The sequence below is a fragment of the Aspergillus chevalieri genome, chromosome 1, assembly GCF_016861735.1.
Source record: "Aspergillus chevalieri M1 DNA, chromosome 1, nearly complete sequence".
In the NCBI taxonomy this organism is placed as follows: Eukaryota; Fungi; Ascomycota; class Eurotiomycetes; order Eurotiales; family Aspergillaceae; genus Aspergillus; species Aspergillus chevalieri.
Genome location: NC_057362.1, coordinates 1 through 225,873, shown reverse-complemented (window position 1 = coordinate 225,873; position 225,873 = coordinate 1). Strand labels below are relative to the sequence as shown.

At 50.2% G+C, this 225,873-nt stretch overlaps 75 protein-coding genes and 1 non-coding gene across 76 annotated transcripts; 43 read left to right on the top strand and 33 right to left on the bottom strand.

Moving 5' to 3' along the window:
* Positions 1–5,615: 5,615 nt before the first annotated feature.
* On the top strand, positions 5,616–7,840 carry ACHE_10075A (putative FAD monooxygenase; the record flags this gene model as incomplete). Its single annotated transcript, XM_043282741.1, has 4 exons — positions 5,616–5,741; positions 5,801–6,797; positions 6,850–7,086; positions 7,140–7,840. 4 exons carry the CDS (start codon positions 5,616–5,618, stop codon positions 7,838–7,840), a joined length of 2,061 nt encoding a protein of 686 aa, XP_043131195.1.
* Positions 7,841–11,574: 3,734 nt separating this feature from the next.
* On the bottom strand, positions 11,575–13,484 carry ACHE_10074S (putative MFS multidrug transporter; the record flags this gene model as incomplete). Its single annotated transcript, XM_043282630.1, has 5 exons — positions 11,575–11,819; positions 11,881–12,010; positions 12,067–12,179; positions 12,232–12,356; positions 12,412–13,484. 5 exons carry the CDS (start codon positions 13,482–13,484, stop codon positions 11,575–11,577), a joined length of 1,686 nt encoding a protein of 561 aa, XP_043131194.1.
* A 1,056-nt stretch (positions 13,485–14,540) lies between these two features.
* Positions 14,541–15,521, bottom strand: ACHE_10073S (uncharacterized protein; the record flags this gene model as incomplete). The annotated part of the gene is made up of 1 exon (XM_043282519.1): positions 14,541–15,521. The coding sequence occupies one exon, from the start codon at positions 15,519–15,521 to the stop codon at positions 14,541–14,543; it is 981 nt and encodes a 326-aa protein (XP_043131193.1).
* A 555-nt stretch (positions 15,522–16,076) lies between these two features.
* On the top strand, positions 16,077–17,466 carry ACHE_10072A (uncharacterized protein; the record flags this gene model as incomplete). The annotated part of the gene is made up of 4 exons (XM_043282408.1): positions 16,077–16,404; positions 16,455–16,882; positions 16,930–17,099; positions 17,151–17,466. The coding sequence occupies 4 exons, from the start codon at positions 16,077–16,079 to the stop codon at positions 17,464–17,466; spliced, it is 1,242 nt and encodes a 413-aa protein (XP_043131192.1).
* A 361-nt stretch (positions 17,467–17,827) lies between these two features.
* On the bottom strand, positions 17,828–21,103 carry ACHE_10071S (cation-translocating P-type ATPase; the record flags this gene model as incomplete). The annotated part of the gene is made up of 3 exons (XM_043282297.1): positions 17,828–20,474; positions 20,534–20,799; positions 20,894–21,103. The coding sequence occupies 3 exons, from the start codon at positions 21,101–21,103 to the stop codon at positions 17,828–17,830; spliced, it is 3,123 nt and encodes a 1,040-aa protein (XP_043131191.1).
* A 1,533-nt stretch (positions 21,104–22,636) lies between these two features.
* Positions 22,637–24,360, top strand: ACHE_10070A (uncharacterized protein; the record flags this gene model as incomplete). The annotated part of the gene is made up of 2 exons (XM_043282186.1): positions 22,637–22,747; positions 22,804–24,360. 2 exons carry the CDS (start codon positions 22,637–22,639, stop codon positions 24,358–24,360), a joined length of 1,668 nt encoding a protein of 555 aa, XP_043131190.1.
* A 708-nt stretch (positions 24,361–25,068) lies between these two features.
* On the top strand, positions 25,069–27,908 carry ACHE_10069A (uncharacterized protein; the record flags this gene model as incomplete). The annotated part of the gene is made up of 3 exons (XM_043282074.1): positions 25,069–25,215; positions 25,262–26,000; positions 26,047–27,908. 3 exons carry the CDS (start codon positions 25,069–25,071, stop codon positions 27,906–27,908), a joined length of 2,748 nt encoding a protein of 915 aa, XP_043131189.1.
* A 2,454-nt stretch (positions 27,909–30,362) lies between these two features.
* On the bottom strand, positions 30,363–30,815 carry ACHE_10068S (DUF3140 domain-containing protein; the record flags this gene model as incomplete). Its single annotated transcript, XM_043281963.1, has 2 exons — positions 30,363–30,738; positions 30,787–30,815. The coding sequence occupies 2 exons, from the start codon at positions 30,813–30,815 to the stop codon at positions 30,363–30,365; spliced, it is 405 nt and encodes a 134-aa protein (XP_043131188.1).
* A 429-nt stretch (positions 30,816–31,244) lies between these two features.
* Positions 31,245–32,134, top strand: ACHE_10067A (uncharacterized protein; the record flags this gene model as incomplete). The annotated part of the gene is made up of 2 exons (XM_043281852.1): positions 31,245–31,285; positions 31,354–32,134. The coding sequence occupies 2 exons, from the start codon at positions 31,245–31,247 to the stop codon at positions 32,132–32,134; spliced, it is 822 nt and encodes a 273-aa protein (XP_043131187.1).
* A 671-nt stretch (positions 32,135–32,805) lies between these two features.
* ACHE_10066A (uncharacterized protein) lies at positions 32,806–33,853 on the top strand (the record flags this gene model as incomplete). Its single annotated transcript, XM_043281741.1, has 2 exons — positions 32,806–32,982; positions 33,041–33,853. The coding sequence occupies 2 exons, from the start codon at positions 32,806–32,808 to the stop codon at positions 33,851–33,853; spliced, it is 990 nt and encodes a 329-aa protein (XP_043131186.1).
* A 109-nt stretch (positions 33,854–33,962) lies between these two features.
* Positions 33,963–34,034, top strand: ACHE_t10001A. Its single transcript has one exon. It is a non-coding gene; the product is annotated as a tRNA-Arg (tRNA).
* Positions 34,035–34,241: 207 nt separating this feature from the next.
* On the bottom strand, positions 34,242–35,367 carry ACHE_10065S (alpha/beta hydrolase; the record flags this gene model as incomplete). The annotated part of the gene is made up of 2 exons (XM_043281630.1): positions 34,242–35,255; positions 35,305–35,367. 2 exons carry the CDS (start codon positions 35,365–35,367, stop codon positions 34,242–34,244), a joined length of 1,077 nt encoding a protein of 358 aa, XP_043131185.1.
* A 258-nt stretch (positions 35,368–35,625) lies between these two features.
* On the bottom strand, positions 35,626–36,992 carry ACHE_10064S (TauD/TfdA family dioxygenase; the record flags this gene model as incomplete). The annotated part of the gene is made up of 4 exons (XM_043281519.1): positions 35,626–35,782; positions 35,834–36,139; positions 36,197–36,683; positions 36,734–36,992. The coding sequence occupies 4 exons, from the start codon at positions 36,990–36,992 to the stop codon at positions 35,626–35,628; spliced, it is 1,209 nt and encodes a 402-aa protein (XP_043131184.1).
* A 2,439-nt stretch (positions 36,993–39,431) lies between these two features.
* ACHE_10063S (uncharacterized protein) lies at positions 39,432–41,644 on the bottom strand (the record flags this gene model as incomplete). Its single annotated transcript, XM_043281408.1, has 2 exons — positions 39,432–41,406; positions 41,451–41,644. 2 exons carry the CDS (start codon positions 41,642–41,644, stop codon positions 39,432–39,434), a joined length of 2,169 nt encoding a protein of 722 aa, XP_043131183.1.
* A 2,675-nt stretch (positions 41,645–44,319) lies between these two features.
* ACHE_10062A (CFEM domain-containing protein) lies at positions 44,320–45,325 on the top strand (the record flags this gene model as incomplete). The annotated part of the gene is made up of 3 exons (XM_043281297.1): positions 44,320–44,578; positions 44,635–45,017; positions 45,068–45,325. The coding sequence occupies 3 exons, from the start codon at positions 44,320–44,322 to the stop codon at positions 45,323–45,325; spliced, it is 900 nt and encodes a 299-aa protein (XP_043131182.1).
* A 4,433-nt stretch (positions 45,326–49,758) lies between these two features.
* Positions 49,759–50,916, top strand: CRC1 (carnitine:acyl carnitine antiporter; the record flags this gene model as incomplete). The annotated part of the gene is made up of 4 exons (XM_043281186.1): positions 49,759–50,010; positions 50,064–50,112; positions 50,167–50,797; positions 50,865–50,916. The coding sequence occupies 4 exons, from the start codon at positions 49,759–49,761 to the stop codon at positions 50,914–50,916; spliced, it is 984 nt and encodes a 327-aa protein (XP_043131181.1).
* Positions 50,917–51,652: 736 nt separating this feature from the next.
* ACHE_10060A (uncharacterized protein) lies at positions 51,653–52,809 on the top strand (the record flags this gene model as incomplete). The annotated part of the gene is made up of 2 exons (XM_043281075.1): positions 51,653–51,808; positions 51,862–52,809. 2 exons carry the CDS (start codon positions 51,653–51,655, stop codon positions 52,807–52,809), a joined length of 1,104 nt encoding a protein of 367 aa, XP_043131180.1.
* A 464-nt stretch (positions 52,810–53,273) lies between these two features.
* On the top strand, positions 53,274–53,943 carry UBC15 (putative ubiquitin conjugating enzyme; the record flags this gene model as incomplete). The annotated part of the gene is made up of 3 exons (XM_043280963.1): positions 53,274–53,430; positions 53,525–53,617; positions 53,687–53,943. 3 exons carry the CDS (start codon positions 53,274–53,276, stop codon positions 53,941–53,943), a joined length of 507 nt encoding a protein of 168 aa, XP_043131179.1.
* Positions 53,944–55,899: 1,956 nt separating this feature from the next.
* On the top strand, positions 55,900–57,167 carry ACHE_10058A (uncharacterized protein; the record flags this gene model as incomplete). Its single annotated transcript, XM_043280852.1, has 2 exons — positions 55,900–56,038; positions 56,092–57,167. 2 exons carry the CDS (start codon positions 55,900–55,902, stop codon positions 57,165–57,167), a joined length of 1,215 nt encoding a protein of 404 aa, XP_043131178.1.
* Positions 57,168–57,542: 375 nt separating this feature from the next.
* ACHE_10057A (uncharacterized protein) lies at positions 57,543–58,550 on the top strand (the record flags this gene model as incomplete). Its single annotated transcript, XM_043280741.1, has 1 exon — positions 57,543–58,550. One exon carries the CDS (start codon positions 57,543–57,545, stop codon positions 58,548–58,550), a length of 1,008 nt encoding a protein of 335 aa, XP_043131177.1.
* A 485-nt stretch (positions 58,551–59,035) lies between these two features.
* ACHE_10056S (RTA1 domain-containing protein) lies at positions 59,036–60,006 on the bottom strand (the record flags this gene model as incomplete). The annotated part of the gene is made up of 3 exons (XM_043280630.1): positions 59,036–59,135; positions 59,186–59,260; positions 59,309–60,006. The coding sequence occupies 3 exons, from the start codon at positions 60,004–60,006 to the stop codon at positions 59,036–59,038; spliced, it is 873 nt and encodes a 290-aa protein (XP_043131176.1).
* Positions 60,007–62,572: 2,566 nt separating this feature from the next.
* On the bottom strand, positions 62,573–63,880 carry ACHE_10055S (uncharacterized protein; the record flags this gene model as incomplete). The annotated part of the gene is made up of 1 exon (XM_043280519.1): positions 62,573–63,880. The coding sequence occupies one exon, from the start codon at positions 63,878–63,880 to the stop codon at positions 62,573–62,575; it is 1,308 nt and encodes a 435-aa protein (XP_043131175.1).
* Positions 63,881–64,215: 335 nt separating this feature from the next.
* ACHE_10054A (Zn(II)2Cys6 transcription factor domain-containing protein) lies at positions 64,216–65,463 on the top strand (the record flags this gene model as incomplete). The annotated part of the gene is made up of 2 exons (XM_043280408.1): positions 64,216–64,290; positions 64,363–65,463. The coding sequence occupies 2 exons, from the start codon at positions 64,216–64,218 to the stop codon at positions 65,461–65,463; spliced, it is 1,176 nt and encodes a 391-aa protein (XP_043131174.1).
* Positions 65,464–65,746: 283 nt separating this feature from the next.
* ACHE_10053S (fatty acyl-CoA reductase) lies at positions 65,747–66,973 on the bottom strand (the record flags this gene model as incomplete). The annotated part of the gene is made up of 1 exon (XM_043280297.1): positions 65,747–66,973. The coding sequence occupies one exon, from the start codon at positions 66,971–66,973 to the stop codon at positions 65,747–65,749; it is 1,227 nt and encodes a 408-aa protein (XP_043131173.1).
* Positions 66,974–69,425: 2,452 nt separating this feature from the next.
* On the top strand, positions 69,426–70,823 carry ACHE_10052A (uncharacterized protein; the record flags this gene model as incomplete). The annotated part of the gene is made up of 2 exons (XM_043280186.1): positions 69,426–69,617; positions 69,672–70,823. 2 exons carry the CDS (start codon positions 69,426–69,428, stop codon positions 70,821–70,823), a joined length of 1,344 nt encoding a protein of 447 aa, XP_043131172.1.
* A 2,761-nt stretch (positions 70,824–73,584) lies between these two features.
* On the bottom strand, positions 73,585–76,337 carry MSC2 (metal cation transporter MSC2; the record flags this gene model as incomplete). The annotated part of the gene is made up of 4 exons (XM_043280075.1): positions 73,585–74,452; positions 74,501–74,719; positions 74,768–75,904; positions 75,964–76,337. The coding sequence occupies 4 exons, from the start codon at positions 76,335–76,337 to the stop codon at positions 73,585–73,587; spliced, it is 2,598 nt and encodes an 865-aa protein (XP_043131171.1).
* Positions 76,338–76,848: 511 nt separating this feature from the next.
* ALG1 (chitobiosyldiphosphodolichol beta-1,4 mannosyltransferase) lies at positions 76,849–78,295 on the top strand (the record flags this gene model as incomplete). The annotated part of the gene is made up of 2 exons (XM_043279964.1): positions 76,849–77,092; positions 77,154–78,295. The coding sequence occupies 2 exons, from the start codon at positions 76,849–76,851 to the stop codon at positions 78,293–78,295; spliced, it is 1,386 nt and encodes a 461-aa protein (XP_043131170.1).
* A 70-nt stretch (positions 78,296–78,365) lies between these two features.
* Positions 78,366–80,755, bottom strand: ACHE_10049S (uncharacterized protein; the record flags this gene model as incomplete). The annotated part of the gene is made up of 5 exons (XM_043279852.1): positions 78,366–78,556; positions 78,624–79,364; positions 79,418–79,607; positions 79,655–80,581; positions 80,648–80,755. 5 exons carry the CDS (start codon positions 80,753–80,755, stop codon positions 78,366–78,368), a joined length of 2,157 nt encoding a protein of 718 aa, XP_043131169.1.
* Positions 80,756–81,407: 652 nt separating this feature from the next.
* ACHE_10048A (uncharacterized protein) lies at positions 81,408–81,891 on the top strand (the record flags this gene model as incomplete). The annotated part of the gene is made up of 3 exons (XM_043279741.1): positions 81,408–81,502; positions 81,557–81,634; positions 81,699–81,891. The coding sequence occupies 3 exons, from the start codon at positions 81,408–81,410 to the stop codon at positions 81,889–81,891; spliced, it is 366 nt and encodes a 121-aa protein (XP_043131168.1).
* A 2,312-nt stretch (positions 81,892–84,203) lies between these two features.
* On the bottom strand, positions 84,204–85,617 carry ACHE_10047S (thiolase family protein; the record flags this gene model as incomplete). The annotated part of the gene is made up of 3 exons (XM_043279630.1): positions 84,204–84,404; positions 84,456–85,400; positions 85,462–85,617. 3 exons carry the CDS (start codon positions 85,615–85,617, stop codon positions 84,204–84,206), a joined length of 1,302 nt encoding a protein of 433 aa, XP_043131167.1.
* Positions 85,618–85,691: 74 nt separating this feature from the next.
* On the top strand, positions 85,692–86,875 carry ubc2 (E2 ubiquitin-conjugating protein RAD6; the record flags this gene model as incomplete). Its single annotated transcript, XM_043279519.1, has 7 exons — positions 85,692–85,713; positions 85,764–85,798; positions 85,852–86,050; positions 86,114–86,184; positions 86,322–86,386; positions 86,453–86,677; positions 86,752–86,875. The coding sequence occupies 7 exons, from the start codon at positions 85,692–85,694 to the stop codon at positions 86,873–86,875; spliced, it is 741 nt and encodes a 246-aa protein (XP_043131166.1).
* Positions 86,876–87,741: 866 nt separating this feature from the next.
* On the top strand, positions 87,742–90,779 carry KLP1 (putative kinesin family protein (KinA); the record flags this gene model as incomplete). The annotated part of the gene is made up of 5 exons (XM_043279408.1): positions 87,742–87,743; positions 87,820–87,845; positions 87,905–87,999; positions 88,070–90,486; positions 90,542–90,779. Coding segments are annotated over 5 exons (2,778 nt in total).
* A 365-nt stretch (positions 90,780–91,144) lies between these two features.
* Positions 91,145–93,309, bottom strand: ACHE_10044S (putative MFS monosaccharide transporter; the record flags this gene model as incomplete). Its single annotated transcript, XM_043279297.1, has 9 exons — positions 91,145–91,474; positions 91,533–91,618; positions 91,676–91,965; positions 92,012–92,027; positions 92,081–92,120; positions 92,168–92,692; positions 92,740–93,012; positions 93,058–93,110; positions 93,165–93,309. 9 exons carry the CDS (start codon positions 93,307–93,309, stop codon positions 91,145–91,147), a joined length of 1,758 nt encoding a protein of 585 aa, XP_043131164.1.
* Positions 93,310–99,983: 6,674 nt separating this feature from the next.
* ACHE_10043S (putative peroxidase) lies at positions 99,984–100,963 on the bottom strand (the record flags this gene model as incomplete). Its single annotated transcript, XM_043279186.1, has 4 exons — positions 99,984–100,162; positions 100,232–100,551; positions 100,607–100,799; positions 100,855–100,963. The coding sequence occupies 4 exons, from the start codon at positions 100,961–100,963 to the stop codon at positions 99,984–99,986; spliced, it is 801 nt and encodes a 266-aa protein (XP_043131163.1).
* Positions 100,964–101,474: 511 nt separating this feature from the next.
* ACHE_10042S (GMC family oxidoreductase) lies at positions 101,475–103,374 on the bottom strand (the record flags this gene model as incomplete). Its single annotated transcript, XM_043279075.1, has 4 exons — positions 101,475–101,683; positions 101,742–102,358; positions 102,403–102,997; positions 103,044–103,374. 4 exons carry the CDS (start codon positions 103,372–103,374, stop codon positions 101,475–101,477), a joined length of 1,752 nt encoding a protein of 583 aa, XP_043131162.1.
* A 563-nt stretch (positions 103,375–103,937) lies between these two features.
* ACHE_10041S (class I SAM-dependent methyltransferase) lies at positions 103,938–104,779 on the bottom strand (the record flags this gene model as incomplete). Its single annotated transcript, XM_043278964.1, has 3 exons — positions 103,938–104,442; positions 104,494–104,700; positions 104,751–104,779. 3 exons carry the CDS (start codon positions 104,777–104,779, stop codon positions 103,938–103,940), a joined length of 741 nt encoding a protein of 246 aa, XP_043131161.1.
* Positions 104,780–105,526: 747 nt separating this feature from the next.
* On the top strand, positions 105,527–106,961 carry ACHE_10040A (FAD-dependent oxidoreductase; the record flags this gene model as incomplete). Its single annotated transcript, XM_043278853.1, has 6 exons — positions 105,527–105,566; positions 105,619–105,656; positions 105,711–105,998; positions 106,049–106,334; positions 106,389–106,664; positions 106,714–106,961. 6 exons carry the CDS (start codon positions 105,527–105,529, stop codon positions 106,959–106,961), a joined length of 1,176 nt encoding a protein of 391 aa, XP_043131160.1.
* A 2,335-nt stretch (positions 106,962–109,296) lies between these two features.
* Positions 109,297–109,566, top strand: ACHE_10039A (uncharacterized protein; the record flags this gene model as incomplete). Its single annotated transcript, XM_043278741.1, has 1 exon — positions 109,297–109,566. The coding sequence occupies one exon, from the start codon at positions 109,297–109,299 to the stop codon at positions 109,564–109,566; it is 270 nt and encodes an 89-aa protein (XP_043131159.1).
* Positions 109,567–110,571: 1,005 nt separating this feature from the next.
* Positions 110,572–112,433, bottom strand: ACHE_10038S (amidase family protein; the record flags this gene model as incomplete). The annotated part of the gene is made up of 2 exons (XM_043278630.1): positions 110,572–112,093; positions 112,147–112,433. The coding sequence occupies 2 exons, from the start codon at positions 112,431–112,433 to the stop codon at positions 110,572–110,574; spliced, it is 1,809 nt and encodes a 602-aa protein (XP_043131158.1).
* A 334-nt stretch (positions 112,434–112,767) lies between these two features.
* ACHE_10037S (uncharacterized protein) lies at positions 112,768–113,801 on the bottom strand (the record flags this gene model as incomplete). The annotated part of the gene is made up of 2 exons (XM_043278519.1): positions 112,768–113,404; positions 113,452–113,801. The coding sequence occupies 2 exons, from the start codon at positions 113,799–113,801 to the stop codon at positions 112,768–112,770; spliced, it is 987 nt and encodes a 328-aa protein (XP_043131157.1).
* Positions 113,802–114,039: 238 nt separating this feature from the next.
* Positions 114,040–115,153, bottom strand: ACHE_10036S (sterol desaturase family protein; the record flags this gene model as incomplete). The annotated part of the gene is made up of 3 exons (XM_043278408.1): positions 114,040–114,320; positions 114,372–114,877; positions 114,939–115,153. 3 exons carry the CDS (start codon positions 115,151–115,153, stop codon positions 114,040–114,042), a joined length of 1,002 nt encoding a protein of 333 aa, XP_043131156.1.
* Positions 115,154–117,446: 2,293 nt separating this feature from the next.
* On the top strand, positions 117,447–117,722 carry ACHE_10035A (LysM peptidoglycan-binding domain-containing protein; the record flags this gene model as incomplete). Its single annotated transcript, XM_043278297.1, has 1 exon — positions 117,447–117,722. One exon carries the CDS (start codon positions 117,447–117,449, stop codon positions 117,720–117,722), a length of 276 nt encoding a protein of 91 aa, XP_043131155.1.
* Positions 117,723–118,979: 1,257 nt separating this feature from the next.
* ACHE_10034A (uncharacterized protein) lies at positions 118,980–119,987 on the top strand (the record flags this gene model as incomplete). Its single annotated transcript, XM_043278186.1, has 1 exon — positions 118,980–119,987. The coding sequence occupies one exon, from the start codon at positions 118,980–118,982 to the stop codon at positions 119,985–119,987; it is 1,008 nt and encodes a 335-aa protein (XP_043131154.1).
* Positions 119,988–121,194: 1,207 nt separating this feature from the next.
* Positions 121,195–123,222, bottom strand: ACHE_10033S (fungal specific transcription factor domain-containing protein; the record flags this gene model as incomplete). The annotated part of the gene is made up of 2 exons (XM_043278075.1): positions 121,195–121,226; positions 121,275–123,222. 2 exons carry the CDS (start codon positions 123,220–123,222, stop codon positions 121,195–121,197), a joined length of 1,980 nt encoding a protein of 659 aa, XP_043131153.1.
* Positions 123,223–125,734: 2,512 nt separating this feature from the next.
* On the top strand, positions 125,735–128,811 carry chsC (chitin synthase C; the record flags this gene model as incomplete). Its single annotated transcript, XM_043277964.1, has 7 exons — positions 125,735–125,824; positions 125,904–126,333; positions 126,405–126,766; positions 126,833–127,679; positions 127,735–127,918; positions 127,978–128,620; positions 128,674–128,811. 7 exons carry the CDS (start codon positions 125,735–125,737, stop codon positions 128,809–128,811), a joined length of 2,694 nt encoding a protein of 897 aa, XP_043131152.1.
* Positions 128,812–129,812: 1,001 nt separating this feature from the next.
* Positions 129,813–130,331, top strand: ACHE_10031A (uncharacterized protein; the record flags this gene model as incomplete). The annotated part of the gene is made up of 1 exon (XM_043277853.1): positions 129,813–130,331. The coding sequence occupies one exon, from the start codon at positions 129,813–129,815 to the stop codon at positions 130,329–130,331; it is 519 nt and encodes a 172-aa protein (XP_043131151.1).
* Positions 130,332–130,629: 298 nt separating this feature from the next.
* Positions 130,630–131,536, top strand: ACHE_10030A (DUF3425 domain-containing protein; the record flags this gene model as incomplete). Its single annotated transcript, XM_043277742.1, has 2 exons — positions 130,630–130,747; positions 130,812–131,536. 2 exons carry the CDS (start codon positions 130,630–130,632, stop codon positions 131,534–131,536), a joined length of 843 nt encoding a protein of 280 aa, XP_043131150.1.
* Positions 131,537–132,605: 1,069 nt separating this feature from the next.
* ACHE_10029A (SDR family oxidoreductase) lies at positions 132,606–133,640 on the top strand (the record flags this gene model as incomplete). The annotated part of the gene is made up of 1 exon (XM_043277630.1): positions 132,606–133,640. The coding sequence occupies one exon, from the start codon at positions 132,606–132,608 to the stop codon at positions 133,638–133,640; it is 1,035 nt and encodes a 344-aa protein (XP_043131149.1).
* Positions 133,641–133,906: 266 nt separating this feature from the next.
* On the bottom strand, positions 133,907–135,354 carry ACHE_10028S (putative cytochrome P450 monooxygenase; the record flags this gene model as incomplete). The annotated part of the gene is made up of 3 exons (XM_043277519.1): positions 133,907–134,008; positions 134,058–135,032; positions 135,088–135,354. The coding sequence occupies 3 exons, from the start codon at positions 135,352–135,354 to the stop codon at positions 133,907–133,909; spliced, it is 1,344 nt and encodes a 447-aa protein (XP_043131148.1).
* A 951-nt stretch (positions 135,355–136,305) lies between these two features.
* Positions 136,306–138,818, top strand: PUT3 (transcription factor domain-containing protein; the record flags this gene model as incomplete). The annotated part of the gene is made up of 10 exons (XM_043277408.1): positions 136,306–136,385; positions 136,442–136,570; positions 136,634–136,677; positions 136,725–136,874; positions 136,930–137,438; positions 137,495–137,619; positions 137,672–137,744; positions 137,793–137,877; positions 137,927–138,298; positions 138,349–138,818. The coding sequence occupies 10 exons, from the start codon at positions 136,306–136,308 to the stop codon at positions 138,816–138,818; spliced, it is 2,037 nt and encodes a 678-aa protein (XP_043131147.1).
* A 478-nt stretch (positions 138,819–139,296) lies between these two features.
* Positions 139,297–143,185, top strand: ACHE_10026A (5-oxoprolinase; the record flags this gene model as incomplete). Its single annotated transcript, XM_043277297.1, has 2 exons — positions 139,297–141,816; positions 141,866–143,185. The coding sequence occupies 2 exons, from the start codon at positions 139,297–139,299 to the stop codon at positions 143,183–143,185; spliced, it is 3,840 nt and encodes a 1,279-aa protein (XP_043131146.1).
* Positions 143,186–145,627: 2,442 nt separating this feature from the next.
* On the top strand, positions 145,628–147,532 carry ACHE_10025A (uncharacterized protein; the record flags this gene model as incomplete). Its single annotated transcript, XM_043277186.1, has 2 exons — positions 145,628–145,662; positions 145,723–147,532. 2 exons carry the CDS (start codon positions 145,628–145,630, stop codon positions 147,530–147,532), a joined length of 1,845 nt encoding a protein of 614 aa, XP_043131145.1.
* A 471-nt stretch (positions 147,533–148,003) lies between these two features.
* ACHE_10024A (putative 5'-nucleotidase) lies at positions 148,004–150,187 on the top strand (the record flags this gene model as incomplete). Its single annotated transcript, XM_043277075.1, has 4 exons — positions 148,004–148,107; positions 148,156–148,366; positions 148,444–148,637; positions 148,684–150,187. The coding sequence occupies 4 exons, from the start codon at positions 148,004–148,006 to the stop codon at positions 150,185–150,187; spliced, it is 2,013 nt and encodes a 670-aa protein (XP_043131144.1).
* A 100-nt stretch (positions 150,188–150,287) lies between these two features.
* On the bottom strand, positions 150,288–151,835 carry ACHE_10023S (FAD-binding oxidoreductase; the record flags this gene model as incomplete). The annotated part of the gene is made up of 1 exon (XM_043276964.1): positions 150,288–151,835. The coding sequence occupies one exon, from the start codon at positions 151,833–151,835 to the stop codon at positions 150,288–150,290; it is 1,548 nt and encodes a 515-aa protein (XP_043131143.1).
* A 226-nt stretch (positions 151,836–152,061) lies between these two features.
* On the bottom strand, positions 152,062–154,069 carry ACHE_10022S (uncharacterized protein; the record flags this gene model as incomplete). Its single annotated transcript, XM_043276853.1, has 3 exons — positions 152,062–153,279; positions 153,338–153,668; positions 153,726–154,069. 3 exons carry the CDS (start codon positions 154,067–154,069, stop codon positions 152,062–152,064), a joined length of 1,893 nt encoding a protein of 630 aa, XP_043131142.1.
* A 916-nt stretch (positions 154,070–154,985) lies between these two features.
* Positions 154,986–156,597, top strand: ACHE_10021A (flavin-containing monooxygenase; the record flags this gene model as incomplete). Its single annotated transcript, XM_043276742.1, has 2 exons — positions 154,986–155,273; positions 155,332–156,597. 2 exons carry the CDS (start codon positions 154,986–154,988, stop codon positions 156,595–156,597), a joined length of 1,554 nt encoding a protein of 517 aa, XP_043131141.1.
* Positions 156,598–156,857: 260 nt separating this feature from the next.
* ACHE_10020S (uncharacterized protein) lies at positions 156,858–157,760 on the bottom strand (the record flags this gene model as incomplete). The annotated part of the gene is made up of 3 exons (XM_043276631.1): positions 156,858–157,267; positions 157,327–157,539; positions 157,601–157,760. 3 exons carry the CDS (start codon positions 157,758–157,760, stop codon positions 156,858–156,860), a joined length of 783 nt encoding a protein of 260 aa, XP_043131140.1.
* A 137-nt stretch (positions 157,761–157,897) lies between these two features.
* lcp5 (small subunit rRNA maturation protein LCP5) lies at positions 157,898–159,055 on the bottom strand (the record flags this gene model as incomplete). The annotated part of the gene is made up of 1 exon (XM_043276519.1): positions 157,898–159,055. One exon carries the CDS (start codon positions 159,053–159,055, stop codon positions 157,898–157,900), a length of 1,158 nt encoding a protein of 385 aa, XP_043131139.1.
* A 365-nt stretch (positions 159,056–159,420) lies between these two features.
* Positions 159,421–161,539, top strand: ACHE_10018A (transmembrane 9 family protein; the record flags this gene model as incomplete). Its single annotated transcript, XM_043276408.1, has 4 exons — positions 159,421–160,522; positions 160,580–160,917; positions 160,973–161,408; positions 161,472–161,539. The coding sequence occupies 4 exons, from the start codon at positions 159,421–159,423 to the stop codon at positions 161,537–161,539; spliced, it is 1,944 nt and encodes a 647-aa protein (XP_043131138.1).
* A 770-nt stretch (positions 161,540–162,309) lies between these two features.
* NCS1 (EF-hand domain-containing protein) lies at positions 162,310–163,217 on the top strand (the record flags this gene model as incomplete). The annotated part of the gene is made up of 4 exons (XM_043276297.1): positions 162,310–162,320; positions 162,547–162,632; positions 162,690–162,985; positions 163,038–163,217. 4 exons carry the CDS (start codon positions 162,310–162,312, stop codon positions 163,215–163,217), a joined length of 573 nt encoding a protein of 190 aa, XP_043131137.1.
* A 954-nt stretch (positions 163,218–164,171) lies between these two features.
* On the top strand, positions 164,172–166,125 carry PUS1_1 (tRNA pseudouridine synthase 1; the record flags this gene model as incomplete). Its single annotated transcript, XM_043276186.1, has 2 exons — positions 164,172–165,605; positions 165,667–166,125. The coding sequence occupies 2 exons, from the start codon at positions 164,172–164,174 to the stop codon at positions 166,123–166,125; spliced, it is 1,893 nt and encodes a 630-aa protein (XP_043131136.1).
* Positions 166,126–166,361: 236 nt separating this feature from the next.
* ACHE_10015S (multicopper oxidase) lies at positions 166,362–168,206 on the bottom strand (the record flags this gene model as incomplete). Its single annotated transcript, XM_043276075.1, has 4 exons — positions 166,362–166,535; positions 166,591–167,496; positions 167,549–167,844; positions 167,909–168,206. The coding sequence occupies 4 exons, from the start codon at positions 168,204–168,206 to the stop codon at positions 166,362–166,364; spliced, it is 1,674 nt and encodes a 557-aa protein (XP_043131135.1).
* Positions 168,207–169,000: 794 nt separating this feature from the next.
* On the top strand, positions 169,001–169,604 carry ACHE_10014A (uncharacterized protein; the record flags this gene model as incomplete). Its single annotated transcript, XM_043275964.1, has 2 exons — positions 169,001–169,166; positions 169,216–169,604. 2 exons carry the CDS (start codon positions 169,001–169,003, stop codon positions 169,602–169,604), a joined length of 555 nt encoding a protein of 184 aa, XP_043131134.1.
* Positions 169,605–170,089: 485 nt separating this feature from the next.
* AOX1_1 (alternative oxidase) lies at positions 170,090–171,158 on the bottom strand (the record flags this gene model as incomplete). The annotated part of the gene is made up of 3 exons (XM_043275853.1): positions 170,090–170,615; positions 170,683–170,964; positions 171,025–171,158. The coding sequence occupies 3 exons, from the start codon at positions 171,156–171,158 to the stop codon at positions 170,090–170,092; spliced, it is 942 nt and encodes a 313-aa protein (XP_043131133.1).
* A 1,633-nt stretch (positions 171,159–172,791) lies between these two features.
* Positions 172,792–174,709, bottom strand: fetC (putative ferrooxidoreductase Fet3; the record flags this gene model as incomplete). The annotated part of the gene is made up of 5 exons (XM_043275742.1): positions 172,792–173,096; positions 173,170–173,519; positions 173,587–173,807; positions 173,872–174,366; positions 174,413–174,709. The coding sequence occupies 5 exons, from the start codon at positions 174,707–174,709 to the stop codon at positions 172,792–172,794; spliced, it is 1,668 nt and encodes a 555-aa protein (XP_043131132.1).
* Positions 174,710–184,844: 10,135 nt separating this feature from the next.
* ACHE_10011S (uncharacterized protein) lies at positions 184,845–186,410 on the bottom strand (the record flags this gene model as incomplete). The annotated part of the gene is made up of 1 exon (XM_043275631.1): positions 184,845–186,410. One exon carries the CDS (start codon positions 186,408–186,410, stop codon positions 184,845–184,847), a length of 1,566 nt encoding a protein of 521 aa, XP_043131131.1.
* Positions 186,411–188,203: 1,793 nt separating this feature from the next.
* On the top strand, positions 188,204–189,646 carry ACHE_10010A (uncharacterized protein; the record flags this gene model as incomplete). The annotated part of the gene is made up of 1 exon (XM_043275187.1): positions 188,204–189,646. One exon carries the CDS (start codon positions 188,204–188,206, stop codon positions 189,644–189,646), a length of 1,443 nt encoding a protein of 480 aa, XP_043131130.1.
* A 1,989-nt stretch (positions 189,647–191,635) lies between these two features.
* ACHE_10009S (uncharacterized protein) lies at positions 191,636–192,766 on the bottom strand (the record flags this gene model as incomplete). The annotated part of the gene is made up of 2 exons (XM_043284407.1): positions 191,636–191,656; positions 191,804–192,766. The coding sequence occupies 2 exons, from the start codon at positions 192,764–192,766 to the stop codon at positions 191,636–191,638; spliced, it is 984 nt and encodes a 327-aa protein (XP_043131129.1).
* A 5,408-nt stretch (positions 192,767–198,174) lies between these two features.
* ACHE_10008A (uncharacterized protein) lies at positions 198,175–200,047 on the top strand (the record flags this gene model as incomplete). The annotated part of the gene is made up of 2 exons (XM_043283296.1): positions 198,175–198,996; positions 199,256–200,047. 2 exons carry the CDS (start codon positions 198,175–198,177, stop codon positions 200,045–200,047), a joined length of 1,614 nt encoding a protein of 537 aa, XP_043131128.1.
* Positions 200,048–205,843: 5,796 nt separating this feature from the next.
* Positions 205,844–206,620, top strand: ACHE_10007A (uncharacterized protein; the record flags this gene model as incomplete). Its single annotated transcript, XM_043282185.1, has 1 exon — positions 205,844–206,620. The coding sequence occupies one exon, from the start codon at positions 205,844–205,846 to the stop codon at positions 206,618–206,620; it is 777 nt and encodes a 258-aa protein (XP_043131127.1).
* A 755-nt stretch (positions 206,621–207,375) lies between these two features.
* Positions 207,376–207,954, top strand: ACHE_10006A (uncharacterized protein; the record flags this gene model as incomplete). Its single annotated transcript, XM_043281074.1, has 1 exon — positions 207,376–207,954. One exon carries the CDS (start codon positions 207,376–207,378, stop codon positions 207,952–207,954), a length of 579 nt encoding a protein of 192 aa, XP_043131126.1.
* Positions 207,955–214,540: 6,586 nt separating this feature from the next.
* ACHE_10005A (uncharacterized protein) lies at positions 214,541–214,875 on the top strand (the record flags this gene model as incomplete). Its single annotated transcript, XM_043279963.1, has 2 exons — positions 214,541–214,579; positions 214,627–214,875. The coding sequence occupies 2 exons, from the start codon at positions 214,541–214,543 to the stop codon at positions 214,873–214,875; spliced, it is 288 nt and encodes a 95-aa protein (XP_043131125.1).
* Positions 214,876–215,185: 310 nt separating this feature from the next.
* Positions 215,186–216,353, top strand: ACHE_10004A (uncharacterized protein; the record flags this gene model as incomplete). The annotated part of the gene is made up of 2 exons (XM_043278852.1): positions 215,186–215,596; positions 215,652–216,353. The coding sequence occupies 2 exons, from the start codon at positions 215,186–215,188 to the stop codon at positions 216,351–216,353; spliced, it is 1,113 nt and encodes a 370-aa protein (XP_043131124.1).
* A 41-nt stretch (positions 216,354–216,394) lies between these two features.
* ACHE_10003A (uncharacterized protein) lies at positions 216,395–219,321 on the top strand (the record flags this gene model as incomplete). Its single annotated transcript, XM_043277741.1, has 2 exons — positions 216,395–219,022; positions 219,091–219,321. The coding sequence occupies 2 exons, from the start codon at positions 216,395–216,397 to the stop codon at positions 219,319–219,321; spliced, it is 2,859 nt and encodes a 952-aa protein (XP_043131123.1).
* Positions 219,322–219,472: 151 nt separating this feature from the next.
* ACHE_10002S (uncharacterized protein) lies at positions 219,473–219,823 on the bottom strand (the record flags this gene model as incomplete). The annotated part of the gene is made up of 1 exon (XM_043276630.1): positions 219,473–219,823. The coding sequence occupies one exon, from the start codon at positions 219,821–219,823 to the stop codon at positions 219,473–219,475; it is 351 nt and encodes a 116-aa protein (XP_043131122.1).
* A 94-nt stretch (positions 219,824–219,917) lies between these two features.
* ACHE_10001S (uncharacterized protein) lies at positions 219,918–220,682 on the bottom strand (the record flags this gene model as incomplete). The annotated part of the gene is made up of 1 exon (XM_043275186.1): positions 219,918–220,682. The coding sequence occupies one exon, from the start codon at positions 220,680–220,682 to the stop codon at positions 219,918–219,920; it is 765 nt and encodes a 254-aa protein (XP_043131121.1).
* Positions 220,683–225,873: the final 5,191 nt, after the last annotated feature.

The following is a 225,873-nucleotide window of genomic DNA, read 5'->3' as shown; positions in this document are numbered from 1 at the left end:
TTTTGCCATTCTCTAATCTTGATCCATCTGACCAGATTGCTAGCTCTGGAGGGAGAGATTGCGCTGCTACTAGGGCCTCTGGACCTGGTAGCATCTCTATTTGGCCTGGGAACTGGCTACTGGTTGTCTGTGTTGTGCTCTCAAAGCCCCCAGATGGGTCCACTGGTAGAATATTGGCTAGTTGTCGAGCAAGGTGTTGTCCCAGGGACCATCGGCCTCGGTTGTTTCTCTCAGCCCATTGTCGGTTCCCTGGGGTCTGTTCCCCAGGTTGGGTGTGCTGATCCCCTTCCCGGAAGCTCACTGGGAGGATCTCCTTAGCTGGGTGGTTCTCCGGTAAGCTGAGCAGCCGGGTAGTGTATTTCAATTGTCGGGCCTCCAGTAGGGCCTCTGCTGGTGCCAGGCCCGCTTCGCGGACCAGTGGCCCTACAGGAGTGGATTTCAACATGCCGGTGATTGCACGGGCCTGTCGATTGATCATGAGCTGTATACCCACTAGCCGATCCTTCTGGCCCTGCCACCAGAGCTCTGCTCCGTACAGGGCTACTGATTGCACTGCTGCTACTTGAACCTGACGAGCTAGCCCTGGGGCAAGTCCATGACTCTGGCATAGGCGTTGTACTCTGTTTTCTGCAGCCCGTGCCTTGCGCATACAGGTCTGATAGTGGGCTTTGAGATTCAGCCCAGAATCAAGCCAGACACCAAGCCATCGCGTTGCCTCTAAGTTGAAGGGCACACAGTGGCCATCTACCTCCACTCGTGCTCGTTGAATCTGATCTTTCAGTTCCCGGCCCCGTTTGCGAGTAAGTAGGACTGCTTCTGTTTTCCCTGCATCAAACTGGACCACATTACCATGCCCCCACTCAATGGCCACCTTGGCAGCTTCTTGCAGCTTCTTGCAGACCTCTCTAACTGAATATCCTGGAGCGAGCAGGCCTATGTCGTCTGCAAATGAGAGACACTGGATACCATTCACTCTCCTCTCAATTGCATCGAATACACCGCTGAGGTAGATAATGAAGAGAATTGGTGACACTGGCGAGCCCTGTGGCACCCCTGAGTTAACTGGGTGTGCTGGGCACTGTGTGTTGTCAATCTGTAGCTGTACCCATCTGTCGGTCAAGAAGGACTGTACCCATCGGATCAGATCCCCATCTAGGTTGAATTCAATCAGTCGGGCTATCAGTCGGCTTGGGTTCACATGGTCGAATGCTCCCTTCACGTCAAGGAATAGTGCTCCCATAAGTTGTTGGAGTTTCCAGGCTTCATGGGTGTTCTGTATCAGACATGCCACTGCGTCAATTGCACTCCGTTGCTTGCGACTTCCCATCTGTCCTGGGTGTAGTACTCCCATAGTCTCACAGTGGTAGGCAATAGCATCTGCCGCTATCTTTTCAACCACCTTCCCTAGGCAGTTTAGTAAGCTAATCACCCGGTAGGCCTTCACAGCTGTGTAGTCTGGTTTATTAGGTTTCCTTAACAGAATACCCTTCGCTACCTTCCATACTGGTGGATGTAGACCCAACCGGAAACATTGTCGGGCCAGAGCAACAATTCTAGGGCTGTCCCATTCCCACAAGAGCCGGAGGGCTCGAAAATTCAAACGATCGATTCCTGGAGCCTTCTGTACTGCCTGGTGAAACAGAGCATGTCTCACTATTTCTTCATCCACCTGACTATGCCAGGACCCTTGGGAGATCTCAACTTCCTGGCTATCTCCTGGTACCTGGGGGAAGGCTGTTTCCCGAATTAGGGCCTCCTTTTCCTCAAGGGAGCTGGCTAGCTGCCCCTGGGGTCCATGCAGGGTTGGCGTAGTTGTAGCTGTTCTGGGCTTTGTGTATTTCAGAGCTTGCCAGCATCTCACTGTGTCCACAGAGCCAGGGTGGGTAGTTGTCCCTTCCAGGAAGGTTTCCCAGCAGGTGCGTTTCGCTCGTCGGATGGCTCGATAGTAGTTATTTCGGACCTCTCTCAATTCTGTTGTAGAGATCTCTTGACCCTGCCATGCCCGTCTTGCCTGACTGTAGGTCCTACGGGCCTCTTTAATCTCCGTTCCCCACCAGCGTTTTGATAGTGGAGTCACCCGTAGTTGTTTTGCATGTCGATTTAATACTGCTGTCAGGGCCTCCTGGATCCATGTGGCTTCCCCAGCTAGGTCTTCTGATGAGCAAGAGTCCCCCAAACAGGGTCTAGATTCTGTTCTTGCTTGCCAATCCCCCTGGCTTCTTCCAGGGCTTGTGGGTTGGCTTGAAGCGTCTGGATCTGCCACCCTGTTACATCCTGTGAGGGCGTTGTGGGTATTCGCTCCAGAGAGGTCCATTCCATGACTATCAGTTCATGATCTGAACCAGTTGGGTGTTCTTGGTCAATCACCCATGTTTCCAGAGGCCCCATACTAACCGTGGTTAGAGCCAAGTCGATAATTGAGATCCCTGGAGTTCTTTTCGGTCGAGTGGAAACTCCTAGCTCATTGTTGATGTAGAGACCTGCTTCGTCTATCAAGTTCTCTAGCGGTCTGGCGTTCACACGGGCTCTTGCTAGAGGGTTCCATAGTGGGCTATGGGCGTTGAAATCTCCCACAAGCAGGCATCTTCCCTCAAGGACTTGGTCCCATTGCACATCCTCTAGTGCTCTTCTCTGTCTCTCATTCCCCCCATGCCAACAATGGCCGATTCCTAACCAATTGTCGTAGCAGTTGATTATCCTGGTTCTTCGTGCTTTTTCCCGGGCCCGATTTAACTCCCATACATCCATTACCATGAGGTATGGGTGATCAAGGAGATCTGTTCGGGCCTCCACAATCATTTCATTCAATATATCCCGCCGGATTGCTACTGCCACTCGCCGGTCTCGAAGAGATCCTGCTTCTGGCCAATATATCTGATATCCTCCATGTCGGAACTCCATATCAATATATGGTTCCTGTAGGCATGCTAGTCCCACCCCTAGCTCCAGTCCTGCCTCCAAAGCCGCAACAGTGACTGCATAAGTCTTGCGGCAATTATGTTGGAGTAGTCGCATTAGTGGGCCATTGACTGCCCTGGGGTGTCAGTGCCCCTCATCTCAGTGTCCTCTTGGCCTGTTGTCAGGCTGGGCCCCAGATATCGCTGGGTCTGGGGGCTGTTAGGAGCTGAGCTGCTCCGTGGTCGTGATTGGTGCTGGTTTCGGTTGACCACACTGAAAGCGAATCCTGGTGAGCTCAGAATAGCTGGTTCCACACTGGTCATTTGCTGAGGTCTCTCAGCCAGTTGGGATATGTCCTTAGACTCCACAGTTCTCTTTCTCAGTTCCTTCCTCACTGCTCGCTTGGCTGGGCAATTCCCTACTGTTGCGGGGTGTGGGCCTCCACAGGTGCCACATTTGGCCGGGATGTGTTTACAGGCGGTTCCTGGTTTGGCTGGGCAGTCTACCACCCGGCAGACATGTTCAGTGCCCTCATGGGGCCCCGCGCATATAAAGCAGCACGGTGGGTGGCCACCACAGGCCTTGAAGCTTCGGTGGCCTAGCTTGCAGCACCTGGGGCAGACTGTATCCACTCCTGTTTCCCAGTATTGCTCCGTCTTATATCGGGACCCCCCAAAGCGAATGCCGTTGATAAGAAGCCTTCGAGCCTCCTCTAGTGAGCCAACTGTAATAACAATAGTTGAGCACTTTTGGTTGCTGGTGTGTAGCTCTTTTGAGCTCCGGAGCCATGTTGGGTTCCTCTTCAGCTGGTATTCAGTCCCCAGCTCAATCTCTTCACGGGCCAGAGCCAGGCCACAGGTGAGATAACGTTTAATTGGGACCCCATGGACCTTGACACGGTACCATTGCTCAGGTAGCTCGACCGATATCACTGCTGGATCCGCCTGCCGAGCTGCAGTGACCAATAGGTCTTTATAGTCAGGTAGGAGCATAGAGCCTAGGGTACCTTTCTCCAAAAGGATTGTGATCGCTCCAGTGTTGGTATATCCTGCGTCCACTACCCGGATGAATGCTGGGAAGTGTGCCTTTGCTACTGCTCGGTTGATGGCCAGAATGATATCCTCTCTCTCTGATCTTGGGGCAGCCTTGCCTCCCTCCCGGCGAAATAGGAATCTCCGTGCCTCTTTGGGGGTGTCTTTGGCTGGCTTAAGCTTGGTTGGGTCAGGCTGGCTAACTGCAGCAACTGCTTGGATTTGCCGGTTCTTCTGCTTCTTTTTGGTGACCTCCTGCCATTCCTGCCCTCCAGGTCTAGTGGAAAGCAGCGTAGCTAGGTCTGCAAATGTGGGTTGTTGCCTTGACTTTTGGCTTGTTGCTTCCCTTATCTTGGGGACCTTGCTGCTATTGTGTTGGTTCATTTGGCTTGATTGGGCATTGGTTGTTGTTGGTGTGTCTTGCTTCATTGGTTTGATTCGTTGGATAGTGTTCTGGGCTTCTGTGAGCTCTGTGCGAAGCTTGCTAACTTCCAGTTCCAGCTTTGTGACCCGCTCTAGATAGAGTCCTCCATGAACCTGCTGTTCTGCTCTCCAGTTGGACAGCTCCTCTGCTAGGTGTGCCTGTACCTGTTCCTGGACCATTTGAAACATTTCTTGTTGTTGGTTCTGGGCTGCTTCCAAAGCACCCACCAACACCTGGGCGTGTTTGCTCACATCTAGTAAAGAGGTTTGATGCTTTGGCCTTCCAATCAATGTCTTTTGTAGACTCTTTCGTTGCCTGATTCCGCTTCTGGCCTCACTGGCCCGGCTGGGGCCCCGGCTGGGGGCCCGGCTGGATCCTCTGATTTGCCAGTGTTCCTGGCCCTCATTTTCATCCATGCTCGCACTCTCCATGCTACCTTCATTGAATTCAGGTTGCATCGTGTTTCCAGATCGCCAACGGATTGGCGTTGGGGTGACTGGCATATCTTCTGTTTCCGCGAACTGGGAGGCCACGTTGTCCACTCCGGGGGGTGACGCGTGCGATATACCACCACCACAGAGTTCCTGTGCCTCCATGGTGGTTTATAGGTGCCTAGAGGCCCCTATCGGTCAAATGACGCGTGAAAAAGACGTGTTTTCCTTGGGTGCTGATTTTGGTGTTCCAGGCGCCAAGCTTTCTACGATTCTGACTGGCTAGATCTATGGACAAATTAAGCGGGATATCGCTTGTTCAATTCCTGTTGACGAAAATACGGATTAAACCTTTAGAAATCCCACCAATATTCGAACCGGCCCTCCATAATAAAACCAATCACCCCTTCCATAGCCAGCACAATCCTCTTGGCTTCTTGGCCACTGCTTCACTCGGAAACCCATCCTCCAATGGCCCCCTAACTGTCTGCCATTACCCAATATCCGCCATATCTTTCCGACCCGAAACGCGGGGTTTCCCGGACTAGCATTGGTCAATTCGAATCATTCTGGTCCGTTAAGCTTCCGACACGGTCCAACACAGCATGTCGGATCAGTACGTACTGTATAGAGAGCGGTCTCATACCTGCTTTTGTTCTTTTGGCAGGTGCTGACACCCCCCGCATATCGGAAGTCGATCCGCGGAAGTGGTCTTCGGGAATTTTACGGAAGGGGAACTATATAGCTGGGCGTATAAACGCGTTGACAAGGACTGAGATTTCCATATTACTTTGCATGTTCAATTCTTCTTTATACGTTCTCTGAAGTATCATGACACGACCTACTTCCCATGTCGACGTCCTCATCGTCGGTGCTGGCCCGGCTGGGCTTATGTTGGCGAATTGGATGAGCCGCTGTGGAATCAAGACACGCGTGGTAGACAAGCGCGGTACCAAGGTATTTTCATTGAGTCATATTTTATTTATTACAGGATATTAACGTTGTATGCCATGCAGGTCTTCAACGGCCAAGCCGACGGCCTCCAATGCCGGACACTGGAAATTTTCGACTCATTCGACTTCGCCCAACGCGTCTGGCAAGAATCAAACCATATGCTAGAGATCTGTCTCTGGAACCCGGACAAGAATGGTATCCTCCGTCGCTCAGACCGTATCGCAGATACAATCCCGGGAATCAGTCGATTCCAGCAAGTCGTCCTTCACCAGGGCCGCATAGAGCGGTTCTTCCTGGACTCGATCAAGGCAAACAGCGATATTACGGTCGAGCGGGGGGTACTGCCTACCTCGTTCAACTTTAACGAGTCCAAAGCCCGCGATCCCACCGACTATCCGATTACTGTCACTCTCAAGACACTCTCGGACGAAGAAGCCACACCCCAACAACAGCGGAAGTCTGCCAATGGCGCCGTGGTGGAGGATGGGCTTTTCCGCAGCAACCTCACCCCAGACGACACGGAAGACATGATTCGCTCAGCGGAGCAAAGTGCTCGCGCCAACCAAACAGAAGAAGTGAAAGCCAAGTTCATGGTTGGCTGTGACGGAGCTCACTCCTGGGTCCGGAAGCAGCTCGGGTTCAGTCTGGAGGGCGACTCGACGGACTATATCTGGGGTGTCCTTGATATCGTTCCAATCACTGACTTCCCTGATATCCGGATGCGCTGCGCTATTCACTCTGCCAATGCTGGGTCCGTCATGGTGATTCCGCGGGAGAATAAGCTGGTTCGACTGTATATCCAGCTGCAGTCGACGGAAGTGGGAGGAGGGAAGGCAGACCGGTCGAAGATCACGCCTGATATGATTCTCAAGTCTGCGCAGCAGATCTTGCATCCGTATACGCTTACTTATGATTATTGTGACTGGTGGACGGCGTACCAGATTGGACAACGCGTTGGAAATAATTTCTCATTGCAGGAACGGGTATTTCTGGCTGGTGATGCGGTCCATACACACTCTCCTAAGGCTGGTCAGGGAATGAACGTTAGCATGCAAGATAGTAAGCTCTGCTCTCAGACCCGAATCAGCATTGTGACTAATAAGAATCCCAGCATACAACTTGGGCTGGAAGCTGGCCCACGTCGTCAAGGGATACAGTGACCTTTCGATCCTAAAGACATACCAATCCGAGAGACGGCGAATCGCGCAGGATCTAATCGCGTTCGATTACCGCTTCTCACGTCTCTTTTCCGGTCGCCCTGCCATGGATGTCATGGACGAAGAAGGCATCAGCATGGAAGAATTCAAAAACGCCTTCCAAAAGGGCAACATGTTTGCCAGTGGGATCGGTAAGCCAACTCTGAAAATTATATTACACATTGTACCTTCTAACAGCCTACAGCCGTCGACTACGGCGCCAGCCTCATCGTTGCCAAACCCGGCTCCTCGGCCGAACAAGGCGACGGAACCGACGTCTCCAGCCAGAGCAAACACCGCGTCCTAAGCAAACAACACCTCGCAAGGGGCATCCCTGTCGGACAACGTATCCCCAGCTACAAAGTCCTCAACCAAGCCGACGCGCGGCCATGGCACCTCCAAGAGCTGCTCAAGAGCAATGGCCGCTGGCGCGTGATTGTGTTCCCGGGATCCCTAACCGATCAGACTAACATGACTCGCTATCAACAATTTGGCGAGAAGTTGAATAACGTAAATTCTTTCCTCCGGAAATACACGCCATCAAACTTGCCTATCGATGGTGTTATCGAGATGCTTACCGTCCATGCTGGACCGCGGTGGGATGTCGAGTTGTTGGATTTGCCGGATATTTTCCACCCGTATCATGAGAAGATGGGCTGGGATTACTGGAAGGTTTTTGTGGATGACCAGTCGTATCACGAGGGCCATGGAAGGGTGTATGAGAATTATGGTATTGATCCCGGGCAAGGGGCTAGTGTGATTGTGCGGCCGGATCAGTATGTTAGTTGGGTTGGGGAGATGGATGATTATGAGGAGATGGAGGAGTTCTTTTCTTCGTTTATGAAGGTGCAGCCCGGTGTGTCTCAGCAGCAGCAGACTGATGGACCTGTTGCTTCTGTTTTGTAGAGTTGTCATATTATTCAATTGAATGAAAGAATAAGTAATATATGACCTTGTCCTATGGCTTACAGTGATAGCTTCTTAACTTCTATGACTTGGCTAGACTTTACCGCCCGTTTCGTCTTCTTCCCTTTCTCTCCTCCATCTCTATCGACTATGGCATGACCGAGGCTCCTTGCAATAACTTAGTACACTGATACTATGATAATTTCTATATCGCCCATACCGATATCTGATCATAAAGATGTCTAAAATGCCGGTCAGTGATGCCCTGAAAGGGTCCACTGCGAATATTTCATCCGGTGATCAAGACAAGTGCCTAAGCATCACTAAACAAACGGTCTGACTAGTACCTCACATGTAGTCAAAGCAGGGAACAACTTGTTCTCTTAAATGAATACACTAATGGCAGAACATCAAACACGATTGTATGCCCATCATTCCGTGACCTCAAATGAATAGGCAATTGACAGGATCCAAGGACTATCGCCACATAAGGCACTTCGCTACGAGCGTTATATACCAACTTTTTCCCGTTTCGGTTAGAAGAAAAATTGGGACTGCAGCCATGACAGCGCCGAGTGCCTACGCAGAGGGCGAGAACGCGTGGACTTACGGTATATTTGACCAGATGTGACAGACCACTGTCTTCCAAAGCAGGGTATTGGACATAAAAAAAGGTGTGTGTGATATCGGTATCTCCTCGTCTTTCGTAAGCTGATAGTGAAGAAAGTCAATCGACCTAGTTTAGCCCTCTGCCCCTGTCGATTGAGGGCGGAGCGATTGGCTTTGCGTTATCCCTATTATCTCCCTAAAAACCGCATTTCATTAGTTTGTTAGTCTCGGCAAAGTGCCCAGTCAGAATCAGGCTAATGACAGACGCGCATATTAAATTCATCCTTACCTTATAGCGATAGAGATAAAGCGAATGGTGCCGCTTTGGGAGGGGATGGTGTAGCTGTTTGTTTCTTTTTATGTCAATTTTCAGAAATAAGAAGTGATTGACCATGTCAGATTTGAAAGTGAAGACAAGGTAAATGACTTGCTTGTTCGAAGCCACTAAAAACTGTGATACAGAGAGTGATCAATACATATGGATGAAAGTCCAGCTGGGCCTGCATATCTTACCACTGTGATCAATGTATGGCTATCAGCATACCTCACGAAACGCAATAATGCACCTTTGGGAATGAGTGCGAATTGGTTTCCAGAAGTTTCACTCACATGAATCACTACAAGTAATGCAGGTGTTTGCCTGCTATAAGGAATACAGATGAACTTTACAGGATAATGAAGTCAATTCTGGCCTTGATTTTCACTACCTTGGAAGTATAGCAATTGACATATGCCTGCCTACTTATGCCAACTGAAATCACTCCCTTGATTGAAACTTCTGTGAAAGATTGAAAGATTCTTATTTCTTTTTGAACATGATGCAAGAGACAATGCCATATTGTCTAACAGACATAGGATCCATACTGTTGAAATGTCTTCCAATCGTTCACTGTGGCAAGTATCAAAACAAAACTGTTAAAGCATTCAATGACGCTAATATCCCAGATTGCATAGAGAATGGATGATCCATCCGATATTTCCGAAAACATCACGAGCATCAACATAGATTATGGCCATCTCACGCATCTGATTCGAACTAATATCGGGAATACCTAGATCTGACCTGGACGGAACGACTCATATTACCGCGGCGGCCTTTGAATGTTTGAGCACCTCCTCGAACAGAATGTTTCAAGCTATATTTGGCAACTTTGTGCTTTCTTGTATATTCCTAATACGGACAAAATTTAAACTCTCAGTATACTATAGATTGCATGAGCATGAAGCGCAACTTGCCTGGACCATTTGGAGCTGGTTATAATGCGAACAGTTCAAATTGCTTGGTGTCCACGCTGCGATAACGATTATCGGACATTCGAGAGGCTATAGTCCAGCTATCTATTTAAGCACTATCAAAAAAAAGTGCCCTTGCAAAGGAACATCTCTTAGGATCGGACGAACAACTTGGTACCTGGATCGTATCAAGCCATTTTAATGACCTTATGGCCGGAAACAATTCTCATAATGACCAAGGATAGATTAGAGAAGCTCGATGCCGCGATATGGCTTCTGTTTCTATGTCTTGTTAAAATTGAAAACTTCGGTCACAGCTGTTCACCTCAGTGACATATTTTGTCCCAAGCTACCTTTCATTGTCCATGCGGGAGGACTACCGCTTATCGGATGACCTGCCAAACCAAGGAGGGAATCCAAGCATTGTGTCGTCCTAGAGGTCTCACCATGCAAATGTGAGCTAATATCTTGCACGCGACAGGACAGAGGTATCGTTCGGGTGGTCGATTAATGACTACAAATGACAAACGGTCTTTCCCACAGCAGCCGACGAGTTCTATTGATTCTTCCTCAGATCGGATGGTTGACGTTAAAGCAATTAGAAGTACCTTCATGTCGTGAGGAGAGAGCTAATTCTACAAGCAAAAATACCGAAAAAAAAAATAGATGCACAAAGGTCGTCCCACGAGAGTGCTATAAGATGCTAGAGCAAGGAGATCGTTTTCCGTGTCGTATCTTCGGATGTCTTTCCTAAAATCTTTCTCTTTAATTGGCAGCAATGCGGCTGTGCTTATTTCACGCCCATTTCGGCATTCCGTGTTGTGGGATTTCAAGCAGGGAACGAGGGCTTGCCACTAACACCACTTTGTAGGTTCGCTAGAAAACGTCTTTTTCTTTGAAGTCTCGGTGTCCTAGTACACGCGCACCCCTGGCCTCCGTATGTTGTCTGCCGTAGCGGCACAGATCTTGTAAGGTCCTCTCCTCTCCCCCTTTCTGAAGTGCGCAAAAGCTCAGCCTGCTCCAGCACACAGAAAGCGTTTCCCATGTGAAAACCCACACTGAGACCCTCCTAGGTGTGTTCAAGATACTGCTCCTGCTGGCTCGCATTCGCCACTACCTGGAGACCGTGATGTGGGCTGCATTCTCGGATGAAATCCTTCCTTGTAGGAATTGCCACAGCTGAAACCAATCCCAGAGGCTCGTCTCTCCTAGCCCGCTGAAAAAAATCCTCTACGAGGGCTGATAATGCTATCTGGCAGTTCCGATTATTCAGCATGATATGGAGATTATGACGACCTGGGATCGAACCTGTCTATTTTACGGAAGACAATAGGTTTCTGAAGGAGATGCGAAGCATTTGTTCAGCGGGGATAGTCCGTGCCTCCAAGCGATACGGGCAAGCTATGCGCCATTTTAGTATTGCCTCTGAGCTGCTAATCGTGGATAACAGAATTCTGGGCGATCCAAAATGAGATCCGCGACGTTATTTTCTTGGCCAAGATATATAAACATGCCGGAAGTGTCTTGGGCTTTGAGTGTTCTGATGACATCCGCATATAGCCACCGGAAACATGTTCCTGATCTGCGTCATGGTCACGACCCTTATTACAGATAGGAGTGGTACATGGTGTACAACGATAAAATGATAATGCTAATTAGTATGATTACTATACTATCAACACACGAAATGAAGCTAGAATACATGATGCCATGAACAGAAACCAGAAACGCGCAGATGCAAATGCGAATGCAAATGCCATAGATCTCCATATCTCGTCAATTTATCAGTCAGTCAGTCGTAAATGATGTCAAATGGCGAAAGCAAAGCAAAATCACAATGGTGTAATCCCCACGGTTACCACATCCGAACCAACACTGCAACAAACATTGTCTCAAACCGCCCCCGAACCAGAAAAGTAATGTTCCTCCGGACCTGGCTCTCCAGAGCCACACTGCGAAACCCTACGCTGGGCCTTCTTCCGATCACTAGCGAGGACCAGAGCGAATTTAGATTTCTCGCGGATCTTCGGTCCGTTCCAGTAGAAGACGTAGATGGGGATAATGAAGCCAATGGCGAGGAAACCGAGGAGTGTGGAGGCCCATTCGAGTGGATTGGAGTGGCCCATGTGTTCGTACACTGCTTTGTTAGCATCGATATTTTTTATAAAGGTAAGGGGAAGGAAGGGGGAAATGCTTACTTGGTGTTGAATACATGGCAGCAATGCCAGCAAGGAAATCTCTGGCTAGGGCATTACCACCTGTTGCTGAGGCTGAATACGGTCCGTAGGAGGCGACCATATAGTCGATTGTTGCCATGTAAATGGCATACTGTGTGCTGTTAGACCAACAGCCCGTGTTTATAGATTGACGAAGCTAGAACTCACGTTGGCTATTGCAATGAGTGATGAGAAAATCATTGGCGCTATCCAGTGCACATGCGGGGGTCCTAAACTGGTCCAAGCAAAGCCGAAAAGGCCGATTACCAGGAGTGGTGCAGCTAGACATGATCAATATACTGGATATGCTATTGAGAAAGAAAGGGCACTCACTCCATAAAAGCCAATACAACCGGGCTTCCGGCTGGAGGGCATCGGGGTCGCGTTCTCGGACTCTGCAGTGTTTGTGGAAAAAGGGAAAGAAAGAGAAATAGGCGATGACATAGCCGACTAGGAGTCTTGAGATAGTTAGCATAGTTGGGCGATCCAATTGGAGCTAAAGAGAGAACTCACGGAAGAAAAGACAACCCAATCGTGATCGTGTTAAACCCCCACTGCTTGAAAACCGGCGTAAAAGACTGCAGGAAAGTGAAAATTAGGGAGTCACTGAAGCCACTGAGCATGGACAGGCATAGCACAATCGGCTCTCGGACAAACATGATAAACGGACGACTCCACACCATCAGCAGATGTTTCACGGTGATGTGCTTCCCTTTCAGTTCGTCGCCGCTGTATACCTCCTCACCCATCTTCCGTCGCCTTCTAGCTTCACGAGTAACCAAGATACTGCATCTAGTCTCTGGAACAAAGAAGTGGACTGCCTGCACAAAGCCCCCAAGAATAAGCTGCAGCCAGAAGTTCCAGTGCCAGTTCAAGAATGTCGTTGAAAAGCCACCCACAACAGGGGCAATCACTGATCCAGCCACTGATGAAAAGACAATAAACGCGACAGCGTATTGCTGCTCCTCGGCCTCCCACATGTCTGCCACCATACCAAGAGTGACGGAACCACCAGCAGACGACAGTCCACCAAGGATACGGCAGACGACAATCGTACCAAAATTCGGCGCCAACGCACACGGAATCTGCCATATGTTGACTAGCAACAAGCTCAGCTGCATGACCGGCCACCGACCAAATTCTTCACTCCATGGCGCCCAGAATTCACTCCCAAACCCGTATGCAATGAGGAAATCCATCTGACCAACTCTGGCCGCCTGCTCTGATATCCCAAAATGATCTGCAAACAGCGGAACACCACTAGCGTAGAAACCGGCGTTAAAGTTCATTGAAACTTGGACGATGAAGATAACCGAGAGGATACCCCATTTTTTCCACTTGGGGAAGGTGAAACCGAGTTTGTCGTAGCAGTCCGTTTCCTGTAATTCACGCTTGCCGAGCCTGTCTTGCTGTTCCTTGTCGAGCTCGCCGTGGCATGCTGTTGGTTGAGAATCCGAAGGGCGGCCTACGCCGTCGGGTACACCATCGGGTACACCGTCCTTCTCCTTCTCTTTTTCCACACCATCCACGCCATCTGAACCATCGGCTCCGAAGAATGGATCGAAAGGTGTATGTGGTTGGGACATCAGGATAGATTCAATCAATATATAAGTTCAATAGTGGGGATGTGTTGAATAGGGCAAGGAGAGGGTTACTCTTCCTGGCAAGCATGAAGAATGTCTCACTGCGGGGGAAGCATCAGATTAAATGCAGACAGCCAAAAGAGCTGCAACTGAGCTGACTCAGTTGCATGACATCGTGAACATTGCGGTACCTGCCGCCAGTAGTTTGACGTCAATGTGGAGGAGGCGTCCGGACGCTTTGTCCCAGCCAACCGCTAGCATCTCTCCGCGTTTGTTCCTTCTGGTGACTGTTTATAGGGAACTATAGGCCGCAAGTGTATTCCGACAACCCCAGGAAACACTCCCTCCGCCGGAACCAGACTTTCAGTACCATACAATGAAGCCCGGGATCTCAGGTCGGAAATGTGTTCCTGCGAACTCCCCGCGAGATTCGGGGTCCCCGAGGAGAAATCTTTTCCCCAGAGTCTCCATGGAGAGAGGAAATGCGGAGGGTGCCGTCATTACCGGCGTGTCATTTGCCGGTGTTCGAAGATGACGGGGTTTATCCTTTGCTGATGTCCGTGAAGTATGACATAGGGCCCGTACTAACAGACATCGTGACAATGGCAGTCGTTTCGCCGTCATTTGAAGGGGCGTAGGCGCTTCTGGACTCCAGGCATTGTGAGTCTCATCTGTAAGTGCAGAGGACTGCGATTATACGGCATCAATGCCTGCAGTTAATCTGACATAGATAAATCTAACACGTGATAATTATGGTAGGTATCAATGATTCTCTGATTCAGATTCAAAAAAGGCAAATCAATATGTCACTCACTGAAAATTAACAGCTGATAGGGAGTCAAGAAATGCTTGACTGCTGGAACGTATAACCTACACGACGATGATTGTGGGCTTATTAAAAACGACTCAAAATAATGAGATTGCCAGACTCAATCATGACAAGTGCAACTGGCTTTATAAATCGGATCACCGTAAATGCCAGGATAGACAATTATGCAATCGCTAAAGCGCTTTGAGTAATAATAGTGGGTATAATACAAAGATGATATATTTCTGTGATCACATCTCGTCGTCCTCTGGATCGTATAGATCAAGATCAAGCGTAGCTTTCGGTTTTGGAGCAGGTGCGGGTCCACTCGTCGCACCACTGGTTGCAGCAGACCCAGCATGAGCAGCAGCCTGAGAGGCTTCATCTACCCGACGAGACTCATCACCCGGCTGTGCCGGTTCGATGGCTTCCGCAGCCCCCTGTCCTTCCGCTTCACGTATCAATCGTTCCACCTCATTGTCTAAATCAAACCCTGGACGGCCCTCTGCAGCCGCAAGCTGTATCTGGCCCATGAGACCCATGCGGATTCGATCTTCGGCCGGGTATGGTAGCATATAGATTTCCCGCGTCATGTTCGCGGACTCGTCCAACCAAGATGTTGCCCCTTTTGTTACCGATGAAACCGGTTCAGCCCCTTCTTCTGTATCTGTAGCGCCGTTGACACCTGTCATTGCGACATCCTGCTCGGCGATTTGCTGCCGTTTGTCCTCCAACTTCTGTGCCGCTGGTGTTCCTGCTGCTGCATCGGCCGCGGCTTGGTGGTTATACTTGCTGATACGCCGTGCAAAATCGAGCAGTAGCCTATAATCCACCTCTTTGTTCATCTTTTTCCTTGATCGTGACTTGGACATATCCACATCTTCATCAGAGTCGTAATCGGAGCTATCATCTTCGGTATCGGAATCGGTATCGTTTTCCTCGTCGCCGCAAATCGTTCGAATCTCCTTCTCGCGAGTTTCCACATCACTGACAATGCCCTTCACTCTTTCCTCCAGCTTTTCGGCTTCCGCGCGGAGTCGTAGTATCTTGGCGTAGTTCTCTTGGTGTTGTCGAAGGGTTTCGACGGCCGATGTCAACGAGTCATCCGCGTCCAGGACGGCGCTCGCTGCGGCTGGTGCTCCCGCGGCGGTTGGGGAGGTAGTGAGACTGGTAATTAGGAGGTTCAATTTGCTTTCGAGGGTTGATAATGAAGATTGCATATGCGCGTTCATTTTGTCGTTGGCTTCGTCGGGGAGGTCGAAGAGTAGGAGGGACGCGACGGGAAGGAGGGAGAGTAATTAGAGGCCAAATTCAATGGAGGGTTAGAGTAAAGCTAGACGTTTGATGTGCACATTGATTAAATCTGTCCAGCAAGAATCTCATTTCCTTCTTTTGTGTTACTGTAGGAGACTCAGCAGCATAAACTGGAGTGCGGTGGAAAACACATTTTCTGCCTGAGGAAGCAACAGCTCCGCATCACGTGTAAGCTCCCCGGATTGGCCAATAACGAAGCTTCATTTCTATTTACACATCCTGTCACATTGCTAGCAGGAGCATAAATACGACGCTCGGAAAGACAATTGAGCTCGGAGATAGCCCTATGAATTTATCTATGCTGTGCCCACGCATTGGCTAGTCCAAGTATCCTATCGCCATGACCCCAATGCGGGGTCCCCATCCGGCAACACCCGCCGTATCCTGAGATATTATCGCTGGGTTTCCCCCCGGAGAGCCTTCCAATTCCATATCCCACCGCTTGTACACTCCAGGGGCAGCACTGCAGCATCATGACTCAGGCCGTGCCTCTCTGCTCTGCTCCAGTGATCAATCTGGGAGCCGATATTGTCCTGCAGCCCCCGCTTTCTCGATGCGGACGTGGACCGGGGTTGATTATCTTGAGGCCTAGCGGCCTTGCGGATTACCAGAAGGAAAACGACAGTCTGGACCCGGAGCCATTGCAGAAATGGGCGGAGGAGAGCTATGCGGTTGTTCAGATCAGTCTTGATTTGCAATCAAGCGGTGACAAGACGCGTGTTTCTGGGTTGGTCACGGCGGGGATTGATGCCCTTGTCTCGTTGGCGGAATGTGAAACGAAGGACAAGTTTGGCTTATTAGGTAGGACTGCATTTGATTAGTTGTAATATGAATTTGCTGATTTAGTGCAGTTTATGGATCCCAGAAGGATTATGCGCCGGAATTTGTTGATGCACTCCGGGCTGTCGTAGCTAATAGCGAGCGCATCATTGCTACCATCTCCTTCGATTCATGGGATATCGCAGCTCAGAAGGATGCGCTGCAGCATTTATCTGGCAAGCCTGGTGACATCGTGAAGTACGATAACTTGACCGTGTATACTTATCCTGAAACGTCGTCTGCCGGATTCATTGTCCCTGGACATGTCGATTTCAAGACCTCATCAGCTGGAGTTGCGCATACTCGAAGCCTGACCTTCATCAAGAAGCAGTTAGGCGGTCCCTGCTTTGATCTGGAAAAAATTTGGGAAGAGCACGCTTATTATGAGTTCGGAGACCGGTCTGTGGAGAAGACTATGTCAACCATGGTGCAGGAACCTTATGTGAACCACATCCCGACGGTAAGTTGACTGGTCTGTTTATAGGTGTTTATACTAAGCGAATGCAGCTTACAGGAGGAATTGGCCGTGCTCGTCTGAGCAAGTTCTACCTGAATCATTTCATTTTCAACAATCCCGACGACACGGAGTTAGAGCTCATCAGCCGCACCATCGGTATTGACCGGGTTGTTGATGAGTTCATTTTCTGCTTTACTCATGATAAACAGGTTAACTGGCTGTGAGTGTTCTGCGATATATGGGTATTTTACACATTACTGATTCGGACTAGTATCCCCGGAATCCCACCCACCGGAAAGCCGCTACGGATCCCGATGACTTCGGTGGTGAACATTCGAGGAGACCGCTTATATCACGAACATATTGCCTGGGATCAGGCCACGATTCTCGTCCAACTGGGGTTGCTTCCGGAATACCTCCCCTTCCCTTATGCACTTCCTGATGGAAAGCAGCCAGCTCCAGGCAAGAGATTCGAGTATCGTGTCCCGGCTGCTGGGATAGAATCTGCGACCAAATTGAAGGACGAGCATTCTGTTCCGTCGAATCAGATGTTCGAGTATAAGGTACGCGAGGTCGACGATAATTGAATGCAGTTTGCATAGCCAGCCCAACATGTGGCATTTGTAGAACTCGACAGTAATAACTATCGTTCACTATGTGTTTACTATGCATCCAATCGTATACCCGGAGATATCGGGCCCTTATCTCCTGCGGGGGAAATCACAGCCGGCGTCATCCAGCATTGAATGCAGCACTCAAAAAAAAATTATATATAGCAACCATTGACTATCTACTACCTGACTATATACACCATTCCATACAGGGAGCGAATAGAGACAATACCAGGATAACCACATCCAACAGGTTACCATATCGGCCCAGCAATGATTGTCGCGATCCAGGAATTTGCACTATATTCTGTATTGGGCTTTGTTGAATGCTGAAGCCTTATGCGGTACTCCGAGTAGTTTCGGCAACGTCGATGCGAGACGTCGGTCCCTGTTTCCACTCCTGGCGACGGAAATACACGCGCTTAGCCCATTTCCAGGCCTCAACTCCAGCGAAGAAAACTACCACTTCGACAAATACAATCCCCCATTCCCACGAGATGCCGACATGCTTGAATACCACGTCGTTGATTATGGGAATATACAGGATCGGGAACATGGTGATCCAGCCAGCCATCACAGACCAGAATAGGAACTGATTCCGCCACACGTCATACATCCACTGCGTGAAGTACTTCTTGGACTTGGGTTCCATGCGGAAGAATGAACGGCGCATGTTGACCATCTCCCACGCTAGAAATAAGGCAAACCATGTAAGGCAAACGAATGTTGTTGCTCGCGCGCGGAACACCTCGTCGCATTCTGCTGACCATCTGCGGTTACAGCCACTGGCCAAGTTGCCGTCGCCGAAACCCCACATTCGGATGGAGAAGGCTGCTAAACAGAGAGCGGCTGTCCAGATACCATAGACCAAAATATCAATTATCACCTCCCACGTGAAGATACCCTTCTTGGATTGAGGGGGCCGATCCATGATATCTGGAGCGGCTACCTCCATGCCCAGACCCATGTCCGTAATACCCGAAGTAACCATGATGATCCAAATGATCTCAACCGGAGCCAGTGGGAAGACTGACCGGCCATCTAGGTCTTTGAAGGCTAGTCCAATAAGCAGTGTACAGGCCTGGGCGATGTTCTCTGCTAGTAGATGAAGGACAAACTTTTGAATATTGTCGAAAATCCGGCGACCTTCCTCCACTGCATTCAAAATAGAAGCAAAATTATCATCAGTGAGGATGATGTCTGAAGCGTCCTTGGCTACATCTGACCCGGCCTGTCCCATTGCAATACCGACATCGGCATGTTTAAGAGATGGCGAGTCATTCACACCATCTCCAGTCATGGCAGCAAAGCGTCCTCGGCGGTGGAGTGCATTGATCATGCTCACTTTTGTCTGTGGAGCACAGCGCGCAATAACCAGGGGCAATGTGGGGAGAGAATCGATTTCGGCTTCAGAGAGGCTGTCAAATTGACTGGCGGTCATAACCATTGAATCAGCAACATCTGCAGCCACAGTGCTGAGATCTGCAGGGAGAATTCCGACTTGTTGTGCGATGGCCTTTGCAGTTCCTGGGTGATCGCCGGTTACCATGTGCACTGCAATTCCCGCTTGGTAACAGGCTTGGATAGAAGCGGCCGTCTCCGGGCGCGGTGGATCATAGAGGCCGATCAGTCCTAGGAAGCAGAGGTCTTTCTCAATATCGTCACGGTCGAGGTCGGCGCCTTCCAACACCCGCGCCTTGTCAGTATACGGCCGATGCGCCAATGCCAACACACGAAGCCCCAGCTTGGCGAGTTCCTCCATGTTCTGGAAGATATGACTGCGATGTTCTTCAGTCATGGGAATTGGTGTAGACGAGTCTTGGTCCCAGACGACTGTCGTGCATGCATCGACGATGCGTTCTACGGCACCCTTGGTGAAAACCATGGAGCGTTCTTCTTGCGAAGTAATTCGTGTAAAGATCACGGACATCTTCTTGACGGTGGAGTCGAAAGGGAATTCCGCCTTTTGGTGCCATATTGGACTCTGGCCCTTGGTCCATCGGTCACGATTCCAGTTGAATCTGGATGCAAATACCTCAATAGCGATCTCCGTGGGTTCACCCCGCGCGTTCCAGGTCCCTTCGTCAGATTCGTACACGTGGGACAGATTCGCCATGGACGCCACGTTAAGAAAATCCTCAAGCGGACGGTTTTCTGCCACAAGGTCCTCTGGGTTGTCCGACGGACTGCCTTCTTTCTCGTCCTCAAAATGCAGAGGAGACAACGGGGTATAGGTCACATTACCGACCGTAGGGTTGAACGGTTCACTCGAAGTTCCCACTGAATATGTGCCGCGAGAAGGGATCCAGGCCTTCTTGACTACCATCTTGCCTTGGGTTAGAGTGCCTGTTTTATCGGAACAGATATCGGTTACGGCACCAAGGGCCTCCAACGAATCCAACTTTCGAACAATGACGTTTCGTTCGACCATACGTTTTGTCCCTACCGCCATGGTGATGGTAAGGACCACCACCAAGCAAGCAGGAATCATACTCAAGCCTGTGCCTACCGCATACAGGATCACCTCATTGTTATCGCTGAACAGATTGGCAGCCATCACCACAATGGCAAAAAGCACTGCAACCCCAAAAAGTAAGATAGCAAGCTTAGATAGCTTCCGTTGCAACGGAGTGCCGACATTCACACCGAGGAAGCGACCAATCCCATCAGTTCCCGTCAAGGTCCAGGCCTGGACATACCAACGCTTCTTGGTTTCTCCATTTGGACCACGCTTGACTGGACGACGCTTATTGTTGCTGGCACGTAGAGCCGCTGCAATGAAGCCAATCTCTGTAAACATACCCGTGCTAACAACAACACCGCGGGCACGTCCACGGGTAACGGTACTGGAGCTGTAGGCGATGTTCAGGCGATCTCCCGGCCCTGTATCCTCCTTGAAGGTGGAGTGGCATTCTTTCTGGACGGGAAGGGATTCACCCGTCAAAAGGGCCTCGTCGGTTTCAAAGTTTACTGCTTCCAGCAATCTGCAACCGTTAGCGACTGCCCAAAAATCGGAGATATCAACCCATTGGATGTGAGTTACCTGATATCGGCCGGGACCGTGTCGCCAGTCCTCAGTTCAACCATATCACCTGGTACTATATCCGTGGACGGAATCGAGAAGGTCTGCCCTCCTCTGGAGACTACACCAGTAGGCGAAGACAGAGAGTGAAGGGACTCCATGGTCTTTTCAGCGGCGTATTCCTGAATAAAACCCACGACAATATTAATGAGAATGACGGCACAGATGAAGCCACCCTCAATCCATGATTGAATGCCGAAACTGACCGCCATGGCGAGAATCAACACCTGCGAACGAATTGGATCAGACTCTCAGAGTACATACAAATGGAACAACCGCAAAGCAAGTGGATATCTTAACTAGCATCATTGCGTTCGCCACCTGGCGCACCAGAATTTTCACGACTGAAATGCCCTTGTCTTCATCCAACTTGTTCTGCCCATACTCTTGGAGGCGACGGTTGGCTTCGTCAGGACTCAGACCCTCCTCGACTAGGGTGTCAAGTTCTTCAATCACCGCCTCAAACGATAAGGTGTGAGCCGGACGGCTTAGGGGAGATGCCCCCGAGCCTCCTTGTTTTTCGCTTGACATGAGGGGGTGACGATAATAAAGGTGGCTGCAGATGGCAGTGGGTGAAAGACAGAGGAGAGAGAATTGGAGGGAACGATGGTCGACAATCTACCCGCACAGAAAGAACTGCTAGGAAGAAAATGTTTTCTAACGAAAGAAAATGGGATGATCAGGATTTAATAGACGAGAGCTCTCCCAGTCGCAATCCACAGAAAAAATTATTTCTTCCTCTCTCAACCTTCCGACATAGCGAGGCTCGCTTTGTGCCAAGCAGCTTGGCCATGAGATACCAATGCAGTACAGAGTACGAAATAGGCCAATGCCGGGAGTTATAGATGACTATCTTCGACGTTTTGATCCCGAAGCGGGAGGTAAACCAATTAGAAGGAGTTAGTGTCATTCCGGCCAAGGCTTGTCCCCCATGTGCCAAGGCTCAGCATCATTTAATTTCTATGGCGGACCGTAGGAATCTAACCAGACCCGTAGTAACTGGGTTTCTCGTTATTTTGTGGGAAATGAATTGCGGTAACATGTGATTCTCGTTATACCGGGGATCTTTTTATACTGGGGCTGCATTCCACGACATCCAGCATCGCAACCACAGCCCATTCGATAACTAGTTGTCCACTGTGTTTGCGGTTTGAGAGAACTGCTACGATCCAATTTTCAGTTCCTTGGGACGCTTCGCAAACCAGTGCAAGCGAACAACGACGATTAGGACATTCATGAAACCCAGTTTCTCAATAATCGGGATAAGGTCAAGGTACAGCTGTCGGTACATCCTCTGTACATCTCACAGAGCCTTGACGTCGACCAATCCTAGAAGGGTCAGTCTGTTTAAATTCCGACTGAAGCACTGGTATTAAAGGAATAGACATCCACTGCCGCCGTAAGGGTACAGGGTCAAACCAGAGACTGATGATTGTGATATATCACTCTTCACCTTAAGTCTTCCTGCAGGTTTATGTATCCGTCTCGCTTTATATAGCTTGGTTCAATGGCCTTAATTGAGCTCTCCGCAATGCATTGTATTCGGCATCGATTGTCTACACCAAGGGCAACGGGCCGGAGATGTCGGCGATTTCCTGCAGAAATCGGCAAATCGGGCTCGGAATAACTGCGGGGAAAGGGCAGCTGGAGTCATCCAGCATAAGATGCGTAATCATGGAGTGCTAAGGACTCCGCAGAGTAGTTCTTCCTGAATCCTGCCAACCCACAGCCTGCTGCACGCCGGAGTTATGCGATAGGTGCAAGCCCCTCTCCGGATGCAATATAAGCCTGAATCATTCTCACTCATCTTAATACTCCGTATTATGGCCGGAGCGAGCCGGATCAGTGGGTCTCTAGTAAGCATGGTAAAGTTCAATATATGGGCGTTCCGATTGGGCAGTTAATCTATACATCCCTCAGGCATCATCAAAAGCTCGCAATCAACGTTTTTGTCTGACTCGACACGGGACCCACGTGGAGTCTACTTAAACCCTGCCATCCCCTGTGTTGTCATCGCTCGTGACCAGAGCTGCCCATTGTCTCCGGCTAGACAAACCAGTCAGGATGCACATCTCAGCGGCATCATTGCTCCTGGTCATTGCGCCGGCTTGCTTTGCATCTAAGCTTCCGGTTGTCGATCTTGGATACGAGCTGCACCAAGCTCTTTCCTTCAACGTAAGTCCCGGCAGTCCGAACATACAGACGGAAAACTGAAACTAATAAACTTGCAGGAGACCTATGGCACTTACAACTTCAGCAACATCCGCTACGCGGCTCCCCCCGTCGGTGAGCTTCGATTCCGCGCACCAGTCTCCCCAGCAAAGAACCGCAGCGAAGTGCAAACTGGCGCGCAAGGTCGTGTCTGCCCCCAGGCACAGCCTGTTTGGAGTGAAGATATTGCTCCAGCCTTCCTTGCCAGCGCCTTGACGGGAACGCAGTTTAACCAGTCCACCAATATTTCGTCCTACCCCTACGTGCCGCAACCATTAGATCCTCGCACTACAGAGGACTGTCTGTTCTTGGATGTGATCGCCCCGAAGAAGATCTTTGACCGTGTGCAGAACAAGACGTCGGTTCCTAAGAAGTCATTGGCTCCCGTGTTGGTTTGGATTTATGGTGGTGGGTATACGGTTGGAGAGAAGACTTCGTACGATCCCAGGGGTCTGATTCAGCGGAGTCAGAAGAACGGAGAGGGTGTTGTCTATGTGGCTTTGAACTACCGACTTGGTGCCTTTGGTTGGTTAGCTGGCGATACCCTTACCGCTAATGGCACAGCGAACGCTGCACTGCACGACCAGCGACTAGCCCTGGAATGGGTGAAGGAGAACGTTCATCTCTTTGGAGGCGATTCGGAGCGCGTCACCGTGATTGGGGAATCTGCAGGAGGAGGGTCTATTCTTCACCAGATTACCTCTTACGGAGGCAAGGGCAAACAACTGCCGTTCCAGCAGGCTATTCTCCAAAGCCCTGGCTGGTATCCTCTTCCTACTGATGAGCAGCAGGAGGCCACTCTGCAGCAGTTCCTGGGTCTCCTTAATGTCAGCACGGTGGAGGAGGCTCGCAAGCTTCCCACTGCGAAGCTGATTGCCGCGAATTCGAAACAAGTATACAGATCTCCATACGGAACTTACACCTACGGACCAGCTGTTGATGGTACCTTTGTGCCCAAACTCCCAGGGGAACTGCTACTTGAAGGCAAATTCCACAAGAACCTGAGCCTTATGGTCGGCCACAATTCCAACGAAGGCCTGCTCTTCACACCACCCGCCAGCGTAAACAGCAACAGCTACGCCAGCCTCCTCGAGGCTGACTTGCCCGACATTCAGCAGAATGTAACCAACTACATCTCCAACGTTTTGTACCCGCCTGTCTACAATGGCACGTACGGATACACAAACCCCGTTTTGCGGTTCGCAACAACGCTCGCAGACGTCGTCTTCCAGTGCAACACCGACTACCTCAACCGCGCCTTCCACAATCAGACATACGCGTATCTTTTCAGCGTGCCCCCTGGCCTACACGGCTCGGACCTAGAGTATACTTTCTACAACCCTGCAGCCAACTCAACCGTTACGAGCAAGAATGTGGCGCTTGCATTGCAGGATTACATCACTAGTTTTGCGGAGACAGGTGCGCCCAAGTCGAGCGCTGGTCCTGTCTTTGAGAAGCATGGCAAGAAGCAGCAGATTTTGAACTTAAGTGTTTCGAACATTACGACTGTTCATGATTCGACTGCGAGCCCGCGTTGTCTGTTCTGGCAGGATGCGCCGTATTATCAGCACTCTTGATTGCTTTACCTATTGAGATATGACTGAGATGCCTTCAATGTAGATTTTTGATACAATGCTCATAATTTGGATAGCTCATAATAAACACATCTATGCACCAGCCCCTGAATCCCACTAACCTCAAGGTAATCAAACGACGGATCCGTGCAGTTCGTCCAACCACGTGCCACGACCCAACTTCAACTCCTCGTCCTAACGACAACTCATGGCAACCGAACATCAAGAACGCCACATAATAACTTTATCTGCAGTTCATAACCGTTAATCCCTAATCCCAACCAATAACACATCCATCCCTCTCGCGTCACTTCGCTTACCACTCACGTCGCCCCAGCCCTCGCCGACGGATGACAAAAACCCCAAGATGCTACTCAAACGATACCACTGTCTCGGCCCCGTGAGGCCTTGGCAGCTTGTCCTAGATCTGATAGATTGTGATCTTGGCATGCATTGCTTGCCTGAGGGGCAGGGAGTTGGAGGAAAACGGTTACACGGCGTTGGGGGCATGTCTTGGGGATTGCAATCTGGCCTGGTGGCTGTTGTACGAGGGAAAACAGAGTTCCGAATGCTGTGGTTACGTTGGGGATTGAGTGCTGATGTGGGGGGTATAAGAATGGGAAACGTCCGGGCTCGTGGCGCCGTTACGGATACTGAGTCTAAACGGTTGGTGTCTGACTTGGGATTGGTCAATTGGGAATATCAGAGAATATGGCTTGGGTTTTGGAACTAGCGCGGGGAATACTCCTCATGCAATTGCTCCTGTTGAGCAGTTTGATTATCGCTAAAGCTGCTGATCTAGAAACGGGTGTTATCCCTGGTGCATATATCGTGGAATTCGCTGATCATTTAGACAATGTAAGTTGTATTGACTACTCTGCGCAACAGGTACTAACAGATAAAGCATGAAAATGCCTTCTTTTCAGAACTCTCAACGGCAAAGATCTCCGCAAGACTTCGACTCAGCCTCTCCTCTTCCGTATTCAAAGGCGCATCATTCCATCTAGACGACACGCACGACGAACACGATGAACGAAGAAAGATTGAGCAAATCGCCTCATCGAAGTCCGTCAAAAAGGTCTTCCCAATGCGCAAATACTCGCTTCCATACGAGAAAGTTAGCATAGCCGATAAGTACCAGGTTCATTCTTCGCCCAAGCGGAAGATCGAACAACGTGCCACCGACGACAACGTCTATTCGCTGCACGCAATGACCGGAGTTGACAAGCTGCGCGAGGAAGGATTTACAGGTTCTGGCGTCCGTGTCGCCATTATCGACACCGGAATTGACTACTACCATCCTGACCTTGGTGGGTGTTTCGGCCCTGGATGCAAAGTCGGTTTCGGGTATGACCTTGTCGGCGATGCGTATACTGGTGAAAATGAACCAGTCCCAGATCCTGATCCGTATGATAACTGTGGGGGGCATGGGACTCATGTCGCTGGTATCATTGCTGCATCGTCCAACGCACAAGACTACTTCACTGGTGTTGCTCCGAATGTAACATTGGGCGCGTACCGTGTGATGGGATGTAATGGAGCTGTCACGAATGATGTGCTCATCAAGGCATTTTCCATGGCGTATGAGTCGGGTGCGGATGTCATTACATCCTCGCTTGGAGGAAGCGGTGGTTGGAGTGAAGGTATCAACCCTAAGTGTTCATATCCTATCTCAACTAACAAAAATAGAACCCCTTGACGTCGTGGTCTCAAACATAGTAAAAGCCGGCATCCCATGCACAGTCTCAGCCGGCAACAGCGGAACAATGGGCCCCTTCCACTCCTCAACCCCAGCAGGCGGCATCGGTGCAACATCTGTCGGCTCTGTCGACAACAAAGCATACCCCATGCTCCTTGTCCCGGGGACATACATTGCCAACGGCATAGATTCTGAGTTTGGCTGGGCACCAGGAATCCTCTCCAATATCTCTGAGGGCGTCTACCAGCTCTACGCCTTAACCTACAACACCTCCTCCACGAATGACGCTTGCCACGATCTCCCCGAAGAACCGGCAGATCTATCAGAATACATCATCCTCATTCGCAGAGGTGGGTGCTCGTTCAGCCAAAAGGCAGGCAACGCAGCAGCTCGCGGCGCGAAACACATCTTCTTCTACAACACCCAGCCAGGAACGAACCAAGCATACGTCTACGCCCCCGGCATCGAATCCGCAGGAATGGTCTCGCAAACGCAAGGATATAAATGGATCTCTCTCCTCGAGGCAGGCCACAAAGTCCATCTTCACATCCGCTCGCCTGCCCACGCGGGTCTGGTTATCATGGAAGAACCAAACTACACTACAGGCGGGCACATAAGTACATTCTCCAGCTGGGGCCCCTCATATGAAGTCCAGACAAAACCCCAAATCTCAGCCCCCGGCGGCGTCATTGCTTCAACGTACCCCCTCGCCATGGGTGGATATGCCGTCCTCTCGGGGACATCCATGTCCTGTCCCTACGCAGCCGGCGCTATAGCCCTCCTCCTCGAAGCGCGGGGGAAACTCGACCCTGCGACCATCAACAACTTACTTTCCACCACAGCAACACCACAGCCCTTCCACGACGGCATATCCGAATACCCCTTCCTGGCACCAGTCCCACAACAAGGAGCTGGCCTAATTAACATCTACAACGCCGTTCACGCAACAACCCTCCTCTCCGTCCCCTCAATTTCCTTCAACGACACAACCCATCTTCTCAAAGACGGTGGCTTCACCCTAAAAAACACAGGCCCAGCAGCAGTAACATACGAAATTGCTCACACCCCCAGCGCAACATTCTACACCTTCACAACCAAAGGTTCAAGATCACACTTTACAGCGGGCCATCCACCAGAACTAATCCCTCGCGGTGCAGCCCTCTCATTCAGCATCACAGAAGTAACAATCAAACCCGGCGAAGAAGCCTTCATCCACGTCTCCCCAATCCTCCCCTTCAATATGACCACACAACGTATACCAGTGTACAGCGGATACATCACCATCAACGCGACAAACAGCGAGGACGATGAGTCTCTCTCTCTTCCCTATCTAGGAGTTGACTCGGCGCTAAAAGATGCACCAATCCTCAACAAGCGACACGTCTTTTTGACATCGACTTCCAGGCCTGGTGTGCCGTGGGCGGGCCATTATCAGTTTAATATTCCGCCGCCGAATAGTAACCGCGCGAAGTATCCGGGGCTTCTTGCGCCGGCTGTTTTTGCGGAGTTGAAGATGGGGACGGCGTTGCTGAGGGTTGACGTGCAGCCTCTTGATGCTTTTTTGTTGAATCAGAGTCATATCCCCAGGAGCAGAGTTAAACGTGCGTTCAAGTACAATACAGAAAAGGTACTTGGGCAGGAAATTCTCGGTTCAATTGACGGTTTTCCGGCACACTACGTGCCAGGGCAGAATGTTGCGGGTGCATGGCATGGGAAGTTGAGTGATGGCACTTATGCACCGGCGGGGAATTATACATTTGTGGTGAGTGCGTTGAAGATCTTCGGAGATCCGGATAAAGAAGAGGATTATGAGAGGGTTAAGACGGATGTCTTTGGGATTTGGTATGGGTAGTTTAACTTTAGAATCGTACGAGAATGTATATGCTGTATTGCTTAATGGCATATTGCCACCCTAGTCCCCTGTGCTAGTATGACGTATGAGAACGCTGCCTATTTGTAGTACTGAAAGCGCAAAGGACACAAATAGGTGAGTCCAGCAGAAAATGCTACAGTCTACAGTTGGAATATAATGAAGTGAACAGTTTGATTCATGCTCACACAACCAAGTAAACTTAGGTAGTACCCGTACTTCGTATGCAAGCTCCGTGTCGAAAGTCCGTGTCAAGACAGGAAAGGCAGAAAAAGGTGCCTCGTTAAAACCCATCTGGGGAAAAGCCTTTTGGGATAAATTTAGTGGGGAAAGGAGTACACCTACAGGAAGACAAACAAAAAAGACCCTAAATCCCTCCCACACAAATCCTAGGTGTGGGAACTCTCCGCAGGCCAGAGCCAATGCCCTGACCACCGTAGTTCTCCAGCGGATATGGGATGGGTATACCCGACCTTGCTTGGGATCTCGGGTTCATAATAGACCTCTGGTTCAGGCAGGAAGTATGCCTGGCACAGTGGCGATGGCCCCGGCGCGGGAAGACGCAACCACTCTGTTAACGAGAGCTGGCTATCGACGTGCTTCCGCAAGACTTTGGGAAGTAAGTCCACCTTGACGGCGTCGACATGCCAGGCGTATCGGTGCTTGTCAATAAAGCATGCACTGGCGGCCGTTTCGGTGTTCTCTCTAACAGGCCCAAGCCCTGCTTAGACGGAGATGGGGTAGGGCTCCGCTTAAGCCCCCCCACCCGATGTGAGATTGCCCCTCCCGCTTTGGCTTTCTGGGCAGAGTTTCGAGAAAGGAGACGTGCCGGGGCATCTCCTAACGCTCCTTGGCTGGTGGAGTTTAGTTCAAGTCCTGCTCCACGTCAAAACCCTGGGCCACGATGGTCACCAGGGCGCCTTGGGCCCCCGAGATGAGGTTAAGCTTCTCGAGGTGGGCACCAAGTACCTCAACCTCTTCACTCTCCTCAGCATCCTCTTGTATGCCCGGAGCAACCGAGACACGGCGTGCCTTTTGTGCCCCCTGGTAGGAACCGGAGTGGGTGTTCTCGTCAGCCCGTAGGCATGAGGCCCGTCACCTTTTGGCTTGGACATAGGCTGGGCCGGCTGATCCTGCTCTGGCAGGGACATTGACGAGTAATCCGCCTTGTGCCTCCGTGGATAAGGGGTGGGCTTTCTCTTCAGCCTACAGCCAGACTTCCTTTTCTAGGAGCACTCTGGCCTGCACTTTATAGCCTCAAGGGTCTTTTTGATGAAGTTCCCCTGGGCCATGTCGAAAGCGAGCTGTTTGATTCCAGTGGCGTGCCAGAAGAGAAAAAGAGAAGAGAGAGAAAGGAGATGAGAACTTACTTTTCATGTAGACCCGAGACGAAAAAGGTCGGCCCAGAGAAGCCGGTCGACAACTGTCTGCTGCGAGCTGTCTCTTATGTCAGTAACGAAGAAGAGTGTGGGGGAAAAGCTAAAAGCATACTCTCTGTAGACTCGAGGATCGTTTGCCCGTGCTCGAAAGGTCACTTTTGGTCGTGGGTATTCGGTGCGTTAGATGGAAACAGTCTAAACGCAGTGGTGGGTGAGTTGAAGAAGGAAAGAGAGAGGTAGGAGGAAACCGCGAGGGAGATTGAAAGGGCCTCGTGTAGGCAGCATCCCAACTAGAAATGGTCGTCATAGGCTCTCGAGGTCATCACTCGATTTTCTGATGAACGTTGGGTGCTAGGCGTTGGGGCAACAGTCTTTAGGCTGCTCTCGTAGCTCGACGGATTGCCTGCAATTCTTTTTTTGGAAGGCGTAGATGCTGCTTCTGTTTTAAGAAAGCGCCACCCCCCACGAATTCGCAGTCCCATATTTGTGGTCCCATATTTGTGGTCCCATATTTGTGGTCCCATATTTGTGGTCCCGATATACAGCTACAAAGTATTTGAATTTATGATCGATATTATTTCCAAATTGCATTGAGCGTTGGGAAGATGCTTTGCCATGAATCGAGTCATGTATAACATAAGACAGTCCACACCATGACCATGCCACATCGGATTAGATCAATTGACATATAATTGGCATCGGTCTAAAACTAATAGATTTGATATGAAGAGAGCGGTCGCAGGTTCGTAGCTACAGGGGTGTATAGTCATACTCTCTCCATATCCATCCTATGCTTCGGCAACGTGCAACGTAGCATGCCCTTACTAAACATAAAAACCAGTCGATGTTATGAAAGCAAGCCAGGCTGAGTCACTACATAGGCCGGACGATCGAAAATCGACGAGAGATGCGGCAGTTAGCACATGATCCTCATTATCCTCAGGCCAGCACTCATCCTGGAAAAAAGACCCTTTGAGGCATATCATTCTCAGAATACGATACAGCTCAACTATCATACAGACCATATCCCTCAACCAATACCTAGCAACTACAGCCACTACTCCTTCAGTGCATCATGCCCCCAATTCTTCAACGACCGATAACTCTTACTCGCCGTATCACTCTTCGCCTTCTCCTCCTGCGCCAAATGTCTCTTACAATAAGACACCACCTTCCTCATATGCTCAATGTCATGCTCGGTATATCCCCCCGGATCCCGGTCAGGATTATGCGCGAGGATATCGGCGATACGACGGCCGCTGAGTCCATCTTCTTCAGAAGCCGGAGATGCGACAAATTGGGAAACGGGAAAGTACCTCTCGTGTCCGATAGTCTCGCCGGATTCGCTCTGCCAGCCGGAGGATTGGGATTGTTCTTTCTGCAGCCAGTCCCAGAGTTCGTTGGGGGACATGTTGACTAGGTCGTGGAATTCGCTGGTGTTTGTTAGAGGGCGTATTGGGGGTGGTGATGGAGGGTCTTACTGGATTACGGTATCTCTGCCTTTGACCATTTTGGCGGTTGGTGATGGTTATTCTGTCGATTGTTTCCCTGAACGAGTGTGTCCGTGATATTGTGCCATCGTATTGGCATCTTATCAGATTGACGTCATGCATTCCACCCAGTCAACCGAACAATGGAAGCGGAATGCACTTTCCAGTTGACTAACCGACTATTGGAGGCATCGATAAGTGAGCACTACACGGACCAATATGATCATTTACTATCGAGGCCATGACTGGATCATCGGATTGTCGTGATCTCGCAGATACGCAGATACACGAGCGCCGCTATTCCAAATCGAGATCGAACAAAGCAAACATTGCAAGACGAACCTACGCCTTTGTCCGAAGAATGCGGGGTCATGATTGCATATAAGGGGCTAACTGCCCCTGATTTGATCTCAATAGACTTGAGATCGAAGTAAAGAACCGCAGTCATCATGCGTCGAACAGCGATTGTCACCGGATCTGCAAACGGGATGTTGGTACCCCTATACTCCACACTCCGCACAGCTTGCACAGCACTTGTAAACAAACTAACCTCCCCAGTGGGAAAGCCATAGCAACCCGCCTAGTCCGAGATGGCTACTCCGTCTGCATCAACGACATCCCCAGCAAAGCGGCAGACATCGACGCCGTCGTCGCTGAACTCAACGCCACACATTCATCCGATGGCCGCCCAAAAGCAATCAGCATCCCAGCTGATGTGACCTCCGGCACATCCGTAGAAGCCATGGTCCGCGACACAGTCGACAAACTCGGTCCCCTGACGTTGATGGTCGCCAACGCCGGCATCGCCCAGACAAAGCCCCTATTCTCTGCCACCGGGGAGGACGTTGATAAGGTATTCTCGGTTAATGTCAAGGGCGTGTTCAACTGTTACACCCACGCTGCGCAGCAGATGATCGCACAGGGTGATCCGGGGACCGCTGCTGGGGTGCGTGTGTACAAGATACTCGGGGCGGCGTCCATTGGCGGGTTTAGAGCTTCAGCTCCCCTGGGGGTGTATTGTGCTAGTAAATTTGCGGTCAGGGGGTTAACGCAGGCCTTTGCGCAGGAATGTGCGCCGCATAAAATCACAGTTAATGCGTATGCGCCGGGGCTAATCGATACGTCGATGACCGACGGGATCGATGAAAACTTGACTGGTATGAGTGGACAGAAGAAAGGGGACATGAAGCGCAATTATTCGGAGCAGGTGATTCCGCTGAGACGTACTGGGACACCGGAGGATGTGGCTGGAGTGGTTGGGGGGTATTTGGCCAATCCGGATTCGGATTATACGACGGGGCAGACTAGCGTGGTGGACGGGGGAGTGTTTTTTACATAGCTGCCTGTGTCCCTGTCCCTGTCACTACCCGTGTTATTATCTATCCGTGCGGTTAGCCAAGCTTTTTTAAGCAATACTCTGGAGCGCATACAATGTCAGATATCTCCGACGTTTCTCCATTAAGTAGAGACCCTCGATGACGCCATATGGGCTCGGCATTTCTCATCGCGGGAAAAAGTTCAGAATATTTTGGCTGTCACGACAGACAATGGAATACTTTTACAAGTAGAAAAGACGTGAAAGAGACATGGGGGGGATACTGCAATGCCACTGAGACAGTTCTGGACTCGGGTTGAATAATTATGGGGCTTGATGTGCAGGCATCAAGATTCCAGGATGGCACGTTTGAACGGCAAATCAGATACACCTCAGATGAAGAAGAACGAGAGCAATAAAGATAAAGGCAGGCAGAAAGGAAAAGGGAGAATACAGGATTGTTGGATTGAGAGGGGAGACGGTATAAAGGAACAATCAGCATGCGCATACAAATGCAAGTATACAGGATCGACATAGCCATCCATTCACAGAGCCGTTCCAACGCGTCAACTTCCTCCACTGTTGCAAGGCCTCCTCTTCTCTCCTCCTTTCATCCCGTTCTTCATCTTCATTCTTCATTCTCTCCTTACTCTACCAGTCGCTCTTTTTGACATCCAGTCCTTCGTTCTATAATCATGTTACTACGCTTCCTATCAATCTTGTATCTTGGCGCATGCACCGCGCTAGCCATTCAACCTCAGAATGACAGCCTTGCGTATCGTTCAGACGTCAATCAAATCCGGCTACCATGTGCGCCTTGCGCCTTCGCAGACACTGCCTGTTCGCAAGATAGAAAGCCAAACGCATACTTGGTACACTCTATGCCTTATATGTCAAAAATCAATGTAGACACTAATGCAATGCGACTAGACCCTCGACTTCTCCATGACAAACGGCACTCTTGTCGCCAACGACATTCCCGTCTTCCCGCCTACCACGGATATGCAGCTCCCAGCTACCCGCCACTGGTCCTCGAAAACAAGCAAAGAAACCGAAGACGTCCATTTGACCTACGCACTGCATACGCAACGAGTTCCTCCCCGCGCGCAGGGTAAACTATACCGGTTTACCATGAATCTGCTCGATAGCCAAGGTCGACCCGCTACCACGGATCTAGTCAGTCTGACACTAGTCCGCAATGCAGAAGAGAGACTACTCCTCTCGAGTATCAGGGTGGAGCCCGCAGTGCATCACACCCAGCGCTGGAAGCTGAAGTACTGGAAGTCACAAGTCGGTGGATACATGGTCACCGTGAAGGAAGCAGTCAAGAGCCGGCTGCACGGGGCGTCAAACTCCTCGGACAAGCTATTGATTATCGATGGACACCGTCATTCGACAGAGTCAGAGCAGGATCTCGACTCCAGCACTACACCGCGAATCCCGTCAGATGACAACTCGCGTTTCCAGATCCTCTCGTTCTACCAATTCACTCACTACCCCTCGCACCACAGCAGTTCTAACCGTCATTTCCTGCGTCTTGTTCGGCCAATTATCATGCCAGCGTTGCTGGGTATCATGGCTGGTTTTGTGGCGTGTGTGATTGGCTTCCTGGTTGGACGGGTTGGCGCTTCGATATATTTCCATGCACGGGGTAAGAAGCAGGCTGGTTCTGCTGTATCCGCGGTGGATGTAGAAGAGGGTTTTGTTTCAGAGAAACAGAAGCTTTTGGAGATATATGAGTAGTGTCATTCTTTATGATTATTTTTTTATGTTCAACAATCGAAGTACTTTGTACTGTATAAATATGCTGGGTTGGAATATATATTTATTTCCTGGTAAAGACATCCAACAAGGCCGGCTGGCCCAATGGTAAGGCGCTTGACTACGAATCAAGAGATTGCAGGTTCGACCCCTGCGTCGGTCATTTTTTTGGCTTTCTTTTCTTTTCTTCTCTTTTTGCTGCTGGGAATAATTGGGGCTTGAAAATTTTGCGGTTCCACTTCCCGATGCGGTGCGGAGCCCTACGTCATTCGTACCGGTCAGATTAGATAGGATTAATTGTCAGGATAGCAAGGGCACTCTATTTGCAGATTGGAGAAACCATGCCTTCATTCGCCAATCTATGTACAGCTCAGCGAACAGCCCCAAGCAATGCCGGCTCCCACGCTTCCTCCACGCTTTCCACAGCCTTAATATCCACCTCCTTCCTCAACAACCACCCAATCCCAACCAGCGTATCCCTCCTACTCCGATACGATGCCTTCAACCCCGGCAGCGCTGAGAAATGCGCATGCGGAACACCAGGATACACATCCAACTTGGTCTCAACGCCGCGATCCCTTAGCGCCTTTTCGTAGATCAACCCGTCGTCGCGGAGGGGGTCCAGGCCGGCGACTTGGACGTGCGTGCGAGGGATGTTCGAGAAGGAGGAGAGATCCGCTGGGTTCGGGAAGGGGGTGTAGTCTGGGGAGCTCTCGTCGGGTTGGTATAGTTGTCGGAGGGCTTCGATGGATTGGGCATTGAGGAGCGGTGCGTTTGCGTTTTGTACGCGCGACGACCAGCGGTCCTTGTACTCCTCGGGAACGGTAGAATCGCTCAATAACACCGGGATACATGCCCAGATACCAGTGATCGGCGCAGCTAGTTTGTCCTTCAGGGCCTTGTGCGCAGTAACGACGGCTAGGTTTCCACCGGCGGATACACCACCGATCACGAAGCCTTTCGCCAGATCTACATTTCCGATCTGACTCGACGCATGTTCTGCCAACCACGAAACGCCATCCCAGATATCATTCGCCGCAGTCGGGAACTTGTACTCCGGCGCAAGACGATACGAGAGCGTCACCGCCGTCGCACCGTAAAGCTTCGCAGCTGCCCGCGCGAAAGCGACAAGCTGGATATTCGAGCCATTGATAAATCCACCTCCAAATATCAGTACCACTAACGGCGTTCCTGTCGATGCTTCTGCGGGCTTGAAAACGCGCGTCTCGCTGGTGTATCCATCGCGCATTGGAATCTGCACCACGGACTCGGTCGTGTCGAGTGTGGGCCCATTGGTGTAGCGGTATTTCTCTCGCGAGTGGAATTCCTCCCGGGGCTGGGCGAGGGTTAAGTCAGGGTTTGGCGCGGGGGCCTTTTTGAGGATCTATCCGGTAGGGTCAGCTTGGTTACCGTGGTTGATGGTTGGGCTGTACCTCGGTGAGTTCTGGGTCGGGAGTGCCTAGGGCATGGAGGGATTCTTTGGTGTAGTCGGCCATTTTGCTTCAACAGGGTAGTGTCAGTGTGCAAAGTACAACTTGAAGTGAATGGAATTGAATTCAGTGAATGAGGGTAAAATGACAATTGCGCGATTGATGAGGGGTAAATTAGATTTCCCTTTTTTAGTTCAACCTCGGCTTTTCCCTATGGAGTACTGTACTACTTTTTGATTATTCTACACATCGCGCAAGATAGACCATCGGCAACAATTTATATTCCTGTACTACGTGCTTATAGCAATTCTCCGAGGGAAGCACCTAAGAGCCAACATTCCTCCGCAAAGCAGGCTCCAGAGGAAACGCCTGCTCTTCCACGGTTACATCCCCAAAGACTGTATTCCACCGGTGCTCTAGCTGCTTTGGTGTTTCCCACGCGTTTTCGGGGTCGCGCAGCCAGAGTCGCAATAGGTGTCGCCTATCTTTCAGTTAGCCAGTGTCATAAATACTAATCAAGGAAGCGTCGTACTCCTGTCCCGGCTCATCCTTGAATCCATTCCGCGCATGGAAAATACTTAGATTGTTGACGTATTGGATATCGCCTTTCTGGAAGCCCAGCGAGGCACTGTGCTCCTCTGCTAGGAAATGCAGCGCGTCGAGCGCTTCGGCCTGTGCCTCGCTGATAGGCGGGATATCTTTTGATCGAGGCTGCGCCAGAAAACCAGTAAAGTACCGTCGAGCGTACTGAATCAGCACGCGTTCGGGAGTCGTCCCCGTAGCAGGTTGGTGGTACAGCAGCGGCCGGAGAGTATACGGCCTATCCGGATTTCCGAATCTAGACACATCAGTTCCCCGAAACCGCTCTTGTCTTTCCAAAGGGACTTGGACTTACCCATCAAGCGGCCACTCGCCCGCCAAAGTCCTCACCAAATCCGGCCGTTCCTTGGCTAGAATGTTATACACTAACCAACTACTAGCCAGATAACTCTCACCTCCCTCCGCAGCGGTCTGCAAGCATAACAGCGAGATGATATCCCCCGCATCCGTATGAAACACCTGCTTATCAGGCGTGTTCGACGGCGCCCCGATCTTGCCTCTGTCAGTTGTGGTCGTGAGGTCCTTGATGTGTGAGATTACGGGAGATGTCCCGTTGGCCAGGCGCGTGTCTTGCTGGCGGCCGCGGATGTTCCCGATATGTGAGGATACGCCGGTGTAGGTTATTATGTTGTCCTCGCGGGTGTGCGCGTCGATGCGCAGGCCCCGGAGGACGATGAAGCCGCGGCCGGCGTGGATTTCTTTGGATAGGGCGCGGAGGGTAGGGTGGAGGGTTGGGAGGGGGAAGGTGGATTGGTTGATGTGGCCCAGTGGGAGGTTGAGGGCTGCCTGGTTAACAGGTATGATTCGGTTGTACACAGGGTCAAGGACATACATTTGAAATGCCGCAGAGCAGCATCGATCTCATCCAACTCAGCGTCGCTCAGATGGTATAGCCAGTCATCACGCTTCTCGACATCCTTTCCTTCCCAGACTAGCGGGGAATCAAGCTTCTGTGGAAACCCATCGGGCAGAGTAGTTGGTAGGCTTTCCGTTTCCTTGCGACGAAGAGTACGCGCTTTGTACTTTTCATACTCGGGATGATACTGGATGTCCGGCTGGACAGGCCGAGTGATGGTTTCAGTAGCGGACATGTTGCTGCAGTTGAACCTAATGCAGTGCAGTTTATTGTTGAGATGTCAGATCTAAGGATGGGCATTTAAATACCCACAAACCGTACTTATCCAACCAAACTATATAATTAGCACATAAGCCCCACAAAGCACGACTTCCTTTATCCGTGCGAAAGACGAGTCCAGCTGAATGTTCAATACAATCCCTGCATGCACGAATCTGCGTCTGTATCACACCATCGGCGGTACACAATTGCGATTCAGCCTGGCGAGATAACAACGCTTCACTATTTATATGTATCTCAACGTCGCTGAGATGGAAGGAATAATTCATCATGGCGAAATCTCAGGAACCGGTTATTAGTGAGATAAACTCAGAGCCCTATTTTGTGGTCATAGCTGACTGACCACGAATAGCGCCGTATAGCGGTTCGGACGAAAATGCGTCGAACGCGGAGACTAGCTCGACTTCGCAAGTCTCGGAGCGATATATCCTCCAAGACAGAAAAATTGGTGTCTTTGGAGCGGTTTCGCTAATAGTTAATAAAATCGTTGGCGCTGGGTATATATCTCCCCTCTCATTTTCCCCAACACTCCTCGCATCACCGAGTTAACTGGGATCTAGTATATTCTCAACGCCCTCCTCAATCTTCAAACTCGCCGGCAGCCCCGGCATGGCCCTTATGCTCTGGGTCATTGCCGGCGTGATATCAACCTGCGGCGCAATGGTGATGCTAGAATTCGGCTCTGGCATCCCGCGCTCCGGGGGGATCAAGGTATATCTGGAACGATCGTTTTCGCCGACGTTGCTTTGGACTTGCGTCTACCTGTTCTACTGTGTTTTTCTTCGTTAGTTAAGCCCCCGACCTCACGGTGTGAGGGATATGGGTTAACGAGGACAGAGGTTTCCGCGAGCAACGCCATAACATCGGCAAGTTACCTCCTGCAAGCCGCAGGCACAGAGTCAACGACATGGAAACTGCGCGGTCTGGCTATAGCAGCGACAGCGTTTGCCGTGGGCATTCATACAGTCACTCCACGCGTCGGACGGTGGTTGCAGGATCTTCTCAGCGCGGTGAAACTGTTTATTCTATCGTTCATCGTGTGCACTGGATTTGCAGCGCTGGGTGGGCATTTACGGATTCCTAGAACGGGGAATTTGGACGTGAGTACCTCGTTCAAGGGGACCTCGAGTAGTGGGTATAATATCGGGACTGCGCTTTTGGATGCGATTTTCTCGTTCGCGGGGTATGATAATTTGAATATGGTGTGTCTCTCCCTGTATGCAGATTGCGCAGCTATGCAGTGCTAACTTGGCTGACTGATGGATAGGTGCTGTCAGAAGTCAAAAACCCCAACCGCTCGCTGCGCATCGCCCTACCGTCTGCCATGGGTAGTATCACGGTTCTCTACCTGCTGGCTAATATCGCCTATGTACGGCCCTCCCCCTCCCTATATTCAATTGCCCTTTAATCAAAACCAATGATGCTAATGATGACAGTTCGCCGGCGTCTCCCGCGAGGAATTCCTCTCCTCAGACCTCACTATCGCAGCCTCGCTATTCAAAAACGTCTTCGGCGAATCCGCAGGCACAAAAGCACTCCCTGCGCTAATCGCCATCTCGGCTATTGGCCATTTACTCGGTATAGCGTTTACAGTCCGTACGTCCCCCAACCCCCTTCCCTTCCCCTTCTTCCCACCTCCATCCCGTCCCATACGTTAACACAGGTATAGCACGCGTAATCCAAGAACTCGCCAAAGACGGCATAACCCCCTTCCCAACGCTCTTCATGCAGAATCGCCCCTTCAAAACGCCCATCTGGGGCCTGCTCATCCACTTCGGCGTCACGGTGTTGTTTATCTGTGCGCCGCCGGCGGGCGATGCGTTTGATTTTGTCGTGAATTTGACGACATACCCTGGTGTTTTTCTGTTGACGCTTGTTGGGTTTGGGTTGGTGAAGATGAGGCTTGATAGGAAGGAGAGGTGGAATGAGGAGGGCGGATTTAGGGTTCCGTGGGTGGTATTGGGGTTTTATCTTGCTGGGAATCTTGTGAGTTATCCTTACTATCTCTCTTTGCTTGTTTTGATGAGGGCGTGGGAGGGCTAATGTGCTGAGCAGTTTGTTTTGATCATGCCCTTCGTCCCGCCGGAAAATGGGAAGGGGAGTACAAGTCTGCCGTATTGGCTATCGCCGGTCGTCGCGTTGGGTATACTTGCGCTGGGCGTGGTGTACTATCTTCTGCGGTTCGTGGTGTTTCCGTGGGTGTTTAGATATAGGCTTGAATTGACGGAGGTTGGATTGAGTGATGGGTCGCGGGTGTCGAGGTATAAGATTAAGAAGGATGGTTGATTCGATATTGGTTTGTCTACTTAGATTATAGCTATTATAAACATGGCAATAACAATGACAGTCTGAGTCTAATCTGAGCCTGAGTGATCCGGGTCTATGAATGTGGAAATTACTCGAAACAATGCAAAAGGACGTCCTGTAATTCGCCTGCTCGCAACGCTGTGTAGATCTTGCTGATGTGCGAGCCGATCAGTGGCTTGTCTGTCCGACTGCGTCCATCGCCGGATTCCTTGGTAGCGTGGTCCACGATGCCACGGTGGATCGGGACGTTAAGTGTCTCCCGAACAAAGCTGTACATATTCTTCGACGCATGACACAGGTATTGCTTTGTGGTCTGCTCGTGGAGGAAAGACTCGCGAACCCCGTCGTATGTCTCTGTCAAAACCGCAGCAACAGACTCCTTCCACTTTAGCCCCTTGGCCACGTCATTCAAACCAGCATGGTCAGGGTGGACATCGGCGGTCCCGTGCTGGCTGATAAGAGACAACAATAAACCTATGGACGTCGTGGCCGCCACGTCGGCCCGATCTGCGAGATTCCGGGTGCTGGTGCGGCCCCAGTGTCCCATGATTTCCTGCCAGAGCAGCCCGTCGACGTGCTTGCTGACTACCGGTCCGCAGAGGTCTTCGGTCACGCGTTTGACTTCCTGGTGGGCTTGCTTGACGAACTCGAGGTGTAGGGCGCGGAGGTCTAGCGCCTGACATAAAACGTACAAATACGCGGAGGACATGAGGGAGAGAACCTCCACTGCATCGCCTGTATACCGCGCAGCAATTAGAGCCAGCGAGTTCAGTCCCTGGTTGTGCATCTCTGCTGACTGGACATAGTTGCTAACCGGGTGCGCAAGATAGGCGAGCTCCGACATGTACCCCGCCATGTTAATGTCCACACCCTTCATGGTATACGACAAACTAGGATCGTCCACGCAGAGATTAGGCGTCAACCCTTTGTTCAACGCGGGGTTGATCATCTCCGTACACTGCGAAAACAACATCTTTCCGATCATCTGCATTGCGCCCATCGTCTTCTCCATCGCGGATGTCACCGACGCGGCCTGGAAGTTGCCACCGTGATGCACCTCTGCGCTGTCGGGGTCGATCAGCGGGTTATCAGTAGTCGAGTTCAGCTCAACCTCCACCTGCTTCAACGCCAGAGCCAGGTCCTCGAGCTGAGGGCCGATCCACTGCGGCGATGTGCGCAGCGCATAACGGTCCTGCGCTAAAACGTGAGAATCCTGCGCTGTGCCAATCTTGCCGGGGTCGGCCTCCGACACGAGCTTGGAGTCAGAGAGGAAGTTGAAAATGTTGGCGGCTACTTCTTTCTGGCCAGGATGGGGACGTGCGATGGCAATGAATGGGTCGTAGTTCCCGCGCTTGCCCAGCAGGGCTTCAGTGCCCATGGCCGTGAGTACCTGGGAGAGCAGGATGAGTTGGTTGGCCTCGAAGAGAACCAAGCTGGCAGCACCAGCGCTAAAGGCCGTTCCGTTCAGAATCCCCAGTCCTTCCTTGGCCTGCAGCTCGAGAGGCTTCAGACCGGCCAGCGCCAGCGCCTGATCAGCCGGGAGAACGCGATAGCCCTGATTCTTGCCGCAATTGACTGAGATATCCGGGTTTCCTTCTAGTGCTCCGGCCACGTATGACAGCGGCATCAAGTCACCACATGCTGAGATACTACCACGCAACGGGACGACAGGCGTCATGTCTTTCTCCAGGAGCGTCAGGATGTGCCGTACCACGTCGGGACGAACGGCGGAATGGCCGCGCAGGAGGGAATTGCAGCGCGTCAACATGGCAGCACGGACAATAGGCACAGGAATAGCATGGCTTTTCAAACTGTCCACAAAAGACGAAGACTGGGAAAGACCTCTATCGCTGGGCAGCAGGATAGCCGCACTTTGATGCTGAATGAGGGCTCTTTGTAGATCCACGTAGCTGTCGGTACGGGTGTCTGCGCTTCCGCCATAGCCAGTTGTAACGCCGTAGACCATCTCATTGCTCTTCAGTTTCTGATCCAATTGCTCGACGCTCGTGTTCATGCGCTGAGCGGCGTGGCCATTGTTCGGGAAAGATGCATTGCGGCCAAATCTGAGCTGTCAGCGTAGGTCATAGGAGGATGAAAGCAAGCATACCGTGCCACAGCAATAGTCGAGCTTAGGTCCAACGACTCTCCATCGAGTGTGATATCTTTCTGTTCCTTCAGCAGGTTTCGCAACTGGCGTATCGAGGATCGCAAGGAGGAGGTCAGAGGCTGGCCTCCGTGGCTGGGAGCAGCGTCCTGCTTGGGATCATAGGCCTGTAGATTCAGGGTCATGGTGCCGGACATTATGAAACGGAATGGTTAAGATATTGTTTGAGAAATGAATGTACCGGAACGAAGCAGGGAGACCTGAGTAGAAATAGCCGGTGGACAGATAAGGAAGCAAGGGACAAAGAAAACCGGAATCCAGCTTTAAGTGAATGTACTCAGAAAGTACCAAGCAAAGCACCGGATAATCGTTTCTGACAAGCTGAAAGAAACTCTACGGGCGATAGGCCCGGGCCCGATGGTTCGTGCTTGATACCGGTTTGGAGGTCATAGTGGACCAGCGGGCAGCTCTAACGTCGTATCGAACTGAGAGGGTGGGAAGTGCGGTGGGTATGCTAGCGATTGATCTGCTAGATCGACTTCTTTATTTCCTGCTGGCTGTCATAGTCGGGACGGATATCCAGACGTACAGTTCAGATATCGGTCGCGTACTTTGGACGGAGCGGTCAGCTGATCCCTGTCTGTCACATGATGGAGTAGCATACTCTACTGCACGTTTTACTAGTATGCTCCGTGTAGTATACTACTTGTACATAGAGTACTAGTATCTGTAATAGTAGTCCGTTGATCTGACCTGATCTGGCTCGATCAGGTCCACAGCGGCTGAAGTGGATCCTGCCAGGAATGTCATCGCCCGATCGGGTAATCTTCAGCCATGCTCGCTTGTGATGGCGAGGGGTACTTGCCTTGTGCGGTCAACGGAATGGCCACCTGCGGTATTTTGTGAGACGTTGAGAATGAACCATGGTCCTGTACCGTTCTGTACCAATTAATAACCTTGAAGAACTTATAGTATTGCTACCCGGGTTGGGAGGTGTTGGTAGAGAGCGTCTGTAAGAGATTATAATACCAGATTTGGTACCGGAGCCAGTCCAACTTGTTCCGTGCCACGCAGGTTGTCAAGTCGGCTTGTATCGATATTCAGCTGCCAATGCAGACACTACAATTCTTCAGGTGATACAAAGGAGCTGTCAGCTCAGCGAGCTGAAGAGTCTTGCAGGATATATTTCTGAAATACATCAGACTAGAATGAACGTGGCTACGGGCTTGAGTGTGTGGCGAGCTAAATATATATCACAGCACTGCTAGTGTCCGATGCCTACAAATGACAGAAATGATGCCTGCATGAAGGATGTACAACTGCAATACCCCATACTCTACTCCAGTCCAAGTCTACCGCGTTCACCGTGCACAACAATGCTCTCCACAAGCTATGCGTCAAGAGTACGCAGTCAATGACAACGCCACAATCATTCACGTGTCGGACCATCGCATCGGTTCATCCCCAATAGAGTCTGGACCAGGCTCCGGCCAAAAAGGCCCACGAACCAGGAATTGAGCGGACATTAGACCGCACAGATAGTCCGGACAATTGGAGACAAATAACTGCGCCGCACGTCCTTAGTTGAAAATATTGCTCGCGGAATCAAGTGCATCGGAGACCCCGTAAAGAGCGGGGACAACAGGCGATCCTTCCGTCCGATATTATTAACCCCGATCGCCAAGCCAGCTAACCGTGGGATTGATTTATTTGGTTTGGTCCTGGCGAAACCATGGAAGGAGGGTTCAAACTTTGAGTCCAGGGGTTCGTGTACTCCGGAGTAAGCAAGGTACAGATCCGTACAGAGAACGGAGTAGTCTCGGACAGTACACAGACACAGTACCACAGTTACCCAAGCGAGACCAGGGGTGCAGTCACATTCAAAATAATAAACACGAGTGTGATAGTTTATCACAGGGCAACTATCGAGACTATTTGAAATAGTGCGAGCTTGACCTGGCGCAGGTGATTGGGTCAAGCCGCGGAAGATAACTCCTCGGATCAGTGCCGGGGTGTGGCGGTGCGCAGCCACATCTGGATCGCGTAGACTTCCACTTTGAGTTCGTCGGACTCTGTTGGGTAGTTGTACAGGTACTGCCGTGTACAGTACGAGTACATGCATCTCGTACATCTTCTAATACATCCTCATACATTATTATGTACTCTGTATGTACTCTGTACTCCGTATTTACAAGTACCTCAGAGTGAACAACCTGTTATGAGGATCCCTGATAAGACCCGACAGGGCACAGATTAAGATGATCTCATCCATGGATCTCGGCCCAATAGCTTCGGCCTGGGCGGTGGCGAGTGCAGATTCTCTCCACATCGGGTAAAGCTTCCATGCCCGATGAGGTAGTGTGGCTGGTGTGTGATTTGTGATTGGACCAGATCAAGGAAGCCACATATGCGGTGACGGCGCCATTCCCGATCCGGAGCAGGGACGCTGATCGCACGGGCGAACTCCACAGGGCAAAATCTGAGATGAACAAAGGACTCTCCTACTACTTTGTAGTATTCTACTGCTATCTACAGAGTACTATGTAATTGTAATTATGGTAAGGGAGAAGCATTGATGCTGCTGCATATGCATACTGTGTTTTATCATAATCTCATTCATACTGTACAAGTACATAACATTGTAACAACGTAACACCGTAAACAAACTAGTGGCTAATCGCGCCGATCGATTCAGTTCGGCCGACCGTCACCACGGGAAATGAGGTGGCCCGCCCAGGAACTGCTTTTTAACTGACCTCCCCCGACCTCTTTTTTTTTTCTTCTTCTTTTTCTCATCCAGCATTCAGCCATTGCCTTAACTATTTTACCCTACAATCTCACTGGTCTCCAGTTAATCTCTAATTCCATCACAATGAAGTTCTCTCTTACCCTCGCTATCATGGCCTCCGCCGGCCTGGTCGGAGCCGTCTCCGAGTCCAAGTGCGCTCGCATGTGTATCGACAACATGAACAACAAGGCTGAGGAGCTGGGCTGCACCTCTGGTGACCAGCGCTGCCTCTGCGACTCTGAGAACTACTCCTACGGTGTCCGCGACTGCACTGCTCAGGCTTGCCCTGAGGACGACTCTGCCAAGGTTGTCCAGATCGCTCTCTCCACCTGCCCTTCTGACAGTACGTTCGCCAATTCTGACACCAATTGACCCTGTTACAAAGCTAACTCCCTCTAGCCAAGTCTGGTGAACAGGCCAACGGTGGCTCCGGCTCCGGTTCTGACTCTAGCTCCGCCAGCGCTGGCTCTGGCTCTGGTTCTGGCTCTGCCACCACCTCCGGCTCCGACAGCGACTCCACCGGTTCCGCTACTGACGGCGCTGCTGGTGCTGGTGCTGCTTCCACTGGTGCCTCTGGCGACTCCTCCGCCACTGCTTCCGGCAACGAGGCCTCTGCCACTGGTTCCGACTCTGCTTCGGCCACTGGCTCTGGTGCTGCTGGCGCCTCGGCCACTGGCTCTGACGCCTCTGGTTCGGCTTCTGGCTCCGATGCTGCTGGTGCCTCGTCCACCGGCTCTGCTGCCAGCAACTCTGCTTCTGCCACCTCGTCCGGTGCCGACTCTGTATGTTTGATACCTATATATGCGCCGTGAACTCCTACTGACGGTTATAGTCCTCCACTGGCTCTGCTTCCGGCTCCAACGCTTCTTCTACCCTGAGCACTGCCACCAGCACTGGATCCGGTGCCTCTTCCTCTGAGACCGGCTCTTCTGACTCTGGCTCTGGCTCGGACTCTGGCTCTGGCTCCGATGCCGCCTCCTCCAGTTCCTCTGCTGACGGCGCCGCGAACACTGATAACGCTGCTCCCCGCGTGGTTCTCGGCTCCGGCGCCATGGGTGTTGCCGGTCTCGCCGCCCTCTTCGCTCTCTAAGCGAATCGCGGATAGTAACTCACCAAACCGATCTTCGTTTGGTAAAAAAAACTCCTTAATGTTTCAATTATCACGGGTTACGATGTCTGTACGTCCCTGGGTGTGAACTGTACATGATGTGGATTGTTATACATTACTTGACCGTGGGATACTATCGGTCATTGGTCATGACTTATTGCTAGTAAATAATACCTCGTTCGTTTTTCATGTTCTGCCTGTATACTCCATACATACTACATAACAACAGCTTGATGCGATGCCATTGCGTCAGTCGGGTTCGTACTATTCTATTTATATGATATGCATGATATACTTCGATGCGCTGGTGCGTACGTACTCCGAGTACGAGTCCGCTGTACATCAACGGCTGAGCTTTGCAGCTTACATGCAGTGCACAAGCGAGCATCGAGGTTGGTGAATGCACCCACATTATTATTGATGAGGATAGCTGCAGACGTGGCTTAGCCTTCCGTTCACCTTCATTTCTCTTGTCCGGCTTCCCCTAGAGCATTGAGCTTGGTGGGTGAGAGCTTTGGTTTTATTATCATCTACTCTGTATGAACTACAATAACTATGAGAGAACCATTCTCTGTTCTCTGATCAGAACCTATTCTCATTTTCATCCGTATCGCATTCTCCTCTCTAGCTTAAAATATGGAAGACATCTGTGGTATACAAAATAAACACCCATTTATCACCCAAAGGGGAAATGGATATCCTCAACCTCAGTCAATCAAGAGAATATCGACAGAACATTGGAGGAGAAATAAAAAAAAATAAATGCCAAAATTGTGTTGGAATACATGGGGCCGTCCGTCGATTTCACACGCAATATACAGATGGCAGCAAACATGTGACGGCATCTCGTTCGTTTATTTGAGTTTGCTTCGCCATATTCCACGGACCTCGAAACACAAAATTGCACACTGTCCTGCCATTGGAAACCGTCAACCGAGGACTTACATCCTACATATATTCAGACGGTACTGCAATCTCCGCAAGCTACACATGACAATGCAGTTGCAGTTTTGACTCGTCAGCAATATTGTGCGTGCAACTTGCAGCGTGGCAGATAGGCCCGCAATGAAAGAATTACTAATCAAGGGTCTTTTTGCTGTTGTTTTCCTGGAAGACACGATGAGGAGACAGGAATCGCCATGTTATCCGCTGCTTTGACATTATCGACGCTCTTTTCAAAAGAATAACACCCGTGTCTATTACGAGACGTCTGTTTTTCTACCACGTCGACGAAGGTGTGGTTCGATGGCTACGAAAGGACACGCATGTTATGGATGTCCTAACGCATGGCTGCTGATTGATGCAATAGCCTTGTCATATTACACCGTCTATGTTCAATTGCGCATATTCATGATTACACTGGAAAAGCGAGCTATGCGCTTCGTTCTTGATGCAAGACAATTGGGAACACTTCTTTCCTGAATAACCCGTTTACCGGGTAGTCTAAATAAACTATTGGCATAGCTATATATATCTATATATAACTCAAAATGACTGGGGAAGTCGTACTTTACGCGGGTCGACAAAGAACGGAAGAGATTGAAGCCCAAGATCCTCCTGGAAAAAGAAGTTCTTTCGCCGGAATAAAATAGCATTGCGAAGGAAAGCTTACTTTCTCTTGAAAGGTTATCCATAGAAAAGCCAGAGACTGTGAGTCCCTCGGAGTCACACGACATGAGGAACCTCAATTGTCTGTACCGTCTGTTGACTCGGTGATTAACGAGATCCAACAAGAGCTGCAGGGCCGGGTGAAAAGAAGCAACCACGCAAATCACTTTGCATCCTGGCAAAAACAATCAACCGTTATTCTGAAGACTAGTGTATTTCAGGACTGGATTAGCAATAAACCAAAGCCTAAGTCACTGGCAGTAGGGAACTCGATCTTTCAAAAAGTTGAGGATCCGCGTGGGTAAGCAGAACGGGAAGCCGTTGTTGGAGAATTTCAGTCACAGAGCCTGAGTTGAGTGATGGCAAATGCATCAAAAGCGAAACTTGCACATCCTCCCATGATCACTCTGCAGAAAATCGAGCATATCTGCTCTCACAGCTTATAAAGTAAGTCTTATCCGTTCGCTTCTCCGACGCTTGCTAACAAGCCAGACAGAAATTTGCAGCATCAGATTAGTACCGTGGATTGGCACTGAAGAAGGGTAGATCATGATGCATACCAGTCCACAAGGTCATAAGCGTCTGCTGGCACCGTGTCTGTAATTACTTTGCAGGAAAAAGTTGTCTGCTCGGCCATGATCCAGGCAAAGCGAGTGTGATGAGTGGAATAACGAGCGTTGGATGCCGGCTATCATCCGGCTTCTCAACCCCTCTACAATGTCAGAGACCATTTCGTGGCTCGAGACATCCAAAAATTTGTTGATATGTACCGGATTGTCGTACTGGATGCACGCACACCTTTTCGAAGATATCAAATAGGCAGATGAAGGCTTTTGCTGACACTCGAGCGATTACAAACCAGTTCACATAAAGCTGGAAGGAAAGGTCTGGCCCTCTCGCTGAAGAGAACAGAAGGCCTCACAAATACAGAGACAGGCTGTTGACACTTGAAGGAAAGACTCTACCAAACCTGTACTTCGTCGGATCAAGTACATGAATTCTACAGAAGATTCAGTCGGCGATACACTTCAAGAATCCACCATATTCGGATCTGCCCAGGTGCGTTTCCTTGATTGGTGCGCGACAGTATCGGCAGATATCTTGGTGGAGCGTGGTAGCTATGTTTTAAGGCACCTTATGGGAGCAACGTCAACGGTCACGATGAAACCAGTTATTGCCAGGCTTAAACCGAAGCGTTCAAAGGCATTTGAAGACTTGTTAAAATAGGGTAAGCCGGTCAGAATCTGATTTACATGGCTCTACCGTTCGACCCAAGGAGAAAAAACACAGGACACGTCGAAACGAGAAGACCTGTCAGACAGCAGCAATGGAGAAGATCGACGCCGCGAGGGACGTCGAGGAGTTGACACAGATGTCCAATCCATATAACAGCAAATAATCCGGCTTCAATCTTCTCTTATCCACAATATTGGAACAATAGAGCCCCGTCGGGGAGCGCCCAGTTTGTCGGCATCGAATGCGCTGATGTGGGCGGAAGTAGCCCTAGGATTTCTCCTGCGCCGCGTATGAAATTGCAGTGATGCTTAGCGCAGGAAGTTGATAGAGGCACATTGTTGACAATCTCTCTTCAATTCGTCAAAGGCCCCATGCAGAGCGATTGAATTGACGGGGTTTTCCATCCATGAATGCGATGATCAATGGCTCGCTAGAACCTCAGACTATGCGAGAATATCCAAGGGTGCATTACGAACGCCAAACCGATTCATTTCGACCAATCTACTTACTACTCTAATTGAGCGATAGGAGCCTATATTGACGATAGGACTGATGAGAAGACGTTCTCTAGCAAAACATGCAGTGGCTAAAAGAGTGCCAATTTGATCAAGCGTCGTGGAGGCGAAATGCTTCCTCCTTGGACGACTGACGACCCGGAGAGCAAATAGTTCTCTGGCCGGGTGGAAATCCCATTCCGGGGCACTCACTTTGCCGCCATAGTTGGAAACGCGAAGGAAAATGGCAAAATCTCAAATACAGACGGGAAACGCCATTCCTCTATTTGAATGAGAATGCATCAATGGACAGCGCATGCCGGGCCCTGTGGTACAAGAGACGCTGAGAACACGATGGACCATCATCTGCAGGGCGTCCCATTTGTCGCCGGAGCCAGACTGAAATTTAGATAGACCTTTAGTCCACTATATACGCTAGTCCAGCACTCATCCCCACTACATCGATCATTTGACCAAAATGCAATAGCATGTGAAAAAGAGGGGCACGTGATATTGACTCCAGTTCTCCGTGTATTCGCAGTGATGATGGAGGGAGGGGCAGATAAGAACGATGCAATGGTTTCCAATCCTCCGCTCCTCTCGCCCGGAGATCCCACCTTATTTGGTTCTTTGGGGATGTTCCCCGGAACAGTGGCAGGTCGGGGGAGGGGTCAGTCGTCCCCGTTCATCCGGCATTTGACCATGGGATCGTGGTCACACTACAAGTACCTACATATGTAGTCTGAATATTATTATTTCTTTTTATTTTGAAATCATCTCCCTTTTAACTGGAAATTGGCTGAAAATACCCGACGGAACATTACTATCTCCGTCCGCACCGAGCCGAGGTCCGTTGTTGCATCTCCGAGCGATTAAGCTATTTCTCTGGTGCGTCTGTTGCGTCCAGGTGGGCTGTTTTAATATACCTAGCGTTTTTTCCAGCTGTGTGGACTTTCTTATTCTCCTTTTATTTTCATCTCTTCCTACTTCAATTCCTCTCCATCTTTCCTCCTCTACACTCTCTTCACTATACAACTCTTCCGTCCCCTCTTCCCCACTTCCGATCACCATCACACAATGACTTCCACCTCGACTACCCCGACAAACAAAATCCAGGAAGATGTGCAGGTCGCTGAGACCAAGCCTGTCAACAAGACCATCGCTCAGATCCGGTCCTTTGCTGCCGGTGGTGCCGGTGGTGTTTGTGCGGTCGTTGTCGGTCACCCGTTCGACTTGGTGAAGGTGCGGTTGCAGACGGCGCAGAGGGGCGTGTACTCGAGTGCGATGGATGTTGTTAGGAAGACAGTTGCGAGAGAGGGTCTTGTTAGGGTACGTCAATTGGCCGCAAGAGTATGTGAGCAGCGGTAGTTGACAAAATCCAGGGATTGTATGCTGGTGTTTCGGCGCCGCTTGTTGGTGTTACTCCTATGTGTAAGTCTGTTTCCAGTTGTGGATGCCAATCTGGCTAATGTGGTGCCGGTGCAGTCGCTGTTAGCTTCTGGGGTTACGACTTGGGTAAAACAATCGTCAGCAGCCTTTCGGAGGTGCGCGTCGAAAACAACACTCCCCAATTCACCATCAACCAGATCTCCGCCGCCGGTTTCTTCTCCGCGATCCCCATGACCTTGATCACCGCCCCCTTCGAGCGTGTCAAGGTTCTCCTCCAGATCCAGGGCCAGAACCCTCCTCCACCCGGCCAAAAGCCTAAATACTCCGGCGGATTGGACGTCGTTAAACAATTGTACCAGGAGGGTGGTTTGCGCAGTGTTTTCCGTGGTAGTGCCATGACCCTGGCGCGTGACGGTCCCGGATCCGCCGCGTACTTTGCCGCCTACGAATACATCAAACGCAGCCTGACTCCGAAGGATGAGCGGGGGAACGTCACGGGCGAACTGTCCATGCCGGCTGTGTTGACTGCTGGTGGTGCCGCCGGTATCGCCATGTGGATTCCTGTGTTCCCTGTTGATACCATCAAGTCGCGGATGCAGAGTGCTGAAGGCCGACCGACCATTGGAGGTACCATCCGGTCTGTGTACGGTAACGGTGGATTGAAGGCTTTCTTCCCAGGATTCGGACCTGCTTTGGCTAGAGCTGTGCCTGCCAACGCCGCAACTTTGTATGCCCCACTCCTTTTTTCTTCTTCTTCTTTTTTTTATAATGACTAAGTTACTAACCCGTCGCAGCGCTGGTGTTGAGCTAGCACACAAGTTTATGAAGAAGATGTTTGACGAGTAAACGCGAAGCGATAAAAGCAGATGATTTGAATCGCCGTGGAAATGTATTTTTGCTTTCTGTTGCCGCGGCATTTGTGATTTTGTCAGCATATACACCTGTTTTTCTTTGCGAGCATTGATTTATGGCAAGCTGGATATCCCTTTGTTCATGCTTAGACTTGTGCCTGTTGTATATATTAGGAATGCGACTTTATGTCTACACGGATACTGAGCCCGTTGTAGCCTTGCAGCCTCAGCCTTCGGAATTCGGAAAGTCGAAGAGCCGTGTTTCAGGCGATCGGGAAGATCAACACGAGCGATGCGCCTTGAGTCAGCATACACAATAACTAACTATAACGTTAACTAAGTTATGTTAGTAGCTAGGATTACGGTGAACATACTACTTGTACTGATCCGTACTGAGAGGATAATAGTACTCTAGGTGAGTTGTTATGCAGTCCAGCATGATGTCAGTGACCACGTCAATAAGCCTCAATAACCAAAACCAAAAGAGTAAAAGAAGACCCTTAATATAGGTAGTTCAGCCGTTAGTCCAAAGGCCCCATCTTAGGCGCCAGCTGCCCGTATCCGGAGTTAGGCGTTTCCCTTAATAAACACCGCCCCCTCCTGGGTCTGTATTTCCGGTTCCGTCTGCACTGTACTTCTACTGTTTCCCTTCCATCCTCATTTCTCCATTTTCATCGATTCCATCAATTTTTGTTCACCCTTACTTGAAGTCACTACTACACTACTACATCATGGTCGTTCACTCCCTCGTTCGTCGGGGCGTGGAGATGGCCTCGGACCATTTCTCTAAGAATCCCGACCAGCAGCAGCCGGATATCCAAGTCTCGACATGGCTGTTGGTTCTCTGTGCTTTTACTTCGCTGGCCTTTGTGCTGGCGATGTGGTCGGTATGTCGCGCTCTTTCCAGATACTCTCAAGCATAAATATACTGAGAACTTAGGTCGACTACACCTATGGATCCGTCGTTGCGACTCTCGCTGCCGTCGAAGATACCAACCCTGACCTCTATGTCCGTCTCGATGCCGACTACGACCCCTCCAAGCCCGACAGCATCGACCCCATTGCAAAGGATGTCGATGGCGCCCCCAAGCCCATCACCAGCAAGCTGCGTACCACCATCTCCCACCTCCGCGCCCGTGCCGGCCGCTGGTCCCGATTCCGCGGTTTCGCCATGTACATGACATACGGTATTGCGCGGGGATCCTTGTTTATGATCCTGCCGGTCGGATCGGACCAGTTCTGTGGACAGTTTGCTATCCAGACGGTTCTGGCCGTGCTGTTGGCCAACCTGCAGATGGCGTGGGTGCACATTGTCGTCTCGAAGCCTTCGAGCAAGCGTTTCTACCAGCGGATCCCCGGGTTCAAGAGCTGGGTGCAGATCGCGCCCGTCGCTGCGTTTGAGAATATCGTGGTGGGCCTTGCGTTCTTCCTGCCGCTGTTGATGGCTAAGGCGTTTGGTGGCTGGGATTCGGCTATGGAGGAGGTGTCATCGACCGCGCCGCCTACCAAGGCCTTCTGCCAGATGTGGGCGATGACCATGGTGCCGTCCATCCTATCGTACCTGGTCTCGATCCCTGCGCAGGCCATCTTCGTCCGTGTCGCGGCGTCGATGCTCCCTGAGGAGGACGAGGCTATTGTGCCATTTGACCGCTCGTTTGGCGGTAAGGTGGTTCCTGCTATCCTTGGTGGTAGTGGACGGTTGAGCATCATGGATGCTTGGAGGACGTTTGACCGACCGGCGCGGGTTCGGTATCTGAAGGTGATTGGCAAGGTGCTTTTGATGCAGGGTGCTTTGTTGATCACGTTTACTTTGGCGCTGTTGGCGCAGTTTTCGTTGATGGGGGTTGAGACGATGCAGAAGGTGATTGCTCACTCTCGGAGTGCGTAACTCTTTTCTACGTTATGATACTGGATATGATACTCTCAGGCCAATTTGTCTCTTTTGAATATCATGGAGTTTATCAGTTACACTCTTTATCAGTTACACTTAGCCTGACACCGTAGTGATGCTTACCTGTGGCGGTGGCAACCGCCATAGCGGATATAACTCGGCATTTATTCTTTGCTCTCAGAGTATTGTAAGAGTTTGAATCTCGACTGTTTTCTTGACCGAGTAGTCCTGTTGCCGTAGGGCTGTCAGTTCCACTTCATCCGCAAGGTCTTTCTCTTCCTTAACTTAACCCCGCCACTCCCCCACTCTCTCTGCACGCCATTCCGCACACCGCCTGGCCACAGCGCTTCCAACCTACAAGTACTTGTACTATTGTACCTTCTCTACTCTACCTGGACTTATCTTGTCCTTGCTCTGCTCTGCTCGTTCCTGCATACCCTCGACCCGTCATATAAAGAGAAATGGCCACCACACCGGCAGGGCGCATGCTCTCGCGCCAACTGCAGCAAATGCAGTCCAGCAAAGATATCCCGGGGATAAGCTGTGGTCTGGTGGATAATAACGTGTTCGAGTGGGAGGTTATGTTGATGATTTCGGATGATGTGCAGTTGTATGGTGGTGCGTTCCCCCCTCCCCCCTGTATCCAGATTGCGTGGCGCAAATACTTGCGAATGAAAGGAAATGAATGCTAATGACTGGTGACGGCGCTTAGGAGGCTTCTTCCGTGCTCTCCTCTCCTTTCCCCAGGAATACCCACACATGCCTCCGAAGATGAAATTCGAGTCGCCTCTTTTCCATCCTAATAGTATGCCCCCCTTTCCTCCTGTTCCCTCCTTTCCCACCGATATCGAACAGCGATACTAACAAGCGACAGTCTACCCAACCGGCGAAGTTTGCATCTCCATCCTGCACCCCCCCGAGGAAGACAAATACGGCTACGAGTCCGCCGCCGAGCGCTGGTCCCCCGTGCAAACGCCCGAGACGATCCTGTTGTCAGTGATTTCGATGCTGTCGTCTCCGAACGACGAGAGTCCGGCAAATGTGGAGGCGGCGCGGTTGTGGAGAGAGGATCCGAAGGAGTTTAAGAGGAGGGTTAGGAGGTGTGTTAGGGAGAGTTTGGGGGAAGAATAAGTTTTCTTGATTCTGGTTTTGGATGAGTGGTGGTGGTGAGGTTTCGGTTATATGGGGAGAGAAGAGGGAGATACTGGAGGAAGGGTTGGTGATAGATGTGGTTGTTATTTGCGTGTTATCATGCATTATGTCTGTTGATATGATTGGAGTTTGATGTTTTCGGTATGGAGTTAATCAAGTTTTTTTTCTCTTTTTTCTTTTTGGCATGCATCAGCAGTGCAGTATATAGAACAGAGCATGATAGCTTATAGCTTTGCAGCACCGGTATTAGTCAGAACATACTTAGATTGGATCTATTCGCATGACATTGCATCGTATTCACGGAATTTCTCATACTTATCGAAAACTATCACTACTCCAGTGAAAGACAGGATCTAACTTACCCAAGACTCAACACCTACAAACATATCAACCAAGTCCAACCACACCAAGGATGAATGTAAACCCAAAGCCTTCAAAACAGCCTCCACAGGATCCTCACTAATCCCAACACCACAGGCAATCTTCTCGCTCCTCCGCGAAGCCCCCTTGATAAAACTTGCAGTTGGCCTTTCATAAACCCATGTCCTCTAGCACCTCGAATTCAAAACCAACACCCAGCCGCTGCTCCGCAGTCACCGAGATCATATCCAAGACCTCAGGCCAATGCCCGGCAATCCCATGCCTAAAGCCCAAATCGTGCAGATCGGTAAAACACCCACATATATACTTCTTCCCGTAGGTGCCAGATGGTATCTGGTGAGACTTCGAAGTCTCTCTTCATGGTAAAGTCTCTGATGATCGGTGCGAGTTCGAGTTGCATTTCGCGTGTTTTTTATGTGCCGGTGTCGATTGAGTCGTCTCGTGAAGTCGTATTCGGCCTGTGAGGATGATGGCATGAGATTTTGATTTTTTTGTAGCCCAGTTTTAGCAGGGCTTGGAAATACGTCCACTTGCTGTCTTCATCCATGGACTGTTGTAGTTAACCTCTGTTAGTGTGGTTGCAGGCGTGGTAGCTCGCCGTATGTAACGCCTTATTCCCAGTCCTGAGATCACTCGCCAGCCATCGCGGCGCTTGGTCACTTCCGGGCCATCGCCTATCAGGCGCATTAACCGTGGGAAAGCGATCCTACTTTATCGCTTGATCAGGATGACACAATTGAGCGGCGTATCTCGGCCGTTGGCCGTGCGTCGTCCCTTGCCCAGCATCGCGTACTGTACAGGTGTAATAAAGATAGAGGACGAATGCATATGCAAGCAGAGTTGGAAAGTGGTCACGAGCGCTTATTCCAGGATAGATATTCCGTGGAGCTCTTTCCAACGTCATTGAGATTATGCTTACGAATACGTATGTAAGGGGCTTGGTATGCGGAGGCTTATCTTGATACAGAAATATAGAAGGTGACTTGATTTGGTTTGAAGTTGTCGTGGTTGGTAGATATAATGCAATGAATAGGGATTATCTGATGCGCCTACTGTTTTGAGATGAACTGCATATACTAGCAGTAATTGCTTCAAAAAGGATGTCTTATGAGTTATGACCTTTTGCAAGAAGTATTGAGATAAGACTGAAATAAATCATTGCCGTTGAACTATGTATGCACTGATCTACGCCTGGGCATGTATGAATCAGGTTTCCTGCATGTTTTTAGCACGCGAGCCAGGGCAAGTAGGGCTGCTCAAATAAGCATCTTCCAAGAATGTAAACATTCCATGTGATTTCTACACCGTCATACTCTATCTCAACGTACCCCTGGCCATATACTTGTATGCACTTCATCAATGTTCCAATCATTATTCTCTCCACACTCGAACAAGGGATACATACAGGTCATATCAACGTGCATCATCTTATCGCCTTGCAGCGGGTCCCGGAATGGCGTTGCTCCCTTTCTTCACTTCGAGTTTTCTTTTTGAAGACAAAGATACCTGCCGTCGAATGAGAATCAGGATGGAAAAAGCATTGGAAAAGTCACGATGTCTTCGACGGACTGTGAAAAACCCCCGGTCGATGTGACCTTTGCGTCTGACAAGTTGGCCGAGCCTGAGCCCTATATTATCCTTGATCGTACGCAGAAGAGATTGATCACTTTTGTGGTTACAATTGTTGCGTCCTGTAAGTTGCTCACTTCCCGTATATGGAATTGGTATAGATACTTACGGATATAGCTTCCACGTTAGCGTCGAATATCTATTTCCCCGCCATCCCCACCATCGCTGAAGATCTCAATGTCTCTGTCGAACTCGTTAATCTTACTGTCACCGCGTACTTTATTTTCCAAGGCCTGGCGCCTAGTCTTTGGGGGCCGATCTCTGATGCTAAGGGTCGTCGCACGGCGTATGTCGGCACGTTGATCGTGTTGCTGGGTGCACGTATCGGCCTCGCACAGACAAAGGACTATACCACGCTTATTATCTTGCGGTGTCTCCAAAGTACAGGTAGCGCTAGTACGAATGCCATCGGATCAGGTGTGATCGGGGATATCACCACGCGGGCTGACCGCGGGGGATACATGGGATTTTTCCAGGGCGTCATGTTAATTTCGATTGCCATCGGTCCGATCATTGGAGGTGTTCTGGCGGGGTCCCTAGGCTGGAGGTCTATTTTCTGGTTTCTGACCGTGTATAACGGAGTTTTGCTCATGATGGTCATATTCTTGGTTCCTGAAACCTTGCGTTCAATCATTGGTAATGGCAGTCGAACGCCATCTCAACGGATTGCGCAATTTCCGTTAACCCTTTATCAACGCTATACCACGGTGAAATGGGACGCAGACAAAGTCCCTCAGCAGGATCCGGCACCGAAGCGCGTCGACGTCCTGGCACCGCTGCGCATCTTAACCAGCAAAATGGCCGCGGCTATAATCATCTTCTTTGCAATTTATTTCACCGTCTGGCAAATGTGCATCACCGCCATGTCGACTCTCTTCACGGCCCGATACGGTATCACGGAGATCCAAACAGGACTGACTTTCATTGCTAACGGCGCAGGGTCTATGGTTGGTACGCTTATCACAGGCAAAATCATGGACTGTGATTACCGCCGTGTTCATGAGAAATTCGAAAAGGACGAACGCCTCGAGTCTGACGGACGCATCTTCCCCCTGGAGAGAGCCTGGCTCGGCCCGGTCCCTGTCTACGCGAGCATGCAATGTCTATCCATACTTCTTTTTGGATGGACGGTGCAATACCCAGACCAAGTCCATATCGCAGTCCCCATCGTCGCGACCTTTTTCACCGGGTAGTCAACTGTATCTACTCAGTCGAACGTCACGACGTATCTGGTCGACATCTTTCATGACCGTAGTGCTGCTACTACTGCTAGTATTAATCTTGCGCGGTGTTGTTTGGCGGCTGCTGGGTCTAGCGCTATTCTTCCCATGGTGCATGCTGTTGGGGCTGGAGGGGCGTTTACTATCTGTGTTGCGGTGCAGCTGGTCGCGATGGTTGGATTGGGTGTACAGTGGAAATGTGCTGGTGTTTGGAGGAGTGTCAAGGAATCTACCATGTCATAGTTATTGTTGTTGTGCTGGACTCAAAAATGTGTAGTAAAATACCCCACTAGTCCCAAAGAGGCAATCGTGAATTTTCTTCGCATCTCCAACCTCTCCCCTCCAACTATGGAGTCAATATCCAGCCTGTTAACTGTGGTAATCACCACGTCGCCAACACCTTCAAGTCCGTCTACTGAACTAATCTCATCAGTGATAGAATCATTTCGGTTGCATTGTCCTGAATTGGCCGCGACGCGGGTGATCGTGGTCTTTGACACTTTTGACCGGATCGCTGCCCAGAACCGTTTAAAAAGTGGATCCGCGTCGCTGGAGGTAGCGCAGCACTACAGTGCTTACAAGGAGAATGTCAAGTCGCTTGTCTTACGCGAGTATCTGAATGATAGCGAGCATGAACATGATCTCCAACAAGCTACGGCTACAGCGGAGTTCGGCTCGCCAAATGATGAGAACAACAGCGTTGAGCTGTCCATAATTCATACGCCGGATAGGCACGTCACATTCATTGAACCAGTCGCGAGGTTAGGATTCGGCCTTGCCGTCCGCTCTGCCCTACGTGTTGTCGAAACACCATACGTCTGGGTCCAACAGCACGACTGGGCCCTGGTAGCCGATATCCCTCTGCAACCATTACTAGAAGTAATGCGCTCCTCCTCAGCAGAGGCAAACACAGACACCCCCAAACCCATAAAATACATATCCTTCCCCTCAATCCGCATGCTGCGCTACGCCATATCAGACTGCGTCAACAGCTACCCCGCCCTTCGAACCCTGACCGCCACACTGAAAGACGACTTCCCATCATCATCGCAACCAGATGTTAGAGTCCCACTGACGCCGCTGTTCTTCTGGTTCGATAAGCCGCATCTCGCGTCTACGGAGCATTACCTGTCAAGAGTGTTTCCTACACGTCTGGCGATGCGTAGGGGCGAATTTATTGAGGATAAGATTGGGCAGAGGGCGAGGGGGCAGATGAAGGATGGGGAGTGGGGGAAGTGGGCTACTTGGCTTTATTATCCGGATGAGGGGAGGGAGCTGTGTTTGAGGCATTTGATGGGGAGGACTCGGAGGGGTGGGGAGGGGGGTTTGGTGGGGAAGTATCACAAAGGGACGTGATCTCTACACTTAGGTCTCTGTGTCTTCCACGCTTATGGGATCGTTTCTGGAGTTTCGATATTAGCGTGATGCAATGATGCCGATGCCGGGAGTCGATCGATTATATTCCATTAAACCGATATAAGTTGCACAGGTCATGCCCCTTATCATGACAGCCAGGCCTTCCAACACAGAAATGACATCATCTTGCCATCTGTGTTAGAAACGCGGACTTGGAGGGCATATCTTTTTCTACTTCCGAATTGAAGGAACAACCCTGCTAAGATACGGGCTCTTTAACGAACCTGCGTTGTCCAACATTCTTTGTGATGTAACTAGTCAATCCGCTCACTGGACAGAACACTGAACACAGAAGGAATAGAACATGCATCATATATATTGTAAAGTCTAAGTTGTATCTATTAATGCTGGCTCCAAACATGCGGGTATCATCGCTTATAGGTGAGATTTCGATATATGTACGAGAGGCGTATGTACGGGGTGCCTTACGGCACACGTGGTTTCCTCCAACTTCCTTTCCGGATAGACTTGAGGAAGAAAGCTGGGTGGAGGACGGTAAACGACAGCACAGCCAGTGCGACCATCCTGGTCAAGTTAGTCTTCGTGTGTTGAGATGGCAGAATGAGGATACGTACATTCCGTCAAGGACAAGGAATTCGTTCTCTTTTTGCATCAGTGGGTTGCCCCAGCCGCCTGCCATCTCGGGGATACTGTGACGTGTTAGCAAATGCGCCGCTATTGGTGATATGGTGACATACCGATAGATACATCGGATCAAAACGGTGACATAGGCAAAGACCTCACCCCCAATAAGCAGCATCATGTTCCGGGGCGAGATATATCCATCCTGCTGCTTCTCCCCCGACAAACCACCGCCGTTCTTCCTAAGTCTCAGGAAGAAATCCAGCGTAAGAATACCGCAAACCGACATCGTAGCCACCTGGAACGCGATACCAGCAATCATAATATCATCTCCAATCTTAAGCAGCGTCTGATCGGTACTCCCCGCAGAAGCTGCGACACCACCACCCGCAGCCTGCAGAAGAAGCGATCCAATATCCGACCCGATGAATATCCACGTAAACAGCTTCGGCTTGAGCTTCGAGTGCTCCGGACCAAGGTAGAGAATGATATGCTTGATCGTAAGATAGATACCGGCAGCGATGAACGTAGGCGAAAGAATCAAACAAACGATCTGCAGCTTGAACGCTGGCGGCGACCACGGGTTATAGTGCATTAGAATCCGACCGATGTAGCCTGCAACTTCGAGGAAGGCGCCGATAACCAGGGCTGTCGCGAAGCCCCATGCTTGGTAGTAGACGCCGAAAAGCATCTGGAGGATCCCGCAGATGCCGAAGAACACGGCGAAGAAGATGTTTCCGCCTAAGTTGGGGTAGTAGCCGTACGTTGATGCCTCGACGGGGCATAAGGGTGTGACTTCGGTACAGCCCGACATGGTGGCCGAGGATTATGGGTGATGACAATGACCGGAACGAACGTAGCAAGGGACGTGAATCGGTTAAATATGGACAATCCGAACGAGGGTGAAAGAACGAAAGAAAGACAGTTGGATCGCATTTCTCCAGAGCCTTCTTGGCCGCAGGGAACCTGGTGTATTTGAACAGGAGCCGTTGTCCGTCCGATTACCAAGAATAGTAAACCTCCGAGTGTCAAAGTGGGCCGGGAGGTTGAAACCGGGTTAAAACCGCTGTTCTCATGGCTGTTATTGGCTCATTGATCCGTTCTCGCTCTCGCTCTCGTTCTCGCCATCGTTCCTAATCTTATTCTCGTATATTGTACTTGCGCCCCACTGCCGAGCCTCCGATATCCGTTCATGTATGCGAGACCCGACGGTCTCGCATACGTGGTGGGACGGTGTTTGATAAGCGGTTTTAAGGTGGGAGTTATCTCCGGCTGTACCATTGAATGGTATGGGGTAGGTAACTCAGAGTGACGCCGGAAAGGCCACAAAACGTCGACTTTAAGATACATTTTCGTGGGATTTCCGTCCTGGCGTCGCCGCTTTAAAGCGGCCATAGGTAAATTTCCTAAATAGGTAAAGCGCAAATACACTCACCAGGAACATTTACACCCAATTTATCTATAGTTTCATACTGGGAAGCGCTTCCATCATGGCTTTTAATACCAGCCAAATAGCTATATAAACACCCAAAAGACTGATTTCAATGTATATTTCGTTCTTTTCAAGCACAGTTCCTAGAGTTCCTCCTCTCCTCTCTTTTGCTCAATCAAAATGACTATCACGAAACTTAGAAACTGTACCAAACTCAATATCAAGTCCAAACATCAGACCAATAGGTCGCCTAAATTCTGGAACCATCTTGTTTGAGGGCCCTTAAAAAGATAGAAAGATAGAAAGAGACTTTGCAGAATCCACAAGAGTTAGAAATGCCGGCGTCACGTTCCGGTGACGAGAACTAGTAGCGAATCCTGATTGCAAGAGACCTATCCACCAGGGCCGCCCTTGCACTGTCTGCCTCGCTAGATCAGCCAGACGGGGTTCGACTGGCAACTCCTCGATCCGGAGCTCGTGGACGAACAGCGCGGAGAGACCGTCGACCGTTCCAAGGCTGATATTTATGCTTGAACATCCATGCATGCAGCACATGAATCGCTACAGCCTCGTCACCATCTGAGGTCCAATCATGGAATGTCGCTTGGGATATCACGCGCCAAAATCGTGTCCAGTTACCTCCCAGGGCTGAATCCATGACTGTTGGTCCTCGGTTACATAAAGGGCGTCCTTCCCCCGGCTGGTGGCATTCTTTCATTTTCCTCTTTCTCCCCTTGTCCGACCGCGTCATTTCTTTCTGCGACCTCCGCAACACCGGCAGCACGATGGAGTACCATCCAAATGCAATTACTATACCCTTACTATACTCGATGATGAAGAAGCACCAGGTCGCGAGCAAGGTCACTCACGACCTCAGAGGGCTTCTCGGCCTGATTACAGTTACTGAGGATGGGAAGACACGATGGATGATGCAACTGATGATGTGACAACATCCCCTACTCGCGAACGCAAAAAACACGACGGATGGGAAGTCTATCACGTCAATTCTGGTATGGGCCTCTGACATGATCTTATTCCTTGGCTAACAAATTAGTAGGAGTATGCCCGTAAGAAACTCCAAAAGACACTTGAGCGCTTAAGTTCAACAGCTGCAAGAGAAGCTGTGTGATTCTCACCGCAAAAACCAAAAGCTCCAGGAAGAACTTCAACAGGAACAGGAGAAGCATTGGAAAGTAAAAGAGGAGCTTGGCCAAGAAACTCAAAGGCGTATTTTCGAGTGCACAATCTGTGTCCAGCAGCCGGATTGCTGGGTGATCCTTCTAGGTTGGCACCTGTTTTGCAAGAAGTGCATAGACAAGTGAATAGGAAATCCGGAGATGCCGAACACATGTCCCACCTGCAGAAAATCTATTACAGGGCAGGTGGAATGCAACCCGTATGGCACAGTGGTTTGTTTTTAAAGATCGCTGAAAGTTTTATAGAATAGAGTCCGTATTTCAGTTGGAGACCCCGGGACTTTCTGGAAGCGGATCGGGAGATACTCCGAGAAAATTCTCCAGCTCGTTCTCGCTTATTTCTTTCGAAAAGTGATTGTCTATTGACAGGATGTCCGGCATCTCACCAACAGTCCGTATTTACTGAATTGTAGACTGAGAGAAAGAGGCTTGGTACATGCAAATGTTCTTATCACAATATGTATTGATTGAAAATGGTTGCCTAGGGCTTCCAACGTGGTGACATTTCGGCCATAGAAATGAGAATCATCCTTCTCGTAAATTCGAGACCCATCGAGGATCCGCATACAGCAATGGGCTGCTGGAAGAAATCCTTCGTGACAACTAGAAGGCAATGCAACCAAGCTAAACATGGCCGCATCAGGCGTTGACTATGTGTGACTTGCAGGAAACAAGAAACTTCATTATCATTATAAGTATCGAGCAAGAAAGTGAATTAACTCCGAATTAAACTCCAATGACATGACAGTGAATCAAAACGCCTGCTTCTGGAAAGCCCAGTTTTCAGTGTCAGCCAAAATATCCTGGAGGTAATACTCCAACGTCTTGATCTGATCCTCCGTTCTCTTTGGCTGCCGCTGCCTCGATGGGAAGCGGTCAGACCCGCTCCTCTTCTTCTGCTTCTCCTGCTTATCCCGTCCCTTATTCTCCAGAATGCGAGCCACATTGAGGGAGAGCAGGAACCATCCATCTCCCCGGGGCGCTCTAAACAACCACGACAATCTTGGCAGATCTTTCTTGCACTGCTTTTCGTCGTAAGTGTTGGCCTGACCTCTAGGAAGAGGCATGGTGATCACACCCTTCATCCGGCACCGGTTGAAATCGGCCATAAAGACGGGAGCATGGCTACCGGCCTTGATCTGGTCGCGAACACTTCTGCTGTATTCTTGGAAATCGGCATCGGTCGTCAGACGGGTGAACATGCAGACCTCTCCCTTCATCATCCACTGGTAGCACATCTCCAAAAGATCATATAATATCTGACGATGCTTGCTCTTGATATCATTCTCGAATTCGACTGTCCATGCATCGTCAGCCTCACAGATCAGCTCTTTCAAGATGCTGGCATAATGAGGTAATCTCGCAGAATCGGATGGGGGACGAATCGAGTTGGTCGGAGATGAGATCGGCGCATCCATCCACATGCTGACATGAGAGTCAAAGTACTCCGACAGGTCAGGGATCGGGTCATGATAATAAGGCGATGCAGATTTGGCGTTAAACGTATAATTCCAGTCGCTGGCCAGCATCAACAAAACACCATTCCCGGCTACCTGAGGTGGCCCCCAATGAGGATTCTCCGCAAGACCAGCGGCATAGACAACCTTATTAGTGACCTCCTCAAAGGAGTCCCACTGGCTGTGATATCGCACCATGGCACTGACATTGAGCAGGCGAAGGAACTTCCGGTTGCTCTGATCGCCAATAGAATAGCCCATCTTTTCCAGCTCCCCACTCGTCTTGGGCGTACGGAAGTATCCGGACCCTTCCAAGATGGCTGCTGCTTCCTCCAGATCATTCACCAAGATGGCGATATCCGAGCTCTGGAAGCCATAGGGATCAGGGAAGCAATCAAGATACTTGTACAAGCCGTGAAAATGGAACACATCTTGCCCAGTCCAGATCTTGTACGGGAGCCCTGCCTTGTAGAAGTGATGGCATGGCTCCCAACGGCTGCCAATGTCGAGGTATGGAGCTCTCTTGTCCTGCTCCGGTTCCTCGACAGAGGATGGCAGTTCACGGACTCTGGCCGCGAAGTTTCGAACGGTCAGTCGTGACATCGTGTTGGTTGACTATGAGGCAAGAGGGAAAAAAGGAAGAAGAAGAAAAAAATGACTGTGCGAAGTTTTTTAGCCCATGATGATGGTGCACTTACTGCCTCCGTACGTAATTGACTTGATCGTAGCCCTAGCTATGATTTAGTGATGCCTTATATCCTAGGCAAGAATGGTCTAGAGCCTTGGCAGATTAATGCCTTTATGCGCATAATTTGTGCACACGCAACGGGCGGTATCGTCCGCCGTAGCCGAATCTGCTCTCCCGACGTTATACGAAAACGACGACCGTGCTTCCCGTTTCAGAGGGTTGTGAGAGTCCCTATTCGAAATAGAGAGATATGAGTACACGTCCGCGAAGGGCCCATACCAAGTCACGCAATGGCTGTGATCAGTGCAAGAAAAGGCGCGTCAAGGTGGGTACTTGCAGCAATGAAGATGCTATCTGGTGTATTTGTATAAAGCTTCACTTTTCTCACGTCTCCTAGTGCGATGAGCAAGGACCACCGTGCTCAAACTGTACGTCGCGGCAGCTGGAATGCACATACTTGAAAATACCAAGAGCCCGTGATCGTCCCGAGCAGCCATCGCCAAGTCCTGCCGGCAGCCAGACTCCCAGTGTAGGCCTGGCGCCAATCGTGCATCTTCCAGCTATCAACGGAGCAAGCGGACCGTTCACTGCCTCTGGTCTTCGGAGCTTGGAGCTGATGCACAAGTTCTCAACGGAGACTTCTATGAGCCTTAGTAATGACCCGTCTGACTTCCATGTCTGGCAGATGGTGGTTCCTCGGAAGGCGTTGGAGCATGATTTTCTTTTGAGTGGTATTCTGGCTGTGGCTGCTTTGCACGTCGCTACGTCGATTGAATCCCCAGCGGCTTTGTCGTACATTGACACGGCACTTGAATATCATAATATGGCGTTTGCGCCGTTCCGACGGGCTTTGGACCATATTACTCCTTTTAATTGTGATGCTGTATTCGCACATTCGATCATCACGACAATCATTGGCATAGCCTTGCCACGACTCACAGCGACTAGAGATGAAAGCTCGAATATGACAGAAAACATCATTATTGTGTTTGAGTTGCTGCAGGGCGTCAAGAATATCGTCTGGATTAGCGAGCCATGGCTCCATACGAAGCTCTTTACTTCACGTCGCGAATTCTGGAAAGAGTCGTCTGTCACAGAATTGGATCCTGAGACAGAAGCTGCTCTAAATAAATTAGCCACACTAAACAATGATACCATGGCGACTGTCGATCAAGAACAACATCGCATGAACCGCGACGCCATCGCTCTTCTTCATCGGTGCTTCTTGAGACATGCCAACGCGCGGGATGCGGCATCTGTTCTCACTTGGCTTGCTGCGGTGGACAAGGATTTCGTCGATTGCTTACGACGCCGTAAACCATTTCCTTTGCTGATTTTGATGTATTGGGGAGTTCTGCTTGGAACGCTCGATGGGCAAATGTGGTGGGCTCGGAACTCGGGCAAGGCACTGGTCACGGAATTGCTGGTTGCGTTGCATCCCGGTGTTTTCCAGTGGGAAGGGGCGCAGTTGTGGCCGAAACAGAAATTGGGTCTTTAACTGTGCTGTCACAATTACCAGGACGGTGCGCTCAGGATCTTTGCTATAGTCCCAAAGCAGTTAACGTGAGCTATCTTCCTTATGTGACAGAGAAGCAGCACGACATTGGCATTTGAACGGAATGATACCCCGTTCTGCGAGTTTAAAAGAATATCCTATCAGCATTCGCATGAAAAACATTCATATGTTACGTTGGAACATACTACGATACCGCATAGTTTCGAGATAAGTTTTATAGTCAGCTAATTGAACATGAGCAGAACCCAGTCTCGGATCATTTCCTCTAAAGTTTTGCCCTTTGCTTATGCTTCTCATAAACCTCCTTTACTCGTGCAATATTCAGGCCCTCCATCTCATGTTTACACGAGGCCAGACTCAATGGACCGCCCATTTCTTTCAACCAATAGGACCGGCCACAGTCGAAAACCCAGTTGCGACTTGCCACCTTGACCAATTCGGCCAGAAAGTGTTGTGGGACACTATAATCCTCCGTGAAGACAATGGTGGGCAGCGGGAATCCCGGTGGTGCATTATTATCCACAAGGCGCAAAAAGTCATCGAAAGTCATTGGGTGGTATAGTTGTGATCCGATATGGACGATCCCTTGCGTGTTTGCTGCTGCGTGCATAAGACAACTATTGGCGACAAAGTCCACCGGAATCTCATCGAGTGTGTTCATGCCGCTTTTATATCCCTTTGTCGCGTGCCAGACCTGGGTTCCGGGTTCTGCCACCAAGAACTCAGCAAATTTCCGCATGGGCGTTGAGTTCGGAGGCCCATAGAGTGGATATGGATCGCGCATGGCAGCACCGAAAATCGTTGGTCGCACCAGAAGCAATGGCAAAAGCGGATATCTCTTCAAAAACAACCACTCCGTGAGGTGCTTTGCGAAGGCGTATGTTGATGAGAAACGAGACTCATTTGGAGATGTACCAGACGATATGATTTGCGCCAGCTCCTCTTCCGGATCCTCAACAATTGAGTATTGTCTTTCCCCGACATAGCCATCCGGAAGGAAACTATTCCCATATGCCGTTGAGATTTGAATGAAGAGCTTAAGACGTCTAAATCGTGAAGCAATCCTTCCCAGCTCCAATGGCGGAAGACAATTCTGTTCAACCGCGTCTTTAAGATCCATGGTGAAAGAGATATTTGCCGCTGCATGGATGACCAGCGTGACCTCTTGCTGCAATCTTTTGAGATCCGCTTCCTTGATACCAAAATCCGATTTCCTCATATCACCAATGACGAAGTGAATCTTCCCTGAACTGAGTATGGCCTGTGCTTGTTGAGGCATTGACTTCTTCCATTTCTCGATGGCTACTTGCGGAGACGTGCGAATCAAGACGAAGATTTTGTGGGTTGGGAGTTGCAAGGCCAGTTTGTATAGGAGGCAACTCCCTAGTGAGCCTGTGCTGCCTGTGAGAAAGACTGTCTGGCTTTCAAAGAACCTTGCATAACCCGTCTTCTTCACCTCTTCCTCGCGTGACGGGGGTGTTGGGGCGGACATCGACTCGGTTGTTGCTCGTCGTCTAAGCGATAACTGTCAACTGCCAGACGGTCAAGTGCTTTCTTGGCGTTACCGTACCTGACGATCAGACAAGTGACGACCGTCAATCTTCCAATACTGGTAATTGACTGGAAGGAATGTTTTAACACCTCAATATGCAGGTGCGATGCACGTTTCCTTTATATGGCCTCAGTGCTCGGGGTATGTCGCACCTCCCGTGTGGTGACACAATCATCAATTGAATGCCACTTGATCTTCAGCTTGGGATAGCGTAGCATTCATTACTTAAGGGGAACTGTCTGATTCGATCGTTCGTTGGATATCGCGTTTCGGCTTATTATAAAAAGCCCGGACCCTTTCCTAGGTTTTCTCCAGCTGCCTACATGTGCAGCCGAGGTATGGGTGGTTCGTGCTACAGCGCTTATGCATGGACTGCTTACTATGGAGATTATTGTGGATTGTTTGTATGATATAATGTTCTATATCAATGCTAAATTTATATGCTGAGATTCCTTCTCGGCGGGAGCTGGCTTCTAGGACATAGTGTCCAGACCGACATCAAGTGAAAAGTATATGACATTCATCTCAGTCTTGTTGACCATCAGCACTACTCATTCCTAGCATCATTTTTCTCTGCGTTGCTTGATATTCATTGCTATTGTTCCTATTTCTTGAAATATCTGTCTCCTTCGTTGACAACGTCATCTTTGGAGTCATAGAGGGCATCCTTCTTTTGTGACCGGTAGCTAGACTTCTTCTATCGATTGCGAAGTATTAGCCGCCGATGAAGGCATTACCTTCTTTCGTTAGACCTACGTTATGGCATTGACCTTTGTTCTCGCTTTGGAGGATCTCACTTAAATCCGGACGGTCTATGCTTGGTGCTTTGACATGCTGCAACTAGTTGCTACGCTTGGATGTCTCCATGGGCTTGGTGGATTAAATTTGCAATGCTTGAAGAGCAGGGGACCGCAATCTCACCGAGCTCAATGTGGCAATGACTGGAAAAATTCAACGTATTACTCTCCCCGCTAGATTACTTGAAGGTCACGATTGAAGTCTAACATCGCAATTGATGTATATATAAGAGAAGACTTTCATAGAATTACGACTGGTAGGCCAATACTTTCCAGTAATTGGAGTCAAATCCTGAGCAGCACTGATCGCCATCCGCGTCTTAACGTCCACCAGGAAAAATAGGATCAAGAAAGTGCGCGCAGTAATCAAGATGAACAAGCGAATTATGACTGCTGCCTTTTAGGTAAAGGTAGAAACTTCTTGGATAGGCAGTAGTCCGTAGCGCAAGAGAAATGTCCCACTCCATCTGTTTTTCCCTCTTCAATTTCCCCAATCAAGAATAACAAACCATTAAAATGTGCTCGGATTACAGCTGGGAGACAGGACTCTCACCGTCATGAAGAGAAAAATCACAATCGACGAGCAGCTAAGGTCGAAGATGACTGAATGAGCCTACAACACGTTCTAACGAAAGCGCACTACACCGACACCAAAGAACCTCTCCTACTCAAAATAAGCTACGAATTAAACCCCAACTACTTTGACTTGGCCAAAGATATCCAGGAAATCGCAAAGGAGCACTTCCTCCACGAGGCAGAGGATGTGGACGAGTTTCGTGATGAGTTGCCGGATGGATTTAGAGTTTAATTTGGGAGAAAAATATGCATTGACCATGAGGGTGTAATAATGTTGTAGTACACTAAGCCCTAGAAATCACGGCCCATCTTTAGACGCATTCAGGCACCGTCGCTATATTGATTTATATTCCGTTGGACCAACCGAACTGATACAAGGATAGGCTTACAGAATAACGCGATATGGGTCATAAGTTCGCAACTAGGGTACGTACCTGAAAATGCAAAGCAAACAGCAGATTGTGACCAATTAATGTTTTACACGCAAGTAGCCATGCTCAGTATTATCACCCCCATGGGTATGAGCAAGAGACAACGATATATCGTATAGCTGTTTTCTCGTCGACTATTATCCGTGAGCATATTGCTGCGCCGCACTCATCTCCAATACATAGTTCACTTCGTGAGCAAATAAGTGCAGTGTGATAGTGCTCTGCATGGAACTTGAGGCTGTGGTGAGATAGGTGTAATCCCCGGCCCTAAGCCCTCATAGACACGGGCCATTATTATCCTGGACATAATCACGTGAATCAGTCGCGTTTGAAGTGTGTAGTAGACACTGATGATGATATGATGTGTGAATTTTGTCGAATTACCGAATATCTGCATAAAATAACTAGAGACACATTCACTAGCAAGACATTGGTAATCCGAGGACAAGTTGAATTTCGGTATGTATCAATAGGCTGAAAGATCACCCGAACCCCACGTACGATAAGATAGACCCCTCGCGGGGAAACGATATAAACACCACTCATACAACTTTCTTCCATATTCCGATAGACACAGACACGCCTTCAATGGCCTTTCCCTATTACCCTATTCCCTCAGAGCGGGATCTGAAACAGTTTTATATCGGAAAAGATATCGGAGATGTACCGAAACCGTCCGTCGTGCTTGACGTAGTAATTATCAAGGAGCACTGCGAGCGAATGCTGCAGACCGTCAAGGCCCTAGATGTTGGCTTTCGGGCACACGTAAAGACTCATAAGGTAATGTCTCATGATAATGGATTTGAACAATTCATACTGACAATGTCTCGGAAGACACCACAGATCGCCCAGTTGCAAGTCGGCCATGGTAGTGAAGACGCCAACTTTGTCGCGTCAACTGTGCTAGAGATCGAATGGCTTGCTCCGTTGCTCAAGGACCTTAAGCGACAAGGTCGTCGATTCAACACTCTCTACGGAATTCCTTTGGTGCCATCGCAGGCGACTCGATTGGCAAAGATTGCCCGCGAACTCGGCCCCGGAAGCATTACGGTAATGATAGACCACCCGGTTCAGGTTGAGTATCTCAAGGCTTTTCAAGTGGCAGCGGGATTTCCGGCCTACGTGTTCATCAAGGTTGACTGCGGCTACCACCGAGCGGGATTACCTCCAGCCATGTTGAACAAGAACGGATTACTGGAGAAGCTAGCGGAAGCGGAAAAAGAGGGCTATGCTGTTATTCTCGGGGTGTACTCACACAATAGTTTAAGTTACGCAGGAAGCACACCAGATGAGGCGATGGAATATTTAGCAGCGGAAATCGTCAGCTGCAGAGAGGCTATCAAACACAACTCCCATTTCTTGTCGGGTAGAGAGTTGGTGATCAGCGTCGGCGCTACACCGCAAGTGGTGTCTTCGAACAATCTCCTGAGAAGCTCGTCTAGCTCAGCGGCAGAGAGGTTGAAAAATCTGCTGCACAATCCATCCGAGTCTAGTATTCCCGTCAAAGTTGAACTCCACGCCGGTGTTTATCCAGTTCTCGACATGCAGCAGTTCAGCACTAATGCCAGACAATCCTCCGGCAAACTGGAAGAAGAAGTCGCCATCTCCGTTCTAGCTGAAGTATGCAGTATATACAACGATGGAGAGCGATCTAAACCAGAGGCCCTTGTCGCAGCGGGGTCTTTGGCCTTAGGACGAGAGCCATGCAAAGCGTACCCAGGATGGGGAGTTGTGAGTGACTGGAGACGGGGGTCGGGGAATTCGAGGTTGATCGTCGAACGGATCAGCCAGGAGCATGCGATTCTCGCATGGGAAGATGGCGGAAGCAGTGAGATACCGTTAAAAATTGGGCAGTCTGTACGGATTTATCCCAACCATGCGTGCGTGACTGGGGCAATGTACGGGTGGTATTTGGTTGTGGATTCGAGTGAGGATCAGGGCGCTTCGACGGTTGTAGATGTGTGGGTACGGATTGGGGGTTGGTAGATGACCTTGAGCTGTATGTTTTAGAACACGGTATGCCACTGATACAACTTGTCATGCTTGGAGTGCTCAAGAATAGAGAGGAGAAGTTCTAAAAGCATTCTCGTTCCTAACCTAAAAGGTAATCACGAGAGACCAAACGAAGCCACCACCGCACGCTGGCATACGCCTAGTGTGCGAGCACGGGAGCCATCGGCTTTCCACGCTTGGGGCACCTGGGAGCGAACCTGATATCGGCGACAGTCAGCGATGAGCCTTACAGTCTGAGTGGCTTTTACACACAAGTATTCGACCGGAAGCAACATTGCATCCAAATGGAGGACGACGCCAATGGCCCAAACGCCAATAGCGAATAGGGGAAAGTTTGTAGACGGATTTGATGATTTCAATGGCCACAGCGGAATTGGAGGAGTACTGAAGAGGCACATGTATGTGGTTAGCTATTGATCCGCTGCTGAAGAAGGAAGTTGGGTCAGGGTGTTACCTTACCACGGTTGCGTGTTTGGAAAAGGTGGAAGGTGAAGCGATCAAAACGATGAAAACGGTGGAATAGAATGGAGTATTTGATGAAGCGGATGGTAGAGATGGAAAGGAGGTAAAGCATGCAAGAACATAGAGTGGAAACGTTTGTAGAAGCACGAAGACGCAAAGGGAAGTGGCTTAGGTAACAGGAGTATGCCCATACTACACCTCTACACTCGAGAGGGTTGTCTACACTCTTGATGGATTTATCAGGCTACGCTCACTATTCTATTATTGACTATCCTTGAGCAACAGGAGAGATTCACTCGTACATGTTATTTGCTGATTTCCAATACCCGAGAGATCCTGGGTGGATCAGAATTCCGCAGTCACGATCACGAGATACATAGCCCATGCTCAGTGGGAAGGCCGTTGAACCTGGGCCCGGTCATTGACCTTGTCTGGATGAGCAGTACATCTTATTCATGCCACACAGTGGAGCAAAGTAGATCTTTAAAGCCGTATTGTCATTCATATCATAGCAAGACGATATTCCCGACACGAAAGACGAATAATCACGGCGAACGGGATCGAAAGGAGCCAATTATTCAGAGAACGGGAAGATATGACGATCGCATTCGGAGCACTTCGGGGAGTATCTATGATGAATGAATGAAAGTTAGCTTCGACCCTCCAATATTTGCCGTGCGTGCTAGACTCCAACTCACGAGACCCCTTGAATTTAAGACCACGCTGGTAGCCCATATTCCGAGACCATGAGGGAGGATAAGCGACAGATATTGATGGTTCGATGAACAGAGCGGCGTTAGAAGGAGACTGCAAGAGAGGAACCGGAGTCAGTTGCTGATCTGTTGGTGGAGGTCTCGGAGTTGCGTTAGGTACTTACCATGGTGATTTTATTACTGGGGTAGTGAGAAATGGAGTAATGTCACGCTGTTAATGTAACAAAGGGGATATAGGAGGAAACGGTGAAGACGGTTGTAGTTGAGAGATGGATATTGTGCCTTCTACTCTGTCCTGATCACCGCAGACAGAATATTTCTTGGGTTGACCTTCTGAGTTTCTCAATTTTTGTTAGTCCAATTGCAGCTAATGCTTGAAGCATTACTTCCAACGTCATATATTTACAGTTCGAGTTCATCTGCGAGTCTCGAGATAATGGAACTTGGTTAACCATAAATCTGTTTCCTGTGCTTTCGAGATTCCTGGAATGACCAGGAAGCCCTGAGCCCCGGTACCATCGTTTTGGTAGAAGTATTCATGGTACCTGAATATCTGTTTTGCCATCTGCAATTGTTGGTCCCTTTCTGTGCTTGCCTCGATGCTGGTATCTGTTTTCCGAACTATATTTTGCAATCGGCGGCTCACTGAAGATTCCCGTGATCAGTGTTGATGTTTTCCCTGACATGTATAAAAAATGAACACGGAAGACGCAAAGCTGCCGTTTCAACTATCATCCAACATTGGTGGGCCATTGGTAACAGATCACCGAACGCCCCACTCAGCTTTACCCTGAGTTTTCCCAGAATTCTTTTTGGCCTCTTCAGTCACCCACGTTCTGGACTGATTGCTATTTTCAGAGTTCGCAACTTGATATCTGTCTTGTCTATCAGCATCGGACAAGGCTTAAGTGGCCTGTACTAATATCTATCGAATGTACTCGAGGAGGCAGAGCGAGTGTAAAATGATAACACTGTAACGGAAGCCCTGATCACAGCCGAAACTTCTGAGACAACACCCAATTTTATCTCATCACCGATCAAGATGGTTTGCAAGTAAGTGAACATGATAGTGTCACGTTCGTAACCATATAGGGACCGCAACCACTGCGAAAACGGCCAGTTTTATGCCGTTGCTGATGGAGATGGTTTGTAAGTCATCGACCTTCATTATCGTAGGAAGGCCCTGCGCAAGATATGGATGGACCAGTAGATATTCCAGCCGCTTCATGCTGAGGTTGAGAGATGAGGAAGAGAGAGAGGATTAAGATAGGATTTTGGAGAACCCAGGAAAAATTGGTAGAGTGGTGAATGAAGGACTACTAGGGCTAGCTAGTTTTCAGCGGTAGTCTAGTAGCGCCAATGACATTCACCTGCTCTTCCATTTGTCGAGCAATCGGAGGTTGAGATAGATGGGCTAGAGATGCCTGGTTAGAGGTTATAAAGACAGCTACTCATGGTTCAAAGACAACCCAAGATTATATTTGAATGGCGCAGGTTCGAAATATAATGGCATTGTCAACGTTAAGTATGTACACATTATTGCTTCGATATTGAACAGGCTAGGACGTCTTGTTCCCCCCGCACCAGCAACGCCCATCTCCTTCCCGCTCGACCTGAACCGTGATGTCCATGTTCTTTTCTCGTAGAAAATCAATAGTCCGTTGCCGTACATCTTCGAGGTCTGCTCCTCGCGATGCAATGACGTGGATCACACCTAAGACGTGCGGGTCGTGGTTGTCATGGTCATGGTCGTGGTGATCGTGATCGGCACAATGGCTGTGATGGCCGTGATCGTGACTATGACTGTGACTGCGGTGGTGCCCGTGACCGTGGCCATGGCCGTGACTGTGACCGTGGCCGTGGCCGTGACTGTGACTGTGACCGTGGCTGTGGCTATGTCCATGGTGACGGTGGTCGTGGTTATCGCCAGAAGCATTGGTATCATCGAGCCAGAATTTTGGCACAGTGTATCCCACGACACCCCGTATAGCACTAACACCACCAAGGGTATCACGGAGGTTGTACTCCACGTCCGCCGGAAGGGTAAGGAGTAGCGATTTGGCGGTACTAGAAACGAGAGGAACCGCTGACGCAAAGATTAAAATGGCAATCAAGCAAGACGCGATGGGGTCGTATCCTGCCCAGCCGGAGTAATGCACAAGAATGGTCGATATCACCACGGCCACCGAACCAAGGGTATCGGCGAGAATATGGAGGAAGATGCCATGCATGTTCTCGTTTCCGTGAGAATGTCCATGACCGTGGTCATGTCCATGATGTGCGTGTCCGTGTTCAAACGCCATGATACCGATTAAGTTGACGAGAAGACCAGCAACGCTGACAACTAGAAGTTCACCAATGCGATTCATCTCGCTGCCAGAGGACAATCGTTCGATTGCTTCGTAGATGATCTCAACGCTGATGATCCTGCGACACTGTTAGCACGGTAACAGAAAACGATATCTGAGGACCTACATGAGGAAGATACCATTGGCAAAACCGGACAGAGTGTCTACCTTGCCATATCCATAAGGAAACCTCGAGTTCGATGGCCATTTACTCATGATGGCGGCACAGAGACCGACCACAAGGGCAAGACAATCGAAAAACATGTGGATACTGTCACTCAAAAGCCCCAGAGATCCAGTCAAGAAGCCGTAAGACAGCTGGACCATCATGAAGCCGAAATTCAAACTGGACCATGTTAGCACCAAACCTTCAACCAAGGAGAGGATGACGTACGTCATGAAATAGAAAATCCGACGAGAGTCGCTTTCTTTGAGAATGCTGTACAAAAGCGGATACGGCTCGCAAAAATTAAGAATCATTTTAGTTACCCTCGAAGGCTCTTTGTGGGAATGCGAGTGTGCAGGGTGATTATGGTGGGTGTGATTGTGCGAATGCGCCTCAAGTCGTAAATGCCTGTCATCGAATCTAGCTGCAAGAACAGACACTGCAGCTATAACACAGCGTGAAACATAGACGGTGAAGAGGTCACTCTGAAAAGATGGCGAGCAAAACAATGATGCAGCACCTGCTCCGACGGCATGCCCAAGCTTCTGCGGAGACCGTATGCCAGAGGATAACGAGCATAAGAAAGACACGGCGAACGCGCCTGTGGTAAGTCCGAAGTAAATCAGATCTACCCCTCCTGGAGACGGTATGCCGGAGACGATCACAGTTGCCAGCGCCAGTAATACTCCAGAAAGCAGGTTGACCAAGGCATTGTCCGAGGGAGTGTCCGATGATAAACCCGCTTCAGAAGACTTTCTTGGGGATAGTGGATCGGGGGTAATTTCGGAAGTAGATCCCGGGAGATCGGCAGCAAATGGCGGGCGAATGACGAAAACAGCGACGAGCAAAGCCACATACCCCATAAATGGCTGCTCGTCCAGACTCGAGCCCGATCCAAATAAGCTGAAGAGAACCACAATTGCCAGGAGACCAATAGAAACCTTCTTCTGTCCAAACCGCTCTTGCCCGCTGTTTGAAGCTACCGTTGGGATACCGGATGCGAATGCGAGGGATAGCGCAAATGCGACAAGGAAACCGCCGACTCCCAACCCTGCATAGACTGGTAGACCAATGGAGCATGCTCGTATGAATGCACCGCTGACAATGCCGCCGCTGAGCTTGGGTAATGCGGCGAGTGACAATCCCTGACCCTTCAGAGCTGCATCACCGCATCCCCATAGCACTAGTATACCAGCCGTTAATGCACAGGCTTTGCTTCCAATTCCCTCCAAGTATGCGCTAGCCGCTACCACATCAACATCGTCGACTGGTGACTCGAGTGTCGTTGACTGTGTGTATTGCGTAGAGAACCAGGATAGAGCGATCCAAGGAAGGGTGATAAGGAAACCTGTCAAAATCTCATTACTGCGAGAGTTGTTAGATAACCTTATCCTGACTTCAGCTCAGCGAGACGTTTGACTTACCCCTTGCTCTTTTCAGGCTCAACTAACAGAGCTGGTGTGTCCGGCTCATAATTTGGTTCCATTCGATGATCTTCAAACACAGTAGTCACCGGGGAAGGTGTCCACTGGTCGTAATGCATGGAGCCCTGCGAATGGGAATGATGGTGGCCATGCCACGACGGACGCGAAGCATGGCCATTGGAGTATGCGGCACCAACCACGGGCTGCGGGGAGAACGGTTGAACTGGGGGCAATGGCGAAGGAACGGCAATAGGATTAGGGACCTGCCCGTAGCGTGTTGATCTCGAATGGCCACGGCTGCGACTGTGTCCATGCCCTGCCTTGGAGGCGGGGGGATTGGCATCCGCACTGGACACGGGTGTCCCCGTTGACATTGTTCCTTAGTCGTGATGTCGGCGCTTCAACACGAATGTCAGGTCAATCCGGAGCGTCAATTTCGTGAAAGGAAAGGAGACGACGTGGTCAAAGAAGTCGACTGGGGGCGTTCAGCCAAGACCGGCGGATAATCGGGGAGCTTCAGCAGGTCAATGCAGACGACCGGCCAGACGATTGCGACCAAAGACACGGCATAGCGTTAAAGTCGACACGCTTAAGAGTCGCAATTGCAGGACGACCGCACTGACCACGAAAAGGACACTGCAAATTGAGACCAATGGCGGAAAACACAGTACTAATGCTCGTGGAGGAGAGATTCGAGGTCAATGTCAAGAGATAACAGGGGGCGGGGCACGTGATCGACAGGTCGAGGACCGTGGATCTGCGGAGACTGATACAATTCCGACACGATAACAAGACGTCTCCATGGGACGAGGCAGTTCACTTACAGCACTTCAGTCATGATCGACGAGGGAGCACGGTAAATTAGCCGGAAACATAACCTCCAACATGATCGAGACCCTTATCAGTCTCGCGTTCTATGCATCCACAGCGATCACGTTCCTGATCCTCCTTCTCCCATCGCAATACGAACCCAGACGAGCTTCAGATTCGAAGCAGAATGCATCATCCGAGCCCAAAACAAGGATTCAGATCCTGGTACTGGGGGATATTGGCCACAGCCCGCGTATGCAGTACCATGCGCTAAGCGTTGCCAAACACGGTGGTCAAGTCGATATCATTGGGTATCATGGTGAGCTTACGATCTATGCTCCATAACCTAAATCCATTGGCATACTGATTATTGGTTGTAGAATCAGAACTTCATCCCGACATATCCTTTAACCCCCGAATCACCATCGTCCCAATTCCACCGCACCCCGCGTTCCTACAAACTAGCAACAAGCTCCTCTTCCTCGTCTTCGCGCCGTTGAAAATTATATTCCAAGTTCTCAGTTTGTGGAGATGTCTCGCATATCAAACCGAACCGGCCAAATGGCTCCTTGCTCAGAATCCACCGTCGATTCCTACACTTGCGATTGCCTCCCTTGTCTGCTTTCTCCGTCATACCAACTTGGTTGTGGATTGGCATAACTTTGGATACTCGATACTCGCGCTGAAGCTAGGGGATACTCATCCAGTGGTCCGGTTTTCGAAGCGGTTTGAGAGGGTGTTTTGCAGATACGCCACGGCGCATCTCTGCGTCACAGAAGCTATGACATCCGTCTTGAAGAGGGATTTTGCTTTGGAAGCACCGATCTTGCCTCTACACGATCGGCCGGCCAGCCATCTACAACCTATCCACGACACGCAAGTCCGACAGGACTTCATCAGCTCTGTACCGGAAACAAGCTCTGCCAAGTCTGTCTTGGGAACTGAAGATTTCCGGGTTCTGGTCAGTTCCACATCCTGGACCCCAGACGAAGACTTCTCACTCCTCATCGACGCACTTTGCGAATACTCCAAGTTGGCGACTACTTCTAAGCCTTCGCTACCGCCAATCCTCACCATTATCACCGGTAAAGGCCCTCAAAAGGCAATATACTTGAAGAAGATATCCGATCTCGAAATAGCCGGACGCCTCCAAAAGGTCAGCATCCGTACCGCGTGGCTGACCACAGAAAACTACGCCAAACTCCTCGCATCCGCTTCGCTGGGGGTTAGCCTACACACAAGCAGCAGTGGGGTTGACCTTCCGATGAAAGTTGTCGATATGTTCGGGGCTGGGTTACCAGTTGTGGGCTGGAACCGCTTCGAAGCCTGGCCGGAGCTGGTGACTGAGGGTGTCAATGGGAGGGGGTTTGGGAGCGTGGACGAGCTTGTAGAACAGCTTGTTGATCTCTTTGGGGATTTGACGAAGTTAGAAAAGCTTCGTGCTGGTGCTCTTCGAGAGAGTGAGCGTCGCTGGGATGGTGAGTGGGATCCCGTAGCTGGAAAACTTCTAGGCTTATTATGATCTACAAAAGCATTTTCCGCGTGTAGTCGAATTATATTCAATCTTGGTATCACCAACGTAAAACAGCACGCTATGGCCTAAATTTCCCACCGCAGTAAATACAAATATCGAACGCATCACAGAGCGTCTGGCACGTCGTCCGAACACCCTCATCATAGTGGGAACCGAGAAGATCGCCGTCTAGATACTCGGTTCCGCAATCAGAGCAGAACTTCGAGACTCCCGGTTCCTGGATGGATAGGAATGTCAAGTTGCATCGAGCTATGGATGCAGTTAGTACATTATACAGAAGCAAATAGAGAGGAGGTGAAGGGGTTCCGAGACATACCAAAAACATGGCCATTTGCGCATTGTGACTCACTTATCGAGTTGCATGCAATACCGGCGTCGCAGATGTCACATTGCTCGAAGATTTCTTTGACTGGTGGTTCTAACTTCTCAAGGGATTTCGGTTCAACGACGCTCGAACGGGCCATCTCCTCGCGGAAATCTAATACCGTGATTGCCATCAACCAATCCAATGATTTTCGGGCACGGATGAGAAGCACTTCGTTTTCACAGTCGAGAATAGCACAGCGTGCTGCAGCGTAAATCACCTTCTTGGACAGTTCGCTGTAGCCGTCGGGTCTCTGCTCCGCGTGTAGTATGTATCCTAGAACAGCTTCGCGCTTCGCACGCTGCAGTTCTGCTGTTTGATCTGCGAGTGGCTTGCTCATGGCAGTTGCGCTTTCTTCCTCGCTCTGTTTGTCCAGGCGGATGAAGACGACTGTGGTGCGTTCTTCTGCGGCAGTGCGGTACTCGATCATATCCTTAGGATGCACGGTGAAGGCGACAGCAAGATGGCCGTTGTGACATGCCAAACCCCAGATCCTCCCGGTGACCATGCCACCAAGATCGCGGTCGATATCGAATTGGTCGGTGTAGTCGTCAATTGCAGCTTTCCATGGCGGTAGAGAGAAGGGAATTTGGTCTGAAACGCCGTTGAATGCTTGCGCTGCTCCGTAGCCCCCGATTGTGCTTAGGTAGAGCGTAGACTGTTGGTCTCTTTCGTTTGACGTGCTAGACATCCCTGGTTATCGTCAGTCATAAAAATAGCACTAGGTAGAATGTCAAGGACCTTACCACTAATCGGTTCCCAGTGTCTCGACTCGTCCGTCTGTAAGCCGCTAACGGTGTTTTCATGAAATGGCCATTCTTGCGTTTGTATCTCAGTGTTTTCAATTTCGCCTGTTAGGTATCGAAATGCGGGAACAGATATGACAACAAGCCCGCCGAAAATACCAGCAGTGAGCAGTACCTCTTGGGATCTTCCCTGGAAGATGGTAAGTGGAGAGTCAAGACTATGGTTTCGATACCTACAGTATAAAGCCACTGAAAAGGGCCTGTGAAGTGACGATCCTGAGATAGCCCGGAAGGTGCATCAAGCTCCGCAGCATTAGCGATTGTTTTGTGAGGAGAATCGGATTCCGTGGTATCATTCTGATGCGTTAACGCTACATCCAATTTGATGACTCTCACTTTCGTGCCGTAAAGGATTACCACATTACTAGTCACGGAGTAGGCATCCTGTTGCGTCTCAGATGTCTGAGATAGCCATGGGCCACAGGAAAGCTGTGAAGCCTTGATTCGAGACTTGAGTGCCGTAGAGAATACAGATCCAGGGTGGATCATGGGATAGTTACCCGCCAGGTCACCCAGCGCAGTAACACTTAATAGATTGAACCCATAGGAATTTGTAGAGTTGGCTTCCAACCTGGACCGTTGCGTTCGTAGGAATATCACCTCATTATCATCATTCGTCACTGCTAGCAACTGCACGCCCCAGCGCGTTTCAGCATCTGGTACCGAGTACGGAGTACTGGGCTCATCCGAACGCGCGGGTTTAATGGGTGGACACCATGAAAAGCTGCGTATCGTCGACTTCCGTAGTCTCGGGCCTTCTTCCTCGACCAGAGGTTCGAAATATGACTTCAGGGCGTCATTTACGATTGCAACCCGCGTCCATTTCCCTGGCCCAGCCGGTTCATAAAACGAGAGCATCAAATTCGATGTCAGTACGCTAAGGACACACCGTCGGTGTCTTCCAAGTCCCGGAGGAGACCATTTCAGGCCAACGATCGTACTATTGGACTGTTCCGCCCCGATTGAGAATGTTTGACGGTCTTGTGGATAGATCACGGGCCATTCGCTGGCGGTGAAAAGGTTAGTTCGGAAACGGGAGAAATGCCATTGGCCTCCAGCCGTTCCGGTGTCATTTGTTGTTTGTTCAGCAGTACTTCGTGGCGTCTGTATCCTCGTTAGTATAAGATCTGTTCGTGGTCCAACTTGGTAAAGCAGTGCAGGGTCACAAACTAGGATGTGGACATATTCCCCCGCGGCCACCGCCAACTCTCCATCATCTGACCATGAAAGACAATCGTAACAAGAAGGAAAGATCCGAAGAGTGACAGGGCTCAACATGGTCGAATGCTCATGGATATCCCCATCTGGCGTTGCATGTTTATCAAGCAGAATTCCGTTCCGATGCCTCGTTCCTTTTCGGTTGCCTTTTTCAGTTAGTCGCAATCACGTGGACCCACTCATCATAATTGACGTCATTTGATTGGCTCACTACAATCTAGATACATACGAGCACATAGAAAGGCATACGTTGTGCGATTTCAGTATGAAAGAACGAACAGGACAGATATTTTTCAGCAAGTACTAATTAATAAGAATATTGCCTTCGAAGTTCCATACAATTCGGCATGGACCGTCGTGAAAAAGCTCTCCGAATAACCCATGCAAATGCTTCCAGAGCATGCCCAAGGAACATACGGCTGGAAGTCTCCTATACTCCGGCTCTATTTCTCTGCCGAGACAAGTCTAATCCAGCACATGAGGCATTTTTACGGATATATAAATAGATCTCGCACCTTGGAACTGAGAGACCCCCTGCCCATGCGCACACAACAAGCCGGGAAAGCACACGCGTTGTGATGTTGAAGCCCTGAAGAAATTCTACATAGAGGGTGCTCAACATGTACCGGTTTGCTTGGGCTACAAGGAGGAAACACAGGACCAGAGCGACTTGGTGGCTGGAGGATACGTCCTGTATATCTTATGGAACAAAATGCCCGGCGTACGCTTGGATAAAACCATGGTCTGGTCCCTCAAGAACTCTGTCGAGCGCGCTTATATTCAGCAGGATCTGGTTCCGGCCTACAGGTGAGTTAGTATTATAGTTTGTGATTGCTGAATAGGACTCTGACTTATCTGAAGGGAGCTCTACACCTTCAGGCATAATCCGTTACGCTACTGTGCTAACCATTCGATATGGGACCAGGCCAATAAAAAAGTGTAAGCTCCTATTGCTTTCTTCTGCTTTAGATGTGGACGCTCAAACGATGTGCTTTCCCAACAGGTCCATCATAGGGTTCAGCCTGACGAAGCCGATGAGAAGCGATCATGCGTGGAACGAGAAACTGTATGCCGCATGGGACTTAGCCAAACCTCCACCAACTGTTAAATGGTCGAAACCTGGATATATCCATTGGAATATGGATAAATGGGGGCTTTATACTGGCTTGGGCGAAACGGCCTACTACGGCAACTGAGGGTAGAATACCTGATTGCTTGCAATGGTACTGCCCAAGGTAATGAGTGTTGTTCAATGAGAGCTGGACGCCTGCGTCGGAGCTGGCTGCTAATCAGATTGTAAGTACCCTTGCTCATTATCGCCTGTCCTCAATTTTCCTCGTGAATACTTGGCCTAATGTAGAGTCTATGTAGCTTGAAAAAAGCGTCAATCGGCCGGTTATTTTCATTGCCCATTCCCTCACAGGGTTTATCGTAGAACGGGTCCTGATACACTGCAGAACTGCTACGTCGGACGATCTCGTTCATCTCCGCTCGGTCTACGTCTCAACTTACGGAATACTATTTATGGCCACTTCACACAGTGTGCTGAGTGCGACAGCCCTGCCTTCCGTCTTGGAGCGTGTTCTTCGCTTTGTAGTACCGTCAGTTGTTCTAAGTACCTCCCTGAAATTGCTTTCTCCTCTGAGAGCGCAAAGAGAGACCATTGAAAACGACAAGTCTCTTTGAGAGCTTTCGGGATGAGCTCGCCGTACTGTGTTTTAATGAAACGAGCTCAGTGACCCCAACACTCTGACTTCTTCCGGGATTGTTAGAGCTCAAATCACAGACTCCGCGGATACTACTGGTGATCAGATTACATCTGGTGGTTCACTGTCCTACTACTTTGACTACGTGTTTACTGGTGCTTTGAATAAGTGTGTCGGGGCTTTGACCCTATCGCCGACGTCTGCCACGGATGACCCAAGAGAGATCCACGCCCAGACCTAGAAGCCTTTACCTCTACTCCTATTTCCTATAGCCCGTGACCATTCGGATGCAGAATGGTGTCGCAGATGCGCCATTGAGTGTGAGGCATGCTGTCCGAAAACCAGCTGACATGCTATCTTGAAAAGAGCATATTAAAGTTTTGAAGACGACGTAAATCTCACCCGCAAGCCCATATGATCTTTGGGCTCACATGTCTAACTGTGTTCAAAAACAGATGACTAGCGTCGCAAACAACCCGAGAGGGCTTGGAGCAAGCGAGTGAAAGAAAGCACAGAGTTTCTTGAAAAGAAGAGGTTGTTCGCAGAAATACGGCAAGAGGTTTTAATTGGCGTAAGTAGAGACTTGATGTCTGCTCATCTAAGCTAGCCTGAATGATTATGTGGAATTAGCAGCCCAACTGACATTGAAGACTCGAGGCGAGATTTCATCTCTCGAGCACGACCTGCAGGGACACACGGCGGAGCACGTTGGCAAGTATGACTGCCATTTTGAAGTCACAGACTGACGCACTTTGGTGACCTTGACTGTGCCGGTGAGGATTACGGCCTCATCCCTGACCTTGCTGTCACTAACAACAATGGTAATCTGCTCATGGTATGGGAGGCAAAGGTGCACTGCGATAAAGCGAGCAAGGGCAATCTTGAAAGGGCAATCATAAAAGAAGCGTGTACTCCGTCAGTAAAACACCCTAAGCATTTCTGACCGTTATATCTGAGTCCCATGTGTGGGAAGCTAACAGGAAACATAAACGGTGACGCCGCCACGGAAATGCCACGAAAATGAACACCAAAGGCCACGAGGTTTTGTGGCCTTTCCGCCGTCACCCAGAGTTACTCCGTACTGTGGTCAGTGGGTGGAGTAGCTTATAGGAATAACACACAGCCCCTGATAAATGCATTATGCATAACTATCATGAACTGCAGAGACGATCTACTTCGCAGATTAATTGCCGTTAATATCATTGTGCGTCAATGAGAGTGGTCATATTTTGAGAGGGGGTAGAGTTACTGACACATCGATAGTACCGCTGCAGCTTTTGCACGTTCACATCAGGGCATTGCCTTGAAATTTGCAAATTTTTTTTTGTGATAATGCATAAGTTATAGGTGTTGTTTTATAATGTATGTTGGTTTTGCGGAGCGATGATGACCTTGAACCAAATATCAAGCCATTTAAACGCAGATCAAGCTGACTCTTGTATTAGAGTTATCAACCGTCACTAAACTGCAAGGGAGTCAATAAGAAGCTTAATTACTATCTCGATGTAGTGTTGAAGATCGACCAGTGGTGTGCAGAATATCCCTACAGTGATTGCATATATTAGGGCAATACGCCGTACTCCGCACGGAGCACTGGTCAGAACCTTGAATTTTCGGCTGGTTTGAAAAAGTTCGACGAGACCACTACTGTTCACGGAGTTAGAAAGAATAGTATGTACTGGTATTCAACCGTGTATAAAAACACGCATGCTGTCAAAGAATACATGTCTCAAGGATATATTATCAGGATGTCGCTTTTCGACATTCTACATGAACGTTCACAATCTCATCACACTTGAAGCTTAGTCAACCTTGTCCAGCTTCTGCACAACCATGGCGCTGGCAGCACCGCCGCCGTTGCAAATAGCAGCCACACCATACTCGCCGGGCTGCAGCTGGTGGAGCAATGTGACCAAAATACGAGAGCCGGAACTGCCCAAGGCGTGTCCAATCGAGATAGCACCTCCAAGAAGGTTGACCTTGGCGTTTTGCAAGCCGAGAATCTAAGGCATTGTTAGCAGCGATACCGTTATATCTGGTTAGAGGGTACTAACCTTCTCGTTAGCCTTGATCACAGCAGCAAAAGCCTCGTTGAACTCCCAGACTGAGACCTGGTCCTTAGTGATTCCAGCACGCTCCAGCGCAATGGGGACGGCCTTCGCTGGTGCCACGGGGAAGTCCACGGGGTCGATGGCGGCATCGGCAGTCGATACAATGCGAGCAAGAGCACGGTTACCCTTACCAAACTCGCGGGCAAGGTCCTTGCTTCCCAGGACCAAAGCTGAGGCTCCATCATTCATAGTAGATGCATTACCAGCGGTAACGGTGCCAGTGCCGTCCCTGAGGAAGGCCGGCTTCAGGGTCTTCAGTTTATCGGCACGCAGGTTCTCGAACCCTTCATCACGTGAGACAACAGTATCACCCTTCCTGCCCTTGACAGTAACAGGGACAATCTCGTCGGCGAATTTGTTCTCATTCCAGGCCTGCTGAGCACGCTCGTACGAACGGATGGCATACTCGTCCTGTTCCTCGCGCGAGACTTCATACTTCTTGGCTGTCTGCTCTGCACAGATGCCCATATGGAATTGATTATAAACATCCCACAGACCGTCCTTGACCAGACCGTCCTCCAGCTTCAGATCACCGAACGGTGGCAGCTGACCCGCACGCGGCAGATAGTACGGCACCCGGGACATGTTTTCCATTCCTCCCGCAACTTGAGCATCCGCGAGACCAAGCTGAATATTCTGGGCAGCGAGGGCCACCGCCTTAAGACCAGACGCGCACACCTTGTTGACGGTCATGGATTCGACGGTTGGGGCGAGTCCGGCGAAGATGGAGGCTTGACGGGCGGGGGCCTGACCGACGGATCCCTGCAGAACATTCCCCATATAAACATCGGTGATTTTTTCAACTGGCAAGTTCGATTTGCCCACGGCAGACTTGATAGCGGCGGCACCTAGCTCGGGAGCGGAGACGGAGGCGAACGATCCATTGAACTGTTCGGAGGAGCACCTGGTTAGCGGCTTTCTCACATTGAATAAATATAGATAGCCATACGTTAGTAGTAGGCGTCCGCGAGGCACTGAGAATATAAGCATCCTGAATCTCTTTGAGTAACGGGCGTGCGCAACTGAATTGTCTCCGAGATGCGGGGATGGCTGTTCTTTGCGCGAAAAGACGGGCAGACAACCCTGCTGATGTCTGGATAGGCATTTTGGTAGAATAGGAAAAAAGATGCAAATGCTATAGTTTGTATAATCGAGTTCAGAGAAGAAAAGAAGTAAGAAATGAAGAGCTACCCCTCAGACTGTGATAGCACAATAGTTCTATTCGGACTGCGGAACTAAGGCCGCTTCTAGCCGCCACCCGCTGGGCCGAGGTTGTTGCAAGGCACGTGATTTACGCCGATCATGTGATGTCTTACTTAAGCTGTGACGCACCGGCTAGACTATTTTCGACCAGTTTCTCCATCGGGTTTGTTTCTCCAGCTCGGTCTTCAACGCCCTATCCAATTGTTCCTCCTCCCCGGGCATTCATTTCGGTGTCATCGCTTTCCCCGGTCTTTCGTCTCCAGGGTTCCTTTGTCTTTTTGCCTTAACTGGACGAACCCAGCTTGCTTATTTGTCTCTGCGAACTCCTCAAACAAGTGTGTTCTCGCTCATTGCCATCTCATTGTATTCATCTTGACCTTGTTACTCATCTCCGATAGCTCCCCGGTCCTCATCAAACCCCGCCGCCATGTCGACATCCGCTCGCAGACGTCTTATGCGTGATTTCAAGGTGCGTACTCAACGAGTGAAACCAGAGAGCTTCATCTGAGCTCTGATATTATGGTTTTCTTTCCTCGCTTTGATATCCTACGGCCGCCCGAGTTTCTACCGAGTTTCATAGGCTAACGTCATCTGGCTCGACTGCAGCGTATGCAAACCGATCCTCCTGCCGGTGTTTCTGCCTCGCCCGTAGCAGACAATGTTATGACATGGTATGTTCTAATGACGGGCGAGTATGCGCTTGAGAACCATAGACTGATTGGAGTCTCTGGTTATAGGAATGCCGTCATTATCGGCCCTGCTGACACTCCCTTCGAGGATGGTACCTTCCGTCTGGTCATGCATTTCGAAGAGCAATACCCGAACAAGCCTCCCGGTGTCAAGTTCATTAGCCAGATGTTCCACCCCAATGTGTACGGAACGGGTGAATTGTGTTTGGACATTCTCCAAAACCGCTGGAGTCCTACCTATGATGTGGCGGCTATCCTTACCAGCATTCAGAGGTAGGCCGATTTCTTTCCACGCGATCTTTCTCGGCAAGCTTTTTCTGTGGTGCTAATGTTCGTCCTTCTCTCAGTTTACTGAATGACCCGAACACGTCATCCCCCGCAAACGTGGAAGCCTCGAACCTCTACAAAGACAACCGAAAGGAATACGTCAAACGTGTACGTGAGACCGTCGAGAAGAGTTGGGAAGACTAGCGGGTCGTCTCTTGCAGATGGCACCCGTCTTTCCCGTTTTCCTATCTTGTCTTCTTTCCTTGGGTCTATGGGGTTTTTCCTTTCCTTCACCCATGAAGCAGTGCTCTCCGTTTCCCCGTCATGAACTTTCTTCGCATCATTTTTATGGAGGCCTCGGTTTATGACGGTATGACTATCTGAATGTCTATAGGTTTCTCGGGGATTCGCCTTGTCGGATGGTATGCACAGCGCGGGGTTCAGGCGCCTGGTGAATTGGCTTTGGAATAATATCTACTGGTATGCTTTGTTGCTTTGTAGATAGCTTGCATTTGTGTGATAACTTCTGCTATATATTCAGGTCTGAAATGCATAATGAATAGTGAATTGTATCCTGGTCTTGTCTACTGTTTTGCGTGTAATGTACTCCGATCCGATGCGGGACAAATGCCAAGCCTTTTCCCCAACGGTCGCTATTGGTGCCTTGGCGCCTGAATAATTTGTAGCTGAACACTGGCCATTCTTCTCCAGCCTTCAAGATTCCGGCCAGTTTCTCTAACTCCGTACTGTCTTTTATCAACTTCTTTCATTCTTTCTTTGCTCTTATTTACTTACCTTCGCGTCCTTCTCTGGCCTGTCCAACTAGGGCGTCACCGCCTGTCCCCTCGCCGCCCACTTTTCTCGGCACGTGAACCCCTGACCCAAAACAGACAGACAAGCCACGAGCCTCTCGTCGATCTTGGAATCCTTACTACTTACACCACTGCTTCGTCTTTCTCTGCGCCTTGCCTGAAGACGGGCCTGAGGATCGTGTTTCCCCTCGAGGGGCTCTCTCGCTATTGTTTTAAACCCATCTTCTCGACCAGAGTACTGGGTCGGAGTCAAGCAATATGTGAGTGCGGGTTCACCGCTCCAATGCGTCTGACTGTGCAGGTGAACTGATATGGTGTGCCTTTCTCCAATGACAGGTCATCTGGACCGAATACCATTAAGGGTACGTCTGTCTTGCCCGTCAATCCACTCGATGACGATGCTAACCGCCTTGGTACACAGTCGTTGCGAGGTTTCGACCGCAGAATAAGGTGGAATTGGCATCGGGAGGACAACCGATTGTGAATTTTGAAAATGAGGAGACATGTAGCATCAGCGTGAGTTTTTACTCTTCTGGGTCACATGGAGTTAGGGTCTATCGTGGGCTAAACTATACCTCTGGTGCAGTCTCAGGAGGGATCGGGTGACTTCACCTTCGATCGCGTGTTCCCCATGGACTCGTTGCAAACGGACATCTTCGAGTACTCCATTCGCCCTACGGTTGACGATATCTTGAATGGTTACAACGGAACGGTGTTTGCCTATGGTCAGACCGGTGCAGGAAAGTCGTATACGATGATGGGTTCAGATATCGAAGACGACACCGGGAAGGGTATCATTCCACGTATTGTCGAGCAGATCTTCGCCAGCATCTTAACGAGCCCGAGTAACATCGAATACACTGTCCGCGTTAGTTACATGGAAATTTACATGGAACGGATTCGCGACTTGTTGGTCCCCCAGAACGACAACCTGCCGGTTCACGAAGAGAAGTCGAGAGGTGTTTATGTCAAGGGACTTGTTGAGGTCTATGTGTCCAGTGTGCAAGAGGTTTATGAGGTTATGCGACGTGGTGGTGCGGCCAGAGCTGTGGCAGCTACCAACATGAACCAGGAGTCTTCGCGGTCCCATTCGATCTTCGTTATTACCATTACGCAGAAAAACCTCGAGACTGGATCTGCGAAGAGTGGTCAGCTCTTTTTGGTCGATTTGGCTGGTAGTGAAAAAGTTGGCAAGACCGGTGCCAGTGGACAGACGCTTGAAGAGGCGAAGAAGATCAACAAGAGTTTGAGTGCTCTTGGAATGGTCATCAACGCACTGACTGATGGAAAATCGACACATATTCCGTACCGTGACTCCAAGCTTACCCGTATCTTGCAGGAAAGTTTGGGAGGTAACTCGCGAACAACCTTGATCATCAACTGCTCTCCCAGTAGTTACAATGACGCTGAAACGATCTCGACTCTGCGTTTCGGTGTGCGGGCTAAGTCGATTAAGAACAAGGCGAAGGTGAATGCAGAATTGAGTCCGGCAGAGTTGAAGCAGCTTCTACGGAAAGCACAAACACAAGTGACGAGCTTCGAGAACTATCTTTCAGCACTGGAGTCGGAAGTTCACGTATGGCGAAGCGGAGAGAACCTTCCCAAGGAACGATGGACACCAGCTCGGAGCGAGACCATGGCCATTGCAAAGACCGAAAAGCCACGGCCTGCTACACCATCCCGGTTACAAGAGGTTCCTCGTGCCGAAACGCCGCGCCCCGACTCGAGAATGGGAGACCGCTCCAGCACGCCTAGTCTCGTACTAGAGAAAGACGAAAGGGACGAATTCTTGAGACGGGAGAACGAACTTCAGGATCAGATTGCAGAGCGGGAGTCTCATATCGTGAATGTTGAACGGAATCTGCGTGAGGCTCGGGAGGAGCTGAAGGGTCTCAAGGAGAACTCCGCCCGCTCGGGCAAGGACAACGACAAGTTGAACACTGAGATCAATGAACTCCGTATGCAGCTGGAGAAGGTGTCTTACGAAGGCAAGGAGGCATCGATCACCATGGACAGCCTTCGCGAGGCCAATGCAGAACTCACAGCGGAATTGGACGATGTCAAGCAGCAACTTCTTGATGTGCGCATGAAGGCTAAGGAGACTACTGCTGCTCTTGATGAGAAGGAAAAGAAGAAAGCGGAGAAGATGGCCAAGATGATGGCTGGTTTCAACCTTGGTGGCGAGATCTTCTCCGACAACGAGCGCAAGCTGCAGGACCTCATCAGCCGCGTGGACTCGCTACACAGTGTCAGTGAAGCTGGCGAAACGATCGCACCGGATGACATCCTCGAACTCCGGGCCAGTCTCTTGGAGACCCAGGGCTTCATCCGCCAGGCAGAACTGACCATGAACGACCGGGGTGAGTTGGGCGAGCTGCAGGACAGCCGTAGAGCGGAAGTCGAACGGAAGCTGGCGGATCTCGAGCGGGAGCATGAGAGTCTTCTGGAGCGGAACTTGGGTGAAGGCGATGTGGCCGAAATCCGTGAGCGACTAGAAAAACTCCACGTTACTCGCAAGGAGGATGAGGTCCAGGCAGCTGAGAAATTGCGCGATGAAATCACCCGCAAGGATAAGGAACTCAATAAGTTACAGCAGTCGTTGGCGGATTCGCAATCCCGGGTTTCTACGAACGGTGCTGCTGGCAAGAACCTGCAGCAGCAGATTGCTGAGTTTGATGCCATGAAGAAGTCGCTGATGCGCGATTTGCAGAACCGTTGTGAGCGGGTGGTGGAACTCGAGATATCGCTGGATGACGCACGTGAGCAATACAACAATGTGCTGCGGTCGTCGAACAACCGGGCACAGCAAAAGAAGATGGCGTTCTTGGAGCGCAACCTGGAGCAGCTCACCCACGTGCAGCGGCAACTGGTTGAGCAGAACAGCAGTTTGAAGAAGGAGGTTGCGATTGCGGAGCGGAAGCTTATTGCTAGAAACGAGCGGATTGCCAGCTTGGAGAGCCTGCTACAGGAAAGCCAGGAGAAACTCACCCAGGCCAATCACCGGTATGTCTTTGTTTCCCTTGGTTCTATTTTGACGGGTCATACTGACCATAACCAGATTCGAGGCGCAGTTGACGGCTGTCAAAGAGAGACTGGAGGCTGCGAAACAGGGCTCGACGAGAGGGCTTCCTACCATGGATGGTAGCGGCGGGTTCAGCTTTGCTGGGTCGAGGATCGCGAAGCCACTCCGTGGCGGAGGAGGATCGGAGAGCAGTGCTCCCAACTCGGCTGTCGCAGGAGTCCAATCGCAGGAGACGACGGGAAAGCGCACCAGCTGGTTCTTTGATAGACGATGATCCACGACTATTTTTGTTTTGTTTTCTTTTCTATCCTGCCCCTGTCTAACCCCGAACATCTCGGGCTTTTTCATTTTGGCACCTGAATTTCTACCGGATATCCTGCATGATGTTGATGTTGTTGTCCGCCTTTTTCTTTTGTCATGTCATGTTGACCGATAACGCTGTCGAACGAAGTCTATTTTGGCGCTGTTTATATTCCTGTGTATTCTCTCCTTTTGGTACATTACGCCAGCCCTACCTTGTCATGGTTTTGACCGATACCCTTGTACACCAAGATAGAACATTGAGGTAGTTGGTGATCATGGCGAAATTGTTCATATTATGTTGATTCTACGTTCTTAAACTTCCTGTTATGGTAGTCACTACTCCTCAATAGCCCCAGGTTCAGTCTTCACTTCATCGCCACCCACCTCGGCCTTCTCCTTCACCTCTCCCGACCCATCCCCACCTAAAAGCGCCAACAGCCCAATTTCCCGTTCAATACTCCTCTTCAATGCTTGATCCGCCTCAGCTACTCCATTCGCCCCGAAAATCTCGTCCATCTCCTCCAGCGTCCGGCCCTTGGTCTCAGGAACTAGGAAGATAACATATAACACGGCGAGCGTCGTGATACACCCGAAGAAGATGAAGGTGCCGTAATCGGAGGCTTTGATGAAAGGGGAGGTGAAGAGACCGACGGCGAAGTTGTTCAACTATCCAGGTACGCTATGTTAGATTGCGATACTGTGAACAAGGTGAAGACGGATTTACCCAGTTACTACTTCCGCCAATACTCACGCCCTTAGCACGCATACTTAGGGGGAAGACTTCAGAGACGATAATCCATGAAACGGGCCCTGCAACATTAGCGCCCCATGACCCCAGCCCATCCACACATGAAAAGAGAAACTCACCCCACGAATACGCAAAATTAATAATGAAAATCCACACGAAAACAACTGCCGCCCATCCCGCTCCAGGGTTATTCTCGAAATTCCCCGAATACGACCCGATAATCCCCGCCACGATGAAATGGCATACCGCCATCCCTACTCCGCCGGCAATTAGGATCGTTCGGCGCCCGACGTTGTCGACCCAGAGGACGGCGGGGATAGTGAAGACGAATTCGAAGATGCCGGCTATGCCGGTTGCGAGGAGGGAGGTGGTGTTTTCGCCTAGGTGCAGGTTTTCGAAGACTTGGGGGCTGATTTTGTTAGAGATGGTGTATGGGGTTGGTGTGTGCAACTCACGCGTAGTAGTTGATTGCTGGTAGTGTTAGCAGTGATTCCTTTGTGTATTTGACTCGGGTAGGTTCTTACCATTGATGCCATTAAACTGCTGCGCAAACATAATCAAGCACTGCTAGAGTCAGCTCAGCAATATATAAGCCACCCACAGAGACATACAGCAACAGTAGTCCTCTTACGCATCGACTTATTCGTAACAAGCGATGCATAATCCCTCACCCCAATCATAAACCGACTCTTAAACGACCCATCCTGATACTGCGGATACTTCTTCCTCGCGGTCTCGACCTCGAACATCCGCAGCGCCTTGATTTCGAGGAACTCAATCCGAACGAGTAAATCGTCGGGTGATGTGTCGCGCAGTCGGGCTAGTGTGTGAAGGCATTCTTCCTCGCGGCCGGTGTTCATTAAATGGCGTGGAGATTGCGGCATGAAGAGCATCATGCCGAAGGCGAGGAGCAGAGCGGGGAGGATTTGGATGCAGACAGGAATTTCCCAGGCTGCGACGGATTGGGTAGCGCCGGTGCCGCCGATGTAGTTTGTGCCGTAGCCAATCTGGTCAACTGTTAGATGCGCGTCTCTTGTCCAGATGTCGAGGTTGCTCACCCAGAAGCTAGTCATGATGCCGAAGGTGATGGCGAGTTGTTGTACGGCGACTAGTGAGCCGCGGATTTCAGGAGGTGCCTGGATCAGTGAGCAATTGCCAGATAATCATCAGATTGGGAACGTACCAGCTCTGCATTATACAACGGCACGATCATGCTCAGATTACCAACTCCTAAACCAGTCACGAATCGACCAGCATACACAAAGTCGGGGTTCTGGGTGCATGCCTGCACAATAACACCCACGCAGAAGATAACCACAGCAACGACGACCGTTACCCGTCGTCCAAGAGCATCAGCCAGATATCCGTTCAATAGTGTACCAACCCACGCTCCCAGTTCGAGAATCGATGTAAGCATTCCTTGGCCGATGCCGGGTTCTGCGGCGTATCCTTGTGTCTGTTTATGTTAGATAGTACTTGCGACAGGAATAGGCATGCGTACAGCTTTAATGAAAGAGCTCATAGTCAAGATCTGCGCGAACATTCCCTGGTTATCTGCATTGGTTAGTCCTGACACCGGAGCGTATAGTCGAGGTAGATACCACGTACATCCATAAACCAACCCCCCAAGCGAAGCAAACAGCGCAATTCCGAATGTCTTCTTGCTGCTAACCAAGCCACGCCATCCGACTTTGTTCCCGGCCAATTCGGCCCGTCTGGCTGAGACGCCGACGGCATCGACAGGAGCGCCCATGATGAGTCCAAGTGAGTCCAATGTTAAAACAGCTAGGCACCTGTCAGTGACCTGTCAAGTAAAAATAAAAAAAAAAAAGCCACCTCCGAGGGAGCATGTCATTTATATTATGCGCCATATACGCCATAGTAGGAGTATATATGCACCCCATGTCTAACTAGTATAACCGTGACTTTAGCCGGGCCAACCCCGGATTGCGCCCCGTGGGGGTGCGGAGAGAATATCACCCGGAGTTTTTCCAGCGGGCTGGGCCGTGTTGGAGCGGGGATTGTCTGGAGATTTAGCCGGTGTCTTATGATAGAGTAGGTTAATTGTGATAAAGAGCTCGTATTATGCCGGTGCAAAAAACAACTCCTCAGTGGCGAACCCCCCCCTACCTTCTGAGCGAGTTCCCGCACTGCGGAAAACTCGAATCTTATATTTAACTTCACGCGGAATCGATTAATACTACTTTCAACGTTGTTCTCCCCAGTTGTCGTTGGCAATGGGGGGTGCAAAGAAGAAAGGGGTGGTTGGAGCCGCATCTCCGTGGCCTAACCACTCATATAATCATAAGGACCACGACCAATGCGCCCATGCAGCTGCTATCCTTACAGAAACAGCGGAGCTGAAGCAAATTGCTGACCGGACCCAGGGATTACCTCCCAGGGATCTATTCATCCGGTTCATGAGTTCGGTTGAAGACCTTGCAGCAAAGGTGCGCGACCGCATCAGCAACAATGGTAGTGAAGACCATGACGGCCAGAAAAAGGTGCTTGAACAAATCCAAACCATGTTCGATAAGCAGACACAGGAGATGAAAGCTTTACAATGGCAGCCCCCAAAAGTAACCAGCAGCCCCCCAGCATCTAGTCCCTCCGGCCATGCAAAATCATTCCGGGATGCGGCTCTAGCAAGTCACCTGACATCAGCAAAATCTTCTTTGGTCTCGGGCTGGGTGCAGGGCAACACCAATGGATCTGTCGGTACGAATGGAACACCAAGCACCTCTCCAAGCAGCCCAGCAACACCATTCCCACTGAAAACAGACCTGGAGATCCATATCCGAAGCACTGATCGCCAAATTGTTGACCCATTGCGCCACCAGAAGGAGGCCAGGGTCGTGGAGCGAGCAAACCGTGCTATTAAAGAATCAAACAACAGTATCATTGCCCACCGATCAGTCTCAACAGGCCGCATCCTCCCCAGTGGGGACATCATCCTACGTGCAGAGAGCCTGGAGGATGTGGAACAACTGGTCAGAGCAGCAAAAGACTGGTGCTGTGCCTTTGGAGATAATGCAACCATCAAAAGAAGAACATACCGTGTTGTCATGAATGGCGTCAACTGCCATCTTGACCTAGCAGCTGCACCAGCTCGCATAAAGGCCGATAACCTAGGGCGTCTGGCCTCTGCCCCCACAACAATCACATATACTGGATGGCTCCTTGGCCCCCGACATATAGCAGAACATAAACCAGAAACATCCAAGCTAATTGTTGAGTTTGATAATGATCGAGCTGCCAACATTGCCATACTGCTTGGCCTGGCACTTGATGGCCGCGACCACCCATGTGAATACTACGACCAAACTCATCGGATCCAGCAGTGCTTCAACTGCCAAGCATATGGCCACATAGCTCGAAACTGCAAGCGACCTACCTCATGTGCATACTGTGCACAAAACCATTCCTCTCAGGAATGTCCCACAGCAAGAGACCGCACTAAGGCCCAATGTGCAGTCTGCCAGAAACAGAACACTAAGCGAAGTGAGAAGGTCTCAGGGGACCATTTTGCCTTTGACCGCAGCTGCCCAGCCCGTGTGGAACAGGTGGAGATTGCACGTCATAACAGAGCCAGTGGACGTGGATGGTATGAGAGTGCTCCAGTCTCCCTCAGCTCTGTAGCCCTCTCAGGGGAGGAACAAGACCCCACCCCTGCAGAAGCTGCAGAACACCACACTCAACGCCGTGGCCCAGGCCGACCCAGAAAGAGCAATAAAAGACCTCGCACAGAAGATGAACCTGAACTAAACAGTGTTATGGCGGATACCCAACCAGAAATGGAGACAAACACCCAGACCCAAACTCTGCAGCTCAGGGAGGGCCCTCGCCAACAGTCCAGAGCAAGAGCTCTCAGACAGACCAGAAACCGAAGCAAAAGCTATACCCAGCACCATGGTCGAGAGTCCGATGATGAGCAAAACCAGTATCCCTCCAATGAAGACCAAATGGAGGAGGAACTGTGATCAATAATGGACCCTAAACAAATTCGAATCCTGCAGGCCAACTGCTGGAAATCACGAGAGAAAGTGATGATACACCTCTTTGGTGAGAAAGAGGTGCGCGACCTAGAGATCCTGGCTATCCAGGAGCCCTACATCAACAGACACACAAACCAAGTGACCACATATTCACAAATGCTTGGAAACCGCTTTCACCTCCTGATCAAGCCTACTAGCAAGGACACTAATGGGGCTAATATGCCACGGGTATGCTTCTTTGTTAGCAAGGCACTGGATCCAAAGAGGTGGGTGATAAAGCATCATACGAAGGACCTGAGCACCTTGACACTTCACACAAAAATAGGCCCCATACATATTCATAACGCATACAATCCCAGCCCTGCAACAGGCCAACCCAGTGTCATTGGTGCATTGCACAATGCACTGGCTGAATATCCCAACCAAAAACATATGGTAGTGGGCGACTTTAACCTCCATCATCCGATGTGGGCCCGACCTGACTACAACCACCGCCATGAGGAAGCAGATGATCTCATCAGGGTAGCTGAAGACCACGGCTTAGAACTGCTTACACCACCAGGCACCATTACATATGAGAAGTATACAGGCAGAGGTAGTCACCAGACTACAATTGACCTGGCATGGGCCACCGCTGAGGTAACAGATCTCCTGGTGCACTGTCAAGACCGACGGGACTGGATGCATGCAGCAGACCACATACCGATTCTCACAGAATTGGATATATCTGTGCAGAAAGCTCCAGAGAGGCTAAAGATGAAGTGGCAGGAAGCTGACTGGGATGCCTTCCTGAAGGCATTGACCACAAACCTCCAGCCCACATGCTCCCTAACTACCACCAAGGAGATAGACACCACAGTCGACCACCTGATCAGAACCATCCAGCAATCTGCAGAGGGCACAGTCCCTGTAGCCAAGATCACTCCCTACTCCCGCCCAGGATACCCTCTGGAACTGAAGAGACTACGCAACAATGTTAACCGCACACGGCGCTGGGCTACCTCTGGCCAGGAGGAAGATATCAAGGCATTCCATCAGGCCAGGCACAGACTGGGCCGAGAAACCACTAAACTGAGCCGGAACAACCACCGGAGCCGTGTGGAGGAGGCAACTGAGTCAATAGAAGGCTTCTGGAAACTAGCCCGATGGGCACGCCGCCGTGGAGGTGTCCAACCAACCTACACACCAACTCTTCATGCGGGGAACCAAGCATATGACACTCCAGAAAGGAAAGCACAGGCGCTGCAGGAGGCTCTATTTCCCCCAATTCCTGAGGCAGATCTCTCAGACATCCCTGGCTATGAATACCCTGAACCACTACAGATGCCTACCATCACAGAGAAAGAGGTCTGTCAGGCAGTCCAGCGGGCTGCACCAAACAAGGCCCCCGGTCCTGATGGAATACCGAACCTGACATTACATCGCGCCATAGCCATTCCGGCCTTCCTAAGTCACCTCACCAACCTGTTCAATGCATGCCTGCAGTTGGGATACTGCCCAGAGCACTTCCGAAAGTCAACTACAGTGGTACTGCGAAAACCTGGCAAACCGGACTATGCAGATCCAAAGGCATACAGACCAATAGCCCTGCTTAATACAATTGGAAAAGCATTAGAGGCAGTTATTGCAACCCGCATAAGCTATATGATTGAAGCATACAGTCTCCTACCACAGACCCATGTTGGTGGCCGCAGAGGGAGATCATGTGAACATGCTATTCACCTCCTGCTGGAACGAGTCCATGCATCATGGCGTACTGGTGCATTGGTAGCCACACTGCTCACCTTGGATGTTAGTGGTGCATTTGACAATGCTGCACATGAACGCTTGATCCATAACCTCCGGAAACGAAGGGTCCCAATCAATGCTGTCAACTGGATAGCAAGCTTCCTACACCACCGCATCACAGATATTGTACTGATGGAGGGTGCAACAGGCCAGTTTACCACAAACACAGGCATACCCCAAGGCTCACCTCTCTCTCCAATTCTTTACCTGTTCTACAATGCAGACCTAATCGACCGAATACATGAGGCTTACCCTGGAAAAGCTATGGTGACTGGCTACATTGATGATATATGCATACTTGTCTGGAGCCGAGCTGCTGCAGCTAACTGCCGACGTCTTGAGCAAATACACAAGATAGCAGAACAATGGGAAACTCAACATGCCTCCAAGTTCGCCCCAGCAAAATATGGCCTGATACATCTATGGCGGAAGGTCCGAGGTGTTCCTAGACCCTTGAGCTCAACCAATGCTTCAGTCAAAGTGCAAGGGGTAGAGGTTAAGCCAGTGCCTACCCTTCGCTACCTTGGTGTCCAGTTAGACCAGCATCTCACTGGCATGAAGCAAATTGAACACGCCCAAGTTAAAGCAACTGAAATGATAGCAGCGCTCCGCTCCATAGCAGGCTCAACCTGGGGAATTACCCTATCCCATCTCCGCCAAATGTACACGGCAGTGTTGTGGCCACAGATCACATTTGCCAGTTCCACATGGTTCATACGGGCTGGATGGGGCTTCAAGGCGGCAGAAAATGCTGCTAGGAAAGCCTTGGAATCTATCCAGCACAAGGCCCTCTATAGGATTGCTGGTGCATTCAGAACAACCTCTCGAGCTGCTTTAGAGATATGTCTCAACATACATCCTCCAATGATTGCACTGGAACGCGCGGCTAAAGAATCATATCTCCGGATAGCCACCTCTCCCCTTATGGCCACCCTCATTGAGATACGCCACTCTGGCCAACGACCAGCACCAAAGAATGCATGGGAACGACGGCGACACATGCAATGGGCCACCACCCCAGAACACGACCCTCTGACATCACCGCTAGAACGGTGGGGACGGCGAATTGCAATCCCTCAGAACAGACTGGAGGTTATACACCCACATGTGACCCCTCCATGGTGGTCAGGTCTGGAATCCCACATAGCAGAAACTCGGGAAGATGCCTTAACAGCTCACCAAGCCACTGTACATAGCGGCGCTGACATCATTGCATACACAGATGGCAGCTTGACAGAACAGGGAGTTGGGGCAGCAGTGGTTTCACCTCTAGGGCGCCAGGCAGTTCACATTGGCTTCCCAGCTACTCATACTGTATATGCAGCGGAATTGCGAGGCATAGAGATGGCTCTCACCCAAATAGGCAACATGTTCAGACTGACATCACAACGTTCCCATCGGGCCTATACAGCAATCATCTTTACAGACAATCAGGCGGCAATTCAAGCATGTTCAGCTCCAGGAAGGTCTTCTGGCCAATATATCCTGAGCAAGATTACACGCACTGCATCTCAACTACAGGAGCGCGGCTGGGATATACAGCTGTATTGGCTCCCGGGTCATGAAGGCATCTATGGCAATGAGTATGCTGATGCTCTTGCAAAAGAAGCCGCTAACTCCCCAGCACCCAACCCCAACGGTGTGGAGGAGCTCACTCTCAAAGCTAGCATCCGAAGAACCCTCCGCATAGAAGCAGCAAGTGCATGGAAGTCTGAATGGGCTACCTCCACCCATGGGAACTCCCTCCGTCGTCTATGGAAAGAACCCTCAAAAGCACCGATGCAACTATATCAAGGCCTACGAAGAGCCGCCACATCAGTCCTCATTCAAATGCAAACTGGGAAGATTGCGCTGGCTAGTTATCTTGGCACCTTTAACGCTATGGAATCAACTGAATGCTCTTGTGGACGTGGCCTTCAAGATATACGCCACGTTCTCCTCCACTGTACAAACCAGGCAGGACCCCGGATGCGCCATCTTACACAGGGATCAAGGCGGGAGCTGGATTACCGGGCCTACCTAACACAGCCAGACCTGGTACCAAAAGCAGTGCGCTTCATGCTTGAAACAGGCCTCCTAGGCCAGTTTCAAACTCTACCAACCACATACCGAGTCACAACAACAGACTTGGGGCAACCGGCAGCATAGCGCAGCCGAGGTTACACGCTTGCAGAAGTAGGGAAGGAAACGAGACAGTATCCAACAATCCCATGGATCTTCGTGGCCATGGGAACAGCAGCACGAAAACCAGCAGCACGGGATATACAACAAGCGGAATGAGATATCAGGATATGTGTATAAAGGCGACGATGTACATAGAGACTACCATTACGGCGGCTTACCCGGCTGCCCCGCAGGACCTGCCGCCACTCGGCCTATAGGGCTGACAGATGCGTGTATGAATAATAATAATAATAATAATAATAATAATAATTATGCCGGTGCCGTGCCGGACACGGACATAGCGCTATATTAAGGATTCTTTGGAGGATTGTTTAGAGGATTCTTCCGGCTCGAACGGCATTGAACCTTATTAAATGCTTGAATGAATGTCACATGGATACCAAATATATGAAAACAAAGATAATAGCAAGCTATACTATGTCCCGTTCATGGACTCTTCCCAATAATACCCTACACACGCTCACCTAAACATCCCCCCATGCAAATCTCGCTTAGTCGACCCCGAACCGGAATCCGACTTGCTCGGCGTAATCAGGCTAGTAGCGTTCCGAATCATCTCCGTTACCTTGGAAATATCCTCCAGACTGATGACCTTTTCAGGCCTAGTCCAGCCAAGCTCAGCGGGCAGACGTTCATTTTCTACCACAGTCAGCATTCACGCTCCAATCCTCATCATTTGAGAGAGAGAAAAAAAAATAATATATATACCAAAGAAATACTCCACCAGCGACCGATTGACTCTGCCATGCTGAATATCCCCAAACGCAATAACCGGCGCCGCAACCTCGCCCAGACTGAACTCCTCCATCGAAGAGGTAAATGTGTAGTTCGGGTTCGACGCGCGCGACTGGATCTGCCGCGCCAACTTGCCATTGGCGAGCATCGTGGCGTCAAGAACGGGCTTCTTCCAGTAGGCTTTTGTTTTGTCGAAGATGGTGGAGTTGAAGACGTGGTTGTTGCCGTAGTAGGCGTCGGAGCGGCTCATGCTTGCATCGTGCTCGAGCACGTTGTGCCGGTTAAGGTTGTCCCTGCTACTTGTTAGCACCTGCAAACAAACCATACCCATATCGAGACTGCACTTACAAGGTAAAGTAAGTAGCATTTGGCTCCGGATTCGCAACCAGCGCCATGTCAAACATCAAACTTCCCAACGAGGCGTTGAAGTTCAATCCCTCCGACAAACCCTTGATAACGACTTCACGAGTGAGGTTGCGGCCATCGTGTGGGAGGAAGCCATGGTTGGATAGCGTGTTTAGCATGGGACAGGGACCGCGGACTTAGTCTCTGTTAGCTCATTTCATCCCAGACATACAGAGTATGGAAGGACGTACAGTCACCGTGGCCGGCGGGCTTCCAGTTATCTAGCGAAGCCATACCAAAGTGAGGGCTTGCTGTAGCCAGGGCAGCAGAAAGAATGGTAGAAACAATAGAGACCTTCATATTTGCTGTATGTATGGCTTTGAAATCAGTAAAAGAAGAGTAGCCATCCTGCTGGACGCCTCGGGGTATTTATCTTCACCATTTCTAACCGTTTACTATATAAAATAGGCATCCAATTTTCCAGAATGGAACCCCATAATAAGAGTAGCAAATCAATTCATCCCGTTTCATATCTCTGGTTCACGGACTGCTTCTACGATTCAGGAAAGCTCGTACTCGAACTTGTTACCCGATTAAGATATCGTCCGGCTTCGTATCCGTTCGTATTCGTTGCCGCTTTGGGAGGGTTGGGGATGGCGAGATAGGCTCCAAGGTGTGTACAGAAATAGATCCATCTTTGAAATTGCATGGCTAAAGTACGTTTCGGTAAGTCTTTACAGTAGGAGATGAGATGTTGTGCATACACGTGTCCAAAGGGCAAGCAATTATCATAACATTAGAACATCAAAAACTGCCTACAATCACCAGGCAAACATATACCAACTCCACAACTACAACACGCTATATACAATCAAGCATCCTCCTTAATCAAATCCGATGCCCGCTCCGCAATCGCATACAAAGTACTCGTCAAATGCCCACACATCTGGAACGGCAGAACCGAAGCATCAACAACACGCACGTTAGAAGTGCCATGCACCATTAACCGGTCACTGACAACACCGCCCATCGAGCGGGGCATCATAGCTGCTGTACCGACGGGGTGAAAGTTCGAGCGGTCTAGATGTAGTTAGCATGAACTTGGGATAGGGTGCTTGGAAATGATTTCGGCACATACAGTTCTTCTTGGTGTATTCTTCCCAGTCGGTGTCTGTTGCGTTCTGGGGAACGTCTGGTCCGGGGGCGCGCTCCATCTTAATCATGTCGCTGAGTGGGGCGGTTTGGTACATGTTGCGGATGAACTTGGTGACTCCGATGTGAGCTTGGAGATCCCAGTCGACCATGAAGTAGTTCGGGTTGATGACTGGGTTTTCGGCTGGGTCTGCGGAGTTGATATGCACGTTACCCCGCGAGAAGGGGAGGAGGGTCCAGTACTCGGTGATCAACATCGGGCTGTGAGTCGGGATGAACAGGATCTCGACCATCGGGACTGCATTTGAGAAGAGTAGATCGTATTGGATTTGGAAGAAGTTTGCCAGGTCTTCTTGCTTCACGACGCCGCCGGTTGCTTCGGACGTTTTTGCGGCGTAGTCTGCCAGTTTATGGAGGACGGATCCGGCCACTGCTTCAGCGTCATCTCCGAAGATGTCGTAGAACGAGGCGTACGCGAGGGCCTTGACGCCGGTCCAGTTGCCGTTTCCGAGGGCCATTGTGTTGGCGTTGGTTTGGTCTTGCAGGTTCTCACCGACGGTGGGGAGGTCGACGCGGACAGTGATGTTGTGTTTCTCAAGAATACTGCTGGGGTTAGACTTGCCAAGTCACCGTGGGGACGAACTTACTCTTTGTTCCCGACGCCAGAAAGTTCCAATAGAGTAGGGGTTCTTATCGATCCCGTAGAAAGGATAACTTCTTTCCTGGCTTTCACAACGCCGGTTATATTGCCCGACTGGATCTCGACACCGGACGCCGAAACACCACCAGTCGCGTTGTCATCGCTCCAGAGAATCTTGTTCGCCCGCGTCTTTGTTATCACGATTAGGTTAGGTCTGCTTCGGTACGGCCAGTAGTATGCCCTTGCAGCATCCTCACGTATACCTAGTTCATGGTTTATAGTCTCGGGGAACACATTGAATCCGCGCATCCGGCCGTCGTTGACATCCTCAACCCATGGAATACCGAGCTTATCGTACGTTTGGTTCAGCGGCGTCGTCAGGTTGCCTTCTTGCATATTGTTGAAGCCTACGTGCAGCGGACCGTCGTAGCCATGGGCGGATTCGTTATAGGATGCCCCGGCGGCGATTTCATCCGGCGAGGGGCGGGTCAGCTGCTCACTTTTCTGGTAGTAAGGGAACAGGCTGTTCCAGGACCAGCCTCTGTTGCCGAGTTCTTTCCAGGCGTCGATTTGGACGTCTTCTGCGCGGGTGTAGGACATTCCTGCGGGCGTTAATAATGCATCCTTCACTTTAACGGGGTTGTTTACCATTGATGGTACTTGTCCCTCCCAAGGCCTTGCCGGCTCGCAGAGTTTGTTTCGAGTTGCCGGCGTATGTCTGGTTCACGGACTCATATTGATAGTCAATCTCCGTCCCAAATGCCTTTCCATATCCATTTGCCGCCGTGACGTTTTCGTTATCGTGGACGGAGTATCCTGCTTCGATCACCACAACGGACACATTGGGATCTTCGGACAGTCGATTAGCGACAACCAAACCACTGGTGCCACCACCCACAATCACATAATCGTACAGCGGCCCTGTTGCGACAGCCGCAGTCGCAAGAAAGGCGCACGCAAGCTTGAATCGTGCTATCATGGCGAGTCAGATGATGTTGCTGAGCGAAAATTTCTGCATATCTGAGAGGGAAAAAACGGCGACTTGTATATTATCAAGCATTCCCGCTCCAATGTAGGACAAACACGCATGCGTGGTCTACAGAGACAGATGCCAGGTCTAAAAAGGGATAAGTGTCAAGGGGTACCGGCCAGTCGGATAGTGATTTCTTCATGGCGCTGCCATCTGGGCGATACATGGAATGTGGGTGTTGCTGCGCAAGCTGGCGAGATTCCAGGATTGGAATGGCATGCTGTCTCAAGCCACTTGAGCTGAAAATTGAATTCGTCAACTGAATGGAATACTTCCCTGGTCGCACAAGATAGGAGCCTCGTGCTTCGTTGTTGCTATGATTGTGCACCTGTCCAAAATACACGATGTCCTGCCAGGACTAGGTGCAGAATAACAGTGTCTACTTCAGTCCGTGATGAATGCGAGAAATGTATGCGAAGGTTGTATATGCAAAACTGTATATGCAAGTTGGTATTCAATCGAAATTCAATGCGCAGGGGGTTTCTGTCCATAGGCAAACCACCTGCAGGACATCAGCTTGTTTCTGAAAACAACAGAAGAACAACATACACATAATGATGGGCTAACAATTTGTTATTCTTCACAGCCGCCCGCATTGACGCTGCAAATACCTCTAACTGCGCGTGCGACCACTGCAGAATGATCAGCAAAGTTCTACCCACAGCGCTATGCTGACGTACCCCGAGGTTGTTCGTAAACCGACGTCCGCAGAAGTCCACGACACCCTGTTCGATACGAACTTGGTTAAAGGCGCCGATCTCGCGTTGGTGCGGATCTTTGGGCCACGTCCCGATGGGCCACGGAACTCTATATTCAGTCACGTTGATAAATCCAGCCTCCTCGAGCCAGCCTTTCATGCGCGGGGCCGAGTCAAAGTCCAAGCCGGCCTTTTTCCCGGCACCGATAAGTAGAGGGTTCCATTGGTGATAAACATGGTCGGGGCCGAGGGTGTCGTAACTAGAGGTCAAAAAAACCTGGGGATCGGCTTGTTGGAACCAGCCACCGGGTTTGAGGGCGCTATATGTGTGAGTATGGTAGAGTGCATATCAGTTGCCAATGTGAACATACCCCAATACTTTCCGGTACATCTCCGGCCAGCTGGGAACTGTACCCAGCAGCTCGCGAGCGTGAATCAGGTCATATTTGTTGTGGTCAAGCCACTCAAGGTTATAGTCGTCGACTTCGAATTTCAGGTTTGGGGGGATCCAAGAAGGCTGGATGGGGGAGAGGTCGATGCCTTTGATGGTGGCTTCGGGGTGCGCATCGGCCATGTCCCTGATTCGATTAATATACGCTATAGTATGCGGAGCGAACGATAGACACACATAGCCCAGATTCCGGTGCCCGTTCCCATGTCCAAGACGTTCTGGAGATGGTCGACCGGAGGGAGATAGAGTTTTCCGTTGAGACTAAGAGTCCAGAGATGGTGACTGCCTGGTTAGTTAGATCCGGGATGTCTAGACTAAGCTTAGTCGTATACCTCAAGTCCTGCTGCTCCTGAGCCTGCTCATCGTTGGGACCCCAGTGCTCGGTGGTTCCTTATCTGTCAGCTGGGTCGAGGTGCGACAGAGAATGAGGAACAAAAATACCGTAAGCGTGATAGCGACGGCCATTCTCCTCGCGGTACCTGGTGACTGAGGAACTAAGCGAGGTGCTGTCTGAGTAGACTGAGTCCGAATCCAAACCCGAGTCGCTGGCATCGTCGTCGTGCTCGTCGTCGGTGACTTCGGGCGAGATCCGGGGTTCCGGGACCTGTCAAGTCAGAGTTTATCGTGGCAGCGGGGCGGAAGAAGACATTAGTACCTGCGTGTTAGGGAGGGGGTCTCTATTGTGCTCAGTCATTCTAGTTGATAGCGGTGACTATAGCGGGGCAGTGGTCTTGGAAGAAGAGGGAATAATTATGGTGAAGAGAAAACGGGAAGGGAAAAGGAGAGAGAATCTGCATTGACAGCGCAGATCGAACGGCCTTTACTCGATGGGGAAAGGCCTGCAGAATTCCCGTGAAGCTGATGTGTTCTCCGCGTCTTTCTGCGTCTTTTTGGCTTCTCTCCGTCGCATATAAATTAACTGTAGTTCGGAATAGTTTTCCATAGTGACAGAAATGCATCATACCATGGATCGCGTTCTCATCGTTGGCGCTGGTACGACCCATACTTGACTACGGTGCAGACAGACATACTGACTACTGACCAGGCGCTGCTGGACTCCTCATTGCCCAAGTTCTCAAGCGAGTATGCTGCTATTTCTAACCCATACTCCGGACGATATGGAGTAACAGTGTCTAGGAAAACATCCCCTGCACCGTCTTCGAACAAGACCCTTCCTTCCGACCGCGCGACTGGAACTATGGTGTCTACTGGGCGCAGTCCGGTCTCTCCGAATGTCTTCCCCCTGAATTACTCGACCAGCTCGAGAATTGCCAGGTGGACCATCACACTCCTGCTGCGACAGATACCTTGCCGGGCTTCAATGGCAAAACTGGAGAGAAACTGGTTGATGTCCCGGCACCGTATAGCTTGCGTCTCAAGCGCCGCAAGTTTCTGCAGCTTATCTCCACTGGTCTGGATATCCAGGTATGCGACCGTAGGAACCATTGGGGGTATGCAGATATTGACCCACGCAGCGCGGAAAACGTCTGGCCAGAATCGAATCAAATAATGATATCGTCACCGCATTCTTCGAAGATGGCTCCCAAGCGACCGGTAAACTACTAATCGGGGCTGAAGGTGCGCATTCGCGAGTCCGGGAGTACCTCATGGGTCCTGAAAAGGCGGCTCTCAAGCCATCCCCTGTCGTCTCGTCGATCGCCACGCCTCGACTCCCCGTTGATGTCGCTAGTGCCGTGCGCGAATTGCATCCCCGGTACTGCGCCGTGTTCCACCCGGACGGTTACTTCTGCTGGGTCGGAAGTATGTATCTGTACCACGGAAGCTGCATGTCATACCTTTGCTGATTGTGTATAGTTCATAACGAAACCGAAGACCCTGCCGAATCCGAGTTCCTGTTGCTGATGTCGTGGATCTCGGAAAATGATACCGGACTATCTGGTGAGGCTATCCTGCACGACCTCAAGGAAAAGGCCAGTCACTTTGCTGAGCCATTCCGCTCTGTCTTCGAGACCCTGGCCCCGGGGACCAAGATCTGGCACAGTCGGTTGTCATACTGGGAAACTCAGCCGTGGGACAACCACAATGGTACCCTCACCCTGGTAGGTGACGCGGCTCATCCTATGACTTTCCGTAAGTCCCCTCCTCTGGCGTACCAGGAATCTTAAACTGATGGAAACAGACCGCGGTCAAGGACTAAACAACGCCATCCTCGACGCCGCCTCCCTCAGCCGCGAAATCGCCAACCTCCAAGACAAGTCTCCCCGTGCCCTCCGACCGGCGCTTGAGGCCTACGAAAAAGAAGTCCTGGGCAGAGGACGCGAGGTCGTCGAGTCGTCCAACATAAACAGTGTCTCTATCCATAACTGGGAAGAACTGCAAAACTCGCCTCTGTTTAGGATGGGTTTGAAGAAAGATGCTACGGCATAAACTCGTAGATATCCATGTTCTCATTTTATTTGAAGCGAATACCCATCTTTGTTTTGTGATTCCAAATATGTAGGTAAACAAGAACTACATATTCAACTACCCGCAGAGATGCCATATTATTGCAATATCACTGTCGTTACCAAATTTGCCATCATTCATCCAGCACCATGGCATCGCTATACTCTCCTCATCGCTCAGATTCGCTCTCGTCAGATTCAATCTCGGACTTGTTCTTGCAATCACCGTCATTCGCAACCCTAGCAGCAAAGGATGATCGCTGCGCAACGGGCGCCACTGACTGACATATCCTATCGGCGTCTGTCCAAAACATTGCCCCGTCCGCGTAGCCGCAAGCCACTCCTCCGGGAATCCAGTCACATTTGTACAAATATTCACGTCGCTGAGAACTGAAATAAGGTGAGATACGGGGGGTACGACTTGACGCGCCACGAGTACTCTAAGGCTCGTCATGAGGTCCTCGCCATACTGTTTCCGAAGAGAAATTGTCGAGGTAGTCATACCGTCAATAATAGTCCTAAGTTCATGTAGCTCAGAAGAGTGACGTTCCTTTTCGGGTTCTTCGCTCCTGCTACCCGGCTTGCAATAATCGATATGGCGGCCGCACCAGCTTGAAGCGCCATTGACTGTTGGAAAAACCAATGTGGACCCTTTTTGCTGATTAGAAGTTTCAGTAATGATGGCACAACAGGGCCGCGCGAAGGTCAACTATAGTGAAGAGTCATCTCGAGGGTTGCTGGTGGTCTCACAGAAGGCTCGGTTCCTTGGTGACGATCGAATACTCTTTGCACCTAGTCAAGATGGTTGGCGAGCTCGAGATTATGCAAGCACCATCGCCATTGGGGTTGAATGGTGTGCAATAGGGCTCAACGAGTTTCTTGAGGTTGGTGAATGCTGGAGTCTGATTGGTTCCAAAATTGACATAACTAGTCAGTGTGCCCTGGAAACGACAGTCCGTTCAGTCCCCCCAGGAAGAAGGCGAGAGCTGATCGAAGAAGTCCCATATTCAATTACTGGAAAATGCTAGAGTCGCCAACCGGAAAAGGAGATCTTCACGACAGTCTGACCGTCGGCTTGAACTGCATAGGGTAACTAGTGGCCCCCATTCCGCGCTGACATTTAGTTTCAGAAGATCGGTGATCTCATTCCCAGTAAGGAGAGTACCGTAGCTTCGGATATAAGGCACTTTTCCGAGCAAGACTCAGGTTTGAGTGTGTGTGTGTACTTGACGAGGACGAGTGTTGATGAGTTGAGCGATCTCGTAAACCCGATTGGTCTCCTTTGGATTCAATCATCCATGTCGCGCCTCGTAGGGATGATCAAGCGCCGAATCTAGATCATTCTCAAAAAGTTTCAGTCTCTCTTACTGCTGGCGACGGGCATGGCTTCTCTGTCGCAGATGCAAGACATCTTCACTGTCAAATTTTGGCACTTGTATACGCGGTACAGCGATTGATGCGAGATGCTTGATTCGCTGTAGAATACGTTCGACCACCGTCCGAAAAGAATCATGCTGAATCGTCGTGGTTAGCTGCTTATTCCATTTTACAGTCTGCTGCCTCTTGAATTGAATCGGGTAATAGACACGTCATGGGGTTAATCGAGCTATTTCGACCAAGCGTTGGAATGGTAGCTTGTCCGAGACCATCCACGATTGCAGATGAAAGACATGTCAAAGCCTCCTCGGTTCCGGTTCTTCCTGTCAACGAGTCCGGCAAAGGAAGTGAAGTGTATGCATGAAGTTGGGCCTTCATGAGCAACAGTTGGGAATCAGCTACACACTGCAAGCGTCCCAGAACACAGTTGATTGAATACTGACCGTAGCATCCGTCATTCAAGATCTGAATTTCTACATTATAGCCCTTGAGCTCATATCGTGGCGACCCCATGGGAATTATCGCGCTCCGCTGGTGCCGGTTTCGAACGTCTCGAAGAACGAGCATGCTTCGCAGCCCGTACCAAGTACCCGCATCCTGGTCAAAATCAAACATGCATCTCAGTTGTTTTGATTCCAGTGATCCCTGTTCGTTAACACAAAATTCGAGGTCCATCATTCGAGTTCAACAGTCAGGTTCGCTTCTGATGGCTGATACACTGTGATCTGTCCTGCACTTTCGAACTGTTAGAACACTTTGGTAACTTCGCGACCTCAGTAGACAGAGAGGGTTGATCAGAGATACCTCTTGTCGATGCGCTCTCCGAGCTGGGAAGTTAAGGATCCAACTATCGGGGCTCCCGAAGCCCCATTTCCGCGACCATTTGCGAAACCCCAAGTGACCATTGTCCAAATTGAGCCAATGTACGTAGTTATCGATCAATGTACCAGAGAGGTCTGCCTCGACAGGACCACGGAAGAATGACCTCCCACAAACTCCAGGAACACTTGATGAATGCGACCTCGAACCGCAACCTCGCCGTCTATACGTCTAGCATGAACCTGATGACTTTCCCTGAGGTGGGCGATGGCGTATGCCATCCGAGGCATCGCGGACGGGTATGTCGACATGACCTGATTCTGAAAGAGTTCCTGAACAATCAGACTCTTGGATATCTCTTGAAAGTCGACCAATGGGCTGATAATCGATAGGCAGATGCCCCTCCAAGAGATGGAAATGAACCCGCTGCCTCGGCATGTACGTAGTCTCTCTGGTCTCGGAGGTCAACCACCAAATGTCGGATGACAAGAAATTCCATTGTCTGTAAGATCTCTGATTTCCCGCAGCTTCCGGCCAGACGTTGTCGATGGCAGCTACTATACCCTGGGTAAATGTCTCAACCGGCTGTCGTGGTTCGTCCTTGAAGCTGACTGTCAGCGCCAGACCACGGATGAGCATGCCCTTGAGAGTGGATAAGTTGGATGGGTTCGTGTATATATTTTCTTGTGCGGCAATTGAAGCTTCAATGAAACAGCTTAGAGAGTCTTCGTTGAAGGGAGTAGGATCATAGAAGAATGTTCTCTTGTAAATGACAGCGCTGGCTAAAGCGTAGCTCGTAACATGTCGGACATGATCGCTATCTCGAGCATGACGAACCTTTTGTGGAAGTACACAAATCCACTCCAATGAAATATGTCGAATCTTTTCAATTACATGCAAAGCACCTGACAGAGCGGCGAGATCCCAGAGTGCAGGCACGAAGGACAAGAGTAAGCAAAGTACTCATGTAATGAGTCTCACGCAATTAAGAGAAGCTGTCAGGGCGCTTAAATGGCAGAGCAACATAGTTGAAAGTCCCCCTCAGGGTACCCAATGACAATTTCAATGCTGACTGCGCCTTCGCTGTCACAAAGAATATCTATCGATATGACTAGGGGAAGTAGGAAAGGTTGTAAATGAAGGCGAAAAGGAAAAAATGAAAAAAAGTACGCAAAACAAAGTGAAAGGTGGGGTCGCTACTCATAGTTTAGCTGGTTTGAATGCAAGTGAATATGCCTTTATCTCCGGATGTGAAGTTGGGAAGCAATGGTAGACTGTAGACTGCAGTCTTACCAAGATCTTCGTTGTTACGTTGCCAAGCTATGGCTTCTCCAAGATATATATCAGAACGTGTGGTCTTCATGAGCTCGACTCATTAATGGTACAAAACTATGCATCTATGCGTTAATCACAGGGATATTACGAGTCAAATGTCCACGCCACTCAGGCAAAGTACGCTTCCACCGAGTATCCGTAGACTTCTGCAAATCCTCAATAGCACTCGCGTACTTGATTAATGTCGGCTCCGCAAACGCGGTATGCATGATCGCCAGTCCGTACGGCATACCAGAAGCGCGGTTCACGCCAGCTGGGACGGTAATTACCGGATATCCAGCTTGCGCTGCAATCTGGATGCTCTGGGCTACATCTGGAGGCACCAGGAGGCCATCCAAGACGCGGTCACCGTGCTGCAGAGCTGCATCAATGCCTTCCTCGCGGGTGGTCCGGCGGCAGAATGAAAGTGCTTGCCAGTATGTTTCGTCCATCACGCCTTTTGTCGCTAGAGATGCCTCGAAGCCGTCTTGCCCAGAAGCAAATGCGGGATGGACGTTGGGGTGTCCGCCCTCGGAGCCAGCATTCTCGGCGTTGTATGCAACTAGATCTTCTAGTGAGCGCATAGAGGTATTGTCCAAATCTGCCAAATATGCCTTGATGTGGTTGTAGAAATCAGCTTTGATGTAGGTATATTCAGATTCGTTGGGATAGCCACGCGCGGTTCCATAATCCCAGTCCCAACCAGTAGGCGAGACAATCTTTTCGTGATGTGGCAACTCAGTTCCGTTGATTATGGTTGCGCCGGCTCCCTTTATCATATCTAAAAGCTCCACCAGCTGGGATAGCTGCTCTGGGCCAGCTAGTTTCCAAAAGGATTCCCATGGCAGGCCGAATACTGCGCCCTGAAGACTGCTCTTGTTGCCCAGAAATTGAGCGTAGCCCCCAGCAGGCGTCTTTCCTTGTTGCATATGTGTAGCATTGTCGCGGCCATCCACACCATAAATGGCGTCGAGTGCATAGGTTGCATCGCGTACCGTTTTACCAAATGTACCTATGGTATCTTGATTCAACGACTCGGGGATAGCACCGCTGCGCGATGTTAAGCCGACTGTGGGTTTTATACCAACTATGGCATTGCGCTCTGCCGGATTGATTACTGTATTTTCGTTAGAGATGTCGCGCCAAGAGCTGGAATGCTTGTCTGGAGTCCACATACCACTACCATCGGTCTCCGTACCCAGTGCAAAAGGAACAAGGTTGGCACCGACAGCGACTCCACACCCAGAGCTACTCCCACCCGGGTTTACCGTCAAGTTATAAGCACTGCGGCACTGGCCTCCGCGCCCAGAATAGCCTTCCGAGTAGTTATTCGACCGTATGTCGGCCCATTCGCTCAACGCGGCCTTTCCCAGCAACACGGCTCCTGCTTCGCGTAATTGGCTTATTACAAATGCGTCCCGCGGGACTATAGATCCTAATAGTGCCCAGCTGCCAGAGGTAGTCTCCATACGGTCCTTTGTTCCTATATTATCCTTCGCGACGAACGGGATCCCATGTAAGGGACCGCGGACCGTGCCGTTGGCGCGCTCTTGGTCGAGCTTTGCTGCAATTGTTGAGGCGTCTGGGTTTATCTGCAGAATAGCACTAGATAATGGTCAGTGTAAGTCAATGTCATTGATGAAGATTTCAAAACGTACTTGAGGTAGCTGCTAGTCTGGTAAATGCGGTCCAGATAGCAAGACACGAGATCGACACTGGATAGGGCTCGCGATGTCAATAACCCTTGAATATCGTCTATGCTGGCTTCCTCTAGTCGGAAGCCGTGGCACAGGTGCATAGGAAACAGATCTGATGCATTTTTTCCAGGAATCGGAAAGTCGTATGCGAACTGGGGGTTCGGTCCTAGACTGGAAACCTCATCGCGACGGGTCAGCGTGCTTAGACCCAGGAAACTCGCAGCAGCAATAATAGCAGTAGAAAACATGAGGGATTAAGATAATGCCACAAATCGACGAGCATAGCAGTTGAAGTTCCGAATAGACTGGGTGGCCGCGGAAGGGATGGCGCGCAGGCTTTGGGGAACCTTCCCAGGCATTCCTTAGGCCTGAGGTGTCGATACTCACCCGGTCCAGCTAATCTTATTTTGGCGATTGAGGGCAGGCGAATAGGGCTGTCGCCATTTGATTTAATCTTTCCAGACATTGATTTCGGTTATAAATCCTTGGTTTCATTCATGCTAAGCGATGTTCATGAAGTCATGATGATCCTATCCATAACTCTGGTCCAAAACAGCTACATACACAACAGGTTTTGACAATCTATACGGTAAACTTGACCTTATTCGATTCTGCCGACTCCTTCGCAATCTGTTTAACAGCCTCCTCGCCCACTTCATCGAAAATGTCATATCCCCATCTGCCCGGGAAATTGAACCGCTTATGCCGCTCCAGCGAGTTGAGCTGCGCGAACGCATCCTCGGGAAGCTCCTTAACCAGCAAGTTACTCGCGATGCGCGAGGGAGTAACACTCTTAGGCAGGACGACTGTGCCGCGCTGAACTCCCCAGCTGCCAAGGACGACGCCAGGGTCCATACCCAATCTCCCAGCCACTTCGTGAACAAGGGGGTCGTCAACAGTGCGGGGTTCGCCGGTCTGGTTGTTGCCCAGGGGTGAGTATGCTTGGATGAGGATGTTCTTGCTGCGGCAGTACTGGAGGAGGTCGGGCTGGGTGAGGTAGGGGTGCGCTTCGACTTGGTTCACGGCGGGGACGACGTCAACCTGGGAGATGAGACGGTCGAGGTGGCGGATGTTGAAGTTGGAAACGCCAATGGCCTTGACTTTGCCGGTGGCTAGCAGTTTCTCCATCGCCTTGTAGGTGGTCACGTAGTCGATGTCGGCTAGTTGGAAAACGCCTTCATCGTTGAGGGGGAACCATTTTTCACCGCGAACAAAGGCACTGTTTTGTTAGAATTTGGCGCATTTCTCCAGGTTTATCAGACTCACACTGGCCAGTGCATCAAATATAGATCCAGATATGCAACACCCAGATCGCTCAATGTCTTGTCCAGCGCCCCCTCAACATCCTCAGACGCATGCTTGGTATTCCACAACTTGCTAGTCAAGAAGATCTCCTCGCGCGACACTCCGGAGTTCTTGATTCCCTGGCCAACTTCCGTCTCGTTGCGATAAATAGCAGCGCAATCAATGTGACGGTATCCCTCTCGCAGGGCGCTTTCAACGGCGCGCTCGACTTCGTGCGGGGCAGCTTGCCAGGTGCCGAAGCCGACGGCAGGGATCTGGGCGCCGGTGTTGAGGGTGAAGTGAGTAGGGAGGGGCATTTTGTCGTTTTCCATGAATTGTGTTTTCGATCAATGGCGAAGACGGAATGCCGTTGTATTTAAAAGGCCGTACGGACCAAGTCCGAGAGGCGGATATATACAGTAGAGACGGATAAAGGATACATTTCCGCCATACACTCGGATTCTGAGATCACAGTAGAGGGGGTCATCATCATGGTCTTATTAAGATGCACACTACTGTCTATAAATATTTACAGTTCTTCCCTAGGCCCAATTTCCTTCCCGAAAAAGGTCATGAATCCTTCTTTTCGGTTCCTGTGCTATAACACCGATCATCCTCTCCTTCAACCTCCTGCACCAACTGGTTCATCTCCTTGACTTGCTTGTCAATCTCCTTCTTCTCCATGCGCTGTTCACGGTCAAACAGCTCGGCGTTGGGCTTGCGGTAGCTGCCTCCGACGCGGTCCCAGAACGTGGTGAATTGGCCATAGTTGTAGTTGAAGTAGTAGTGGTGAATAGTATGGCAGGCAGATCCGTTGACCACGGGCGAGTTCATCGCATACTCACCGTCATCTAATATGGTGTCAGTTTCTATTAATACATCTAATCCCGGTAAGAACTCACGAATCATGACGGTCCAGATGGTGACGAACGTAAACAGACCCAAGTATGCTGCCTTCTGAAGAGGGAACAGAACCGGAAACACATGGTACGGGACACTTTGAGCCCAGCCGTCCAGCGGATGGAACGCATAACTGGCATACGGAGTCGAAATGATCCATTTGTGATGCGGCTTGTGGAATCGCTTATAGATCATCGGATGGTGCAGTCCACGGTGAATCCAGTAGATGCCAAAGTCCGTAAATGCGATGAAAAGCGGATACTGGATATAGTTGTAGAGAGGGAACGGCGCCTCTGTCGGGAAATCGTAGAGCTTGGTGAGTCCTTGCGTTTCGGCCACGAAGAACGGGGCTGTCAAGGCAGCCATGACGGGCATCGCGCTCAGTGCCTGCCGGATCTCCATAGGGATCTGGTTGCGTAAGAATTTAGGGTGCTGCATAGTTCGATGGTCGTAGACGAAGTAGTAGGAGATCGTTGCGCTAAGGAAGTATAGAAACAGACCGAAGACCCTAAAGATTGCAATTCGTCAATCCATGCAATTCTGCCATTTTGTCCACGCAGGATACTCACCAAGTGATCAAAAAGAAGCTCAGAAACTGCCGTAAGATATGCTCTCTAGGCAAGCGCGAAAGATATGCCCATTGACTAGGCACAAGCTCCAGATAACGTCCGACATTCTCGTTGTATAACACAGAAGGCTTGATGGCATTGTCATGGACAGGCAAGACCACGGCGTATGCGCGATCCAGCACGAATGTATCTAGCACATCCAGCAAGACGTCCATTTTGACGTTGATGCTATTCAGATAGGTTTGAATGAATTCCGGGATTGTTTTATTTTTAAACATCCAGGAAAGAGCGTCATATTATTAATGGGCCCACGTGAATCGGAAGAGCAAGATCCGAGTCTCTTTATTTCTTTTTTGGGAAGTTTTGAAGATGGAGTCGACTTGAGCATCAAAATTATCATTCCACAAAGCTGTGACAAGGTAGAGTGTGAAACGGCAGAATGCTGCCATTATGAATGGCTATAGAATTGGCATAACTCGTCCTTGATTCTCCGAGCCACAATATTTCATGGCTTCCTGCTTTGATTTATATACCAGGTAGAACTGGAGCCACCCGGACTTCACTGCGTGTGGATACCTTGCTCTGCTGCGAATCTACTAAAGTTGGCCGAGGGACCACTGCAATGAGAACCACGGTGTTATTGGGTTTTCTTCACGAGGCTATTGTGAGACATCACGGTGGATGTTACTGGAGACTTGAAGGAGTCGTGCTAGTTCAGCACTTGTCAGCATCGCTTGCTCTATGCTGCCGGGAAGGATACGAATAATCGAGCGTTTAGATGTTAATTTCCGATTAGTTTGCAATAGTCTAGTTTGAACTTTTGACAGTCAGGCCATGGACCTTGCCATGAGATAATGATATTCAATTGAGCATGTCGGATAAGATGCAGATACGAGACAGCATAACAAGTCTAATTAAAACACGAGGAGCAGCCCCCACCAGACAAAGTATGACCCAGCTCACCGGCGCTCGACAGTAGTAAATCATGGAGCTGACATGCTTTATTTTGAACTAGGAGTGCCGAAAGGATTTTAGTCACACTCCATCGAGAGCTGTTTCTTTGGAGTTATGCCGGAAATTCTATTCTGTCCTTGCTAGGTCTCAAGCTAAGCTCTCAGCTACCGGTGGGATCGTCTCAAGATTCTCAACTGAAAACCTTACACTATTCTGCCTACGAGATAGAAGCTCAAACCCGCGCTAGTCTAGGCCAAATCACTCGTTAAAAATTACCAAAAGCAGAAAGAAGGCCAATAGCAGTTCACTGAGCTTTAGCTAAAGCGAAAGTTATTGTCAGAAAACGCTGTGGTAGTCCTATATCTTTCTGCATATTCCAGGATGCGTGTGGAAGACAACACCTTCTCCAAATTATTGTTTCTTTAAAAATGTTCTCATCAGGCCTTGTTTTGACCAGCTCGGCTGCGCTAGTATCTCTAGTGGCATCGCTATCGACCAACGATGCTGTCCATGGACTCCTCGCGCGACAAAGCTTCAACGCAAATTCATCCACAGGAGAATGCCATATGAACTATACCACAGACGTCTGGACAGGATGCGCTGATGTTTTGACTCAATTCAATATCACTCTGGACTACTTCCAGCTCGCAAATCCGGATATTGGAAGCAACTGTCAGAACTTCGTCCCTGGCAGTGTGTACTGCGTGTCCGTTGCTAGGATAGTTGTATATTTCTTGTTGAAACGATATACTGATTCTAGAGGGGTCTTCATATCCAATCCCAATCTCCGACAACGGCCTGTGTGGCGCACAGCAGAATTGGACCAATACCTGTGTCGGTAGCAATTTTGGCAACTACTGTGGCTCTGGTGGATAGTAAGTGGCACACATTGCCCTGCAATAGTACTGACGCTCGATGTTTGACTGATCTATTGCTTTGACGTATAGCTGTGGCAGCGGCAAGGCTTACTGTGGTGAGGGCGTTTGTCAAGAAGGAGCCTGTGATGGAGGAAAGCCATACTCAACTGACGGCCGCTGCGGAAGTGATTTCAATTATCTCGAATGCCCGCCAAAGTTTGGCCTCTGCTGTTCATCATCTGGATAGTGAGTACTCCCACGATAGTTAGGACCAATATTTGACGGTTTAACAAACCCCTAGTTGCGGAAACGCTACGGACTTCTGTGGGACTGGTTGTCAGAGCGGTCCCTGCTCGATGTCAACACCTACGGGCTCATCTACCGTCACGACCTCTACTGCAACATCCTCCGCGTCGTTATTAGCGCCATTAAGTACCAGTCCTGATGGCACTTGCAGATACAAGAATCAGTATGTATGTAAGCGATCCAGGTTTGGTGACTGCTGCTCGGCTGCCAGATTCTGCGGTAGCAATCAGTATTATTGCTCCGCGCTTCTTGGCTGGTAAGTTGAACTAAAGGCTTCCTTTCTTGTGTTCCATGTACATTAACAATTCGATTCGAATGCAGTCAGTCCCAGTATGGAAGTTGCAACGGCACGAAGCCAGTCTCCTCTTCAAAACCAGTGAGCAGTGGAAGCATGAGCACTTCTATGCCCTCATCGACGACTGCTACTGCAAGCAGCACCACCTCCCCCGTTGTCACCCCCTCACCCACTCAACCAAACAGCATTGCAAGCAACTGTAATCAATTTGCACAGGCCAAATCGGGTGATGTCTGCTATGACTTTGCACAGAAGAACAGCATCACCCCTAACGAGCTTTACGAATGGAATACTGTTCTTGGCGACAACGGTTCAAACCGTGGAACTGCTCTGCAGGCGAATGTCTGGTACTGTGTTGGTGTGACTGGTTAGGCGAGAGAGTGTTGTAAACCTGCAAAGGTGATAATTATTTACATTGCTTATGGGTTCGGGCTATGCCATTGCTACCAGGGTGCGCTTCCACGGCGTGGAATCTAGATCTGCTATAGAATGTGAGTTTATACTTATAGCAAGGAATTCAGCAGGATTACAAGCTTCAAGCAAATCCATCAATCAAGTAATGCCTCATGGTTTTATTTAAAACGTTTTTTCTACCCTTTCAAGCCAAGATTGAAACTTGTCCGTTTGACTCTAACGGCCAACACCTTAAGAGGCCCCAATTAGCATCCATACAGCAAATATCTTTTAGTAACCAAACACTAGAGCTCTTGATAAGCTCTATTTCTACCAGTCCAAGAACCCCACTTGGAACACGAGGCTTTGCCTGGTCCAAAACCACTAGAGATTCTCTGGATGCTATGGGAAAAGGTAAGCGAGGTAGCATCCAGTTGGAATGCTCAACCGTACCCACATATTGCTCGGTGATATATCGTTGATTTACGGAGTATTTGAGGGGCCAATTTTCTCTACTATATGTCATTGGACAGTGAACACATCCACAATGAAGATTAAGCGAACTGCTCGGACCCCCCATAAATCTGAAATAAACTCGGCGTTTATTTCGGGGCAACTCAGGGCCCAACTCCACTAGATTCAACCACTAGTTCTGCTAGCATAATTCCCAACCTGAAGCTAAACCGTGCTACGCTTGGCCACGGAGAGGCAGCCGGAACTTCCTGCATCAGCTCTGGGACTCTTCCTCTTCCACCTTCCATTGTTGACCTAGCAAGCAAGCAAGCACACCCTCCAGCGTGAAGCTGAGTGTCCTCGAGGATGTCTTCCTGTCTGATCAATCAGCTCCCAGTAGAGCTCATGGTTCATATATTGAACTATGTGAAACTACCGTCATCGCTCTCCTCTTCTCCTTCCAACTCGGCTAAGCCTGACCCTTCGATATTCTCATCTCTCCTTTCCTGCAAGAGATGGCATGATATAACTTTGCAAGTGATTTATCGAGACATCGTTCTACAGAACCATAACCTGCATCCGTTCACACAACGTCTTCTTCAACCCCCTCCCAAGAGCAACTCTGACGTCCTGAAATATGTGAGGTCCTTGACAGTATCACTTGATGCAAAAAGCCTGGTAGCTACACCGGAGGGAATACCGCTTACGGAGACCGAGGAAGAGGAGCATGCGAAGATAGATAGATTGCTTTCTCTTCAACTGTTCCCTACTCTGTTGGCGAAAATGACGAACCTGACCACTTTCTCACTGTCTATTGCCTTATTCGGCCAGTATGAACCTCGCAAAGATACAATCGGCTTGATTCTGTCAGCCTTACCTGAATCTTGCGTCAATTTGGAGTTGGACCTGGACCGCTTCAAGTACAATGGCACGGGTACGGGGTCTGAACATGTGTGCGAAGGGATAGCAGGTTGCTTGCCGCGGTTGCATCATCTACGCCTGAGTATGGGAACACTCTGTCCAGCTCTTTTGCTGCCAAACTTTGCAAGAGATGGGTCTATCAAAGATGAAGCTCATTTCCATGCTCCGATCTACCAGTCCCTCAAGACCTGCATCATAAGCTGTCACCTCTCGGGAGACGCTTTGACCTGCAATGAGGACAGAAGTCAGCATCCAAATCAATCTAATGGTTTGCGCGCAAGGTTACCATTGGTTAAGTCCCTGCGTGAACTTGTCGTGCGTGGCAGCTTTCCACAGATCGAACGACTCTGGCTTCTTGACGGACAAAACTACAATGCCCTCGATTCAAGAGAAAGTCCAGCCTGGAACCGTCGTGATACCGTGAGAAACAAAACCTGGGTGATACCTTGGATAAACCTGCATGCTAAAAACATGCCTTTCCCTCTCATTACTCGAACCCCCGAAGGCCAGGAGTCGATCACAACCAACCATGGGGCTCTAGCAGCTCTTGCAGAGGCACAAACGTGGAAGGAGACTGTCATGGGCTCCAGGCTTCCTGCAGCGATATTAGACGGTCCAGAGAGATGTAAACACGTCGTGAAGGGTGCTCCAACTATAAGCCTTGCTCAGTACCGGGAGATAAGCCCTAAGGGAAGCTGTTCGTGGTGGGGACACGAGAAGTTAACAGGAATACAACTGATTTGGGCCACAGAGAGGGATGGTCTCGTAGACAGATCTCCCATTCATGAGCTGACTCCTCCTGGCTGGATGCGAGAACCTGATTTCGAAGGGAATCCAGGTCAGTTGATCCGCGACAACAGCACTGCATGAAATTGTATATATCTATACACAGAACTTTCGTTCAAATGAAGAGTACCCCCAATCAGCCAATATTTGCCAGTTCATCTGCAGTTTTATACAATATCAAATCGATGAGCTGCCCATTCCCCACCCATGTCCAATGCAGGAATGGAGAAGCTCAGCTGCTGTTCCTGCCAACTGCTCTATATATTCAGCATTCAATAAGCACCAGTGAAGGGGTAAAGTTGGTGACAGACTACCATCTTCAACTAGTTCCTGCGTGCTAATTGATTCCTTGTTGCCTGTCCAACATAGACAGGAGAAGCCAGATAGTTATTCATGCTGACTGTTCCTGATACCCAATGAATGCCAGTCATAAGTGTAACACATCAGCAGTTCAACCTGTTCTTCTACACAAACCAGTTCTTCCTCACCTGCATTCAAGGAAGACTGAGTTGTTGTCTGTGAATCTGGAACTCTGATGAAAGGAGTCAAGAATGAAGTCAAAGCAAAGGTGGCGGATGCCACTATGCCAATAATGGAATGCAAGAACTAGCAGGTCGTTCATTCAAACAAGGAAACAAATCGTACTATTGTACATAGGCATGATCATAGCAGTGATATTCATAGAAAACTGATCCATCAGGGGACGCTGCTCAGCCAGTGGGAGATGAAGGGTTTGAGGATAATGTGATGAAAATTACGGCGAACCATTCAATTTTCAGGGCATCATTGTACCTCAAACATCATTCTCTTTAAGCAGAGCTTTTCAATATGAGTGGGGTGACCATACTACTGGTGTGAACAACTGCAACTTAAAGGTGATTATGATTTATGACTGCATTCAGTGAAAGGGGGGTGGCGCAATGAGGGGGCCTAGGCAGAGGATGAATAATAGTAAAAATGCCTCACCAAAATCACAGGCAGCAGGGGTGAAAGGTGAAAGAAAAATCAGCAAAAATTTTGGTTTGAGTCGAAGCAGCAGTGGAGGGCGACTTTATAGAGCACGCACAGCGATGCCAAGTGACAATGGGACGCTAAGTCTAGACAGGCACGCTATACCACTTCGAGTAATTCGGCGCGCCACCCAAAAGTACTCTGCACCGGACATTGTCGGATACATAGCGCGTTACTAGCTCAGGCATGACCACAATCATGCACAGTACTTAATCGGTGTTGGTATTCTAGTTGTATATAATAGAATCATAATTCATACAATCCGCTGGTTGTTCAGATACTATCCGAATCCTGGCCAGAGGTCCGGATACACTACAACGGTCAGTAAACAAAATGCTGAACAGGCCTGGGGAGACGTACTTATAGGCAAGCAATCCAGCTGCGGCCAGAAATTCAACGATGGATCACCATCCATCGCGAAGCTCCCAAAGAGACTTTCTGCGCGTGGGTCAAGTATATTATATCCAGGAGCTGCCATCTCCTCGATCATTGGGTGTTCTTCATAGACAGCTGCGCTCGATGGCTGAGAACTCAACATGGGATCCACTGGAAGGGTACGAGTTGCTGCTGTTCGATTCATTTTCGTATGTCTTTGTTGAGTGCTCCCTCTATCCTGGAATTCATCCTGATGTAGAACGCGGTTGGCTTCCCCACGAAGACCCTGCAGGATGACACTGTATCTCCAGGACGGAGCATTCCGGACCGTGACCTGTGCTAGATGGTGCTGGGTGGTTTCTGCGAGCTCATATAACGTGTTTTCATGCAAGTCCTGAGTCGTACAGGGTGGGATACGACCCCGTTTCATTTGAATCAGGTAGATGTATATTGCCGATAGGGCGTTGAAGGCAATGTACTGCGAATACCAGAATGCCGGGAAAAGCTGTTCTTCTTTGGCAAAGCTCAGTATGAGCGATATCGTGTCGCGAGCCGCCGCAACGCAGGTGATGAGATAATTTCGATAGGAACTTTCATAGCCAGGAAGATTGACGGCGTAGTTACGCAGCAGTAGTGGTCTCGTCACGAACATAATGGCATGAAAACGCGCCAACTGCAACACGGTGAGCTGACGACGGAAAAGGGGGATCAGGCTACTTGGTTGAATGGCACCGGAAAGTATCGGAGGTAATTGTGCATGCCACACCTCAATGGCTTCGCTAAGCGACTCGATGGCCTGCATCTGCTGTGCATCCGAGATTGATCTAACGGCATATTGTTCCTTGGCCGCACGCGACAGGATTCGAGCTAGCAAAGAATGGAGTATGGGAGCATTCATGATACAATCCTTGGGTGTGCTGTTTTCGTCGGGCTGCTCGCGCCCTAGATCGTCATCATCCACAGCAGCCGGGAGTTCTTGGTCAATGTCCTCTTCTTGGAGGAAACGGGGCCGTCCTAGAATAAGGCTGAGGTATTTATCCAACGTATACGCGCACCAAAGCACGCGCTTCTCACACTCTCGAGTAACGCGCTCTTCCATCGAGGCCGATTCGTTCAGTGACCGATAGCGATGCAGTCCCAGGCACATGAGGAGCTGCACCACCGTACCAAAAGCAAACCATGACTGGTTGGCACGCGATGAGCACAACAGATACAGAACCATCAAAAAACGGGCCTGTACAGACCCAAGTGTTGGCATTCCCACCTCATGGGCCAAGCTAGACTCGGCCATGGCATAGTACAATTCGCTATGGCGCCATCCATCATCGCCGGCATCGCGGATACGTTCTGGATCGCCGCGGAACATTAACGAGGTCGCAAAGACCATGAGTAATGTTGCCTGAGTCGCTGCAGACAAGGGATTGGAAAGCGATTGGGGGTGATCGATATCATCAACCCATTTATCAACCGTGCCTTGGTGCAAGATGCGGTAGGTCGGGGCTGCGAAGTCAAAGTATCGTCGGACCAGCTCCCGTGCAACGCTCACATTAGGCCAGTGGAAACGAGTGCGATCTACTTCCAGAGCCTTGCGATCGCCATACGAGAAGATGGAGACAGCGGGTGCTGATGTTTCCAAGTCCGGAAGTGCCGTTGATATCGATGGTCGGGAAGTATGAGAGAAGTTCTGCACCGCGCGACCCAGGAAAGAATGCGCAGAAGCAGGACCACAGTACTGGCCAGTGACATCCAAAACTAGATCAGGATCTTGCGACTCGTAAGGGGTTTCCGCGGCGGATCTTCCTTCCGCGGACGCCATCTCAACGGGCGAAGAAGCGTCAACATGATGAGGATAAACGTCATTTGAGGCTTGAGGAGTCACCACGGCACCGCGACTGTATGAAGCATTGTACTTGCATTCAGTCTGGGCTCGCATGCAGGGTCTGCAAGGGATTGTGCCCGTACAAGCTTTCTTTTTGCTTTTACAAGCATCACAAGCGCGGGTCACTTTGCGCCGCTTGGCAGGCCGTCGAGAGGAGGACGACGAAGCTGGATTTGCTTTCATTTCGGATCAATTCTGCGGAAATCCGCTAAGTGCAGAAGGACTGTGGACAATGTTGGTAGATATTCATCGTTAAAAGCATTTCCGAAATGTCGGATTCTTTTCCGCCGATTGGTATAATAAAAGCCATGTCTCCCACGGACGATTGACAATAAGCTTTTGCTTTCGTAAAAAATGTAAATGGAAATTGGGATATCGGCATCTGAGTATGTAGATGCTATACTATGGACCTCTGCCCAGGCTCTTGGGCGTATAAGTACGGGGATAGATCCCCGCATGTAATCGGGGTTGGACTACAGAGCATCGATAAAGATTCGACTTCTTACAGAATGATAAGATACCTGAACTCGGCATTTGAACGGAGATTTGAACTTTCGGTCCAGTTAGGAAATAAGTGCGGATGTCAGTCAGCGTCCACTACAAAGTACACAAGTCCCCATGGACCAGGCCGCAGATTTGGCTTGTACCTGAGGGTCTTCGATTCGATAATGCATAGAACAAGGTTCTGGACAAGTCCATGGAGTTGGCCTAGGTCATTTCCTGCCGTTATTTCGAGGCGATCGGGTAAGGCTTGGGCGTTTTGACTAGAATGGCTTGTGTCTGGTCCTTAATTTCGCGAACCGTGTCTTACTCTGACAGCGACGGGTTATATGCATCCACTGCTTGTCATGCTAGTCGCGGGTACCTGGGTTTCCATCGATAGCCTGTAAACTAAGACTGAGTCGTGGCTTGAAACTAGTAGATATTGCCGGGATTAAGTATGTGCGAGTCTGTGAAGGTGCTGCAGACTCTAACCTGGGGCAAAAGCAAAGCACAGAAAGTACTCTGTAGAGAATCAATTTAAAATGAATCCATCGTCGACGTGACGTACCACCCTCGATATCGACATCGCATCTTCTACGGAGCACAAGCACACCGTACAACATGGTCTGTCACGCGTTAACCATCTGTCATATGCCGGACACACCTCGGTCCAATCCTTCGAAACCTCGAAAACTCGGTCAATTATGATATATTGAGTCGTACTGCTGACGGTGAAGGTGAAGGAAGTGGTTGGTTGTTGACAGGCAGGATTCTTGGGATTCTTCACCTCGCTCATGCCGCCCCTCCGTCCCTTGCGTATTTTTTTTTCACCTCGGACAGGAATCCTACTCGGTTGCCACGGACCACCGAACGATACGAGAATCCGTTGCATCTGAGCTCTCATTGAATCTGGCGGTCGCGGCGCAGTGGTTTTTCTACCAGACCTGAACAGGCTAGGGCCGGAAGGGACGGTGGAGCAAAGAGACCAGGCCGATTCAACACCAAAAAAAGTCAACTCCATAGTACCTCCATGCGACTAAGCCACAGTGGGCAATCATGCAATGGCATTCATTGATTGCTGCATTACTCCACTCGGCGTCCCACGAGATCGTGTCCAACTTCTACCATTCAGGATGAGCCGGGCCTGCGTTGCGCCACGGTCCGCGTCACAGCGCTGGTTTATTTTTGGTGCATCCTGCAGCAGAGAAGGCTTTTCTTTACCAGAATACATGCGTACAGAGTACTCCGAGTTCCAAAGTACAGAGTACAGTAAAGAGTGCTAGGCCGGAGGATCGTCCTCTCCGTACATAGCGTTAAACCTTGCAAAGGAGGAGAAACGAAAGAAGGGGAATCGGAATGCTTCTGCTATTATTCGAGGCGTGCCTTCCGGAACCTCCTCGGGTAATGATATTCGACTCGCCTCTCCACTGAGACCGGAGGGAACGACGTATCAGAGACCACAGCCATAAAAAGCACAAGTAGAGAGTACCGTCGGGTCGGAGTCTTTCAGGGAGTCCCGTTACCAGAATACGAGGATTTCTTTTTTAGGCCCTCAGCATCTGCGTGTGTGTCTGTCTGTGCCTGAACTTCCTCCTCGTTACTACCTCCTCTTCTACCTGACTACTTGTCTCAGAGGATCATACCCTCGTTTAATCTGTCTCTCCCCATATTGCCACCCCCATATTCATCGTCGCGATCGTTTTAACGCTAAAAAGGCGTCCCAAGCAGCCTTTTTCCAGTTATCATTTTGGTCGGCTTCCTCACAGACACGCTAAGGCTAAAAAAGATAAAAAAAGAAGGCAACATTCTTTCGCGCAGACGATGCTCCACAGGTAAACAACGGGCTTTTTTTTCGTCGCTCTTTATTACTATTGGATTGGCTTGGCTGCATAGCGCTCTGTCGCTGCGGATACTGCATTTTATTATTATTCTGACCTCTCTAACCAACCACCTAACCTACTACTTACTCTACCGCCCTCTCCCCGCCAATTTCCCAATTTCTCTCGTTGGTTTTTTATTTTATTTTTATTTCTTCTTGATCCAGATTTGAAGATCTGGGTCTCCATCCTCCCACCATCTCAAAATGGGTACACAGTTCCCCTTTAGGAACTCCCATTCTCCTCAGGAGAGCCAGAGCAGCAGTGGCTACTCCCCGGCAACAACGCCCTATAGGGTGAGTATCCAGCCTTAACGATCATTTGAGCATGCTGTTGTGAATTGTTCTCTAACGCGTTGTCTTTCGACCTATCCAGCAAAGCGGCCTTGAAGAGACTGACCAGGAGCTGTCGCTGTTGCGCGGTCAACCCAGCCCGCAACCCAGTCCCTTTGGCGCTCCCTTCGATAACAATTATTCCACCGACTCGCTTCGTCGATACACTCTGCATGACCCTGGTGTGACCGTGTTCCCCAATGTGCCGCCCTACGAGAGTCAGCCAGACTACGTGACCAGTCCCTACGGCACTCCGGCGTCGGAAGGGGGGACGACTTCATCCGATGCGTGGAAGCGAAGACAAGGTCCAGGAACGGGACTTTCGCGTCGCTATGGTACAAGAAAAATTAAGCTGGTGCAGGGCTCCGTTCTGAGTGTCGACTATCCCGTTCCGAGCGCCATCCAAAATGCTATCCAACCGGAGTACCGGGAGTCGGAGGAGGCTTTCACAGAAGAATTCACCCACATGCGATGTGAGTTGATGACACGAATGCTGAACCTGAGATTGTACGAGGGGAGGAGCTAATCACAGCGTCAAAACCAGACACCGCGGCCACTTGCGATCCTGACGAATTCACCCTGCGGAATGGATACAACTTACGCCCGGCCATGTACAACCGACACACGGAACTTCTGATTGCCATCACCTATTATAACGAAGATAAAGTCTTGACGGCACGAACCCTGCATGGTGTCATGCAAAATGTCCGCGATATCGTCAACCTGAAGAAGTCGGAATTCTGGAACAAGGGAGGCCCTGCGTGGCAGAAGATTGTGGTCAGCTTGGTTTTTGATGGAATCGACCCTTGCGACAAAAACACATTGGATGTCCTGGCGACGATCGGTATCTATCAGGATGGAGTGATGAAGCGAGATGTTGACGGCCGAGAAACCGTCGCTCACATTGTCAGTTCATAACCACAAGTTCCTGCCCCTTCAAGTCCCGTGTCATGAGAGCTAACACGCATACAGTTCGAGTACACCACCCAACTTTCCGTTACCTCCAACCAGCAATTGGTCCGACCGCACAGAGATGATCCCAACACGTTGCCCCCGGTCCAGATGCTTTTCTGTCTCAAACAGAAGAACAGCAAAAAGATCAACTCCCACCGATGGCTGTTCAACGGCTTCAGTCGAATCCTCAATCCGGAGGTTGTGATTTTGATCGACGCAGGAACAAAGCCAGGTCGCAAATCGCTGCTGGCACTGTGGGAAGCCTTCTACAACGACCGCAACCTCGGAGGCGCTTGTGGAGAAATCCATGCCATGTTGGGTGAAGGATGGCGCAACTTGCTGAACCCACTTGTTGCTGCGCAAAATTTTGAATATAAGATCTCCAATATTCTGGATAAACCTTTGGAAAGTGCTTTTGGATATGTCAGTGTGTTGCCGGGTGCATTCTCAGCGTACCGGTACCGTGCGATCATGGGCCGCCCGCTGGAACAGTACTTCCATGGTGACCATACACTTTCCAGGAAGCTCGGCAAGAAGGGTATTGAAGGAATGAATATCTTTAAGAAGAACATGTTCTTGGCTGAGGATCGTATTCTTTGCTTTGAACTGGTGGCCAAGGCTGGGTTCAAATGGCATCTTTCCTATGTGAAGGCATCCAAAGGTGAAACCGATGTGCCTGAAGGAACAGCCGAGTTTATCAGTCAACGGCGAAGATGGCTGAACGGATCTTTCGCTGCCGGTCTGTACGCCATGATGCATTTCGGGCGTATCTACCAAAGTAGCCACAACTTCCTTCGGATGTTCTTCTTGCACATTCAGATGCTTTACAACTTCGCGCAGTTGATCATGACTTGGTTCTCCCTTGGTATGTCTTAAGAGCCTGTGTCCTGAAACAGATATTTGGTTACTGACAAGCACAGCGTCCTACTGGCTTACCAGTTCCGTCATTATCGACCTGGTGGGAACGCCTAGTTCGACCAACAAGTACAAGGGATGGCCGTTCGGTAATGAGGCGACCCCAATTGTGAACAACATTCTCAAATATGGTTATCTATTCTGTCTCATGCTTCAGTTTATTCTGGCTCTTGGAAACCGACCCAAGGGGTATGTCTTCTTTTTCATCGCCCGCGATTTTCCAATGACTAATCCTCATTCGTTGATAGTGCGCGACTCCCGTATACGCTGTCGTTCCTGTACTTCTCGCTGGTTCAGTTCTACGTCCTCATCTGCTCGTTCTACCTGGTCGCAAATGCTTTCAGTGGTGGCACGTTGGATTTCAACATGTCAGATGGCGTGGGTGCATTCCTGTCATCGTTCTTCAGTTCTCAAGGTCCGGGTATTGTGTTGATTGCATTGGTGTCAACGTACGGTATTTACGTGGTGTCTAGTCTGCTGTACATGGACCCGTGGCACATCTTGACCAGTTCGTGGGCGTACTTCTTCGGAATGACGACTTCGATCAACATCCTGATGGTATATGCGTTCTGTAACTGGCACGACGTCTCGTGGGGTACCAAGGGATCAGACAAGGCAGATGCGCTACCCTCGGCACAAACACAAAAGGACGGGTTGAAATCGAATTTCATTGAAGAACTGGATAAACCGCAGGCGGACATTGATAGCCAGTTCGAATCTACGGTGAAGCGTGCGCTGGCGCCGTTTGAAGAGCCTGAGGAGGAGTACGAGAAGTCCATGGATGATTCGTACCGGAACTTCCGAACCAACTTGCTCTTGCTGTGGATCTTCAGTAATCTGATTTTGTCGTTGCTGATTACGGCAGAGAGCATCTCTCGGATGTGTCTGACGGTGAGTTTCCTTCCCTATCGCTCTTCTTTTGCGGATGATACTGACTTCACTAGAATACCTCCACGACGCGGACATCGTGGTTCTTCCAGATCATTCTGTGGTCCACGGCAGCACTGTGCTTCTTCCGCTTCTTCGGATCCTTGTGGTTCCTAGGCCGGTCGGGCATTCTCTGTTGCGTGAACAGACGTTAATGTGTGAATGTTTTCTTACCTTCTATATCTTCTTGGAAACTCTTTTTTTTTTTTTTTTCTCATGAAATCTGTTATAATTACTTCTTTTCTTGGTCTTTTCTTATGGCGATGAATATTGGTGTAGGATAGGGATCCAGCGCATTTGCTCTTTGTGCTATAGGTGTTTCTCTGTCATCATACTGCTATGTACTACTTGGTAACCTACTTGGTGGATTTGTTATTTCTTGGTCTTACTTGATAGATTCGGCTGCAGATGATAATCCTGGTCCAATGCGATATTATATTCCCGACCCATTGATCCGTCCCTTGTAGAAATACCGCCGAGAGCGTGCTATTACCAATCAAAAAGCGTTTGCTATGCTTCCGGCTTCCAAAAGGGGAACTGGTTCCTAGTCAACTTAAGCTCAACATATCCTCAATATGTACCCACTAAATACATCGTTCCTTGGTATATATGACCAAATCAGATGGAGTATATAACATTGCGTCACGTATATCCCTGGTACAGGGTACAGGAATATATATCTCCATTCCAACATCAGCAGTTACAAAAATATATACCACTAGAAGACTACCCACTGCAACATCCGCAACGGAGTGGCAGGTGGGAAAAGATAGCCCATACGAAGCAATCAAGACAACCATCGTGTTAGAGACTCCAACCAACCCGGGCCATGCAATGCGATGCACGGTCATAAGATGTTCTCCACCGGGCACGAACATGGGCACGATACTTATATGCAGGGTGTATACCCTATCAGGTACCCTGTCAAATATAACAACATATTATTCATTGGTGATGGTATAGAACGGTTGAGGGGAAGGATAAGGAATTTCATCCATGCTTTCTTGCTGGATGTTTGTTTCGAGGTTGATAGAAGCGATCATGGAGAGATCAAGGTTATAAACGTCACCGCTTCTTGTCTTCAATTCCCTCATCCTCTAGTATCTACACTGTAATCGTACTTGTACTACATGATATTCCTTCTATTTCCGTCACCATGATTGCGCCTACGAACCAGGTGCCTGCGTCAGAATCAGCCATTCCTGTGTCCCAGTGTTTCCCGACTATTTCAGAGGAATCGCTCAAGGAAAACGTAATCATCATTGTCGGTACGTGTGTAGAAACACCCGCACCTACCGTGGCGTCGATGTCGACCGATCCATTCTGCTTTTCTCCTGCACGGCTGGATTCAAAGAAACCTCAGGCCTCTCCCTTTATCAAGTCGCTAAACACGGCGTCAGGGCCTCATGCGTTCCCTACGGCCGTATATCTTGGCCCAGACCGGCATAATCTGCGCATCAACACCATTTGTCCGTGGATGACCCAGACGCGCATCACCGTTGGCAAGAACCTGGGGAATCGCTGGGCGGAGGAGGGTTTGCCTATCAGCACGCCGTTGGATGGCGCCAAGGTCGCTGCGGGAGTCCTGACCGACGACTCTCTTCATGGTACGTCCATGTACGTGGCTGGAGGTCGTGCTTGGGAGATTGAAGGGAGTAGCCATCACGGACGTTGACGTTGGGTCAAGAGGTCCTCAAGCATGCTTGGGTTAAGTTGATTCTTCGGTGTACTTGATTGTTGGTGATATTCTGTCATGTATTGGATGTCCGAGTTATTGTGAAGACATGGCCTCCATGCCAGGTCCTCGGCAATGGTGCACATATTTCCTGTTTGGGAAATATCACGTGCCGTTGTGCAAACAAAACAAACACGGAGAGACAAGGCCAACAGTATGCACTTGCTGCTCTTTGATCTGTACAGATACTACCGGCCTAGTCAATGTTATCCTCTGCTCCTGCAATCGAATTCGGTCAATGCCACCAGAATCTAGCTCCTCCGACGTGACAAGCCCGACCGACGATGATTGGCATGGAATCGATGACAAAATAGAACGGCGAAGGCGACAGAACCGAGTGAATCAACGCGCATGGCGTAAGTACATACAGCCCCGATCGTGGTTTAATACAGCTGCTGAACTATGCGTGTATCGATGCAGGGCTCAGACATAAGCAACATCCGCAACGTGATGGACTGCCATCACGGTCTCCCTCGGCCAACGAACCCTCCGCATTGATCCCCTTTGTGCCACCGAACCATACCCACGACGGGTCATCCTGCTCAAGACCGGAATGCTTCTTGATCAGTTCCGAGACCGAGATGTTGCTTGAGAGGTTTGAATCTACCGCCTATACGAGCTATATCCTCGGGTCGCCCCAGGCGGATCACCTCTTGACCTTGGTGAGGGGAAACATTTTTCGCGCTCTCTTCCATAATCTCTCCGTGCTGGGGTTATCCAAAGAATGGATGAATGAGGATGCGCTCTCGCCACTCGCTTCAGACTCCCAATCCCACCTTGTCCGTCATCTCGCAATGCTGCCGGTTTCCCTTCAGCCCACCGTTCTGCAACGAAGCGTCGAACACCATCCGTGGCTAGACCTGTTCCCCTTACCTCGAATGCGGGATAACATGATCGAACTAGGAGACGCTCTGGATGAATACCAACTGTGTGAAGATCTCATGGGATTCTGGAACACGCACCAGAATGATTCTATGCTGGTCGTTTGGGGAGATCCCTGGGACCCGCGGAATTGGGAAGTCACTGAGCAGTTCCTGCGAAAATGGAGCTGGCTGATTAAAGGATGCCCAGAGTTGATTTGGTCTACGAACTACTGGCGTCATCAACGTGGGGAGAAGAGGATTGCTTACAGGGGTTACGAATGATCACCGGCGGTGTACGAACTACTAGTTTCCCATTTGACCTAGACTGGTTGGGATGGTGGCTTAATGAGCCATTCTTAATGACACGATGTCTTGCGCTTGCCAAGACTCGCCCACATGGCTTACCCATGCTCCGATCCGGAGAGCATGGAAGTGTGTCGAAGAACACACCGCTTTCTGTCGACAGTCGCTGCCAAGAGTGGCCCACACGGCAAATAAGCAACCGCTACGCGATTGGCAGCGCTGCTAAGTCCTTTTTGGGTTATGTGTGGGTCCTGTAGTGTGGATCGCAAATCGCCCACAGATCAAGATTGGTTTTCATGCTGTACTATACAGGGCAGCAATGAATATTTTGCAGGGTCGATTTCTAATGTTGCTGTCGCCTTTGGACTGCGGATGACACTTGGTCGGAGCTAACGAGGTTATGTCCGGGTCCCTTCGTTCACATCACTGCGGCAAGATTTGAGCACGAGTGCATAGCAAAAAGAATAACTCTTGTCGGGGGACCTGCAGAAGTGTACAAAACTCACCCTGCTTCACTATCTACGACTTTTATCCTGGGTTTCTTCCAATTCAATGCTTTATTTCTCTGGTTATGTTAACTCTATACACCGGATCAGCAGAAATTCTCGTAGATATGGTCGCCATCTATGGAAGCTTCCTAATCAACGACATAGGCTTGGGATCTACGGAGTATTGCAATCGGATTACACCCAGTCCCACACGTCTGTACCATAGTCTATCCGAGGACCCCCCCCCCCCACAGTAGTGGAGAATGATCTCATATTCTTCATCTTTCTACGCCGGTGGTTGTACGGAATACCCACGGATTTGCTTCGGGATGCCGGTTTCACGAATAGACAAATCAATCAAATAACTTGACTCGATAATCCCGTGCTAACCGTGGTTCCATGATACCATAGTTAGATACCGTCTTTTCGCTGACAAATTTATAACCGGTTAACCCCATAGTTGCTGGTGTTAAATAGACATGTTTCCGGCACGATAGAGAAGCAATTGCTTTTGACTATCGACTTCACTTTGCCCTAGTCATATCAACAGACCTGCTATAATGTCTACCGAAACTGTCCTCATCACCGGTGCCTCCGGTTTCGTCGCCACACACGTTGTCGATTCCTTCCTCAAGGCTGGCTATGCTGTTCGTGGCACCGTCCGCTCTGAGGATACCGCTGAGAAGGTCCGTCGCACATTCCCCCAGTATGCGGACAAGCTCAGTTTCGCCATTGTTCCGGACATTGGTGCGCCCCATGCCTTCGATGAGGCCGCCAAGGGCGTTCGTGGTGTCATTCACACGGCCACTCCTTTCCAGATCGAGGTTGAGGACAATGAGCGCGATCTGCTCATCCCCGCTATTGAGGGTACCAACAACGTCCTCGACGCCGTTAAAAAGAACGCTCCCGAGGTGCAACGCATTGTCATCACTTCTTCCTTCGCTGCTATCATCGACTTGGGCAAGGGTACCCGTCCGGGCCATGTGTACTCCGAGGCCGACTGGAACCCTCTGACCTATGAAGTGGCTGCTAAAAAGGAAACTCCCGGTGCTGCTGCATACACTGCCGCTAAGACCCTTGCAGAGCGTGCGGCCTGGGACTTCGTCGAGCGGGAGAAGCCCTCGTTTGACGTGGTCACAATCTGCCCTCCCATGGTGTACGGCCCCAACATCAACGCTACCACCAACCTCGCCAAACTCAACACTTCCTCCGCCGACATTTACCGGTTGATGTCGCCCAACTCCAAGTCCACTGACCCCGTTCCGTCCAACGCTTTCTGGTCATGGGTTGATGTGCGCGATGTGGCTGAGGCTCACCTGAAGGCCTACCAGGTGTCTGAGGCTGGTGGTCAGCGCTTCTTCGTCACCGGCGGCAACTTCAGCTACCAGCAATTCGTTGACGTCCTGCGGGAGAAGATCCCTGAGATCAAGGATCGCGTGCCCGTTGGCACGCCCGGCTCGGGTTTCGGTGGTGTTGAGCTGTATGGCGTCGACAACTCCAAGTCCCAGAAGGTTTTGGGTCTTAAGTACCATGATCTCGAGCAGACTGTTGTTGACTCTGCGCGTGCCTTCCTCGAGCTGGAGAAGAGTGCGTAAAGGGAAGTGGAAGGAGCATGGCAACAAGACTTCTTGACTGAAGATACCACGCTATGCAGTTGTACATAATTTGCACATAGTTATCGCGTTAGTCTTGTGAATATGAATCTTTCATAACTTCAACAGTTTAGTTCAGCCAATTGCGACGGTTAAAACGAATGTCTTCGCGAGCGTGTCGTAGTAATAATTTTTATGGAGAATTAGCCCATTCGAGTGGCTGTTGCGTGTGGCGTTTCGATATCGACCATTGCTTGCGTTTCGACGACTCAGTGAACTCTCTGGACGAGGTTTACTACCATACGAGGTAGGAATTCGGCGCCTTGACTGCGCCACTCGGGAAGATTCCCATCTGACGCAAGGAGCTCCATCTGTTATCACATTAGTCCCAGTGGCTGGCAATTGGGCATCATTACTCACGTTAAATTGTAGGAGGATCATAACAACGACCTTCTTCAACTCTAAGAATACTACCCGGGATGCCATGCAAGTTCGTCTGCTGATATAAAATGCCAATAGACCTTGCTCCATATGCCTTCGTTCCTGCTGATCCGCAACCAGCCAGCGTTCCGGTCGAAAATTTTCCACGTCCTCCCCGTAAATGTCTTCATCAATCTTGAAAGAGTCAGGGTGCCATTCAATCACTGTTCCAACTGGAAGATCATGTCCAGCAATGGCAGTGTCGCTTCTGGACACTGATACTTCGATGCTAGATGTCGTAGGCTGACAGCGTATTGACTCTTTGAAAACGGCATCCAGGTAGCGCAATCTGCTCACTTCCTCCCATAGAGAAGACTCTGATAAGTTTTCATTGTAAAATGCCGTGTCAACTTCTTCAACCAGCCGGCCCATAGTCTCCGGATGTTGCAACAGTAAAGGGAAGGTTGAAACAAAGGCCGTCGAAATCGCCTTCAACCCGGCCGTCACAACCGATGAGTAGTCCTCGGATATCTCGTTCACTTCTTCGTTTTGTCCCTCGGGGTTAAAGCCGGGATGTGCCCAGGAATACTGTCGAGATGGTATGCATGAGAAAAGTTCCTGGCGTTCTCGTTTCAATCTCATGATAGGACTCCAAAGCATTAGATATTCTACCATTGATGGTGAAGGTCGTGTCCCAGCAACGCCTTTCGAACTCTTCCAAGGCATCTTTGTCAATACCCTGTGCACGAATTCCGACGCGAAGATTTGAAGAGGCCCTGTTATCTCTAGAATTCGATATCTCTGTAAGGCTGAGATAAGGTCACTGGCGGACTGATCGATAATTCCCTCATAGCGCAAGATATTGGTGTGTTGACAAGAAAGCTCATTTATGGAGCCTTTTCGCAATCCATTCGATATACAAATGCTAGATACGGCTTGGCCACGCTCAGATATTAAAGGAAAATCGTGAATTGACTATGTGTGCTAATCGTCAGTTCATGCCCCTGGTATTGCTTTTGAATTTGAATACCTTTTCCTGTTCTCTGCTGCCATAGAAGCGGACAATGGCCTCGGGTTCAGAGATACTGACCACAGTCGGCCCTATGCGAACCACCTGGCCGTGCTTCTGGTGCAGTTTACGTAGCCGGCGGCTATAATCGGGCGACCGATGGGCATACCCTCGCCAGAGGTCTGAAACACAGGCATAAACCGGGCCCGAGATCGGCCATAAGCGGCTATAGTTGTAGAAAATGCGAATAGACAAAATCAGGAGCACAACTGTCGCATACACAAGCATGATGGTGGTCAAAGGTACGCGAGACAGACATGGAGCTGGCTGTCCACTTTATGCAGTCCACTCGCATCAGTCAACCTTACGGGAAGTCCCGTAAGCTGCATGCGTATTCAAAAAGGCTCGCATTTTCGCTTGCTGTCAGGCCCCTTTTCTGCCAACCGCGATATCCCGACCCGAGAAATCGGGGGGACCCGGGGGAAACAGTTCAGTCTTTCGTTATTCGCGACAAATCCAGTCCACAGTACTCCATAGATTGCAGGGTCAGCCCATGTCTTCTCATGACTGGTCAATACAGTCAAGCTCCTGCTCATTGCTCGTGTTTTCTCCAGCCAGCAAGATGAATTGGCCCGCGACTGCTGTCACCCCCGCCTCCGCATGATATGCGGATACAGTAATTGCCAACGTGAGCTGTTTTCCTTGGCACAGCCGCAGAGAATGGCAGACCAAAGCATATTTATTGGGGAACAGGAACCAGGAATAATCAACGCTGGTCATCCACAATTGAGTACATAACAGAAATGGGGACCGGAAACGCTCCGATTCCCGCACTGATAAGAGGCACTGATTGGTGCGACCGCCTTCCAGTGACCCGGCCAGTCGTTATGGTCATGAAGCTCAAGTAACCGAGATCTTCAAAGACAAAGCGTTTTCTGGGTTGACTGGCGATTGTGGGAGGCACGGATTTTGTGGGGTAATCCTCCGTATTAGCAGCGGTCGAGGTTGTGCTGCTGTTCGATGAAGCCGGTAGAAAGCCGCTTATCTTGCAAATATCGACAGGGGATTATTATCAAGATCTGAGATTCTCGATTCATATCAGTATTGTTTCTTTTTTCATTTTTTTGTATCTCTGGAAGTCTCACAGTGGTTTAATTTGCTTAGTTATTGCTTGCCTTGTCCTCGTCACAACCTGCGAAATGCCTTCCTCCTGACGGTAGAATCTCTTATTATCGCAAAATGGCCCAGAGCAGACCTCGGAATCCATTATTACATCGACGCTCGCAGGCTCGACCAGGGGCGCGACGGTCGATGGTGGCGTATGTGCTTGCTCTTGGTGCAGAATGAGGACGGAAAGCTGACGAAAAATGAACAGATGCAATCGATGTCGTAACCGCAAGACTCGCTGTGCTGGAACCCCTCCACTGCCCTGTCCAGCTTGTGAGGAAGCAGGCCAGGTGTGTATGTATTCTGAAGCTGAAAAAAGAGTGTCTGTTCCGGAGAGGTGAGGTTGAAGTCGCGACGTGGTCCAAAAGGGAAACCGCAAGACAGAGGCTGACTTCAGCAGTTATTTGCGACAACTCCAATCTCAAGCACGCACGCCACGGCAAGGTATGCTTTAATCACATTTTCAGGAGTTCAATACCAATTAACTTTAGATGACAATCTCAATGCCAGCATTCTAACATCATCGTCTCTCCCTGGTTCAACGCAGCCCACACCCAGTACTAACAGCACCAATGTCGAACGGGACGACTGGTGGTATGATGGAACAGACAATCTATTCCTAAATCGATCAGGCGAGCACCGTACGCAGTATTTCCCACTCTTACTCATCCTGATGGCAGAGCTGATGGGCAGCAGATTTCGTGGGAGCATCGTCGGCCACCCACCTGGCCAAACGGTTGAATCCGTCGTCGACCAATCTTGCCTGGGATGTGCGTCCGCTTTACGACGACCCTTCGTCGCTGCGTCGTTCTGTGACTCGGGTACTGCCTCAGCTGCCACCGTACGATTTTGCTAAGCGTCTTTTCTGGGTTCAGTATGCTTACATTGGGACCATTTTCTCGTTAATTCACCCACAAGACTTTGAGGAGCGATTGAATACTGTCTACAATCAGCCCGCGGAATTTTCAAACAGAGAGTCCTGCTTAATGTACTGCCAGGTCTTGCTGGTCATTGCATTCGGGCTCATGTACTCGGTGAACCAGTGGTCTGGCGATGACGGCCCTCCGGGTTTCAAGTATTTCAAACATGCCCTGCGTTTTCTACCGGATATTCACGAGGAAGGCTCGATTTTCTTCGTGGACGTGCTGTGTTATGTTGCCTACTACATGCAGAATCTCAATCGACGTGATGCTGCATTTCTTTATGTAGGTGACCGACTGAGGCGGCTTGAAATGGATGGAGACTGACGAAAGCAAACCAGATCGGTCTTGCCTTACGGATGGCTATCTCGCTGGGCCTTCACCAGGAGGTTTCTGACCAAACTATCAGTCAAAATGAACGAGATCGCCGTCGACGGGCGTGGTGGTCGGTCTACAGCTTGGATCGGTATGCTCACAATGATCGCCGAAAATTTTGTGACGCTAACTGACTCGGATAGAATGCTCTCTGTCAAGTCGGGAAATCCAATTACAATCCATGACGAGGACATTGGAACTGCATGGCCACCTGTGGTACGCCTCTCCGGGGACACTACAATGTCTCTTGCTGACTTCGAACAGGAAGCGCCTGTAGATGTTCCTTGGCCGTCAGTCGTGCTTATGCATTATACCAAACTGTCAAGAATCCTAGGTAGAATCGGAGAAGGTAAGGCCACACCGGCTTTGGAACCTGGCGCATGCTAAGACGTGAGCAGAGATCTATCGCAAGAAACCTCGATCTGGATCAAATTTATTGGCATCTGTACAGAGCATCACGAATGCTCTATCCGACTGGCTGCGACACGTGCCGGACCAACTTCGTATTGACTTCTCTAACCTTGATGGCCCTATTAGTCGCGAATGCGTGTCAATCAGTTTGCACTTTTACTCGTGTATCAATATGACAGCAAGGCCGCTGGTGTTCTATGTCATACAACGTCGACTGGATACAGAGGCCCGAGAGTTTGCAACAGAAGATTGGAAAGACGGACTATCTCAAAATTCTGCTGCAGTGATCGATAGTTGTATAAGAGCCGCTCGCGCTACCACCCTAATCATGGATGCTGCTGCAAAGCAGAATTTGATCGGTATGTTGCTCCGTGGTTCATTCCCAATTGATATTGGCTGACTTTGACAGCGACATATGGATATCTGGATGGTGAGTACGCGTTTTCCGCCGCCCTTCTGCTGGTTATGGTCAACGCAGCCTTCCCACACAATGAAACCAATTCTCGGGCAATGGAAATGGCATTGGATCTTCTACGTGGAATGGCTGACCGTGGCAACACCTATCTCCGTTCCCGACATTCCTTACTCCTGGAACTTCAGTCCGCCATGGGACCCAAGGCATCCAAACGAGGGGAGCCAGCCATGGCCGCACCTGCCACGCCCAGCAGCTCCCAGCCACAGAGTCCTCCTGTCGCGCCAATTGAGGAGAGTTCGATTGTTACGCCAATGGAATGGCCATTGGAGCAGGATATACCTTCCATTCATGATATTTCGTTTAATTTCGATATCAACGATGACCCGGGGTTATGGGACGAGGTCCTTGGTCAAATAGACATTGATATGGACACGGACTGGATTGAGAATACTTTACGACGGTAGCACCCCTAGATTAGCGTACATGATTGTTGGCTGTCGTGTACATATATCGCACTATATAAAAAATGCTCACTGCTTGAATAAATTGGACATTCATATTCTATCAACATAGTCCGTGTATCCTCGGTCCTTCTTATCGATTTACCCCTCTATCGACGCTTGTCTTATCATCGGCCCGGAGCTCCCGATGCTCCCGACCATCGGCCCGGCAGGTGAGCTACGAGGGGGGAAGAGCGATTGCGAGGAAGGGTGAGAGAGCACGACGAGAGGGTCTGAGTGCCGGTAATTTCGGGACGCTGGAGGCAACAGGCGTATCGGAACGAGTCCAATGATTATGTCGGAGTTGGGGTTATCAGGAGGTTCTTCCGGGGTTATTGTTTCCTCCCCAGAAGTGACGTACCTATATTAACTCGGCGCCCCTCGTCTTGTTCCTCTTCCCTTTTTCTTCTCTTCCCCAGGTTTCCCCATAGACAAAACAACGATGGCCGAACCAGGGAAAATCACTATCTCCATCGATCGCGGTGGTACCTTTACCGACGTCCACGCGATTGTCCCTGGTCGTCCGGACATTATCTTGAAGCTGCTCTCCGTCGACCCCGGCCACTATCAGGATGCCCCGACGGAAGGTGTTCGCCAGATTCTCGAATTGGTGACCGGCAGACCTCATCCCCGTGGCAAGCCGTTGGAGCTGGATAACATTGGTTGTCTGCGCATGGGAACGACTGTCGCGACAAATGCCCTGCTCGAACGCAAAGGAGCCCGCTCTGTGCTCTTCACCACCAAGGGCTTCCGGGATCTGCTGAAAATCGGTGATCAATCGCGTCCGAATATCTTCGACTTGTCGATGGCTAGACCAGGTGTGCTTCCTGAGGGTGTAGTCGAGGTCGACGAGCGTGTGGTTCCCTGCCATCCATCCGCCGATAAGGACTGCTTCACGAATGCCCGCGTCGTCCAGGGTGTCACGGGAGACAAATTCCGCGTGGTGCAGGAGTTGGATCTTGACCATGTCAAGAGCGAACTGGAGCGGTTGAAGAGGGAGGGATACCAGTCTCTTTCTGTGGCTTTGGTCCATTCGTATGCATACCCCGAACATGAGCGCCGGATAGGAGAGTTAGCCGAGAGCATGGGATTCTCCGTCACCTTGTCCTCCAAGTTGCAACCCATGATCAAGGTTGTTCCTCGAGGCATGTCTGCCGCCGCCGATGCGTACTTGACGCCCGTTATCAAAACCTACATCGATTCCATTTCGTCCAGTTTCGAAGGGGGCCTGGAAAACCAGCGACAATGCAGATTCGAGTTCATGCAGTCCGACGGTGGACTGGTCGACTTCCGCAGATTTAGTGGCCTCAAGGCCATTTTGTCGGGACCAGCTGCCGGTGTCGTGGGATTTGCTGCCACCAGTTATGACCAGACAGAGAAGACTCCAGTCATTGGATTTGATATGGGAGGGACGTCTACGGATGTGTCGAGATTTGACGGCAACCTTGAGCACGTGTTTGGCTCCAAGGTCGCCGGAGTCCTCATACAATCGCCCCAGCTTGACATTAACACAGTGGCTGCTGGTGGAGGTTCGATTCTGACATGGCGTAACGGCCTGTTCTATGTCGGTCCCGAGTCCGCGAGTGCCCATCCTGGACCAGCATGCTATCGCAAAGGAGGTCCGTTGACCGTGACCGATGCCAACCTCTTCCTTGGCCGACTGCTGCCCGAATATTTCCCTCACATTTTTGGACCCAGCGAAGACCTGCCGCTCGATACCGAAGTAACCGCCAAGCTGTTCAACGAACTGACACAGAAGATCAACACTGAGCGACGGGAGAAGAACATGTCCGAGTATAGCCCGGAGGAGGTTGCGCAAGGATTCTTGGAGGTGGCCGACGAGTCGATGGCTCGACCGATTCGCAACCTCACACAAGCTCGCGGCTTCGAAACGGCGTCACATCATTTGGCTTGTTTTGGAGGCGCTGGTGGTCAGCACGCATGCACCGTGGCTGCATCTCTGGGTATCTCTCGCATCATCATTCACAAGTATTCGTCTGTCTTGTCTGCGTACGGTCTGGCTCTGGCCGAGGTGGTCAAGGAGTCGCAGGAGCCAGTTTCTACAGACTACCTGTCGTCGAAACCAAGCTTGCAGAAACAGTTCGAAGACATCTCTAAGGCGGCCACCGAGGATATGAAGAGTCAGGGATTCGCAGAGGATCAGGTCCGACACGAATTGTACCTCAACATGCGATACGAAGGGTCGGACACCAGTCTAATGATTCTGAAGCCCGAGGACGAGTCTTCCGACTTCCTGGAGCAGTTCCGCACTCGCCATCGTCGCGAATTCAATTTCAACTCAGAGCGTCCTGTGCTAGTCGACGATATTCGTGTGCGGACGACTGCTGCTTCCAAGGTCCGAACGGAGAAGAGCCCGCTGGTACAGCTGAAAGAAGCTAATATCCAGGATGTGACTGGTGCACCGGACAACACCACAAAGGCATACTTCGACGGCCACGGCCGAATCGACACTCCTGTTTACCTCCTCGACAAGTTGGACAAGAACGCACGAGTACACGGCCCTGCAGTTATTATCGACAAGACACAAACGATCGTTGTGGTACCCGGTGCTGTCGCCAATATCCTCGAGACATGCATCGTGATCGATCTGAAAGAGACCGACAAGGGCTCTGTGGATGCCGGTAGCATGACCTCCCAGATCGATCCGATCCGTCTTAGTATCTTCGGACACCGATTCATGTCTATTGCTGAGCAGATGGGTCGCACGTTGCAGAAGACTTCTGTGTCGACCAACATCAAGGAGCGACTTGATTTCTCCTGCGCCCTGTTCTCGCCAGACGGTGGCCTCGTGGCGAACGCGCCTCATGTTCCTGTGCATCTGGGATCTATGCAGTTTGCCGTTCGCTTCCAGCACCAGAAGTGGCTAGGTAACTTGAAGGACGGTGATGTCTTGGTTGCCAATCACCCAAGCAGTGGCGGTACTCACTTGCCTGATATTACCGTAAGTCGAATCCTCCCTTTCTTAATTGACCAGGAGTTGACGTGTGCAGGTTATTACACCGGTCTTCGATCGCCCCGGGGGCAGCGAGATCATGTTCTACGTGGCCTCCCGTGGTCACCACGCAGATATAGGCGGTATTCTCCCCGGTTCGATGCCACCCAAGTCGACCGAGCTCTGGCAAGAAGGAGCAGCCATCGAAGGCGACAAGGTCGTCAGTAACGGGGTATTCGATGAAGAACGCATGGTGGAACTCCTGGTGCGCAAGCCAGCGCAGTACGAAGGCTGCTCCGGAGCGCGATGCCTGAGCGATAACATCTCCGATTTGAAAGCACAAATTGCGGCGAACACCCGTGGTATCTCTTTGATCCAGAGTCTGTTCACTGAGTACGGCGTGGAAACTGTGCAGAAGTACATGTACGCCATTCAAGCCACCGCTGAGACCGCCGTTCGGAATCTTCTCAAGGGCCTGCACGAGAAATTTGATGGAGGGCCATTGGAAGCAGTGGACTACATGGACGACGGCACGCCCATCCGTCTGAAGGTCACGATCAACAGGGAAGACGGATCTGCTGTGTTCGACTTCACTGGTACCGGTCCAGAAGTGTACGGAGGCTGGAACGCACCCATTGCTATCACTCACTCCGCCATTATCTACTGTCTCCGCTGCTTGATCAACGCAGACGTCCCGTTGAACCAAGGATGCCTGGCCCCTATCGACATCCACGTACCATCGCCCAGTATCCTCTCGCCAACGAAGTCAGCGGCCGTCGTTGGCGGAAACGTCGTGACCTCGCAGCGTATTACGGACGTGGTCTTGAAGGCATTCCGCGCCTGCGCCGCGTCGCAGGGATGCTGCAACAACCTGACCTTCGGCACCAACAAGCGCGTTGACCCAGACACCGGCAAGGAAATCCCTGGTTTCGGGTATTACGAGACTATCGCTGGAGGCAGCGGTGCCGGACCAACCTGGGACGGTGAGTCGGGTGTGCATGTGCACATGACCAACACGCGCATCACAGACCCCGAGATTCTCGAGAAGCGGTATCCCACGCTGCTTCGGCAGTTCACCCTCCGTGCTGGCTCGGGTGGTAAGGGCAAGCACCCCGGTGGTGATGGTGTGGTTCGGGAGATTGAATTCCTCGCACCGATGCAGGTCTCCATTCTGTCGGAGAGACGGGTACACCGGCCGTACGGATTGGAAGGGGGCGAGGATGCAGAGGCTGGGTTGAACCTGTGGGTGTCGAGGGATAGGGAAACGGGCGAGGAGCGACGGGTGAATATTGGAGGGAAGAATACGGTGCCTGTCCAGACACATGATCGGTTGGTGGTTATGTCGGCTGGAGGTGGTGGATGGGGAGAGGTGAAATAGTTGTTCATGTTTATAGTATTGGTTAAGTTAAATAATGTACATATTTGGCTACACAAGTTTCTATACAAACTTGAAATTTACGAACAAACGGATTCCTTCCTATGCTGCCACCATGACATAAACATAAAGCAAATAGACACGACCACATCTAGTCCCGCCAGACCGATTCCGAGGTATAGAGCACCGCGAAATCCTCGGAGTACATCGCGACCGCCATTGTTAACTTGGACTCGACGGTTCCCGCAAATCCCAGTCCAAAATGAAATGGAGTAGTTGACGTTGGTGCTGACGAGCGACTGGCCAGACCTTGATGCTCGCGAGGCATGGCGTTACTAAGAATGAGGGTCCCGGATGGAAAGACATGTCCCTGGTTCGTTAACTGAATCATCAATCAAAGAAAAGAAAAAAAAAAAAAACAAGCTTAACTACATCCCCCAAGGAGTAATCAACGAGGCGACGGAAGCCTGCGCCCAAATGGTCTGATGAACCGGAACCGTGGCGAAGATAGTTAAACCTGTTGTGAAAGCAAGCATAGCGCAGAACATGATGATGCTTGGAGGAACACGACCAAGGAGAAACCCAGTGATGAGAGCCGCGATAGCGCCTGATGGCCCTGCGGCCACCTACTTGGTCGTGGCGAGCAGGGGACTATCGCCTTTAATAACCTCCCTGAATTGAAGGAAGTAGTAGATGATGATGCCGAAACTGGACCAGCCTGCGGCGATGCAGTCTAACACCCATGCTAGGTCGCCTGTGAAGATGGATCGGGGCAGGAGCGGACATTTCACGGTGGGTTCAATGTATCCGAAAAAGGCGAGCAGGATGAAGCCGACAACTAGCAGGACATAGGTGTATGGAGTGGGCCAACCGACCAGAGCTGCTTGGTTCCAGTCGAAGTTAATCAGCACTAAGGGCTGAGACACCGGTGGCCGCGCCCAAGAGGTCTAGTCGGATCCAGGGTGACAATTCATCGGTGAATTTGGGTAGTGACTCTTGCGGAATGACGATAATCCCAAGGAAGGCCAGAAGGAAGCAAGCAATGACCATAGTCCAGTAAGCCCAGGGCCACCAAACTTTCTGGGCGAGTAAGGACGAGAAGATACCCCCGACAATGAAACCGTTCGGTGCGGTTGCTCCGAAAAAGCTAAAGATCACTCCCTTTCGCAGACCAGGAGGATAAGTTCCACCCAGGATGGCTAGGGCATTTGGCAAGAGTATGGCTGCACCAATGCCCTGAAAAGCACGGCAGCAGTCAAAAAAAACCTGACCTGACCAAACGCTGAACCCAGCCAGAAGTGACCATAGCCCTAATCAGGCAAAACCGTCAATGAACATGAGCTTGTGACCGCACACATCGCCAAATCGACCTGCAACGAGGATGAAAGTGCCCACAGTCAAGCTGTATGCGGCCGCGAACCAGCCAAGCTCCCCAAGTTGGAGGTATTGAAGCTGTGGGCGATGGGGTGGACGGGGGCAATTGACATGCGGAGACCACCTGGGTCATGAATTGGGCCATGGATACCATGACCACGAAGGGGATCTCGCTCGAGAGCGTCTTCGGGGAAGCAATGGAGGATTGCGAGGTCTTTTCGCGAGTGAGGGCTTTGGGGTTATCATGTCGGAGATTCAATGACTCGGTCGTGATTGACTGCAAGGTAAATCCTTGAGGCTGAGAATGATAATTGAACCATAACGACGGATCTATCGAGACAATATCTAGTTGTTCTGCGGTTGCCACTGGTTGTGATGCTATTCAAGATGATCCGTCGGACGAGACAGATCCGTCGGAATCGGAGTGAGCTTGCCAAATATGGACAATAGCTTGTTTTGGCAGTAGCATCAAACTCTCCGGAAGAAGCAGACATAGAACTGGCCTGGAAATCATTGTTGGCCGTGTATACAGCGGATATACGGCGGTATACGGGGTACTGTATGACGAGATCCGGAGTATGAAGTACCCGATGCGGAGATTAAGCTTATCGGCTGAAATTATGTCAATATGTAGTACGCTTGTCCAAGTGGACAATTGAGCCTCAATTCTACTCCAATAACAAGAAATAAGGGGCGAAGAGTAGAAATGAGACGATTGTTTGCGGTGATTGTTTGCTTTCTGCCTGAGGCGTGAGGCATGCACTGACTCAGCAATCACATGCGCCGGTGAAAAAAAGCAGCAAAAGAAACGAACAAAAGCTCTGAATAGCTTCAAATCCACCCAAACCGGACAAGACGAGGTGAGCCCAGCCGAGGATGCAGTCAGCAGTATCACACCCTCTTCTTCTCGTCTCTTCTGTCTGCGCCTCTGTCTGTGTCTCCTGATTGAATCATGTGCTCTATTATAGCCATCATCGCCAACCCCGCCGGCTAAAAGAGCTTCCCCTCACAGTCCAGTCCGAATCTCCTCATCTTCTTTCTTTCATCCGTTTCTGCTTTGCTCTCAGAGTCATGGGGAACCCTCCGGCTACCATTATCATCGCCAGGTATGTATTGTTTGGTCCTCTGATGACAGACATGACGACTGGCTGACTCGAGATCCCTAGACACGGCGCGCGTCTCGATGCCGCCGACAAAAACTGGCATCTCACCTCCCCGACTCCCTACGATCCTCCTCTTTCCTACGGTGGCTGGATGCAGTCTCGAGCCCTCGGGGCTCGCATCATTGACCTACTCACCTCCCAAGATGATTCTCCCCTGAATACAACCACCGCCACTGGCTCGCCCCGGTCCTATAGCAGTTCCGCAAATGTCTCCCCGGACAGCAGCGCCCGATCGTCTCCCCAACCATTTTCACCCAAACGGAAGCGCAGAATCATTATCCATACGTCACCGTACCTGCGTTGTCTGCAGACTGCGATCGCCGTTAGCTCTGGCATCAGCCAGTATCATCCATCCCCGGGATCCGACCCTGCAGGCGCATCGACCGGTCCGGATGGAAATGCTGATACAAAACTGGATGGCCATCGCTCACTCCTTCGTGTAGACGCATTTCTTGGCGAGTGGCTGTCGCCCGACTATTTTGAAGACATCACGCCGCCTCCTAATTCCGAACGTCTCATCGGAGCCGCCAAAGCAGAGTTGTTGCGACGGAGCGTCAACATGGTTCCCCAAGCGGATATCAGCAACAAACCACCGACCGGCTATTTCCCCGGGGGCTGGGGCAGCACCTCCACACCTACATCCCCTATCCGAGAAGCAGGCCCTCCACCGACCAAAATCGCCAGAGGTCAGAGGTCTCGCGCCGACAGTTATGACGCCTTGAACTCCGCCCACAGTACTCGTCCCCAGGGTCTGCTCAGCAGGATCAATACCAACCTCTCCTCCATCCCTGATGACAATGCCGGAAGCTATGTGCCACCCACCCCGAGCTATGCCATCGCTCCTTCGGATCCCATCCCCGCCGGCTATGTCACACACGCCCGGAATGCCTGCGCCAACGTGGACTATCAGTGGGATAGCATGCGCGCGCCGCAAAGCTGGGGTGATGGCGGTAACTATGGCGAGGAATGGAGCGCCATGCACGCGCGCTTTCGCAACGGCTTGGAGAGCATGATCGAGTGGTATCAAGACAACGGCAACATACAGTTTCCACGGCAGCCGCCGGACGGCTGCGAGACAAATAACGACAAGAACGAGGGTGACGGTGACGATGCGGTGGACACTGTATTGGTCTTGATCACGCATGGCGCTGGCTGCAATGCGATGGTTGGGGCTTTGACAGGAGAGCCTGTGTTGCTGGATTTCAACACGGCATCTCTCACCATGGCAAAACGCAAAGACGCTTCTGTGGACGCGCCGGGTGTGAAAACCCGTTACCGGTCCGCGAGCGATCCATCCTGCCTCCTGGGGTACGACCTGAAACTGGCCGCATCGGTTGATCATCTGCGTCCCCCGGCAAAGCACCCCACGCGGGGTGGTTCATCGACCTTATCATCACCGGTCACTTTGTCTTCTCCGTGGGTGCCTTCTTACCGCCATCGGGCGACGTCCCGGTCGCAAGGGCAGTTTATCATCGGACCATCGACACCGGGTCTCAGCTCACAGTCGTTGGCGAACGGGCGACCATCAACCGCCCCACGCGGCGCATCGGGCCTCTGGGGGTCAAATTCGACCAGCGGCGACGATTCCGCTGACGACATTGTGCCCAATTTTGGTGGCCCGGTAGTGTCCAATCCATCCGCGGATGGGGAAGAAAGCGTTGAGCACAAGTCTGAAGGAGCGTCAGCGAGCTGGGGGAACAATCAAGTCCCCCAACGGACTTTGTCTCAACGCGGCCTCTGGGGTAGTGCTCCGTTAAAAACCGATCGGACCGATGTCAAACGGCGCTGGACGGTGACCGAACAAAGGGTATGACAAAGGTGCTTGGCATGAATAATGCAGATGTTGCGATGCAACTTTGCTACGAATCAGCGGTTCTTTTTGTTTTATTTTGATGCGATTTCTAGGATACCTCAAAATGTTTGTTGTGTTATTGGATGCATTTCAAGGTGTTGGGAATTGTTTACAGCATGTTTTGCTGATTTTGAGCGCGAATTCACTCCATTCAACTCGCTATACTTTTTTGACATCTGTAGAATTGGGCTCGTAGCAGTACTTCTATACAGGCCTAATCCTTCATTCATGATTGGCTGACGATGTTGATACCTGAGGCGTCGCGGGGTTCCCCGGATTTCCTCATTCGGTTCGTGACTTGTCCCTCACTTCCTCTTCTCATACATACCACTCACACTCACTCAATCTCCCACTCCATCTCTCACTCTCTCTGCTCTTCTCTTCTCTTCTCTCTTTTAGGTTGTGGGACTCTCTTTCCTTAACAGTCCGCAGATGTCCGTCCTCGAGACTGGTGGTCTGTCCGTCACCCACTCGTGCCAGGGGACAGGGTGTCCGGATCTCCGTCTTCTCCATTACAACGATGTCTACCACGTTGAGTACGCTCCCTTTACCTACCTGAATAGCGGCATATGCTAACCTCTCAGACCGGGGTCCGCAGAACCAGTCGGTGGTGTCGCTCGCTTCCAATCCGTCATCAACTACTATCGCTCCCACCCCCGCTTCGCCGATCAACCTGAGCTCCTTACCTTCTTCTCCGGCGATGCCTTCAATCCGAGTCTCGAGAGTACCGTCACAAAGGGCAGGCATATGGTACCTTTTCTGAACAAAGCAGGGACGGATGTGGCATGTATGGGTGTATGTACTCCGTCGAAGGAATTTGTTGTCGCATGATGTCCACCAGAATCTGACAATTGTCCCGCGATGGGGTATAGAACCATGATCTTGACTTCGGTGTCGCCCAATTCCGGCATCTGCGCAGTCAAGGGAAATTTCCTTGGCTATTGGCGAATGTCCTCGACCCAGCTTTGGGTGAGGGTGTGCCCATCGCCAATTGTGAACAGACGGTGATGCTGACTGCATCCAATGGGATCAAGATTGGCGTACTTGGACTGGGTGAGAGAGAATGGTAAGTCCTTGTCGCACTGCCTGGATGGAGAAATTGACACTCATAGGCTGGAAACAATCAACGCCCTCCCACCTGACCTGATCTACAAATCTGCCACCAAGACCGCCCTCGAACTCGCTCCTCGCCTCCGCGAACAAGGCGCTGATCTGGTTGTGGCCGTCACGCACCAACGAGAACCGAACGACAACAAATTAGCCCAAAATCTCCCCCCGGGAACTGTGGATATCATCTTGGGAGGTCACGACCATTTCTACGCCCACTCGATCATTAACGGGACCCACGTTCTTCGATCTGGAACCGACTTTAAGCAGTTGAGCTACATCGAAGCATGGCGGAAGTCGGATGGCTCTGGATGGGACTTCAGTATTGATCGACGTGATATGATTCGAGCAATCCCAGAGGATCCTGCTACGGTGAACCTGGTGGAACGTGTGACCTCAAGTCTCAAAGCGAAACTGGAGAAACCCATTGGCTTCACGGTTCGTCCGTTAGATGGTCGGTTCTCCACTGTTCGTCAGAAAGAGTCCAACTTGGGGAACTTTGTTTGCGACTTGATGCGCTACTACTATGCTGCTGATTGTGCCATGATGGCCGGAGGCACCATGCGCGGGGATCAGGTCTATCCACCAGGTATCATACGACTGAAGGACATCCTGAACTGTTTCCCATTTGAGGATTCCGTAGTCTTATTGCGTGTCAAGGGCGATGCGCTCTTCGAAGCATTGGAGAACGGTGTCAGTCAGCTACCTGCTATGGAAGGCCGATTCACTCAGGTATCCAACATTTCTTTCGGGTTCAAGCCATCTGCACCACCTGGATCGCGTATCACATTCGCCAATATTGGCAGTAAACCTATCGACTATGACCGCAAGTACGTTCTAGCGACGAGAGGATACATGTCCCGCGGTAAGGATGGCTTCGCGTCGCTGCTGACACAGTCTGAAGGGGGCGAGGTAGAGGAGATAGTCGATGAGGAGAGTGGAGTGCTCCTCAGTACGATTCTCCGACAATATTTCCTGAGTTTGAGGGTCATGGGCCGGTGGCAACGCTGGAGTAATAGTATGGCTCGACACTGGGATGGTGTTCACAAGGGCCTGCACTGTAACGGCCTCGTGAAACCGCCATCAGCTGGCCCATCACCTGTCTCGGAAAAGGTGCCCGCACAGCCGCAACGGCCAGGTCTATCACGGACCAGCAAATCGTACTACTATGGTCGATTCCCGCAGATCGCTACGATAGAAGAAGACGCAGAAGCTGAGGAGGAAGCGGAAGAGGATGTCATGGACTCGGATTCTGATGATGATCCGGATATCTTGACTACACCGCAACCCGTGACAAACTACGTGACACTTCCGGCGCAATCTGCCGCGGAAGAAGAATATCGCCTCCGGCTCGCGCGTCAGGTGTTGCGCAAGTGGATGCGAAAGACAGGATTGCGCTCGTCTCGGTTGGATGCCTTGGATCAGGGCGAGGGTGAATTCGAGTACACTCCCGCATGGACGCAAGGAATTGCACCACGGCTGGAGGGACGGATCATAATCGAGGAGTGAGGAGATTTGATTTCCCGCTTGATGCTAGAGATGAACATATGGCTTATGAACAGATATGGTATAGACCTTTTGTACATAAATAGAAATACCACCGGCATCCTCATGCCGTCTTGCTCTTGTGGATGAAATACTCTCCTCCCCTCAGCGCTTTGTACACACCATATAGCCCACTAACAGGCCGAATCTCCCAAATAATGCTCTTAACCCAATCGACCCAATTCTGAGGTCCCTGTTGCGGGCTCAAATCTACACGCACCTTCTGATACAGATCTGGCAGATAGGACGCATGGTATTTCTCCCGCAACGCATCATACTGCTTTTTGTCGTAGATGGACCAGAACTCGTCTTCAGTGTAGTACGCATGCGCATACAGCCACTTCTTCCCCTGCAGATCGAGGACCCTCCTCTCGAGACGACGGTTCTGCGCGAGGAATGCGGAGCGGTCACTTGGATGGCGCGAGGGCGCCCATAGACCGAAATTCATAATGTAGTCATCGTCCGTGGTTGCGTTGGGCTTCTTTTCGAACTCGGATTTGGTGCTTTTCTCCGCTGCAGCAGCGGTCCGCTCCATCACCCCGGGCCCATGTCTCAATGGACACAGCCAGATTGGGTACGCGCCAAAGTTCTCCTTATCATCCAGCCAGTCGACGAATTCGCTTGTGCCAGCGTATGGCACCGCCACGTCTTGGATGATGTACCGCTTTGCGTGGCCGCTTTCGTGCAGTGCATGGTACATTACCCGGGTGTGCATGAACCAGTCCAGTAAGACACGAGTGAGGTAGATAAACGGGACGAAGAAATAGCTGTAGGCGTAGCGGCCTACCCAGAATGCCCCGCGGTCGTAACGGAAGAGGTAGTCAATGAGGGGGATGTAGTCAACTGCTGCCTGGTCTAGTGCTGGGCCTGAAGACTGGCGACTACGATCCTGGGCACGCAGATAGTACCATTCATCCCAAGGTCTGGTTAGTCGCACTGGAGCTGTACGAGGGATGTCGACTAATCTCCCCGCGCAGACGACGACGTGGTCCCGCGCGTAGACAATTCCGTCCAGGTACTCGGTGCTGGGATCATTTGTGACCGTCCGGAACACATGCATGGCCTCCTCCATACTCGAGGTGGAATGATACCGCAGCTCTATGAACGGCTTGGCGGGGCGCAGCTGCACCTCGAGCATGGTCACCACGCCCAACGTACCGAACGCCGACGCAGCGCCCCAGAACAGGTCTGTCCGGTCAGTCTTCGACGCTCTGGTGACCTCGCCGTTTGGGAGGATAAATTCTATCCAGTTTACTGTCGCGTCGAAGAATCCGTGCCGGAATGAGCTGCTCTCTCCAGACGTTCCAGAGAAGCCCCCGCCCACGGTGATGCCGGGGAATTCCATGACCACCAACGGGACTAGGTTGTGTGCCGCGGTGGCCTGAACGAGGGCGTCCATTGGGACATTTGGCTCGACGAGAGCCGTCTGAGTGGACGTGTTGACGTCCAGAATATGGGTCAGGTCCGCGGTTGAGATTGTATTATCTGGACCATGCTGGGATTGACGTGTGCTGTTTGTTGAGCCATGGTAGATGCGGAACGGTCGTTGGAGCTGGTGGAAACGCTCGACCTGAGCGGCAATTGCCTTGACAGCTATATTGTGATGTTGCATAGCGCAGGTTATACCCGAATAGTAAGAGGTGAGGTCAAGATGAGGTTGCAGCGCTGCTTAATATAGTAGTAGCCGCATTGCTTACAGTGTTGCCTGTGATGATGTCATATGCCAAGATCAGATCGATAAGATCAAAGGTACACTTCGAAATTGCCAAAAGTAAACTCAATCAAACGCCATGGTATCTGATGCTAGAAATGCTAGTAAATACAAAACATATACAACGCTACTGAGCCCCTACGGGTCGCGCACCCGATAGATTCACTACACGACCCCCTCCGCCGGCACCAACAGGCGCTGCGGCGGGTTTTGACGGTTTCACCCATCCAGGCACGTTGTCATCCTCACTCTCGCGAGCATATATGGTCTGCCACACATTGGGAAAACCTGTAGGTATTGCGCCCCGCGTACGTGCTCCGGGGATTGCGAACCGCGGGTTGCCATGGGTGAGATATCCTCGCATGAGACCTTGAGTCAACAGCGACGCCAGGATTGACTCGATTTCCCGCATCATCGGCGTCGGTTTTCCTTGAGCCTCGTCCTCCGAATTCAATGCAGCTCTATCGGCATACGGGTCCAATTCATGTTGACTGTAATTGGCACTTGGGTCCCCATCCGTCAGAGTGTGGGCGGGGTTCTCCTGCAACTGCCCTAATGCATCAAAACAAGCATCCGGGGCTAGATAATCATCGTACTTCGAAGATACGATGCGATCGGCGCCACTCGTATCTGGATCATGGGCATCGGCAAAATCTGGGTCCGGCGCCTTGTAGATGATCTGCGACCCGGCATTATTTTCGCCCGCTTTAGCATCTAATGCTCGACTCGGTGGGATAAAACTGATCGCACCGAGCGATGATTGCACGTGTCGCGACTGAAGCCACCTGACAGCTGTTTCGAGTTTCTTCAAGTAAAGGTAGGGCGGTGGACTGCGTTGAGCTGCAGGGTCCCCAAGAAAACCTCCATGGACGAACACCTTGCGTGCCAGTGACCGCCATACTAGAATTTCACAGCGATTTCGCAACGCCAGAAGGATGCCTTTTCGAGCAAACCATTCGTTTGCCGGTGAGTCAAAGGCAAGGTGGTCCCGAAAGGCGATATAATCGCCCCGGGCAATCAGTTGGCAGATGGGCACAAACTTCTCCGCCAGTCCCTGGGCCTCTGGGCGCTGCAGCAGCAGCCCGGACGGGAAACGCCCCATTATGACATTGCACGGAATGAGGTAGGTGAGAACGACTCGTTTCTGCTGTAATGCTTGGCGGTGGCACTGGTCGTATGCGGCCTGTAAGGCAATCTGCGCAGGATAAAAGAGGCTATTCGAGAAGAGATAACGTCCGAGATAGTAGAGGTAGGTGACTCGTTGTGATGCAGGAAAGTAAGTCAAAGGAGGAGATTGAGCGCTGATACTGGCAAACATCTGTTCCGCATTACGGAGCTTGCCGCACTAGAGCGTGGTCAGATCAGTTGATAAGCTCTTCAAGCCCCATACAGACAGAAAATACCTGAAAAAGAAGTTTCAAACACAAGTTGGCCATGAGATAGATCCCGACGCGCCGTCCTTCGGGTTTTCCCTGCACTCCTGGGGTTCCGCTGCGGTCGGTGAGACACTTTATGAAGGCTTCGCGGACCACGTTGGCCGATTTTTCCACCAATGTCACTTTCTCCACACTCTCATCCTGATCAGGCCGGCCCTCGAGACGCAATAAATGGGCAATCAAATCGGGTCGACGATCCAAACCCATGGCCAGTTTTGCGAGCACTTTGCACAGGTAGAGGACGGTGGGTAGGACGACGACACCCATTTGGCTGTCACCTAGCGCTAAGACACATTGACTATAGACACGACTGGTCAGATCGATCGCGATGGTGAGGAATGCCGACGAGACTTACTTGAGCAGTCCCTTGAGCAGGTTATATGTTTCAAGGAGGTTCTCGACGTTCACGTCGCGAAGAAAGGTAAAGTAGAGTTTCATGAATGTGGGAAAGGCGATCCATGAGCTGCTTCCCTTGGATCGCGGTACCAGGCTTTCGCATCGTCGGTGTAGTTCGGCGTCTTTCTTGGGGGATTCAGCCGGATATCGCTGGCGTAGCTCGACGACCATCTGCTGGTAGATATCGGACAGCGGCGGTTCGAGTTGAAGAAAGTCCTGCAATTTGGCGCCATCGCGTTGTCGAACGAGGTCTGCGATGCTAGACAGGAATCTATCCAAGACGGAGGTTCCTGGCGTGGCCATTGTGACGGTTAATCTGGCTGCGGAGATGCGACTGTGTAGGAACGGAGACCGTCCCGGGTCGGAGGCGTCTTGATCACGAAGACGAATGGAGATTTAGCATGCTGCGCACCGCATGGTCGCCTAGACGTGAGTTCGAAAGCAATATGCCGTGCACAGTCTCAGTTGAATGGTAGACGCGGTGCCAAAGGAGACGGAGAAAAGTCGAGGCCATTGGAATTCTGCCGCTTTGGTGTCCCCGCCCAGAAGACCGCCTGCCAGAATGGCGTCACACACAGATACAATTGAATAGAGATTAATATGATGCCTGAGTGAATTTTACAGCGGGTTATTCGAAGAAGGGTTGGCTAGATATGCGGCGAAAACTATTCATGTTCTTCTTTACTCCGTACTTTTTGGTGTACGGATGTGCAGGAGCCAAGATATATATCTACGGAGTACATCCAGACTGGACATGGTTCGCTAGACATACAAACCGAAGGAAGAGCCGATACTACTGGCTCAGAGATGTATCCTGGTAGCGATGGAACTAGGCGCTCCGCGATAAGCTAAGCTCTGACGTGTGAACGAAGATGTGTGCTCTGTAGTCCTCGGCATTAGGGCATGACTGACAGGTGAGGCTATAATAGTGATATCCGGGTCAGGCCATTATTGAATTGAATTGAATTCATGTGAAAAGCATTCCCATAGGGCTTACTTTACAAGGATCTAACCTGTAAATCGATCCTGTTTTGCGCCGAGTTCACATGGCGTCAAGCCGGATCCATGGTGACGTCAGACCTTCCGCTTGCCTTAAAAGGAAAAGAACGCTTTCGTTCACACTCTCTTTTCTCGTGTCTCCTTTCTCATCTCCCTTCCTTTCAATCTCTCTCTCAGTATTCTTCTATCTTGTCCATACTGAGAGAATACAATTGACAGCATGTCCTCGCCGCAGGACCAGTCGTCTCTCTCGGCCTTCATCAAACACCCGCTTCTGGAGATCTTTAGCTTCGTCTATGTTATCTTCCAGACGGTCCTCAATTGGGTCTTTGCGCCTGTTCCTCCACCGCCGACTTCATCTGCCACCAGTCTCCCCAAGAAGCGTGTGGCCGTTATCGGTGCCGGTCTAACTGGAGTCTCGTCTGCTGCTCATTGTGTTGGACATGGCTTCGATGTGCAGCTCTTCGAGAGTCGCTCCAAGGAGAAGGGTCTGGGTGGTATCTGGAGTGTATGTTATGTTATATTATCCCATATCGTCTGGTGATGTGGATGTTAACCCCCCGCAGAGAGTGAACTCGACATCCTCGCTCCAGATTCACAGTCTCATGTACCGATTCCATCCTTCCGTGCGATATGATACGGCCTATCCGACACAACAGGAAATCCGCGACCAGATCATTGGGGTGTGGAAGCGCTATGGCCTGCAGAACCGGACCGTATTCGATACCAAGGTCACATCTGTGAAACAAGCAAAGGATGGGAAATGGATCATCAACGACAATGAAAAAGAATACGGACGTTTCGACGGCATTCTAGCCACGGTGGGTGTCTGTGGTGACCCTAAGATGCCGACTCTCCCCGACCAAAGCAAGTTCAAAGGCGGCCTGTTCCACTCGTCCGATCTCGATGGCAAGCACGTCAAGGGCAAGAAAGTGCTCGTGGTTGGCGGTGGTGCCAGCGCCATCGAAGCACTCGAGTTCGCTGCCAAGTCGGGTGCCCGTGAGATTGATGTCCTGTCTCGTTCGGACAAGTGGGTGATTCCGCGAAATATCTTCGTGCAGTCTTTGTTGGCCATGAACATCTTTGGGCAGGAGACTACCCTCTCATGGGTTCCCGAATGGTTGCTTCACAAGCTCTTCTACCGTGACATGCAGGACATTGCCCCGTCTGGAGGTCTCTTTACGCAGACGCCCATGGCCAACTCGGAGCTGTTCGACTTGATCCGGGAAGGTCACGCGCGCTGGCTCCGTGGTGACATTCTTCAGGTCCAGGAAAATGGAATTCTCTTCAACCACCGTACCCAAGGTGTTCCCAAGGGTGGTCCTGGCCGCGAATCGGTCGTGACGGGTGATGTGATCATCTTGGCCACGGGTTTCAAGCGCCCTTCTCTCAATTTCTTGCCGGACGAAGTCTTCGAAGAGCCCTATGGGCCGCCCAGTTGGTATCTTCAGGTCTTCCCGCCCAAGTACACCAGCATCTGTGCCAACAACAGCACCTACGTCGATGCCATTGGTACCGTGGGCAACATGCATATTGGCATTTACACTCGGTTCCTTCTAATGTTCTTGGTTGATCCGTTGTCGCAACCGACAGAGGGACGTATGAAGACCTGGATTGACTGGACTCGGCTCATGAAACGGTTCTCCCCGACAGGTGCCTTTGACTTCTTCACCTACTCGGAGCTTATCTACTGGTTCCTGTTTGTGATCTTGGTCAATCCTTTCCGGTGGAAGTGGGCGCCATTTGTCCTGTTTGGTGTCGGCCGGGCTCTTCCTATGGAAGTGGTTAAGCGGGAAGAGGCCCTTCGCAAGACCTTGAGAAAGCAACGGTGAACATAAAAAGAAGAAAAGGGTATAGAGGCGCCGGAATGGCTGTATGTATTGGTGATTTTTCTGTATGGATATCTTTAAAGTCGATTGTTAGCGATCAAGTGTATCATTTTCCCTACTTTCTCAGACACTTTTCTTGATGTTACTCTGTAACACAGTGCGGTCTCCTATATATATCCCAACAGAACCAACAAACATTAATGAAGACAATTACCAAGCCATATATAGCACTATCTACATACAAAACGACAATTGCATCACTATCACGTTTCCTTAATATCCGGAATCTTCTTGTGAATATCATAAACCAGGTTTCCACCACGCAGCACTCGACCAGGGACCCATCCTCTCTCTTCCAACCAAATCAACGGCCAGAAGAGAGCCACGCCAAATAAGCAGAACAGGGTCGCAAAAGCCTGCCATGCATAGATAACGAGGTGACCCACGTGCGGAACGACAAACTTGATGAACTCCGAGGTTTGATACAGATCTTCTTGCTTGGCAATGAAGTAGTGTGTGCGGGTGCCGTTTGTTGTATGTTTTTCTTCGCCAGGAGAGGTCGTCAGAGTGAGGACAGTGGTGAGGGTGACGGGGGCGACATGGAAGGGGATGAGCCAGATGGAGAAGAGTTGTGACATGCTCACGTAGAGCTTGAGGTTGTCTTTATCGAATGCTGGATTGGTTCTGTTAGCGTTTCCTGTTCGTGTTGCTCGGTGTTGATATAATGCCTACCGATGGAGTGGATTTCGTGTTCGATGCGAGGAGACATGATCTTGTACCACTGGAAGATCTTGACTATTGCCCAACGGCTTCCCTTGTAGCCCCAGACGCGACAGAAGGGATGCACGAATTCTGCGGAGGGAGTAAAGAATCGTTCAATGGCCTTTTGCTGCAGTGATGGAGGCGACTCGATCAACATCTGGATCACGGCAGGGACATCTTCCACTATGGATTGAGAGGCGTCAGTTACTGCGAAATGAGGGTTAGTGAGGAGCAATTGACAAACCTGGGTTCTCCATGGTGATTGCTGGGAAATTGTATGGCTTTTCGAGGTAATGACAGGATATAGTCAAGGTAAGAATGGTAAGAATGGCAAGAATATGTTGGAAGGAGAGGAAGAAGAGAAAATAAAGTGCCTGTCCAAGTTTCACGGCCGATGATGTCATGGCCGGCGATGCATGTGAATTTGCGACTATCGCCGAAAAGAGTAAGAGTAATTATACAGAACTTTTCGCATGGTATCAAAGCATAATAAATGAACAATTCCCCAGAAATGCCATGAGAATAACACCCAAAACAGCCTTTATCGCTTCCAGCTGTCAACCTTCTTCCGTCGCTTGTCAAAAATTTGGCCCACGGCACCAGGCATGTCCTCCGTGGTTTTCCGCTTGCGACTTTTGTCCAATGCGCTGCCACTTCCCTTGCCCCTTTGTGTAAGTCTGGCGATGCGGTCTGCACCCTCAGTAAGGCCCTTCCAGTCTTCACCACCAAACGTACTCTCCAGACCGCGACGGCCTCGCTGCTTCTTCTGCTCCTCCTTGCTGAGTTTGGGCAGTCGCACAAAGTTGGTTTCTTCGTATGCTCTCCTCTCTTCTTCACGATCCTTCTCCTTCTGTGACCGCGTGTGTCTTCCACCGGACCGGATCGTACTGCCGATACTGGCTTCCATTGTCGGCGCAGACGACATTTCGGCATTGACAAACTCGTCAATAACATTCGACCGGCGAGGACGACGATCTTCGCGTTCGCGACGCTCGGTAGTAGGAAGAGCAGTGGGCATAACTTTGGGAGGCCGGTAAATTCCATCGCTCGGTGCTTTCTGTTCCGTTATGTCCGATTTGGTCGGCTTCGCCTGAGCCTCGACGCCTTGGGAGAACGCAGACACATTCGGTCGGTACGCCATCTCGTCGATATCTTCTTCATCTTCACTTTCCTCATCTTCACTGCCGCTGGACGCTTCTTCGGATCCCGAATCGTCCTCGTCCTCGTCCTCGTCCGACTTCGGTGCTTTCTTTGTCTTGGTCTTCGTAGGCCCTGGCGCATTCCGTCCATCTCTCTCAGCATCCTCCGCTGCCTTGACAACCTTATCAACTTGATATTTCAACCGTCCCTCCAATGGTCGGACACCGCGTTCCAAGTAAACCCGTAGTTCAGTCAACTTTTTCACGACATCCTCCCGCAGGGACTGGTTTTCTCCGTCGGCCGAGTCCTCCGCTGAAAGACCCCTCAACTGGAAGATAGTCAAAAAGACAAGGTTATGAAGGTAGGAAAGGAGCAATTCGCTCTTGGTGTTGAGTAGCGAAATGCCTTGCTGCGGAGGGTCGATCGAGGCGTCCGTTGGCTCATCTTTGGCCGCCTTTGGAAGGGAGGATCCTGTGCCGGAGAGACAGCTGGTGATGGTCTCAAGTAGCGTAGAAATATCCTGAGGCGCTGCCTCGGATTGCATTGCTGTTGCTGCCATGATATGCGCAATTGAATGTGCTGGTTGTTCTTCTCGCTGCGGCGATACGAAATGGAGGGAAATTTTTCGGAGCGGTTATCAGCACGTGCAGATAAGGCACGGAAATCACGTGTGCCAAGGCGGCCCAGCTGGCCTCATCGTAACCACAGAGGCAATGCTCGAACCGCCGCATTGCTTTCTGCCTTGGAGAGCTTTGTTTATGAGTTATTCAATCGCCTATGCTTCTCATTAATTCCATGATTCCTTAACGGCTGACACTCGTGGTGGTAGCAGCTGTTGATTGTATGTCGCGGTTGCCGCTTTGCTACCTAATGAAAACCACCGGCTAATGCTCGCTTCTTGGTCATTCAGAGACAACAGCAACAATGTGGTTTAACGAACGAACATCCCTCCTGTCTACGCTCCTTTTATCCGTTCCCTTATCCTCTGCGTTCTATCTCCCTGGTGTCGCGCCGACTTCGTACGATGAAGGACAAGCTGTGCCGCTCTATGTCAACCACCTGACTCCCGGTATAGCTGGACAGGATGACCAGCTCCATTCGGTATTTTCGTACGACTACTACCACCCGGCCTTTCATTTCTGTCGTCCCAAAGACGGCCCAAGTGATGTGCGGGAGTCGTTGGGTAGTATCTTGTTCGGAGACCGGATTCAGACGTCGCCGTTTGAGCTGCGCATGGGGGTAAATGAGACCTGCAAGGCAGTATGTGGGGAGGTCAAATTCGATTCTCGAAGCGCAAAATTCACCAATCGTCGGATAATGCAAGGGTACAACGTCAATTGGCTCGTCGACGGACTCCCGGCAGCGCAACGAAACGTGGAAACCGTCACCCAGACCGAATTTTACAGTCCCGGATTTGCTCTGGGAATAGCGAATGACAACGGGGAGCCTTACTTGAACAACCATTACGATATCCTAATTGATTTCCACCGCGTTGGATCTGGAGGCAAGGACCAGTTCCGTGTCGTGGGTGTCCTTGTTCAGCCAGAGTCTCGCCATGACACGAAAGCTCTGGACGATGGAACTGCGGAGTGTGGTAGCGACAATGCGCCCGTGCTGCTAAGCGAGGATGGCGAGACGGCGGTCACTTTCACATACAGTGTGTACTGGCGCGAGTCACCCACCGTTTGGGCTACGCGCTGGGACAAGTACCTGCACGTGTACGACCCTAAGATCCACTGGTTCTCCCTCATCAACTCGGCTGTTTTTGTTGTGTTTTTGGTTGGAATGGTAAGCATGATCTTGGTCCGGGCTCTCAGGAAGGATATTGCACGGTACAACAGGCTTGATGCGATCAACCTCGAGGACCTGGATGGAACGTCTGCCGCTGTTGAGGATGGCATCCAAGAGGACTCGGGCTGGAAATTGGTTCACGGCGACGTCTTCCGGTGCCCTAGGTCTCCGCTGCTGCTTAGTGTTCTGGTGGGTAACGGCGCTCAGCTTTTCATGATGGCCGGCGTGACAGTTGGTAAGTAGTTGTTTGGAGCTGGATGATTATGGCCATTGTTACTGATGCGATCTCAAGTGTTTGCGCTCTTCGGACTTCTCTCTCCTGCGAATCGAGGTTTCCTGGCCACCGCGATCCTTCTCATCTACACCGTGTTTGGTTTCATCGGAGGATACGTGTCGGCTCGGGTGTACAAATCATTTGGCGGAGAAGCATGGAAGAGGAACATTGTCATGACGCCGCTGCTGATCCCAGGTGTGATTTTCTGCACGTTCTTTTTGTTGAACCTGTTCGTCTGGGCGAAGGGTTCGAGTGGAGCGGTACCGTTCGGGACGATGCTCGCTTTGGTGCTCATTTGGTTCGTGATCAGCGTGCCATTGAGTTTCGCGGGTAGCTGGCTTGGATTCAAGCAGAGGGTAAGTTCCAGTCAGTCGTCTAAATCGAAAACCCGCAGGTTAACTGTGTTTATAGGCTGTTGAAGGTCCCACCAAGACCAACCAGATCCCCCGACAAGTGCCTCCGATGACGGGCACGCTGCGGACATTTCCGTCGATGTTCCTGACTAGTCTGCTTCCATTTGGAGCGATTTTCGTGGAACTATACTTCATCATGACCTCGCTGTGGACGAACAAGATTTATTACATGTTTGGGTTTTTATTCATCTGTTACGGTCTGATGATCATTACGACGGCCGCGACAACAGTACTGCTGGTGTACTTCTTGCTCTGCGCTGAGAACTACCGGTGGCATTGGCGGTCTTTTGCCGGCGCCGGTATGACGGGAGGCTATGTGTTCCTCAACGCCCTGCTTTTCTGGGCCACGCGAGTCAGCTTTGGCGGGCTGACGGGAGCGGTTCTGTATGTGGGGTACTCGGCACTAATTGGATTCGTGGTATTCATTTTGACTGGTGTGTTCCACTCTATCCTCATGCGGTTTCGCATATTCGTCGCTAATACAAATACTATTTTAGGCTCAATCGGATTCTTTGCCAGCTGGGCATTCGTGCAGCGAATTTATCGTTCGATCAAGGTCGATTAAGCGTTGCATTGTAGTGTTTCTTTTCTTGAATCCCGGAGCGTTACTCCATATTTGGAGACGGTCCATCGACCTCGTTCTGGACTGCGCGGGTCCCCGGTCGTGGAGTCTGGGTGGCCGATGTCCCCGGCCCACGCCGCGCGGCTCGCACTGAAGGACAAGTCCGAAGACGATGATTGACTGTACTGCTACTCTGTTATTATGTATAGAAACGGAAGCAATGGGTCATGTTTTCCGGAGCAGGTGTTGGGTGATTATTGTTCGGATATCCCTGTATAGTTGATGACATACATTTTGATTATTTTTTCTTCCTTCCACATGTATCTTTAATTGAACTATGCCCAATGCCTGAGACTTAAGAGTAAGCATAGAGAAGCGTGAAGGGCAAACACAGATACCGTGGATCGCCGGGCTGCGCCTCGAACCCGCCAAGCGCTCTGGAGTCGGGACCCTCTAGTGGCGCGTGACTTGCCACGGCCTGCGACGATGACGAGGGTTTTCTCAGTATTTTCTTTCTCTTTCTTTGATTCCTCTTTCTTTGATTCCTCCATACAATAACCGAAATTCTGAAGCGATTCTAATGTTCTTTTGTGCTGTATAGCTGATTTCCAGCCTTTTCCCACATCTGCATCTGCCCCACGGTCTTCGGCCTTCTGTCCGCCCTCAGCCACAATTGTCGCATCTTCTGATCGCGAGGCTCGACGACAGCTCGACAGACGCATCAATATCCTATATACAGAGGTTTGGTGTGAGCGTTGGATGCTTGTTGCACCATGGGCAAATCGTAAGTGGTGGTTGTCGCTTTTCCGGTCGCTCCGCATATCCAGGGGGGGAGCAGGGACAAGGACGCGATGCGGGCAATGGTTACACTGGATCTGGGGCAAGTCGCAGAGGTTATTCTCTTGCGCTCATCCTCTAGCCGGTGCTGTATTGCCCTGCTGTGGTCGGATTGAGTTCCTCGCAATGAATCTCCTACGTACGAGGCTAACAGCTTTCTTCTTCCTCCCTAGGCAATCCAAGCTCTCCCCCTCCCAGCTCGATGAGCTTCAGAAGGCGACTCATTTCGACAAAAAGGAATTGCAACAATGGTACAAAGGTGCGTGGAATCTGGGATAGAAGTGACCATGAGCATGCTTGTTGACCGGCGGGGCAGGTTTCCTCAAGGATTGTCCCACGGGGACCCTGACTAAGGAGGAGTTCCAAAAGATCTATCGCCAGTTCTTCCCGTTCGGTGATCCGTCGTCATTTGCCAATTATGTCTTCCGGGTGTTCGATGCAGATAACAGTGGTATGATCGATTTCAAGGAGTTCATCTGTGCGCTGTCGGTGACTTCGCGGGGTCGCATGGAGGACAAGCTGGATTGGGCATTCCAGCTCTACGATATCGACGGGGACGGCAAGATTACCTACGAAGAAATGCTGGCGATTGTTGAGGCGATCTACAAGATGGTTTGTGTTTGCTATGTCTGTGGTTTTCGGTCATTACTGACGGTGGCTATAGGTTGGCTCGATGGTCAAACTACCCGAGGACGAGGACACACCAGAGAAACGGGTACGCAAAATCTTCCGCATGATGGACAAGGACGAGAACGGCAGTTTGGACATGGAAGAATTCAAGGAGGGCAGCAAACGGGACGAGACCATTGTCAGTGCGCTGTCATTGTACGACGGACTGGTATAGTGTGGTTCCGTCCTCTGTTTCATTATGGTTGTCACAATAATCCTTCCTGTTCTTGTGTGACCCCTGGCGAATCCGGCGCAATGTGCGGTTTGTTTCTTTTGCTCTTTTCGTTTTGCTCTTCTAGCCTCTTATGCCGCCCTTGGATATTCCCTGTCTATATCCCTCCATTCTGGATTACTCTCTCTTGACGCCCGATCATGTCTTGTCTGTTGTCCATTTTTTTTATGTGTATATGCATTATGGGAGATGGACTTGGCCGCGATGACCTCTACTGAGTAGATAGGGTTACTTTTCTGTACAGTGTTGCCCCCGGGCTCCTTGTATGTTTAGCGTATGAAATGGCATAGTCCTTTCACTGTTCCGTTGATCCAGCGGTGCAAATACAAGTAATTGCGAGACTGAGTCCCCCGACGAGCCAACGATTTGCCTTTGATTGGAATGCTCTTGCAATATTGACCTGCTCACTAAATGCCGACTCGACTACTCGAGTGTGTACAGAGTAACAGTGGCCTCATTTGTTTCCCCCACGACTTGAGTCGATAGTAATATGAGCGCTGTCGGGAATGTAGCTGGAGTGCATAACCCAAACAGTTCCATCGTTCAGGAACCTTTGCGAAGTCTCGATATATTCTTGTAAAAGCGTATGGTTCCCCATTTGAGCGGATTGTGGAGTTTCAGACTTTCTGTTGATATCATATATGTAAAGCTGCGCGTCCATATTAAAAGAGAACGAAAATAAAAACACTAAAAGATACAGAGGAAAGCAGCAGAAAGAATAATAGTCAGAAGAAGAGTTGAATTGATGTTTAATTCTATGCTGAACTTCTTATATCTGGTTCTTCCCCTCCCTTATCGGGTATTATCGAAGGCGGTGAACAGCATCAGTATGGCAGAATCGTGAACCCCCCTCAACTTCTTTTCTCAACCCCAAGAAAAACCAATTGCCCTCTCAAAATGACTACGACCTCGCCAGGGAGAGATCCCCTCACTGCCCTGCCGCCAGAGATTGTCCTGCGCATTCTAGAATTCACCTCGACCTCCGCTCTCGCATCCCTGACCGCAGTCTCCAAGGCCTGGCATACCTTTATCGACGTCATACATCAAGAAGCCATCTATTCCTCCGAATCGAAGACCACCCAACCACCCGGAGGTGCCCGCGATTTCTCATATCTGGCAGACAATACCAGCTTCTCCGAATTTTTTGAGAACCCTGAATCATGGAAGGACGTGTGCAAACGCCAGACGCTGCTCGCTCGCAATTGGGCCGACTCGCACCCAGTTACCCGAGAGTCGATTTTGCAGGTCGGTAACGATCCTGTCTGGCGGTTCAAACCCGACTTCAAGCGCCGATTTTTTGTTTCAACATCCCAGGCTGGCGGCTTGAACGTCACCGATATGGACTCAGGCCGGATCATCTGGCGACTCCCCTCCACACTGTATGCCGATGACAATGCCGTTCGCCCGTTCGCACATCTAGAATATCAGGATGGCATGGCCGTGTTTGACCGCGAAGGGGATGCGGTTGAGGTCTGGCAAGCGGATCAGGAAGGAGCGGAACGTGGGGAGTTTCGCCGCATCGCGATATTGAATCATGACTGTCAAACGAGAGGGTTTCAATTGTCTCACTGGACACTTTGTGTGGTGTCTAGCGAAGGACAGGGTTTTGTGTATGATATGACCCAGCGACCTCCTAAGTTGACGACGCACCTGCAGATCGAACATGGCGGGGTTGGCCATCTGGACCAGAGTAAGGACGCAGTGATTTACTCCATGGGGTCAAAAGGCTACCATGTACACGACAAGGCATCTGGTGCTTTTCTGGGCGCACTACAGCCGTCTCATTGCACGGAAAAATATCACATTCGTGCACCCGCCGCCGGCTCTCCTGCGGGTCCAAGCCATCGAGCCTTCACTCTCGGGCCATCTCGCAGAGACTGCTTGACACCGATCAAAGTCGAAAAAGGCCCTCTGACACCACCCGACGACCCTGAACACGTTTGGCACCGCGAGAATGAATGGGGAGCGGGTATGTTGCATGGTGACCTCTTTGTTGGTTTCTCCCGCTCTGGCCGTGTCTTCGTTTGCTCGGACTGGCGCAAGGCTATCCACGACCAAGTCAGCCTGGCAGCGCATAGCTCCCTCCTCGAATGCGAGTCGGATGGGGCCACTTTTGACCTTGGCGGTTGGTTATCAGTGCGCAATCACCGCCTCATGTTTGAGATCCAAGACCGGATTTATATCGTTGCGCTTGATGACAATAACAAGGTCCAAGACGTCGATCATCCTGCACGCGCTTCATACTCGTTGTTTACCAGCTCCACGTCACGGCTTACCGTGCCGGTGAGCTTCATGGCGTTGTATGATGATGCGATCATGACAACTTACGCCGTACGTTGATCTCAATCACAAGTATAGGAAGACGAAACAAGAACTAATGTCAAATTCGCAGACTCTCGGCTGGCACCAACCTATTCCTAACCTACCAGGTGGCATACCACAACATCAAGGCCCAACCCGCATCATTCCGACCAAGACCATCCGCATCGTCAGCCTTGCCCCCGATCTTTCTAACCCGTCCGCCTCAAAACCCCGAGACAACACGCCCGAAGAAACTCCCGAGCAGCCGTCGGCGGCGAACGGAATTCTGCCGGATCCCAACCAATTCCTTCCGCCAGCACACAATCTGATGAGTAGGCAAGCCACGCTGTTGCATTTGCTTGCCATGCTTCGTGAAGATGCCGATGATGATGAGGACGAGGATGAATTGGGTGTTACGATCGCAGACCTTCATGATTTCCAAGATCTGCATGATCTCCATGATGGTATCGATGAAGAGTGGGAGGATCTCGATGACCCCGAGGCTGAGCCTGAAGTGCATCAGCGTATGCATGAAGATGAGGGAAATTAGGTTGATTGGTGTAGAATTTGATGCTGTGGTGATTATTTCCGCCCCCTTTTACTCGAGGCTCTTGGGGGCACCTTTTCTTGCCTACAATGCTCGAGAGAAAAGACACGAGAGAAAGGTTCATGCGGCTACACATGTCACAATATATATCTGCATTATGCTGCACAATTCTCCCAGACTGCCACCTAATAAGGCCTATGTAACCTTCATTACAAACTCCATATTCCAATTCATCCAAATCAAACCCCAGAATCGTGTTGAGTTACATCTTTAGCGGCAACATACTTATTCCAATTTGTACAAGTCGAATCCAGCTGACTGCGGTCGATAAAAATCTCCGATTTACGCTCCAGAATCTGCACGGCGAAGCCCTCTGCGGTATGCCAGGCGATATGACAGTGCATTAACCAAGCCTGTTTTCAAGAATTAGCAAATCGATATTTATATAGAATCGAGAAAGATACATACGCCGGGATTGTCAGTTCGGAATGCGATGGCTAGGTAACCACTGGCGGGCAGCATGGCAACGTCCCGTCGCGGCGCATTCACAAGAGATGACTGGGTGATTAAACTGGAATCAAAGTCACCGTATCCAGACGCCAGAATCAAGAAGTCGTGACCGTGGAGATGCATCGGGTGGTCTTGGGCGAAGGGCGAATGGATCACGAATGATACCCACTGGTTTGCCTGGGGCAGTTGGATGACATGTTGTTTAGCAGTGAAGGGGGCGCTGCCGTTGGCCACTTGCTTCAAGGTCGGGTTTTCCCATTCTGTACGGAACGAAGTCTTGTTCATTGTCCAGAGAAGGGCGTTATCCGTGACTTGGACCGCTACTTCCTCATCCTCGCCGTATGTGTAGGTATCGGAAGCGTTGAGAGGAAGGTAAGGGACGAGGTTTGATGAGTCCTCGTCAGCACACGAATCTGTGTAGCTATATGCGGAAGTCGTTGGATCAGCGGTCGATGAGCTGTCGTAGCGGATAATGCCCTTCACATTGTCCACAGCGCTGGTCTCGGAACACGCCTCTTGTGGGATAGCCCGTAGCCAGAAGTTGCCGCTAGCCAGGTCCTTCGCGGTGACAATAACATCGTAGCGCTGACCCATGCCGATGCTTAGGTCTGTTGTTTCGTACGGAACGATGGGAACAAAGTCATTGGCGATGACCTCCAGTGTGTGATTATCGATCATGAAGCGGAAGTGATTATCAGCGGCCGCATTGACCAGGCGAAGACGGTACCGGGTGTTGGCGTTGAAGACGGTTTTGAAGCGGGATCCAAGCGTGTCATTGTAGGTGTTGGTTCCGTTGATGAGTCCGTTTATTGCAGTCGGCGGTCCACCCGTTGCGGCTTGGGAGTCTAGTTGATCGGCCGTATACTAGCGAGGTCAGTAACGACGCTCTTTCTATCCCTGGTGAGGCAAGATATACATGGTACCAGTCGTTCAGAAATATATGACCCAGATCAACGTCGTAGTTGGCCGTTGCAGGGCCATTGATCAGAATACCTCCGAATACACCATCCCATGCTTGGACGTAGAAGTGGGAGTGATACCAGCCAGTACCATATTCGACTGCACGCCACTTGTAGGTATACGAATCTCCTGGGGCAATCGGACATTGTGTTATACTCGGGACTCCATCCATCTGGTCGGTCCAATTCTGTCGGATACCGTGGAAATGCAGGCCGGTGCCATTATTCTGGAGGGAATTCGTAACATGTACAACTGCATCCGAGACTCAGTATTAGCAACATAATTGTCAGCTTTGACAGAGAAGAGGAACACGTACCAACTGTATCACCCCAGTCCGCGATGATGGTTGGCCCCGGAAAAGATCCATTGATTAGTTGAGCCGGTAATTCGAAACCGTCCGGGGCGGCTGTGGTGTTTTCAATATTGAGCCAGTACTCGCGCACCACTCCCGTGTCAGGGACCTTTTCGTAATAGTTGGTAGAGATATCAAACCCATCGCTCCAGCAGGATCGGTTGGCAGCATTATGCACACATGCAATCGTATCCTTCGGGATTAGTGCCGCACCAAGAACTGCAGGTAAGGCAACGAGCGACGAGAACAGGGGTAGAAACATGACGCTGGTTTACGCCAACTGGCGTGAAGTCGAGTAAGGAGAGGAATGTGCTATTACAAGCAATACAAAGGAGTGAATGTGGAAGAACGACTGGCCAAAAAACGGAGGATGTCAGTAGTCTGAAGCTTTTAAGTACGGGGTGGTGCTTTACGAAAGTAGCTAGCTATCCAGGATTATCATCCACATGAAGGCTAGTTCAGTGGGTCGTACATAGCTCAGGACGTAGCCTCGCTACTATTTCCCGAACAGCAGCTCAAGACTAGATGATAAAGATCCATGGACGACGATAGAAAACAAGCCGCGAGAATTGCGAAAAGGCATCGTAGGGTGGGTCGCTCTATCTCAACGACCGGCGTGGTCGTAGGGCTAGATTGAGTTATTTAAAGTTCGGCATAGCCCAATAAGCCACCGGTAATTGAGATTCTGATATTCTACCCGCCAATCGAAGCATCCAGAGGCCGCATGGTTTGCGTGGCCGTCAGGAACAAACGGGCCTGCTCCACAACACTACTGCTATCTTAGCGGAGACGGTATCTTTAGGGCTGTGTTCGGACGCGCGTCCGGACTGGTGCTTCTTTTTCGGGTTTGGGATTGCCGGGTATGTCTTTTTCCGGTAGGGCAGATCGAACCGTCAGGAGATTTTATCACATTCCTAATTTGTCTGACGGTGGCAGCGGGTTATAACAGACTTCGCGTTCTCTCCTTACTTTTTCCCAAGGACGTTCGCGGCCATCGTTATCAGCCGTTGTCACTCATTTTGTCCTTGTATCTCATTCTTATTCTGACTGCTCGAAATGCATCTACCTGTCTTTTTTCTTTTGACCATCTACGGTGTTCTGGGCTCCGCTACTTCTGCATTCGCACCCAGCCATGTGAAGCGTGGTGCACAGCAAAATGCGACGCTATACGCCTACGGAGCAAATACGCCTCAGTGGCCCATCGCCTATGGACAGACCGATGGTGAGTATGATGTCTGTTCCGTGTATCTTGTCACTTACTGACAATTCAGGTCTCCTCTACATCACGCAGACCCCGGACGACAACAACAACAACCTTCTTCCCATGTCGTGGAACCTGCCGGCCATTACAGATGACAATTGGATAGTCAACGCGACCTTCGAGAATGGTACCTCGGCCGGCTCTCTCTTCATCAAACCCGAGGATAATTATTGCGTTGGTGTCTTGCCAATCACCCGTATTTCCCGTATCAACGGGACTGTGTCCGGCTTCGCTCTCTTTGCCTCACAACTTGTCTACAACAACAACACCCAGCTCCAAGCACAATTCTGGGCAAAAGAGACGGATACGAATGGCACTTACGCACTGACATGGAATCCTGGGTGGAACATGCAGAATGGGAGCTTCCCAGTTGTGGTTAAGGCCTCCGAAAGCTCTTGAATATCTGACCCGTTATATTCTCGTTTTGTAGGAGATGAGAAGAATGGATCGGCAATAATGTGTGGTGTCTAAGATATACGGGGTTGCATAGTCATTAGATAGAATAAACACCTGCAGAAAAGCCCTGTAACCAATTAGTCACACATACACGTCCGATAGCTTTGGTGAGCGGACATGCAGTGTCTTTGCCAGCTGCCAGGATAATGCGTGGAATGCACGACAAGGTTTCAAGTAGTCGATTGACGCGTATCATGTGCGGATTTAGTTTGCCATCATCACCCTAATGTCTAGGTGACTTTCGCGCTCTCCTTCAAACTTTCCTACTTACGATCTTATTGCTTTCGACTACGGCACTAGCGTTGCGTATGACGTTTTGGACGGTGATGTTGCGCCGTGGTTCGGGCTCATGGTAATTTTTTTTTTTACATTTTTGCTATTATTCAACAGCATGGAACCTGCGGAAAGGCTTCAAGTACCATTATTCTCTATTCTTTAACCCTTTGCCTCTGCTGACTGCGAATGTAAAGCTCATCCGGAACCCTCGAATCAATAACATCGTTAACCTTTCCAATCTGCTCCCTAAACTTGGCCGAAAAAGGGTTCCGATCTCTGTCCTGGTCCAAGCTACCCAGTGTATGATTCACATCACGATGCTTCGCCTCATCCGCACGCACATACAGCAGTAGAGATCGCATACATCTATTCCCTTCTGGCATCTGCCAGTACTTGACTGCCATTGCGGGAGCCCCCAGACTCTTCCATAGAGGAAGGCATCCGTCGTCAAGATCCTTGATTGCCTTGGTGTATGTGATGACGGCTTCCTCCTCGAGGTAGCCGACAAATCGGTGGCAAATGCGTGGGGAGAGGATATAAGCCATGAAGAATGCGGTGAAGAAGACACATTGAGTGCCAAGGACCATTGTTCGCATTTTCCAGCCTGGTTTGGCTAGTTGGAGGAATGTCAGGAGGTGCATTCGTTCATTGTAGGCTTCTTCAAGGAGGGTCTCAATCCTGTACGAGGGTCGGATTCAGTTATATGGTTTTCGGTTGAGGCAAAGAGCAATTAATGAAAGCTCACCATCCATAATCCCTCTTCATTTGTCTGATACTCTTGAGATGTCTGAGCATGCCGGCTACCATCCCCGGTACGCCGGCGACGCTTTCAAGGAAGACGAATCTTGTGATCCATTTCCTCTCTGTCATTCGATTGGGTTTCGATAAAGGAGAATTTGCTCGGTATCCGGTGACAAAGTCCATGCCCCAGCGAAGGAAGCGGACGGTTTCAAGGGCGAGCTTGTCGGGGAGGCATTTTGCATTTCGATGTGCGATTTTAACGGATTGGATTTGTTCCTGTGTATATCTACCATTTGATGGATCAGCATAAATTGCTTGATTTGTGTAAATGCGACTTCGAACTAACACAGGATGAGTCCACGATGACTTTTGCAATGCGCCTTGTGTGTACTGTCTGCTCCCAAGAATGAATTTCGAAGCCGAAGGGTAGGGAATTTGCGTGATGCAGGAGAAGCGAGCGATGCGTACTTGATGACTCATGGTTGTCAATCGGCCTTGCTTTAGGGGATAGGTAGAAATGGCAAGAAGATTTGTCTTTCAGTCTTTTTATTCCCTGGAAATACAGGAAGAAGACACCAGTATTTATACGTGAGGCCGTCCATAATGGGCATTTGTTGAGATAGGAGACCCGATTCCTCCCGTGCTAATGCACCTTGAAGACTGGTCAAATTCGTTATACTTTTCACGATTCTGACTCACAATGTGTTGAGACGTTCCTGGGAATGTTGATCGTATTCCTGTAGAACGATCTAGTTCTAGGCCTCTGAGTCTTCTCCGCGTTGTTTCCATACTTTCGAGGGATCTCTATATAGCATGTATAGCCCTGCTCAGTGTCACACTATTGGCCTGTTCAACGCCTAATGGCATGTGGTCCAATGAAATGTCAATATTTAATGTTGGCAATAGAAAAAGGTGCATCTTGTGACAAAGCCCACCAGACACATCGGGATGCATCTTCCCCAATGTTCTCAGGCGTACGGTGTAGATGTCTTCATGTCAAGGCGTTGCTCCGTATTTGCCCGACGCAGTAAACAATGACTAAGTAATGACTACCAGAATGCATTTGTCGGCCAAAAATGGACACAGTTTTGATTTGATCAGTTATTTCCTCTCTGACAGTATTGCGTCAGATAATTCACCGCAGAGCTGGGTATGCGAGTAGAGTTCATTTACAGCTAAACTTCGGTCAATCCAAGCTATCTTTTCCACAGTGTTAGCCATTCTGAAACTGCACTCAATTAGATATATACAGTTTAACCAGGGAGCAAGATTATTCGAAAAAGAAAAACCAAAAAAAGTAGAAAGAGTTTCTTAAGCTCTTCCCTTGTATCGCCTTTTTTCCTCTTCCGGTAAGACATATTCATTCCAGAAATGCTTCTGGAGCGGGCTGTCAAACGACAAATCACCCGTAGTTCTGAGACAGAAATTGCTAGTAAATCATTGCAATTTGCTCTACTCGATGTCCCATGAAACAAAGATTAACCCGATGAGAAAGAACCGTCTCATCATTTGACGTTGCCCGGCACGTGCATCGACTTCTAAGCACGGAGTCGGATACACGGCTTGGCGAATGATACTTATACCTACGGCCCTAGCATGATGGGTTCTTTGGGGCGCATTTCCCATGTTTGCAATACATTGTAGCGGAAGGATAATAATCCCTGACTGTACTCCGGGTGTCAAATAGCCTCTAATGAGTGTTCAAGGCGGCAGAAGAGAGTGAACGCTTAATTTGATAGTTGTGTAAGAGGTAAGATTGAAGTGGCCGACGGGTAACTAGCGGGGCAAGTGGTCAGCATCATGGCTCTTCGAGCAAGTTACTCTCCGATATGAAAGTATGAAAATTAGGAGGACTCCAACTCAAAGCTGTTAGATCTCTACCTAGAAAACATATACACAGAGTATCATACGTTCTCCTACTTTCTTTCAGACCGACTGCTTCTTAACTCGTACTATCTTCCGAATTCCTCTGGCGGGCCTGAAAACCTCCTCGTTGGTACTTGGGTCGTAATGGGAGCCATTCCGTACCTAATATCAGTAAGTGACTATGTTCTTTGACAGACGCCAAAGCAGTTATGCAGTCATCCGTAAGGGACTGCATGGGTATGGATACTTACCAAACAATGGAAACCATTCCAAGAACAGCCGCAATGCAGCTGAACACCAGAGCCACGATGCCCCCCGGAGTGAAACCCTCCGGCAATGGTGGCGGCGCTCTGCTTTCACCGGTCAGATCGTAAAGATCTTCAGTATTACCGGCCGCGTTTCCGGCTGTCATAGAGCCGCTGATGTTGCAAACTTGCAAGTGATCATCGGGAATTGTGATGCTCCGCTGGATGTCGAGGGGTGCCTCAATAAAGGTAGCTACGAGTCCAGAGTCCATGTGCCATTCAATATGGCAGTGAAAAAGCCAGACACCTGGCACAAATTATCAGTGCGTTGCTAATAACCACTAGACGTGTACTCAGGTAGAATCGCTATGGGACTTTACCTGGATTATCAGCACGGAACCGAAGAACAAAATTTCCCAGTGGTTCGAGGGTGACTGTATCTCGTCGCATCGGGACAGTCGCAAATGGTGGTGGGTTGCTGGCGTCAAAGTGCCCTGCATTTTCTGGACTTCGGTGGATGAGCTGGAAATTGCGTCCGTGGAGATGGAAAGGGTGTTTCCCATCGTCACCGTTGTTCAGAATAATGTCAACCACATCGTTTTTTTGCAGGACATAGGCAAGACTATCCGTCCCGTAGATGGCCGGGTCCGTCGCTGCCGACCCAGTGGTCAAGACGGAATAGAGGGTAGGAACCTTGGGCATCACATAGGTTTTGTCATTGAAAAAGGCACTGCATTGTTGGGACCCTTAGTTCTCGCTGCTGCTAGGCTATGAGATTCCAGGTAGTCTGGTCTTACTAGTTGGCCCCGTCGCCCAAGTTGTCCATTTTCATGTCCAAAGTTATAGTGTAGTCGGCGTCGGGAAGACACTCCATGCCGTCAGCTGGTCTGAGGTTGAAGTCGTCATATGGATTAAAGGAAGATAACTCGGCGGGCGCAGACTTTTCGGCTTGGTCGTTGTATACCAGCCATCCTGTGACGTTGTAGTTCAAAGTCGGAGGCAGACTATCGAATAGCTCCTAGAGATGACTTTCTTTCAGTAACCAGTCGTCGATTGTCTCTGCGACCGAAGTTATTCCCTACCGTGTCCATACTTCCCACCATGGCGTAGTTCTGACTCGTCTCATTCTTCATTGTCACTAGGACGCTGTAGCGTTGCGCGCTTGTGATGTAGATCATATCGGTCTCTGCTGCGTCTGTCCAAACCCCGTCCACTTCTACAATCCTCATGGTGTGGCCCTCAATCCAGAAATACTGACTCGCAAATGCACCAACGTTAGCCAAACGTAGGAGGTAAGTTTTGCCCTGCTCAACCGGGATCGTGAGGTTTTGAGTATCATTCATAAGAGCAGAGTTCGGTACGGGCTCTGCGCCAGTAGGATTCGTCACGCTGATAAAGCCTTCTAGAAGGTATCGGAATTGATCGTGATACCAATCCGACAAGGTCAGGACAAGCTCTTCATCATACTGCCCAGCATAAGGGTTTTTGGGGTCAGTGATCACCAAAGCCTGTCGCAACCCCTCGGGGTACTGCCCCCGCGAGTGTGAGTGGTACCAGTATGTTCCTGTCTGGTCAACCTGTGCAAAGTTAGATCGGTATGCTACATGCAGCAAGAACACTCACCGTGAAGTTGTAGACCATCGTGGCCCCCGGGGGGATATCACATTGAGTGACATGAGGAGGTCCATCCATCTCATTGGTACCATTCTGATAGAAGCCATGCCAATGAATACTGGTGCTTTCATTGCCTAGGCCGTTGTGGACTTTTGCGATGACCCGGTCTCCGCGTGTGAAATTCAGCACGGGGAGCGGCCACTGTCCATTGATTCCTATCACCGGACGCTCCATCATCCCATCAGGATTGGCTGTCATCCAGGTGACGTTCCAGTCGTAGTTGAGTGTTGCAGACATGGCCGTCATAATGTGGACAAGGATGCCCATCAGTAAAAGACCAGCCGCCATGGGTAAAAAATACTGCTGGAAAATGACAACGCGGTCGGTTGGAAGTCAAGAGAAGAACACATCTGCCAAAGCGTCTCGTTTCATAAAAAAAAAAAAAATCCAACCGAGTTACCGTAGTATCATATCTACAAGCATGTTCATTTGCCCGTCTTCCGCTTGGGCCGTGTTCAACGTGCCGTGCGCACGGAGCCCTTTTCAAGCCGCTACCCACAGATCAAGCCACGGCCAAGAAAGCTTGTGGCCTATGGACGATCTTATCTGATTCCCTGCGTTGCCGTCTCTTGCAACGAGGTGGGTGAAGTGGGACATCGTGTATTTGACCTCGATTAGTCGAACAATGGACCCGGTGGTTTACTGCCACGGAACGGGCGACGGCACTTGCTTAGGGTTACCACGATCGGGGTTAGCGAGCAAAGATTACCGATTGTCCATCAGATAATAATCAGATCTTTATTTATCAATCAGAGACGCCTCTTTCCCGGTCGGATTCTAGTCTGCAGACCCATCCCTACCTAGGTAGACACGAGTGATTTCGTCCACGATGAGCAGTGACGTGTTTGCGGTCCCCGGTACGGCTCAATTTACCTTTTCCCCTCCTTCTCTCTCTTCTTCTCATTATCATTGCGCTGGTAATGTCCCGAAGAACCCGAGAATATCAGCTGACATTCCTGCACTAGTTTTCTTCATTTGCTTTCGCGAATGCATCGAAACAAGCATTATCGTTGCAGTCTTGTTTTCCTTCTTGCACCAAGCCCTCGGCTTAGACCGTGAAGCCGGTATCCGGAAGAGACTCATCCGCCAGGTATGTGAGCGACTCTTTTCGGCTCAATATCCCTCTCGAATAATCAATTGAATTATCAACGAAGTTCTGACATCGTCCTTTCAAATTTCACTCAGGTATGGTTTGGAATTGCGCTAGGGTTATTTATTTGCCTCTGTATCGGAGGCGGCATGATCGGGGCCTTCTACAGCTATGGCAAGGATTATTTCGCTAGCGCGGAATTTCTGTGGGAGGGCATATTTGCCCTAGTGGCCAGTGTTATAATTACAGTCATGGGAGCTGCGCTCCTTCGTGTCAACAAGCTGCAGGAGAAATGGCGCGTGAAGCTGGAGCGAGCCCTCACAGAGAAACATTGGTCTGGAGCGACATTCACGGACCGATGCAAGCGGTGGCTACAACAATACTTCATGTTTGTGGTACCCTTCATCACAGTTCTCCGTGAAGGTATCGAAGCCGTGGTATTCATTGGAGGCGTCAGTCTGAGTTTCCCGGCATCTGCCTTCCCGTTACCGGTAATCACTGGCCTTCTGGCTGGTGTACTGGTGGGGTATATCATCTATCGGTAAGTCTTCATCCATCAAATTAGATAATTAATGAGAACGAGCAGCCGATTGACTTGTCTGATCATGACAGAGGCGGAAACCAGACGTCGCTCCAGATCTTCCTCGTTATTTCAACCTGCCTACTCTACCTGGTTGCTGCAGGACTCTGCACTCGCGGGGTCTGGTACTTGGAGAATAACACTTGGAATCACCTGGTGGGTGGTGAAACAGCGGAGATGGGGGCTGGGCCTGGATCATACGACATTCGGCAGAGTGTATGGCATGTGAATTGCTGCAGCCCCTTGCAAGGCGGTGGTGGTGGATGGGGAATATTCAATGCCATCCTGGGCTGGACCAATTCCGCTACTTATGGTTCTGTCCTCTCATATAATTTTTATTGGCTGGTGGTAATCCTCTGGTTTGTGTTAATGCGGTACAAGGAAAACCATGGCCACTTCCCTCTACTTGGCAGTTCGCAAAATCGACCATCCAACTGCGATTGTGACGGCCTGGTCACGTTGGTTGCTTATCACGTGAGGTGTGGTTGTTTGCTTTGTTGCTTTGTTGATAAATATGGCGTTACCTCCTTTCTTCCTTCCTCATGTTGATTATTCTCGTCGATAGCTACCTAGGTAGAACCCATGAGTTGGACGTTCCATCATCCTAGTAGAGCGCCGTGACATAATAATCAACATCCTCCTTTTATACCTTAGGGAGAGAAATACCAAAGGCTTCTCCCTTCAAGGGATTCGCTGGTGCCGCAGTTCGGGAGCTGGCCAGGCTATAACAGTGTCTCCATTCAAGTTTCCATCCTCAAGTTCATCCTCAAGTCAAGTCAAGCGCTGCTTCAGTTAAGTTTCTAGAGCTCAGGACTGAAACTTCTGTTGTTGGCATATTCAAGTTCAACTTTCAAGAAGTCCAGTGGTTGCGACTATGCTGGCACCCCTTCAAGTTCTCAAGACTTAAGTTTTTCAAGATTCAAGCTCACGATCTCTTTCTTAAAGATCATGGACCCCTTTCAAGAACTCCGAAACGAATTTTCTTCTACGATCCGCGCCCTCCAGAATGAAATCGAATCCATCAAAAACGAACCCAAACCACTTCAACGACCAAAGCCATGCCTCCCCGATCCCGAGAAATTCAATGGACAATCTTTGAAGTTTGATACCTGGCTTGCTTCGATGAAGGCTAAGCTTAGGATTGATGCTCCAGCTATTGGTGATCCAGTGGCTCAGTTCTACTATGTCTATCTGAATCTGGAAAGCAAAGTCCAAGCTCTAGTTCTTCCCCAGTTATCTTATGCAGAAGACACCAACACCTGGGATTACAACACCATCCTTGATCAACTATCTCTGGTTTATGACAACCCCAACAAGGTTCAAGAAGCTGAAGATCATCTACTAGTCCTAAAGCAGGATAGTGGTGAATCTGTGGCAGCCTACATCGCCAAGTTTGAGAGGATTCTTTATGAGGCAAAGGGCAAAGATTGGCCTGATGTCACCAAGATTTCAGCGTTCAGGAAAGGCCTCAATCCTACTCTCCGAGGACGTCTCAACCAGCAGTTGAATCTTCCAAAATCATACACTGATTTCCTTCGTGTGGTTCAACAATTGGGAAGTCATTCTTTCAGCTCAAATTCCACCAATGTTTCCCACTCTCAATCACACCAATCTGGCTCTCACACCAAGTCTGATCCTATGGACCTCAGCGTCATCAATATCAACTCCCTGTCAGCAGCGTCCACCTCCCTAGATGAAAGGAACAGACGACGACAACAAGGATCCTGTGTGAGATGTGGCTCCTCTGATCATTGGGTGAAGGATTGTTCCATGAAGGCACACAAGGAATCCAATAAAATATGGAACCAGCAGATGATTGCAAGGTTAGAGGCAAACCGTCTTGATGACCTTAATGATCTCGATGATTGATTTTTGGAGATATTTGGACATGTTCATGTGTTTTTCTTTTCAAGTGTCTCATGTATTGTTGCCTTCTCATGTTTTCTTACCTGTGGGTTGACCATGACATTGAGGACAATGCCTATTGAAGCCGGGGGGTAATGTGACGGCCTGGTCACGTTGGTTGCTTATCACGTGAGGTGTGGTTGTTTGCTTTGTTGCTTTGTTGATAAATATGGCGTTACCTCCTTTCTTCCTTCCTCATGTTGATTATTCTCGTCGATAGCTACCTAGGTAGAACCCATGAGTTGGACGTTCCATCATCCTAGTAGAGCGCCGTGACAGCGATGGTCCTGACCCTGAGGTCATAGAGTGCACTGGTGGCATGGCAATCTCCGGTGAGAACAAAGCAATGGATCCGATGGCCCCACGGCTGCACACTGCTAGTGTCTGAAGTGCCCAAAAGAGCAGAATTACATGCGTGCGATAGAGTCCATATTGTCATTGTGTTGCGCTGTTATATCCTGCACTTAGTCTCATTTTGAAAAATCTAAGTTAGGCCATATGCCAGCATTCGCACGTATTTGGAACTTGCTGTAAAACCAATAAAAAGTAGACACGTTTACTCTTCGGTGAAATTCAACGTTATCAGAAAATGTTACAATATCTAGACCTCGTAACCGGCACTTCTGCCCTTTCAATTCTTGGTCTTGTTTCCGAGTTTGACAAGCTCTCAACTTTGCTGCGCAAGGTAGTCCTCGAGAACAGAATCTGAAATTTTCAAGGCCATTCCGTAAAAGACCGCCATAACATGCGAAGACATCTGCGCAGGAGGAATAGAACCATCAATGACTCGAAGCCCCTGCACTCCATACACCCGAGCCGCAGAGTCCACTACTCCTCCCATATCTTTTGGCATCATGGAACAAGTGCTGATACCGTGATAGTTGGGGCGGAACGTTTGCTGGACATACGCCGACCAATCCTGTATAGCAGCATCGTATGGGAGGTTGATGTTACAGAACTCACTGTATCAGCCTCACGTGATGATACAGAGTTAAGACAGGCTCATTGGATAACAGCTCATGGAGAATATGCAAGAAGGAACAGGGATCAAATTGATATTCGGCGTGTTGGCACCTGATGATCACGTGTTTCACGTGATATGCAAGGAGTATACTGTCGGAATCCATAGCTCGGAGGTGGACTATCTAAATTGCCGATTGTTTTGTATTAGTCAGCTTGCCCCTCATAAAATTGCCAGATAGGAGCTATATAGCAAGACAGACCTCTTTTGCGATTCCATTGGTTGAGCCATATGTCCACTACACCCTGGGTTCCAACAGTTATGAGCCCGGTTCGCCGCCGAAATCGTCAGTTTTGAAGCTATACACATAGGCTTGTGGTAGCGAGTGTTATAGGACAATTACCCCTGAGCAAGTTGAGCAACGAGCAACTGAACCCCTACAAAACAGAGTGGATTCATAAAACCATGGAGTCAAACAGTGTGGTCTCCGCCATGAAGGGCGATAAACTGAAGGACTCTCCTCAATGGAGAAACTGGTTTGCAAGAGTGAAGCTATTTGCTCGCCAGAAGAAGGTGTGGGACCTAGTAAACCCACAGATTGAGGAAGATTACCTCGAGCAGCCAATGCGCAAGCCGAAGAGGCCTCAATACCCAGAAGGTGGATCTGAGAGTGTTAAGCGTGAATGGAGAGATCGGCTTGACATCTATAAGCTTGATCTAGCGGAGTGGGAGCAGCAGGCAAAGGGCTTGGATGCTGTGAACGAATGGATCATCACTAACCTTGATCCAATTCACCATGCCTCCCTGCTTGACTATGAGACTCCGTATGAACGTTTGGTTTATCTCACAACTCGATTTGCCCGATCGAATGCATATGAGGAAGATATCCGTGCTCAGTGGAAGTGGTTCTCATCATCTCCGCCTAGAAAGGGCGTTGACATTAATCACTGGCTAGCTGACTGGAATACTCTGAGGGAACAAGCAGTTAGTTTAGATTTGCCTGAAGTGAAGAGTGCAAACAAGGATTTCCTTCGTGCAGTGAAAGACGTCTTGCCTACCTGGTGGCAGGCGAAGTATGAGTCAATCATAATGAACCATGAGGATTGGGAGACTCGAGATCTGATTGAAAACTTCCGAGGGTTCTACCAAGAGATGGTGCCACAGAAACCAACCAGTACTATCTCAAAAGCATCATTTTCGACATTCCAGGACTTTGAAGAGGCAGAAACAGACCAGCTGCAGAAACCACCACAGAAGCAAGGAAACAAGCCACCGATCCCTAAGCGCTGGTGCCCCTGTGGTAACCGAGGACATAAACCCTGGCTTTGCTATATAATTAATGAAGCCATACGCCCACAGGGCTGGACGGTGCAGAAGGCAAAGAAGCAAAAGGTGGATAAGGCCCTTAAGGATGATCCTCAATGGAAAGACTGGATTGAGACAAAAGTCAAGGAAAATAATGAGAGGCAGCAAAAGGAAGAGAAGCCCAATGAGTCAGCCAATAGTGCTCTGCCCTCACAGATATCCTTCTTCACGTCGACAGATATAGCAGCACTTAATAGTGCTCCAGAGAGCTTCCAGGATCTTAGATCTCGATGGATCCTTGATAATGCCTCATCGATGCACGTCTGCAATGACCGAAGCAGATTTGTCACCTATACATCAACGAGTTCGAGCCTGAAGACTGGTGACTCAACCACAAGAGTAGAAGGACTTGGTACAGTGAAGCTTCAAGGTGTGGACCCGACAACTGGTAAAGAGAAAGCTATCACACTTAGCAATGCCCTCTATTCACCTGGATTCCATACCAACCTTGTGTCATATGGAGCATTGAAGAAGAAAGGCGGCCGTTGGGATGAGGATGGGGATTGCATTTGTGACCCTAATGGTACACCAGTGGTTAGCCTTAAGCCAATCGATTCATTGAACTTGTGGGCATTTGATATACCCTATACAGCAGCAGGTCATGCACATGCAGTCCGAAAATCTGAACAGCCACTAGTGGCAGAAGCACCTGCAGAGATATGGCATCGAAGACTTGGACATGTTGCTCCACAGGTCATACAGAAAGCAGCTGATATGGTTGATGGTGTTAAAATCAAAGGTGAACTACCAGATTCGACCGCGCCAGAATCGACAGAGACAAGTATTTGTGAGGTCTGCAAGCTATCTCATGCACCAAGACAGATCTCAAGGCGTCCTATTGGACAAACATTTGGATGGTGTGGCCGAATCCATTTTGATTTGGTTCAGTTCTCACCTGGATATAATGGGCATCAGTGGATGACACACTTTTATGTTGAAGGCATCCGATTTCACTGGTTATACACTCATACATTCAAGTCTGAGTGTAGAGAAGCTGTCAGAAAATTCATTGCTTTGGTCAAGAACTGGTGGAACTTACCAATCAGAGCATTCCACTATGACAATGAGCAGTCCGCTGGAGATAATGTGGAAGCCTTTCTAAATAACTGTGGTATAATTGTTTCCCACAGTATTGTAGGGCACCCTGAACAAAATGGACCGGCTGAACGGTCAGGGGGTGTCATACTTGAAATGGCCCGACACCTGCGGATTGAGGGTGGCCAGCTACCAAAACAACTATGGCCTGAGTTTGTTAGCGCTGCAGCATGGATCCTAAACCGAATCCCCACTTATCTGAAGGATGAGAAACGATGGATAGTGCCCTGGGAAGAGGCACGCCATGAGTTTGCAGGAGATAGAATGAAGAAAACAAGCCTTGCAAACCTTCGTGTGTATGGTGCTCTATCCTACTGTCGAATCAGAAGCATTCCACGCAAAGAGAAGACCCATCCAAGAGCAGAAATCGGTTTCCTAGTTGGATATATTGCTTCAAACATATGGAAGATATGGTTCCCAGCCAGAGGGAAAGTTGAGGTCGTACGAGATGCTTTCTTTGATGAATCGAGGAAGTGGAAGCCAGATATGCAGTACTGGCAAGATGTTGACCTCCCCATGCAAGAACCAGTTATTTTAACTGAGTATCAACAACTAGATGCTATTCGACAGGACCTTAGTATGCCAGCTTCAGTACTACCACTCGAGGAGGATCAGAATAGGAACCATACAGATGACCAGCATGAAGAACCGGTTGACAGTCAGAAGGTGCAGATTCCGAAGGAAGATGAGATAATAGCTCAGGAAAGTGCTACGCCGGAAAAGAGATATGAGGCTCAAGAAACCATGCCTCAAGCCTCGCCTCAAGACACCTTACCAGGAGCGTTTCCCACAGAAGAACAGGTCCCACTACCACCTACTCCACCGTACGAAGCGCTGCAAAACACGCTGCAGGAAACAGATTTGAGCCCTGTCACTGCTCAGGGGGTGGAAGACCAGCTTGAACATCAGACACAGGAGCTGGATAATCAGGAGCAGACACCAGAGCTCCAAGTCAATGAGGAAGAGGAACAACTCTCCGACAGTGAACAACAGCTACAACAAGAGTTACAAGCTCCACGCAGCAGAGATGATGGCATTGACATATCAAATATCATCAGCGGTGGTAGGAGAAGGAAGGCCAGGGAGGATCATGAATATGTGGCTTATGCCACTACTGAGACTGAGGACCCCCTGAGCTATTGAGGGCATTCGCAGCTGCCTTATACACAGAAAAGCCGATCCAACGTCATCGAGATGACTTGCCACCACCACCAGAGAACTGGAAGGAGATGCTTAAGCATCCACATGCAGAGGGCTTCATGGAAGCATGTGCAAGGGAGATTCATACATTAACAGAGAAGTCAACGTTCACCATCATTGAGAAGCCAAAGGATGTTTCAAAGCAAGTCCTACCCTTACGCTGGGTTTTTGCATATAAGTTCAACCAGGATGGCTACCTTGTGAAGCTGAAGGCTCGAATTTGTGCCCGTGGAGACCTTGAGATGATCAGTCCTGAAGAGAAGAGAGCAGCTACATTAGCTGCCTGTACAGCAAGGATGATCTTTGCCTTAGTGGCCGCATTTAATCTTGACCTCCGCCAGCGAGATGCTGTTGGTGCTTTTCTCAACAGCAAGCTACTGAAGGAGATATACACACAGATGCCACAAGGTTTTGAACAGCCATGGAAGTGCTGGAAGCTCAATCGCGCACTATATGGCTTACGGATCTCACCGAAGCTATGGCAACAGGAGGCATCAAAGGTGCTCACCAAGCTAGGTCTTAAAGTCGTTCCAGAAGATCCTTGTGTGTTCGTGAAGGAAGGCATCATTGTCTTCTTCTATGTGGATGATATTCTTATTGCAAACCATCCAAGCGTACGAAATCAAGCAAGACAGCTTGAGAGAGACCTCGAGGCACATTGGGAACTCACCGACCATGGTGAAGCAGAGTGGTTCCTTAATATTCGGATACTGCGAGACAGACAGCAGCATAAGCTATGGCTGTGCCAGGATACATACATTAGCAGTGTCGCTATGAGATACCACCTCACACATCGCGCACCTGTCTATATGCCATTACCTGTTGAAGAGTTGATGCCATATGAAGGAACAGCTTCAGCAGAAGATATCAAACTATACCAGCAGAAAGTAGGATCATCACAGTATGCCACCACAACCACACGACCAGATGCAGCCAAAGCAGCAGCCAAATTGTCTCAATTCCTTATGAATCCAGGCCCACAGCATCAGAACGCAGTTGACCGAGTGATATGTTATCTATACACAACGCGTTTTAGGGCCATTGAGTTCGGAATTGGCAGCGGATTAGAGTCCATTGAATTTGCCAGCGATGCGTCATATGGGGATAATCCTGACCGGAAAAGCTCAGCAGGTTATATATGCCAGGTGTACGGAGGACCAGTGGATTGGAAAGCTTCAAAACAACCCACGGTCACCACCTCTACCACTGAAGCAGAACTGCTTGGCTTGTCAGAAACAGCACGCTCTCTCCAATGGTGGAAGCGGTTCGTTTCCAGGATCCAGTTTAACCCTGATCATACAATATCGATTCGATGTGACAACAGACAGACAGTTGAGCTGTTGACCTCAGAGCAAGCCAAAATCAGTACAAAGCTTCGACATGTCGATATCCATGGACACTGGTTAAGGCAGGAGGTCAGAGAGGGTCGAATCAAGGTTATATGGGTGCCAACAGGCCAGATGGTGGCAGATGGACTCACCAAGTTACTCCCTCGTCAGAAGCATGAGCACTTCGTTAAGATGCTCAGGATGGCTGATATAAGCCATATGATTGACTAGCCCAAGCAGAAGACAGAGGCCAGTCTATAGAAGGACCAGAAATGAAGGATTCCAGGCTGTGCAGCTCTCCCTGAAACAGGTAGAGCTGAGGGGGTGTGTCGGAATCCATAGCTCGGAGGTGGACTATCTAAATTGCCGATTGTTTTGTATTAGTCAGCTTGCCCCTCATAAAATTGCCAGATAGGAGCTATATAGCAAGACAGACCTCTTTTGCGATTCCATTGGTTGAGCCATATGTCCACTACACCCTGGGTTCCAACATATACTAATATACAAGACGGATGTTATACCATCAGCCTGGTATAGGTATACAAGTATACTATGAAAACATCATACCAGGAAAAGGGAGGATATATAAGAACACTCATTCATGTACTTAGCTTAGTTCTTCGCGATCAATACAAGTCAATCAGCATTGGTTACCTTCTAGTTTCTGACTCGTCCGCACTTAACCAACAACCCAGTATACGTACTCGGTTGGCCTTGTTTCTCCATTCGATTACCTTTACCGTTTCTACTTGTTGATTATCTTACGGAGCCTGGAGGGGGCGATATACCCATCAACGCATACGACATACCGGACCGGACCCGGAGGGGCATTGAGCATACGATTACTTGGGAGACACTTAGGCCAGGTTGTGACAGTTGAATCCAGGTATTTGTTCTCCAGCAAAATATTGCTTCATTTCCCCACTATTGCTCAGGTTTCGTGCCAATTGCGTTGCCGCAGCTTGAGCTAGAACATCTAGTTCATTCTGGTAGTACCGTGGGTTGTATGCGCGACGGCCGAGGTAAGGGTCTGCATCAAGGATATGCACGTAACCTCTGGTAAAGGGGATGAGGTCCCAGATATCGAAATGGATTTTGCCGCTTGTATCCAAAAAAAGTTCAACATAAGCAATATTCTTGTTAATAAGCCAGTCCCGGTAGTTTTCATATTGGCTCATAAGGGCCGTGACGTTATGAAAGCCACCAGCAGCAACAGTCTCCTCGGCCCATTGTTGGAGTTTCATATTCAGTAGATCAATTCCGACGGGTGCGAGATCGCCAAGCGTTTCATTGAAAGTAGCAAAATAGACCGCCTGACCTTGACCAGCTCCAGAAGCAGTGATAGCAGAACGGACAGTTGTAGTGGTTTGGTCTTGCAGGTTCAAACCTACAGGGAGATCGACAATCTGCCGAATGCCAACTGTATCAAGGACTGACTTCAGACCAATTCCAGACCATTCCAAGATCAGAGGGGAGGCCGCAGAGCCCGCTGCCAACAAAACTTCATGTTTCGCATACGCCTTAAACGTAAACTGTTTATGAACACCATACTCCACGCCAACAGCCTTGGGGCCAATATTAGTCTCATCAAAGAGGACCTTCCCAACAAGCTGACCGGTTAATAACTTCAGGTTATGCCGTCGGTAATTAGGGAGCAGCCATTCACGGGCTGCATCGGAGCGGATTTGCTTTGCGTTAACCGAATTCAGGATCATGGAAACACCATGCGGGTCGCCGCAACAAAAGTCATGTCGAGTAGGGACACCCTGTGGTTTGACAGTGTCCATGAGAGCCTTTATCATTGGGCTGAACTTCTCGCCAGTATTTCGAGTGCCAGTATGGACAGCTCCATTCAGGCCATGGCATGAAGGGTCGAAAAAGTGGCCTGCAGTAACCTCCGCGGGGTTCGGCGGACGGGCTGCCTCGGCTTGGTGCATGTAAGAGGTGAGATTTTCCCAATTCCAGCCGTCATTTCCAAAGACCGACTCCCAGGAATCAATCTGGCTCTTGTGCGGACGAGTCCAAGAGGCTCCGTTAATCAAGGTCGATCCTCCGAGGCCCTTGCCTGAACGGACTATACCGGAGAGGTTATTGGAAGCTTGCGGTGTAGTTTGATAAGCGTAATCAAGAGAAGAATCGAAAATATCGCCGTAAGTGTTCACATCTTCGATGATCGGGCCCCGGTTGGATTCGTAGTAGCCTCCTTCGACCACAAGAACAGAGATATTAGGGTTTTCTGTGAGCCGAGCAGCAGCAGTCAAGCCGGTCAAACCACCCCCGGCGATAATATAGTCGAATCGTTTGTCGGCTACTTCTCGGGGGTCGCGCAGGAGACTCGACTGGATATCGATCGGTGCATGTTTGTGTGTCGTCTGCGCTAATGCGACAGACAAAAGTGCAGCCTCAACAAACCCAAACTTCATGTCTGGATGAGAACAAGGGTAGAGAGGAGAAAGAGTTCTGCGTGTGAATTTGTCTAACTAGGAAGAGAAAACAACTGTATTCTTCATTGACCGGTGTCCTCGCACCATAATGAATATCCCACATGACCACCAGGGCACGGGATACATCGAGATCACATTCCAGTTACATGGCAATCAATCATGGTGATAGCCCTTGGCATTCAATGGTCTTCCTTCTTCTACGCAAAAAAGCTCGAATCTGGTCCAGTAATTCCGCGCATCCGATATTGCAATGAACAGAACCAGTTACTTCTTCCATAGATGAGCTTTCCTTCAGAAACTTTCTCCGGAGACCAGAGTCTAAATCTAGAAAAGCCTTGACCATCGGCGCTCGTCATAGATTGACACGCGCAGAATCGAGCTGATGAATCAGGGACGGGATCATATCAATCAATTGCTTCTGTCAAACTAGTAACTCGTTCAAGAATAGAGCACGAGTGACCAAGCGATCGGACTGGAGCCTCTTCGCACGGCGGCCGATTGATAGCCCGAGCCAAGAATGTTAATTCCGTCTTGTGTCGGTCAGTGCTGGATCATAGTACCACTCAAATGGCTTATTTGGACAATGCCGGTTAGCGGTCATCAGGATGCCAATGAAGATAATCTTCTTTATCATCACGGCCGTTGCGTAGGCGTTTCGAGGACTGACAGCCCGTTGAGATCAGGCAATGGATTTATTGTGCTAAATGACATCCCATTTTTTTTAGCCCCCCCATCATATCAATCAAAAAATACATGTGGTAGTGCCACTGGACCTAAAATTTCTGACTGGAGACCCACTAGTTGGTAGAAATGTCTTCTACTAACCCCAGTACTAGCTTAGCCTAATTCTATTCTCCAGAAATTTCCACCAGGGACCGATGATCGACCTTACGTGCGGCGTATGAAACACGCAACAGAATTTTCGAACTGGCTCTCAGAGACCGCACGATATCGGAGGAATAGTAGAAATTCTCAGCGTCACGCCATTCGGCAGGAAAAGTGAGTGCCCTGAACTGTGAAATCTTTTCTATATACTCCACGACTGTTCGCGCGTGGCTTGCCATCCCACCAGCATGGATAGGATCTGCATGCTTCATCTTATCATTCCGTGTCATAATTTACTCCGATCCCGGGGGCTTCCGGCGTTGTCTCATCGCATTTCAATTCGTGGACATAGAAAGGAGAGGCACCGAAAGGGTGCAAAGAAAAAAAAAAGAAAAACAATGTTTGTATACACTAACCTGGTTAAACAGGCTCCGTCACCAAGTACAGAAATGTTGTCTAGCAATATCGTGGACACCCCCAAAATAACGTTAAGTGAAGATAGATAAGATCTGCATCGTCTTATCATCCCGCATCAAATATCCTATCCCGTGGATGACGTCCGCGTGCTCTGTCCATGCTATTACTTCAACTGTTCCGTGTCCGAAGACGGCATGTCTTATTATGATGCCGGCCAAGGCCGCACTGATCGGTGTGAGTGGAATAGAAACTTCAAAGTGGGAAAGAGCATGGTGCGACAATTAGGATGTGGATATCAAAGGGGACGGAAGTCTCACCGGCCAAAGAACCAAGATCCCTCGTGGAAAGGCGGATAAATCTTCGTATTTAACTGTCCATGTCTTCGTAGTGAGATGTGCACAAAGTTTCATTAAGCCCAGGCCACTGCTGAATCACTCCGGCCGTGATTTCACCAAAAGCAAGGTGGCTCGTCCAATTCCCCCATTGCTGAGCCGTGAGCTGACTATGAACACCCATAGACTCGCCCTAAAATGGTTGGCTTGAAGCTACAGCTCTTGCTTGTGCTGCTGCACGCAGTTTTCAGTTCCGCCTACCGATGGTTCAACTGGCAATTCGAGGTCACCTGTGAGTCTGACGCATACATTGCCCCTGAGGATGAGTCCGCTGCTGCCTCATTCCTCAAGGATCAGTATGCTAGGGGCTCCCTTATCAAAGTGGTAGGCAACGGCCATGGATTTGGGAACCTTACTACCTGCGTCGACACCGCCCGCACCAAGAAGCCCTCCTACATCGTTTCCCTTACCAACTTGAAGCACCTCGACATCAACAGGGAGGATATGACTGTCACTTTTGGTGCTGGCTGGGATGTATATGACCTGATACAGGAGCTCAAGGCCAATGGACTTTCGTTCAACAACCTTGGTGTAGAGCAGGTCCAGAACTTCATTGGTGCTGTCTCTACAGGAACTCACGGAACTGGATCCCATGTCGGCAATATGGCAACACAGGTGGTGGGATTGCGTGTTTTGGATTCTCAGGGCTCCCTCCGTGTCATCGACCAGACGACCAATGCCGAGGAGCTCAAGGCCTTCCGAGTCAGCCTTGGTGCCCTTGGCCTGATCACCGAGATGACTATCAAAGTGCACCCGACATATCTCGTGAAGAAGACCACTCGGGTTTTGAATGCCACTACCGACTATGCCCAGATGTACAAGGAAATCGCTCAACTATACAAGGAACATGATCGAATGACAGTCTGGGGTCCGCACTTTGACTGGGATAGCAAGGCACAGGACTGGGCTATTGAGCCTACCTACTTTGCCTCTTGGTGGGAGCCGACCAACTACACAGGTGTCCGGAACTGCACGCTCAACTACTGCGCCAATGGCTGCGGTGACTGCAAAAAAAACTATATCTGCTATGATGAAGTCTCTGATGCTGTCTCCTGCGGCCCGGAGGGTGTGTGCACTCACCAATTCTATGCCGAGATCGAACACTTTTTCCCTGCAGAGTATCTTCTGGAAGCCGCCACCAACTATACCCTGTTTCAGCAGAGCCAGACCCCTCGAATGAAGGCCCCTTACAATGAGCAAATGGTCTTCCAATTCCGCATGCTAAAGGGAGATGACGCATATCTCTCCCCAGTCAACACCTACAACCTTGGACCCGAGAGCAGTGGGGTGTTTGCCGTTCTCGAGATTGACTGGATGCAGGAATACAACAACTTTACCACTCTGTGGCAAAACCAGGAGTTGGCTGAGGAGTTTCTTCCTCGATTCGGTGAAGCGTATAATGTTCGCTCACACTGGAATAAGATGTCTCCGGCGAATTCCACCTACATCCTTGACAAGTTCCCAAAGCTGCCTGAGTTTTTGGCTATTCAGGAGCGCCAGGATCCCAAGTGCCAGTTCGTCAATGACTTTTTGGTTCAACAGCTAGGTATCACCCGCTGCTCCGGTTATCTGTCTATGTAAAGTTGTAATGCCAATCGGAACATTTTTCTTTCTGGCAACTTTTCCTGAAACTAGGATTTACATGTATTTTAGATGGCCGTGAATGTTATATCAATATAAGACTATACAAAACGAATAAATCTTGACCCGCATTGAGCATTGAGGAAGACGAAGACATCTTCCATCTCTCTTCCTGGTTTTTTCTCTTCCTCTCTCTAACTTTGCTTATCCGCTCACTCTCCCACGTTCTCCATAGCTGGGGGATGCAGAACCCATCCGCACATGGAAGTTCAGTCTTTACAACATGTTTCGCCCCTGTCACTCAGGAATTCGAAAATGGTGACTCTACATACAAGAATGGCAGCGGCTTTCAAGGGACCGTTCATTGTAATTACTCAGTGCTCATCCATTGTCAGAATCCCGGAAAATCGTCGGTGTTTAATTCTCGGTCGCCTGAGTTGGCCGTAATACAGTCCACCGATTGCCGGATGCTGACAGTATCTTCAGTCGAAGATTGAGAACAGCAAAGAAAAAGTCATTATACTACATACCAGGTACTTCCACGTTGCGCTGCAAGCAAGGGGGCAGTTTCAACTGCAATATTCTTGCATGTAGAAGCTCAAAACATGCTGCAAGGTAGACACCACGCTGTATTGACCAGCTTCACAATAGCAAGATGATCTCCCACGCCATAACTGAAGCTCATCATGGCGTTCGATTCCAGGCTCAACAGTGGGATGAGACATGCAGGCTGATACTTTATGGCTGAGATAGCAGTCGAGGTTGGTCGGGAAAGAATCGTTCGACATAATGTTATCATTTTTAACTTCCTATCCTGTTGTGCGACGATGTTTAAGCGTCCATTTTACTATATCATGGAATGCATATCATTCAAGCCGTTTTCCAGTCTTCGAAGTCCTCGTCCGTTATCTGGCTTGGTCTTAGATAATAGGAAACCTAGAGAAGTCAACTTCTGGCTATATATTTCCTTAGAAAAATACCAATTGCAAACCCCAAAACTCTCAAAACCCCGAAGCAGCCGCCGAGAACGTAAATACTTGCCGGTTTCCCCCAGGTGTATACCTAACCGCATGTTTTGCTCTACTCATAACTATACTTTTTTCATCGAAGTATTTCTCCGTCGATCTCTTTCGACGTAATACCTTTTTGTCAGCAACTTTCTCCGTGACTTAGAAACTGTCGCAGGCATTTCCAAACTAGTATGACGGCCGTTGCTGGTAAGGTCCTGTGAATTTCGCTTTTTGGGGTCCGAAGACTTATCGGAAGACAAAAGTGAAAACAGAGACGATCACTCCAGATACGCAGTGATGGAATTCTTCATACTCCAACACATGAAGGCTCTACGCAAAAGATATTTGGTCAAAAAAGGCCATTATCCTTGTCACCAATCCGCGTCGTGCGTGGATTCACTCTACCTCGAAGGCTCGCTCTTCCCAATCATCTACCCTCTTCAGGCGCCCTGCAATGAAAAGAAGTTTGGAACCTTCAATCCGTGACTGATGGGGTCGGTGTATCGTAAGTTGAAGTGCTCAGGAGGCAAGAATGTAAAGACTGAACCAAATTTTGGTTCTACAGAAAATTCTAAGTCTGCCATTGCAGCTTCGAATGCGGTCCAGGTGACTGATCCTCGCGATTTCGACCTAGCAAACAACGTTGAAAAGACATCGAATATGTCCGGTCTTACTTTGAAAACCAGAGAGGCCACTGTGGTTTCTGGATCCGGAGGAGTCGCCACTGTTGGATATATGCTGTATATGGACGAGTGCGCTGGCCGGGTCTTGTTTTTTTCTCTTCGCTATTCAATTCGTATTTCTCGATCGGATGTTTCACTCGCCGTGTGAGGAAAAGCAGTATTGGGACTTTGTGTGATCTTTGCCTTGTGCTGCTGATTCTGACTCTGGACCTTTAAAATGCAATTGTCATTGAGGTCTTGATAAAGGAACCCTAGGTCAGAGCCGGTCCTGTCGACAATAAATTGGTCAAAGGCGATCAGAGCAGCTTCAGCCACCCCTGGTTCCAAGAGGTTATCAATCGGAACAGCAAAGTTTATTAAATCGACCTCTGTCTTGAGAGCATTCAATTCGGTTCTAAATTTCTCCAGTCCCGACGCATACATCTGCCTTTTCCCAGGCTTGACGGGGATGATGGAAGCGATACCGACAAGGACTGGATAAAACTGGCAGTCACAGCAAGATCGCAGAAGGCGTCGAACTCTCGTTCCGTTATATTTCCTTGCTCTGTGGGTAGAGCTTGATGAAAACCATCCAGCTTTCTGATCCAGTCAACCGCCTGGGAGACATCTAACTTGGCTTGACACAGACAGAGTATATAGTGCATCTGCGGGTCCACCCTGGTCAATAAGTCTGGTTTAATTTTCATGGCCACACGCGCAGTGCCGTTGTCATATACACCGGAAACTCGTTTGAAAAATTTAGACCCAGAGGCCATTTGCACGTAACGCTTGAACAGCTTTTGGGCCCGGCAATGTTCGAAATGGGATACCTCCGCAATCTCATGGAGGATCGTACTCCAGTAAAACCGGTCATTTGGCTGATCGACGAGAGCATGTAGAAGAGAACACAGATAACCCCAAACAGCAGCTCCAATAACCGCATTGTGGATAACTTCGAAAACAGCGATCCTGATAAATTTGTCTGTAGCCAGAGGCATGCTTCGACCCTTTTCGTCAGGGACCAGCTCAGGTCGACTGGAGAACCAGGTATTCACCACGTGTGTAAGGAAGGCGGGCTCGGTGCGACATAGATCAATGTACTCCTCCAGTGAGGACTTTTGGTCGACTGCACAAGCAAGTATCTCCACCGGGGGAAGCTTTTCTGGCTTTGGGTCGATGGACAGGGTGAACAGTGCCACGTGTGCCCCTTCCACGTGTTTTCTCGGTCGGGTTCTTGACATCCTCGATGATGAACCCGCTTCAAGAATATCCTCAACCAGGATATTCAGTGCCTGCAGGATGTAAACTTGCCTCTCCAGGATGAGTTCACCAGTCGATTGAGACACACAAAGCCCGGCATCTAGAGCCGATGACAAGCTCTGTGTGACTTGCTTATACTTCACCAGATTCTCCACTGTAATGGACAGCCCATACCAATCTTCGTCCATGAACAGCGTAGGACTGTATTGAAATGCTTCAACATGGCGGATGTTATTGGAGTGTATACCCTCAGCGATGACCGCCGCATCTCCAGGCTCACTGTGAACCCCTTGATGATATTGTTGATAAAGGGATTTGGTAGCACAATGCTTTAGGTGATCCAGAAGATAATCCGATCCTGGCTCTGAAATTTCACAAAGATTCCACTCAGGTATAAGTGCACAGACACTAATGTATGTGATAAGTGAGCTGGACAGTCAATAGCACCTGCATGACAAAAATCCTTGCAAAATCAACCACAACAACTGATATTCAAAAAAAAATTATTCAGATTCCTCTTCTTCAGACATTTGTAAATCTTCCTGACAAGTTCGTGCGCTGTGCCTGGATTGCCGCATATTCCACAACGCCGTCCCTTTGTCTCGGCCCCTTCTTTGCGACCACTACTTTGACGCGTTTCCTCTCTGATTTGAGCCTCCACATCATGTTGGGTCTGAATGTCTTGTCCTTCACCTAGAGTCATACTTTGTCCTTGTTGAAGATGTGTTTTCTTAGCTTTGCGACGCTTGCTAAGTATTTCATTATGCTCCTGAAGGATCCAATTCTCAGACCTCAGCAAAGCTATCTGATGCATAATTTCTCTTGTTCCCTTCGAAAATTGGTCGATGGCATTATAAATCGAAGTTGGCGGGCTATTTTGATGTTGGGCAATTCAGATCTTAATAAATTCTGACTGTGAGCTCGCTTCTGTTGGGTTGTTCGGCGTCTTTGAAACCCAAGGGGTAGGTATCTCAGGGATTTCTTCAATCGGTGTTGGCGTCCGTAGCTTTACATCTAGCCTGGAAATCACATTTTCTGGGTCAAATGGCACAATTCTCGCCCCTCGAAACCCTCCTTGGATATTCTTTGCTGTCATAGAATCCTGAAATGCAGTGAAAAGTGCTGGGAAGAAGTCTCCTTTTGTGATATGCTTATTCTAGCCCGCATCAGATTCTCAATTTGCCGACCGTACGCTTTTTTAAGTGGGCTAAAGCATCCAACATCAAGAAGGCGATACTGGCCTATAGAACAAGGCTTAGTATACCATCGAAATGCTGAATCCATTCTAGGCCTTTCTCATTTGCCGTCCAGCCATTTTCGGACGTAGCGATCACCCAATCTTTTGGTAAAGGGCTGTCGTTGTACCAGGTCGAGAGATGATATTTGCCAGCAACAATGATAAATCGTGGTATTGACCATCCCTGTGAATTGATCCCTTGGATCACTGTGACCCATTCACAGCCTCCAGACTGTGCTAATCTTGGATTGGAGCTTCTGTCGGAACTTATGACTACCATGCCTGTTGAGATAATACCCATCATGAACCCTGTCTCGTCAAAGTTGTAGATATCTGATTCTATCACACCATACTTCGCGATTGTGTTTTGTACAAGTGTAAACCAGCCATGGATTAGCTCTGGATCCTCACATTGAGCTCTCTTATAGTCATATTTCCGAAAGAAGCGTGTCTTAAGCTGTAGTTGTCGCTTAACAAAGTTGGAAGCCCAGCGCGTGCCAACACGTTTCCCATCACGCTCCATCAGTAGTCGATAAGCCATATCTTCCACATCAGGAAGCCGGGTGGAAATAATCGCATATCTAAGTCAAGGACATACTGAACAATTGTTGATTCTTCTAGGTCAGTCAATTTCCGTGAATTTGGTGTACAGTCACGTCGCGAAATTGTTCCCTTCAAACGCGTAGCCAGTGTAGAGTGTGGGACTCAGTAGATTCTTGCTGCAGCTCGAATACTAAGATTTGGTCTTTTTAAATAGCTTGGAAAGCCAAAATCAATTGACTTTCTTTGCAAGTCGATGCCATTGTTATTTGTGGACAGAAATATGTTTAAAGATGGGAGTTGCGAAATGGCGGTTGACTGTCCAGCTCGCTTATCATATACATTACCCATTGCTTGATCCGTGCGGTTCTTTAATACTCGGCCGTCGATCGCGCCGGCCTGGACTGCTTCTTTCCGTTGGTTTCGGCTGAGTGAGCGCCAAATATGCTCAATTCTCGTGCCATGTAGCTGATATTTTCGTATTAGGTCTCTGTGCAGCTCCTTCAACAAGGCCGGCTTCTCTCTTGCTTCGTCCATTGCACCAGAATCAAAGAGATAGAAGCTGGAAGAAGAGTTGAAACTTCACTCAGCCTTTGTTTAGACTTGGTTCGGCCCTCGAAGTTCTAAACGGCCAGGCGTAATTGACGGAGTAACGAATAGAGAAACAAGGCCAACCGAGTACGTATACTGGTTTGTTGGTTGAATGCGGACGAGTCAGAAACTAGAAAGGTAACCAATACTGAATGACTCGTATTGATCGCGAAGAACTAAGCTAGGTAACAAATTGTAACATCCCGGTCCCACCTACATAGCATCCTTCCATGTAAATTTCTTGATGTCATCCACTTTCACATCATTAATTTCATGGATTTTCACCCAGGGACGGTAAACAGGAACAATAGGAGATTGCAGCTTCCTTTTACCACAAATTGAATTAAGTTCCACTTCGAAACATTCTTTATACGCGCTGTTTAGTTCATTAGACCAGGACCCCTGTTTCATGTCAGAAGAATTAGAAAGCTACTGCGTCAAAACGAGTTATCCTACCTGCGAACAACTGAGCTTCTGAAATCTCTTGAGGAATGTTTTTGCCTCTTTCCAGGAGCGAAGTCTGGAGCTGTCACGGCGCTCTACTAGGATGATGGAACGTCCAACTCATGGGTTCTACCTAGGTAGCTATCGACGAGAATAATCAACATGAGGAAGGAAGAAAGGAGGTAACGCCATATTTATCAACAAAGCAACAAAGCAAACAACCACACCTCACGTGATAAGCAACCAACGTGACCAGGCCGTCACATTACCCCCCGGCTTCAATAGGCATTGTCCTCAATGTCATGGTCAACCCACAGGTAAGAAAACATGAGAAGGCAACAATACATGAGACACTTGAAAAAGAAAAACACATGAACATGTCCAAATATCTCCAAAAATCAATCATCGAGATCATTAAGGTCATCAAGACGGTTTGCCTCTAACCTTGCAATCATCTGCTGGTTCCATATTTTATTGGATTCCTTGTGTGCCTTCATGGAACAATCCTTCACCCAATGATCAGAGGAGCCACATCTCACACAGGATCCTTGTTGTCGTCGTCTGTTCCTTTCATCTAGGGAGGTGGACGCTGCTGACAGGGAGTTGATATTGATGACGCTGAGGTCCATAGGATCAGACTTGGTGTGAGAGCCAGATTGGTGTGATTGAGAGTGGGAAACATTGGTGGAATTTGAGCTGAAAGAATGACTTCCCAATTGTTGAACCACACGAAGGAAATCAGTGTATGATTTTGGAAGATTCAACTGCTGGTTGAGACGTCCTCGGAGAGTAGGATTGAGGCCTTTCCTGAACGCTGAAATCTTGGTGACATCAGGCCAATCTTTGCCCTTTGCCTCATAAAGAATCCTCTCAAACTTGGCGATGTAGGCTGCCACAGATTCACCACTATCCTGCTTTAGGACTAGTAGATGATCTTCAGCTTCTTGAACCTTGTTGGGGTTGTCATAAACCAGAGATAGTTGATCAAGGATGGTGTTGTAATCCCAGGTGTTGGTGTCTTCTGCATAAGATAACTGGGGAAGAACTAGAGCTTGGACTTTGCTTTCCAGATTCAGATAGACATAGTAGAACTGAGCCACTGGATCACCAATAGCTGGAGCATCAATCCTAAGCTTAGCCTTCATCGAAGCAAGCCAGGTATCAAACTTCAAAGATTGTCCATTGAATTTCTCGGGATCGGGGAGGCATGGCTTTGGTCGTTGAAGTGGTTTGGGTTCGTTTTTGATGGATTCGATTTCATTCTGGAGGGCGCGGATCGTAGAAGAAAATTCGTTTCGGAGTTCTTGAAAGGGGTCCATGATCTTTAAGAAAGAGATCGTGAGCTTGAATCTTGAAAAACTTAAGTCTTGAGAACTTGAAGGGGTGCCAGCATAGTCGCAACCACTGGACTTCTTGAAAGTTGAACTTGAATATGCCAACAACAGAAGTTTCAGTCCTGAGCTCTAGAAACTTAACTGAAGCAGCGCTTGACTTGACTTGAGGATGAACTTGAGGATGGAAACTTGAATGGAGACACTGTTATAGCCTGGCCAGCTCCCGAACTGCGGCACCAGCGAATCCCTTGAAGGGAGAAGCCTTTGGTATTTCTCTCCCTAAGGTATAAAAGGAGGATGTTGATTATTATGTCACGGCGCTCTACTAGGATGATGGAACGTCCAACTCATGGGTTCTACCTAGGTAGCTATCGACGAGAATAATCAACATGAGGAAGGAAGAAAGGAGGTAACGCCATATTTATCAACAAAGCAACAAAGCAAACAACCACACCTCACGTGATAAGCAACCAACGTGACCAGGCCGTCACAGGAGCCGCCTCTCATTAGGTACTTATCCAGGCGATAACCATGCTGTCCCCATGCTTGGTACACTCGAACACCCTCCCTTCCTATAGCCATGACAAAAGAATGCGCAAAGGATGTATAGCGCATGTCCTGGCTCCTCTTCTCACCCCGCTCGACCATTTCCACGTCAACGAGAACCACGCCCAATACTGTTACCTTGCCGACTTTTCCATCAATTGCGGCAACTTTGGCCTGCGAGAACCGCTTTGGCAGGTCTGCAGATGGGGAGCCGAGGATTGTTTCCATAGTAGGAAGCCCTCCTAAAGACCGAGCCTGAAACTGAAGGGCTTTAAACATAGCTTCTGGCTCTGGCGTGCTGGCAAATAGAAGAACAAGGGTGGTGGCCAGTTTGCAGGAATTCCAAGGATACATTTGAGCAATGAAATCTTCCATGAAGGGAACGCTGTCGTTCGAGTCAACCACTGTCTCTCCAGACATAACAGCGGTTTGAAGGGCCGCAAATCTGCTGGATGCGGCGGCAGGGCCATCGTCAAAAAATCCCTTTATCGCTTTATCAAATTCTTCCAGTGGCGTAAATGGGAGTCTATACCCTAGTGCGTCACCGATCCAGGGCCCGATCGGTTTTCTCTAATCCTCATTGGTCCGTTCGTCCCGTCTCCGGTCCCACCCCTTCGTCCCGTCCGTCCGTCGATCCGTCGATCTCGATCTGTTTGTCCGGTTATTAAGACGCTGCGAGCTCCCCTTCTCTTCTTTCCCTTTTTCCTTCCTGTCCCCGATATATAGATATAGATATAGATATATATATATATATATCTATAGATATTATACACATCCACATCCACATCCACAAACCCATACCCATACCCATACCCATACACATAAACGGTGAGTGCTCATCGAACCCAATCGAACACCGGCAACAACCTGAAAAGAAAGAAGGAAGGACCGAGAACGAAAGAGGATGGACCTCTTCCTCTACAACGACACCCATCGCCTGTGGATCTGTGGTCCCTGTGGATTCGCCGTGCGGCCCGCCCATCTCGCCGCCCACCTGGCCAACCGCCATCCCAAGCATCCCTCCGCGGCCACCCCGGCCCTCCGCCGGGCCGCCTGTGCCCTGATGCTCAAGCGGCCCTGCTGGGACCCCGCGCGGGAGCCTGACCGTCCGGTCCCGCCGCCCCCGGCCCCGGGGAGTCCGCCGGTCCCGGGGCTCCCCGTCCACCCGGGCTATCGCTGCCCCCACCCCGACTGTGCCTACATCGTGTGCAATCCTGAGAGCCTCCTGCGGCACCGGACCCGGATCCATGCGGACCGTCGACCCCGGGGCCGACAGCCCCCGGCCAGCCAGGTGTCCCCGCTGCCCCTGTATCGGACCGTCAGCTGTCAGCGCTTCTTCCCCTCCGGTGCCGGCAGCGGTTTCTTCCAGGTCACCCCACCCGCGCACACGGAGCGGGCCCGCCAGGCGGCCACCATGGGTGAGGTGGAGTTCATCCGGAGGCAGGTGGCCGGGGCCCTCGCCGAGGACGCGGCGGCGGCGGAGGCCGGGGCCCAGCAGGTGCCGGACCCGGATGCCAAAGCGCCCACCGAGATATCCCCCTGGCTGGAGCTCACCCGGTGGCCCGAGTTCCTGCATGGGCATGCCTTCACAGCGGTAGCCCCGCTGGCTGCACCACCGGATCCCACAGCTGAGCCCCTTCTGACAGTGTTCAGCGCCAGCGTCGAGCGGCTGATCGAGGCGGCCTACCAGTCCATCAAGACGCGGCGGATCAACGAGTTTGACCAGGTGAGTCGGCAAGCAAGCGAGAAATATATATATATTGGCACTCCCACACCACATGCACTCCCACACCACATGCACGCACGTGCACACCCATATGCCATATGCATGTAGAGAGGGAGATATATATATATATATATATATGTGCGTGTGCATGTGTGTGTGTATACTATGTATATCGATCTATATCTCTCCGTCTGTACATCGATTTGTATGGATGATAATATCCAACGGATGGCTAACCCTGTTCAATCCGGTCCACCAGATCCGAATCAACAGCTTCCTGCAACGGCCACGGGTGTGGGACCGGCCCATCCTGATCCAGCTCCGGCCCTCCACCTACCGGGCCTACCGGCAGGTCTGGCAGCGGCTGATCTGCTTCGCCTACCGCACCAGCCGCCCCAATGCAGCCGTGCAGCTCGGCCACCAGCTCACCACTGCACAGCTGGCGGCCCTGGACCGGATGGAGACGGCGGCAGCGGAGCTGCTGTCATTGCCCTCGCCACCACTCTGCACACCCGGGCCCGGGGCGGCGGATCATCCACCATGGACCACAGGAGGGGGCCCATGGGTCGTCATCCAGACGCCCCGTGGGGGGGATCGGGATCGGGACCCGGAGGGGGACCGGAGGACCGAGCGGCGCCATGCAGCATATGAGCAACTGGACCATGCCTGCCTGGACCTGTCCATCGCGCTGCTGGACCACCCACTGAAAGGGGATCTCTTTGAGAGTGCGGTGGTGGCCTTCCTGGCAGTGTTGGGGGTGGATGTGGAGAAACAGACCTTCCGGGACCCCTACGCGTTCACCAGCTCCCTGTCCGGGCTGATCAAGATGGCCCAGATGCTGGTGGCGCAGCGCGCGGTGCAGATGGCGGACCATGGTCAGGTTGAGCACCCGGCAGATGCCCTGGAGGCCATGCGGGAGCGGTTCCTCCTCCCGGGGGTGGCTGCCCCCCTTCAACTGGCTCACACGGGCTGCGCACGTTTGGCAAGCGCATCCAGAACACCACCACCAGTCTGGGATATATCTACTGGAGCGATGACCAGCAGACCCTGAGCTACAAGGAACTGCATGTAATGGGCCGAAGCCTTGCTATCTAATATATAGATATGTACAAAAGAACTCGTTGGGGAAAGGAAAGAAAGAAAGAAAGAAAGACACGCTGGCGGTGGATTTATATACTCGTGATCAGGTGATCTACGATCACCTGACTTCGGCACGCTCTTGTGAATAGCTTCAATCGAGAACCATTTATGGTTCGAGGTGCCTTTCGGGCCTAGCCCGTTACATTACCCCCCTTCCTCGTCGCCTCCGCGATCGCCCCCCGGCGTGGGGTGGCTCATTTGGTATACTCAAGGCCGATTGGACAACAATCCCATTCATCGTTTTGTAGGTTTCCCAGTCATCCAATGCTATGGTATCCTCCATGTTCCTCGCATCGTTCCATTCCGGTTCCTGCCAGCCAATGTATTTGACTAAAAACTCATGTCTTTCGCCTCGTCCCCACCGTCGAAAACGCTCATCTAGTATTCGTTCGACCATATATTCTTCATTCCCATTGATCATTTCTGCAGGAGGTTGGTAGTCATCTTTCCGTTGGCTAGGGAAGGGATCCATTGCCGCTGGGCGGAGGAGCGCTGTATGAAACACGTTGTGGATTGTGCCTGGTGTGTTGAGGCGGTAGGCGTGGGATCCAATCTTTTCCAACACAGTAAATTTTGCCTGCCTGCTTCCCAGTTTCTTGCTAGGGCGTTCTGTTTGTATATTGCGCAGGTCAAGCCAGACTTTCTGCCCAACCTGGTATTCAGGGGCGACATCTCTTTGACGATTGGCATAGTCTTCTTGTTTCTGTTGGGCGACAGCCAGTTCTGTTGTGGCGATGTCAAGAGCTCCCCTTAGCTTGGCTGCAATTCGTTCACCTCGTTCACGCATGGTGCCCAGGTCTGGTGCTGAAAGGTTGATTTCAACATCCTCTTCTAACTGAAAGGGATCGACGTGGTAGCCGTGGTCAAGGAAGAATGGACTGACACCTGTGGAGGCAGCATCCCGGCTGCATATTGCAAGCTGTGCCATTGGTAGCAATGACGCCCAGTTCGATTGTGTGTGATCACAGAATGAGCGCAAGAATAGTTCAATAGTAGCATTCATTCGCTCAGTTTGGCCATCGGTTTCAGCGTGGTAGGCAGTTGATAATTGTCGTTTGATCCCCAGTAGCTCACAAAAACGCTTCCACATCTCATTGGTGAATTGTCTTCCTCTGTCTGATACAATACTGGCTGGAATGCCATGATAGCCAATGAAACTCTGAATAAGCTTCTGTGCTACTGTGTAGGTGTCGATCTTCTCACAGGGTATGGGGATGACACCTTTTCCAAGGCGATCGACAATAACCATGATGTTTTCATAACCATTTGAGATTGGTAACTTCTCGATGAAGTCAATTGCAATATATCTCCATTTTCGGTCTGGAATTGGTAGAGGCTTCAGTAGGCCTTGTCGGCGGTCTCTCCATACATTGTTGGCACTGCATTTGTCACAGTTCCGTACAAATCGTCTGACATCCTCAGAGATTGCAGGCCAGTAGACCCTTCGTGCCAGGATAGCATACATTGCGCTCCTCCCTGGATGGCCTGTAAGTACTGAGTCATGTGTTTCTTGTAGCAACCTTGTCCTCAGAGATTCAATGTCAGGGACCCATCGCCGGCCTCGGTAGCACAAGCGGTTGTTCGGTTCAATAGAGCATTCTGAGATTGAGGCTTTGATCCCCAGTTCACGTGGGAATTGATGTGCTCCTACTTGCACTGCTTCTCGTATACGACCATACTTTTCATCTAGTGGCTCTACCCGAGCCCAATGTTCATCAAGAGTCATATCCAGTAGCTCTTCCAACGATGGTCGCTCACTATTGAGATTGGTAGGTTCGTTCGCCTGTTCATATCCTTGAGGTGCGCTTGGCTCACTGTTATAGGGCTCCATGCCGACTGGTGCTAGAAGGATCCGGGACACATTAATAGGATGGGGTTCTTCAACTAGTCCTCTTTTGCTGCTTCCTTCCACTGGTCCGTCCTTGAGGATCTCAGGATCGAATAGTCGTTGTTCGCGATGCTTTAGCCGTTCATCACCCAATACAGGAACATCCTGCTCTCGTCGAGACAGTGCATCAGGGCGCCCTGCAAGCTTCCCTGGTCGGTAATGAAGTGTGAAGTTGTATCGGCTCAATAGATCTGCCCATCTCATCTGTCTCTCATTCAGTCGTCTCATGGTAGTAAAATAACGGAGATTGCGATGGTCTGTCAGTATCTGGAAATTTACCACTGATATGAGCTCTGATTCCCACTCTTTCAATGCATTGATGATCGCCAAAAGTTCCTTGTCATGAATCTGGTAGTTGCACTCTGCAGGAGTGTTTTTCTTGGAAAAGTACGCGCAAGGTCGTAATACACCATCATCATCATACTGTGAAAGTACGCCACCAGTGGCCCACCCTGATGAGTCAGTCTCGACGACAGTCTCGCGGTCTGGATCAAATTGCATGAGGATTGGTGCCGTTGTAAACATCCTTTTTAACTGTTGGAAGCTTTCCTTGCATTTATCATCCCACACAAAGGGTTTATCTTTTTGAGTCAACGCTGTTAGTGGAGTTGTAAGTTCAGAATAGTTTCGGATGAAACGTCTGTAGAAGTTCGCGAATCCCAAAAATGACCTGACACCTTTCACAGTGGTAGGGGCAGCCCAGTTCATGATTGCTTCAACCTTTGCTGGATCCATGCTGACACCTTTTCCTGCCTCAATAATGAATCCTAAATATTTTGTTGACTTCACTTCAAATTCGCATTTATCAATATCAATCTGTAAGCCAGCCTCTTGGAGACGGCCTAATACTTTGCAGACATGCTCTTGATGCTCTGACAATGTTCCATCCGTAAATATCAAGATGTCGTCAAGGTAAGCAGAAGCAAATTCATCTAGGAAATCTCGTAGGACCCAATTAACATAGCGTTGGAAGGTGCTCGGTGCATTGGCTAGTCCAAATGGTGTTACAAGCCATTCAAACAGCCCAAATCGAGTTCGGAATGCGGTCAACCATTCATCGCCGGCAGCGACACGAATCTTGTGAAAAGCAGCAATAACATCCAACTTGGTGAACCATTTTGCTTTCCCAATTCTTTCCAATGTTTCATTAATTAGTGGTAGGGGGTAGCGGTCCTTCTTTGTAATGGCGTTCAGTGCTCGGTAGTCAACACAAAATCGCAAGCCTCCACCAGGTTTCTTGACAAGCAATACAGGTGCTGCAGCAGGCGAATTGCTAACACGTATGAAGTTCTTTTCCAACAACTCTGTCAATGTCTTCCGTAGCACAAGCAGTTCATCCCTTGACATATTATAAAGGGGGCCCCATGGAGGTTCAGGGGTCGTTCCATCAGCGTTCTTATTGAGTTCAATCTTATGGTCGATATTTGGTCCTCGATATGGTGGTTGCTTGTCAGCTTCCTTCCGGTCAAATACTGATAGGAATTTATGGTAATGAGGTGGTAGTTTGGTGCGGGGGTCTGTCAGCAATTTGGGTCGTAATGCTTTCTCAATGTCCTTTAAACTTGCGGCGAAAATCTGTACGCTGCTGTCCTTTTTCTTTTGTCGGTTCCATAGTGCAAAAGCGTTCGCCCCGATGGGCTGGATATCCATTTGTGGTTGATCTTCCATGCTGCTAACAACAATGCCATTTGTGAAGCGCAATTTCGGACCATTCGGGTCGATAAACACTTGTTGGTCGTCTATCCATGCAAGGCCTAAAATCATGTCGAGTCCCCTACCCAGTTTAGGAACAACATACAGCCATGCAGTGTTTTGGTGGTTTCCCCCACGTTCAATGAGATTTTCGCTACCTCCCTTATACAATCATCCGTTGGGCCCTTGTAGTCGTCGATAGTTCGTGGTTTGATGGTTACACGCTCCAGTTGATGTTTTCGGGTAAAATTCTCAGAAACCATACCATATGTAGTACAACCGGTGTCCACTAACGTTCTGCTGACCTGTTCTCCATTGACTAATGCGGATACTCTGAATTCAGGTCTGTCAAACTTGACTCTTTTTCGGAAGTCGTTCCACTCCTTCTGAAGGTCTATCTGAGCTGCTGGGGCCGGTCGCCATGTAGGTAGATCCATCAACTGCTGGTGGTGCTCCTGCAAGAGACTTTTTGCAGGAGCTATTCTTTTCCCAGCTTGGGTTGTTCCCTCAACTGCTCTTCTTCATCTTCAAGTTCCGGCCCATGAATGTGTGAGCGAGCCATGCGGGTACTGTTCCTAGGACTGTCGTAGGGGCAATGGGAGATAAAATGCGTGGAGTCACCACAACGAAGGCAACGTCGTTCTTGTCTGCGGCGTTCCATTTCTTCTCGTGATACATGCTTAGCCACGCGTCGAGGTTGGCTGCGTGCAGAAGTTGTTGTTGTGGGTTCCCAGTCCATATCTTGGGGTGGAGAGGAAGCACGGGTGGTATTCACAGGGTGAGCTGGAGAAGTTGAGGTGGTATGCTTATTGTTCCGTGAGTACCGCAATTGGTTCTTCTCCATCCGGTCCGCAATCTGCTGTAGCTGGCGGCAATAGTCTTCAAATCCATTTTTCTTTTCAACAGTTTCAAGGCGTGTGTTCATCTCACGGTTTAATGCATTGTCTAGGTAGGACCTTTTTGTGTTTTCAGGCCAGTTATGGCCATCAGCTTCCATGAGTAGTCGGTTGAACTCAGTGAGAAAGACTGTGAAGGGCTTGTTGTTCTGTTTCAAGCTTGCAAGGTCTCGTACAGCCTTCTCCTCCAGATTCCGGTCCAGAAAGATGAAGTCCATTTGATCAAGCATTCCGTCCAGCTGGCTCTCAGTAGCTCCTTTCTTAGCAAACCGCTCCATCCAGGGCAGCACCTGCATAGCAGCCCCATCTGTTAGACGGCCAAAAGCATACCACATACGATCATAGGCATTGCCCAAGGCTTCTTTATCGACCTCAAGTTTAGCGCGCAGCTTGCTTCGAAACGGACGGTAGAGACTTCGGTTTCGACCATCAAAGACTTCTGGGTCTGTCAGCTTGGGTCGAGGTCTCCTAACAGGGTCCGCCATTGGTTGGGGGGCTATCTCTTCAATAGTCGGTTGTGGCAAGGGCTCTCTGGGTGGGCTCGTCAACTCTTCTTTGAGACGACGAAGATCTTCAATCCGCCGTTCTTCCATTTGTTGCAGTTGTCGTTGAAGTCCTGCAATAACTGCGACAAGATCTTGTGGGACAGGAGTGGTGGTCCCTCCTGAGTGTATATTGTCTCCCATGTTGCCGTCGGTTTGGTCGTTTGACTCGTGGTCGCTGATTTCCGCTGAAAATGTGGTCATATGACTGACTTGACTATTGATTTGTTTGTAAATAGCTCAACTATCCGTGAATTTCGATGTCTGATATCCGATGTCCAATGTATCCAGTTATCCGGTATGTCCAATCGTTCAATGTGTCCAGTGTGTCCAGTGTTTCCAGTGTGTCCAGTGTGTCCAGTGTGTCCAGTGTGCGATGTACGATCCGTTGCGCGTTCAATCCGATGCGTAATCCGTTGTTCAATAAATAAGTAGATAGATGAGGGCGAACGAGTTCTAATGTAATGGGCCGAAGCCTTGCTATCTAATATATAGATATGTACAAAAGAACTCGTTGGGGAAAGGAAAGAAAGAAAGAAAGAAAGACACGCTGGCGGTGGATTTATATACTCGTGATCAGGTGATCTACGATCACCTGACTTCGGCACGCTCTTGTGAATAGCTTCAATCGAGAACCATTTATGGTTCGAGGTGCCTTTCGGGCCTAGCCCGTTACACTGCACCTGACCATGGCGGGCCTGCGGGGCTTCGTGCGCACCCAGGTGGAGCTGGCCCAGGTGGAGCTGGAGGGGCTGTTCCTGCTGCATGAGGAGGAGACCCGGGAGGCGGTGGTGCCGCGCCTGGCCCTGGTGGAGCTGGCAGACGACCCGACCAACAACCGGCGTGGATGGAACTTCCTGCAGGACCACCGCACCCGTGCAGCGCTGCCCACCACAGGAGAGCAATGGCTGATGGACCGGGTGGTGGCCACCGACTGGCTGCGGGCTGAGTGGGTGGGGGTGCGGCCGCATGACCACCAGGTGATGTGGCACACCACCGTGGTGGATGCCTACCTGGGACAGGTGGACCAGTTCCTGGAGCGGCTGCTCCTGCTGATGCACCTGACTGCTGGGCAGCCGGCGCGGGCCACTGAGCTGCTGGGGATCCGACACAGCAACACTGTGTGTGGCCAGCATCGCAATCTCTTCATCGAGCATGGGGTGGTCAGTCTGGTGACGGCATACCACAAGGGATACAGCATGACAGGGTCCACCAAGATCATCCATCGCTACCTCCCGGCGGAGGTCAGTGAGCTTGTGGTGTACTATCTATGGCTGATCCTGCCCTTTGCACGGGCAGTGCAGGCCCTGGCCCATGGCACCCGGCAGGCACGCTCCCCCTTCCTGTGGCCACGGGGCCCCAATCTGGCAGCGGGGGCATGGGACAGTGGCCGGCTGCGGGGGTGCTCCAGCGTGAGGCCCACATACATCTGTGTCACAACCTGGCTTCTCTCGTGTCGTACCTAGGGTTCTAGTTAGTTGTATTTCGAGACTGAACACTTACCTTAAGTGTTCCCAAGTAGTCGTATGCTCAATGCCCCTTCGGGTCCGATTCGGTATGTCGTATGCGTTGATGGGTATGTCGCCCCCTCCAGGCTCCGTAGTTCAATAGTCGTTGATGGGTATATCGCCCCCTCCAGGCTCCGTAAGATAATCAACAAGTAGGAACGGTAAAGGTAACGAGTAGAGAAACAAGGCCAACCGAGTACGTATACTGGGTTGTTGGTTAAGTGCGGACGAGTCAGAAACTAGAAGGTAACCAATGCTGTAAGACTTGAATTGATCGCGAAGAACTAAGCTAGGTACATGAATGAATGTCCTTATATACCTTTCCTAGTCCAATGGTAGATTCTCCGTTCCTACCATGCTACCTCCTTCTGTCCTGTAATATCCATTCCCTGATAGATTGGTAGCATTCCCTCTTTGTCCTATCTACCATATTGGTATATTGGTAGAATTCCTCCGTCGTCCTTTCTACCGTGGTCACGTGATGCTTGGGTGTATATCTTCCTCATCATAATCCTTGTTCTTTCTGCATGGTCTTTTTGCCCAATGATTCTGCCTTGACTCCCCGCATTGTCACGTGAGGCTGATGCAGTGAGATCTGTAACATTACCTCCCCCTCTTTCAGGCTTTCGTCCTCGAGAGCCATAAGAACTGCGGCATTCCCGTCGGTGAGTGTTTTGTTTTTCTGTTTTTCTTTTCCTCATGCTTCGTTTATCATGCCCAAATCAAACCCTCGTCGTGATCGTCTGGCTGATAAAATAGATAAGGAAGGTTTCTTTTCTCCTCCTTGTCTCCGTTGTTCCGAAATGAGTGCTTCCAATATGTCTTGTGAATGTAAACGAATCTCGTCAAATCGAAAATGCAATAATTGTGTGCGTTCTGGCGTCAAGTGTGAACGTGATTTTCATAATGAACGAAAATGGCAAAATTTGGAGCGTGATCGAATGAGATTAGCCGCCGACCTCGAAGATGCGGAGCGTTCAAATGATGAGGCACTGGCGCGTCTTTCCGAGACGTCTGCCAAATTGGCCCGGTTGCGGAAACATAAACGGTTTCTTGAGGCTCGAAATAAGGCTATGTTAGAGAATGACGTGGCTCTTCTTGAGGAGTTGGATTCTCAAGTTTCCTGGCCTGTTGCTGAGACCGCTTCTCTGGATGCTCAGCTTGCTGCGGTGACAGATGATCCTAGTCTGTCTCAGATGATGAATTCTCCTTCCTTTTGGGAGAACTTCGACTCTGCTGTCGCTGGTGGTATTCCTTCACCAACTGGTGGCAACCAGTCAAGTTCGCAATAGGTTCCCATGTGTTCTCAGAGGTATCGTACCCTTTCCATTTGATCAGGTAACATGGTCGTCCATTGACTTGTCGGTAATCCAGAATTCGTTCAACTTCATATTCATCATCATCGCTTTCGATTTCGATATTTTCTGTTGGCATGGCGTTTTTCGGTGCTGGTTCCAATAGCGAGATGTGAAATACTGGATGTATGCGCTTCATTGATTTCGGTAGTTTCAAGCGGTAATTCACTGGTCCTGTTTTTCCTTCAATGGTGAAAGGTCCAATCTTCTGGTGATCGAGCTTTTGACTTGGTCGTTTCGTTTTGATATTTCTGCGGAGCAGGAATACTTTCTCCCCCTCTTCAAGGTAGGTCCCTCTCCATGGTGCTTGTCGTAATATATAGCCGCTCGTAGGTTCATGAAGTCAATGTCTCTTGACAGTTGGTGGTGTAAGTTCTTCAGCTTTTGGACTGTCTCATTTGCTGCTTCTGATGTGGACTCTTGTGGTCGTGGTTTCTCATATAGCACTGGGTGGTATCCATAATTGGCGTAAAATGGCGTTACTTTGAGCGTTGAGTGCTCTGCATTGTTGTATGCAAACTGTGCCATGGGTAGGAATTTAACCCAATCATCTTGTTCATAATTGATGTAATGCCGTAGGTATTGCTCAATCGTTTGGTTGGTTCGTTCAGTTTGACCATTTGCTTGTGGGTGGTAGGCTGTGGTGAGGCGGTGTTCTATACCCATCAAGTTTGTGAGTGTTGTCCAGAATTTTGAAGTGAACAGCTTGTCTCTGTCTGATGTGATCTTTTGAGGCATTCCGTGGTTGGTAATAACATGCTTCAGGAATATTTGTGCCATATCTGCTGCGGTCATGGTTCCTTTGGCTGGTACCAAATGGATATATTTGGTCATTCGGTCTGTGATGACTGTAATCGAGTCATATCCTTGTGATGTCGGTAACTGTGTGATGAAGTCGATGGTAACCCATTCCCATGGATGTGTTGGAGCATCCGGGGATTGCATTTTTCCGTAGGGTTGATGTCTTGCTGCCTTATCTCGAATGCAAGTTTCACAGTTCTTCACATATTCTTGAACAACTTTTCGCGTGTTTGGGAAGTAGTAGTTTCTCATAATTTGTTCAGCTGTTTTCTCTGTTCCCAAATGTCCGTGGAGTGGAGTGTCATGGTGCATGCTGATGATCTCATTTCTCATGCTTTTTGGCACATAGATGAGATTGTGCAAGTACACTAATCCATTGTTATCTGTGGTCAATTTGTCATTTTCTGCTGAGTTTTCAATCATATCCTGGATCATTTTGTCTTTTTGTGTTTCTTCAATGATTTTCTTTTCCAAAGGTTCGTTTGAGATATGCATCGTTGCTGCTAACACCTGGTGGTTGTAGCTGATGGTTCCATCTTCGTTGGTTTTCAATATCGCTGGGTTGATCGTTCTGTCCTTGATCTCATAGTCTGGTCGTCGACTGAGTGCGTCTGCTTGTCCATTCTCATTTCCTTTGCAGTGGATGATTTTGAAGTCATATTGCGATAGTACTTCAGCCCATCTGGCCTGTCTTCGGGTCAACTCTTTGGTTGTTGTGAAGAAGGTCAGGTTCTTGTGATCTGTCTTCACAAGTACAGTGTGTTGTGCTCCTTCCAAATAAACTCTCCAAGTCTTGAATGCTACCACTATAGCTAGCAATTCTTTATCATGGATGTCATAGTTCAATTCCGCTTGAACTAGTTTTCGTGAGTGGAATGCAACAGCTCGTGGTTTTCCATCTGGTCCTGGTTGAGTCATTCTCATACCAATGGCGTAGTCTGATGCATCTGTTTCAATCGTGGTTTCCTTCTCTGGGTCGAACTGCACAAGTGCTGGTGCAGATACAATTCTTTCCTTGGCTTGTTGAAACGCTTGTTGTTGTTCTGGTCCCCATTGAAATTCTTGTCCCTTTTTCAACAATTTGAACAGTGGCGTCATGAATTGTGAGTAGTCCTTCAAGAATCGTCGGTAGTAGTTCACAAGTCCTGTAAACTGCTGAACTTCCTTGGTGTTCTTCAGTTCTGGCCAATCCAAGATTGCTTGAACTTTGTTCTTATCCATCTGGATTCCCTCTGTAGTGATCCAGTGTCCTAAGAACTCAGTCTCCTGAACATGGAATTCGCACTTCTTCAACTTCAATCGTAGCTTCGCTTCCTCAAGTTTTTGCAGTACTTTCTTGACATGCTGCACATGTTCTTCAAAGGTGCTGGAGAAGACCAAGATGTCGTCAAGGTAGACTATCACGAAGATGTCAAGATATACTCCAAGTACATCATAAATGAATCGTTGAAATGATGCTGGTGCGTTGGTAAGCCCAAATGGCATGACCAAATATTCATAATGTCCATATTTCGTTCTGATGGTCGTTTTCCATTCTTCTCCTCTGGCGATCCGTAGTCGATTGTAGGCGTCTACAATGTCGAATTTTGTAAACCATTTTGCTCCTCTGATTCGGTCTTGCATTTCATCAACTCGTGGTAATGGATGTCGATCCTTGATGGTGATGGCGTTGAGTGGTCGATAATCTGCACATAGTCGTAGGCTTCCATCCTTTTTCGGTACAAATAGGACTCCGTGCCCTGCTGGTGATGTTGATGGTCTGATGAATCCTTTCGCCAATTGTTCTTCAATATATTCCCGTAGTATTCTTGATTCTCGTTCTGACATCGGGTAAATCTTCTTGCATGTCGGTGTCTTCCCTTCCATAAGGGGTATGCGATGATCGTGTGGTCCATGGTCTGGTAGTTCAGGTCGTTCAGGCTGCTTGAACAAGTGCTGAAACTCAATATACTCCTGTGGAATCTGTGGTTCCTGAGTCGTTGCTGCTAGCTCCTTATGGTCAATCCATTCCCATGAGCCTAGCTCTGAGTCTGATGCTTCTTGGTTGCTATCAACTCTTTCTGAGCGATATTCCTCAATCGGCGCTGATCTCTTGGATATATCCTCATCCATCAAATATTCGCAATACTTCTGGGTCGTGTCCGGTGCCCATCCGGGTAAATTCATCAGCCAATGTCGTTCTGAGGCCCTGGTGGCTGCTAAAACAATATTCGTCGCTGTGTCATTCGTTTCTCTGTTATTCATTCTCAACCCACCTCTCGGTTGCTTCACGTATCTACCAGGTCTCCTGCCTGTAGATCGTGGTGAGGTCCCGGCCTCCCGTTGACTCGGTCCTTTCATTGTTCTTGGGCAATCGCAATTTGCAAAGTTCATTTGTCCAGTTTTCCAGTTGATTTCCGGGTTGTGATTCCTGAGCCATGGAATCCCCAACACTATATCGTATTGTCCCAGCGGTGTCACGTCGAAATTGATCCTTTCTTCATGATCCGCTACAGCCATAGGGACAAATCCCGATTCGACCGTCAGGTGGCTTCCCAAATTCTCACCATTCAGTCCTGAGATAGGCTCTGGCTGCGCCTTCTCAATTCCTAAGATCCCCAATTGTCGCTGGAATCTAGGATCCATGTAATTTCCAGTAGCTCCTGAGTCAACCATCACTCTGGCTAGTTGATTGAGAACTGGTGTCGTAAACTTCAAGTGGTATCCTCGCTGTGTCGCTGATAGGCTTGCTTGCCATCTTGGTTGCCGTAGACGTCGTGGACTTGGGTAGTAATCCTTGGGTTCGAAGTGAACTATGCAGTCATCTTCATAACATGCAGTCCAGTGCATACTTGAATGCTCTGGGTGCAATAGATATCCCCTGCATGCACAGTTCCAATCCCAACAAGGACAACTGTCATTGTATTTCCTAGGTCGTTCTGGGAAATAATGCGCCATTTTCTTTCGATCGTAATGTTCTCCACAGGCGTGACTATAACACACAATCCAAGGTAATTGGTTGTGCTTTGGGTGCTCTCGATAGTGCACGCAATCACACCAATCATACTTGCATGAGCTGTGGATGGGGCCTCGTAGTCGTTTGGTCGTGATGTCCCGTAGGTATCCCCATAGTTCTCCGTTGTTCTGTCCACAGTGGTGGCATGTGTATGGGTGCTGGTCGCATTGCTGTAGGTGTTCTTCCCAAGTTTCGTTCGTTCGTTCCCAACATTTCAAGTTCTGATGTGGGCAGTATGTAATCAATTCATTGAATAGTTCCTTCAATCCTTTAGAGAGCCTCTTGGGGTTCTCCTGAAGTGAGATAACAACATCATCAATGAAGTACGCGGCAACGTCGGTATTCGTTTCTTCGTCGGCTTTTCGTTGTTCCGTATACCGTTTGGACCATAGCTGTTGCTTCAAAATAGGGCTATACACACTGGACTTCGTGTATCCCTCATTATCTTCTGCCAGACTCTGTTCTTCTTGTTCATCATTTTCGGGAGTTGCGTTCTGAGGTGTCTCCGGTATCTCATGGAGTTCCTCCACGTTGGGATCGTGGCCATTCCACTGAGCACCGTACTCTTCGTCAAGGAAATCATTAACTGGCCAATCTTGGTTGGGCAGTTCGCCGAGTGATTTCTCATGAACTGGCTCATTGATGGCTTTTTCGGACCCATCCGTCCTTATATGGGCTTTGTCGCTTCCGCTGTCGGATCCCACCGTCCGTTCATTGGGCCAATATTCTTCTTCGCTTGAACTCATGATCTCATCAATTTCCTCTGTCGTGAGGGTCGTCTGTTCTTCCATCAACCTCCTCAATGGGCTCAGGTTGGGTACAATCATAGTTCTGGGTCTCCATGGTCCTCCATGCTCATCCGAAGCCTCTTGCGTGTGCCATCCAGAATCATTCGTTGCTCTGAGTTCAGGGTTCACAATTCCTGTGGTGTCATACGCTCCTCTCTCCTGGGTAGCGTGCAGTTGCTTGTTATCGTCTCGTTGTTGCTGAGGCCTAACGTTCTGTCGTTGCCTGCATGCCTTCGTCATGTGGCCCGGCTTTCCACATGTGAAGCAAAGTTTCTCTTTCCTTCTTCGTTCTCTTTCCTTGTCGGATACGAAGGGCCTATGCTGTGTGGCATCCAACTCCATCGGTCGTGGTCCATAGGGATCTTCATACCCTTGGCTTCGTGGTTGAGCTGGTCGTTTATCGTTCGATCGATAGTGGCTCGTTCGTGGGTTTCCTCTAAAGGTGTTCCCATATCGTGACTCCTTCTGTCTGACTCTAAGGTCATACAGGGTGTTGTCAATCTTGACGGCTCGTTCAAAGAGTTCGTTCAATGAAGTCGGTCGTTCCATCCAAACCAGTTTCTCCTGAATCTCTGGTTTCAACATTTCCTCGAATTTCGCAATGTACATCGTCTCGTCCCAATTCAGATGGGTGATGATCTGCTGGAAATCAGATACCAACTTGGCTACTGATCCTGTCTGTTTGAGTCGCCATAGCTTTCGTTCAGCGTTCCGTGTGGCGTCAATATCTCCGAATGTTCCCTGGAGTCGTTTCTTGAATTCAGTGAAGCTGCTGAAAACCTCGGTGGTATTGTCGTTATGGTATTGTTCATCTTTCTCCTGGAAGTCACGCAAGGTAGGTTCAAACCAATCAAATGCTGGTCCAGTCAAGTAAGTTGCTGCAAGTAGGACTTTGTCGGATTCAAATATGAGCTTGCTCCGGTTCATGCGGACATACAAGTCCAATTGAGTGATGAAGGGTCGCAACTTGTATCGAGTACCATCAAAGGGTTCCGGTGGTCGAACTTTGATAGCTTTGGCTGACTGTCGTTCTTCCAAAGTAGTGATGCTTTCCTGCAGCTGGCTAACCATTCCAAAGAGTTCTTCATAAGTCGGAGTTCGTCCCTCAGATCCACGAGAGGATCTAGGAGTAGTGTTGCTGTTACTGTTGTTAGACATGGTTGCAGTTCGTGTTTTAAGTCAATATAGTCTCGAAACCTGACTCGTACTGACTGGCGATCAATGTGTCACAACCTGGCTTCTCTCGTGTCGTACCTAGGGTTCTAGTTAGTTGTATTTCGAGACTGAACACTTACCTTAAGTGTTCCCAAGTAGTCGTATGCTCAATGCCCCTTCGGGTCCGATTCGGTATGTCGTATGCGTTGATGGGTATGTCGCCCCCTCCAGGCTCCGTAGTTCAATAGTCGTTGATGGGTATATCGCCCCCTCCAGGCTCCGTAAGATAATCAACAAGTAGGAACGGTAAAGGTAACGAGTAGAGAAACAAGGCCAACCGAGTACGTATACTGGGTTGTTGGTTAAGTGCGGACGAGTCAGAAACTAGAAGGTAACCAATGCTGTAAGACTTGAATTGATCGCGAAGAACTAAGCTAGGTACATGAATGAATGTCCTTATATACCTTTCCTAGTCCAATGGTAGATTCTCCGTTCCTACCATGCTACCTCCTTCTGTCCTGTAATATCCATTCCCTGATAGATTGGTAGCATTCCCTCTTTGTCCTATCTACCATATTGGTATATTGGTAGAATTCCTCCGTCGTCCTTTCTACCGTGGTCACGTGATGCTTGGGTGTATATCTTCCTCATCATAATCCTTGTTCTTTCTGCATGGTCTTTTTGCCCAATGATTCTGCCTTGACTCCCCGCATTGTCACGTGAGGCTGATGCAGTGAGATCTGTAACAATCTGCAGACCAAGCTCAATGTGATTTCCTGGCGGCATGCAGCAATTGCCATCTCCCGGGCACACCTGCAGTGTGGTGGGTTCAAGCGTGACTACAGTGCCGATGATGGGCTGATCGACCAGCAAGCCGGCCATGGGTCCTGGGCTGCTGGGACGGTGTATGCCCGGGGGCTGCAGGAGGCACCTGGCCATATCCAGGCACGGCGGGTGCAATACCGGGCCATCAGTCGGGAGTGGCATGCCTTCCTAGGGTTTCAGGTATCACTAGGCCCGCGGAAGCGGGGCTGGGGGGAGGGAAAAGGGGAGGAGCCAGCAGCAAAGCGGCAGCGGCAGCAGCAGCCGTATGTGACTGTTGAGATGAAAGAGAACTAGACACTATACACCCATTCATCTTAAGGGATACACTGTTTGGTATGTGGGGGTGTGTATATATATATATAGATGTAGATGTAGATATATAGCGAGATATATAGCTCGATGGAGAGATAGATAGAGAGAGAGAGATATATATATATATTGTTCGATTCCACTTTGTTTCCTTTCTTCTTCATCGATTCCTTCCCGTAAGCTTGGCACCATTAGCTTGACGAACACTATTGTTGGATTAGGGTTACCCGTCCATGGCCGACAGCAAGTGTTGGGCTTCATTGCACGCACACAGGCCACCCAGGCCGGACAGGGCATGCAGGAGTGGTGTGGCCCACTGCCCGTGTATGGGATGACCGCGCGGCAGCAGCGGAAGTGGCAGATCTTGTGGCAGCTTGCCATGCCCACCATGGCGAGGCCCCAACAGGCGCCCCATCGAGCCCGGGCTCGGGCGGTCCATATGTTCCCCGGGGCCGGTCGGATCCTAGAACAGGGTGGGAACCCCGGCAGTTATCGGGCCACAGAGGGGCGTGGGGTGAGCCCCGGAGATCAGCCCACAGCCGGGCATGGGGTGAGCCCCGAGCATGTGGAAGAAGCAGAGGAGACTGGCAATGCAGGCAGCACCGAGCCGGCATGGATGATGAGCCCAATGGAGCGTGCCTGCTTGGAGTTTTGCATTGAGCTGCTCAACCAGCGCCACCGTGCCCATGAATATGAAAGCCCCCTTGTGTGTGCCATGGCGGTGCTCGGCTGGGGGAGACTGGGTGGCGTGATCCCGACAGTTACCCCCCATTTTATCGCGGATGATCAAGCTTGCGCGGTTCATGGTGGTGCAGAAGGCACTGTGGTTGGATCCCCATGTGGGGGACATTATTCAGATGTGGCAGGCACAGGCTAGCACGGCGAATGGCACAGTGAATGGCACAGTGAATGGCACAGTGAATGGCACACCGGCTAGCCCAATAGCATGGCCGTTGGCCAGTGCAGATGCCCAACTGGCCGATATCGATGAGGGCTGTGATAGTGCCAGTCCCACACGCCACACCCCCACCACGGTGCACGATCGCCCGTCATTTCATGACCATGTGCAGCAGATGGTCAGCCGCTTCATGATCCGTGGCACCCATGGGCCCATGCAGACATTGCTCGACTGGCGCACATATGGGTTGAAGATCCATTACAATAGCACGGCGCCGGGCCATGTGGCGTGGATGGGAGCCGATGAGCTGTTGTACAAGGATCTGCATTTCACGATGGGTGAATTCCGTGGGTTCATCCACGGGTTGGTTGGGGCCACACGGGAGCTGCTGTGTGAACTATTATGTATTGCCGATGGTTCCAGCAGCGCCCACACCCCAAGCACCATGCCGCTGCCCGCCATCCCGTGGCAGGGCTTGTATGATGATCCCACCCAGGGGCACCCGGGCTGGAACTTTTGCACGATCGCCGAACCCGGTGGCCCGTGGATGGCCGGTGGTGGATGATCCAGCGGCTGCGCACAGAGCGCCCCGTGCAGCAGCAATTCATGCGCCGGGGGGCGATCCACGGCCCATTGGTGGCACAGTATCTGGCCCGGGTGGCCCGGTTCAAGGAGAAACTGGCCGTGGCCATCCATATGACGGCGGGGCAGCCGGCACGGGCCCCCGAGCTGCTCAGTGTGCAGTATGTCAACACGCCGAACAACCAATTCCGCAATGTGTTCATTGAGGATGGGATGGTGACACTGGTGACTGCATACCACAAGGGCTTCCATGCGAGCAACGACAGCAAGCTGATCCACCGGTATGTGCCACGGGCGGTCGGGGAGTTGGTGGTGTGGTATATGTGGCTGGCGATGCCATTCATTGGCCAGTTGACAGCGTGGCAGGCCGGCACTGCGCATGGCACGGTGAATGGCACATCGAATGGTATGTCAAATGGCACATCGAACGGCACATGGAATGGTATGTCGAATGGCACATCGAATGGTATGTCGAATGGCACATCGAACGGCACATTGAATGGCACACGAGCCGGCACGGTGAATGGCACGGTGAATGGTACAGTGAATGGCATGTCGAACGGCACATCGAACGGCACATTGAACAGCACATTGAACAGCACATGGAATGGCACACAAGCCGGCACATTGAATGGCACACTGAATGGCACGGCGAACGGCATACTGAATGGCACACTGATTGGCACACAAGCCGGCACGGCGAATGGCACACGAGCCAGCACGGTGAATGGCACATCAAACAGCACATTGAACGGCACATGGAATGGCACACGAGCCGGCACGGTCAATGGCACACTGAATGGCAGGGCGAACGGCACACTGAATGGCACATCAAACGGCACAGCAAATGGCATATCAAACGACACACTGAATGGCACATCGAACAGCACATTGAACGGCACATCGAACAGCATGTTGAACGGCACAACAAACAGCATACCGATTGGCACACGAGCTGGCACAGTGAATGGCACATCGAACAGCACATTGAACGGCACATGGAATGGCACACCAAATGGTACGGTGAATGGCATGTTGAATGGTAGACTGAACGGCACATCAAACAGCACATCGAACAGCACACCGATTGGCACACCGATTGGCACACAGGCCGGCACATCAAATGCCATGTCGAATGGCACAACGATTGGCACACCGAATGGCACGGCGAACGGCACACTGAATGGCACATTGATTGGCACGTCGAACGGCACACCGGCATGGCAGCCCCCCAGCCCATATTTATGGGGCCCCGACCCGGGCATGCAGCGGCCATGGACCCCCGAGCGATTCCGGGAGGTGTTGAAGCGGGAGACCCAGGCCCGGCTCGGCCAGGCATTGAATATTCCGGCGTACCGGGACATTGCCATTGGCATCAGCCGGCGGTTCCTGCGGGCATCCAGCACATTCACCAGTGACCGCCAGGATGAAACGGAGCAGGCGGCGGCATTGGATGCTGACTGTGAGGACGGCATGGATGCGGACCAGTGGATGGCGCATATGACGGATTTACAGGCGGGCCATTCATCGCACGTGGCGGGGATGGTATATGGGCGGCAGCTGATGGAGCAGGCGGGCACAACAAGCCACCGGCGGGCAATGTTCCGGCAGTCCAGTGTGGATTGGCACCAGTTTCTGGGGTTCGGCTGCGGCACGGGGGTTCCAGGAGATGTCCATGCCGACATTGATGCCGGTGGGCTTCGGGCTGGCTTGGTGGATGAAGGCAGCTGTCCAAGCCGCCGTCCCGGTCAGGAACAGGTTAGGGCTCGCTTGGTGGATGATCCCGGTCAGGAATGGGTTAGGGCTTGCTTGGTGGATGATCCCGGTCAGGAATGGGTTAGGGCTTGCTTGGTGAATGATCCCGGTCAGGAACGGGTTAGGGCTCGCTTGGTGAGTGATCCCAGTCAGGAAGGGGTTAGGGCTCGCTTGGTGGATGAAGGCAACCGTCCAATTCACCATCCCGGTCAGGAACGGGTTAGGGCTCGCTTGGTGGATGAAGGTAGCTGTCCAATTCACCATCCCGGTCAGGAACGGGTTAGGGCTTGCTTGGTGAATGATCCCGGTCAGGAACGGGTTAGGGCTCGCCCCGTGCTTGGGAAACGCAAGCGGGCCCCATGGCAGGTGGAGGCTGAGGAGCACCACATGGAGCGGCGCCACCAGCTGCAGACCATGGACATGGCCGCTGCGCTGCAGCAGATGACCGGTCAGGCCGGCATGCAGTTCCAGGGCATCCAGGCACCCGCCATGGCGGCGATCCAGCAGGGCAAGAGCCCCGTGGTGGCAGTCATGCCCACCGGCGGTGGGAAAAGCATGTTATTCATGTTGCCCGCGTGGGCCGTCCCCGGGGGCACCACCATTGTGGTGGTGCCATTGATCTCGCTGCGGCAGGATATGCAGCAGCGGTGCCGGCGGCTAGGCATCCCATGTATGGCATGGGACCGGCAGCAGCCATGTGATGAAGCAGCCATTGTGCTGGTCACACCGGAATCGGCTGTCACCCCCGATTTCCATTCATTCATCAACCGGTTGGTGGTGATGCAGCGGCTGGACCGGGTGGTGATTGATGAATGCCACATCATTATGAACCAGCAGAAGAACTTCCGGTCCGCCATGGCACAGCTTGGGAAGCTCGTTCGGGCCCGTACACAGATGGTGTTTTTAACGGCCACATTGCCCCCGAGATGGAACCGGAGTTCAGCCAGCGCATTCACCACCCACAGGATCAGATCGATATATATCGGGCCCGCACGAGCCGCGGCAATGTGGCATATGGGGTGTGGCGGCCACCGATTCCACACACTGCACCACATGGATATGGATGGGAGCAGGATGCCTGGATTATTCAGTTCCTGCAGGCGCAGCTCCAGTGGGCCCGGGCCCGGGGGGAAGATGGTGATATATGCCAACCGGGTCCACCAGGTGCAGGCGATGGCGGCGGTATTGGGATGTGAGGCGTATTTCAGTGGGCAGGTGGACCGGGGTGGGATTTTGGGGCGGTTCATGGGAGGGGATTCCACAGTGCTTTGCGCGACCAGTGCATTGGGCATGGGGGTTGATATTCCGAATATCCGAGTGATCATTCATCTTGGGACACCCCGGACGTTATTGGATTATGCACAGGAAAGCGGGCGAGCCGGGCGGGATGGGCAGGCCAGCCAGGCGATCATTATCCAGCCGGCGGGGTGGGCGGAGGATGAGCGACAGCTGGGCACACCGGAGGTGGAGCTGGTGCAGCAATACATGGGGGTGGTGGCAGGTCGGGGGTGCCGGCGGGTGGTACTGGACGATTATCTGGATGGGACAGTGAATGGATACCGGCGGCAGCATTGCGGGGATGACGGGGACGAGCAGGCATGTGATGGGTGTAATGTGCAGTGGCATGTAGGGCACGTGGGTGGTGATGAGGCCGGGCATGAGGCTGGGCATGAGGCCGGGTGTGTGGGCTTGCACCATGGCCCAGGGCAGGCGGTTCGGCCAGTGTTAGGGCTGGCAGATGACCCAGACTGGCGGGCGCGCAGTGCCACGAGGCGTTCCAATGGTCGGGGGCTCAGGCGCGGAATGGAGTATGATTCCAGCAGAGCAGCGGGCTCATGCAGCCCAAGCCGAAGCCGGAGCCATAGCCCACGCCGGAGCCCGAGCCATAGGCCGAGCCACAGCCCAAGCCCAAGTCAGCACCGGCGCCACAGCCCAAGCTCAAGCCATAGCCCGAGCCCGAGCCAGAGCCATAGCCATTGCCCACGCCGGAGCCATTTCCCACGCCGGAGCCATAGCCATAGCCCGAGCCACAGCCCACGCCGGAGCCCGAGCCATAGCCCGAGCCAGAGCCCAAGCCCAAGTCAGCACCGGCGCCACAGCCCAAGCTCAAGCCATAGCCCGAGCCCGAGCCAGAGCCATAGCCATTGCCCACGCCGGAGCCATTTCCCACGCCGGAGCCATAGCCATAGCCCGAGCCACAGCCCACGCCGGAGCCATAGCCCGAGCCCGAGCCAGAGCCCAAGCCAGAGCCCAAGCCCAAGTCAGCACCGGCGCCACAGCGATAGCTTAAGCCCAAGCCATAGCCCGAGCCAGAGCCAGAGCCCGAACCAACGCCAGCACCAGCACCCGAGCCCGAGCCACCGCCAGCAGCAGCGCCAGTGCGCAAGCCACCGCCAACGCCAGCACCAGTGGGCCGCGGCCGACATTCAATTCCGCCGGCAACAGTCCCAGGCATGGCTGGATGAGGAGTTTGGGGAGCAGGAGGCTCAGCAGTGGCGGGATCGATGTTATATCTGCGCCATGGCCCAGGCGGATGACCAGCACGATTTATATTCATGCCGGCATGCACGCAGCCAGGCGGCCAAGCAGTGGATGCTGCAGGTTCGCCGGCGGATCCAGTACAGCCGATTCAGCGGGTGTTTTTCCTGTGGGATGCCGCAGACGATATGCGCCGGGTGGGAGCCGGGCGGCCGGTGTCAGTACCGGGGGTTTTGATCCCCATGGTGGCGATGATGCTGCATGGGCCATGGGGGGTGGGCATTCGGGGGCATGGCAGCGGCGACTGGTGGGATTGCAGGTCGACGGCGCGGACATTGGGGCGGTGATTGGGTGGCTGGGGCAGCGCAGCCGGGCGGGCCATAGCCAGTTGTTTGAGGAGTTTTGTTGGCTGCGGCGGGTGAGTCAGGAGGTTGAGTTGGGGTTGGAGTCAGGAGGCAGAGAGATGGAGGATTGGCCAGGACCATAGCGATGTATAGAGATGTATATAGAGTTGTATGTCAAGACGTATACAGTGATGTATATAGTGATGTATATAGCGATGTATATAGCGATGTATATAGAGATGTATAGTGATATGTATATCGATATGTATGTATATATATATATATATGTATGTATGTAGTCCGACAGTGGAGATATATAGCATGGATGGGAAGGCGTTGAGGGTAGATATTTGAGTACGGCAGTGGATGAAGGCCGAGGGTTTCATGGACATGGGATGGACATGGACAAGCGCATTGGCCGTTGAGCACACAGGCAGACTGGTGGTAGTGAATGATGAAGATTATGAATGATGGATGATGATGGATGATGATGGATGATGATGGATGATGATGGATGATGTGTGATTGTGAATGGGCCAGGGTGGTGAATGATGTGTATGACAGGTGGTGTATGGGAGCATGGCATTGGGTGGCAGTGGGTGTGAGTGCAGCAAGGTATGCAGTGTGGGCAGGCAGTGGACATGGCAGCATGACATGGACCGGTTGGACCACCGGTTGGACGACCCGTTCAATTACCCATTGAACCATGTATTCGATCATTGGTTTCAACCATGTATTCAATTACCCATTTCGATCAGCCATTTGATCAGCCATTTGATCAGCCATTCGATCAGCCATTCGATCAGCCATTCGATCAGCCATTCGATATCAGGCGTTTCAATACACGCATTCAACCACCCATTTGACAGCCCGTTCAACCAACTGTTCAATCACCCGTTTGATCACCAGTTTGATCACCCATTCAACCATGCATTCAATTACCCATTTAACCATGTATTCGATCACCGGTTTCGACCATGTATTCAATCAGCCATTCAATCAGCCATTCAATCAGCCATTCAATCAGCCATTCAATCAGCCATTCAATATCAGGCGTTTCGATACACCCATTCAACCACCCGTTTGATCACCCATTCGACTGGTTCAATCACCCATTTGACAATGCATTCAATCAGCCATTTAACGTGTTCGATTACCCATTTAACCATGTATTCGATTACCAGTTTCGATTACCAGTTTCGATCAGCCATTTCAATCAGCTGTTTTTAATAGACCCATTCGACCACCAATTTGACAGCCCGTTCAACCAACTGTTCAACCAACTGTTCAACCACCCGTTTGATCAGCCATTCAATCAGTGATTTGACCCGTTCAACCATGCATTCAGCCATACATTCAATCAGCCATTCAAGCATGCATTCGATTACCCATTCGACCACCGGTTCGATTACCCCGTTCGATTACCCATTTGACCATGTATTCAATTACCCATTTCGATCAGCCATTTCGATCGGCCATTTCAATCAGCCATTTCGATACACCCGTTGGACCACCCGTTCAAGCATGTATTCAATCAGCTGGTTCAATCAGTTGTTCAATCAGTCATTTGACAACCAATTGAACCACCCATTCGATCAGCCATTCAAGCATGCATTCAACCAACTGTTCAATCAGGCGGTTCAATCACCCATTCAACCATGTATTTGATCCGGCATTTGACCGGTTCAAGCATGCATTTGATTACCCATTTCACCATGTGTTCGATCAGCCGTTTCAATGAGCTGTTTTAATACACCCATTCGACCACCGATTTGACAGCCCGTTCAACCAACCATTCGATCACCAGTTCGATCACCAGTTCGATCACCAGTTCGATCACCAGTTTGATCACCAGTTTGATCACCCATTCGACCACCCGTTCAACCATATATTCAATCATCCATTTTGATCAGTTGTTTTGACCATGCATTCAATCACCCGTTTCATTGGCCATTTGACAGCCCGTTGAACCACCCATTCGATCAGCCATTCAAGCATGCATTCAATTACCAGTTCAACCACCCGTTCAATCACCCATTTGACCGGTTCAATCACCCATTCGACCGTGTATTTGATCCGGCATTTGACCGGTTCAAGCATGCATTCAAGCATGCATTTCATCAGCCGTGTGGCCGATTCAATGACCCGTTTCAAAGCCCCGTTCGACCACCCGTTTGAGAGCGCGTTCAATCAGTGATTTGACGCATTCAACCATGCGTTCAGCCATACATTCAATCATCCATTCAACCACCGGTTCGATTACCCATTCAACAATGCATTCAACAATGCATGCATTTGACGAACGGTTCGACCACCGATTTGAGAGCCCGTTTGATTACCCATTTCACCATGTATTCGATCAGCCATTTCAATCAGCCATTTCAATCAGCCATTTCAATCAGCGATTTCAATCAGCGATTTCGATCAGCCATTCAATCACCCATTTGACCGGTTCAAACCACATGTTTGGCCATGCATTCAACCAGACATTCGACCAGACATTCGACCAGACATTTCATCATGCATTTGGTCACCCATTTGATCAGCGATTTGACCCATTCAACGATGCATTTGATCATGCATTTGATCATGCATTTGATCATGCATTTGATCATGCATTCGACCAACTGTTCAATCACCCATTTGACCATGTATTCAAGCACACATTTTCATCAGCCATTTGACCACCCATTTGAGAGCCCGTTTGACTGGCCGTTTGAGATCCATTTGAGAGACCATTTGAGAGACCATTTGAGAGACCATTTGAGAGACCATTTGAGAGACCATTTGAGAGCCCATTCAAACCGCCATTTGACCAGCGGTTGAAGGATGGATTTGGCGCAGGCGGGAATGGGCATGACAGGGGAGTGATTTGGCGGAGGAGGAGGTGGTGGTGATGGTGTGGTGGTGCGATGCAGGTGGATGTGCATAGCATAGGAGGATGATTTGGACGATTGCCACAATGGGTGGATGGTGGATGGGGATGGTGGATGGGGATGGAAGTGAAGCAGTTGGGCAAGTGTGGCGGCAGGGATTGGATGGATTTGGGGTGGATGTCGAGGACGATAGTGGAGTGGTGGGATTTGTGGGCGAAGAGCATGGGGCAGCAGCATGGGTTGGAGGTGGTTAATGAATTGGTAGGAGAATTCGGATGGTTACCGAAGCAGTGTACGGAGGTTAGGATTAAGATTTTGATATGGATATATAGATTGATATGGATGTTGACAGGGATATATATTGACGGGGTTGGTTGAGGGAGAGAATTGGGATGCAAGAGTGGTTGGATAGAGATATATATCATACAAGATAGCGATGGGTGGGAATGGGATGATGATATATATTGGGGCGGGGTGATGGATGAGGCGACGGGTGAGGCAGCAGTGAACCAATGGATGAATGAAGGGGTGGGCAAGCCGTGAACAAAGCGGTGGGCAAGCGGTGGGCAATGGGTGTATGGGGAGTGGTGGCGGGCGGTGTGTGGGAGGCGATGGGTGAATGGGGGCGAGGTGGAGCGAGGAGGATTTTGATGGTGGAAAGCGGTTGGGGGAGGGAGAAGGGTGGTATTTGGTATTGATGATATGCAGTGGATGTGGATTGATTGGAGGGAATGAAAGATGATGGGGAGTGGATGGAGGCGGAGGCGGAGGCGGAGGCGGAGGTGGTTGGGGGTGAGATGGGTGGATGGATTGAAAGATTATTGGGGAGATGATGGTGTTATGTTATTAGGGAGATGATGAGGTTATTAGGGATAGGGAGATGATGGTGTTATGTTATTAGGGAGATGATGAGGTTATTAGGGATAGGGAGATGATGAGGTTATACGGGATAGGGAGATGATGATGTTATTAGGGATAGGGAGATGATGATGTTATTAGGGATAGGGAGATGACGGTGTTATGTTATTAGGGAGATGATGAGGTTATACGGGATAGGGAGATGATGTTATTCGGGGGTTATGCAGGATAGAGGGATGATAATAGTCATTATTCAGGATATTGATGTTATGTTATGTTATTGGGGAGACAGTTATGATTGTTATTTGGGAGATGGATATGATGATATGTTATTAGGGAGACAGTGGAAGGAGGTTATCAGGGATGGGTGGGTGGATGAGATTGGGATTGGGAATGGTATTGGGGATAGGGGATGATGTTATTCAGGATAGGGATAGAAGTGTTATGCGGGGGTTATACGGGGGTTATGCGGGGGTTATGCAGGGTAGAGTGATGATGATAGTTGTTATTCGGGAGATGGATATGATGTGAGGTTATGCAGGAGATGGATATGATGTGAGGTTATGCAGGAGATGGATATGATGTTATGATGTTATGTTAGTAGGGTTAGAGTGGAAGGATGAGATTGGGATGAGTAGGGATGGATAGCGATGTGATGTTATTAGGGATAGAGTGGAAGGAGGTTATTAGGGAGATTGTGGATGGGAATGAATGGGGATGAGCGGGGAGTGATTTGCAGGAGGCAACAGCGGCAGTGGTGGGGCATGGAGGGATGGAGGGATGGAGGGATGGAGGGATGGAGGCAGTGATGGGCAGTGTGAATGGATTGGGGCGAAGTGGATGGGCGGGGGTTGATTGGGAGTGTGAGTATGGATTGGGAGGGGAAGCAGGGAAGCAGGCGAGGGGGATGGATGATGGAGGGTACGGGTGGCGGTGGGTGTGGCGGTGGCGGTGGCAGTGGGAAGTGGTATGTGAAGTGGTATGTGTTCGATTTAGGAGGGAATGAAGGATGAGGGGTTAGGGGCAGTGGATGGACCCCCGGAGGGGTTAGGGGTGAATGGTGATTGATTGGGGATGGGTGATTCGGGTGTTAGGGTCAGGGTCAGGGTTAGGGTTAGGGTTAGGGTTAGGGTTAGGGTTAGGGTTAGGGTTAGGGTTAGGGTTAGGGTTAGGGTTAGGGTTAGGGTTAGGG